This window comes from Gavia stellata, unplaced genomic scaffold (assembly GCF_030936135.1).
Source record: "Gavia stellata isolate bGavSte3 unplaced genomic scaffold, bGavSte3.hap2 HAP2_SCAFFOLD_44, whole genome shotgun sequence".
In the NCBI taxonomy this organism is placed as follows: domain Eukaryota; kingdom Metazoa; phylum Chordata; class Aves; order Gaviiformes; family Gaviidae; genus Gavia; species Gavia stellata.
In genome coordinates, this window is record NW_026777121.1 from 884,862 (window position 1) to 1,170,771 (window position 285,910).

At 45.8% G+C, this 285,910-nt stretch overlaps 6 protein-coding genes, 6 long non-coding RNA genes and 2 pseudogenes across 15 annotated transcripts; 7 read left to right on the plus strand and 7 right to left on the minus strand.

The window, feature by feature from the left end:
• The first annotated feature begins 1,798 nt into the window (after positions 1-1,798).
• On the plus strand, positions 1,799-20,849 carry LOC132321769 (uncharacterized). The gene is made up of 4 exons (XR_009484887.1): positions 1,799-1,895; positions 2,553-2,667; positions 18,206-18,446; positions 19,579-20,849. It is a non-coding gene; the product is annotated as an uncharacterized LOC132321769 (long non-coding RNA).
• Positions 20,850-44,747: 23,898 nt separating this feature from the next.
• On the minus strand, positions 44,748-106,096 carry LOC132321735 (acrosin-like). The gene is made up of 4 exons (XM_059835181.1): positions 105,920-106,096; positions 105,281-105,606; positions 104,877-105,016; positions 44,748-45,230 (listed from the first exon to the last, which is right to left on the minus strand). The coding sequence occupies exons 1-4, from the start codon at positions 106,084-106,086 to the stop codon at positions 44,781-44,783; spliced, it is 1,083 nt and encodes a 360-aa protein (XP_059691164.1). The 5' UTR covers positions 106,087-106,096; the 3' UTR covers positions 44,748-44,780.
• On the minus strand, positions 46,323-72,623 carry LOC132321737 (F-box only protein 15-like). Of its 3 annotated transcripts, XM_059835182.1 has the most exons (7): positions 72,586-72,623; positions 72,238-72,275; positions 70,394-70,560; positions 63,402-63,644; positions 62,918-63,127; positions 61,813-61,942; positions 46,323-46,604 (listed from the first exon to the last, which is right to left on the minus strand). In XM_059835182.1, exons 3-7 carry the CDS (start codon positions 70,558-70,560, stop codon positions 46,584-46,586), a joined length of 771 nt encoding a protein of 256 aa, XP_059691165.1. In that variant the 5' UTR covers positions 72,238-72,275; positions 72,586-72,623; the 3' UTR covers positions 46,323-46,583. The 3 variants fall into 3 exon arrangements, with proteins under 3 accessions (XP_059691165.1, XP_059691167.1, XP_059691166.1); XM_059835184.1 differs by lacking the exon at positions 61,813-61,942; XM_059835183.1 differs by lacking the exons at positions 46,323-46,604; positions 61,813-61,942 and adding an exon at positions 62,293-62,501.
• LOC132321752 (uncharacterized) lies at positions 72,793-77,975 on the plus strand. Of its 2 annotated transcripts, none has more exons than XR_009484877.1 (3): positions 72,793-72,870; positions 75,042-75,130; positions 77,678-77,975. It is a non-coding gene; the product is annotated as an uncharacterized LOC132321752 (long non-coding RNA). The 2 variants fall into 2 exon arrangements; XR_009484876.1 differs by lacking the exon at positions 72,793-72,870 and adding an exon at positions 74,498-74,674.
• LOC132321757 (transcription factor E2F3-like) lies at positions 80,063-97,733 on the minus strand (annotated as a pseudogene).
• A 3,618-nt stretch (positions 106,097-109,714) lies between the features above and the next one.
• On the minus strand, positions 109,715-121,848 carry LOC132321731 (acrosin-like). The gene is made up of 10 exons (XM_059835176.1): positions 121,810-121,848; positions 116,819-116,939; positions 115,799-115,883; positions 113,776-114,018; positions 113,292-113,501; positions 112,117-112,315; positions 111,593-111,793; positions 110,972-111,252; positions 110,562-110,701; positions 109,715-110,075 (listed from the first exon to the last, which is right to left on the minus strand). The coding sequence occupies exons 6-10, from the start codon at positions 112,185-112,187 to the stop codon at positions 109,728-109,730; spliced, it is 1,041 nt and encodes a 346-aa protein (XP_059691159.1). The 5' UTR covers positions 112,188-112,315; positions 113,292-113,501; positions 113,776-114,018; positions 115,799-115,883; positions 116,819-116,939; positions 121,810-121,848; the 3' UTR covers positions 109,715-109,727.
• Positions 121,849-125,756: 3,908 nt separating this feature from the next.
• Positions 125,757-129,386, plus strand: LOC132321742 (uncharacterized). Its single transcript, XR_009484868.1, has 3 exons — positions 125,757-126,077; positions 126,457-126,545; positions 129,089-129,386. It is a non-coding gene; the product is annotated as an uncharacterized LOC132321742 (long non-coding RNA).
• A 1,817-nt stretch (positions 129,387-131,203) lies between these two features.
• LOC132321709 (transcription factor E2F3-like) lies at positions 131,204-155,983 on the minus strand (annotated as a pseudogene).
• Positions 155,984-158,643: 2,660 nt separating this feature from the next.
• LOC132321710 (transcription factor E2F3-like) lies at positions 158,644-177,603 on the plus strand. The gene is made up of 8 exons (XM_059835154.1): positions 158,644-158,673; positions 159,035-159,055; positions 166,332-166,443; positions 168,735-168,936; positions 169,513-169,671; positions 173,654-173,768; positions 176,153-176,288; positions 177,005-177,603. Exons 1-8 carry the CDS (start codon positions 158,644-158,646, stop codon positions 177,361-177,363), a joined length of 1,134 nt encoding a protein of 377 aa, XP_059691137.1. The 3' UTR covers positions 177,364-177,603.
• Positions 177,604-179,470: 1,867 nt separating this feature from the next.
• Positions 179,471-182,982, minus strand: LOC132321743 (uncharacterized). The gene is made up of 3 exons (XR_009484870.1): positions 182,823-182,982; positions 182,355-182,443; positions 179,471-179,798 (listed from the first exon to the last, which is right to left on the minus strand). It is a non-coding gene; the product is annotated as an uncharacterized LOC132321743 (long non-coding RNA).
• A 21,263-nt stretch (positions 182,983-204,245) lies between these two features.
• Positions 204,246-222,254, plus strand: LOC132321733 (transcription factor E2F3-like; the record flags this gene model as incomplete). The annotated part of the gene is given in 7 exon segments (XM_059835180.1): positions 204,246-204,257; positions 210,089-210,200; positions 212,480-212,699; positions 213,276-213,434; positions 217,542-217,656; positions 220,762-220,897; positions 221,617-222,254. Coding segments are annotated over 7 exon segments (1,113 nt in total), but the record flags the coding sequence as incomplete, so codon positions are not given.
• Positions 222,255-224,111: 1,857 nt separating this feature from the next.
• On the minus strand, positions 224,112-228,488 carry LOC132321744 (uncharacterized). The gene is made up of 4 exons (XR_009484871.1): positions 228,410-228,488; positions 227,427-227,549; positions 226,959-227,047; positions 224,112-224,409 (listed from the first exon to the last, which is right to left on the minus strand). It is a non-coding gene; the product is annotated as an uncharacterized LOC132321744 (long non-coding RNA).
• Positions 228,489-228,656: 168 nt separating this feature from the next.
• On the plus strand, positions 228,657-230,792 carry LOC132321770 (uncharacterized). The gene is made up of 3 exons (XR_009484888.1): positions 228,657-228,694; positions 229,055-229,092; positions 230,782-230,792. It is a non-coding gene; the product is annotated as an uncharacterized LOC132321770 (long non-coding RNA).
• Positions 230,793-230,916: 124 nt separating this feature from the next.
• LOC132321768 (acrosin-like) lies at positions 230,917-273,610 on the plus strand. The gene is given in 3 exon segments (XM_059835210.1): positions 230,917-230,948; positions 271,842-272,083; positions 273,217-273,610. Coding segments are annotated over 3 exon segments (621 nt in total). The 5' UTR covers positions 230,917-230,929; the 3' UTR covers positions 273,577-273,610.
• Positions 273,611-285,910: the final 12,300 nt, after the last annotated feature.

Genomic DNA, 285,910 nt, shown 5'->3' on the forward strand with positions numbered 1-285,910 from the left:
GTGAGGGCCAGTTATCAAAGTGGGGTCCCTCTCCCTTTGTGGTAGTCAGGCAAGAAACAAATGCCTGACGTCAGAGACAGTCAGTCATACATCAGATGAGCTCAGAGTTGAGTGCCCAGCCTCCCTGCTGTCTTCATAAGGCACCTCCAGCAGTCAGGAGGAGGGGAGAGAGGCGGGTGGTGCAGTTCGTGTCTTCCTGCTGCGATGCTGATGCCCTAAACCCCTCCGCCATGGAGCCAGACGTGCGTCTCTCTCTCTCAGGAGGCTGCAAGTTTGAACCAGCCCCACCCAGCTCTTCCAGGTCCAATAGGTTCCATTTTAGCAAGATGCAGCCCAAGTTATGGTTGCGCCCTCAAAAGAAGAGAATACCCATGATTTCCACTTTGTTGTTCAGGCTTTCCCAGTTTGGCAGAAGCCCTTCTGGTCACCCTTCCCTGCCAACCCGTGCCTGGAGTAACTACTGGACAAACTGCCATGAAGTCACCCTGTTAAATTGGGCCCTGAGGAAAGGCCCTGCTCTTTGCGGCAACCCCTCGGACAGCCGGGGTTTGCTCCCGGTTTTTCCTCAGGGCTGTTCTATGCTCGGCACTGCCAAAGGGCACGTTTGCACTGGGAAAGATCAAAACCTGGGAAATACCAGAATGTGAGAGCTTTCCAGAGCTGTTTCTGGAAGAACTGAATTATGCACGTTATGCACGAAGCTGAAGCAAACCCATCAGTGGGAATTTCGAGGAGTATTTTCCCTGTGTCAGTGCTCAAGGACTCAGAGTAGTTGCTGAAACAGTGAAATGCTGAACTTTGCTGTTGTGCTTGTAATGGGCGGACCTCAAAGTGCTCGACAAAGACCATCATTTATATCCGTGGGGTGTTTTAGAGATGAGCAGATGGCTTCTGGAGATGTAGTGTTTCCTCTCACACTGTAACTGGTTAGTAATATGTCTCTTAAAGAAGGCCTCCATGAGACAGTGTCGTTGTGGATGCCGCGACACGTATTCTGCCTGTGCTGAACCAAAGCTGTGTCTGGACAAGAAGGGAAGAAGAGCTTTCCGCACACTCAACTACGGAGTTTTACCAAGTGTATTCCCAGTTTTTTCCTTGATGTTTTGTTCCAAGATGCAGGTTGTTGATACTGAGGTGGAAGAGCGTTAGGGGGCTTGGCGAAATCCCCGGTCAGCGGTGAGGAGGACTTTGTGGCTGTGGTGCCCTCTGCAAGGCCCAGGCCCTGTGCTTTGACTGGCTGTGTGCCCGTCTTGTTGTTGGGAAGAGGCTCCTGTCTGGGGGGGAAAGCTGAGGGGGAACCAAAGGCAGTGTCGGCTGGGCCTTGCCACTCCTGCACCGAGCTGCGCGCAGCCTCAGCCCTCCCTGTGGCCCTGAGCCCCCTGAGCCCTCTGGCTACCCCCGCGTCGGGGCTGTGTCAGGGTGGGCAGCACTGGGTGGCTCGGCCTGGCCTGGCCGGGCCTGGCCCAGGGCTGCCGAAGGGCCAGGCCGGGCAGGGACTGGCAGGAGGCCCCGGGCCCAGCTGGGGCTGCCGGCCCTGTTGCCTAGCAACGGGGGCCAGGGTGGGTGCCATTGGCCACGCCCAGAGGCGTTGAGGCTGCTGGCCAATGGGGTGGCGCTGTGCTGTAGGAGAGAGAGGCTGGGTGGCCAGTAGGGGTGCAGCCTCTGCCTGCCCCGCCTGAGGGTGGAGGCCAGGGCCTTCCTGCGGGCAGCTGCTTGTGTTGCTGTCGCTGAGCGCCCTCGGCAGGAGCTGCCCTTGCAGCAGCGAGGCAGGGCCCGGCCCGGCCCGGCCCGGCGCAGGGGAGCAGCCTGGCGGCTGTGCGCAGGGCCTGGCTGGAGCCGGGCTGCTTTAGGGCGGAGGTGCCTCAGCGAGCTCTCCGCAGGAGGGGCCGGAGCAGGTCTGTAGCACGGGGCTGGGGCTTGCCCCAGGCTTGGCTTCACGTGGGGTTTGGCCAGGGCCGGGGCTGGGGCTGGGGCTGGGGCTGAGGCGAGGGGCCGTTAGGGCTGGGCAGGGCTTGCCTGCCCTACCCTGAGCTACAGCTGGGGGGCTGGGGGGCTGGGGGGGGCAGAAACCAGCCAAGGGCATTGTGCTCAGGGAGCTCCCATCATCCTGTGCTGGACATGGGGAGGAGGGGTCTGGCTTGAGAAATACCCATGGCCATGTACATCACCGCCAAGCCAAGCAGGAGCTGCCGGAGCAGGCTTAATTCTAGCAGTGCCCAGCTTTGTGAAGCTTGACTGAAAAGGTGGTGTGGAGTCATCTCTTCAGAGCAGTGTCATGAGCGTGTCTTTGCTGGTGGTGTGGGTGCCAGTTGCCCTTCCATCCCTGCTGCTCACAACAGGGGGAGGAGGGGACTCGCTTTCAGAGAGGCCCCGCTGCCCTCACGCTTGAGAAAGTCTTGTAGGGTCTAGTTTCAAGTGCGCTGGCTTGCACATTGTTTTCCCTGCTAAGTGCAGAATTTGCTGCGTTCTGGTGTTTGGCAACCCAGAAGTGAGTCGCTCTGTGTTATTGTTCTTCTGTATCACAGTGTAGTAATGCCGCTCGTCTCTTGCAGGATCTTCTGACAAGCTTGAAACTAAGGTGAGGCGACTAGAGCAGACTGGTCACCAAGTCGGCTTCTCTGCGATACAGGGCAGGGATCCGCTCGTAGATGTCTTTGAAGCTTGAAGGTAAGAAACACAAGTTGCAAAGAAAGAGTATTCTGGAGGTGAGAAGTTGAATGGAAGCAAAACCTGGTAGAAAGGAATGCCTTGTTTAGCTGACACCTAGTCCAGATTTCACAAGCTAGTATAGCGGTAGCTCGTGTTCCCACTCGTGCTTAGTGATGGTGCGGGATGCTTTGACCCGACTGAAAGCCACATGTAGCCTGTTCTGCCTTCTCCTAGCTTTTCCTGTATGCGTATCCTCCAAGTACCGGTACCTGACAGCTCCTCTCTGTCTGTCTGACAGGTCCGCTTGCACCCAGCCACATGAGATGGGGACGTTTAGCAGCAGCACCTCAGATTATTCTAGAATAGCCTTTGCTTTGAAATGCATTACTTCTTGCTAGAAAGTGGGAAAAGGCCAAGGCCAAACCACCTTCCACTTGACATATTTCATAAAAATTCATCTCTGTTCTTAGATCAGCCTGTTCTGTCCAAGGCTTATTGCATTCCTGAAGGGCAATCTCCTTGGTTCCTTCCTCTCTGCCTTCCCAAGGGGAATTCACTTAGTAGGGTGGAGGGATTCCCCTTTCTGCTTGGTAGAGACGGTGTCATAGCTGGCACTTGTGGTAGCATCTTGCATTTGGGAAAAGCAAGCGAGGAACACTTGTTCCCTGTGGGGAGGCCAGTAGCAAGGTTTCTAGTTGTTGTGGACCCTTGCAGAGTAATATCGCTCCTGAGCCATCCTGAGATAGCTGTCGTGGGTCAATATGCTTTCCCTTTGCTCTATGTGGTTCTCTGTGCTTGAAGCGTAGTCCTGCCCGCAGTTATATTTAAATGGGGATGTTTTTATGGATGCTATTTCTGTAAAAGTCCTGATAGTTTATAAGTCTGTAAATACTGATACCTGTATGTAGATTTCTATTGTCTAGCTATAAAGACTTTTATATTGAGCCCGAAGGGGGATGTCTCTGTATCAGATACCGCCCAAGAGTCTGACCAGTTCATTGAGTTACTGGGTGCCCTCCCCAACAGGGTGAAAGCAAGTTTAGCTGAATGTGGTTTCTTCTTCCTCCCCAGGGAGAGAAAGGTGGGGGGAGGAACTTGAGCTGAACATGGCCAGCTTTCCCCAGGAGGAACTCTCCTGTGTCTTCTCATGTGCCTGCCAGCCCTGTGCTTTCTAGAACTGTTTTACTTGCCCCCGTGTGGCCTCAGATGGCTTCAGATGGGAAGACCTAGCCTTTAAACTCTGCCTTCGTTTCTGTTGCCTGGCTGCAATGGCTTTAGTGTGCCCTAGGCTTGCTGTGCTTTGGTTCTCTAGAAGCGATGGAAGGCAAGGGTTGCTGTCTTCAGCAAGTCCCCGGGTGTTCTAGGAGCAAGTATAGTGCTCTGCAAACGCTTTTGTAGAGCTCTTAACATGAGCAGTTGCTGGTGATGAATTTGGGGAATACTGGAGTGACATGAGAGATGGCTGGGGATTCGTAGACTGGGGTAGGTCGGGGGGGTCCTCCCGCTGCCATGTGGTCTGATTTCCTGCTCAGAGCAGGTCCAGTCGGATCATGTTGCTCCGTGCTGCGTGCAGTCCTGTTTGGGGTATCTCCAAGGAGGGAGATTGAGCATCGTCTCTGGCAACTTGTTCCAGTGCTTGGGCACCCTCGTGGTGAGCACCTTTCCTTGTCTTGAGTCAGAATCCCACCCAGAAACACCCCCACACCCCCCCTGCCCACACATCCCTGCCCCGGGTAGCATCTTTTCTAGCTTTTCCCCTGTCCTTTGCCAGTTAAGTTGCCTTCCTGTTGAGCAGTGGCTTGTGTTTCCCTTAGGCTTCCTTCTGCTTCCAGAAGCCCTTCCTGTTGTCCTTCTTCTCTTCCTAGTTTGTCTCCAGCTAAGCTGTGGCTTTCCACAGTCCATCCCTGCATGCTTGCGCAGTGTCTCTGTTCGTCCTGGGTATCCCATCTCTGCCTGCGCCTTGGGTGTTCTTCCTTTTTGGTGTTTGAGCTGGGTCAGGAGTTTCCTGTCTGTCAGTGCTGGCCTTCTGCTACTTGTGACCAACTCTGTGTCTTGGCATGGGCCCTTCTGGTGTCTGGGGAGGTGGGGGCTGTTGTCCTTGAAGTTCAACCCGTTGCCCTGCTCCCCTTTGCCCTCCAGGCCAGTCTCCTGTTGGCTCCTGCCTAGAAGCTCTTCAGGAAGCAGCAGTCTGCTCTGCTGAAGTCCAGCATTGTGATTCTGCTGGTTTGCTCACTTCTCTCTGGTTTTTAAATTCTACAACCGAATGGTGGCTGCAGCCCAGCGTGCCCTTGAACTTTGCATCCTTGATCAGTTTTTTCCATGTCTGTGGACAAGAAGTCCAGCGGAGGGTGGAGACGGGTGCCCCATCATTCTGCTTTCACACACGGGGTGTGAGATGATGTTGCTCCATGCTGCTGTCCCCTGGACACCTCCTCACTGCCCCCGGCACCCTGCCTGCAGAGTCTGAGAAGCCTATGCTGGTGTATGTGGTTGCAGTTCCTCCCTGGGTTAGCCAGCCTGTTACAAATCTGTAATATAAAAACTCATCTACACAGTGTATGTAGGTGAGCAGGCACTTCCTTATTGCAGCGCTGGACACACAGGGGATCACTCCACCTAGTGTGCATGCTTAGTTTCTCTGCTACAAAAGTTGTATACAATCAAAGTATACATAGTCATCATATTTCCAAGAAACAGTTAACATATTCATACAGTTTCCGAGAACTCATTAGTATATGTAAATGCTCATGACGCATGCGCCTTCAGGTACACAGGTGGTCGTCTAAGGTCCTCTGGTGGTCGTCCGTAGTCTTCCTCATGGTGTCCTCTAGTTGAACCCCATCTTTGCGCATGCTCAGCTTGGTTGCAAAATTCCATTCTTGGAATCTTCTTAAGTTATTCCCGGTTTACTGACCAGGCCTACAACTTATCATTCTCTTGACAGGCAAATTCTACCTATTCGCAATGCTACATTGTTCAACAGTTAGTTTATGATTGAATCACAGATAAATCATACCTGGTTACCTTCATACAGGATATATAATTTAATTTTTTAGTAATCGCTCTCTGGATTATACTATTCTATCAATATCCATACTTAAATTAATCCATGGTTATTTCTATTAATATTTATTGATTGGCATTCTTGATATCCGAATCAAGATGGGAAAGGTAAGGAATTTTCCAAGCAGCATCACTGGTGCATATCAGGTCACATTGTCACAGGACTCAAAGAAGACTTTTCTATTCGATTCTTCATCGTTCCATCTCGTTACTATTAGTTCCTTAGAACAGAATAGCAACTCCCTGGTGAGGTTCCTATGGTTATTGTTTCTAACTTAAGAATCCTAACTTATGCCTTTGTATTTTATTATTTTATTTATTAATCAAATTTAAACTTTCTATCAATATCAGGAGAACAACGATAGGGTGGCATAACTTATTTAGGATGCCTGTAGCAGTAGGTGACCACCCGAAAAGAGTGTCCCACCATTTATGTTCCGCATCCTTTTCCACCCTCCCTAAAACACGGTGTATTTCTTCTACACTGTGATGAACAGTTATTAAAGTTCTTTGTCCATTTTCCTTGACCTTTTTCAAAATTTTGATTAAATCCTGGTGTTGTAGCAATTGTTTCACTAAAGTGAGATTCAATCTAACGGGTGTAGGCAGCAGTTCCTGAATTAATGTATAATTAGATTGCAAGAGCTGGTGAGGTGTGACTGGAGTCAAATAAGAAAAAAAATCACGTCCCATGATTTCAGTGAAATTACAAACACAAAAATCTGAGTGATTCCTAGGATCTATAACTACATCATCTACGGATATAAAATCACAAGCTGTTCTCAAACATACACAGCCCTTACCAATATACATATAAGCACTGTTTCAGGGTTTTCGTCAGGGCGAGTCTCAAAATGACAAACATTTTGTTCAGTATCTAAACAGATATCCTGACCTCTGATTGCATTACCTTCACAGATGAAGCCTTGTTGTTCTCGTACAACAACCCTTGTTGTTCAAAATCTACAGTTTGTCATTTCTGTCCTATTTTTTGGGCCCATACTTGATGCTCAAATGGAGAGAGTATGGTTCCATTGTGATTCAATCCTAATGCCATAACAGGGTAAGTCGAATATATTGAAGCATTGTGTATAGTTCATACAAAAGTTGTGGCTGTACTTGTGACGGGATCGTAGGTAAAGTTTACCAAATTCCACCAGGACTGGAGTTTTTTCTCTAAATCCGTGGCACTATCCCAAATTATTTTCCGAACTTCAGTGGGGAGAGTGCCTTCTTCACCCTCTCTTATGATTGAAGCAGCTACTGATTGCGCCCACAGTTGAGCCTGGATAGAACTGGGAGCCAAAGATAGGTTATCTTGGACCACACCGAGTCCATCTACAATCATTTCCTGGTCGTCTCCATTCACCTTTTCCCATTTTGGTAATATGTTTGACAACAGCCACTGATTAGTTTCTAAAGCCAATAGGGAAGATTGCAAAGGCTGTTGCAATTTAGCCAGTTCACTAGTTGTAGTAGCCAGTTTGTCTCCCGATGTATTTTGCTAATTTGCCTTTTTAATGTCTGATTCATTCTTTTTGTTTTTCCACTTGATTGAGGCCTCCAGAGGGTACGTAAATTTCAGGTAATTCCCAGAATTTTACTAATATTTTGTATTATTTCTGTAATAAAATGTGGGCCTCTATCAGAAGATATTCCAATAGGTACTCCAAATCTTGGAAATATTTTCTGTAACAACCATTAAATGATTTTCTTTGCTTGATTGGTCTGACAAGGAAAAGTTTTAGGCCATCCTGTAAAAGTATGAATCCCCACCAGAATGTATCGATACCCTTTTTGTCTGGGTAATTCTGAAAAATCAATTTGCCAATAGTCTCCAGGTTGTACTCCCGATTTCAAGGTTCCCATTGGAACTCTTCTCTTTACCACCGGATTGTTTCGCAAACAAATCAAACACTTGGCAGAAATCATTTTAGCCTTTTCTAACATTCTTGTAGACGCCACATATCTCTTTAAAAAGGTGACTAATGCTTCTGGACCCCAATGGCACTCTTTACGTTTTGTTTGTAATATTTCTCTCATCGGAAGTGGGGGAATTACTACCTGTCCCTGAACTGTGACCCACCATCCTGCGAAATTCCTTTTTGCATCTAATAACTTCCCTAGTTTCTCATCTTCCGAGTATTGAGGTTTCTCTTTTGGCAATGTAATGTTCTTTGTAGGAATTAATGCCATTTGTAAGGCATTCCTTTTTGCTATTCCTTTAGCTGTTCTATCAGCTAATTGTTCCCTATAGCTTCTTTCATATTTTCTGATTGATGTGCTTTACAGTGCATGACTGCCACTTTGATCGGTCTCTGGACTGCTTGTAACAATTCCAGTATTTCTTCTTTGTATTTGATGTTTGCCCCTTTGAGAGGATAATAGTCCTCTTTCTTTCCATAATATCCCATGGACACGTACTACACCAAAAGCATCCTTTGAGTCAGTCCAAATATTTACTCTCTTTCGTTCACTCAGTTCTAACGCCTTCGTCAAGGCTATCAGCTCTGCCTTTTGCGCTGAGGTATTGCTGGGCAAAGCATATGCTAGCAGAGACTCTCTTGCCTGCTCAGTCAAGGAAGCCCTGTCCCTGGGCCAGCAGTCCTTATTCCTTGTGCTCCTCAAAGAAGGGTCCTGTGGTCATAGAGCCAAAGTCCTGACTGTGCCACCAGCCCCATGGTGCTAAGCAGCAGGATGTGTTTGCTCGTACTTGAGCCTTCCTGAGGACAGCCCTGCCAGGGTGACGGGCTCTTCCCCCTGGATGTTGTGGGGATGAGGGCCTGATGAGCTTCATCAGCCTCCCTGGAGCAGCATGGCCCTGAGCACCCAGTGAGCTGCAGCCACTTGAGACTTCAGGTCAGGGTGGCAGAAGGATGCCTCTCCCTAGCTGCAGGAGGAGGGCTCTGATAACTGACAGCCCCCTTGCAGCCTTGCCTTGCCTCACCCTTCTGCCTGTGCTCTACAAAGAGGGCATCACCTGTGTAGGGGCAGGAGCCCCCCACCTTCCCCTGCCTCTCTGGGTCTGTTGTGCAGATGAGCAGTGCATGTTCTAAGTACAGAGACGTCTCTACTCCATAAACAGCCTCTATTCCCCATACAGGCAGAGCGCCCCGTACTTACTACCGGTGTGCACCGAGTGTTTGCTCTGCAAAGAGAAAAGCCTCACCTCCCCTGTTTGTGTGCTTCTGTAGGCAGAGCGTGCCTGATGTACAGAGACGCTCCCCCTGCACCCCCAGCCTCCCCAGATTTCCTATGCGGGTGGGTGGGCAAGCCCTGCCTCACCTGGCCCGTCTCTGCTCCGTAACCGGCATACGGTCTGTGTCCTGACAGGGCAGTGGAGTGCGGTGCTCTCCATGTGTATTCTCCGTACAGCCATTTTTACAGTCTGTCTGGTGAGAGAAAGCTATTGCCCCACCTCACCCTTCTGTTGGTTTCTGTCCTCTATACAGCCAGCGCACACTGTATAAGCAGACCAAAAAGCCCTGCCTTGGCAGTATCTAGTCTATGACTAGACATGCTTTGCCTGCATACAGTCTATCTACAGACAAAATGCAGTCTGTATCTGGAGAGAAAAGCCTCCCTGTTTCTTTTCTGATAGGCAGAGTATAGCCTGATAGACACTACATACTGAGCAAGCAAGCCTGGCTTTGCCTGTCCATGCGTAGTGGTGAGGAAGACAGTATGTAGTCTGTATAGCAACAGAAGAGCTTCCCCTTGTTGCAGGTATGTTGCGTGTACGCAGATGGTTGGTATTCGATGTCGAGGTAGGTGAGGCACTGCTTTTCTATGTACGTGTATTACAGTTAGCCCATATGGTCTCTGTGCGGACAGAAAAGCCTCTCATCACCTTGTGTGCGTATATTCCATGTATGCGTAAAGTATGTGTATCCATGTGCATGTGTTCCAAGTCAGGACAGCATACGCTCCACACACAGAGAGAAATGCCCTTCCTCCGTTGGCCTTGAAAATGGCTGTGTTCCATGTAGAGACAGTATTGACTCCACATAAAGACATCAACATTCATACTGGACATAAAGCGTAGCTTCCCCTCACCTGTCTGTCTGCTTTGTGCAGTCCGTATGCAACTGACACACTGTACGTCTATTCCGCACGTTCTATGTGTGTGTTCTGTGCAGAGAGTGCATCTATGGAGAGAAAAACATGGTTGTGCTTCCTGTGTCTGTATACTTTTTTCTGTGTAGATACTCTGTCTTCTGAATAGAGAGAGGAAAAAAGCCTCAGTGAGATGAGGTCAGCTGAGGCTTCTCTACCTGCAGATAGTGTATCATGTCTGTGGATGTTCTGTATAGACCAGGCAGGGGTGGGGGGGTGGGTATCTATGTTGACGAAAGACATGTATTTGGATGTATCTCTCTGTGTCTCTCCATATATATTCTGTTTATACTTGCTGCATGTTTTCTGTGTGTATTCTATGCGTATGAAGGTACCTAGATGGTGTCCTAGCTGTGTGTATTTTACATGCAGGCAGAAGTTGCCTCGCTTGGGCAATGCAGGACTTGTTCCCTATGTAGAATATATGCAATGTACAGACAATGTAAACGAAATGAAGCAAGCTTCAGCTAAGCAAGGTGAGGCTCTTTTGTTTCCCTGTAAAACACATCCTGTCTTGTTTATGCCCCGTTCACAGATGCAAAACCCTCAGCCAGACTCTTCTGAGTGTAGGCAGGTAACATACTGTCAAGTTCTAGTCAAGCTATAGATGGAAAGCAGGGACATAGTCCAAACTCTTTTGTCCCTCCGCGGAGGCTCTGCTGTCTGCATGTCTTCTAGCTTCAGCCTGGGGAGCTCGGCTGAGCCTTCTGCATTGCCACAGACGTGGACTTTGTGCTGCTTGGGTAGCAGGTGAACAGCGAGGGCGAGGTGAGAGTGACCAGAGGAGCAGAGAGGTGGCTCCCAGGTGAACTGGGAGCTCTGCAGGTGGTCATTTGAAGGGGCTGAGGGGAATGTTTTGGGGGCCACCTTGTATCTCAGCGAGAAAGGGCCGCCTGTGGGTTGCGGGTTTCCTCAAAGGCAGAGAAGTGGGTTGTGCCCCTGTGGAGGTGCCACCTGTGAAGGGTGAAAGCTCTCTAGGAAGCATGAAGAGCAGTTGGCCACAGAATGGACTAATCCCTGTGCAATAAATAGCACGGGTCTGGGAAGAGGTGTGGCATTTGTGTCCCCATCAGGTGCAGTCTGGCTGTGCGCAGGCAGCCTTTCCGTTGTGGAAATGTGTAGCGTGGCTCTCTGGCACAGCAAAAGGAGGGAGAAATGAGGAATTTCCCAGGAACCCCTAGGAGATGAAGAACTGGGATGCATTCAAGGACTTTGAGAGGACTTGCTAGGAATGACTGTCTTTAGGAGATTGGCAGGAACATTGTAGAGTTGTTGGCTAGGAGTTTCCGAAAGGGAATAAAAATACCTATTCCACTGCTGTTTTCTAGGATTGCCCACACTAGTTTTGAATCGTGTGAGGAGCACATCACCATATGGCTCTGGAGGAGTGCTTTACTGCACCGTGGGGCTTTTCTCGCAGTCCTGCACTGTGTGGCTTTTTTGGAGCTTTCTGTCGGGGGCTTTTTGGGAGCGCTTCACCATGGGGCTTTTTGGGAGCGCTCCATCACTTGGGTGTTTTGGAGCTCTGCACCCCGTGGCTTTTTTGGAATGCTTCACCATTTTGTTTTTTTGGAAGCCCTTTATGGTTTCACTATTTTCTGGAATGCTACAGGACCCGGCATTTCTGGAGTGCATCACCACGCCACCCCAGAGGAGTGCTTCACCATTTGGTTTTTCTGGGAGTCTGTCACTGTTTGGCTTTTTGGGAGCCCTCTTTGCGGGGCTTTTTTGGTTTGCTTCACCAGTTGGATATTTTGGAGCGCTTAACCCCGGTGCTTTTTAAGAGTGCTCCATCGCGGGCTTTTTCAGGGTCCTCCCTCGTAGTGGTGTTTGGAGCTCTCCACCCTGGGGCTTTTTGGGAGCAGTCCAACCCGGTGTTTTTTTGGAGCTCTGCACCCTGTGGCTTGTTTAGAGGGCTTCACCATTTTGTATTTTGGGAACCCTTTACAGTTTTGCTATTATATGGAATAGGACGAGACCTGGCATTTTTTGGAGTGCTTCACCGCGCTGTCCTAGAGGACTGCATCACCATTTGTTTTTTTGGGTGTCCTTCACAGTTTGGGGCTTTTTGGATTCCTTCACAATTTGGGGTTTTTTTGGGGGGAGCCCTGCACACTGGGGCTTTTTTCAAGGGCTTCAGCATTTTATTTTTTTCTGGGGGGGAGCCCTTTACAGTTTTGCTATTTTTTGAAATTTTCCCAAACCCGGGATTTTTGGAGTGCTTCACCTCCCTGCGCTGCCCCGGAGGAGTGCATCCCCATTTGGTGTTTTGGGAGCTGTTCACCATTTGGTATTCTTTTGGGGAGTCCTGCACCCTCTGTGTGTCTGGGGGCTCTGCACCCTGGGGCTTGTTTGGAGTGCTTCACAGTTTTGTTTTTTGGCGGCCTTTTGCGGTTTTGGTATTTTTCGGAATATTGCAAAACCCAAGATTTCTGAAGGCCTTCACAACGCGGCCCTGAAGGAGTGCCTCACCGTTTGGTTTTTCAGAGCCATTCCCAGTTAGTATTTTCTGGAGGAGTCTTGCAGCGTTTGGTGTTCTTTTGGAGGGAGTAGTGTACCATTTTAAGGTTATTTTGGGGGAAATTCTGCACAGTTTGGTGGGTTTTTTGGGAGTCCTGCAACCTGGGGCTTTTTTGGAGCTCTCCAAGCCGGTCCTTTTTGGAGCTCTGCCCCCTGAGGCTTGTTTGGAGGACTTGACCATTTTGGGTTTTGGAGCCTTCTATGGTTTTGCTATGTTTTGGAATATTACAAAACCCAGGATGTTTGGAGTGCCTCACCGCGCCACCCGGCAGGAGTGCCTCACGATTTGTTTTTTGGGAATCATTCACTTATCTTTCTGGGGGAGTCCTGCAGCGTTTGGTGTTTTTCTGGGGGACTCCTGCACCCTTTGGGGGCAGTTTCTGAACTGTTTGGTGTATTTTGTGGAGTCCTGCACCCTGGGTCTGTTTTGAAGCTCTCCAACCCGGTACTTTTTTGGGACTCTGCACCATGGGGCTTGTTTGAAGGGTTCACTGTTTTGTTTTCTGGAGCCCTTTAGGGCTTTGCTGGTCTTTGGAACATTACAAAAGCCGGGATTTCTGGAGTGCCTCAGCCTGCTGCCCCGCAGGAGTGCCTCACCATTTTGGGTTTTGGGAGCTGGTCACCGTTACCTTTTTGGGGGATTCCTGCATCTTTTTTTTGGTGGGACTCCTGCAGTGTTTGGTATTGTTTTGGGAGCACTCCACCCGGGTGGGTTTTCGGAGCTCTTCACCCTTGGGCATTGTGGAATTATTGCTGGAGGTGACTTAGAAATTATATCTGTATTTGCATTTTTAGGAAAGGTACAGCACTGAAGAAACTTTTGGGGTGGAGTGTGGTGGTCATGCAAGAGTTCCATCCCGCAGAAGTTCCCGAGGCAACCTTAGGTGTTGGCAATGCCAGGGGAGCTTGGTGTGCTGACTCTAAGAGAAACTGTACAGAGGGTGGAGCAGAGTAGAGACAGCGCGGCCCGGCTCTGTGATAAGACAGGAACTGGAAGGTGCTATGGAACGACGAGATGGAGACTCCCCCTGATAACTAGGATAGGTACCTGGTCAAAGACAATGCTATTGTACAAAGATACAATAACCTATTTAGTGCGTGTAATGGTGTGTAGCGGAGTGCCTGGGAATGGGCCGACAGTCTCTCACCTTTTGACAAAATACTCATTATAATCTCATTGTAATACTAAAAAACACACCTCCATCCCAAAGCTACCCACCTCCAAGGTGCGACCACCCCTCACTGAGCCTGCGCTCTGAATTTTTCTTGGTCTCTACCTTTAAAAGCAAAGCGAGAAACTTTTACACCAATTACAACAAAGACAAATATGACTAGAGTCACTCAAGCTCCACCTGTAAAGTAAGAATAGTATAAAAGCTTAAGAGAGGAGGGATGTTAGGGAAGATACCATTGCAGACCTGCTCTAACATCTGGGATCAGTCGACGGGCTGAACCTCTCTTCCCCCCCAGAGGGATGCCTTTGAGTAAGATTTGGACACTTTTGGCTATACCAAGTGTGTCCCCCCCCCGGGAGATTTGGCAACCTCTGTAGAGTTGTTTTGTGATTTAATGCGCTTGTAGCCGGCTATAATTCTCATATTAACACTTGGCTATACCACGTGTTTCCCCGGGAGATTGATAGAGTTGTTTTGTGATCTAGCGCGCTTGTAGCCAGGCTGTATTACTCATATTCATACTATTTGTACCACCTTTGTGGGCAGTAGTTCTATCACCGGCAATCCAAAAGAACTTGTGTATCTGTCACTTTAATAAACTACACTATTTGTTAACCTAGCCGTAAGAGTTCTCACTGAACGCAGTTAAATTCCTTAAGGGTGGCCGTGCTAGTTCATGCAATGTGGCTAGACTGAAAGTGTATGGAGTTACAAGTGCATCCGTAATCGTTAAGATTATCTATCTATCTATCTGTATATGAGTGTGTGTGTATATATATATGTTTATATAGAACACGACCAGACTTGTAATACAGGAAATGGGTATCACTCAGAATCTAAGCCTAGCCGCCCCCAGCCCCTCTGATATCTGAGGACAAGCTGGAACGCACGGGGGTTTATTTTCTGCCAAATTGCTCAGTCCTTTTAACGTGACAGGCATGTTTTCAGTGGTTCACCATTTTGTTTTTTTGGAGCCCTTTATGGCTTTGCTATTTTGGGGAATATTACAAAACGGGGGATTCTTGGACTGCTTCACTGTTCCACCCAAGAGGAGGGCAAACCGTTTATTTTTTGTTTTCCTGGTAAGTCTTGCACCATGTAGGGTTTTTTTTGGGGGGGACTCCTGCACCATTTGCGTGTTTTTCTGGGGAGTCCTGCATCATTTGGGTTTTTTGGGAGTCTCCAACCCGGCACTTTTTTTGAGCTCTGCACCCTGGGGCTTGTTTGGAGGGCTTCACCATTTTGTGTTTTGGAGGCCTTCATGGTTTTGCTATTCTTTGGAATATTACAAAACACGGGATTTTTTTGAGGCCTTCACGTCACTGCTCTGGGGGAGTGCATCACCATTTGGATTTTTGGGAGCCGTTCACCACTAATTTTTTGGGGGGGAGTCCTGCACCTTTGGGTGTTTTTTTAGGGGGGAGTCCTGCACCGTTGGGTGTTTCTTTGGGGAATCATGCAGTGCTTGGTGTAGTTTTGGAAGGAGTACTGCACTGTTTGGAGTTTTTTTTGGGAGAGATTCTGCAGTGTTTGTTGCTTTTTTTAGGACTACTGCACCCTGGGGCTTTTTAGAAGCTCTGCAGCCTGGTACTTACTTGGAACTCAGCACCCTGGGGCTTGTTGGAGGGCTTCACCATTCTGTTGTTTGGAGCCCTTTATGGCTTTGCTATTTTCTGGAATATTACAAAACCCGGGATCCTTGGAGTGCTTCACTGTGCTGCCCCGGAGGAGTGCAAACCGTTTAGGTTTTTTTTTTTTTCTGGCGACTCTTGCACCATTTGGATTTTTTGGGAGGGACTCCTGCAACATTTGGGGTTCTTTTCAGGGAGTCCTGCATCATTTGGGGTGTTTGGGAGTCTCCAACCCGGCACTTGTTTTGAGCTCTGCACCCTGGGGCTTGTTTGGAGGGCTTCACCATTTTGTGTTTTGGAGGCCTTTATGGTTTTGCTATGTTTTGGAATATTACAAAACGCGGGATTTTTTGAGGCCTTCCTGTCACTGCTCCGGGGGAGTGCATCACCATTTGGATTTTTGGGAGCCGTTCACCGTTAATTTTTTGGGGGGAGTCCTGCACCGTTAGGTGGTTTTTTGCGGGAGTCCTGCACTGTTGGGTGTTTTTTGGGGGGAGTCCTGCACCGTTTGGTGGTGTTTTGGAAGGCGTCCCTGCACCATTTGGGTTTTTTGAGGGGGAGGTTCTGCAGTGTGTGTTTGGTATTTTTGGGAGTCCGGCATCCTGGGCCTTGTTTGGAGCTCTGCAGCCTGGTACTTTTTTGGAAATTAGCACCCTGGCGCTTGCTGGAGGGCTTCACGATCTTTAATATGACTAGTACCAGGTGCATTTGTTATGAAGTATCATTTTATTAGTAGTAATATTATTTATCATTTATACATCTCTTTCCAATAACACAAGCCCAGCAACGCCTTTTAGATGTCCTGTTTTCAGAGGTTAAAGCCATCACTAAATGACCTCGACTTGCCAATTTACACTCCTCCTGCCAGTCAGTTCACTGTCTCAAGGAAAAGAACAAATCCACATAAGGTACCTCATTCCATTGGCCTTCCCTCCTACAGGACAACATCAATTGCAAAATAGTATTATAATTTAAAGTCCCATTAGTTGGCCATTTCTCTTGATTTTCTAAAACATACAAAGGCCACCAATTATTACAATACTCAATCCTTTGACTTTTACGCAAATCATCATGCAACTCATTCCAATGTGTCAATAAACCTCCCAAGGGTGACGTCTTTGGTATCTTCCCATCAATGGCTAAACTCCCTGCACTCTTACTCTTAAACAATTTTGTTAATGCCATTATGTTTATTATTCTTATATCATTATATTATCAAAGACCAAATTACCAAATGCAAATGCCAATTGTCTCAAATACACAAATGTCCAACCCAGCAATAGCTTTCGCTTATGACTTGCGGGCAGATGCCTAGGCTTCCAATGCAAACGGGTACCCTCAAAGCCCCAACCCTGTGAAGCTTTCGCTGCGCCTTACAGGCAGGCTATCCAAAGAAATTCCAAAGAGGTAGTGCCTTACCCTTTTCCAGGGTGTTGTGAGGAGCTCGTATGGGTCAAGAGCGATGGTCCTTGCCGAGAATCCCTCGGTGCCGGCTGGAGTCTGATCGGCACTCGATCCCTTCCAGTCTCACTCACAAGGTCCCATCTGGGTCGCCAAAACTCTTCCCCTAAGTCGGCAAAACCAAGAACTTTCTAAGACTGAATTTGAAGTTTAGAAAGCAGGCACTTCTTTATTGCAGCGCTGGACGCACAGGGAATCACTCCGCTTAGTGTGCGTGCCGAGTTACTCTGCTACAAAAGTTATATACAATCAAAGTATATTTGATTCATTGTATTTCCAAGAAACAATTAGCACATCCATTCGATTTCTGAGAACTCATTAACATATGTAAATGTCCATAACGCATGTGCCTTCAGGTACACTGGTGGTCGCCCAAAGCCCTCTGGTGGTCATCCATAGACTCCCTCATTGTGTCCGCTAGTTGAACCCAATCTTTGCGCATGCTCAGCTTAGTTGCAAAATTCCATTCCCCTTTAATCTTGGAACCTCCAGAAGAATTTCTCGGTTTACTAACCAGGCCTACAGCTTACCCTTCTCTTGACAGGAATATCCTCCTTATCGACAAAGCTACATTGTTTAATCATTAGTTCATAATCAAATCATAGATAAAGTGTACCTAGTTACCATTACACAAATTATTTCTCACAAAATATAGCACGGTTTTTTAACTTTCGTGGATTAGTCTCTTGATTATACAATTCGATCAATATCCATACCCAAGATAATCAATGGTTATTTCTCTTAATATCTATTGATTGGCGTTCTTGATATTCCAATCAAGATGGGAAGGGTAAAGGGATTTCCAAGCAGCATCACTGGGTGCGTACCAGATCCCCATAGTTACGGGACTCAAACGAAACTTCTCTATTCGATTCTTCATTGTTCCATCTCGTTGTGATTAGTTTCTTAATACAAAGCAGTGACTCCCTGGTGAGGTTCCTATGGTTACGAGTCTCAAGACACACCAATATTCTAACATTCTATTTCTACTTACAACTAAATGCAGTGATTTTACAACAGCCCACCTGAAACTGAAGTCCAGTTCTGGACCCGTTCTGTGCAGGGTTATAGGATGAGTCATTTTCTTGTAGGTGAAGTGGATCCAGATGTGTATCTTGTGTCACCTAACTGTTCAGGGCACAGATTTCTTGTAAATCTCAGCTACTCAGGTCACCTTCTCTGTCAGTGCTGGAATAAGAATTTTAAGTGAGATGGATTGATATCTGCGTGCTGGTGGATTCTTCTTTGGGAGATCGCAAATGGCCTTCAGCTTTAGGGTCCAATTTAACCATGACTCCAAATGAGAAATAGAAATACCTTTTTTATTTCCCCCCCCTTGACCAGCTGCAAGGTTTTGAAGTGAATTGGCCCCTGTATTCCTTGTAATCAGAGTAATGCCTGGGGCTCTGCTGGTGGGGTATGTGGGTGTTGAGAGCTCAGCTGTGCCTGTGATTGCTGCTGCTGCTGTGGTTCCTGGATTCACACATGGATGAAATCTGAACACAGTCTCTGTTAACAGCTGTTCTCAATCTGTAGGGAAATCAAATGCTGAGACTGAACTACTTAACCTGAACCTGCTTTTTCTTGCAGGGAAGATGCTGCATGAGATGAAAAGCCTTGTCCTCGAGGAGCCAAAGTGTTGGCTGGATGTTATCTCTGTTTGGAGAAAGCTTCATGGGCGTGAGGGGCAAAAAGACAATGTCTCTCAAGAAAACCCATCGCTTCTCAAGAGCAAATCAGAAGAAGAGACAAATATTGCAAGCGACAGGCAGAAACCCAAACAAGTGAGAGAGACCGTGTCTGAGCAACGTCAGGCGGAAGCTGGAGAGAGGTGTGTGGTACTAGAGAGGCAGAGATCATGTTCCTGCCACCCTCTTCCTCGCGTGCAGACTCTCACCGGACTTTGCCTTTATTTTCTTCAGACTAGGCAGCCCCCAGCGCTTCAGGCCCAGGGGTGGCTGTGGGGCCACCGGCCCTGCAGCAGAGATGCTCGCCTGTGGGGGGGAGCTGCTGGCTCCCAGTGTTGTCCCAGCAGTTGGGTTCTTTACCCGGTGTGCAAGAGGCCGATACACACACAGAGTCGAGTTTATTTCATGTTTGCGCAGAGATGGGTGCTAGGTGGTAACTCCACAAGGCTAGCACCCCTCGGTAAACACACGGTTAAGCATTTCTACGTTCCCAGCAACAGTTACCAGTACTTTTTACAGTTGAGCTTAGTTGCCCTCGTTCCCATTGCCTCTTAGGTGCCTCGTCTTCACTTGAAGTCACAGGATCCTCTCTTTTTCCTGCGCATATCCTGTGAGGAAGGGGCTTTTTTCTTTCCTGAGTTGTGGTTATCATTAGGGGTGAGGATCGTGACATTACGGCCCGAACGATTATACTCTCGATACATCCCAAAACGATACAACCTACTACAATCAGTATTAGAAACACAATCAGAGTTTGAACTAAGCTCTGTAACCAACCTATTAAGGAGAACCCCATCCTGTGAAGTATTTTATTTAACCATCTCACTTTCCCTACTGTTCCTCATTAAAGCAATTGGTAAAGCATCCACCCATGGAAGTCGAGTTTCTCGGCGTAATTTTGAGATGTGCCTTTTAAGAGTCTGGTTCATTTTATTCTTTCCTTTCCCACTAGGCTGTGGCCTCCATGGGGTATGTAAATCCCATTAAAATTGGAGGAATTTTGACGCTCCCTGGACCACCTCTGAAACGAAATGAGGCCCATTGTCAGAAGATAGCGCTTCAGGAATCCCACATCGAGGGATTATTTCCTTTAATAGAATGCTTTAACAAGCTCTCTAGCCCGATTGGTGTGGCAAGGGAAAGCATTGGGCCATTCTGAAAATGTATCTACTAACACTAGTAGCTATTTCTATTGTCTATATTTTGGTAACTCAGAGAAATCTAGTGCTGACAGAGGCCACCCAAGAAGAATTTATCCTCTCTCCTCCACTGCAGGGTGACAGCGGTGGTCCTCTCACCTGCAAAGATAACAACGCTGACTACTTCTGGCTTGTTGGAGTGAGCAGCTGGAGGAAAGGCTGTGCGAGAGCAAGACGGCCCAGAGTCTACACCTCCGCTCAGCACTTTTACGACTGGATCCTGCTACAGATGGGACTGCGCCCAGCAGGAAGGGGCACTCCAACATCACGGCCAAGCCCAATACCAACGCAGTCGGGCAGGTTTAGCTCCTGCCCATTTCCACTCCAGAGGCTGGTGGAGTTCTTCACTTGGGTGCAGGAGCTCCTGCAGGTCCTGAGAGGAAGAAAGGCTTGAGCAGCATGCTGAGAAGGATCCAGTGCAGGCTGCAGCATAGCAGCACTGGATCCTTCTCCGGCAATGGCTGCTCATCCAAAGGCAGCGCGTGCTTTGCCTGGCGAGTCACCCTCCCACCGCTGGGTCCCCACCGCTGCTGGGGCTCACCTCCCCTTCCCCACCTGCAGCTCCTTGCCCAGTGCCCCCCTTGCCCCAGAGGCCTGCGACTCTGCCCACAAAGCCCATCCAGTGCTCATGGCAGCCCACAGGTCCACAGCCCAAGCCTGGAGCATGTGCGTTCCACACGTGCAGGGTCACTGTGCAGAGATGAGAGCGAGCCCTACCTTACAGGCCCACGACCCCCTCCCACACAAGCTCCTGTAGGCCCCGGCACCTGAGCGGGGCCTTTCTGTGCCGCAGAGTACAGCTCTGGCAGGTGCTGTGAGAGAGAAGGAGCCAGCCATAGTGCTGACAGAGGCCACCCAACAACACCTTTGTCCTCTCTCCTCTGCTGCAGGGGGACAGTGGTCCTCTCGTCTGCGAAGATAACAAGGCAGACTACCTCTGGCTGGTTGGAGTCACCAGCTGGGGGAAAGGCTGTTCCAGGGGAAGCCCCCGCACCTGGATCATCAGCATCCAGGATCCCTGGAAAACAGGCACAGGGCATATATGCGGGGGGTCCCTCCTCAGCCCACAGTGGGTCCTCGCGGCGGCCCACTGCTTCATTGAGGCCAGATGAGGACCAGGGAATGGGGATATCCCCACAGCACTAGCAGGTGCCCCGTTCAAGGCACCATGTGCTACTCCCATCCCGTTCCCTTGCAGCACGGCCCGTGCCTGGCACTCCAGGGCCGAGCTGACACACTGCTCAGGAGGAGGCTGGGCCTGTGCCACTGCTTCCTAGCAGCCTCCAAGTGCATGCAAGTGCTAAAAATGACAGTTCTTCCAATAAAATTGCCAATTTTCATAGCTAACCATGCTTCAGTCCGATTCAGTCTCCCGGGCAAGGCAAGGACGTCCACGCCCAGCGCCAGCAAAACGAGGCTGCAGGCAGTCAAGTAGGGCACAAAGGGAAAGAGCCACTCAAAAGGGCTGAAAGCGTGCCTGGTCAGAGAGGAGGGTTCTCAGAGCCAGCGTGAGATGGAGAAGACTGGCACACTGTGGCTAGAACGAGGAGAGGAAAAAAATGATGGGACATGCAGACGACTTTGGGGGTGTGCATTAAGGCACACAAGCTGCCGACTAGGGCCTGGCGTAAGCCTTAGCTCACTGAACGGCCTGTGCGAAACTCCTGAGCGTGACAAGAGAAATTGCTGACCGTAGCGAACAGACTGAGCAGCTGACAGGAGTTACAGTGCCATGAGGAAGAGCCAGATTTCACGGGTAGTTGAGGGGGATTGATGGGAGAGGTGGCCCCACTTCACAGATAACTGAAGGGAGAGTTGGGCTCATTTTGGGGAGAGGAATCTGGCAGGGCCAGCAGTACCCAGGAAACCCCATCAGTAATGCCGTGGAAGTCCAAGGTGACCTAGCTAAGAGCACCTGCAACACCAAATCCGTTCACAGATGTAGCAAACCTGGGAGCAAGGGGGGAAAAAGAAGCAAGGGGCTAGGTCCCTTGTTTGGGAGGAGACAAGGGCAGAGAAAGAGGCGTTGAGGAAGATGAGGGGGATGTATAAGCACGGAAAATGGAGGGAAGGGGGTGGGGGTGGGGAATCAAGGAGCTAGGCGCACATAAGCCAACTTGTTTGCTTCTTTGACTCAGCCCAGCGCCTAATCCCCACAGTCCGTCCCACCTTCTTTCTGAGAGCGCTCCCAAATCCTTTTCTGTGTGGCCTCACTCTGTACCCAGTGGGGGGGTGGGGGGTGGGTCCAGGGGCCTGGCTGCTAGCAATGGCAGAAGGGAACTCTGGTCACAGGGACCCAGCGGTTGGAGACACCAAGTGTCTAGGGCCAGCTACTGGTGGGAGCACTGGCTGCGCGGGCAAGTTGCTCTCGAGCTTGAAGCTGGGCTAGTTCATGAGCAAGAGGAGATACAGAGCTGGAAAGACCCAAGGTCTGTGCCAACCACTGGGTAAGTAGTTTGACATCCAGCCACGGATTTTAGTTGAACTTGCTTCCCTTGCTAATCTTTGAGGCACCCATGAACATGCTGTGCTTGCGAATCTAGGGAGGGGGGTGGATGGGGGGGGTGTGTGTGCGCGTGCGTGCATGCGCGTGCTGCCTTGGGCATAGCAATGATGAAATGAGAGAGTTTTAGATTCACTTTAGAGAAGGAAGGAGGGGGGTGAGCAGAACTGCTACCTTGGACTGCCAGCGGGCTGGCTTTCGCCTCTTTAGGAACCTGGTGGACAGAGTCCCTTGGGAGGCAGTCCTGAGAGGCAAAGGAGTCCAGGAAGGCTGGACGCTCTTCAAGCAGGAAGTCTTAAAGGTGCAGGAGCAGGCCGGCCCCATGTGCTGGAAGACGAGCCGGCAGGCAAGAAGACCAGCCTGAACTCAACAGAGAGCTTTGGATGGAACTCGGGGGAAAAAAAGAGAGTTTATGATCTTTGGAAAAAGGGGCAGGCAACTCAGGAGGACTACAAGGATGTCGTGAGGTTTTGCAGGGAGAAAATTAGAAGGGCCAAAGCCCAACTAGACCTTAACCTGGCGACTGCCGTAAAAGACAACCAACAATGTTTCTCTAAATACATTAGCAACAAAAGGAGGGCTAAGGAGACTCTTCACGCTTAACCGGACGCGGGGGGAAACATAGTGACAAAGGATGAGGAAAAGGCTGAGGTACTTCATGCCACCTTTGCCTCAGTCTTTAACAGTAAGAGCAGTTGTTCTCCGGCTACCCAGCCCCCTGAGCCGGAAGATAGGGGCGGGGAGCAGAATGAAGCCCCCACAATCCAGGGAGAAATGGTTGGCAACCTGCTACACCGCTATAGACACCCACAAGTTTATGCGACGGGATGGGATCCACCCACGGGCACTGAGGGAGCTGGCAGAAGCGCTCACCAAGCCACTTTCCGTCATCTACCAGCAGTCCTGGCTAACCGGGGAGGGGAGGTCCCAGTGGACTGCAGGTTAGCAAATGTGATGCCCGTCTTCAAGAAGGGCCGGCCAGACGATCCGGGGAACTGCATGCCTCTCAGCCTGACCTCGGTGTCAGGGAAGATTATGGAGCAGATCATCTTGAGTGCCATCGCACAGCATGTACAGGACAACCAGCCCATCAGGCCCAGTCAGCGTGGCTTTATGAAAGGCAGGTCCTGCCTGACTAACCTGATCTCCTTCTGTGACAAAGTGACCCGCTTGGTGGACGAGGGAAAGCCTGTGGATATAGTCTACCTAGACTTCAGTAAAGCCTTTGACACCGTTTCCCACAGCATTCTTCTGGAGAAACTGACTGCTCACGGCTCGGACGGGCTTCCTCTTTGCTGGGTGAAAAACTGGCTGGATGGCCAGGCCCAAAGGGTTGTGGTGAATTGGCGGCCGGTCACAAGTGGCGTTCCCCAGGTCTCGGTACTTGGGCTGGTCTTGTTTAATATCTTTATCAAGGACCTAGACGAGAGGATCGAGTACCCCCTCAGCAAGTTTGCAGACGACACCAAGTTGGGCGGCTGTGTTGATCTGCTTGAGGGTAGGAAGGCTCTTCAGAGGGATCTGGACAGGCTGGACAGGGTGGATGGGCTGAGGTCAGTTGTATGAGGTTCAACAAGGCCAAGTGCCGAGTCCTACACTTGGGTCACAACAACCCCATGCAATGCAAGGCTTGGGAATGAGTGGCTGGAAAGCAGCCCGTCGGAGAATGACCTGGAGGTGTTGATGGACGGCCAGCTGAATAGGAGCCAGCAGTGTGCCCAGGTGGCCAAGAAGGCCAATGGCACCTTGGCTTGTAGCAGAAACAGTGTGGCCAGCAGGACTAGGGAAGTGATTGTACCGTTGCACTCGGCACTGGTGAGGCCGCACTACGAATGCTGTGTTCAGTTTTGGGCCCCTCACTACAAGAAAGACATGGAGGTGCAGGAGTGTGCCCAGAGAAGGGCAAGGAAGCTGGTGAGGGGTCTGGAGCACAAGTCTTGTGAGGAGCGGTTGAGAGAGCTGGGGTTGTTCAACCTGGAGAAGAGGAGGCTCAGGGGAGACCTTATCGCTCTCTACAACTAACTGAAAGGAGGGTGTAGAGAGGTGGCTGCCAGTCTCTTCTCCCAACTGACAAGTGATAGGACAAGAGGAAATGGCTGCAAGTTGCACCAGGGGAGTTTTAGATCGGATATTGGAAAAACTCCTTCTCTGAAAGGGTTCTCAGACATTGGAACAGGCTGCCCAGGGAGGTGGTTGGATCACCATCCCTGGAGGTACTTGAAAGAAAGACACGTGGATGAGGCACTTAGGGACATGGTTTAGTGATGGACTTAGCAGGGTTAGGTTTACGGTTGGACTTGATGATCTTGAAGGTCTTTTCCGACCTAAACCATTCTATGATTCTATGAAAAGAAGGATGGCAAAGTATAGTCCGGTTAGGCGACATGTTCTTATTCCTCTCTTAGACCCACAGATGCTAGGCTAGCAGGGTATATGACAAACAGTTAAAGTAAAATCTGAAAAATACAGATTTTAAAAAGTGTTGAACTGAAAAGATGAACCCAACAGAAAACCAAACCGAAAAACCAAAGCCACACTCCCCAAACCACAGCAATGGCACAGGATGGAGGTGTTCCCCCTGCATACAGAGAAATCTAAGACTCGTCTCAGAACAATGTATGAAATATTCTTATAATCGGGCAATACAGGAAGTTCCTTCCAAGAATGGGGAAGACAGTCTAAGCTCTCCGTTGCTATGGTATTGGCAGAGTCAAATCACACCAAGCCAAGTGATATCAAAAAGAAACAAACAAAAAAATCAAAAAACTAAACCACCAGATGAAAAGCAAAAGACATCCCAAACACCCCAGTTTTCCATTTTCTCCTCAGTGCACTTATAGTAAACATCTCACGAATCAAAGAAAGTTAGCAAAATAATGCTCTTCATCTAGTACAGAACGTTTCTTTAATTTTTTTAACAGTATATGAAGATGTCCAGGATTTAAAAGCAATAGTTTTATAACTACACAGTGCCTAAAGAGCAGAGTAATTAGAAAACTCACTTTCTAGAGTAATTTCTACACTGCAATGCTGAGAACCAAATTTTTTAGCAGTGCCGTAAGAGAAAATTTAGAAAATGTATTTAAAGTATTTAAAGGAACCAGCAGACAAAAATACAAAGAGACTCTATCTTCCATTTTTTATCACCCTCCTAAAAATTAACAAGAAGTTACGCATTGTAAGGCAGTTAAACAAAGCAATCAGAACGAGTGCATAATACTGAGACCCTTCTGTAAAAATGACTCAACGAAACACTAATATGGGTTAAATACTTTCAATATTGCACATACTAAGAATTCCTTCCTACATTACAGAAATACACCTATAAACTAATCCTTATGTTGAATAGCTTTTACACAGATGAAATCACCAGTACACCAACAGGACAAAGCATGAGCTTTGAAAAAGGAAAAGACAAAACTAACACTGACATAAGATCTTGCAGTGTAGTATATTTCTTCTGAATCGTCCAAAAAATTGCTACTATCGGGCTGTTCATTAGATAGACATCAGGAAACTCAAGTTATTTACATTGTGACTGAAAACCAGGTAGAGATAAAGGGAAAGTTTCTTGCTAAAAAAAGAGTTGGTAGTTGAAACTCAAACCATGTTAAGCCAGTTCTGGGGATGGAGGTAAAACACAGCTGAGGGTACGGTCACATTACCAAACACTACCGAATCACACCAAAATAATGAATTACTGTTCATCACCTGAGCTCTGGTAATGAGTGACAAACTGCCTCAGTAAGAGGCAAGTATGTACCAGTTCCACATCTCAGTGCACCACCACCAATAACTCCTCATGCTGCAGTGGTCCAGTCCTTTGGCTTATAAACATATAATTCAAGCATGCTTTAGTGAGACAGAAGCAAAAAGGTCAGAAGAACTGCTTTAATGAAAAGGGATCCACACTGTTATTGCTGGACAAAGAGACAGGCATCTCTTACTCCCGCTTGCATTTGAAAGACTTCCTTTCCCAGAGGGTGTAGGTTGTTACAAACTTCTCCCTCAGCCTGCTTTGTGTTAAGGCTCTTTGCTAGAGCATCTGGTCTTTGAATAGATCTCTAGTTTGCATTTGACATGCCACTTCGAGTTGTCCATTGGTTCTATATCCAATGACAAAGAATAGTTTTGCTTTGGTCTCTAGACCCAACATTGTCATTTTCAAAATCATAGTTCTGTTTTATCGGGAAAGGACAGATCAGGACTGCATGCTCCATTCTGATAGGAGCAGTGGGCCAGTTCATTTCCCTCTTCAGAAAGACCCAAACAAGCAATCATGGATCTTCCTTACAGACAGGGAGATGAGGCAAGTTCTTTGGACAGGTTTCAAATGCGCAAACTCCAGCAGGACTAGACAATACTAAGAGATTTCCTTATCAGCAGAATTCATCTGGATCGTTCAAGCCCCTTCTGGGAGCAGCAAGGGCTTCTGACATTCCCGAGTGCAAAGGTCCTGATTGCTAACGCACAAGGTAGGAAAAAGGCTTTATTCCCTCCCTTCCAACACCACCTGCCAAACAAGTGCTCTCAAAAGCTGTGCTTTAGTCCCTGCAGAAAACCTCTCTCCCCAGTTTAGCAACTCAGGTTCCTAAGGCGCAATGAAATCACGTCTCTGCCCCATGAAGTTGTCCACTGACTGGTTTGGATAGTCAGTAACTGATACAGCAAGAAAGAAATGGAAAAAGGATTTTTAAAACTTCAGCTTCTCCATTATCACATTTTTGCAATACGATTCTGTGTGTGTATAAATAAATAAAATTCTGAAGGAGCAAAGCATTATCATTTGTACTATACGATTCTACCAATCGTATTTTCTTTAGAATCGAGACAATGCAACAGCGAAGCAAAGCCAGGACACCTTGGAATCAGTTCAAAAATAATTTTGAGTTAACTGGTAAGTTTATGGTAAAACACTGACTTCATTACCATATTTAATAAACACTTGTCTAAGCAGGGCTCCTAAATGGTGCTGTTAGGCAGTTATGTCAAGGTCTAAATAACATAACTGCAACAATTGCCCAAGTCCTACATGGGATTTGGTAAGCTCTCCTCCTCTGTCTCGAACAAGCACTAAGAACTGCAGGCTACCTGTGCAGCCAGTTGCTGAGGAAGAGCAAGACCACGTACAACCTCATACACCCAGAGCCAGCTGACCCACTACCAAAGGACAAGGCACCAGGAAGGAAATTTTAGTACAACTGTTACGGAAAATTGTAACGAAGAAAACTCTCCAAACCAAACAATAGTTTAGAAAGCCGCCATTGGTTTATTGCGGTGCCGGGTGCATGGGGGATTTCTCCTCCTAACATGCACACCGGGTTAAAATCATGACAGGTATTTAAAACAATTAACAGAGTTAGTTACGCCTACTGGTTCGACCCCTTAATTAACTATTGGTTAATACTTTTGGTACTTCATCTTAAAGTTATAGTTCTCTTTTAATTCACCACGCATGCTCAGAGAGTAGGGGGCTTAATTGGGTTGGGGGCTTTTCTAGCCAGGAGGTGTGTTCCTTAGCATTATAATGAGATTATAATGAGACAGGTTAACTCTAGGGCACTATTTTGGCAGTCCATTCTATTTTTCTAAGATTTGTCCTTGTGTTAATCCTTACTGATAGTTAGTAGAGAGTTAGTGAAGAGAGTCTTTATCTTTAATATGTCTAAGTGCCAAGTGCATTTGTTATGAACTATCTTCTTTACATTCTTCTTACTTGTTTTTAACACTTGTTTTTCAAGATGTTCTGTAACATTCCCCCCTTTGAGACTTATGGATATATACAATATATATATTTTATAATTTCCATAAGTCTCAATCTTTCTTGCGTGGATTTCACCAACTAAACAGAAGGTGATTAACCTTGTCACACATTCTCAAATCTATCCCGTCCTCTTACAACCTGGAAAAAGAAATAGAATATAAAATATTTCAATTCTAACCTGATTATGCACGCAATAATACTATTAATCCTGTAATACTATCAATAGTATTAATAATAATAATAATTTCTAAGAGCCTTATTGAAGCAATTCTATGGAAAAATCAGTCATCTTATGCATAGTCGATACCAAATCTTCTCAGTGGTTTAGATATTAGTTCAGTCTGAAGTTCTGGTCTTATCATTATATCAGTTCAGCGATGCAGTTAGGCTCAGTATTGCTCGTATATGATCACGGTTTAGGTTTGGCAACTTGGGTTTCTTTTCTTAATTCTTTGGTATCAAGCCCCCCTTTTGAAGTAGTTAGATTTTTACTACTTCCATAGGTTTCTTTCAATGGTTCTCTTAGTACAGCTTATGCAGATTCCTATAAGAATCACAATCACATAAATTACTTTCTCTAACAATGTAGCTAACCATCTTCTTAGAGACCACCTGTCTAATTCTTGGAGAATTTTGTTAAACCAATTATTTTCAGCTGCCTCTTTTATCGCTCTACTGTCTTCTGCTACTTTTCTCATTTTGTCTAATTGTTATTGCAGGTTTTCAGTGATATTTGGGATGTGGATACAGCAGTGTTCTTTGTCTAACGTAAGATAGCCACACACTCCTTGTTCTTTGACTAATAGCAAGTCTAAGGCCAGTCTATTTTGTAATGTCATTTTAGTGTTAGCTTGGATTTGTTTGTGGCTAATCTGGAATCCTTTCTGAGTGGCTCTCGATAAGGCTTCCACCTGCCAAGTTAGATTTTCTATTCCTATTCGATTTCTAAAGCCTTTAGCCCTGGTAATAGGAAACTTTGGAGTCCCCACTCAAATTGTACTGCTGTGGAAAGCTCTGTCCAAATATCGGGGTCCTTTTCTGTCTACATTTATTGTCTTTGTCTAAATAATAAGAGACATTGGCCTGCTTAAAGGCTCCTGTGATGTTGTCATATTCCTCTAGTAAAGATAAATTTACCGGTATAGTGCCCCATGGGATGGGCTGACTGGCCGAGTGAAGGATCGGGATACATGCTGTAACACTAGTAAGATTATGCATTTTGCCAAACCCTTGTATCAAAGTTAGAATGAGGTTTTTCATCCAAATCTGTATTGACCTCTTCATCTAGAGCGACCTCTGCATTTCCCGACATCGCTGCAAGAGATATAACCCACAACTTCATGATTCCCGAGTTAATTTTAAATGTAAAGGTCCCTCTTGTTTGACAGTCCATTGTGGTGACGTGCATGGTACATCCTGCTGTGATGTATCCATGGAATGACTCCTTCAAGCTTGACAGTAGTATAGGTGGTGAGTAAAATCTGGAGAGGACCTTTCCACTTCTCTTTCAACGGCTTGTCTGACCATGTCCTCAGATACACCCAGTCTCCGGGTTGGTATTGATGCACAGGCACGTCCAGGGATAGTGGTGCGCTCACAGTGACATACCTGTGGAGAGAGGACAGAACCCTTCCCAGAGAGATAACATATTCTCTCAGGTAATGTTTTCCTACGATTTCAGGATTGACTCCTGTTTCTGTCACCTGACAAGGTTTACTGTATATGATCTCAAAAGGACTAACCTTTTCTTTGGTTCTAGGCTGGATGTGTATCCATAGCAAAGCTAAGGGAAAAGCATCCAGCCACTTCATCTGAGCCTCCTGGCAAATTTTACTTATCTGTCTCTTTAGGCTTTGATTCATTCTTTCTGCTTTTCCACTTGATTGAGGTCTCCATGGGGTATGGAGATCCCATTTTATCCCTAACGCTTTAGCTAAACTTTGAACAGCTTCTGCTATCAAGTGTGGGCCCCTATCCGAAGATAGTCCTAGGGGTACCCCAAATCTTGGCATTATTTCCTTAAGTAACACTTTTGCTACTTCTTTTGCCTTGTTGGTGCGACAAGGGAAAGCTTCTGGCCAGCCTGAAAAAGTTTCTAACATTACTAAAAGATACCGGTATCCATTTTGCTGTGGTAATTCGGAAAAGTCTGTTTGCCAATAGTCTCCTGGACTGTTTCCTCTCTTGGTCACCCCTGGTAAAGGTCTTTGGGGTAAGTGAGGATTGTTCTTGAGGCATAATTCACATTTCTTCACCATGCTTTTGACTATTCCAGTCATTTGTACACTTAGCACTTGTCTTTTTAATGCTTCAACCGTTGTTTCAATTCCCCAATGAGTTTCTTGGTGTTTCTTTCAGGACAAGAGGACATGGCCTCAAGTTGCGCCAGGGGAGATACAGACTGGATATTAGGAAAAATTTCTTTACTGAGAGAGTGGTATCACAATGGAATAGACTGCCCAGGGAGGTAGTGGAGTCACCCTCCCTGGAGGTATTCAAGGAGCGTGTGGACATGGCATTGTGGGACGTGGCTTGATGGGCATGGTGTTGTGTGGTGTGGGTGGGGTTTTTTTGTGTGGTGTGGTTTTTGTGGTGGTGGGGTGTTTTTGTTTTTGTTTTGTTTTGTTTTGTAATGGTTGGACTTGATGATCTTACAGGTCTTTTCCAACCTTAGTGATTCTGTGATTCTGATTCTTATTAGCCAATTCACGCATGATTTCCTGTGTAACTATTACTTGGTGCGAATGAGTCACCCACCATCCTTCTTGATTTTTGTTTGCTTTCACTAGGTTAGCCAATTGATTGTCTTCTGGTGTATATTGCAGACTCTTGGGTCCCAGCCTCTGAACTTTTTCTGGCAAAACTAGCAATATTTGCCCTTCAGCTGCTTCTCTCGCAGCTCTATCTGCCATGCGATTCCCTATATGCATTGGGCTATTTCCAGTTTGATGTGCCTTGCAATGCATAATTGCCACTAATCAGGGTAGATAAATTGCCTGTAGTAATTGTTGGATTGTTGGCCCGTATTTGATAGGGGATCCTTGAGACGTTAAGAGTCCCCTTTCTTTCCAAATGGCTCCGTGAGCACGAACCACTCCAAAGGCAAATTTTGAATCTGTCCATATATTAACAATTTTACCTTTTGAAAGTTCTAGTGCTCTCAGCAGGACTATAAGCTCTGCTTTCTGGGCCAAAATGTTGGATGGCAGAGCTTTGGCCTCAATTACTTCCTTACCAGTTACCACTCTGTAACCTGTTTTTCGTGTTCTGTTTCGCATAAAGCTGCTACCATCTACGAAGAGGTCCCAGTCCGCATTTTCTATTGGCACGTCTTTCAGGTCTGCTCTGCTGGAGTACATCTGTTCTACAGTTTGCAAACAGTTAATTCTTCTCCACCAGGATCAGTAGTTAGAAAGGTCGCTGGATTCAGGATCGTAGTTACTTTCAGCTCCACATCGTCTTGCTCCAGAAGAACAGCTTGATATTGCAGCATCCGGCTTGGTGACAACCAGCGTCCTCCTTTTTGTTCCAGCACTGCTGTAACTGCATGAGGCACAAATACAGTTAGTTTTTGCCTGAGCCTCTTGGATCAGTACTACTGTAGCTGCCACTGCTCGGAGACACGCTGGCCATCCTTTGCTAACATTGTCTAGCCGTTTTGAAAAATACCCCACTGGTCTTCTCCATGATTCCAGTCTGTGGGCCAATAGCCCTAGGGCAATATGCATTCTTTCATGCACAAATAATTCAAATGGTTTTTCCAAATTCGGAAGGCCTAGGGCTGGAGCATTGATTAAAGCTTGTTTCAATTTCATAAATGCATCTCTGCCCTCCTGAGTCCAAACAAGGAGGTTTCCCTCCCCTTGTACAGCTTTATACAGGGGTTTGACAGTGAGTCTAAAATTCATTATCCACAGGCGACACCATCCAGCCATTCCGGGAAATGCTTTGAGATTTAGGGTCGGGAATCTGGCACATGGCCTCTTTTCTCTCAGTGCCAAGACTACGCTGGCCCTGGGAAATTGTGTACCCCAAATATGTTACTTCCCGCTGGGCGATCTGTGCCTTTTTCCAGGATACATTGTACCCTGCCAACCCCAAAAAGTTTAGGAGGTCTATTGCCATTTGTATGGAATCTTTCTTGTCACTTGTTGCTAGCAGTATGTCGTCGACGTACTGTGGCAAGGTGATATTTTTATGCATCTTTTGCCAGTCTTCTAATTCTTTGGCTAGTTGATTTCCAAAGATCATAGGGCTATTCTTAAATCCTTGTGCTAATACTGTCCAGCACAACTGAGTTTTTCTACCGGTCTTAGGGCTTTCCCACTCAAAAGCAAACAGTTCCTGACTCTCCGCTGCTAATGGGAGGCAAAAGAACGCATCTTTCAAGTCTGATACAGTAAACCATTTGCGCGTTTCCTTCAGGGTGGTCAAGAGAGTATACGGGTTTGCCACTACCGGGTGAACATCCTGTACAAGTTGATTTATAGCCCTTAAGTCCTGGACCAATCTATACTCTTCTGAATGCGGCCTTTTAATTGGTAAGATCGGGGTGTTGTATTCTGATTGACATACTTTCAATAATCCAAAATTTACAAATTGTTCTGTTAATGGTTCCAATCCTTTTCTTGCTTCTAATTTAATTGGATACTGTTTCTGTCTTACCGGTCTGGTGTCTGGTTTCAACTTGGTGATTACCAGTTCTGCAGCTCGGGATTGTCCTGGTGTTCCTGAAGCCCATACTAGAGGTGTTACAGCATTTTCAACGTCTTCTGGTATTTCCTGTGACTCGGCTTCCTTCTGTAACATAAAGACTTGAGCATCCAAAGCTTTATTTTCAGGAATATGGATTTGGATTTTTCCTTTTGAAAAAGTAATTTGTGCATTCAATTTACTTAATAAATCTCGTCCTAATAGCGGCACAGGGCAATCTGGGATATAAAGAAATTGATGGGGTAACACCCTTTTCCCAATTTCAAACTTCAAAGGCTGGAGAAACGGCTGATTTTCTTTCCATCCTGTGGCACCAATAATTGATGTGCTTTGGTTACTAAAATTAACTTTGCATGTATTCAATACTGAACAAGTGGCTCCCGTATCTACTAAAAATTTTACTTTTTCATTCCCCAACTTTACTATAACCAGGGATTCTGTTGAGGAGGGTTTCTGAATCTTCCCCCGGTCTCCCTCAGTCTGAATCTAATGTCATCATGTTAACAGCCTGCCTCGGCATTTTCTCCAGGCCTTTTCCTCTTAACTGTGCACACTCCCTTTTCCAGGGTCCTTTCTGCTTACAGAAAGCACACTGATCTTTCTTCAAGGATATTCTGGCCCTTTGTGCTTTACAGGGAAATCTTCTCCCCTTCTTAAATCTGTTATCACATATTTAAGAATTATCATTAAAATCCACAGTCATCACACAATCTTTACAAACTTCACTCACAGCAACAAAAACAATTCCCCACACCAAAATCAAAACCGCAATGGCAACAGAAATCCACATTCATTCTGCTCTCTAACATTGTCCAGTCCATGTTTTGCCCGTTACCTCTCCCAATTACTATCCTTATCTCAAATTCCTCCTCCTGTTGCTCTTCTTCCCATTTCTCTTTATATTTGTTGCATCACCTGCCGATGCGCCATGCTGAACAACAATGCTTAGGTGTTTTCTTATTTTCTGCTCCTAGAGCCAATGCGCCACCTTCACCTTCCATCAAGCCACACTCCTTACGGATGTTATAATTATCCCACAATGCAAAGAACAAATTCACGTATGGTATCTCATTCCATTTTCCTTCGTGTCTACAGAACAGCGTTAATTGCAACACAGTGTTGTAGCTTATACTTCCATTCTTAGGCCATTTCTCCTGATCATCCAGAGTATACAAGGGCCACCAATGATTCCAATATTCTACCAGCGTTTTCCGAGTAAGGGGATCACCCCCAAACATGCTCCAGTCACTTAGTATACACCCCAGAGGAGAGCACTTAAGAATTCCCCCTTCAGTAGATTGTCCAACTCCCATTCTGTAAAATTACCACGTATGTGTGCCCAAGCCAAACCAAAATCCAGACTCTGGGCGTCCCCGTAATAGCATACGGATTACACAAAATTATACAGTAGTGCACTCCCGATATCAATACCAGCAACTTAACAATGCATACTAAATTCAGATACGACTTATTTGCAAACAACCAATACCAATACCAATATTAGTATCAAATGCCAATGTCATTAGTCTCCCAGAGAGCTGTCGCAGAAACTCACCTGACCAAGGAATCGGAGGGCCTCCCCAAAAATACTCCGGTGCGCGCTGGAGTCCTCACGATTCCTCTGGTCCGTTGAGATTCCGGAGAGCAGGTCCCATCTGGGGTGCCAAATTCTGTTACCGAAAACTGTAACCAAGAAAACTCTCCAAACCAAATGATGGTTTAGAAAGCCGACATTGGTTTATGGCAGTGCCGGGTGCATGGGGGATTTCTCCACCTAACGTGCGCACCGGGTTAAAATCATGACAGGTATTTAAAAAAATTAACAAAGTTAGTTATGCCTACTGGTTCTACCCCTTAATTATTGGTTAATACTTTTCGTACTTCATCTTAAAGATACAGTTCTCTTTGAATTCACTACGCATGCCCAGAGAGTGGGGGGCTTATTTGGGTTGGGGGCGTTTTCTAGCTAGGAGGTGTGTTCTTTAACATTATAATGAGATTATAATGAGACAGGTTAACTCTAGGGCACTATTTTGGCATTCCATTCTATTCCATTCTATTTTTCTACGATTCGTCCTTGTGTTAATCATTATTGCTAGTTAGTAGAGAGTTAGTGGAGACAGTCTTTATCTTTCATATGACTAAGTACCAGGTGCATTTGTTATGAAGTATCATTTTATTAGTAGTAGTAGTATTTATCATTTTATACATCTCTTTCCAATAACACAAGCCCAGCAACGCCTTTTAGATGTCCTGTTTTCAGAGATTAAAGCCATCACTAAATGACCTCGACTTACCAATTTACACTCCTCCTGCCAGTCAGTTCACTGTCTCAAGGAGAAGAACAAATCCACATAAGGTACCTCATTCCGTTGGCCTTCCTTCCTACAGGACAACATCAATTGCAAAATAGTATTATAATTTAAAGTCCCATTAGTTGGCCATTGCTCTTGATCATCTAAAACATACAAAGGCCACCAATTATTACAATACTCAATCCTTTGACTTTTACGCAAATCATCATGCAACTCATTCCAATGTGTCAATAAACCTCCCAAGGGTGACGTCTTTGGTATCTTCCCATCAATGGCTAAACTCCCCGCACTCTTACTCTTAAACAATTTTGTTAATGCCATTATGTTTATTATTCTTATATCATTATATTATCAAAGACCAAATTACCAAATGCAAATGCCAGTTGTCTCAAATACACAAATGTCCAACCCAGCAATAGCTTTCGCTTATGACTTGCGGGCAGATGCCTAGGCTTCCAATGCAAACGGGTACCCTCAAAGCCCCAACCTTGCGAAGCTTTCGCTGCGCCTTATGGGCAGGCTATCCAAAGACATTCCAAAGAAGAAGTGCCTTACCCTTTTCCAGGGTGTTGTGAGGAGCTCGTATGGGTCAAGAGCGATGGTCCTTGCCGAGAATCCCTCGGTGCCGGCTGGAGTCTGATCGGCACTCGATCCCTTCCAGTCTCACTCGCAAGGTCCCATCTGGGTCGCCAAAACTCTTCCCCTAAGTCGGCAAAACCAAGAACTTTCTAAGACTGAATTTGAAGTTTAGAAAGCAGGCACTTCTTTATTGCAGCGCTGGACGCACAGGGAATCACTCCGCTTAGTGTGCGTGCCGAGTTACTCCGCTACAAAAGTTATATACAATCAAAGTATATTTGATTCATCGTATTTCCAAGAAACAATTAGCATATCCGTAGGATTTCCGAGAACTCATTAACATATGTAAATGTCCATAACGCATGTGCCTTCAGGTACACTGGTGGTCGCCCAAAGCCCTCTGGTGGTCATCCATAGGCTCCCTCATTGTGTCCGCTAGTTGAACCCAATCTTTGTGCATGCTCAGCTCAGTTGCAAAATTCCATTCCCCTTTAATCTTGGAACCTCCAGAAGAATTTCTCGGTTTACTAACCAGGCCTACAACTTACCCTTCTCTTGACAGGAATATCCTCCTTATCGACAAAGCTACATTGTTTAATCATTAGTTCATAATCAAATCATAGATAAAGCATACCTAGTTACCATTACACAAATTATTTCTCACAAAATATATCACGGTTTTTAACTTTCGTGGATTAGTCTCTTGATTATACAATTCGATCAATATCCATACCCAAGATAATCAATGGTTATTTCTCTTAATATCCATTGATTGGCATTCTTGATATTCCAATCAAGATGGGAAGGGTAAAGGGATTTCCAAGCAGCAGCACTGGGTGCGTACCAGGTCCCCATAGTTACGGGACTCAAACGAAACTTCTCTATTCGATTCTTCATTGTTCCATCTCGTTGTGATTAGTTTCTTAATACAAAACAGTGACTCCCTGGTGAGGTTCCTATGGTTACGAGTCTCAAGACACACCAATATTCTAACATTCTATTTCTACTTGCAACTAAATGCAGTGATTTTACAACAGCCCACCTGAAACTGAAGTCCAGTTCTGGACCCGTTCTGTGCAGGGTTATAGGATGAGTCATTTTCTTGTAGGTGAAGTGGATCCAGATGTGTATCTTGTGTCACCTAACTGTTCAGGGCACAGATTTCTTGTAAATCTCAGCTACTCAGGTCACCTTCTCTGTCAGTGCTGGAATAAGAATTTTAAGTGAGATGGATTGATATCTGCGTGCTGGTGGATTCTTCTTTGGGAGATCGCAAATGGCCTTCAGCTTTAGGGTCCAATTTAACCATGACTCCAAATGAGAAATAGAAATACCTTTTTTATTTCCCCCCCCTTGACCAGCTGCAAGGTTTTGAAGTGAATTGGCCCCTGTATTCCTTGTAATCAGAGTAATGCCTGGGGCTCTGCTGGTGGGGTATGTGGGTGTTGAGAGCTCAGCTGTGCCTGTGATTGCTGCTGCTGCTGTGGTTCCTGGATTCACACATGGATGAAATCTGAACACAGTCTCTGTTAACAGCTGTTCTCAATCTGTAGGGAAATCAAATGCTGAGACTGAACTACTTAACCTGAACCCGCTTTTTCTTGCAGGGAAGATGCTGCATGAGATGAAAAGCCTTGTCCTTGAGGAGCCAAAGTGTTGGCTGGATGTTATCTCTGTTTGGAGAAAGCTTCATGGGCGTGAGGGGCAAAAAGACAATGTCTCTCAAGAAAACCCATCGCTTCTCAAGAGCAAATCAGAAGAAGAGACAAATATTGCAAGCGACAGGCAGAAACCCAAACAAGTGAGAGAGACCGTGTCTGAGCAACATCAGGGCGGAAGCTGGAGAGAGGTGTGTGGTACTAGAGAGGCAGAGATCACGTTCCTGCCACCCTCTTCCTCGCGTGCAGACTCTCACCGGACTTTGCCTTTATTTTCTTCAGACTAGGCAGCCCCCAGCGCTTCAGGCCCGGGGGTGGCTGTGGGGCCACCGGCCCTGCAGCAGAGATGCTCGCCTGTGGGGAGGAGCTGCTGGCTCCCAGTGTTGTCCCAGCAGTTGGGTTCTTTACCCGGTGTGCAAGAGGCCGATACACACACAGAGTCGAGTTTATTTCATGTTTGCGCAGAGATGGGTGCTAGGTGGTAACTCCACAAGGCTAGCACCCCTCGGTAAACACATGGTTCAGCATTTCTACGTTCCCAGCAACAGTTACCAGTACTTTTTACAGTTGAGCTTAGTTGCCTTCGTTCCCATTGCCTCTTAGGTGCCTCGTCTTCACTTGAAGTCACAGGATCCTCTCTTTTTCCTGCGCATATCCTGTGAGGAAGGGGCTTTTTTCTTTCCTGAGTTGTGGTTATCATTAGGGGTGAGGATCGTGACATTACAGCCCCAACGATTATACTCTCGATACATCCCAAAACGATACAAACTACTACAATCAGTATTAGAAACACAATCAGAGTTTGAACTAAGCTCTGTAACCAACCTATTAAGGAGAACCCCATCCCGTGAGGTATTTTATTTAACCATCTCGCTTTCCGTACTGTTCCTCATTAAAGCAATTGGTAAAACATCCACCCATGGAAGTCGAGTTTCTCGGCGTAATTTTGAGATGTGCCTTTTAAGAGTCTGGTTCATTTTATTCTTTCCTTTCCCACTAGGCTGTGGCCTCCATGGGGTATGTAAATCCCATTAAACTTGGAGGGGATTATTTCCTTTAATAGAATGCTTTAACAAGCTGTCTAGCCCGATTGGTGTGGCAAGGGAAAGCATTGGACCATTCTAAAAATGTATCTACTAACACTAGTAGATATTTCTATTGTCTATATTTTGGTAACTCAGAGAAATCTAGTGCTGACAGAGGCCACCCAAGAAGAACTTAATCCTCTCTCCTCCACTGCAGGGTGACAGCGGTGGTCCTCTCACCTGCAAAGATAACAACGCTGACTACTTCTGGCTTGTTGGAGTGACCAGCTGGAGGAAAGGCTGTGCAAGAGCAAAACAGCCCAGAGTCTATTCCTCTGCTCAGCACTTTTACGACTGGATCCTGCTACAGATGGGACTGCCCCCAGCAGGAAGGGGCAGTCCAACATCACGGGCATGGAGTCATTTTCTCACCGCCTCAACTCCTTTTCAGAGGCCAAGCCCAATACCAACGCAGTCGGGCAGGTTTAGCTCCTGCCCATTTCCACTCCAGAGGCTGGTGGGTGCAGGAGCTCCTGCAGGTCCTGAGAGGAAAAAAGGCTTGAGCAGCAGGCTGAGAAGGATCCAGTGCAGGCTGCAGCATAGCAGCACTTCATCCTTCTCCGGCAATGGCTGCTCATCCAAAGGCAGCCTCAGTGTCAAAGGCCTGCTCTGTCCTGTCCATGCTCGTCCGAGGGCACACAAACGCTGAAGGTGACTTAGCGCTTGAAATAAAGTTGCCAATTTTCACAGCAAACCATGCTTCGGTCCCTTTCAGTCTCCCGTGCGAGGCAAGGACTTCCATGCCCGGCACCTGCAAAACGAGGCTGCAGGCGGTCAAGTAGGTCACAAAGGGAAAGAGCCACTCAAAAGGGCTGAAAGCGTGCCTGGTCAGAGAGGAGGGTTCTCAGAGCCACCATGGGGTGGAGAAGACTGGCACGTTGAAGTTAGAACAGGGAGAGGAAAAAATGATGGGACATGCAGCCAACTTTGGGGGTAGGCATTAAGGCACACAGGCTGATGCCTAGGGCCTGGCGTAAGCCTTAGCTCCCTGAACAGCCTGTGGGAAACGCCTGAGCATGGCAAGAGAAATTGCTGAGCAGAGCAAACAGACTGAGAAGCTGACAGCAGTTACAGGGCCATGAGGAAGAGCCAGATTTCACGGGTAGTTGAGGGGGCTTGATGGGAGAGATGCTACACTTCACAGGTAGTTGAACAAAGAGTTGGCGTCATCCTGGGGAGAGGGATCTGCCAGGGGCAGCAGTGCCCAGGAAACCGCATCAGTAATGCCATGGAAGTCCAGGGTGACCTAGCTAAGAGCACCTGCAACACCAAATCTGTTTACAGACGTAGCAAACCTGGGAGCAAGGGGGGAAAAATAACGGGGGGTAGGTCCCTTGCTTGGGAGCAGCCAAGGGCAGAGAAAGAGAGGAGTTGAGGAAGATGAGGGGATGTATAAGCATGGAAAATGGAGGGAAGACGGGGATGAAGGAGCTAGTCACACATAAGCCAACCGCTGGTTGATTTGCTTGTTTGCCTGAGCCCTGCACCTAATCCCTGCCGTCTGTCCTACCTTCTTTCTGAGAGCGCTCCCAAATCCTTTTCTGTGTGGCCCCACTCTGTACCGGGTGAGGAGGTGGGTCCCGAGGCCTGCCTGCTAGCAATGGCAGAAGGGAACACAGGTCCTAGGGACCCAGCAGCTGGAGACACCGAGTGTCGAGGGCCAGCTACTGGTGGGAGCGCTGTGTGCGACTGCAATTCACTTGGAAACTTGAAGCTGCACTAGTTCACGAGCAAGAGGAGATACAGCTCTGGAAAGACCCAAGGTCTGTGCCAATTACGGGGTAAGCAGTGTGACAGCCAGCCACGGATTTTAATTGAACTTAATTCCCGTGCTAATATTTAAGGGATCCATGAACATGCTGTGCTTGCGAATCTGGGCAGTGATGTGTGTGTATGTTTGTCACGTTAAAGCTTCCAGCTTGTCCTCAGATATCAGAGGGGCTGGGGGCGGCTAGGTTTAGATTCTGAGTGATGCCCAATTTCCTCTATTACAAGACCGATCGTGTTCAAAATATATATATATACACAGACACACACATATATATAATGGCAACAATTACAGATGCACTTGTAACTCCATACACTTTCAGTCTAGTCGCGTTCCATGAACTATCACGGCCACCCTTAAGGAATTAGGTTGTGTGTAATGAGAACTCTTATGGCTAGATTAATGAATAGTGTAGTGTATTAAAGGAACAGATGCAGAAGCTCTTTTGGATTGCTGGTGATAGAACTACTGCCCACAAAGGTGGTACAAATAGCAAGAATATGAGTAATAATAGCCTGGATACAAATGCGTTAGATCACAAAGGTTTCTAAATCTCCCGGGGAAACACTGGATCAAGGGGATCAAGGAGCTAGTCACACATAAGCCAACTGTTACCCAAAACTGTAACAAAGAAAACTCTCCAGACCAAATGATAGTTTAGAAAGCTGACATTGGTTCATAGCAGCGCTGGGTGCATGAGGGATTTCGCCTCCTAACATGCACACTGGCTTAAAATCGTAACAGGTATTTAAAACAGTTAACAACGTTAGTCACGCTTCCTGGTGCTACCCCTTAATTAACTATCGGTTAATACTTTTCTTACTTCATCTTAAAGCTACAGTTCTCTTTGAATTCTCTACGCATGCTCAGAGAGTAGCGGCCTTCTTTGGGTTGGGGGCTTTTTCTAGCTAGGAGGTGTGGTTTTCACATGAGCGTGAGATTATAATGAGGCAAGTTAACTTCAGGGCACTATTTTGGCACTCTGTTCTATTTTTCTAAAATTGGTCCTTGTGTTAATCGTTACTGCTAGTTAGTGGAAAGTTAGTGGAGACAGTTTTTACCTTTAATATGTCTAAATACCAGGTGTATTCGTTAGGAAGTATCTTCTTTCCACTCTTTCCATTCTTTTTCACTTGTTTTTGACCTTGTGTTTCAAGATGTTCTCTAACATTTCCCCCCTGGAGACTTCTGGATATATTTTATAATTCCCATATGTGGAATTTGGATAACGAGGTGGGCTTCCTGTGCACAAAGAGCTGTTAAGACTGCCCTTGCTATCTCTTGTGCGACCCGGGGGAGTGGAGACTCACCCAGCTAACACAGGATGCAGATAAGGAGGGGGTCCTGTGGAGGCAGGACAGCCCTGCTTATGGTCAGCAAAGACAGTAAAATAACAGGAATGTGAGAGGTCCTTTGTTCTTTGAAAAGGCTTCGTGTCCGATAACTGACCTTTGCCTCATTACCGATGAAATGCATATTACAACTCACACCCTGCATATGCTAATGAAGATTATAGAGGTCATGCTAAACATATATGACTATAGCACTCGTCTCTCCACCCAAATCATGCTACACGTCACATATGGGGGGGACACCTCGTAGTTATGGGGATAAAAGTCAGAGAAAATGATTGTTAAGGTGGGAGAGAAGAACCTCAATACCTGACGGACCAGTCGAGGGGCTGTGTTCTCTTCCTCCACCCCAGGCAGGGACGCCTCTCTGGGTAAGCGCTGCGCCTCTCACCTCTGGGTGACAGTTATCCCCGGGTTCTTGTATTACTGTCAAGTCTGCTAGCAATATTACCCTTAATTAGTAGCACTGTTGTAGTTAGTGAATTTATCAACGGCAATCTCGAATCTGTTTCTGTCGCTTTCAATAAAATAACTCATTTCAATTTTTGTGCATCTGCTCAGTGCAAGTCCTCTTGCTGGGGCTCTGATAAATGGGTCAGTGAAAGTCCTGGGACTCTGACAGACAAATTTCGAAACTGCATTCCTTTAACGTGACACCATAAGTCTCAATCTCCCTTTACTTAGGTTCCACCACTTAGACAGAAGGTGGTGGCATTTGTCACTTTTCTAATTAGGCCTTTTCACACATTCTCAAATCTATCCCATCTTCTTACAACCTGGAAAAGAAACAGAAATAGATAATATTTCAATTTTAACTTGATTATGCAATAATACAGCCTTTAAGAGTCCTGTTGAAATGGTTCTCTTCTTGGTGTTGTCAAACTCTGACAGAGGAGTTGGTTAACTCAGGCATAGTAGATCCAGGACCTTTACAGTAGTTGAGACATGAGTTCAGTCTGTGTTCTGGTGTTATCATTATATCAATTCAGCAATGTAGTTAGGGCATAGATGATCACAGTTTAAGGTTTGGTAACTTCCCTTTCTGATAAGGTTTATCCAAAAGGGTTTGTCTTACAGCTAAATTGTTTAAATCTTTGGTATCAATCCCCTCTTTTGAAGTAGTTAGATTTTCTTACCACTTCCATATATTATTCCTGTAAAACATCACTGCCACTTGTGGAATAATTGCTGGAGGTAACTTAGAACTTAAATTTATATTGAAGGTACAGCACTGAAGACATCTTCAGGGTGAGTGTGGCGAATGTGCAAGGAATCCATCCCACAGAAGCTCCCTAGGCAACCTTGGATGTTGGCAACACCAGGGGAGTTTGGTGTGCTGACTCTAAGAGAAACTGCACGGAGGGTGGAGTGGAGTGGAGACACCGCCGCCAGGCTCTGGGATAAGACGGGAACTGGAAGGTACTATGGAACTGACAAGCCGCATATTTCCTACCCTGAGCTGCATATTTACCACCCCGAGCCAACAGTCTGTCATTTTTTGTCAAAATACTATCTTTGGGTGAACTTTGCTCATTATAATCTCATTATAATACCAAAACACCACACCTCCATCCCAAAGCTACCCACCTCCAAGGTGCGACCACCCCTCGCTGAGCTTGCGCTCTGGATTTTTCTTAGTCTATATCTTCAAAAGCAGAACGAGAAACTTTTACACCAATTGCAAGAGAGGTATGTATGACTAGAGTCACTCAAGCTCCACCTGTAAGGACAGATAATATAAAAATGGCTTAAGAGAGGAGGGATGCCAGGGAAGATACCATCGCAGACCGCCTCTGACACCTGGGATCAGAGCTTCTCTTCCCCCCCACAGGGACGCCTTTGGGTAAGGTTCGAACACTTGGTTACACCGAGTGCTTCCCCGGGCAACTTAGAAGTCTCTATAGAGTTGCTTTATAACTTAACGCGTTTGTCACCAGGCTATAGTGCTCATATTCTTGGTATTTGCACATGCTTTGCAGGCAGTAATTTTATCACCGGCAGCCCAAAAGAACTTGTGTATCTGTTGCTTCAATAAACTGCACTATTCGTTAATCTAGCCGTGACAGTTCTCACTGAATGCCACCAAATCCCTTAAGTGTGGCCGTGCTAGTTCATGGAACGCGACTAGACTGAAAGTGTATGGCGTTACGAGTGTATCCGTAATCGTGAGAGTTCAACACATTGAACGCGACCGGACTTGTAACACAGAGAGTAGGGCATCACTCAGAATCTAAGCCTAGCTGCCCCCAGCCCCTCTGATATCTGAGGACAAGCTGGAAGCTTTAACGTGACAAACATACACACACATCACTGCCCAGATTCGCAAGCACAGCATGTTCATGGATCCCTTAAATATTAGCACGGGAATTAAGTTCAATTAAAATCCGTGGCTGGCTGTCACACTGCTTACCCCGTAATTGGCACAGACCTTGGGTCTTTCCAGAGCTGTATCTCCTCTTGCTCGTGAACTAGTGCAGCTTCAAGTTCCCAAGTGAATTGCACACGCACACAGCGCTCCCACCAGTAGCTGGCCCTAGACACTCGGTGTCTCCAACCGCTGGGTCCCTGTGACCAGAGTTCCCTTCTGCCATTGCTAGCAGGCAGGCCTCAGGACCCACCTCCTCACCCGGTACAGAGTGGGGCCACACAGAAAAGGATTTGGGAGCGCTCTCAGAAAGAAGGTAGGACAGACGGCAGGGATTAGGTGCAGGGCTCAGGCAAACAAGCAAATCAACCAGCGGTTGGCTTATGTGTGACTAGCTCCTTCATCCCCATCTTCTCTCCATTTTCCATGCTTATACATCCCCCTCATCTTCCTCAACTCCTCTTTTCTCTGCCCTTGGCTGCTCCCAAGCAAGGGACCTACCCCCCGTTATTTTTCCCCCCTTGCTCCCAGGTTTGCTACGTCTGTAAACAGATTTGGTGTTGCAGGTGCTCTTAGCTAGGTCACCCTGGACTTCCATGGCATTACTGATGCGGTTTCCTGGGCACTGCTGTCCCTGGCAGATCCCTCTCCCCAGGATGACGCCAACTCTTTGTTCAACTACCTGTGAAGTGTAGCATCTCTCACACCAATCCCCCTCAACTACCCGTGAAATCTGGCTCTTCCTCATGGCACTGTAACTCCTGTCAGCTGCTCAGTCTGTTCGCTACGGTCAGCAATTTCTCTTGTCACGCTCAGGAGTTTCGCACAGGCCGTTCAGGGAGCTAAGGCTTACGCCAGGCCCTAGTCGGCAGCTTGTGTGCCTTAATGCACACCCCCAAAGTCGTCTGCATGTCCCATCATTTTTTCTCTCCCTGTTCTAACTTCAACGTGCCAGTCTTCTCCACCCCATGGTGGCTCTGAGCACCCTCCTCTCTGACCAGGCACGCTTTCAGCCCTTTTGAGTGGCTCTTTCCCTTTGTGACCTACTTGACCGCCTGCAGCCTCGTTTTGCAGGTGCCGGGCATGGAAGTCCTTGCCTCGCACGGGAGACTGAAAGGGACTGAAGCATGGTTTGCTGTGAAAATTGGCAACTTTATTTCAAGCGCTAAGTCACCTTCAGCGTTTGTGTGCCCTCGGACGAGCATGGACAGGACAGAGCAGGCCTTTGACACTGAGGCTGCCTTTGGATGAGCAGCCATTGCCAGAGAAGGATCCAGTGCTGCTATGCTGCAGCCTGCACTGGATCCTTCTCAGCCTGCTGCTCAAGCCTTTTTTCCTCTCAGGACCTGCAGGAGCTCCTGCACCCACCAGCCTCTGGAGTGGAAATGGGCAGGAGCTAAACCTGCCCGACTGCGTTGGTATTGGGCTTGGCCGTGATGTTGGAATGCCCCTTCCTGCTGGGCGCAGTCCCATCTGTAGCAGGATCCAGTCGTAAAAGTGCTGAGCGGAGGTGTAGACTCCGGGCCGTCTTGCTCTCGCACAGCCTTTCCTCCAGCTGGTCACTCCAACAACCCAGAAGTAGTCAGCGTTGTTATCTTTGCAGGTGAGAGGACCACCGCTGTCACCCTGCAGTGGAGGAGAGAGGATTAAGTTCTTCTTGGGTGGCCTCTGTCAGCACTAGATTTCTCTGAGTTACCAAAATATAGACAATAGAAATAGCTACTAGTGTTAGTAGATACATTTTCAGAATGGCCCAATGCTTTCCCTTGCCACACCAATCGGGCTAGAGAGCTTGTTAAAGCATTCTATTAAAGGAAATAATCCCTAGATTTGGGATTCCTGAAGCGCTATCTTCTTACAATGGGCCTCATTTTGTTTCAGAGGTGGTCCAGGGAGTGTCAAAATTTCTCCAATTTTAATGGGATTTACATACCCCATGGAGGCCACAGCCTAGTGGGAAAGGAAAGAATAAAATGAGCCAGACTCTTAAAAGGCACATCTCAAAATTATGCCGAGAAACTCGACTTCCATGGGTGGATGCTTTACCAATTGCTTTAATGAGGAACAGTAGGGAAAGTGAGATGGTTAAATAAAATACTTCACGGGATGGGGTTCTCCTTAATAGGTTGGTTACAGAGCTTAGTTCAAACTCTGATTGTGTTTCTAATACTGATTGTAGTAGTTTGGATCGTTTTGGGATGTATCGAGAGTATAATCGTTCGGGCTGTAATGTCACGATCCTCACCCCTAATGATAACCACAACTCAGGAAAGAAAAAAGCCCCTTCCTCACAGGATATGCGCAGGAAAAAGAGAGGATCCTGTGACTTCAAGTGAAGACGAGGCACCTAAGAGGCAATGGGAACGAGGGCAACTAAGCTCAACTGTAAAAAATACTGGTAACTGTTGCTCGGAACGTAGAAATGCTGAACCGTGTGTTTACCGAGGGGTGCTAGCCTTGTGGAGTTACCACCTAGCACCCATCTCTGCGCAAACATGAAATAAACTCGACTCTGTGTGTGTATCGGCCTCTTGCACACCGGGTAAAGAACCCAACTGCTGGGACAACACTGGGAGCCAGCAGCTCCCCCCCACAGGCGAGCATCTCTGCTGCAGGGCCGGTGGCCCCACAGCCACCCCCGGGCCTGAAGCGCTGGGGGCTGCCTAGTCTGAAGAAAATAAAGGGAAAGTCCGGTGAGAGTCTGCACGCGAGGAAGAGGGTGGCAGGAACGTGATCTCTGCCTCTCTAGTACCACACACCTCTCTCCAGCTTCCGTCTGACGTTGCTCAGACACGGTCTCTCTCATTTGTTTGGGTTTCTGCCTGTCGCTTGCAATATTTGTCTCTTCTTCTGATTTGCTCTTGAGAAGCGATGGGTTTTCTTGAGAGACATTGTCTTTTTGCCCCTCACACCCATGAAGCTTTCTCCAAACAGAGATAACATCCAGCCAACACTTTGGCTCCTCGAGGACAAGGCTTTTCATCTCATGCAGCATCTTCCCTGCAAGAAAAAGCGGGTTCAGGTTAAGTAGTTCAGTCTCAGCATTTGATTTCCCTACAGATTGAGAACAGCTGTTAACAGAGATTGTGTTCAGATTTCATCCATGTGTGAATCCAGGAACCACAGCAGCAGCAGCAATCACAGGCACAGCTGAGCTCTCAACACCCACATACCCCACCAGCAGAGCCCCAGGCATTACTCTGATTACAAGGAATACAGGGGCCAATTCACTTCAAAACCTTGCAGCTGGTCAAGGGGGGGGAAATAAAAAAGGTATTTCTATTTCTCATTTGGAGTCATGGTTAAATTGGACCCTAAAGCTGAAGGCCATTTGCGATCTCCCAAAGAAGAATCCACCAGCACGCAGGTATCAATCCATCTTACTTAAAATTCTTATTCCAGCACTGACAGAGAAGGTGACCTGAGTAGCTGAGATTTACAAGAAATCTGTGCCCTGAACAGTTAGGTGACACAAGATACACATCTGGATCCACTTCACCTACAAGAAAATGACTCATCCTATAACTCTGCACAGAACGGGTCCAGAACTGGACTTCAGTTTCAGGTGGGCTGTTGTAAAATCACTGCATTTAGTTGCAAGTAGAAATAGAATGTTAGAATATTGGTGTGTCTTGAGACTCGTAACCATAGGAACCTCACCAGGGAGTCACTGTTTTGTATTAAGAAACTAATCACAACGAGATGGAACAATGAAGAATCGAATAGAGAAGTTTCGTTTGAGTCCCGTAACTATGGGGATCTGGTACGCACCCAGTGGTGCTGCTTGGAAATCCCTTTACCCTTCCCATCTTGATTGGAATATCAAGAATGCCAATCAATGGATATTAAGAGAAATAACCATTGATTATCTTGGGTATGGATATTGATCGAATTGTATAATCAAGAGACTAATCCACGAAAGTTAAAAACCGTGCTATATTTTGTGAGAAATAATTTGTGTAATGGTAACTAGGTATGCTTTATCTATGATTTGATTATGAACTAATGATTAAACAATGTAGCTTTGTCGATAAGGAGGATATTCCTGTCAAGAGAAGGGTAAGTTGTAGGCCTGGTTAGTAAACCGAGAAATTCTTCTGGAGGTTCCAAGATTAAAGGGGAATGGAATTTTGCAACTGAGCTGAGCATGCGCAAAGATTGGGTTCAACTAGCAGACACAATGAGGGAGTCTATGGATGACCACCAGAGGGCTTTGGGCGACCACCAGTGTACCTGAAGGCACATGCGTTACGGACATTTACATATGTTAATGATTTCTTGGAAATCCTATGGATATGCTAATTGTTTCTTGGAAATACGATGAATCAAATATACTTTGATTGTATATAACTTTTGTAGCGGAGTAACTCGGCACGCACACTAAGCGGAGTGATTCCCTGTGCGTCCAGCGCTGCAATAAAGAAGTGCCTGCTTTCTAAACTTCAAATTCAGTCTTAGAAAGTTCTTGGTTTTGCCGACTTAGGGGAAGAGTTTTGGCGACCCAGATGGGACCTTGCGAGTGAGACTGGAAGGGATCGAGTGCCGATCAGACTCCAGCCGGCACCGAGGGATTCTCGGCAAGGACCATCGCTCTTGACCCATACGAGCTCCTCACAACACCCTGGAAAAGGGTAAGGCACTACTTCTTTGGAATTTCTTTGGATAGCCTGCCTGTAAGGCGCAGCAAAAGCTTCGCAGGGTTGGGGCTTTGAGAGTACCCGTTTGCATTGGAAGCCTAGGCATCTGCCCGCAAGTCATAAGCGAAAGCTATTGCTGGGTTGGACATTTGTGTATTTGAGACAATTGGCATTTGCATTTGCTAATTTGGTCTTTGATAATATAATGATATAAGAATAATAAACATAATGGCATTAACAAAATTGTTTAAGAGTAAGAGTGCGGGGAGTTTAGCCATTGATGGGAAGATACCAAAGACGTCACCCTTGGGAGGTTTATTGACACATTGGAATGAGTTGCATGATGATTTGCGTAAAAGTCAAAGGATTGAGTATTGTAATAATTGGTGGCCTTTGTATGTTTTAGAAGATCAAGAGAAATGGCCAACTAATGGGACTTCAAATTATAATACTATTTTGCAATTGATGTTGTCCTGTAGGAGGGAAGGCCAACGGAATGAGGTACCTTATGTGGATTTGTTCTTTTCCTTGAGACAGTGAACTGACTGGCAGGAGGAGTGTAAATTGGTAAGTCGAGGTCATTTAGTGATGGCTTTAACCTCTGAAAACAGGAAATCTAAAAGGCGTTGCTGGGCTTGTGTTATTGGAAAGAGATGTATAAAATGATAAATACTACTACTACTAATAAAATGATACTTCATAACAAATGCACCTGGTACTTAGTCATATTAAAGATCGTGAAGCCCTCCAGCAAGCCCCAGGGTGCTAATTTCCAAAAAAGTACCAGGCTGCAGAGCTCCAAACAAGGCCCAGGATGCCGGACTCCCGAAAATACCAAACACACACTGCAGAACCTCCCCCTCAAAAAACCCAAATGGTGCAGGGACGCCTTCCAAAACACCACCAAACGATGCAGGACTCCCCCCAAAAAAACACCCAACAGTGCAGGACTCCCGCAAAAAAACACCCAACGGTGCAGGACTCCCTCCAAAAAATTAATGGTGAACGGCTCCCAAAAATCCAAATGGTGCTGTACTGCCCCCAAGCAGTGACAGGAAGGCCTCAAAAAATCCCGCGTTTTGTAATATTCCAAAACATAGCAAAACCATAAAGGCCTCCAAAACACAAAATGGTGAAGCCCTCCAAACAAGCCCCAGGGTGCAGAGCTCAAAAAAAGTGCCGGGTTGGAGACTCCCAAAAAACCCAAATGATGCAGGACTCCCCAGAAAAACACACAAATGGTGCAGGAGTCCCCCCCAAAAAAAACCCTACATGGTGCAAGACTTACCAGGAAAACAAAAAATAAACGGTTTGCCCTCCTCTGGGGTGGAACAGTGAAGCACTCCAAGGATCCCGGGTTTTGTAATATTCCCCAAAATAGCAAAGCCATAAAGGGCTCCAAAAAACAAAATGGTGAACCACTGAAAACATGCCTGTCACGTTAAAAGGACTGAGCAATTTGGCAGAAAATAAACCCCCGTGCGTTCCAGCTTGTCCTCAGATATCAGAGGGGCTGGGGGCGGCTAGGCTTAGATTCTGGGTGGTGCCCATTTCCTGTATTACAAGTCCAATCGTGTTCTATATAAACATATATATATACACACACACTCATATACAGATAGATAGATAGAATCTTAACGATTATGGATGCACTTGTAACTCCATACACTTTCAGTCTAGCCATGTTGCATGAACTAGCACGGCCACCCTTAAGGAATTTAACTGTGTTCAATGAGAACTCTTACGGCTAGGTTAACAAATAGTGTAGTTTATTAAAGTGACAGATACACAAGTTCTTTTGGATTGCCGGTGATAGAACTACTGCCCACAAAGGTGGTACAAAGAGTATGAATATGAGTAATACAGCCTGGCTACAAGCGCGCTAGATCACAAAACAACTCTATCAATCTCCCGGGGAAACACGTGAGATAGCCAAGTGTTAATATGAGAATTATAGCCGGCTACAAGTGCATTAAATCACAAAACAACTCTACAGAGGTTGCCAAATCTCCCGGGGGGGACGGACACTTGGTATAGCCAAGTGTCCAAATCTTACTCAAAGGCATCCCTCTGGGGGGGAAGAGAGGTTCAGCCCGTCGACTGATCCCAGATGTTAGAGCAGGTCTGCGATGGTATCTTCCCTAACATCCCTCCTCTCTTAAGCTTTTATACTATTCTTACTTTACAGGTGGAGCTTGAGTGACTCTAGTCATATTTGTCTTTGTTGTAATTGGTGTAAAAGTTTCTCGCTTTGCTTTTAAAGGTAGAGACCAAGAAAAATTCAGAGCGCAGGCTCAGTGAGGGGTGGTCGCACCTTGGAGGTGGGTAGCTTTGGGATGGAGGTGTGTTTTTTAGTATTACAATGAGATTATAATGAGTATTTTGTCAAAAGGTGAGAGACTGTCGGCCCATTCCCAGGCACTCCGCTACACACCATTACACGCACTAAATAGGTTATTGTATCTTTGTACAATAGCATTGTCTTTGACCAGGTACCTATCCTAGTTAGCAGGGGGAGTCTCCATCTCATTGTTCCATAGCACCTTCCAGTTCCTGTCTTATCACAGAGCCGGGCCGCGCTGTCTCTACTCTGCTCCACCCTCTGTACAGTTTCTCTTAGAGTCAGCACACCAAGCTCCCCTGGCATTGCCAACACCTAAGGTTGCCTCGGGAACTTCTGCGGGATGGAACTCTTGCATGACCACCACACTCCACCCCAAAAGTTTCTTCAGTGCTGTACCTTTCCTAAAAATGCAAATATAGATTTAATTTCTAAGTCACCTCCAGCAGTAATTCCACAATGCCCAAGGGTGAAGAGCTCCGAAAACCCACCCGGGTGGAGTGCTCCCAAAACAATACCAAACACTGCAGGAGTCCCACCAAAAAAAAGATGCAGGAATCCCCCAAAAAGGTAACGGTGACCAGCTCCCAAAACCCAAAATGGTGAGGCACTCCTGCGGGGCAGCAGGCTGAGGCACTCCAGAAATCCCGGCTTTTGTAATGTTCCAAAGACCAGCAAAGCCCTAAAGGGCTCCAGAAAACAAAACAGTGAACCCTTCAAACAAGCCCCATGGTGCAGAGTCCCAAAAAAGTACCGGGTTGGAGAGCTTCAAAACAGACCCAGGGTGCAGGACTCCACAAAATACACCAAACAGTTCAGAAACTGCCCCCAAAGGGTGCAGGAGTCCCCCAGAAAAACACCAAACGCTGCAGGACTCCCCCAGAAAGATAAGTGAATGATTCCCAAAAAACAAATCGTGAGGCACTCCTGCCGGGTGGTGCGGTGAGGCACTCCAAACATCCCGGGTTTTGTAATATTCCAAAACATAGCAAAACCATAGAAGGCTCCAAAACCCAAAATGGTCAAGTCCTCCAAACAAGCCTCAGGGGGCAGAGCTCCAAAAAGGACCGGCTTGGAGAGCTCCAAAAAAGCCCCAGGTTGCAGGACTCCCAAAAAACCCACCAAACTGTGCAGAATTTCCCCCAAAATAACCTTAAAATGGTACACTACTCCCTCCAAAAGAACACCAAACGCTGCAAGACTCCTCCAGAAAATACTAACTGGGAATGGCTCTGAAAAACCAAATGGTGAGGCACTCCTCCAGGGCAGCGTTGTGAAGGCCTTCAGAAATCCTGGGTTTTGCAATATTCCAAAAAATACCAAAACCGCAAAAGGCTGCCAAAAAACAAAACTGTGAAGCACTCCAAACAAGCCCCAGGGTGCAGAGCCCCCAGACACACAGAGGGTGCAGGACTCCCCAGAAGAATACCAAATGGTGAACAGCTCCCAAAACACCAAATGGGGATGCACTCCTCCGGGGCAGCGCAGGGAGGTGAAGCACTCCAAAAATCCCGGGTTTGGGAAAATTTCAAAAAATAGCAGAACTGTGAAGGGCTCCCCCCCAGAAAAAAATAAAATACTGAAGCCCTTGAAAAAAGCCCCAGTGTGCAGGGCTCCCCCCCAAAAAAACCCAAATTGTTTAGGAATCCAAAAAGTCCCAAACTGTGAAGGACACCCAAAAAAACAAATGGTGATGCAGTCCTCTAGGACAGCGCGGTGAAGCACTCCAAAAAATGCCAGGTCTCGTCCTATTCCATATAATAGCAAAACTGTAAAGGGTTCCCAAAATACAAAATGGTGAAGCCCTCTAAACAAGCCACAGGGTGCAGAGCTCCAAAAAAACACCGGGTTGGACTGCTCCCAAAAAGCCCCAGGGTGGAGAGCTCCAAACACCACTACGAGGGAGGACCCTGAAAAAGCCCGCGATGGAGCACTCTTAAAAAGCACCGGGGTTAAGCGCTCCAAAATATCCAACTGGTGAAGCAAACCAAAAAAGCCCCGCAAAGAGGGCTCCCAAAAAGCCAAACAGTGACAGACTCCCAGAAAAACCAAATGGTGAAGCACTCCTCTGGGGTGGCGCGGTGATGCACTCCAGAAATGCCGGGTCCTGTAGCATTCCAGAAAATAGTGAAACCATAAAGGGCTTCCAAAAAAACAAAATGGTGAAGCATTCCAAAAAAGCCCCGGGGTGCAGAGCTCCAAAACACCCAAGTGATGGAGCGCTCCCAAAAAGCCCCATGGTGAAGCGCTCCCAAAAAGCCCCCGACAGAAAGCTCCAAAAAAGCCACACAGTGCAGGACTGCGAGAAAAGCCCCACGGTGCAGTAAAGCACTCCTCCAGAGCCATATGGTGATGTGCTCCTCACACGATTCAAAACTAGTGTGGGCAATCCTAGAAAACAGCAGTGGAATAGGTATTTTTATTCCCTTTCGGAAATTCCTAGCCAACAACTCTACAATGTTCCTGCCAATCTCCTAAAGACAGTCATTCCTAGCAAGTCCTCTCAAAGTCCTTGAATGCATCCCAGTTCTTCATCTCCTAGGGGTTCCTGGGAAATTCCTCATTTCTCCCTCGTTTTGCTGTGCCAGAGAGCCACGCTACACATTTCCACAACGGAAAGGCTGCCTGCGCACAGCCAGACTGCACCTGATGGGGACACAAATGCCACACCTCTTCCCAGACCCCTGCTATTTACTGCACAGGGATTAGCCCATTCTGTGGCCAACTGCTCTTCATGCTTCCTAGAGAGCTTTCACCCTTCACAGGTGGCACCTCCACAGGGGCACAACCCACTTCTCTGCCTTTGAGGAAACCCGCAACCCACAGGCGGCCCTTTCTCGCTGAGATACAAGGTGGCCCCCAAAACATTCCCCTCAGCCCCTTCAAATGACCACCTGCAGAGCTCCCAGTTCACCTGGGAGACACCTCTCTGCTCCTCTGGTCACTCTCACCTCGCCCTCGCTGTTCACCTGCTACCCAAGCAGCACAAAGTCCACGTCTGTGGCAATGCAGAAGGCTCAGCCGAGCTCCCCAGGCTGAAGCTAGAAGACATGCAGACAGCAGAGCCTCCGCGGATGGACAAAAGGGTTTGGACTATGTCCCTGCTTTCCATCTATAGCTTGACTAGAACTTGACAGTATGTTACCTGCCTACACTCAGAAGAGTCTGGCTGAGGGTTTTGCATCTGTGAACGGGGCATAAACAAGACAGGATGTGTTTTACACGGAAACAAAATAGCCTCACCTTGCTTAGCTGAAGCTTGCTTCATTTCGTTTACATTGTCTGTACATTGCATATATTCTACGTACGGAACAAGTCCTGCATTGCCCAAGTGAGGCAACTTCTGCCTGCATGTAAAATACACACAGCTAGGACACCATCTAGGTACCTTCATACGCATAGAATATACACAGAAAACATGCAGCAAGTATAAACAGAATATATACGGAGAGGAGATGCATCCAAATACATGTCTTTCGTCAACATAGATACCCACACACCCCCCCACCCCCGCCCGGTCTATACAGAACATCCACAGACATGATACACTATCTGCAGGAAGAGAAGCCTCAGCTGACCTCATCTCACTGAGGCTTTTTTCCTCTCTCTATTCAGAAGACAGAGTATCTACACATAAAAAAAAGTATACAGACACAGGAAGCACAACCATGTTTTTCTCTCCGTAGATGCACTCTCTGCACAGAACACACACATAGAACGTGCGGAATAGACGTACAGTGTGTCAGTTGCATACGGACTGCACAAAGCAGACAGACAGGTGAGGGGAAGCTACGCTTTATGTCCAGTATGAATGTTGATGTCTTTATGTGGAGTCAATACTGTCTCTACATGGAACACAGCCATTTTCAAGGCCAACGGAGGAAGGGCATTTCTCTCTGTGCGTGGAGCGTATGCTGTCCTGACTTCCATGCATGTCCTGCATCCATGACATGCACATGGATACACATACTTTACGCATACATGGAATATATGCACACAAGGTGATGAGAGGCTTTTCTGTCCGCACAGAGACTATATGGGCTAAATGTAATACACGTACATAGAAAAGCAGTGCCTCACCTACCTCGACATCGAATACCAACCATCTGCGTACACGCAACATACCTGCAACAAGGGGAAGCTTTTCTGTTGCTATACAGACTACATACTGTCTTCCTCACCACTACGCATGGACAGGCAAAGCCAGGCTTGCTTGCTCAGTATGCAGTGTCTATCAGGCTATACTCTGCCTATCAGAAAAGAAACAGGGAGGCTTTTCTCTCCAGATACAGACTGTATTTTGTCTGTAGATAGACTGTATGCAGGCAAAGCATGTCTTGTCATAGACTAGATACTGCCAAGGCAGGGCTTTTTGGTCTGCTTATACAGTGTGCGCTGGCTGTATAGAGGACAGAAACCAACAGAAGGGTGAGGTGGGGCAATAGCTTTCTCTCACCAGACAGACTGTAAAAATGGCTGTACGGAGAATACACATGGAGAGCACCGCACTCCACTGCCCTGTCAGGACACAGACCGTATGCCGGTTACGGAGCAGAGACGGGCCAGGTGAGGCAGGGCTTGCCCACCCACCCGCATAGGAAATCTGGGGAGGCTGGGGGTGGAGGGGGAGCGTCTCTGTACATCAGGCACGCTCTGCCTACAGAAGCACACAAACAGGGGAGGTGAGGCTTTTCTCTTTGCAGAGCAAACACTCGGTGCACACCGGTAGTAAGTACGGGGCTCTCTGCCTGTATGGGGAATAGAGGCTGTTTATGGAGTAGAGACGTCTCTGTACTTAGAACATGCACTGCTCATCTGCACAACAGACCCAGAGAGGCAGGGGAAGGTGGGGGGCTCCTGCCCCTACACAGGTGATGCCCTCTTTGTAGAGCACAGGCAGAAGGGTGAGGCAAGGCAAGGCTGCAAGGGGGCTGTCAGTTATCAGAGCCCTCCTCCTGCAGCTAGGGAGAGGCATCCTTCTGCCACCCTGACCTGAAGTCTCAAGTGGCTGCAGCTCACTGGGCGCTCAGGGCCATGCTGCTCCAGGGAGGCTGATGAAGCTCATCAGGCCCTCATCCCCACAACATCCAGGGGGAAGAGCCCGTCACCCTGGCAGGGCTGTCCTCAGGAAGGCTCAAGTAGGAGCAAACACATCCTGCTGCTTAGTACCATCGGGCTGGTGGCACAGTCAGGACTTTGGCTCCTATGACCACAGGACCCTTCTTTGAGGAGCACAAGGAATAAGGACTGCTGGCCCAGGGACAGGGCTTCCTTGACTGAGCAGGCAAGAGAGTCTCTGCTAGCATATGCTTTGCCCAGCAATACCTCAGCGCAAAAGGCAGAGCTGATAGCCTTGACGAAGACGTTAGAACTGAGCGAAGGAAAGAGAGTAAATAGTTGGACTGACTCAAAGGATGCTTTTGGTGTAGTACGTGTCCATGGGATATTATGGAAAGAAAGAGGACTATTATCCTCTCAAAGGGGCAAACATCAAATACAAAGAGGAAATACTGGAATTGTTACAAGCAGTCCAGAGACCGATCAAAGTGGCAGTCATGCACTGTAAAGCACATCAATCAGGCAATATGAAAGAAGCTATAGGGAACAATTAGCTGATAGAACAGCTAAAGGAATAGCAAAAAGGAATGCCTTACAAATGGCATTAATTCCTGCAAAGAACATTACATTACCAAAAGAGAAACCTCAATATTCGGAAGATGAGAAACTAGGGAAGTTATTAGATGCAAAAAGGAATTTTGCAGGATGGTGGGTCACAGTTCAGGGACAGGTAGTAATTCCCCCACTTCCAATGAGAGGAATATTACAAACAAAACATAAAGAGTGCCATTGGGGTCCAGAAGCATTAGTCACCTTTTTAAAGAGATATGTGGCGTCTACAAGAATGTTAGAAAAGGCTAAAATGATTTCTGCCAAGTGTGAGATTTGTTTGCCAAACAATCCGGTGGTAAAGAGAAGAGTTCCAATGGGAACCTTGAAATTGGGAGTACAACTTGGAGATTATTGGCAAATTGATTTTTCAGAATTACCCAGACAAAAAGGGTATCGATACATTCTGGTGGGGATTGATACTTTTACAGGATGGCCTCAAGCTTTTCCTTGTCAGACCAATCAAGCAAAGAAAATCATTAAATGGTTGTTACAGAAAATAATTCCAAGATTTGGAGTACCTATTGGAATATCTTCTGATAGAGGCCCACATTTTATTACAGAAATAATACAAAATATTAGTAAAATTCTGGGAATTACCTGAAATTTACATACCCTCTGGAGGCCTCAATCAAGTGGAAAAGTAGAAAGAATGAATCAGACATTAAAAAGGCAAATTAGCAAAATACATCGGGAGACAAACTGGCTACTACAACTAGTGAACTGGCTAAATTGCAACAGCCTTTGCAATCTTCCCTATTGGCTTTAGAAACTAATCAGTGGCTGTTTTCAAACATATTACCAAAGTGGGAAAAGGTGAATGTAGACGACCAGGAAATGATTGAAGATGGACTCGGTGTGGTCCAAGATAACCTATCTTTGGCTCCCAGTTCTATCCAGGCTCAACTGTGGGCACAATCAGTAGCTGCTTCAATCATAAGAGAGGGTGAAGAAGGCACTCTCCCCACTGAAGTTCGGAAAATAATTTGGGATAGTGCCACGGATTTAGAGAAAAAACTCCAGTCCTGGTGGAATTTGGTAAACTTTACCTACGATCCCGTCACAAGTACAGCCACAACTTTTGTATGAACTATACACAATGCTTCAATATATTCGACTTACCCTGTTATGGCATTAGGATTGAATCACAATGGAACCATACTCTATCCATTTGAGCATCAAGTATGGGCCCAGAAAATAGGACAGAAATGACAAACTGTAGATTTTGAACAACAAGGGTTGTTGTACGAGAACAACAAGGCTTCATCTGTGAAGGTAATGCAATCAGAGGTCAGGATATCTGTTTAGATACTGAACAAAATGTTTGTCATTTTGAGACTCGCCCTGACGAAAACCCTGAAACAGTGCTTATATATATATTGGTAAGGGCTGTGTATGTTTGAGAACAGCTTGTGATTTTATATCCGTAGATGATGTAGTTATAGATCCTAGGAATCACTCAGATTTTTGTGTTTGTAATTTCACTGAAATCATGGGACGTGATTTTTTTTCTTATTTGACTCCAGTCACACCTCACCAGCTCTTGCAATCTAATTACACATTAATTCAGGAACTGCTGCCTACACCCATTAGATTGAATCTCACTTTAGTGAAACAATTGCTACAACACCAGGATTTAATCAAAATTTTGAAAAAGGTCAAGGAAAATGGACAAAGAACTTTAATAACTGTTCATCACAATGCGGAAGCAATACACCGTGTTTTAGGGAGGGTGGAAAAGGATGCGGAACATAAATGGTGGGACACTCTTTTCGGGTGGTCACCTACTGCTACAGGCATCCTAAATAAGTTATGCCACCCTATCGTTGTTCTCCTGATATTGATTTTTAATCAGTCTTGTTTTATCAAGAATATATTATAAACTGGAGGATGATGAACCGATTAACTCGTTTGGCATCTATACTTGATGCACATAATCTACTTAACCGATTAAAATGAAAGTATTGAAATAATTTTCAAAACTTTCAAAGGGGGCAATTGTTGTAAATACTCTGATTTTTTAAAAAATAATCACAATATGATCATATAGAAAGTTTAAATTTGATTAATAAATAAAATAATAAAATACAAAGGCATAAGTTAGGATTCTTAAGTTAGAAACAAGATACCATAGGAACCTCACCAGGGAGTCGCTATTCTGTTCTAAGGAACTAATAGTAACGAGATGGAACGATGAAGAATCGAATAGAAAAGTCTTGTTTGAGTCCTGTGACAATGTGACCTGATATGCACCAGTGATGCTGCTTGGAAAATTCCTTACCTTTCCCATCTTGATTCAAATATCAAGAATGCCAATCAATAAATATTAATAGAAATAACCATTGATAAATTTAAGTATGGATATTGATAGAATAGTATAATCCAGAAAGCCATTACTAAAAAATTAAGTTACATATTCTGTATGATAGTTTGGGTGTATTCAGGCAACCACAACAAAAAATGACAACAAAGAGGGGGCTGTGCAAAAAGAGCAACAAATCAGTTTCCTTCTCTGACAGCGGAACAGCTTGTCAAGGGCAGGTACCTGGATGTGGACTCCAGAAAGCCTCCACACCCTCGCACCTGGTGTTCCCATAAGCAGGCTAACGGAGGTTAGTCTCGATCAAATCACTGAGGCCTGATGGAATACTGCTCCCAGAGTCATGCCTGGGCTGGGGTCTCTGCTGACACAGTGTCCGTTTCTGAGGATCACCGTTCCAAAGAGATACATGCCTATCAGAGGCACCTGGAGAATACGACTAAGAAGGATGAGGCTTTTGGAAAACATGGTCTCTGAAGAAGGATTAATCACAGGGTGAATGGACTTAATGGACTTGTTGTTTAAGGTCAGGAAGAGAAGGCAGAAGAGAGCTGTGTAAGGGCCTCTAAATGTCTCAAAGGATGCTGCAAAGAAACACGGAATTGACTTCTCCCCATGCACCGTGTTGAGGACAAGGAGGAATGGGCTTAAAATGAAGCAAAGGAAATGCAGTTGAGGTGTTATGGAAGGACAATTCAGAGGCAGGTGGAAAAAGATCTATGGCATCATGAGGGAAGAGAAGGAGAGAAGAAGGAATTACGGTTTGCGCCTCATCATGCAAGAAACAGAGAACTTGAAATGAAATTCACCCTTGGCAGATTGAAAGGAAACAAAGGGATGTGGTTCTTCACACCTCAGGCAGTGGAGCTGTAGAACGGACTGCAGATGTTGTAGGTGCCAAGAGCAGGTAAATTTGCTTTTGCGATTACATATCTGACTGGGAGCCCGCAGTGATAAAAAGGTCTTGCTACTTTCAAAGAAAAGGCTAGTAGCTCCTGAGACCTGCTTCAAGAGCCATTCACAGGATACCCCCACAGCATACCGAGTGTTTGTGCTTGGGGAAGGTTACGGTCACAGAAATCATCAAACCCTGTAAAAAACACCAACTGGATTCTTTCTGTATGAAACAGCTTTGGCAAACAGTAAGCCACCGGCCAGCAGAAGCTGATATTCTCTGAATGCAGAACAGCTGCCCATCGTGAAGGTTTCGATTTTCAATATGTACAATTTTTGAGAGAAACTTCTGACACACAATTGGCAAAAGATTATCCTGCAGCCAAAAGCAGCCCAATGCCAGCTTGCAGCAATGTCCACTTTATTTGAAGCGGAGAACATTTGGCACCCAACTGAAAAGCTTGACTGCCCAAAGAAGTGCCAAATTCACATGGCTCCAGTCATCTGCCCATCTTATACTAAAACGTTTTAACTCAACACAGGCCAGATTTCTTTCTAGAAAGCTCAGGGAAGTGGTGAACACGCTGAAGCCAAGATCTTCCAACAAAGTCTTTAGAAACCACAGAGCCACAGTTACAGGTTTTTCCCACAGTCTGTTTGTTACACGTGTGCAAAAATACAGTCATCAGCTGTATTTGAGCTCTTTTTCAGCTTTGTGGTGAACTGAACACATTTCCAGGGATGTACATGCATGGAAAGAGGTACTACTGCAATTACAGCCAATATACCGTAACTGTTGTTGCAACGTTACCAGTGGTTCGCTACGGTGAGACTGTTCTCAAGTGATTTAGACAACCCGTATTTAACTACTGTACATCAAGAGAATCAAAGAAATGACACCTAAAAGGAAAGCTGGTAGCAGACTAATGAAGTCTGAGACTGCTCTAACTCAGAAGGACATTCAAAAATTTTTAACATTATTACACCCGTCTACAGTTAACTGTCTAATGTTACTCTGCCCACAGAGAGAATAAGAACAGCTGTTCAGAAAAGTAAGCAGGAAAAATATACTGGAGTGAGGCACTCAGTGCTTAACAACTTTGTGGAACTTCATGATGGCGGAACCATTTCCAGATGCTGAAAGAGTTCTCTTTCCAAGCACGGGAAGGGGTAACGCGCTAGCATGACCATAGGGACACCAACGCAGGGACACCATTCTACTAAACTTTTGAAGATACGAAAGAAACGGCTCTTCACTGATCAGAGCTTTTCAGAGATTGAGGCAACCCATAATAGCCTCACGCAGGTCAGCCAGGCTCCAGTTTTCTAGGAAATGGACACCTTTAAGGAAGAGTGAAACAAATATCCCTTCTGTGGTTTTAAACAACTCCTCTGCTGATTGTGCACATTTGAGGTAGCAAGAGTTTCCCGATGGAAACGAGACACAGCTCACAGCAACTGTTCACAGGTTCCCTGAGGGTAGTTCCTTGCCAGGGCCAAATAATACAAGTCTATGTCAGTAACATGGCTGGGGGAGGAAGAAAGAGCTGCCACCTCCGAATTCAGTCCAAGAGCAGAGCACCTGAGGCAGGCTTCCATAGCATCCAACCGTATGCGACTTCAGGCAGACACCTAGGTCTCTGGGTATCCAGTGCAATGACGCAGATTCCTTTAGAGTAGAAGTCTACTTCAGATGTTCTGCATTGCTCTCTGAAGACATTCATCTCTACACACAGCCTGCAGAGACTAACCCCTTAACTTAGACACTGAATACCAAGAATTGAGTATCCCCAAAAGGGCTCAATTTACAGCATTCCTACTGCGGGAGCAGGCTACGACTACCCGGTGATGTAGATTAAAGGAAACCACTAGCAAAGTTGCCTTGTGGGAATTCATCACTTTGAGTGATGGGGACAGGGCAAGGCATGAGTCAGGGGAAGAGACACGTCTCTCCTCAAACCATTCTATTTAAAATATCTTTAGGATGTCAAACTCTGGCATGTGAAGACTGCAAAATAAATACAGTTGAACACAGAAGTAAGACGAGTACAGTATCTAATACACTATGACACATAACGGTTCTTTGAATTAGAGGTGGATTTTTCTTTTTTAAAAGTACAGATACTCCTGCGACAGCTCTTTAGAATACAATAAATCATCAACTAGCTGTCCCTACCTGTATTTCCTTGTTGTTAGTTTAGACAAGATCTTTCAAAACTCAGAGAAAAAAAGGAAGATGAAAAAAACCAAACCCCAAACCCTAAAAAACTCTCAAAATCCCAAACTACAAGGCAAAAGAATCTGTTTCTTCAAGTCATAATAAAGTATTGAAACAAAATGTTATCTTACCTCCCAAAGTCCTACTAAGAGCGCTGGATTCAGACTGAAGAGCTGGCCAAGCTCATCAGCACCAACGGCTACACTACTTTCAGTCAGGTTAGCAAGATGGTATTCAGCAATTAAGGAACGTCGACGAGGTCTTTGAAAAGAAGAGACAGAATGTAGCAACAAGACTATGTCTCCTTATTTATATAAAAGTTCAGCCCAATTCATTTTTCACTCTGAAGTCTGACCAACAGCACATGATGGAAACAGTTTGGAAAGCATTCAGCATGCACAGCCATAAAATCACTTTTAAACAACTACAGCATACGAGCAGGATCTCAACACCTAACAACTGAAATTCACAAAGGTGAACAACATTTCACAAAGGTGAACAACAATTCTCTCTTTTCAGAGCTCTACTGCTACGGGGTTTGTGTAAGCAGCATGTAGCCGATACTGTATGTATTAAAATGACACGTAAGACAGAGACATGTGGAAAACTCCTTGACAGCAACCAAATACGTACATACCTCAAATACACACTTTTAATTTAAACATCTTTGCTCAGAATATAATGCCAGAAGAATATAGTACACACTTAAGTTACAAAACAACAGCTATCCCACATTGTGCTGTGGGCTATTGTTTTTATATGCATATACTTATATTGTACACGCAGCCAAACACCAAGTTCCCTCCATTCACATACACACCTATCCAACAGAAAAAAATAAACCTTAGTTACAGAGATCACCCCATTGTAGCCATCAGCAGTTCCACTCTAAATGTCTCACATTAAATTCTCCTAGATTTACATGTTTGTTTCATGCTCATTTCGAGCTATGCCTTAGATTCAGCTTGCCAAGGCAGGACCTATCAGTCTGTATCTTGCATGCCAGTAGCTACATTAACCTATGAATTCATGTCAGAGCTTGCTGGATTATACCCATCTCTTGCTAAAAAGCCCGAGCAATGAAGAGAAGGACACAGGCTTTGGAAGAAATATTACAGAGAGGCTTTCTAAGAAAGAGTTAACTTGTTAAGTCAAACCAAGGCCAGATAGCTCCTACAGACACATTATCACCCAGTTACACCAAACCCCCCTCAAAAATCCTCTATTAACACTCACCCATTCTTGCTGGGAGCTCTGCTTTGCTCAGGAAGCAATGGCATAACTCCAAACAGTCTCAGGCTTGACAGGATGTCTAAGCATGGCCAATTTGTACTATACCAAAGTACAGTAACAGATGTGTCCTTAATCGACAGGTTTGCCTTCTCCATTACGTGTTCCTTTCCATTTTTGTCCTTTAGAACAATTCTCCACCTCAAGCCAGAGGCTCTGTTATTTAGGAATCGAGAAGGGAGAGGGGTGTTTAAAGAAAAAGATTCTCAAAGTGACAAAACTTAAACTATGCTTCCAACAGAAATTTAAAATTTCTACTAACTGCTACTTGTGTTTCTCAGGCTAGGTCATTTATAGGCTATCATCGTATCTTCCCATTATGATACATAGTTTATAGCTCTACTTCCCTATCCCCCCAGCATTTTCCAAGTCATTAATAGTCTGTACATTGTTCTCAACTCAACATCTTCTGTGACAAGGCATTGCTTACTTCATAGCTTCTTTGTTTTTACATGGAAGACCTGTAGAAGGATCTACAGGTTTAACAAGTCGCCTTACTCTCATTTTGACAGCAGCTATTTGTTTGAAGAGGTATTCTTTCTTCCAGTACCCAGGCTTTCTATCACGCAGAGCAGCACAGCCCAAGGAAACAGTTTCTGGTGGTTCAGACTTCATTTTCCAAATTGTCCTTTTTGGCTGAAAACAACCGGAATAGATTTTCAGCCAGATTCCACTGAAAATAAAAAGAGAATGAAGAGGAAAACCACATTCATGTCAAGAAGAGTTACTTAATTATTCTTACATGCATGTCTCAGCTACCACTGAGCATAATGTTAGCAGAAAAATAATTAAAAAAAAAGTTATTCAGTTAATTCTTACAATATGCCAGGAAGGTTGATAAACATCTCAACCACACACACAGAAAATGTTTGACTAGTGCTCTAGAAAGTAGGATCAGCGGATATTGGGAACTTCCCGCTCTTTTATGCCTCTCAATAGCACACTACAGTACGTGGTTTTTAAAAAGCCTTCCTTCCCCTTGTACTGCTACTTCCTTCATGGACATTCACTGAAGCAGTGAGGAAGACTATGGACGACCACCAGAGCACCTTAGACAACCACCTGTGTACCTGAAGGCGCATGCGTCAGGAGCATTTACACATACTAATGAGTTCTCAGAAACTGTATGAATATTTAATTGTTTCTTGGAAATATGATGGATATATATACTTTGATTGTATACAACTTCTGTAGCAGAGAAACTAAACACGCACACTAGGTGGAATGATCCCCTGTGCATCCAGCGCTGCAATAAAGAAGTGCCTGCTCACCTACATACATTGTGTAGGTGAGTTTTTATATTACAGATTTGTAACAGTTATCACAAAAAACCAAGCATACTTAACTGCTTCATCCATCAAAATACATTCAAGAAGCTTGGGCCAAAACCCATCCACTCCACAGAACCAGAAACCTATAGATGCCAACAAATGCTGATATGACTACCCGCTTCACAAGTCAATTCCTTCTATGTCTGACTATACACGTTCGGTTCCGTTTTTTGGAGAGAAAGTACTGTTAAGTGGCACACATACTGAATTCCCTTCCCAAACAAACATTTGGCTCACGGTATTTGAGAGGTCCCAGCTCGCCTGCTTCCTCTTTTTCACAGGAGGCATTACTTGTCTGTACCATGGGAGTTTCTTCCTCCAGGGTGTATCTGAAGGGGAGCACTCTAGCAGGTCTGCAGGCATATCTAAACTATACATGGAGTCATGCTGCCAAGAAACCAAAACCAGTTTTAGAACCAATAAAGCCACCATCAGCTATATAGTTTTCAGAACATGAACAAGTACCATGGTACAGCCCTACACTGATTGCATCTGGTCCACACATTTCTGCATGGCTCAGACTAACAAAGAAGCTTTGTGTTCCCACAGGACGGTATGCAAGGTTTGTTGAGAACACTGCCTACCTTCACACTGTAAAAGCAGATACAAAAATAGGTTCAGCTCTTCTGCTGGTTTCCCTTCGCCTGTTTTTAAGCTGATGCACTTCCTGATTTTTAATCAGCATCGCTGTTACCGCACGTTCTGTATATTGCAGATTCACGCTGCGCTCTCCCCCCAGACAGAGGTAGGCTTTGCTGTGAAAAACTGTAGCACAGCCCTCAGTTTTCACCTTTGGATATAGCCACTCTTGAAAGCAACAAAGGGTTCTTGTACAGAAAGAACATTTTTGAAACAGGTGAAAGAAAGGCAAGGAAAAAAAGAAAAGAAAAAGGACTTCCACGTCTCTTGAACAGAGTTCAAATCAAGAACAGGGTAGAAAATCCGCCCAATAAACAGGGATAAGGAATAATATTAGAATAAGATTTTTGCAACAAGTCATAAAAACTTATTTCTATCATTAGAAGACATCATTATACCTATGCCCAGTTTCAGCTAAGCCAACTTACAAGGCAGGTTGCATTGTTACAACTCCTAGTTAGCAATAAAAGTCTATCCGATGCGTCTTTTCTACCCTCTTTTTTTCTTCAATCTTGCAATTAGATAGAAGACACTAGAAACAGTGCTTGACCATTTCCCTTATAATGAAGCAGTAACTGCAAGTAAAGGTCACATTTAATTTACAAGAACCAGAACTTCATTCCAGCATCTCTTCAATAAGTGTTGTTGACTCTAAAGCTTAGGAACATACAGGAAACAGGCTAATCAAAACACTTATTTAGGTAATAGCTGTCCAAGATGCTGTGACAACAGACAATCTTTCACCTTAGTGAATATTTCTATCTTTTCCTCAAGTTTAGAACAGTTTGACATTAAACTAACGAATTCTAGCAACAGACAGAGGCATCGATTTAGAAAATAGCTCTTGCAAAACTTTTTTTTTTTTGTTATTTTTTGCATAGCGCAAACAATGTTAATTTCAAGAAATGTTTGAAATTTGGATTATGTCAGCAATACCTACTGAGTAACTACTTCACTGTATAGTACAAAAAAGATTAAATCCCTTCTTGACATTCTAGCTGAACTTCCCAGATGACTCACTGTAAAAAAAATAACAAGCTTTCTTAAAAAGGGACTGACGAAAGATACTCGAGAAATGTTGGAAAACTTTCTATATTGGCATTTCCTCTATAGAAAGGTGGACAGCATGAGCAATAAGTTACGCACTGGATGCGAAAAATCTTAACTGCCACTTTGTCAAGAGCAAGACTCTGCTGTCCTTTGTTTCACTGCACACCTTTGACAGGCGATTGACTCCATTTTCTCTGTACCTTCCTACTGGCTATTCCTATCTGCAACTAGGATCTTCCATGAGCTTTCTCTTCCTAAGGCTGAAGAAACCCAGTCTTCCCAGTCTCTCCTCATACATCGTGTGCTCCCAAACCATCTTGGTGGCCCTCCGTTGGACTCGCCCCACTACATCAACCTCTCTCGTTTTGGGGAGCCCAAAACCCGGCGCAAGCTGGCTCACTGGACACAGCACTCCAAACGCTGTCTCACAGGTACCGCTAGACCTGAAGGATCACTCTCCCAGACCTGCTGGCTACACTCTTGCTGGCACAGCCCAGGATGCAGTTTGCCTTTTTTTGCTACAAGAATACATTGCTGACTCGTGTTCAATTCTTGTCTACCTGAATCCCAAAATCTTTTTCTGTAAGTTACACAAAAGCATTCAGACAATAATTCTCCACTGAAACACAACATCAATCTGTGTTTTCAGCTTTCTACAAGCTTTTCTTTCAACACATTTTTCATTAAGGAGATGAAACGTGGCCAGCACAACCACAAGCTTGGGGGTTTTTTTAGGGTTGGGGAGGTGGAACAAGATGACAGGCAGTGTTTTAAAGTATTTGGAAGGAAAGGAAAAACAGCATCTTCAGCCCTTTCAAATGTACAAGATACAATCCTAGATCATCCCGCCTCCATCATACTGATCATCCCTCCCAAAACAAAGGATCATTCACATGGAGTAGTTCACCTCTGCTCCAGCAGCAAACACACTCATCACTAAGTGACAACACTTCTCCTTCCTCTCTCTCTCTCGCACTTGGGTTCCACCAGCTACAATCAGACAACCAGCTAGATTCTGCCCAAGAAGTAAGATCTTTCCCTTCCACTCCTACGAAAACTTTTCAATTCAGTTTAGCAAGCAAAATGCCCACAAAAGGCACTGCATGACATCTATCAGATGGCTGCCCTGTCAGGAAAACCTAACCATTCTGAAAGCACTCATCTTGTAATCATTCTCCTTAATGCCAGGAAAACACTTTACCTCCTCACCTTCAAATCAGAAAGAGATCAAAGGGGCATTTTAAAAAAGTGTAATTAAGACTGAAAACATTCAACAACAGCTTGACAGCTCTGAACGTTCACCCCAAAAAACTGAATTATGCAACTTGTCCCATATTGTTCCCTGTCATTTCGTATCCATATGCAGCCAGCTGTCCAGCCATATATGCACCATCTGAATTACTGTGAGAACATCCCCATGTACGAATCCAGACTTTCTGAGCACCAGGAATAACGCTGATAAGTAAAAATTAACGAAGAAGTTAAAAGAGGAACACGCTTCCCCGTCAGGGCCACTGAACAGACTCAATTAATTGTAATTCTTCAACTATAAAATAAGCAACACAAACAGTAACGACTCCAAAACAGGCAGGGAAAAACATTATAATTATGTGAGTTTAGTGGAGCGGGTAATAGATCTGGCTGGGATAGAGTTAACTTTCTCCACAGCTACCTGTATGATGCTGTGTTTTGTATTTATGACTAAAACAGTGTTGATAACGCACCTGTGGTTTAGCTATTGTGGAACAGTGCTTGCACAGCATCAAAACCTCCTGTTGCCCACCGTGCTCCACCCTGCCACAAGCAGGCTGGAGATGGACAAGAGGCTGGGAGGGAACATGGACAGAATAGCTGACCCAAACTGACCAAAAGGATAATCCATACCAGATGACATCATGCTCAGCAATAAAAACTGGCGGTTTGGTCCTCCCAAACTAACCATTGTTCTGAGACTGATTGGGCATCAGTCTGCTTGTGGGAGGTGGTGAGCAATTGCTTTTGCATCCCTTGAAGTTTATCCTTACTCTTGCCTTCACTTAAACTGTCTTTACCCCAACCCACAAGTTTTCTCGCTTTTGCTCTTCCAGTTAGCTCCCTCAGCCTACTGAGAGGAGGGCTGAGCAAGTGGCTGGGTGGCTGCTCAGTTGTTGGCCAGGGTCAAGCCACCACAAGTGGCAAGAAAAGAGTTTTAGAATGGAGAATGTACAAGAGCTGTAGGATAAGAAGAGATTCAGTACGCGGCAGTTGTATTGAAAAAAAACAAACCAAACAACTCACTTTCTGAAAATGATCATTTAACAAGGGATCTTCAAGTGACTGCACTGAAATGAGGCCACCAGCAAACAGGTAGAGCTAAACTGCAGCCTTTTGATATTATGGCACTCATTGACCGGAGTTCCCTCCATACAAGGCACCTTTATAAATTCTTAACTTAAGCCTGCCACCAGCCACACTAACATCTGAAAGCTCATATCCCAACCTTTCTGGGCTTCAGAAGCAGCATGGCAGATGTGCACCATGGAGCTGGCACACACAATGGTTTAAGAACCAACAAAAAATTCTGCAAGAAGCTCTCACTGAAACTCCTGGGATAACTGTGCCAATGAGCTAAAGATGCCAGTACAAGAACAACAGACATCCTGCAACACCATCCTTTGCCCTGCCCACATCTTTTCTCTTTTCTCCTCCCCCACGCTTCTTTTTTTAAAGCTACTTCCCCTAGCTAGAAACAAAAAATTGTTGATGGCACATTAATGATCATTAGACATGTGCAACACGTGTTGCACATGTACAATGTATTTAGCATTCCTACTGTCTAAACAACGTACATTCAATGTGCATTCTTGAGTCAAAAACACTAAAATACAGCCTGTTAAATAACATACAGTATTCTCCTGAATACTTCGGAGAATGGAGTGCTAGTGTCAAGTATCTATAAGCCACCGGTTCGGCTATACACACACTCCTGGCAGAATGGGGCTTCACATAAAGGTGGACTGTTATGCTTATAAAAATCTCTTCTGAACACTAATGAGAAACCAAAATCGAATTTCCTGCACATTCCAGACATACTTTATTTCCACCTTTGTAATGCAGGGAAATTTCATCCACCAGCTCAAAATTAAGGGCGGGGGGGAGGGGGAGCAGGGGGTGGCACCAACCAAAATCCAGATCTCGGAAATGCAGTAGAAACTAGAATCGATAACTGAGTTCATTTATACTTTGATCAATTCCACTGCAGCAGAAAGTTGATTCTGCTCTTAGGGGAATCACAAGAAGGAAAAACACAAAAGATACGTTCCATAGTTACTGCATACGATTTCCACTGAAATAAAACAGTAAGTTCAAAAGAAGTCTCACTATGTCACTTGCAGGAGGATGTACAAACAACAAGTACAGCCTTTGGAAATCCCAGGTTCCAGAAGCCAGGTGGAAAGACTGAAGCAAGGAAGATGTACCCTTGGTGGAAGAGGGTCAGGTCAGGGAATACTTCAGCGAACTGGACATACCTAAGTCCCTGGGCCCTGATGGGATGCACCCACAAGAGAGACAGTCCAACAAAGGGCCATGAAGATGGTTAAGGGACTGGAGCATCTCTCCTAAGAGGAGAGGCTGAGAGAGCTGGCACTGTTCAGCCTGCAAGAGAAAGGCTCGGGGGAAGCTCATCAATGGATATTAAATACCTGAAGGGAGGGTCCAAAGAGGACAGACACAGGCTCTTTTCAGCGGTGCCCAGTGACAGGCCAGGAGGCAACGGGCACAAACTGAAACACAGGGTCCCTCTGAACATCACGAAACACTTTTTGACTGTGAGGCTGACTGAGCGCTGGCACAGGTTGCCCAAGCAGGTGGTGGAATCTCCCTCTTTAGAGATATTCAAAAACTAGCTAGGCACGGTCCTGGCCACCTGGCTGTAGGTGGCCCTGCTTCAGCAGGGGCTTTGCAGAAGATGACCTCCAGAGGTCCCTTCCAGCCTCAAGCCTTTCGTGAGTCTCAGGATTTTATTCTTATTTCTCATTCCAGATGGCACAAGGCTACTCCAGGACTGCATTTTGAAGAGCTCAGCTTCTATTTAGGTAATTAAGGTGAAGCAGACAATTTTTCAGGAATGTTTTACACATACAAGCTGAAGTAACAGGAACCATTTTTCCAGTCTGATTACTCCATTAATCAATATCTCAGTCATAACTGATTTCTAGAGAAAGTTTGTCTAGGACAAGAAATCTGCTCAGGATTTATTGTTCATTATCACTACATTTTATAAACACTATTTTACTCATTTTTATCTTGTATTCAAATTTTACACTATGAGATAATGAGAACTTCCACCTTATTTTTAGAAGCTGACAGTGCACACAAGATATGAGCAAAGCAACAAGATAGGGTTGATGGAAGAATTTACCTGTCACTTGGGGGATCATCGTCTGCCTGAGTATTTTTTTGTGAATTGCGTTGTCGCACTTTTGGAAAAACGTTCTTTCTTACAAACTGCCGATCACGTGGCTTCAAATCTTCTGCTGACACAGTATCTTCAATAGCTTCAAGCACTGGTTCACAGGCAGCAGGCATCTTCAAGAAGCATTAGAGAAGACTGATATTAGCAAGCATTTGAATACAAAGCCAAGGCCTAGTATCTACTGCATATGTTCTCATAAAGAAAAGTCCGATGTATTTCTACACATACCTGCGATAGATCATATAGATGAGGGAAGGTGAGCACATAAAAAACAATCAACTATCCAGAGATATTTCCTCAGGCCCTCTTCCCCCGAGATCTCAAACACAGGCAGGGAGAAAGCCACAAACCATAGAGAGGGTTGTTTGGGTTTTTTTTAATAATCTGTACCTTGCCACCTTCTAATTCAAAAACCCTGCAGCTCCTCTGACGTGACATATCCAAGATACAAGTATTCTTAACCATGTCAGGCAGCACAGTGGAATAATGAGTTCATGTTATGCGATAGATACGCTTCCACTCACATCACAGAAGAATGAAAGACACAGCATTCAAGCGCCTCCTTCAGAGGTTCTTCTGGCTCTTTTATTTGTGTGCTGAAAACAGGTGCACAGTATTTCAATGTCTTCATAGTCCTTTTGAAAAGAAACCAAACTATTCCTAGAATTCCTGATCCCACAGGACTTTCATCTGAATTACTTCATTCATTAGGACAGCAAAAGAAAAATTCCTGTCCTCAGGTACAAGGTGTTAAACAACTACACCTAGCTAACATCAAATAGCTAATTATCATCTGGCTCATATAATACATGAGAAAATCATTAAAATCCATTTATATTTTCCACAAGAAAGTAAATATACATGCATCTATAGCTCCCAGCAGATCTCAAGATCCAGATCAGTTTTCAGGAAAGGAAAAAAAAGTTATTTACTAAAGGAGCCTGTAAAAAAAAAAAGCTATGCATTAATTACACGCCTCACACTGGGCTGTGTGTAGTTCTTCATCAGAATAATGTCTGATTTAGCATTGGACACTTGGTTTTGTACATGTCTCAACAGTTTACTAAGGAAATCACACAGGGGCATTTCACAGAGTTTACAGGGAAAACACAACACTTTCCTAACTGGCAGTGAAGAACAAAAGAAACAAGGCTTTAATTTCTTTAAAACCAGATTTCAGGAACAGAAATCTCAGGCTACTGGCAACACCTCAAAGTATTTTGTACAAACTGAATTACTCAAGGACATAAGAAGTTAAACACCTGTGCATTTTCCCCAGTGTGAGTCCTTCAGTCAATCTTGCAAAGTACACTTCAAAATCAAACTTCATATAACTTTTATAACATTTAACTTAAAAAGGAATATGATGATGTCACAAAGAGGATGCATCTGACAAAGACATAGAAGCGTTTAGCATTCTTCTAGATCAAAAATCCCAGGATCTCTAAAAAGGCCACAAAGGATGAACCAAAATAAAAAGCTGTGGAAAGTCTAGCAATAAAGAATATTGGGGGGGGTGGGGGGGAGGCGACATCTCTTACACTACTTTATACTGTTGTAAATATTCTGATTTTTTACATCAAAATATGATTATATACTTTATACCACTAACAGTGTGTACAAACAGGTAAAGTTATCAACTCAATACAGGGAAGGAAAAAGTTTTGATTTGTTGTTTTTTCTCTCTTCCAGAAAAATACCTGCTATAATGGAGCAGCTGCAAAACAAAGAAGCTTAGTTTATTTCCGTGGCCCCCAAAAGAACGAATACAGCCAAAAGAAAAGTCATACCTTTTGAAGCAAGGTCTAAATCCTCTTGGAGAATAATCCTGGGGAAAAAAAGAACAAAAAGACATAGCAGGAACGAGCAGAACTGGTGGACAGAGACCCACGAGGTGGAGGGGGGAGGGGAAGGTGGAGGAAGAGGGGGGAGGGGGAGCGAGAGGGGAGAGGGGGGAGGGAGAGGGGGGAGGGGAAGGTGGAGGGAGAGGGGGGAGGGGAAGGGGGAGGAGAAGGGGGGAGGAGAGGGGGGAGGGAGGGGGGAGACGAGGGGGAGGGAGAAGGGGGGAGAGAGAAAGGGGGAGAGAGAAAGGTGGAGGAAGCGGGGAGGAGGCCTCAACGGGGAGCCCCGGCTCTCACCCCGCCGGGCCCCGCACGCCCTCAGCAGGGCTCCGCCATCGCGGCCGCCGCGCCCCGCCTCAAGCCCCCGCGCGCGCGCAGCAGCGCCGCGACGGCGGTCGGCAGCGGCCAAACCGGTGCACGCGCTCTGGGACGCAGCCTCGCGAGAGAGAGCGCGGCTGCGCCGCCCGGCGGGGTGGGCAGCGGCAGCGGCGCGGCAGCGCGGGCCTGCCCGTCCCGCTGCGCGACCGCCGAGGGGTTTGTCCGCCGGGCCGGCGCTCCCGCTCCTTTCGCCGGTGGAGTGCCGTACGTGGGGGAAGAGCAGAGCTGAGGCCTGGCCGGAGCGGGGCGGGGGAGGGCGCGGCGGGCGCTAGGGCCGTAGGAGCCCTCACGGCTGCTCCCGTGGCCGCGGCGCCGGGCCGCCGTGCTGGGAGCGTCAGCTGTGGCGAGGGGGAAGGGGAAGTCGTGGAGCTGGAGAGGGGGTGTCCTCCGGCGCTGCCATGGGGTGTCCTCCGGCGCTGCGCCGTGGCTGGGTTTGCAGCGCAGATCACCGGCGCCGGGGCATCTGCCGAGCGCCAAGGCCACGCGTCCTCCGCGCTTCGTTTCTCCGCATCCTTGGAGACTCACCTCCGTTTTGAGTGAAAACTAGGTCCGGCAGTAAAAGCCAGTTAAAGCACTTGGATTCGGAAGTTTCCGCGTAATGACGAGCTATTGATGCCTGCCATGCCCACAGCCCTTTTCTTTTTAATCGCTCATTTCCTCAAAATACAATGCTGGTAGCAGCTTTTCTGTTCAGTCAGTCTGGAAGATGTTGGTCCAAGGATTTAATATTAGATGGCTAAAGTTTCTGGCATTGTTTCCCGCCAATATAGGGCTAGTAGCAACTTTTCTGATTAATGTTTTGGAAGCCATGAGTCTGGCTGTGGATGGGTAAAGCCAGGGCTCTGAGCAGAGAGATTGTTAAAGGTACTGCTGCCTTCTTGATCAGCGTGTTCTAGAGGGCAAGCATAATGCTATTGCTTTTTTTTATATACACCGTTAACCTAAAAAGATTATTGATACTGCATCTTTAATGTGATAAATGACTCAACCCCAAATAGGATTGCAATTAAAGTTTAGAATTTATTAAACGAATAGAGGCAAGCAAACAGCGCTGGGTGCGCCGGGAGTCTCTGCTCCACCAAGACGCACACCGTACAGTTCTTGTTTTCGGTTTGTATTTCTTCTGCTGCTACATATTCATAGGAAAGGTTGGTCTTTGTATATGAATTAGGTTCCTCCCCCCCCCCCCCCCCATATGTGACGTGTAGCATGATTTGGGTGGAGAGACGAGTGCTATAGTCATATATGTTTAGCATGACCTCTATAATCTTCATTAGCATATGCAGGGTGTGAGTTGTAATATGCATTTCACCAGTAATGAGGCAAAGGTCAGTTATCGGACACGAAACCTTTTCAAAGAAACAAAGGACCTCTCACATTCCTGTTATCTTACTGTCTTTGCTGACCATAAGCAGGGCTGTCCTGCCTCCACAGGACCCCCTCCTTATCTGCATCCTGTGTTAGCTGGGTGAGTCTCCACTCCCCCGGGTCGCACAAGAGATAGCAAGGGCAGTCTTAACAGCTATTTGAGCACAGGAATCCCACCTCATTATCCAAATTCCACACGCCCTATAGACTTCTTTTGCTTAATACTATGCGGTTAGCAACAAAACCAGTTTTGGAATATTTGTCAGGCAACCCTTGCAAGATACAAGAACTATATACATTAACCACTCTGTGTTTCTTAGGCTTATGGTTAACAAGGGTACGTAGGACAGAAAGTCACATTTCATCATGCGGCCCTAGCATTGTTCCATATTGACACGAATCAGATGAACACATTTCACATTTAACATCGTTATTTTATTTTGGGGTAGCCTGCTTTGGGGTGTAAAAGTCACCATTTCTTGTAATTGTGTTTCAAACATGAAGTTTCTCTCTTTAGAAGGAGCCTTTGGAATCATGATTCTATTCTCCAGATAGCAGAGGATGGTCTCCCTCGAACTGGAGGAAGAGTGAATGAACGCCCTGAGCGTATTCCATGCTAGGCCTATCGGTGTGCCAGCAGGTAAAACTTGGCAACTTCTACCTGTGATATCGCTTCCCCTCCCTCTCCTTTTTCTTCAAAACTGGGTCTCACTTTATGTCACACTGACCTGACAATGTTCACAGGCAAAAAAGGGATAACAATCAGAACAAAGTAACAGAGATTTGAAGAGGAAAAACTGGGACAGAAAGTAACAAGCACTTAATTTAAATCAATCTTTAAGAACAAATCATTCTAGGCAGGACTGAGCACCCTGGCCTCATGATAGAGTCGTCCTTACAGCTTAAGATACATTTGCCTTTGTGATTGGTCTTTGTTTAAGCACACAAGTACTTTCCAGAGGTACTCTCAGTGAGACCGAGTGATGTGTAATTCATTATTTTTGCAGCATTTTTAGCCCAGAAGAAAATGGAGGAAAACATCTTAAAATCAGTAGCCGCATTGATCTGCTCTAGACAGCCTCCTTCATAGTACGGGGTAAGTAGTCCTTGGTATGTCAGTAATGACAATCAGTATTATAACTGCTTCCTGATAAGGTTAGCGAGTCCCTTCCTTCTCCTTTTCAGTTTTCTAGGTATTTCATATGCAGTCCTTGACTTAAACTTCTCTGTTCTGGGAGCACGGCACTGCACTACCCCCCAGTTATCTCGACTAGCCAAGTGTTACCGCTCTGGTTAAACAAAACTGGGCTGACATCAGTGCTGTTTTATGGTTGACTCAAAAAAGCAAAGCACAGATAGCCTGCTAGACATATCCAAAAATCTCCCGATGGCCCAGACTGACAAAACACCACTTGTGAAGGGGAGGCAGTGAGCTCCAAGAGCAGCTCCCAGGCAGGAATAACCTGTGAGTCCCATGCCTAGTGACATAAACAGGCCGTGCTGATCAGTTTCAGCATGATCCGGCGGAGTCCTTACTTTGTCCCGCTGCCAAGAATTCATAATGTCAAGCAGCCCTTGTGCCAGCACAGTCCTATTCAGTCCTAGGATGTGGCCACAACATGGAAGACACCCTTTAAGTGCTTTTGAAGCTCACAAATCTGAATTGCTTTGTAGCATATTCGTAATACATCAAGCTGCACACAGACTGCTGGTAGTGCAGCAGGTAGCAAGGGAAGCAGATGATTCCCTACCATCTCTCGACCGCAGGAAGAAAGCTTCTCTGTACCCACCTGGGAAAACTGCTCTTGAAGAGGCAGCGGCTGGCAATACAAGTTCCAGTACTGGCCTTCTATAGACGGGCAATATACATGCTCCAGTTCCTTGAATGTCCAAAGAAGAGCTTTAGAATACATGCTTTCCAAGTTGCCGGCATACCGTACTTCCTGCTGAAGAGGGGTGGTAGGCTCGGAGACACCGTTTGAAGTCATTCCAGGTTTTTGCAGGAGTTGGAAAATACAAAAACTACTAGGAAAATAAAATACAAACCTCAGTTTTAGCTCATGGTTAGTAGAAGAGAACATCCTTAGTTGTTTTAGAGCACCTCAACCACTGTCCTTAGGGAAGGGAAACAGCCAGGGAAGTGAGGGCCCAATTTTTCCATGACAACCTTCTTCTCAGATAACTAACATGCAGTTCTGGGTGGAAAAGTAAGTGGGAAGGCATGCAGGAAAAAAATGGGGAATCCTAAGATTCCTCTTAGGAGAGTCCTGATTCCAAGATAGAAGAAACTGGATTCCTTCTTCTATTCCTGCAATTTAGGAGAATTTGGCTGGTCGTTTGTCAGCAACATTCAGCGCCCTTCAGAATTGAGAGCAACCCGTTTTTTTCTGTTAGCTGTGCCACTTTCTCCCTGTCAAGTTTTAGAAAGAAAAAAGTGGGTAAAGAAGCTCCTGAACGTAACAAAGGCAAAGCATTCTGTTGATCTTTGCTCAGCTGTAGAGTAATATCCAGGCAGCTTTTGCCTCAGCAAGGAAAGGAAAATGGGGAGATGAATTCTATTTGTTTATGCTTTAGTTACTACCACTCCATGACTTTGCTATAGCTGCTCTTGGTTCACTTCACCTTGAGAATTGTTGGCTCCAGGAACACCAATGGCATGGTGCATTAACTGTGTTACACACAGGAAAAAATCAGCGTATACTGCTAAATTTGGTGCTTCTAAACATGTAGCGATGTCTCATGCCAGAAAAAGTACCTTACATATCTTTCGTACTTTCTTTCTACAACAAAAATGTCCATGTCTGCATCAAGACAGTGGTGTAACTGACTCTTTCAGGTATAAGTCAAAAAAGAATAGAAAGTGATGGTGTCTGTCATTTGTAGGTGGACAAGTTCTTGCTGTAGGTTCAAGGGCAGGAACACCGCCCCCCCCCCTCTTTTTTTTTTTTAAACTCCTCTCCTGTGTGTAAAGGAGCATGTAGCTGCCTATCATTCAGGCCAGTTTTGCCCGATTTCTCAGAATTCCTTTCCATCTGCTGGCAGCCAAGGAATGCAGCGCATACGGGCCCCAATAAAGCCTCCCTGAAAGTAATGTTTGTACGCTGAATAATGTTGAGGTACACTGCGCTAGCTCAGGGGAGCAGAACTAAGTAGTTGAACGGGCTGGTTTTTTCCTCCTGCAACTCAGCACATCCCAAGTTTACAAAGCAGCTACAGAAAGCAGAGAGAAAACGACAGGAGAAGTGGCAATCAGTAGCAGATTCTAAGGGCGAATAAAAAAGTGCTTATGGCAGCTGTGGAACAGAGAAACTGCAAACAGGCCAGGGAGCTATGACAGCCAGGACAGAAAGAGGACATTTATTGCTGTCTCTGCTTCAAAGGGAGAGCACAGTCCTCTAGCCCTCCGTTACTCTTTATTGGAAATGTAGAAGAACAGAGGATCTTCTCTAACCTTCCTTTCGGTACTGCTGGGTGCAGAAGTCAGAGTAGGGACAAGTGCATAAAGGGCTGCAATAGTAGCCTTCTCCTTGTGTGCGTAGAAGATGCAAGACAGATACAACTTGCTCAGAAGCGTAACATTTAAGCAAACAACCATATTACTGTGATTTTATTATCCTGATAGTTTTTTTTTTTCTTTTACTAGTTGATGGCCATGCATCTAGAATGGTGGCAGCACCAAGACCAGAAAGGGAGTACAAGTTTGTAAATGCATGTCTGGTGCAAGAGACTGCTGGAGATGACTCAAGTAACCAGAACTCGTTCTTTTCAAGGCTCCTATTAGGAGACTTCTGGAGAATTATCAGTAGGAAGGTTAACGAGTTCCTCAACGATCGCTTTCATGTCATTTAATCCTAGAATAACCCAATTTCTATGAAGTTTGCAAGAAGTCTGTTCATAATTCATGTGGGGGGATAAATAAAAATAAACCCGTGTTATCCCAACCTCTGGATCTCCTACTGTGTCTCTTTACATGTGTCTTTTATTCTTGTTTCACTCTGGCTTAAAAAAAATGCTGAACTTCTTGTTAGCATAATTAAAAAAAAGGGATTGAAACATACCTGGTGTCAAAGGAGTGTGAGCACTAATAATGAAAATAGTACCAGCTGGGTTCCAAGAAGCAGCATGATAGGCACCAAGAGTAAGAATAGAGAGCTGTATACAAATCTAAACTCTTTAAAAAATCCTTTTTATTGATTCATTACCATACAAAATTTATTCAAATTACATCCATTTGAAGTGGTGAGATCACAGCTAGGGAACAGGTCATCCTTTCATAAATCGACTTACAAAACCCACCATAAAAGCTTTTTTTGGTTGGGTTTTTTTTTTACAGTATTTTACAGAGGGTTTCTTTTTAAACTAGCATACAATGCAAAGCTAAATTAGATTAGTATTTTGGCCCCACACATTGGGGCAACTGTTTAATTTGTACAAAAAGAGATGGTCTGCGTTAAGTCTTTGTTTTCTCTTCCCCCGCAGAAGTGCCCCTTTGTCTCGCAAATTTTCACGCTCACACAACTTTTAACTTTCCTCTTCCACAAGACAAAAACTTTAAATACTGCAATTTTATTTACACATCCACATCTAAAAAAACTCTTAAAAAATTACAAACCAGCTAGAAAATATTCTGGCAGTGTTTACAAATTAATTCTATTGGACAAAACTGCTAGGTAACTAAAGTGTGAGTTGAGAACATACGTCAACTTAAATACCACTGCTGAATGATCTATGCCCACATTTGTACATACAAACACACACTTAACACTGTTTTACAGTTCTTTATGTGTTGCCCTTCATACATTTGTTACATTCCAAAACTCACACAGTCATACAGTTTTCTTATTAGTACTGGGACTGCTTGCCTTTTCATGTGTGAGCTTTCATAGCAGCAACTCAATGGTACCAGAAAACCTGCATACACAATATTCTACTACAGTACAAATAGTACTAATTTTCTGAGTGTGTCAGACAAGCAGAACAGTAATGGAAACAAAAGCATTATATGGGCATCATCTAATCAACATTACATTAATTTAGCCCGGAACACGGCAATGTATTTTACACGCAAAAAAAAAAATTATTTAAGACTTCTTAGAATTCCTCTCACGTTCAAAAAATAAATATTGGTACTATACTATACTCTCAAAGATCTTCAAAAAATAAATGCAATTCAGTTGATGTGGTACTTACAGTTAGATACTTTGGAAAAAAATTAGTTCCATTTTGCTGGCGAAGAGAATTAGAAAAAGCTGTAAGCAGAGGAAGCTAATCCACTGAGATAAATATGATCTATTGAACAAACAAAGCTTGGCATAAGTGTTTTCCATAGAGGGAAAAACCCACAGTGCATCTCTAGTAGGCACTTAACACAAAGCCCCACTTAGTACCACAGAAATTTATGTACCAGTTCTAATGCACACTGGGGGCAGTAAAATTGAACTGTGCATCTTCGTTCCAGTTTAAAAAAACAACCAACAAAATCTACTTTCACGCACACACACAAGCATTTTTAAAAATCTGTGATTACTACGAGCAGTGGCAGAACTTTATACTTTTCAATATCTGCAATATACACTACATTTACAGTGTATTTTTTCATTAAAAGCTTTTAAGGACATAAGTATTTGACCTCAGAATGAGACATATACAGAGCTCAAAATGAGCATTATGACAGCAATTTAAACATTCCCACAAGGAGCTGAAGAATCCCATTTCACGCTTTTGCATTACTTCATCTTTACGTTCACTGCAGGGACAATCCATGTTGTGACACTCAAAAGACATGCATTCTCTGCAGAAGGCACGGCCTGAAATACTATTATAAAATTGTTATTTAGGACTAAACCAGTTCATTGAGCCCTCCTCCGTAAGCCCCCTTGTCGGGGGAAGCAGAGACTGGGGGAGTGTGAAGACAAAACATTTACGGTCGCCTGCTTGCGCTTGCTGACTCACAAGGCACTGGAGCTCAGGGGCAAGGAGAAGGCCTTGCTGTAAAAGCCTTCCCTTGTTCTTTATAGTATTTCAGGGAGTACTTAATTAAAAGATCAGCACTGTTCGAGAGCCTAGTTTATTTAATAATGCTATTTGACAGTAAGTAGGGGACAACTCGGAATGATGGCAGGTTTGTTCATTCCGTTAAAACCACGATTTAGATACGGACAGCGTTTAAGACAATCAGCTGTTAGAAATTCATCCACCAATGAAGGAAGCTTCTCTAAATCGTAAGCATCAAAGAGGTCACTGATGCCTTCTTCATCCCCAAGGCTCAGCAAATAATCTTCCTGAAGCAGAGGAGGCAGCAAATTCACAAAGTGTCCTTCAAAGTTTGGGGGAATTTGGTCCTCGGTCTGCTGGAGAAGGTTGGCTGGAGAAGCCAACGGAGAGATTGTTGCCATATTTACTGAGCAGTCACCTTGTCCTGAGTTAGCAGAAGCTGCTTCTGGAAGAGGAGGGAGAGAAAAAAATAAAGATGACCTGTTTAATCTCATTAGAAATACTAGACACTGATCAAACAAAGTAACCACTGTGTAAAGGGCCTTTCATAAAGGATCATTTCAACAAAAAATGGCCTCCATATAATTTCTAGCTTGTTTTTGACATGTTACAAAGGGCTGCTCAAAAATAGGCGTGTTGCTATCCCCTCTGACTTTTCTACTAAAAAATTATTTTACAAGGTTTAAACAACTACCGGGGGAAAAAACCAAATCAAGCGTAGTGAGAGATGCCCATTTTTCCGTGCAACTCATAGTCAAAGTGAAAACTGTCTGGGCAACAGACGTCATCAGTGACACTGCGTAGCTGCATGTACCCTTACACAGAGATTTCTGCCTCTGGCGTTGAGGCGAATCGTTGCTGCTCCCGTCTTGAAAACGCAAAAGGAACAAAACTGTTTGTTTCTTCAATATTGCACAAACTTAGTTCCCATAGTTCCATCGGATATGCAAATATGAAACTTATTTTTCTTCTGCATCAGTTGTTTAAACATATTTCCCCCTCTCTCAACCAGACAGGCAGAGTGGAAAACGGATACCTTAGCTTTTCGCTTCCTAGAAAAATAAAGCCAAAAAATCAGAGCTGGATATCTGAAGTTTAAAATGAAATCTTGAATGAGAGCACGAAGGAAGGCCGTTAGTATCACAAAGAAATATTTTTACCTTTGGAAATGGTTTTGGAAATATTTCCCTTGTGGTCCTGACTATAGGCTTTCATTGGACTGAGGGCATCGTTTTCCTCTGGGCACAGGTAAACTTCAATAGGTCCTTGAGTACTAGAGAAACGTATCAATGCATGCTGCCAACAAAAGAAACCTCAGTAAGGTGTTACACCAATGAACACAACAGAACATTGACGACACTGAGTAAATTCTTGTTGGGGTGCGAGTGGTGGAATACATCGTTTACAAATCAAAAGAACCTGAAATCCCCCATGGATTTTTTTGAAGATGTGAAAGGCTTGGCTGATGTCTCTTGTAGACTGGAGAGAACATAAAAGCTTTTCCCCCTGTCTGTAGGACAGACACTGCAGAAGCCCACCGTTTTATGTGTTGTATCATAACCAGAGAGGTATGAAGGATTGAACTCCTAACATTTTCCTACAACCATAATAACCTGGAGTGCTCTGATGTCATGGGACTATGGGATGCAAGTCACAGGTTTTGTTACTATTCATAACAACATTATTGGATGTATTTGTGTAAACGTTTCTGCTTTTAAACAATGCCAAAACATCCTTCTCGCTCATCCAAAAACCTTCAGCACTAATTCCCACTGATCTCAAGTAGGTGTATGTAAGTCCCCCTGTTTATCAGGGAAGTTTTTCCAAATAACAAAAGAAGAAAAAAGATGCCATTTTCTTCACCCAAACTTGTTGATGTAAGTCTTTCTGCCCCCTCAAGGCAGCAGCTCTAATTTTGATGGTGTTTCTGAATAACAGGAACTCCTAATTAATCTCAAGAAATATTTTTTTCTTAACTTTCACACACTGATGCAGTACAAGAAGATGACATATATAGACAGAAAATCTGCAAAGTTGCTCGTGGTCTTATGAAACAAAATCATAAATGACTCCAGTTAAAAATAAACCTGCTCCAGCTGTATTACATTAATAGTTTTAAAAAGCAGGAGTACGGACATGATATACCTCTTTGCAGACTTCTTTCAAACACATTTTATTGTGCCCTTCGACAAAAAATTCCTCGTGTTATTTGCGTTCTGACAGTTACTCAGCATAGGAGACAGCATTTACAAATACAGAGAGCAACAACCGAACAGGGATACCCCAGGGCACAGAAAACAGTGAAGAGTACTCAGGGCAACGCTATAGATAGTTAGAAAAAAGGAGATGGGAAGAGCAGGAGTTGGGGAAGGTACTGTTGAGTGACTGAGGTGTGCAAAAAAAGACACTGAGATGTAACTGCAAATGAGAGAAAGAAATAGGACTTGTACTGCCTGAAGCTGAAAATTAAATGAGGAAGTTGGGTATAGGGGATAAGGGAGGTCTAGGCGCTAGTTTTAATGATTGTGTGCATCTCCGTCTACCCGCCTGTTTTCACTGAATTAAAAAATCAAAGCGTAATGCCTAGAGGAAAGAAACAGGAAAGCAAGCAACGATAACAGTATAGATTTATGGATACTGATAAAAGACATCCCTTCCTCACTGCAGCAAAATGATTTATTCTTCCGAAACCTGCACCTAGGTTCAAAGGGGAAATGAAGGACACAGGCAGGGGAAAAAAAGGATGGAAACCATAATGGGCCTAAGCAAGTAGAGAATAATCTTAGGGAAAGAAGCGACAAGGAATCCGGAGTCTGGTCCTGCCTGCCCGGCAGCAGCCGGCCCTGGGTGCGGTGGAACCAGCCCAGCGGTAGGGATGCAGGAGTAACACAGAGGTATGAAGGCAGCACGGGGCTTTCTGGGGTTTAGCCCTATGTCTCATTGCTCCCTGAGAGAAGAAATCAGGTACATTTTTGAATCTCTAAAGCAGTGGCTCGTGCAAATTATTCGCCTTTGCACAACATACTCGGCTCTGTCATAACAACCGGGAATTGTAAAGCAGCGCACTTTTGCCCCCAAGAGAGAAAATCCCAGGAGCAGCTGAACCATGTGGTTCATAAACCATGAGAGGAATGAAGAAAAGTAAAGCTACTCCCTGAGGATATCTTCAAAGAAAAGCCACCTGAAGCATTTTTTTCTGTGACTGTGACATCAGCTAAGGGAAGGGAGAAGCAGCTGAGCTACCCTAGACATCTGCCTGAGGTAAGGAAAAGAAACAGAGTGAGGATGAAAGAATGAGAGCCAGACATCTCATATACAAAAGCTGGCACTCAGAGAGAGAGAGGCTGTGGCTTGAGTAGCAAGGGGCAACAGAAAAGGGACACAGATCACAGAATCACTAAGGTTGGAAAAGACCTGTAAGATCATCAAGTCCAACCATCACCCCAACACCACCATGCCCACTAAACCATGTCCCGCAATGCCACGTCCACACGTTCCTTGAACCCCTCCAGTGATGGTGACTCCACCACCTCCCTGGGCAGCCTGTTCCAGTGCTTCACCACTCTCTCAGGAAAGAAAGTTTTCCTAATATCCAATCTAAACCTCCCCTGGTGCAACTTGTGGCCATTTCCTCTTGTCCTATCGCTTGCCACTTGGGATGAACACAGACAGCTTCAGAAACAGAAGTACTTTTCATAAAATGGGAAAGGAAATCCCCATCCCCTACAGACTTCACAATAGCAAACAAAAAGTGCACTAGCAGAATGTACAATGTTTTACACAGATGTGTAAAATCAGTGTCAATGAAGCAAAGATGATGATGGAAGAAGGAAGGGCAAGAATGGATTCTAGGAGTAAAACACACATTTCTACAATAACTAACACTTCAGAAAAGAAAATCCTACATGAAAACATATGTCTCAATAAATTAGGATATCAATAATATGAGTCATCAAGACGCTTAAGGCATTGAGTTGGCCATGAATTTTATAACTAAAACTACACAAAGCAAAAAAAAAAAAAAAAAAAGAAGAGCTGAGTTTCTTAAGAGAGAGATTTGACATGGTTGCAAACAGGAAATTTCAACTGTCAAGGAAGAGCTGCTCTTCTCATAAAGTATGGCAAAAGAGAATAACCTGTAAATAGTGTGGATTCCTCTGAAGGAACGCTGGAATTGAGGGAAAAGGAACGAATAATGATCGCTTGTATAAAACGGTTTTTAAGATTCCCCTTCCTTTTTAAAAAAAAAACACTTCCAAAGTTCATAAGACAGATGAATATAGGACTGTATGCCAATTATAATCCAACCTGGGCATCAGTTACCACAGTAAGACTCAACACACTTGCTCCATCTATAGAAAAATGATCTATAACCTGGCAGGAAAAGCCAGGTTCTCCTTACCTCCACTGGGTCAGGCACTTCAAGTCTTGTTTCTGGAGGAGCTTTCACAACTATAACAGTTTGGTCTTTAAGGCCACTAATTTTTCAAATATCTTGATACGTCACATAAGCTAATGTAATCACGGTTAAGGAATTTTCCAACCCAGTTGATAATATATTCAGACTATTAGAAGAGGCATAATTCTTTCAATTATTCGTCCATTTTCTCATGGCTACGTTGCTTTCAGCCCAAAGTTTTCTGTTCTCTACACTGGAATCACAATTGCAGTGAAACGGTGTGAGAATTTCCCTTTGATCTAACAGCTGGGGCCACTACAGAGTGACAAAAGGGATTCTCCATGCCGAGTCCTCTCTCTTCTCCTGTACACACGTAAAGCTACTTAAGCTAAAGCTCAACAACCCGCAATTACTCGCAGACTGTGCGAAGCAAAATTTTTTTACACGCTTGCTGTGAAATGGCAGAGAACTGGAAATCACAGAAAAAATGTAAAGGAATTTACAGATGCGCATACACAATATATTTTTGAAGTCATCGATAAAATGATAATGTCCATTTTCATTTGAGGCTTTTTTGGTAAACATTTATATATTCAGATATTTATTTATTCATTTGTATTATATGAAATTATTTCAAAAAACTACTTAAACAACTACTTTGAACAACTTGACAGTGCAGAAAGTTGGTTTCTGCATAAGCACGGAATGAATCTGAACATTCTGCTGTTCAACATGAATTTGTCCAAATCAACGTGAGCGTTTTGGTGGGTTTTGGCACGGTGGTGCCTCACTTACTGACCTGCGTAACCGAGGTGTCACAGAGCTTTTGGTCGCAAACTGTGAAACGGCCGCGATCACAGGCAAGCGCTTCCAGGTCTTTGGTTTCGTCATCCGTGAGGTATCTAGCACAGTATTTATGCCATAGAAATAAAGAGCCTAATTTATTATTCTACCTTCGGGGGGTGTAAATGTGAACAATTTTGGTAAATGTCTGCTGTTACCATACAGTGAGACAAACTGCCCAAGCTCAAAACGCCAATACATCTCACAGAATCACAAAATCACAGAATCACTAAGGTTGGAAAAGACCTGTAAGATCATCAAGTCCAACCATCACCCCAACACCACCATGCCTACTAAACCATGTCCCGCAATGCCACGTCCACACGTTCCTTGAACCCCTCCAGTGATGGTGACTCCACCACCTCCCTGGGCAGCCTGTTCCAGTGCTTCCCCACTCTCTAAGTAAAGAAATTTTTCCTAATACCCAGCCTAAACCTTCCCTGGTGCAACTTGAGGCCATTTCCTCTTGTCCTGTCACTAGTCACTTGGGCGAAGAGACCAACACCCACCTCACTGCAACCCCCTTTCAGGTAGTTTTTAAAGAGCGATAAGGTCTCCCCTGAGCCTCCTCTTCTCCAGACTGAACAACCCCAGCTCCCTCAGCTGCTCCTCACAAGACTTGTGCTCCCGAACCCTCACCAGCATCGTCACCCTTCTCTGGACACGCTCCAGCACCTCAATGTCCTTCTTGTAGTGAGGGGCCCAAAACTGAACACAGCATTCGAGCGCCGAGTCCAGGGGCACGATCACCTCCCTACTCCTGCTGGCCACACTGTTTCTGATACCTGTAGCATTGCATGGGGTTGTTGTGCCCCAAGTGCAGGACCTGTCACTTGGCCTTGTTGAACCTCATACAATTGGCCTCGGCCCATCGATCCAGCCTGTCCAGATCCCTCTGCAAAGCCTTCCTACCCTCAGGCAGATCAACACTCCCGCCCAACTTGGTGTCGTCTGCAAACTTGCTGAGGGAGCACTCAATCCCCTCGTCCAGATCATCGATAAAGATATTAGACAAGACCGGCCCCAAAACTGAGCCCTGGGGCACTCCGCTTGTGACCAGCCACCAACTGGATTTCACTCCATTCACCACGACATTCTGGGCTTGGCCATCCAGCCAGTTTTTTACCCAGCGAAGAGTGCACCTGTCTGAGCCATGACTTGCCTGCTTCTCCAGGAGAATACTGTGGGAGACAGTGTCGAAGGCTTTACTGAAGTCCAGGTAGACAACATCGACAGCCTTTCCCTCATCCACGAGGCGGGTCACCTGGTCATAGAAGGAGAGCAGGTTGGCCAAGCAGGACCTGCCTCTCATGAACCCATGCTGGCTGGGCCTGATCCCTTGCTTGTCCTGCACGTGCCCTGTGAGCGCCCTCAGGATGAACCTCTCCATAATCTTCCCCGGCAGCGAGGTCACTCTGACAGGCCTGTAGCTCCCCGGATCCTCCTTCCGGCCCTTCTTGTAGATGGGTGTCACATTGGCAAGCCTCTCACACCTGACTTGGACCAAACGCAAAGCAACAGGTCAGGGGGCTAAACGACAGGTCAGCTCTCAGGCAAATGGCTTTTATTGAGGCTTCTACCACTCCTTTAGTAAGGTTTACTAAGGTTGGCAAAGGCAGAGTACAAATTACAGCAACAGTGGCTGCCACTGTATGAACAACGGAAAGGGTTGCATGGTTTTCAAATAGAACGACAATCTTCATTGCTGTAGCTCAAAGCTGGGCATATCCCAAAACATTCAAGGTAGCGATCAGTTACTGTCTGATTCTATTTAGGAGGAGGAGGAGGAAGCACACAGTCAGGGCAGAAATGCTGTTTTGGCACTATCTAATCACAAGGGAAAAGAAAACCATTTTCAAAAGCAGAAACTTCGCCTTCAGAGATGGAGCAAAGGAAGAGGCTTCCCAGCTCCCTGAGTCTTCAGCAGGTCACCTCACATCAGACCTCAGTGAGGCGAGTGAACGACCATACTGGGATGCGCTCAGATTCGTCCCCAGGTGTCACACATCCACATTCCTTCCTCAATAACCACTAGTATTATCAGTAACCTTAGAGCCACAGAAGGATTTGGGGAATACGCTCTCCTACATCCAAAAGCACGAGGCCAAGACGCTGCTAATGCTGATCCCTCCTCGCCCATCCCCAAGGGAGCCATCAACTGCAGGGCAGGGATCTCTACCACCGCAAACAGCGCTAGAAAAACAGAGAAGTATAATGCTCGGTTTTGCTTTGCTCTAAATCTCTTGTGGATGAAGGCAGTGCGGACCCTACTCCCTATGCCACTCGGTGGTCTTGCTTTCATACGCATTTTGAGATGCAAGCACAACCAAAAGACAGTATTTACATCGTTCACATTACTTTTTACTGACGCTCCTGTAGTTATTTCCTATCCTTCAAAACAGAGAATAAGTCCACCTTATTAGATGCTCTTTAAAAACTACTGACCATTAAAAGTAATAAAAGTTTTCAGCATTTTCAGCATTTAATAAAATGCTCTCTTCTGTTGCCAGCAGGTGGGAAATCTAGTGAAAATGAGAACTGGTTACTTACAAGGGGTATTAGCAGCCAAAAGACCAGAAACCTTATGAACCTTATGCAGTTGAGCATTGCTATTCCATTAAATAATTAAGTCTGAAATAGACATTTTGAGAGCTCATAAAACCTTTATCTATGATATTCCACTATAGCTTCTCTAACCAGAGGAATCTAAAAATTTGTTGCAAGTTTCAGACTAAACTGACTCCCAACTTTATTTTCCTCTCTGTGTCTGGAATTTATATACGCAGCAGTTTAATGTAAAAATAAAAAAAATTATTAAGTAAGGAGTACACACACACACAAGTCTTCGTTACCTTAGCAAAGACTTTGTCTGCATGCCTTTATAATTTCTGCACACATAAAAATGGGGTTTGCTCTGGGCTCAAAAGAATCGAAAGAGCACAGGTTTTGGATGTTGTCACTCATTAATCAGCTAAATTCTTGGTTCTGCTCTATGTGACCATGGATGTTAATGGGCTCCTTCATACACCACCTTTTTCTCCATTTTTTTTTTTTTTTTTGACATTCCAGAAGCATTACAGGTGCAAGTGGCTTAAGTAACTTTTATATAGAACTACATTAAAACCCATTATCCAACTTCTGGAAATTTCTGATGTTTCATATCATATTACTTAGTGGAATTCTCTTTGTGTTACAGAGCACAGCAAGACTGACCACCGCTGAGGTTTCGAAAAAAAGGATATCTCTGATTCCCCGAGTCCTCTGTTAGCAGCTTGAGGTCCAGGGTGCAGCTTTGGATCAGCTCATCCAGTTTCTTCTCTTCCTGAGTCAGTTCGGTCACCTCCTTCGTGAGGCCTTGACACTGGGCCAGCATGCCACCATCCTCCGACAGACGGCAGCCCCTACGGATACAGAGGGGGAAGACGCCCTTTCAGCATTTGTAAAACTTGACCCTGTGCTATGGCAAAGGGAAGAGGCAGCCTTTTACAGTGCAGATCAAGTCCTCATCTCCTTCTCCCTAAACCTGCCCATAGTGAGTCAACATCAACTACGCTTCCCAGAAAAAGCATCTTTTTATCATGCCAACACATTTTGGAACTACCACCAAGAGGGAAAAGCCAAATATTTCTAAGCTCTTCCAAAATCTTGCTTCTAACTCACCTCTCCTCTAACCACACCCTGAAAAAGACTGAGGATGGCAGTAGGTAGAGATGTGTACCTAGAACTTACGCCGCCTGCAAAAGCAAATTACTTAATGCAGTATTCAGACAAAATGCTGGTTTCTAGTTTCCCTGACAAATGCTGTTTATACACTGAAAACCTGTCTAACAGAAAAAGAAAGCTTTATCCTGATAGAAGGCGTTTTGGATGATTGCTTGGGGCAAAGTGTTAGAATGGAAGGTGGGAGAAGAAAAATACTGCTGCTCTGTGACAGTGAAATCAGCCAGCAGGAAAGGAAAAGGATAATGAATACTCACATCCATTGTATGTTGGTTTTGGATTTTTTCTTAATGAGATGGATGCCTTCCAGTCCATTGGTGATGTCGTAAATCCTCCTTTTTTGCACCTTGAGGACCTCTGCCGCTCTGTTCAAATCTAAGACCCCATCAGGAGATTGGCTCAGCAACTGAATGAACTTCTTTGTTAGAAGGGCAAGTGATGTATCATACCAAGTCTTTTCTGAAGGAGATTTTGGAGCTTGGCAAGAAAAGAGAAAAAAAAAACCAAAACAGATAAATCAGTTTTCTCATTTTGGTTCCGAAAGCAGCATCCAGAAATGAAAGGATACATATTACAGATATTTCTTTCATTTTTACCACAGAAATCTCTCAAACCTCTGCATTAAGACACAACTTACCACTGGGTATTTATTTGCATTTCAAGCTGCACTTTTCCAAAAGTCACAGGTACATGAGCAAATACATACATTTTTTTAAATGCAAATCTTTCCATTAGTCTGATGGATACATATATGCAATATTCTACTTAGGTTTTCACTATGTGAATTCTTAAGAGTATTTTTAGTATCTATTTATTTTGGCAGCAATACCAAAAATTCCCCTATGACTCTCCTCCATCAGGCTGATAGCCAGCTTTCATCAGGGTTTGATTTTCCCCTCTTGTAAGACAAGTGTTTCACATGCAATTAAGCAGGACTTGGCTGTACTTCAGTGGGTGAACACAACGACAGATTCCATCAGCGCCAGACTCCACGGCACGGCGTACAGAAAACTCAAGTGAATTAGAGGAGATTGACGCAAGACACAATTTATAATCATCATTTCCCCATAACCAAACAATGCTCAAACTGGGCAAGGGTATCCACTTCTTTTAAATTAGAAGTCAGCAAACGGCTTGGATCTTACTAGACAACGCGCTCTTTTCACGCACAAATGTAGCAATAGATGAGCTTTTAAGAGTTTAAATATGGAGATGAGAATAATTTCTAATTCTAAATGTTTGAGGACTTTGTGTCAAGGGAAATGAGCCAGCCATTATTAGAAGTCTGCTGGGCTGGTACATCTCAAACCTTTCATTTGCTTCAAGTATTACGCAGGATGGATCTTAGGCTGATCTGGTGGTCATTTTCATGTTTTCAAGGTTCAGGTCCCCCACTTGATTGCAGAAGTCAGTCAAAACTGAAATCCTACCCAAAAGTGAACCTTTAGGCTACCCTGAAACATTTTGAAGGATATGATGGCTTTTCAGTGAAAACCAATTCATTGCCTCTTTGCAAAGAGAACCTGCTGTATCTCATTCTTTGGTAGCTTCAGGGCTTGTCTGCATGGGGAACTGGAGGAAAATTCGTATCAATTAGGCGACATTCTGGATTTAGACCAGCATGATTTTTGTTTGTTTGTTTTAATTTGGGGTTTGGAAAAGAATGAGAGGGTCAGAGTGAGAAGGGCAAGAGGCTACTTGACCCCCAGCTAAACGGGGATGTGCTCCTGGTCATGCAGCAAGGGGGTTCTCTCTACGGCCTTAGCAACACTGCAGCAGCATCCTATGCACCGAATGGTACTGAACTTCTGCGAGAACGCACTTCGATTTAAAACGGACTTCATTTAGCTTAACGAAGTTTAGTTTAATGAAGACAACTGTGCTTGTTTAACTTGTCCGCATTAAGTTCGTCTCTTCAGCTAATTTCACTTTTCCCATCTGCCTCAGCAGAAACAAGACTTAGACTGGTGAGGAGGGACAAGTACCCCTCCACACCTCTTGCTCTCCCATCACTACCACTGCTGCCCCAGTCCTCCTCTTTCCCCATTCCCCTCCCTCTGCAAGCCTAACTCTCCTGCTGAAATCCCCCAAACAAGATGGCAAGGCTACACCCCCAGCGCCTGTTGCAAGAAACCTACTGCCCGAGGCAACGCAGGCGTGCAAAAATGAAGACTTGCAGCAACTAAGCAGCGGCAGTAATAATCTAGTCGTACCGCAGGCAGAGAAGGCAGCTCACAAAAAGCAGGCAGCGTGCAATGCTGCTGGGGCACAGCTACCGCTCTTTGCAAATCCCTGCCGGGGGGAATAAGCCCTGCCCATCAGCTGCTGTAACTCCAGCGATGAAGGAGGCGGCTGGCCCGATTAGCCCTGCCTAATAACTGTGCGTTTGAGCCCGTCGCAGTATCTTGATTCCTCAGCATCTACCTCTCCTAAGCATCCCCCGCTTCGTGTCCTTGGGTGAAGAGGAGGCCCTGGATGGCGAGGCTGCAGGCTGCCCGGCGGGCGGAGGGACAGAGCTGGCAGCCAGGAGCCTCTGCGGCCTCTCAGCGGCTCTGCACCAACCGATCGACGCACGCCGCAAACCCGTTGCGTGCTGCTGGCTGCAGGGGCGAGGATGTTGCACACACATCCGGGTGAGGACAGTAATAAACACGCGTCTTTAGCTAGGTAACGCAGCCTGTCGTGCTGGTTCACACTGATCTCAAGCTAGTAAAATCAAAAACTCTGTGCCATACAGCGTGTTACCAGTTCCCTTACTTGTTGGACTATCTGGACTTCTTGTCGCAGCTCTTCCTTTCCCCTTTGGAGTCTTTAGTCCTTCAGCCAGATACTGGTGGCCACTTTCTCCTAGCTCCAGCCTTCGTTTCGCCTGTTAAAAAAAAACCCAAACAAATAGTAATTTTTTTTTAATTGATGGGTTGTTAAGAAGTGTATTTCGCTTCACCAAACACAATATTGGGGTTACAGGAAAGGCGGACAGCAGTGAACTTTTCGCAGCAAAGTTCTGTATCAGTACAGGTTCATACCCCATATTCATCACAAGGGAATCTGAATATTTATGGGAACCCAAAGGCAGGCTTCAATGTTTCACTCTCAGAGGCTAGGTTGATGGTTTTGTTTGGAAAATTTAGCAATTTTTTTTAATTTGAAAAGCTGAGTGACAGTTGTATGACCCGCTTCAGTCCAGTCTGGACCTTTTCAAATACATATGAAAAATGTCTACCTCCCCTTGAGTTGAGAACGTTTCGGTTAAGAAAACCAAAGACAAACGCTCAAGCACACAGGTATGCACCCGGAAACCTACATTTCTTCTGAAAAACTCCTTACGTCCATTGAAGTTTGGGCACAGGTAGTATAAGTGCAAGGGGAAGGAAAAATGTAACTTGAAAGGATGGCTTTGAGAGGACGAGTAACTTCCATTACTGTAAGCTTTCCATCAACGACATACGAGACGTTACATCAAGAGCAGCATTGGACAACTGTTCTCCTCTGCTCGTCAAGAATTCTTGTCCTCATTGAAAGCACAACCACTCCATTTATTTCATATTAACTAGCACGTTTGCATTAAAGCTGCCTACATAAAAGCAAGGCGGAGCAAAAGTAGTATCAGAAAGATGATGCCTGAAAATCAGCTAAATGTTGCATTTAGCTCAATGGAAAGCTGTGTACACCTTGAATAATAAAAATCATGGATGACACTGTTAAACTGTGCAACACACAAACTGCAACCAAAACCACCACCAATATGAATTTTGTTCCTAGACAGAAACACAATCTACTATCTTTGGAAACAATTCTATACCCTGCCGTGCTACTCGGGTTACTGAAACTAAACCTATCCTAACAATAGGAAGGACATTACCTGGGAAGACACAGGAAAAAGAAGAAAAAGAAGTTTTATGTCTAATGAAGTTTAGCCAAATAACTGTTTCCCAAGAATGTTGTTTATTCAATTAGGTAGAATAATTCAGAGTATTTTATTTGCTTGCTCTTTAGACTTGCCCCAAAGGGTTGGATCATATTCAGCTCCTCAGTGAGCCAAGATAAAATAATACATTCCGCCATGGAGTTGTAGACAGATATTTCCATATTGTGGATTTAGCTTGTGTGTTTTACTTAGGGTCTGTGACCAAGAGAAGGCTCTAAATAAATTAATTTATATGCGTTATTTATGGATAGCTCGCTAACATCTTTGTACTGGACTCCGTTTGCAAACCTCAAACTTATTAAAAGGCAAGTTAAAGCACATGAAACGTGTACAAGCCCTCGGTGTAATAGCATGTACAGAGTGCTCAAGCCACTCTTCTCTTTATTTTGTGCGAAGGGGCAAGGCACTAATTCCTCGGTGACAGAGCAAAACTGAACTAACTGCATCCTTCTAACCAGCGCAGGCACCGGGCTCCGGGCAGCCCATGGGTGGCAGCTTCTCACGGCGCACAACACCTCTGCTCCACTCCCCGAGGCAGCGGCTCCGCCATCCAAGGACACAGATTTTAAAAAGGTCGGCTGTTAACAAAAACGTCCAGCTAATATGTTTAGCCAACGTAATTGGATTAAATTACGATTACAGCTATTCCAGACGGAGAAATACATTTCACACTTTTTTTAAAGTAAGTGTTTTTTCACCCTGAGCACTGTAAGAGCAAAGGCAGGAGGGGTGAAAAGGGAACAATCCAGGGCATGGGAAGACTAGGCCAAAGGGATACAATTAAAGATAAAAGAGAATCTCAAAACCAGGTGTGAGAAGGAGGGGAAATGCTAAAGACTTAAAATCCAGAGATTTGCAGCGGCTCTCTCCATCAGAAGAGAAACTCCGGTTTGGACTACACATCAACACTTGTTGTCTCAACTTGTTTGCAAGACACAACCCAACGGTATTTCACCCCTGCTTTTGTCGTTAAACACTTACAACTTTCTCCCGTGAACTTCAAATAATCAGGTTTGGTAGTGAGAGAAGACAAGCAGCACCCTTCAGCTGCGCGCAGCTGCCCAAGCCTGTCCGAGTGTGTCGGGCTGTTACAAACAACCCGCTCTCGCCGGTCTCACCGGCACGCCGTAGCTACGGGCAGCGCCCGACTAGCGAGCGCCTTCTGCAAAAATACCGAACGGCAGAGACAGCACTACAGGATAGTTATTTTGTAGGGCACAAAGCATATGGAAAACCTGAGAGAGAGATACAGGGCAAAATATTTTAGAAGAGTTTGAAAGAGCTTGGTGAAGTTACCGAGAGGCGATTTTAGCAAACCCCCGGGGATGTTTAATTTCTGGCCAGATGCTACAGGTCACTCAGCAAGTGCCTTCTTCCCCTTCCTGTTTTACAAACTTCATAACAAGATGCAGGATTGAAGTGGCATATTCTCTCAATTTCTTCTTCCCCGACTTACAGACCAAAGATTTTCTAGTGCCTTTTTCTTTGCACTGGAGATCCTGGCTGACTCACAGTTTCTCCCTCCCAACTCCAACATTGTTCATAGTGCTTTCTGATATCAGGCTTCCATTGAGAAGTCTCAAGATCTGTGTTCAGCAATCAGCAGAATCGGTAACCCTTTTAAAAAAAAAAAAATCTTGATTTGCCTAACTTATTTCTGCTGCAGGACTATATTAATTATTTGCAGTATATGTACAAATTTTGTATTGTCTTGACTTACATTGTTTGATCAAGCATAGCATGCAGAATCTCTGACACGGTACGTGGGACCTGCTAAGAACTAGCAAGCCAAAGGACACCAGCACTAAGCGTCCCAACGATAGGGAAAGATAGAAAGCGTAGGGACTAAGAACTCAGCAACATGAAACTTGAGTGCAATAACTGGAAGTCAGGTTCCTCAGGGGGATTGTGAAAGGATCATAAAGCACATGGGGCACTGAGACAGTGAAGCCACAAATCTCTACCTCCAGCAAGAGCCGTAAAAGTAACAGGAAAGCATCCTATTGATCCGGACCAGACACCTTACTAACCCCTTGGTTGAGACCTAAAATGTTTGGCATCAACTGTTTTGACTTCATATTCTCTTTCAATACTACAAACAACTGCTGGTCTAAATACAACTATGGATCCACTGTGCAGTGCAGACCACTAAAACCAGGGGGCCCCTCGACTCCTATGTAGTTATGCTCTTTTAGGTTCAAGCCCCTTCTAAAAAAAAAAAAAAAAAAAAAAAAAACGAAACCCAGGTAGCTACCACAATTAACATCAGAGGCAAATCCACAAGAATGTCTTCATAAGAACACTTGTGTCTACAGGAAAATAGAACCTACTAGGATAAGGATAATATGTCTAAATACCAGGTGTATTCGTTAGGAAGTATCTTCTTTCCATTCTTTCCATTCTTTTTCACTTGTTTTTGACCTTGTGTTTCAAGATGTTCTCTAACATTTCCCCCCTTTGAGACTTCTGGATATACTTTTTAATTCCCATAAACCTCAATCTCCCTTTACTTAGGTTCCACCACTTAGACAGCAGGTGGTGGCATTTGTCACTTTTCTAATTAGGCCTTTTCACACATTCTCAAATCTATCCCATCTTCTTACAACCTGGAAAAGAAACAGAAATAGATAATATTTCAATTTTAACCCGATTACACAATAACACAGCCTTAAGAGTCCTGTTGAAATGGTTCTCTTCTTGTTGTTGTCAAACTCTGACAGAGGAGTTGGTTAACTCATGCATAGTAGATCCAGGACCTTTACAGTAGTTGAGACATGAGTTCAGTCTGTGTTCTGGTGTTATCATTATATCAATCCAGCAATGTAGTTAGGGCATAGATGATCACAGTTTAAGCTTTGGTAACTTCCCTTTCTGATAAGGTTTATCCAAAAGGGTTTGTCTTACAGCTAAATTGTTTAAATCTTTGGTATCAATCCCCTCTTTTGAAGTCGTTAGATTTTCTTACCACTTCCATATATTATTCCTGTAAAACATCACTACCACTTGTGGAATAATTGCTGGAGGTAACTTAGAAATTAAATTTATATTGAAGGTACAGCACTGAAGGGTGCTGTGTGGCAAATATGCAAGGAATCCATCCCACAGAAGCTCCCTAGGCAACCTTGGATGTTGGCAACACCAGGGGAGTTTGGTGTGCTGACTCTAAGAGAAACTGCACGGAGGGTGGAGTGGAGTGGAGACACCGCCGCCAGGCTCTGGGATAAGACGGGAACTGGAAGGTACTATGGAACTGACAAGCCGCATATTTCCTACCCTAAGCCGCCTATTGAGCCAACAATCTATCACTTTTTGTCAAAATACTATCTTTGGGTGAACTTTGCTCATTATAATCTCATTATAATACCAAAACACCACACCTCCATCCCAAAGCTACCCACCTCCCAGATGCAACCACCCCTCGCTGAGCTTGTGCTCTGGATTTTTCTCAGTCTATATCTTCAAAAGCAGAACGAGAAACTTTTACACCAATTGCAATTGCTAGTGCCTATCAAGCCGGCACGATTAACCCCTCTTCTTCACGGTCTCCCTGATTGTCTCAAGATGTGTGTAGCAAATTCTCAAGATGGCTTACAAGCTGCTCGCACAGATGCTGATCACGGTCATAGTCAAGGTTGGCACACCCCCATACCCACCTGGAGCAAATGTGTACAAGAAATAGATAGGTACAGACGCCGAATGGACTGGCTCAGTTTGTCCAGCGGAAAGCCCCCGCATGATGCTCGGCGAGTTCGCCAAGTACACACCCAAACCCCTAAATCCAATGGGAGGTTCAAACCTGATAAGGAATCAGGCACAATAAAATCGAGCCTGTCAGAAATATCTATACCCTTACCCCCCTCTAAAATCACCAATGTTCGGCAATATTCGTTGCCAGCAACAGCCCTTACAGGGATTGACGGGGTGGTGACGGAATTGGAGAAAAGAGGCATCATTGAAAGGACTCATTCCTCTTACAATTCACCGGTGTGGCCAGTAAAGAAACCAAGCGGGCAGTGGCGTTTTACAGCAGATTATCAGCAGTTAAATGCTGATACTGCACCTTTAACTGTTCCAGACATTCCCCCCGCTACTGCTCACAACGCTTTGGCTAAGGTCCTAGCAGAGATTCCTGTTCCACCTGACAGCACGGCATATAACAAATCAGGAAAGGTACACCAGATTAACACCTGGTGGATCTCGCCCTCTTTTAACCCTGCCGGTCGAATACGACCGAGCACGCTTTTGTTTTCCTGTGTTCACAGGGATCCTGAATGAACTGCGCGTGAACAGATGAATTAAAGGACCACTGAAGATAATCTTAAAACACAATTAATGACTTAAATTAAAACTAAAACTAAATTAATTAATTAATGAATTAAAATTAAAAACATTTATGCTGACTCTTCCAGACCGGAAAACTCTTAATACTGAGTGTTACAAAATAACCGAGCCAAATTCAGGTTGCTGGTATAATTTCACCTTCACCAAACCTATAATTGTATGCTGTATTTGGGGCTACAGAGGCACAGAATTATTATTTGAATTTATGATTGATGCAGCAACATCTGTGCCACTTGCAAAGGATAAGAAACCGCTGTCCCCAGAAACCTCTGAAAATGTACCAACTTGGCCTCCTATTAGTCTAACTCCTTACATCTTCAACACCGGTCCTTACATAATTAAAAATACCGGTCAACAACAAGCGTTGCTTAATCTGTCATATTCCCTCAAACGTGTGGAATTAGCAACGCAGACTAATGTCCCTGCAATTAAACCTACCATTCCCGAGTACATCTCATGCAGGATGGTCAGCATGGTTATGTGGATGGACTCTCATCTCTCCAAAACGACCAAAGAGAGATGTGACTGGTGTCTTGGGAACAGGACTGGGAGTCCTAAACAGCATAGATGCTGAGGTACTTGCCAGTAAACCAGCCACAGTAACCAGTGATCTAAATAAATGGAAACACCCTTTACGATCTTCTCTTTCAGCTCTGGGAACTAACCAATGGCTCTTATTGGATATATTGCCTCAGTGGGGAGAGGTAAATGAGAAGGACCACCAGTGAATTACAGATGCACTTGATGTGGCCCAAAATAATGTTTCTCTGGCCCCTAGTTGTATCCAAGCACAGCTGTGGATGCCATCAATGGCAGCTGCAATTATACGGGAAGGTGAGGACGGCACCTTACCTACTGAAATTCAGAAGATAATTTGGGATGATGCAATTGAATTCGAAAAGAAATTCCAAACCTGGCGGTACTTGGTTAATTTCACTTATGACCCCACTGACAGTAAAGCCACGGCTTTTGTTTGATCCATGTACAATGCTTCGGTATATACCATAGACCCAATCGTTGCACTGGGAGTGCATCAACATGGACCTATACTCTATCCTATAGAGCACAGAGTATGGGCCCAGCAGAATGGAAGTAAATGGCAAACTGTTGATGATGATGCATGTACTGTGCGAGCACAACAAGGGTTCGTTTGTGAAAGTAATACCATCAAAGCCCAAGACATTTGTCTCGACACAGAACCAAACATTTGTCATTTTGAGATACATCCTGGTGAAACCCTGGAAACTATCCGTATCTATGTTGGAAATGGATGTGTTTGTATGAGAACCCTTTGCAATTCTATACTTGCAGATGACACGACTATAGAGACAAGCGATCGCTCTAACCTTTGTGTTTGTGACTTTCCTAACATCAGAGGATGTGACTTCAATTATTCAGCTCCTGTCACAACTCATCAATTGCTCCAATCCAGCTATGCCTTCTTTCAAGATCTACTGTCTGCTCCTATCAGAATGAATCTTACATTAGTGAAGAAACTCCAACAACGTGAGGATCTGAAGCAGCTGTTGAAGCAGGTTCAAGAAAATGGACAAAAGACTCTAATTACTGTCCATCACGATGCAGAGGAGATGCACCGAGTGTTGGAAAGAGTTAAAAGAGACGGAGAACATGAATGGTGGGACACTCTCTTTGGATGGTCGCCAACTGCCACAGGAATCCTCCACAAAATACTTCACCCTGTTGTTGTTTTATTAATACTCACTATATTGTGCTTTATTGTGATGCTCATTCTCTATGTTAAACTCTGGATTCTGATGAAACGCTTAGCTCACCTAGTATCCCCACAAGATGCATACATACTTGATAATCCTCACCACAAGAACACATGTGACATTCCCACTTCCTTCTAAATATTGTGAAGCTTGAGTGACTATAGTCACGGGGTGGATTATGTGGAATAATTGCTGGAGGTAACTTAGAACTTAAATTTATATTGAAGGTACAGCACTGAAGACATCTTCAGGGTGAGTGTGGCGAATGTGCAAGGAATCCATCCCACAGAAGCTCCCTAGGCAACCTTGGATGTTGGCAACACCAGGGGAGTTTGGTGTGCTGACTCTAAGAGAAACTGCACGGAGGGTGGAGTGGAGTGGAGACACCGCCGCCAGGCTCTGGGATAAGACGGGAACTGGAAGGTACTATGGAACTGACAAGCCGCATATTTCCTACCCTGAGCTGCATATTTACCACCCCGAGCCAACAGTCTGTCATTTTTTGTCAAAATACTATCTTTGGGTGAACTTTGCTCATTATAATCTCATTATAATACCAAAACACCACACCTCCATCCCAAAGCTACCCACCTCCAAGGTGCGACCACCCCTCGCTGAGCTTGCGCTCTGGATTTTTCTCAGTCTATACCTTTAAAAGCAGAACGAGAAACTTTTACACCAATTGCAAGAGAGGCATGTATGACTAGAGTCACTCAAGCTCCACCTGTAAGGACAGATAATATAAAAATGGCTTAAGAGAGGAGGGATGCCAGGGAAGATACCATCGCAGACCGTCTCTGACACCTGGGATCAGAGCCTCTCTTCCCCCCCACAGGGACGCCTTTGGGTAAGGTTCGAACACTTGGTTACACCGAGTGCTTCCCCGGGCAACTTAGAAGTCTCTATAGAGTTGCTTTATAACTTAACGCGTTTGTCGCCAGGCTATAGTGCTCATATTCTTGGTATTTGCACATGCTTTGCAGGCAGTAATTTTATCACCGGCAGCCCAAAAGAACTTGTGTATCTGTTGCTTCAATAAACTGCACTATTCGTTAATCTAGCCGTGACAGTTCTCACTGAATGCCACCAAATCCCTTAAGTGTGGCCGTGCTAGTTCATGGAACGCGACTAGATTGAAAGTGTATGGTGTTACGAGTGTATCCGTAACCGTGAGAGTTCAACACATTGAACGTGACCGGATTTGTAACACAGAGAGTAGGGCATCACCCAGAATCTAAGCCTAGCTGCCCCCAGCCCCTCTGATACCTGAGGACAAGCTGGAACGCACGGGGGTTTATTTTCTTCCAAATTGCCTTGCCCTTTAATGCGACACCAGGTTGTAAGAAGATGGGATAAATTGGAGAATGTGTGACAAGGCCCAGTTAGAAAAGTGAAAAATGCCACCACCTTCTGTCTAAGTGGTGGAACCTAAGTAAAGGGAGATTGAGACTTATGGTGTCGCGTTAAAGGAATGCAGTTTCGAAATTTGTCTGTCAGAGTCCCAGGACTTTCACTGACCCATTTATCAGAGCCCCAGCAAGAGGACTTGCACTGAGCAGATGCACAAAAATTGAAATGAGTTATTTTATTGAAAGCGACAGAAACAGATTCGAGATTGCCGTTGATAAATTCACTAACTACAACAGTGCTACTAATTAAGGGTAATATTGCTAGCAGACTTGACAGTAATACAAGAACCCGGGGATAACTGTCACCCAGAGGTGAGAGGCGCAGCGCTTACCCAGAGAGGCGTCCCTGCCTGGGGTGGAGGAAGAGAACACAGCCCGTCGACTGGTCCGTCAGGTATTGAGGTTCTTCTCTCCCACCTTAACAATCATTTTCTCTGTCTTTTATCCACAAAACAACGAGGTTCCCCCCCCCCCCCATATGTGACGTGTAGCATGATTTGGGTGGAGAGACGAGTGCTATAGTCATATATGTTTAGCATGACCTCTATAATCTTCATTAGCATATGCAGGAGTGTGAGTTGTAATATGCATTTCATCGGTAATGAGGCAAAGGTCAGTTATCGGACACGAAGCCTTTTCAAAGAAACAAAGGACCTCTCACATTCTTGTTATCTTACTGACTTTGCTGACCATAAGCAGGGCTGTCCTGCCTCCACAGGACCCCCTCCTTATCTGCATCCTGTGTTAGCTGGGTGAGTCTCCACTCCCCCGGGTCGCACAAGAGATAGCAAGGGCAGTCTTAACAGCTCTTTGTGCCCAGGAAGCCCACCTCATTATCCAAATTCCACAGGAGGCTGCTAGGAAGCGGTGGCACAAGCCCAGCCTTCTCCCAGTGCCTTAAATATTAGCAAGGGAAGTAAGTTCAACTAAAATCCGTGGCTGGATGTCAAACTACTTACCCAGTGGTTGGCACAGACCTTGGGTCTTTCCAGCTCTGTATCTCCTCTTGCTCATGAACTAGTCCAGCTTCAAGCTCAAGAGCAACTTGCCCGCGCAGCCAGTGCTCCCACCAGTAGCTGGCCCTAGACACTTGGTGTCTCCAACCGCTGGGTCCCTGTGACCAGAGTTCCCTTCTGCCATTGCTAGCAGCCAGGCCCCTGGACCCACCCCCCACCCCCCCACTAGGTACAGAGTGAGGCCACACAGAAAAGGATTTAGGAGCGCTCTCAGAAAGAAGGTAGGGTGGACTGTGGGGATTAGGCGCTGGGCTGAGTCAAAGAAGCAAACAAGTTGGCTTATGTGCGCCTAGCTCCTTGATTCCCCACCCCCACCCCCTTCCCTCCATTTTCCGTGCTTATACATTCCCCTCATCTTCCTCAGCTCCTCCTTCTCCGCCCTTGTCTCCTCCCAAACAAGGGACCTAGCCCCTTGCTTCTTTTTCCCCCCTTGCTCCCAGGTTTGCTACATCTGTGAACGGATTTGGTGTTGCAGGTGCTCTTAGCTAGGTCACCTTGGACTTCCACGGCATTACTGATGGGGTTTCCTGGGTACTGCTGGCCCTGCCAGATTGCTCTCCCCAAAATGAGCCCAACTCTCCCTTCAATTATCTGTGAAGTGGGGCCACCTCTCACACCAATCCCCCTCAACTACCCGTGAAATCTGGCTCTTCCTCATGGCACTGTAACTCCTGTCAGCTGCTCAGTCTGTTCGCTATGGTCAGCAATTTCTCTTGTCACGCTCAGGAGTTTCGCACAGGCCGTTCAGTGAGCTAAGGCTTACGCCAGGCCCTAGTCGGCAGCTTGTCTGCCTTAATGCACACCCCCAAAGTCGTCTGCATGTCCCATCATTTTTTTCCCTATCCTCGTTCTAGCCACAGTGTGCCAGTCTTCTCCATCTCACGCTGGCTCTGAGCACCCTCCTCTCTGACCAGGCACGGTTTCAGCCCTTTTGAGTGGCTCTTTCCCTTTGTGCCCTACTTGACTGCCTGCAGCCTCATTTTGCAGGCGCCGGGCGTGGAAGTCCTTGCCTCGCACGGGAGACTGAATCAGACTGAAGCATGGTTAGCTGTGAAAATTGGCAGTTTTATTGGAAGAACTGTCAGTTTTAGCACTTGCGTGCACTTGGAGGCTGCTAGGAAGCAGTGGCACAGGCCCAGCCTTCTCCTGAGCAATGTGTCAGCTGGGCCCTAGAGTGCCCAGGCACAGGCCGTGCTGCAAGGGAACGGGACGGGAATAGCACATGGTGCCTTGCACAGGGCACCTACTAGTGCTGCGGGGATATCCGCGTTGCCTGGTCCTCATCTGGCCTCAATGAAGCAGTGGGCTGCCGTGAGGACCCACTGTGGGCTGATGAGGGACCCTCCGCATGTATGCCCCGTGCCCGTTTTTCAGGGATCCTGGATGCCGATGATCCAGGGCCAGGCCCCTGGCTGGGCATCTGTGCCACCCATGACGCGCGACACGCCGTGCTGAGAAGCCATGGGCCGGAGCACACAGGTCCCTCTGGAAACAGAAACTCCTCATTACTGTCCTGCTCGAGGGCTTGCTGCTCTTCAGGCTACGAGTCAGCTGTCTTCCCTCTCCACAAGGCGTTGTGTGGACAGCAAGGCCAGGGAACCTCGTGGGGCGTGCGTGCCTCCGCCCCCCCATTTCTGTTTTATCCCCGCAGGCCAGTTGTGCCAGCAGCATGGGTGTTGGAAGGAACTGAGGTTCCCAGATGGGGTTCAGGAAGCTGTGGCGTGGCCACGGGGGACAAGCGGGCACCCTCCAGTGAACCCCATAAGGGTTGCCCAAGTTCCCAGTCAGAGCCTCAGGCCACTTACCCACAGGTGTCCCACGTGCCGTGCGCAGGCCCGCACAGGGCCAGCAGGACAAGGAGGGGGAGCAAATTCATCACTGCCAGCAACACGTGGCAGCTGCAAGCACAGAGAGCTCGTTGCCACCAGTGCGGCAAACGACGTAGTGCCCGCTGTACTCACGTTGCCCATGTTGCCCTTGGTTCCGGGGCTGATGTCACAGAGTCACTGGTTCCGGGTGCTGGGCGTGGTGGCCTCCAAGCAAGAGGGGAGGCAGAAGCTGGGATCGGACGCCCCCGACAGACCCTCCCCACGCCACATGCTGTGCTTGGGGGATGAAGGCATGCAGGCCCCGTGGCAGGCAGCAGCGCCTGCCTCCGAGCACTGCCTGCTAACAGCTGGCAGGAAAAAACCAAGTGGGGCATCATAGCCTCTTTGGGAAGTTCACTGCCACCCTGCTCCCTGCAGCCGTTTGCCAGCAGCTCCTTCCCAAAAAGCATACGCCAGAGAACAGAACTGCTCCAGGCAGTAGGCACATGTCTGGGCATTGAAGAGCCAATCTGGTTATAGCCGCGGCAGGCAAGCAGTGATGTGCAAGCCAACTGAGGCAGGCGTACCCAAGCAGTGTCAGCCTTCCGGCACAAAGCCCAGTGAAACGCAGACGCAGCACAGGCCATCCTGGCTACGTCAGCCACAGCAACAGCCTCTGGCAGGCTTCCTGTCCTTGCTGTCTATGAGTTACGTTGCTGTTCTGGGCCAACACCGACAAGGGCAGTTGTGGCCCCTGGTACGTGTGGCCAAGGACACACAATTTTTGGCTCTAGCCAGAGAAGGATGCTCCTGCTCTCAGCCCCACATGCCATTCTCCATGGCTTTGGTAAATCCTGTGTCAGCCTCATCTCATCAGTCGACCTTCTAGAGCTGTATGGTGGAGCCTTGCTCCCATGCTGGACTGCAGGGCAGTCATGGGAGGAAAGCAGGAGCCAGTCCCGTGCATTGCATTTGCTGAGCAGGGCTAGGTCCATGCAGGCTAGAGAGCATTGGCTTGAAGAATGACAGTTTCAAAGCTCATGATAGGTGCGGGGGCTTCCCTCTGCCATTCTCTGGAACAGCCTTTCTCCCAGCTGGTGATTCTAACGAGCCAGAGGTAGTCTGTCTTGTTATCTTTGCAGACGAGAGGACCACCGCTGTCGCCCTGCAGCAAAGGAGAGAGGACAAAGGTGTTGTTGGGTGGCCTCCGTCAGCACTACGGCTGGCTCCTTCTCTCTCACAGCACCTGCCAGAGCTGTGCTCTGCGGCACAGAAAGGCCCCGCTCAGGTGCCGGGGCCTACAGGAGCTTGTGTGGGAGGGGGTGGTGGGCCTGTAAGGTAGGGCTCTCTCTCCTCTCTGCACAGCGATCCTTCTTCACGTGTGGAACGCACATGCTCCAGGCTTGGGATGTGGAGCTGCGTGCTGCCAAGAGCACTGGATGGGCTTTGTGGGCAGAGTCGCAGGCCTCTGGGGCAAGGGGGGCACTGGGCAAGGAGCTGCAGGTGGGGAAGGGGAGGTGAGCCCCAGCAGCGGTGGGGACCCAGCGGTGGGAGGGTGACTTGCCAGGCAAAGCACGCGCTGGGGTCTGCGTGGGACGGTTGTGAGAGGGCTGCCTGTGCTGCTGGGGCTTGACTCGTAGCACGCTCCTACCTGGCAGGTGTCGATGCCACCCTGCGCGTAGCCAGCACACAGGTTGTGGGTGTGGATGGCCCCTCTGTACCACCCGCTGCTGTTACAGAGGTTGACATCAATGAGGCGGACCATGGCCTCCTGCAGGACATCAGTTGATCCTCCAGCTGCGAGCACAGAGAGGAATTAACACCAGGCAGCTCGTTGCCATTTCTCCTCCCCTGTCTGGGTGAAGCCCTTCCCTAGGGCTTGGCTTTGCACCTTGAAGGCACTGTACCGGTGGTCCCCTTGTGCCTCCCTTTGGGGAATGGCTCAGGCCCATCTCTCTAGAGGCATGCGTCCCCGCAGCCTGACTCTGGCTTTCGCCTCTGCTCTCAGGAAGCCCAACCCGTCTCCCCTGCGTGCCAAGCTTGCGCTCAGGGCACGAGTACTTTTTGGGAACTCACATCTTGCAGTCGTGGAACCCCAGCCGCTGGCGTAGCAGGTTGTCAGCTCTGACACTCTCAGCGAGGCGTCGGGCACACAGGCAAGCTGGATGGAGTAGCTGCACTGCACAGGCTGGTCCAGTTCCAGCAGGGCGATGTCGTTCCTCTGCGTGATGTTACTGTAGTGCTCGTGAACCAGTAGCCGCTTGATATGGCGCACTTGGGCCTCAGGGCCCAGCTGAGTCAACCGGGTGGCCCCGACCACCACGCGCCACATGGTGATGTGCCGGGAAGGCAGAGGGAGAGAGGGGTCAGAGGGAGCGGAGCCATGTGCTGCAGCAGCCCTGCAGTTCCCTGCCTTCTGCTCCGCAAGGGAGAGAGGCAAGCAGCGCTAGGGAGGGGGCGAGTGCCCTGGCACGCCTTAGGCACAAGGAGTGTTGAGCTGGAGGCTGCTAGGAAGCAGTGGCACAAGCCCAGCCTTCTCCTGAGCAGTCTCTCAGCTGGGCTCTGCAGTACCCAGGCACTGGGCGGACTGCAAGGAGACGGGATGGCAGTAGCACGCGGTGCTGCGGACAGGGCACCTGCTAGTGTTGTGGGGATATCCGCGTTCCCTGGTCCTCCCCTTACCTGGCCTCAATGAAGCAGTGGGCTGCTGTGAGGACCCACTGTGGGCTGATGAGGGACCCTCCGCATGTATGCCCCGTGCCTGTTTTCCAGGGATCCTGGATGCTGACGATCCAGGGCCAGGCCCCTGGCTGGGCATCTGTGCCACCCACGACGCGCGACACGCCGTGCTGAGAAGCCATGGGCCGGAGCCCGCAGGTCCCTCTGGAAACAGAAACTCCTCATTACTGTCCTGCTCGAGGGCTTGCTGCTCTTCAGGCTACGAGTCAGCTGTCTTCCCTCTCCACAAGGCGTTGCGTGGACAGCAAGGCCAGGGAACCCCGTGGGGCATGCATGCATCCATCCCCGTTTCTGTTTTATCCCCGCAGGCCAGTTGTGCCAGCAGCGTGGGTGCTGGCAAGGAACTGAAGTTCCCAGGTGGGGTTCAGGAAGCTGTGGCGTGGCCACGGGGGACAAGCGGGCACCCTCCAGTGAAGCCCATAAGGGTTGCCCAAGCTCCCTGCCGGAGCCTTGGGCCACTTACTTACCCACAGGTGTCCCACGTGCCGTGCGCAGGCCCGCACAGGGCCAGCAGGACGAGGAGGCGGAGCAAATTCATCGCTGCCAGCAACACGTGGCAGCTGCAAGCACGGAGAGCTCGTCGCCACCAGCGCGGCAAACGACGTAGTGCCCGCAGTACTCGCGTTGCCCGCGGTGCCCTTGGTCCCGGGGCTGATGTCACAGAGTCGCTGGTTCTGGGTGCTGGGCGTGGTGGCCTCTCGGGGCAGGGGGGGCAACATGGGGGGGTTCCAAGCAGGAGGGGAGGCAGAAGCTGGCATCGGACGCCCCCGACAGTCGCTCCCCCCCCACCCAGCACTGAATGCTGTGCTTGTGGGATGAAGGCGTGCAGGCCCCGTGGCAGGCAGCAGCGCCTGCCTCCGAGCACTGCCTGCTAACAGCTGGCAGGAAAAAACCAAGTGGGGCATCATAGCCTCTTTGGGAAGTTCACTGCCACCCTGCTCCCTGCAGCCGTTTGCCACCAGCTCCTTCCCAAAAAGCATACGCCAGAGAACAGAACTGCTCCAGGCAGTAGGCACATGTCTGGGCATTGAAGAGCCAATCTGGTTATAGCCGTGGCAGGCAAGCAGTGATGTGCAAGCCAACTAAGGCAGGCATACCCAAGCAGTGTCAGCCTTCCGGCACAAAGCCCCGTGAAACGCAGACGCAGCACAGGCCATCCTGGCTACGTCAGCCACAGCAACAGCCTCTGGCAGGCTTCCTGTCCTTGCTGTCTATGAGTTACATTGCTGTTCTGGGCCAACACCGACAAGGGCAGTTGTGGCCCCTGGTACGCGTGGCCAAGGACACGCAATTTTAGGCTCTAGCCAGAGAAGGATGCTCCCGCTCTCAGCACCACACGCCATTCTCCATTGTGCTGGTTTTGGCTGGGGTAGCGTTAGTTTTCTTCTTAGTAGCTAGTATGGGGCTGTGTTTTGGATTTGTGCTGGAAACAGTGTTGATAAAGCAGGGATGTTTTAGGTACTGCTAAGCAGTGCTTACACAGAGTCAAGGGCTTTTCTGCTTCTCACACCGCCCCACCAGCGAGTAGGCTAGGGGTGCACAAAAAGTTGGGAGGCGACACAGCTGGGACAGCTGACCCCAACTGACCAAAGGGATATTCCATACCATAGGACGTCATGCTCAGCATAGAAAGCTGGGGGAAGAAGAAGGAAGGGGGGGACGTGCGGGGTGATGGCATTTGTCTTCCCAAGTAGCCGTTACGCGTGATGGAGCCCTGCTTTCCTGGAGATGGCTGAACACCTGCCTGCCGGTGGGAAGTAGTGAACGCATTCCTTGTTTTGCTTTGCTTGCCTGCGCAGCTTTTGCTTCACCTATTGAACTGTCTTTATCTCAAGCCGCGAGTTTTCTCACTTTTACCCTTCCAATTCTCTCCCCCATCCCACCCGGGGGGAGTGAGCGAGTGGCTGGGTGGTGCTTAGTTGCCAGCTGGGGTTAAACCACGACATCCATGGCTTTGGTAAATCCTGTATCAGCCTCATCTCCTCAGTCTACCTTCTAGAGCTGTATGGTGGAGCCTTGCTCCCATGCTGGAGTGCAGGGCAGTCACGGGAGGAAAGCAGGAGCCAGTCCCGTGCGTTGCATTTGCTGAGCGGGGCTAGGTCCCTGGAGGCTAGAGGGCATTGCCCGGTCCGGTTCCAGCAGGGCGATGTCGTTCCTCTGCGTGATGTTACTGTAGTGCTCGTGAACCAGTAGCCGCTTGATATTGCGCACTTGGGCCTCAGGGCCCAGCTGAGGCAACCGGGTGGCCCCGATCACCACGTGCCACATGGTGATGTGCCGGGAAGGCAGAGGGAGAGAGGGGTCAGAGGGAGCGGAGCCATGTGCTGCAGCAGCCCAGCAGTTCCCTGCCTCCTGCTTCATAATGGAAAGGGGAAAGCAGCCCTAGGGAGGGTGCGAGTGCCCTGGCACGCCTTAGGCACAAGGAATGTCGAGCTGGAGGCTGCTAGAAAGCAGTGGCACATCCCAGCCTTCTCCCAGTGCCTTAAATATTAGCAAGGGAAGTAAGTTCCACTAAAATCCGTGGCTGGATGTCAAACTACTTACCCAGTGGTTGGCACAGACCTTGGGTCTTTCCAGCTCTGTATCTCCTCTTGCTCATGAACTAGTCCAGCTTCAAGCTCAAGAGCAACTTGCCCGCGCAGCCAGTGCTCCCACCAGTAGCTGGCCCTAGACACTTGGTGTCTCCAACCGCTGGGTCCCTGTGACCAGAGTTCCCTTCTGCCATTGCTAGCAGCCAGGCCCCTGGACCCACCCCCCACCCCCCCACTGGGTACAGAGTGAGGCCACACAGAAAAGGATTTGGGAGCGCTCTCAGAAAGAAGGTAGGGTGGACTGTGGGGATTAGGCGCTGGGCTGAGTCAAAGAAGCAAACAAGTTGGCTTATGTGCGCCTAGCTCCTTGATTCCCCACCCCCACCCCCTTCCCGCCATTTTCCGTGCTTATACATCCCCCTCATCTTCCTCAACGCCTCTTTCTCTGCCCTTGTCTCCTCCCAAACAAGGGACCTAGCCCCTTGCTTCTTTTTCCCCCCTTGCTCCCAGGTTTGCTACATCTGTGAACGGATTTGGTGTTGCAGGTGCTCTTAGCTAGGTCACCTTGGACTTCCACGGCATTACTGATGGGGTTTCCTGGGTACTGCTGGCCCTGCCAGATTCCTCTCCCCAAAATGAGCCCAACTCTCCCTTCAGTTATCTGTGAAGTGGGGCCACCTCTCCCATCAATCCCCCTCAACTACCCGTGAAATCTGGCTCTTCCTCATGGCACTGTAACTCCTGTCAGCTGCTCAGTCTGTTCGCTACGGTCAGCAATTTCTCTTGTCACGCTCAGGAGTTTCGCACAGGCCGTTCAGTGAGCTAAGGCTTACGCCAGGCCCTAGTCGGCAGCTTGTGTGCCTTAATGCACACCCCCAAAGTTGTCTGCATGTCCCATCATTTTTTCCCTATCCTCGTTCTAGCCACAGTGTGCCAGTCTTCTCCATCTCACGCTGGCTCTGAGCACCCTCCTCTCTGACCAGGCCCGGTTTCAGCCCTTTTGAGTGGCTCTTTCCCTTTGTGCCCTACTTGACTGCCTGCGGCCTCGTTTTGCAGGCGCCGGGCGTGGAAGTCCTTGCCTTGCCCGGGAGACTGAATCGGACTGAAGCACGGTTAGCTGTGAAAATTGGCAATTTTATTGGAAGAACTGAGTCAGCTTCAGCCCTTCAGCACTGCCAAGGAAATGGCGGTGGTACGCTGCTGGCTGCACTGGATCCTGTCCATCCTGCTGCTCAGGCCTTTGTCCCCCTTAGGAACTGCAGGAGCTCCTGCACCCGAGTAAAGAATTGCACCAGCCTCTGGAGTGGAAATGGGCAGGGTGTAAACGTGCCCAACTGAGTTGGTATGGGTCTCGGCCTCTGAAAGGGGCTTGAGGTGAAGCCTGGCTGTGGCGTTGGAGTAGCCGATACTGCTGGGCGCAGTCCCATCTGTGCCAGGATCCAGTCGTAAAAGTGCTGCGTGGAGGTGTAGACTCCGGGCCGTCTTGCTCTCGCGCAGCCTTTCCCCCAGCTGGTGACTCCAACGAGCCAGAAGTAGTCTGCATTGTTATCTTTGCAGACGAGAGGACCACCGCTGTCGCCCTGCAGCGGAGGAGAGAGGACAAAGGTGTTGTTGGGTGGCCTCCGTCAGCACTACGGCTGGCTCCTTCTCTCTCACAGCACCTGCCAGAGCTGTGCTCTGCGGCACAGAAAGGCCCCGCTCAGGTGCCGGGGCCTACAGGAGCTTGTGTGGGAGGGGGTGGTGGGCCTGTAAGGTAGGGCTCTCTCTCCTCTCTGCACAGCGATCCTTCTTCACGTGTGGAACGCACATGCTCCAGGCTTGGGATGTGGAGCTGCGTGCTGCCAAGAGCACTGGATGGGCTTTGTGGGCAGAGTCGCAGGCCTCTGGGGCAAGGGGGGCACTGGGCAAGGAGCTGCAGGTGGGGAAGGGGAGGTGAGCCCCAGCAGCGGTGGGGACCCAGCGGTGGGAGGGTGACTTGCCAGGCAAAGCACGCGCTGGGGTCTGCGTGGGACGGTTGTGAGAGGGCTGCCTGTGCTGCTGGGGCTTGACTCGTAGCACGCTCCTACCTGGCAGGTGTCGATGCCACCCTGCGCGTAGCCAGCACACAGGTTGTGGGTGTGGATGGCCCCTCTGTACCACCCGCTGCTGTTACAGAGGTTGACATCAATGAGGCGGACCTTGGCCTCCTGCAGGACATCAGTTGATCCTCCAGCTGCGAGCACAGAGAGGAATTAACACCAGGCAGCTCGTTGCCATTTCTCCTCCCCTGTGTGGGTGAAGCCCTTCCCTAGGGCTTGGCTTTGCACCTTGAAGGCACTGTACCGGTGGTCCCCTTGTGCCTCCCTTTGGGGAATGGCTCAGGCCCATCTCTCTAGAGGCATGCGTCCCCGCAGCCTGACTCTGGCTTTCGCCTCTGCTCTCAGGAAGCCCAACCCGTCTCCCCTGCGTGCCAAGCTTGCGCTCAGGACACGAGTACTTTTTGGGAACTCACATCTTGCAGTCGTGGAACCCCAGCCGCTGGCGTAGCAGGTTGTCAGCTCTGACACTCTCAGCGAGGCGTCGGGCACACAGGCAAGCTGGATGGAGTAGCTGCACTGCACAGGCTGGTCCAGTTCCAGCAGGGCGATGTCGTTCCTCTGCGTGATGTTACTGTAGTGCTCGTGAACCAGTAGCCGCTTGATATGGCGCACTTGGGCCTCAGGGCCCAGCTGAGTCAACCGGGTGGCCCCGACCACCACGCGCCACATGGTGATGTGCCTGGAAGGCAGAGGGATAGAGGGGTCAGAGGGAGCGGAGCCATGTGCTGCAGCAGCCCTGCAGTTCCCTGCCTTCTGCTCCGCAAGGGAGAGAGGCAAGCAGCGCTAGGGAGGGGGCGAGTGCCCTGGCACGCCTTAGGCACAAGGAGTGTTGAGCTGGAGGCTGCTAGGAAGCAGTGGCACAAGCCCAGCCTTCTCCTGAGCAGTCTCTCAGCTGGGCTCTGCAGTACCCAGGCACTGGGCGGACTGCAAGGAGACGGGATGGCAGTAGCACGCGGTGCTGCGGACAGGGCACCTGCTAGTGTTGTGGGGATATCCGCGTTCCCTGGTCCTCCCCTTACCTGGCCTCAATGAAGCAGTGGGCTGCTGTGAGGACCCACTGTGGGCTGATGAGGGACCCTCCGCATGTATGCCCCGTGCCTGTTTTCCAGGGATCCTGGATGCTGACGATCCAGGGCCAGGCCCCTGGCTGGGCATCTGTGCCACCCACGACGCGCGACACGCCGTGCTGAGAAGCCATGGGCCGGAGCCCGCAGGTCCCTCTGGAAACAGAAACTCCTCATTACTGTCCTGCTCGAGGGCTTGCTGCTCTTCAGGCTACGAGTCAGCTGTCTTCCCTCTCCACAAGGCGTTGCGTGGACAGCAAGGCCAGGGAAGCCCGTGGGGTGTGCGTGCATCCGCCCCCGTTTCTGTTTTATCCCCGCAGGCCAGTTGTGCCAGCAGCGTGGGTGCTGGCAAGGAACTGAAGTTCCCAGGTGGGGTTCAGGAAGCTGTGGCGTGGCCACGGGGGACAAGCGGGCACCCTCCAGTGAAGCCCATAAGGGTTGCCCAAGCTCCCTGCCGGAGCCTTGGGCCACTTACTTACCCACAGGTGTCCCACGTGCCGTGCGCAGGCCCGCACAGGGCCAGCAGGACGAGGAGGCGGAGCAAATTCATTGCTGCCAGCAACACGTGGCAGCTGCAAGCACGGAGAGCTCGTCGCCACCAGCGCGGCAAACGACGTAGTGCCCGCAGTACTCGCGTTGCCCGCGGTGCCCTTGGTCCCGGGGCTGATGTTCACTGTTCTTCGAAAAGAAGAGACAGAATGTAGCAACAAGACTATGTCTCCTTATTTATGTAAAAGTTCAGCCCAATTTCATTTTTCACTCTGAAGTCTGACCAACAGCACATGATGGAAACAGTTTGGAAAGCATTCAGCATGCACAGCCATAAAATCACTTTTAAACAACTACAGCATACGAGCAGGATCTCAACACCTAACAACTGAAATTCACAAAGGTGAACAACATTTCACAAAGGTGAACAACAATTCTCTCTTTTCAGAGCTCTACTGCTAGGGGGTTTGTGTAAGCAGTATGTAGCCGATACTGTATGTATTAAAATGACACGTAAGACAGAGACATGTGGAAAAGTCCTTGACAGCAACCAAATACGTACATACCTCAAATACACACTTTTAATTTAAACATCTTTGCTCAGAATATAATGCCAGAAGAATATAGTACACACTTAAGTTACAAAACAACAGCTATCCCACATTGTGCTGTGGGCTATTGTTTTTATATGCATATACTTATATTGTACTCGCAGCCAAACACCAAGTTCCCTCCATTCACATACACACCTACCCAACAGAAAAAAATAAACCTTAGTAACAGAGATCACCCCATTGTAGCCATCAACAGTTCCACTCTCAATGTCTCACATTAAATTCTCCTAGATTTACATGTTTGTTTCACGCTCATTTCGAGCTATGCCTTAGATTCAGCTTGCCAAGGCAGGACCTATCAGTCTGTATCTTGCATGTCAGTAGCTACATTAACCTATGAATTCATGTCAGAGCTTGCTGGATTATACCTATCTCTTGCTAAAAAGCCCGAGCAATGAAGAAAAGGACACACGCTTTGGAAGAAATATTACAGAGAGGCTTTCTAAGAAAGAGTTAACTTGTTAAGTCAAACCAAGGCCAGATAGCTCCTACAGACACATTATCAACCAGTTACACAAAAACCCCCTCAAAAATCCTCTATTAACACTCACCCATTCTTGCTGGGAGCTCTGCTTTGGTCAGGAAGCAATGGCATAACTCCAAACAGTTTCAGGCTTGACAGGATGTCTAAGCATGGCCAATTTGTACTATACCAAAGTATAGTAACAGATGTGTCCTTAATCGACAGGTTTGCCTTCTCCATTACGTGTTCCTTTCCATTTTTGTCCTTTAGAACAATTCTCCACCTCAAGCCAGAGGCTCTGTTATTTAGGAATCGAGAAGGGAGAGGGGTGTTTAAAAAAAAAGATTCTCAAAGTGACAAAACTTAAACTATGCTTCCAACAGAAATTTAAAATTTCTACTAACTGCTACTTGTGTTTCTCAGGCTAGGTCATTTATAGGCTATCATCGTATCTTCCCATTATGATACATATTTTATAGCTCTACTTCCCTATCCCCCCAGCATTTTCCAAGTCATTAATAGTCTGTACATTGTTCTCAAGTCAACATCTTCTGTGACAAGGCATTGCTTACTTCATAGCTTCTTTGTTTTTACATGGAAGACCTGTAGAAGGATCTACAGGTTTAACAAGTCGCCTTACTCTCATTTTGACAGCAGCTATTTGTTTGAAGAGGTATTCTTTCTTCCAGTACCCAGGCTTTCTATCACGTAGAGCAGCACAGCCCAAGGAAACAGTTTCTGGTGGTTCAGACTTCATTTTCCAAATTGTCCTTTTTGGCTGAAAACAACCGGAATAGATTTTCAGCCAGATTCCACTGAAAAGAAAAAGAGAATGAAGAGGAAAACCACATTCATGTCAAGAAGAGTTACTTAATTATTCTTACATGCATGTCTCAGCTACCACTGAGCATAATGTTAGCAGAAAAATAATTAAAAAAAAAGTTATTCAGTTAATTCTTACAATATGCCAGGAAGGTTGATAAACATCTCAACCACATACACAGAAAATGTTTGATTAGTGCTCTAGAAAGTAGGATCAGCGGATATTGGGAACTTCCCGCTCTTTTATGCCTCTCAATAGCACACTACAGTACGTGGTTTTTAAAAAGCCTTCCTTCCCCTTGTACTGCTACTTCCTTCATGGACATTCACTGAAGCAGTGAGGAAGACTATGGACGACCACCAGAGCACCTTAGACAACCACCTGTGTACCTGAAGGCGCATGCGTCACGAGCATTTACACATACTAATGAGTTCTCGGAAATTGTATGAATATGTTAACTGTTTCTTGGAAATATGATGACTATGTATACTTTGATTGTATACAACTTCTGTAGCAGAGAAACTAAACACGCACACTAGGTGGAGTGATCCCCTGTGCGTCCAGTGCTGCAATAAAGAAGTGCCTGCTCACCTACATACACTGTGTAGATGAGTTTTTATATTACAGATTTGTAACAGTTATCACAAAAAACCAAGCATATTTAACTGCTTCATCCATCAAAATACATTCAAGAAGCTTGGGCCAAAACCCATCCACTCCACAGAACCAGAAACCTATAGATGCCAACAAATGCTGATATGACTACCCGCTTCACAAGTCAATTCCTTCTATGTCTGACTATACACGTTCGGTTCCATTTTTTGGAGAGAAAGCACTGTTAAGTGGCACACATACTGAATTCCCTTCCCAAACAAACATCTGTATATTGCAGATTCACGCTGCGCTCTCCCCCCAGACAGAGGTAGGCTTTGCTGTGAAAAACTGTAGCACAGCCCTCAGTTTTCACCTTTGGATAGAGCCACTCTTGAAAGCAACAAAGGGTTCTTGTACAGAAAGAACATTTTTGAAACAGGTGAAAGAAAGGCAAGGAAAAAAAGAAAAGAAAAAAGACTTCCGCATCTCTTGAACAGAGTTCAAATCAAGAACAGGGTAGAAAATCCGCCCAATAAACAGGGATAAGGAATAATATTAGAATAAGATTTTTGCAACAAGTCATAAAAACTTACTTCTATCATTAGAACACATCATTATACCTATGCCCAGTTTCAGCTAAGCCAACTTACAAGGCAGGCTGCATTGTTACAACTCCTAGTTAGCAATAAAAGTCTATCCGATGCGTCTTTTCTACCCTCTTTTTTTCTTCAATCTTGCAATTAGATAGAAGACACTAGAAACAGTGCTTCACCATTTCCCTTATAATGAAGTAAGTAATGAAGTAAGTAATGAAGTAACTGCAAGTAAAGGTCACATTTAATTTACTAGACCCAGAACTTCATTCCAGCATCTCTTCAATAAGTGTTGTTGACTCTAAAGCTTAGGAACGTACAGGAAACAGGCTAATCAAAACACTTATTTAGGTAATAGCTGTCCAAGATGCTGTGACAACAGACAATCTTTCACCTTAGTGAATATTTCTATCTTTTCCTCAAGTTTAGAACAGTTTGACATTAAACTAACAAATTCTAGCAACAGAGAGAGGCATTGATTTAGAAAACAGCTCTTGCAAAACTTTTTTTGTTATTTTTTGCATATTACAAACAATGTTAATTTCAAGACATGTTTGAAATTTGGATTATGTAAGCAATACTTACTATTACTGAGTAACTACTTCACTGTATAGTACAAAAAAGATTAAATCCCTTCTTGACATTCTAGCTGAACTTCCCAGATGACTCACTGTAAAAAAAATAACAAGCTTTCTTAAAAAGGGACTGACGAGAGATACTCGAGAAATGTTGGAAAACTTTCTATATTGGCATCTCCTCTATAGAAAGGTGGACAGCATGAGCAATAAGTTACGCACTGGATGCTAAAAATCTTAACTGCCACTTTGTCAGCAGCAAGACTCTGCTGTCTTTTGTTTCACTGCACACCTTTGACAGGCGATTGACTCCATTTTCTCTGTACCTTCCTACTGGCTATTCCTATCTGCAACTAGGATCTTCCATGAGCTTTCTCTTCCTAAGGCTGAAGAAACCCAGTCTTCCCAGTCTCTCCTCATACATCGTGTGCTCCCAAACCATCTTGGTGGCCCTCCGTTGGACTCGCTCCACTACATCAACCTCTCTCGTTTTGGGGAGCCCAAAACCCGGCGCAAGCTGGCTCACTGGACACAGCACTCCAAACGCTGTCTCACAGGTACCACTAGACCTGAAGGATCACTCTCCCAGACCTGCTGGCTACACTCTTGCTAGCACAGCCCAGGATGCAGTTTGCCTTTTTTTGCTACAAGAATACATTGCTGACTCATGTTCAATTCTTGTCCACCTGAATCCCAAAATCTTTTTCTGCAAAGCTGCTCTCTAGTCAGGCTGCCCACCCCCACCTTTACCACTAGCTGGGGTTATGCCAACCCTAGGATTTTGCATTTGCCGTTGCTAAGTATCATATGGTTTCCGCTAGCCCTTTTTCTAGTCTTTTAAGGTCCCTCTGAACCACAGCACTGGTTTCTAGACTATCAACCACTTCCCCCAGGTCGGCATAGTCCACAAACTTGCTGAAGGCTGGAAGACATCCTGTCTTCCAAGTCCATTACATAGATCAGTCCCCGTGTGAAACCCTGAGAGACATTATCAGCAATCCAAGCAGGAATAGAGCACTTTCATACGCACTTGTGGCCAGAAGCATCACTATCTTGAGCAGAAAGGCGGTTGCCCTCTTCACCACCTCCTAGTCTCACATACAGCTATCATACTTGCAATACTTGCACTCAGCTCCAGCTTCATTATCAGCCTATAAAGGAGAACATTCAAGAGATGGATTTGTAAAAAGTTACTTGAGCCAGAATTTGTAGCCAGTATTTTTGTTCTGTTGAACAAAAATGACATTTCCAGAGGTCCTTAAATGTATCAGCTTAAAAAGAAGTTACCTAATTTCACAAAAAAGAAACCACACTGGATAATTTCTGCCTACCACCCCAGCACTGGGGTTTTTTGGTTTGTTTGATTTAATATAGGCATATACACACACACAAACTAAATCAAGACATCGATTTAATAATGACCAGAAACTAGCAGGCAATTTCCTATACAGTTCCCAAAATTCCTCTGTAGGCAATTCCTGTCCCAGCTATGGCAATTTTTAGTCAGTTTTTAGTTCTCAGTTTCAGATTCTAGATGTAGACTGATTTCTAGTCTCAAGTTATGAACACTTGATTTTCCAAAAAGAGAAGGTATCAAAAATTTTAGGTAGTTCCTTCCTTCGCTGCACTCCATCTTTCCTCCATGTCTCCCAATAAAATTCCAAAAGCACACGACAGCTGTCCAAATCTTGACAAGCCCAAAGTAGCTTCTGCAACACTATGCATTAGAGAGATTAAGATAAAAAGAAGTTAAATTTAAGAAAGCCGTAACGAGGCAAAACCGAGAACTCATTTGTAGTCTTACAAAAACAGCTGCCACAAAGAAGGCTTTTTGGACCAGCACTCCACTTGTCTGTGAAAAGAGCATACCCACTCCAGAGTTGCGCTACTCCTTAAAGAATAACCTGGGTTCCCTCCAATAGTTCAGCACTTGAATAATTCAGTATCTAGTTTCTACTTAGACAAATACAGAAAGATCAACTGCGAAACAGGAAAATGAGATGTAACTGTTTCATGATATCATGAGACATTCAAGAAGAGAAACAAGCATTTTGTGAAATCAGGAAGAAAATACTTCTAGTAAAGTGTCAGGAAAGACAACTTTGCAGTCTTTCAGTACAAGCAGGATGCAAGTTTAAATGCGAGACAAACTAAAACTTGAATTAATTAATAAAATTTAAATTTTTATTTTGACTAATTGTAAGTTACACAAAAGCATTCAGTCAATAATTCTCCACTGAAACACAACATCAATCTGTGTTTTCAGCTTTCTACAAGCTTTTCTTTCAACACATTTCTCATTAAGGAGATGAAACGTGGCCAGCACAACCACAAGTTTGGGGGTTTTTTTAGGGTTGGGGAGGTGGAACAAGATGACAGGGAGTGTTTTAAAGTATTTGGAAGGAAAGGAAAAACAGCATCTTCAGCCCTTTCAAATGTACAAGATACAATCCTAGATCATCCCGCCTCCATCATACTGATCATCCCTCCCAAAACAAAGGATCATTCACATGGAGTAGTTCACCTCTGCTCCAGCAGCAAACACACTCATCACTAAGTGACAACACTTCTCCTTCCTCTCTCTCTCTCTCGCACTTGGGTTCCACCAGCTACAATCAGACAACCAGCTAGATTCTGCCCAAGAAGTAAGATCTTTCCCTTCCACTCCTACGAAAACTTTTCAATTCAGTTTAGCAAGCAAAATGCCCACAAAAGGCACTGCATGACATCTATCAGATGGCTGCCCTGTCAGGAAAACCTAACCATTCTGAAAGCACTCATCTTGTAATCATTCTCCTTAATGCCAGGAAAACACTTTACCTCCTCACCTTCAAATCAGAAAGAGATCAAAGGGGCATTTTAAAAAAGTGTAATTAAGACTGAAAACATTCAACAACAGCTTGACAGCTCTGAACGTTCACCCCAAAAAACTGAATTATGCGACTTGTCCCATATTGTTCCCTGTCATTTCGTATCCATATGCAGCCAGCTGTCCAGCCATATATGCACCATCTGAATTATTGTGAGAACATCCCCATGTACGAATCCAGATTTTCTGAGCACCAGGAATAACGCTGATAAGTAAAAATTAACGAAGAAGTTAAAAGAGGAACACGCTTCCCCGTCAGGGCCACTGAACAGACTCAATTAATTGTAATTCTTCAACTATAAAATAAGCAACACAAACAATAACGACTCCAAAACAGGCAGGGAAAAACATTATAATTATGTGAGTTTAGTGGAGCGGGTAATAGATCTGGCTGGGATAGAGTTAACTTTCTCCACAGCTACCTGTATGATGCTGTGTTTTGTATTTATGACTAAAACAGTGTTGATAACACACCTGTGGTTTAGCTATTGTGGAACAGTGCTTGCACAGCATCAAAACCTCCTGTTGCCCACCGTGCTCCACCCCGCCTCAAGCAGGCTGGAGATGGACAAGAGGCTGGGAGGGAACATGGACAGAATAGCTGACCCAAACTGACCAAAAGGATAATCCATACCAGATGACATCATGCTCAGCAATAAAAACTGGCGGTTTGGTCCTCCCAAACTAACCATTGTTCTGAGACTGATTGGGCATCAGTCTGCTTGTGGGAGGTGGTGAGCAATTGCTTTTGCATCCCTTGAAGTTTATCCTTACTCTTGCCTTCACTTAAACTGTCTTTACCCCAACCCACAAGTTTTCTCGCTTTTGCTCTTCCAGTTAGCTCCCTCAGCCTACTGAGAGGAGGGCTGAGCAAGTGGCTGGGTGGCTGCTCAGTTGTTGGCCAGGGTCAAGCCACCACAAGTGGCAAGAAAAGAGTTTTAGAATGGAGAATGTACAAGAGCTGTAGGATAAGAAGAGATTCAGTACGCGGCAGTTGTATTGAAAAAAAACAAACCAAACAACTCACTTTCTGAAAATTATCATTTAACAAGGGATCTTCAAGTGACTGCACTGAAATGAGGCCACCAGCAAACAGGTAGAGCTAAACTGCAGCCTTTTGATATTATGGCACTCATTGACCGGAGTTCCCTCCATACAAGGCACCTTTATAAATTCTTAACTTAAGCCTGCCACCAGCCACACTAACGTCTGAAAGCTCATATCCCAACCTTTCTGGGCTACAGAAGCAGCATGGCAGATGTGCACCATGGAGCTGGCACACACAATGGTTTAAGAACCAACAAAAAATTCTGCAAGAAGCTCTCACTGAAACTCCCGGGATAACTGTGCCAATGAGCTAAAGATGCCAGTACAAGAACAACAGACATCCTGCAACACCATCCTTTGCCCTGCCCACATCTTTTCTCTTTTCTCCTCCCCCACGCTTCTTTTTTTAAAGCTACTTCCCCTAGCTAGAAACAAAAAATTGTTGATGGCACATTAATGATCATTAGACATGTGCAACACGTGTTGCACATGTACAATGTATTTAGTGTTCCTACTGTCTAAACAACGTACATTCAATGTGCATTCTTGGGTCAAAAACACTAAAATACAGCCTGTTAAATAACATACAGTATTCTCCTGAATACTTCGGAGAACGGAGTGCTAGTGTCAAGTATCTATAGGCCACCGGTTCGGCTGTACACACACTCCTGGCAGAATGGGGCTTCACATAAAGGTGGACTGTTATGCTTATAAAAATCTCTTTTGAACACTAATGAGAAACCAAAATCAAATTTCCTGCACATTCCAGACATACTTTATTTCCACCTTTATAATGCAGGGAAATTTCATCCACCAGCTCAAAATTAAGGGCGGGGGGGAGGGGGAGCAGGGGGTGGCACCAACCAAAATCCAGATCTCGGAAATGCAGTAGAAACTAGAATCGATAACTGAGTTCATTTATACTTTGATCAATTCCACTGCAGCAGAAAGTTGATTCTGCTCTTAGGGGAATCACAAGAAGGAAAAACACAAAAGATACGTTCCATAGTTACTGCATACGATTTCCACTGAAATAAAACAGTAAGTTCAAAAGAAGTCTCACTATGTCACTTGCAGGAGGATGTACAAACAACAAGTACAGCCTTTGGAAATCCCAGGTTCCAGAAGCCAGGTGGAAAGACTGAAGCAAGGAAGATGTACCCTTGGTGGAAGAGGGTCAGGTCAGGGAATACTTCAGCAAACTGGACATACCTAAGTCCCTGGGCCCTGATGGGATGCACCCACAAGAAAGACAGTCCAACAAAGGGCCATGAAGATGGTTAAGGGACTGGAGCATCTCTCCTAAGAGGAGAGGCTGAGAGAGCTGGCGCTGTTCAGCCTGCAAGAGAAAGGCTCAGGGGAAGCTCATCAATGGATATTAAATACCTGAAGGGAGGGTCCAAAGAGGACAGACACAGGCTCTTTTCAGCGGTGCCCAGTGACAGGCCAGGAGGCAATGGGCACAAACTGAAACACGGGGTCCCTCTGAACATCACGAAACACTTTTTGACTGTGAGGCTGACTGAGCGCTGGCACAGGTTGCCCAAGGAGGTGGTGGAATCTCCCTCTTTAGAGATATTCAAAAACTAGCTAGGCACGGTCCTGGCCACCTGGCTGTAGGTGGCCCTGCTTCAGCAGGGGCTTTGCAGAAGATGACCTCCAGAGGTCCCTTCCAGCCTCAAGCCTTTCGTGAGTCTCAGGATTTTATTCTTATTTCTCATTCCAGATGGCACAAGGCTACTCCAGGACTGCATTTTGAAGAGCTCAGCTTCTATTTAGGTAATTAAGGTGAAGCAGACAATTTTTCAGAAATGTTTTACACATACGAGCTGAAGTAACAGGAACCATTTTTCCAGTCTGATTACTCCATTAATCAATATCTCAGTCATAACTGATTTCTAGAGAAAGTTTGTCTAGGACAAGAAATCTGCCCAGGATTTATTGTTCATTATCACTACATTTTATAAACACTATTTTACTCATTTTTATCTTGTATTCAAATTTTACACTATGAGACAATGAGAACTTCCACCTTATTTTTAGAAGCTGACAGTGCACACAAGATATGAGCAAAGCAACAAGATAGGGTTGATGGAAGAATTTACCTGTCACTTGGGGGATCATCGTCTGCCCGAGTATTTTTTTGTGAATTGCGTTTTCGCACTTTTGGAAAAATGTTCTTTCTTACAAACTGCCGATCACGTGGCTTCAAATCTTCTGCTGACACGGTATCTTCAATATCTTCAAGCACTGGTTCACAGGCAGCAGGCATCTTCAAGAAGCATTAGAGAAGACTGATATTAGCAAGCATTTGAATACAAAGCCAAGGCTTAGTATCGACTGCATATGTTCTCATAAAGAAAAGTCAGATGTATTTCTACATATACCTGCGATAGATCATATAGATGAGGGAAGGTGAGCACATAAAAACAATCAACTATCCAGAGATATTTCCTGAGGCCCTCTTCCCCAGAGATCTCAAACACAGGCAGGGAGAAAGCCACAAACCATAGAGAGGGTTGTTTGGTTTTTTTTTTTAAATAATCTGTACCTTGCCACCTTCTAACTCAAAAACCCTGCAGCTCCTCTGACGTGACATATCCACGATACAAGTATTCTTAACCATGTCAGGCAGCACAGTGGAATAATGAGTTCATGTTATGCGATAGATACGCTTCCACTCACATCACAGAAGAATGAAAGACAGAGCATTCACACGCCTCCTTCAGAGGTTGTTCTGGCTCTTTTATTTGTGTGCTGAAAACAGGTGCACAGTATTTCAATGTCTTCACAGTCATAGAAATCATAGAAAAGAAAAGAAATCAAACTATTCCTAGAATTCCTGATCCCACAGGACTTTCATCTGAATTACTTCATTCATTAGGACAGCAAAAGAAAAATTCCTGTACCACCTCAGGTACAAGGTGTTAAACAACTACACCTAGCTAACATCAAATAGCTAATTATCCTCTGGCTCATATAATACACGAGAAAATCATTAAAATCTATTTATATTTTCCACAAGAAAGTAAATATACATGCATCTATAGCTCCCAGCAGATCTCAAGATCCAGATCAGTTTTCAGGAAAGGAAAAAAAAGTTATTTACTAAAGGAGCCTGTAAAAAAAAAAGCTATGCATTAATCACACGCCTCACACTGGGCTGTGTGTAGTTCTTCATCAGAATAATGTCTGATTTAGCATTGGACACTTGGTTTTGTACATGTCTCAACAGTTTACTAAGGAAATCACACAGGGGCATTTCACAGAGTTTACAGGGAAAACACAACACTTTCCTAACTGGCAGTGAAGAACAAAAGAAACAAGGCTTTAATTTCTTTAAAACCAGATTTCAGGAACAGAAATCTCAGGCTACTGGCAACACCTCAAAGTATTTTGTACAAACTGAATTACTCAAGGACATAAGAAGTTAAACACCTGTGCACTTTCCCCAGTGTGAGTCCTTCAGTCAATCTTGCAAAGTACACTTCAAAATAAAACTTCATATAACTTTTATAACATTTAACTTAAGAAGGAATATGATGATGTCACAAAGAGGATGCATCTGACAAAGACATAGAAGCGTTTAGCATTCTTCTAGATCAAAAATCCCAGGATCTCTAAAAAGGCCACAAAGGATGAACCAAAATAAAAAGCTGTGGAAAGTCTAGCAATAAAGAATATTGGGGGGGGTGGGGGGTGGGGCAACATCTCTTACACTACTTTATACTGTTGTAAATATTCAGACTTTTTAAATCAAAATATGATTATATACTTTATACCACGAACAGTGTGTACAAATAGGTAAAGTTATCAACTCAATACAGGGAAGGAAAAAGTTTTGATTTGTTGTTTTTTCTCTCTTCCAGAAAAATACCTGCTATAATGGAGCAGCTGCAAAACAAAGAAGCTTAGTTTATTTCCGTGGCCCCCAAAAGAACGAATACAGCCAAAAGAAAAGTCATACCTTTTGAAGCAAGGTCTAAATCCTCTTGGAGAATAATCCTGGGGAAAAAAAAGAACAAAAAGACATGGCAGGAACGAGCAGAACTGGTGGACAGAGACCCACGAGGTGGAGGGGGGAGGGGAAGGGGGAGGAAGAGGGGGGAGGGGGAGCGAGAGGGGAGAGGGGGGAGGGAGAAGGGGGAGGGGGAGCGAGAGGGGGGAGGGGGAGGGAGAGGGGGGAGGGTGGAGAGGGGGATGGGGAGGGAGAGGGGGAGAAGGGGAGAAGGGGAGGGGGGGAGAAGGGGGGAGGGGGCCTCCACGGCGAGCCCCGGCTCTCACCCCGCCGGGCCCCGCACGCCCTCAGCAGGGCTCCGCCATCGCGGCCGCCGCGCCCCGCCTCAAGCCCCCGCGCGCGCGCAGCAGCGCCGCGACGGCGGTCGGCAGCGGCCAAACCGGTGCACGCGCTCTGGGACGCAGCCTCGCGAGAGAGAGCGCGGCTGCGCCGCCCGGCGGGGTGGGCAGCGGCAGCGGCGCGGCAGCGCGGGCCTGCCCGTCCCGCTGCGCGACCGCCGAGGGGTTTGTCCGCCGGGCCGGCGCTCCCGCTCCTTTCGCCGGTGGAGTGCCGTACGTGGGGGAAGAGCAGAGCTGAGGCCTGGCCGGAGCGGGGCGGGGGAGGGCGCGGCGGGCGCTAGGGCCGTAGGAGCCCTCACGGCTGCTCCCGTGGCCGCGGCGCCGGGCCGCCGTGCTGGGAGCGTCAGCTGTGGCGAGGGGGAAGGGGAAGTCGTGGAGCTGGAGAGGGGGTGTCCTCCGGCGCTGCCATGGGGTGTCCTCCGGCGCTGCGCCGTGGCTGGGTTTGCAGCGCAGATCACCGGCGCCGGGGCATCTGCCGAGCGCCAAGGCCACGCGTCCTCCGCGCTTCGTTTCTCCGCATCCTTGGAGACTCACCTCCGTTTTGAGTGAAAACTAGGTCCGGCAGTAAAAGCCAGTTAAAGCACTTGGATTCGGAAGTTTCCGCGTAATGACGAGCTATTGATGCCTGCCATGCCCACAGCCCTTTTCTTTTTAATCGCTCATTTCCTCAAAATACAATGCTGGTAGCAGCTTTTCTGTTCAGTCAGTCTGGAAGATGTTGGTCCAAGGATTTAATATTAGATGGCTAAAGTTTCTGGCATTGTTTCCCGCCAATACAGGGCTAGTAGCAACTTTTCTGATTAATGTTTTGGAAGCCATGAGTCTGGCTGTGGATGGGTAAAGCCAGGGCTCTGAGCAGACAGATTGTTAAAGGTACTGCTGCCTTCTTGATCAGCGTGTTCTAGAGGGCAAGCATAATGCTATTGCTTTTTTTTATATACACCGTTAACCTAAAAAGATTATTGATACTGCATCTTTAATGTGATAAATGACTCAACCCCAAATAGGATTGCAATTAAAGTTTAGAATTTATTAAACGAATAGAGGCAAGCAAACAGCGCTGGGTGCGCCGGGAGTCTCTGCTCCACCAAGACGCACACCGTACAGTTCTTGTTTTCGGTTTGTATTTCTTCTGCTGCTACATATTCATAGGAAAGGTTGGTCTTTGTAAATGAATTAGGTTCCTCCCCCCCCCCCCCCCCATATGTGACGTGTAGCATGATTTGGGTGGAGAGACGAGTGCTATAGTCATATATGTTTAGCATGACCTCTATAATCTTCATTAGCATATGCAGGGTGTGAGTTGTAATATGCATTTCACCGGTAATGAGGCAAAGGTCAGTTATCGGACACGAAACCTTTTCAAAGAAACAAAGGACCTCTCACATTCCTGTTATCTTACTGTCTTTGCTGACCATAAGCAGGGCTGTCCTGCCTCCACAGGACCCCCTCCTTATCTGCATCCTGTGTTAGCTGGGTGAGTCTCCACTCCCCCGGGTCGCACAAGAGATAGCAAGGGCAGTCTTAACAGCTATTTGAGCACAGGAATCCCACCTCATTATCCAAATTCCACACGCCCTATAGACTTCTTTTGCTTAATACTATGCGGTTAGCAACAAAACCAGTTTTGGAATATTTGTCAGGCAACCCTTGCAAGATACAAGAACTATATACATTAACCACTCTGTGTTTCTTAGGCTTATGGTTAACAAGGGTACGTAGGACAGAAAGTCACATTTCATCATGCGGCCCTAGCATTGTTCCATATTGACACGAATCAGATGAACACATTTCACATTTAACATCGTTATTTTATTTTGGGGTAGCCTGCTTTGGGGTGTAAAAGTCACCATTTCTTGTAATTGTGTTTCAAACATGAAGTTTCTCTCTTTAGAAGGAGCCTTTGGAATCATGATTCTATTCTCCAGATAGCAGAGGATGGTCTCCCTCGAACTGGAGGAAGAGTGAATGAACGCCCTGAGCGTATTCCATGCTAGGCCTATCGGTGTGCCAGCAGGTAAAACTTGGCAACTTCTACCTGTGATATCGCTTCCCCTCCCTCTCCTTTTTCTTCAAAACTGGGTCTCACTTTATGTCACACTGACTTGACAATGTTCACAGGCAAAAAAGGGATAACAATCAGAACAAAGTAACAGAGATTTGAAGAGGAAAAACTGGGACAGAAAGTAACAAGTACTTAATTTAAATCAATCTTTAAGAACAAATCATTCTAGGCAGGACTGAGCACTATTAATATCACCCTGGCCTCATGATAGAGTCGTCCTTACAGCTTAAGATACATTTGCCTTTGTGATTGGTCTTTGTTTAAGCACACAAGTACTTTCCAGAGGTACTCTCAGTGAGACCAAGTGATGTGTAATTCATTATTTTTGCAGCATTTTTAGCCCAGAAGAAAATGGAGGAAAACATCTTAACATCAGTAGCCGCATTGATCTGCTCTAGACAGCCTCCTTCATAGTACGGGGTAAGTAGTCCTTGGTATGTCAGTAACGACAATCAGTATTATAACTGCTTCCTGATAAGGTTAGCGAGTCCCTTCCTTCTCCTTTTCAGTTTTCTAGGTATTTCATATGCAGTCCTTGACTTAAACTTCTCTGTTCTGGGAGCACGGCACTGCACTACCCCCCAGTTATCTCGACTAGCCAAGTGTTACCGCTCTGGTTAAACAAAACTGGGCTGACATCAGTGCTGTTTTATGGTTGACTGAAAAAAGCAAAGCACAGATAGCCTGCTAGACATATCCAAAAATCTCCCGATGGCCCAGACTGACAAAACACCACTCGTGAAGGGGAGGCAGTGAGCTCCAAGAGCAGCTCCCAGGCAGGAATAACCTGTGAGTCCCATACCTAGTGACATAAACAGGCCGTGCTGATCAGTTTCAGCATGATCCGGCGGAGTCCTTACTTTGTCCCGCTGCCAAGAATTCATAATGTCAAGCAGCCCTTGTGCCAGCACAGTCCTATTCAGTCCTAGGATGTGGCCACAACATGGAAGACACCCTTTAAGTGCTTTTGAAGCTCACAAATCTGAATTGCTTTGTAGCATATTCGTAATACATCAAGCTGCACACAGACTGCTGGTAGTGCAGCAGGTAGCAAGGGAAGCAGATGATTCCCTACCATCTCTCGACCGCAGGAAGAAAGCTTCTCTATACCCACCTGGGAAAACTGCTCTTGAAGAGACAGCAGCTGGCAATACCAGTTCCAGTACTGGCCTTCTATAGACGGGCAATATACATGCTCCAGTTCCTTGAATGTCCAAAGAAGAGCTTTAGAATACATGCTTTCCAAGTTGCCGGCATACCGTACTTCCTGCTGAAGAGGGGTGGTAGGCTCGGAGACACCGTTTGAAGTCATTCCAGGTTTTTGCAGGAGTTGGAAAATACAAAAACTACTAGGAAAATAAAATGCAAACCTCAGTTTTAGCTCATGGTTAGTAGAAGAGAACATCCTTAGTTGTTTTAGAGCATCTCAACCACTGTCCTTAGGGAAGGGAAACAGCCAGGGAAGTGAGGGCCCAATTTTTCCATGACAACCTTCTTCTCAGATAACTAACATGCAGTTCTGGGTGGAAAAGTAAGTGGGAAGGCATGCAGGAAAAAAATGGGGAATCCTAAGATTCCTCTTAGGAGAGTCCTGATTCCAAGATAGAAGAAACTGGATTCCTTCTTCTATTCCTGCAATTTAGGAGAATTTGGCTGGTCGTTTGTCAGCAACATTCAGCGCCCTTCAGAATTGAGAGTAACCCGTTTTTTTCTGTTAGCTGTGCCACTTTCTCCCTGTCAAGTTTTAGAAAGAAAAAAGTGGGTAAAGAAGCTCCTGAACGTAACAAAGGCAAAGCATTCTGTTGATCTTTGCTCAGCTGTAGAGTAATATCCAGGCAGCTTTTGCCTCAGCAAGGAAAGGAAAATGGGGAGATGAACTCTATTTGTTTATGCTTTAGTTACTACCACTCCATGACTTTGCTATAGCTGCTCTTGGTTCACTTAACCTTGAGAATTGTTGGCTCCAGGAACACCAATGGCATGGTGCATTAACTGTGTTACACACAGGAAAAAATCAGCGTATACTGCTAAATTTGGTGCTTCTAAACATGTAGCAATGTTTCATGCCAGAAAAAGTACCTTACATATCTTTCGTACTTTCTTTCTACAACAAAAATGTCCATGTCTGCATCAAGACAGTGGTGTAACTGACTCTTTCAGGTATAAGTCAAAAAAGAATAGAAAGTGATGGTGTCTCATTTGTAGGTGGACAAGTTCTCACTGTAGGTTCAAGGGCAGGAACACCGCCCCCCCCCCCCTTTTTTTTTTTTAAACTCCTCTCCTGTGTGTAAAGGAGCATGTAGCTGCCTATCATTCAGGCCAGTTTTGCCCGATTTCTCAGAATTCCTTTCCATCTGCTGGCAGCCAAGGAATGCAGCGCATACGGGCCCCAATAAAGCCTCCCTGAAAGTAATATTTGTACGCTGAATAATGTTGAGGTACACTGCGCTAGCTCAGGGGAGCAGAACTAAGTAGTTGAACGGGCTGGTTTTTTCCTCCTGCAACTCAGCACATCCCAAGTTTACAAAGCAGCTACAGAAAGCAGAGAGAAAACGACAGGAGAAGTGGCAATCAGTAGCAGATTCTAAGGGCGAATAAAAAAGTGCTTATGGCAGCTGTGGAACAGAGAAACTGCAAACAGGCCAGGGAGCTATGACAGCCAGGACAGAAAGAGGACATTTATTGCTGTCTCTGCTTCAAAGGGAGAGCACAGTCCTCTAGCCCTCCGTTACTCTTTATTGGAAATGTAGAAGAACAGAGGATCTTCTCTAACTTTCCTTTCGGTACTGCTGGGTGCAGAAGTCAGAGTAGGGACAAGTGCATAAAGGGCTGAAATAGTAGCCTTCTCCTTGTGTGCGTAGAAGATGCAAGACAGATACAACTTGCTCAGAAGCGTAACATTTAAGCAAACAACCATATTACTGTGATTTTATTACCCTGATAGTTTTTTTTTCTTTTACTAGTTGATGGCCATGCATCTGGAATGGTGGCAGCACCAAGACCAGAAAGGGAGTACAAGTTTGTAAATGCATGTCTGGTGCAAGAGACTGCTGGAGATGACTCAAGTAACCAGAACTCGTTCTTTTCAAGGCTCCTATTAGGAGACTTCTGGAGAATTATCAGTAGGAAGGTTAACGAGTTCCTCAACGATCGCTTTCATGTCATTTAATCCTAGAATAACCCAATTTCTATGAAGTTTGCAAGAAGTCTGTTCATAATTCATGTGGGGGGATAAATAAAAATAAACCCGTGTTATCCCAACCTCTGGATCTCCTACTATGTCTCTTTACATGTGTCTTTTATTCTTGTTTCACTCTGGCTTAAAAAAAATGCTGAACTACTTGTTAGCATAATAAAAAAAAGGGATTGAAACATTCCTGGTGTCAAAGGAGTGTGAGCACTAATAATGAAAATAGTACCAGCTGGGTTCCAAGAAGCAGCATGATAGGCACCAAGAGTAAGAAGAAAGAGCTGTATACAAATCTAAACTCTTTAAAAAATCCTTTTTATTGATTCATTACCATACAAAATTTATTCAAATTACATCCATTTGAAGTGGTGAGATCACAGCTAGAGAACAGGTCATCCTTTAATAAATTTATTTACAAAACCCGCCATAAAAGCTTTTTTTGGTTGGGGTTTTTTTTACAGTATTTTACAGAGGGTTTTTTTTAAACTAGCATACAATGCAAAGCTAAATTAGATTAGTATTTTGGCCCCGCACATTGGGGCAACTGTTTAATTTCTACAAAAAGAGATGGTCTGCGTTAAGTCTTTGTTTTCTCTTCCCCCGCAGAAGTGCCCCTTTGTCTCGCAAATTTTCATGCTCACGCAGCTTTTAACTTTCCTCTTCCACAAGACAAAAACTTTAAATACTGCAATTTTATTTACACATCCACATCTAAAAAAACTCTTAAAAAATTACAAACCAGCTAGAAAATATTCTGGCAGTGTTTACAAATTAATTCTATTGGACAAAACTGCTAGGTAACTAAAGTGTGAGTTGAGAACATACGTCAACTTAAATACCACCGCTGAATGATCTATGCCCACATTTGTACATACAAACACACACTTAACACTGTTTTACAGTTCTTTATGTGTTGCCCTTCATACATTTGTTACATTCCAAAACTCACACAGTCATACAGTTTTCTTATTAGTACTGGGACTGCTTGCCTTTTCATGTGTGAGCTTTCATAGCAGCAACTCAACGGTACCAGAAAACCTGCATACACAATATTCTACTACAGTACAAATAGTACTAATTTTCTGAGTGTGTCAGATAAGCAGAACAGTAATGGAAACAAAAGGATTATATGGGCATCATCTAATCAACATTAGATTAATTTAGCCCAGAACACGGCAACGTATTTTACATGCAAAAAAAAAAATTACTTAAGACTTCTTAGAATTCCTCTCACGTTCAAAAAATAAATATTGGTACTATACTATACTCCCAAAGATCTTCAAAAAATAAATGCAATTCAGTTGATGTGGTACTTACAGTTAGATACTTTGGAAAAAAATTAGTTCCATTTTGCTGGCGAAGAGAATTAGAAAAAGCTGTAAGCAGAGGAAGCTAACCCACTGAGATAAATATGGTCTATTGAACAAACAAAGCTTGGCATAAGTGTTTTCCATAGAGGGAAAAACCCACAGTGCATCTCTAGTAGGCACTTAACACAAAGCCCCACTTAGTACCACAAAAATTTATGTACCAGTTCTAATGCACACTGGGGGCAGTAAAATTGAACTGTGCATCTTCGTTCCAGTTTAAAGAAACAACCAACAAAATCTACTTTCACGCACACACACAAGCATTTTTAAAAATCTGTGATTACTACGAGCAGTGGCAGAACTTTATACTTTTCAATAGCTGCAATATACACTACATTTACAGTGTATTTTTTCATTAAAAGCTTTTAAGGACATAAGTATTTGACCTCAGAATGAGACATATACAGAGCTCAAAATGAGCATTATGACAGCAATTTAAACATTCCCACAAGGAGCTGAAGAATCCCATTTCACGCTTTTGCATTACTTCATCTTTACGTTCACTGCAGGGACAATCCATGTTGTGACACTCAAAAGACATGCATTCTCTGCAGAAGGCACGACCTGAAATACTATTATAAAATTGTTATTTAGGACTAAACCAGTTCATTGAGCCCTCCTCCGTAAGCCCCCTTGTCAGGGGAAGCAGAGACTGGGGGAGTGTGAAGACAAAACATTTACGGTCGCCTGCTTGCGCTTGCTGACTCACAAGGCACTGGAGCTCAGGGGCAAGGAGAAGGCCTTGCTGTAAAAGCCTTCCCTTGTTCTTTATAGTATTTCAGGGAGTACTTAATTAAAAGATCAGCACTGTTCGAGAGCCTAGTTTATTTAATAATGCTATTTGACAGTAAGTAGGGGACAACTCGGAATGATGGCAGGTTTGTTCATTCCGTTAAAACCACGATTTAGATACGGACAGCGTTTAAGACAATCAGCTGTTAGAAATTCATCCACCAATGAAGGAAGCTTCTCTAAATCGTAAGCATCAAAGAGGTCACTGATGCCTTCTTCATCCCCAAGGCTCAGCAAATAATCTTCCTGAAGCAGAGGAGGCAGCAAATTCACAAAGGGTCCTTCAAAGTTTGGGGGAATTTGGTCCTCGGTCTGCTGGAGAAGGTTGGCTGGAGAAGCCAACGGAGAGATTGTTGCCCTATTTACTGAGCAGTCACCTTGTCCTGAGTTAGCAGAAGCCGCTTCTGGAAGAGGAGGGAGAGAAAAAAATAAAGAAGACCTGTTTAATCTCATTAGAAATACTAGACACTGATCAAACAAAGTAACCACTGTGTAAAGGGCCTTTCATAAAGGATCATTTCAACAAAAAATGGCCTCCATATAATTTCTAGCTTGTTTTTGATATGTTACAAAGGGCTGCTCAAAAATAGGCATGTTGCTATCCCCTCTGACTTTTCTACTAAAAAATTATTTTACAAGGTTCAAACAACTACTGGGGGAAAAAAACCAAATCAAGCGTAGTGAGAGGAGATGCCCATTTTTCGGTGCAACTCATAGTCAAAGTGCAAACTGTCTGGGCAACAGACGTCATCAGTGACACTGCGTAGCTGCATGTACCCTTACACAGAGATTTCTGCCTCTGGCGTTGAGGCGAATCGTTGCTGCTCCCGTCTTGAAAACGCAAAAGGAACAAAACTGTTTGTTTCTTCAGTATTGCACAAACTTAGTTCCCATAGTTCCATCGGATATGCAAATATGAAACTTATTTTTCTTCTGCATCAGTTGTTTAAACATATTTCCCCCTCTCTCAACCAGACAGGCAGAGTGGAAAACGGGTACCTTAGCTTTTCGCTTTCTAGAAAAATAAAGCCAAAAAATCAGAGCTGGATATCTGAAGTTTAAAATGAAATCTTGAATGAGAGCACAAAGGAATGCCGTTAGTATCACAAAGAAATATTTTTACCTTTGGAAATGGTTTTGGAAATATTTCCGTTGTGGTCCGGACTATAGGCTTTCATTGGACTGAGGGCATCGTTTTCCTCTGGGCACAGGTAAACTTCAATAGGTCCTTGAGTACTAGAGAAACGTATCAATGCACGCTGCTAACAAAAGAAACCTCAGTAAGGTGTTACACCAATGAACACGACAGAACATTGATGACGCCGAGTAAATTCTTGTTGGGGTGCGAGTGGTGGAATACATCGTTTACAAATCAAAAGAACCTGAAATCCCCCATGGATTTTTTTGAAGATGTGAAAGGCTTGGCTGATGTCTCTTGTAGACTGGAGAGAACATAAAAGCTTTTCCCCCTGTCTGTAGGAGAGACACCGCAGAAGCCCACCGTTTTATGTGTTGTATCATAACCAGAGAGGTATGAAGGATTGAACTCCTAACATTTTCTTACAACCATAATAACCTGGAGTGCTCTGATGTCATGGGACTATGGGATGCAAGTCACAGGTTTTGTTACTATTCATAACAACATTATTGGATGTATTTGTGTAAATGTTTCTGCTTTTAAACAATGCCAAAACATCCTTCTCGCTCATCCAAAGACCTTCAGCACTAATTCCCACTGATCTCAAGTAGGTGTATGTAAGTCCCCCTGTTTATCAGGAAAGTTTTTCCAAATAACAAAAGAAGAAAAAAGATGCCATTTTCTTCACCCAAACTTGTTGATGTAAGTCTTTCTGCCCCCTCAAGGCAGCAGCTCTAATTTTGATGGTGTTTCTGAATAACACCATCTCCGAATTAATCTCAAGAAATATTTTTTTCTTAACTTTCACACACTGATGCAGTACAAGAAGATGACATATATAGACAGAAAACCTGCAAAGTTGCTCGTGGTCTTATGAAAGAAAATGATAAACGACTCCAGTTAAAAATAAACCTGCTCCAGCTGTATTACATTAATAGTTTTAAAAAGCAGGAGTACGGGCATGATATACCTCTTTGCAGACTTCTTTCAAACACATTTTATTGTGCCCTTTGACAAAAAATTCCTCGTGTTATTTGCGTTCTGACAGTTACACAGCGTAGGAGACAGCATTTACAAATACAGAGAGCAACAACCGAACAGGGATACCCCAGGGCACAGAAAACAGTGAAGAGTACTCAGGGCAACGCTATAGATAGTTAGAAAAAAGGAGATGGGAAGAGCAGGAGTTGGGGAAGGTACTGTTGAGTGACTGAGGTGTGCAAAAAAAGACACTGAGATGTAACTGCAAATGAGAGAAAGAAATAGGACTTGTACTGCCTGAAGCTGAAAATTAAATGAGGAAGTTGGGTATAGGGGATAAGGGAGGTCTAGGCGCTAGTTTTAATGATTGTGTGCATCTCCCTCTACCCGCCTGTTTTCCCTGAATTAAAGAATCAAAGCGTAATGCCTAGAGGAAAGAAACAGGAAAGCAAGCAACGATAACAGTATAGATTTATGGATACTGATAAAAGACATCCCTTCCTCACTGCAGCAAAATGATTTATTCTTCCGAAACCTGCACCTAGGTTCAAAGGGGAAATGAAGGACACAGGCAGGGGAAAAAAAGGATGGAAACCATAATGGGCCTAAGCAAGTAGAGAATAATCTTAGGGAAAGAAGCGACAAGGAATCCGGAGTCTGGTCCTGCCTGCCCGGCAGCAGCCGGTCCTGGGTGCGGTGGAACCAGCCCAGCGGTAGGGATGCAGGAGTAACACAGAGGTATGAAGGCAGCACGGGGCTTTCTGGGGTTTAGCCCTATGTCTCATTGCTCCCTGAGAGAAGAAATCAGGTACATTTTTGAATCTCTAAAGCAGTGGCTCGTGCAAATTATTCGCCTTTGCACAACATACTCGGCTCTGTCATAACAACCGGGAATTGTAAAGCAGCGCACTTTTGCCCCCAAGAGAGAAAATCCCAGGAGCAGCTGAACCATGTGGTTCATAAACCATGAGAGGAATGAAGAAAAGTAAAGCTACTTCCTGAGGATATCTTCAAAGAAAAGCCACCTGAAGCATTTTTTTCTGTGACTGTGACATCAGCTAAGGGAAGGGAGAAGCAGCTGAGCTACCCTAGACATCTGCCTGAGGTAAGGAAAAGAAACAGAGTGAGGATGAAAGAATGAGAGCCAGACATCTCATATACAAAAGCTGGCACTCAGAGAGAGAGAGGCTGTGGCTTGAGTAGCAAGGGGCAACAGAAAAGGGACACAGATCACAGAATCACTAAGGTTGGAAAAGACCTGTAAGATCATCAAGTCCAACCATCACCCCAACACCACCATGCCCACTAAACCATGTCCCGCAATGCCACGTCCACACGTTCCTTGAACCCCTCCAGTGATGGTGACTCCACCACCTCCCTGGGCAGCCTGTTCCAGTGCTTCACCACTCTCTCAGGAAAGAAAGTTTTCCTAATATCCAATCTAAACCTCCCCTGGCACAAGTTGTGGCCATTTCCTCTTGTCCTATCGCTTGCCACTTGGGATGAACACAGACAGCTTCAGAAACAGAAGTACTTTTCATTAAATGGGAAAGGAAATCCCCATCCCCTACAGACTTCACGATAGCAAACAAAAAGTGCACTAGCAGAATGTACAATGTTTTACACAGATGTGTAAAATCAGTGTCAATGAAGCAAAGATGATGATGGAAGAAGGAAGGGCAAGAATGGATTCTAGGAGTAAAACACACATTTCTACAATAACTAACACTTCAGAAAAGAAAATCCTACATGAAAACATATGTCTCAATAAATTAGGATATCAATAATATGAGTCATCAAGACGCTTAAGGCATTGAGTTGGCCATGAATTTTATAACTAAAACTACACAAAGCAAAAAAAAAAAAAAAAAAAGAAGAGCTGAGTTTCTTAAGAGAGAGATTTGACATGGTTGCAAACAGGAAATTTCAACTGTCAAGGAAGAGCTGCTCTTCTCATAAAGTATGGCAAAAGAGAATAACCTGTAAATAGTGTGGATTCCTCTGAAGGAACGCTGGAATTGAGGGAAAAGGAACGAATAATGATCGCTTTGTATAAAACGGTTTTTAAGATTCCCCTTCCTTTTTAAAAAAAAACACTTCCAAAGTTCATAAGACAGATGAATATAGGACTGTATGCCAATTATAATCCAACCTGGGCATCAGTTACCACAGTAAGACTCAACACACTTGCTCCATCTATAGAAAAATGATCTATAACCTGGCAGGAAAAGCCAGGTTCTCCTTACCTCCACTGGGTCAGGCACTTCAAGTCTTGTTTCTGGAGGAGCTTTCACAACTATAACAGTTTGGTCTTTAAGGCCACTAATTTTTCAAATATCTTGATACGTCACATAAGCTAATGTAATCACGGTTAAGGAATTTTCCAACCCAGTTGATAATATATTCAGACTATTAGAAGAGGCATAATTCCTTCAATTATTCGTCCATTTTCTCATGGCTACGTTGCTTTCAGCCCAAAGTTTTCTGTTCTCTACACTGGAATCACAATTGCAGTGAAACGGTGTGAGAATTTCCCTTTGATCTAACAGCTGGGGCCACTACAGAGTGACAAAAGGGATTCTCCATGCCGAGTCCTCTCTCTTCTCCTTTCCACGCGTAAAGCTACTTAAGCTAAAGCTCAACAACCCGCAATTACTCGCAGACTGTGCGAAGCAAAATTTTTTTACACGCTTGCTGTGAAATGGCAGAGAACTGGAAATCACAGAAAAAATGTAAAGGAATTTACAGATGCGCATACACAATATATTTTTGAAGTCATCGATAAAATGATAATGTCCATTTTCATTTGAGGCTTTTTTGGTAAACATTTATATATTCAGATATTTATTTATTCATTTGTATTATATGAAATTATTTCAAAAAACTACTTAAACAACTACTTTGAACAACTTGACAGTGCAGAAAGTTGGTTTCTGCATAAGCACGGAATGAATCTGAACATTCTGCTGTTCAACATGAATTTGTCCAAATCAACGTGAGCGTTTTGGTGGGTTTTGGCACGGTGGTGCCTCACTTACTGACCTGCGTAACCGAGGTGTCACAGAGCTTTTGGTCGCAAACTGTGAAACGGCCGCGATCACAGGCAAGCGCTTCCAGGTCTTTGGTTTCGTCATCCGTGAGGTATCTAGCACAGTATTTATGCCATAGAAATAAAGAGCCTAATTTATTATTCTACCTTCGGGGGGTGTAAATGTGAACAATTTTGGTAAATGTCTGCTGTTACCATACAGTGAGACAAACTGCCCAAGCTCAAAACGCCAATACATCTCACAGAATCACAAAATCACAGAATCACTAAGGTTGGAAAAGACCTGTAAGATCATCAAGTCCAACCATCACCCCAACACCACCATGCCTACTAAACCATGTCCCGCAATGCCACGTCCACACGTTCCTTGAACCCCTCCAGTGATGGTGACTCCACCACCTCCCTGGGCAGCCTGTTCCAGTGCTTCCCCACTCTCTAAGTAAAGAAATTTTTCCTAATACCCAGCCTAAACCTTCCCTGGTGCAACTTGAGGCCATTTCCTCTTGTCCTGTCACTAGTCACTTGGGCGAAGAGACCAACACCCACCTCACTGCAACCCCCTTTCAGGTAGTTTTTAAAGAGCGATAAGGTCTCCCCTGAGCCTCCTCTTCTCCAGACTGAACAACCCCAGCTCCCTCAGCCGCTCCTCACAAGACTTGTGCTCCCGAACCCTCACCAGCATCGTCACCCTTCTCTGGACACGCTCCAGCACCTCAATGTCCTTCTTGTAGTGAGGGGCCCAAAACTGAACACAGCATTCGAGCGCCGAGTCCAGGGGCACGATCACCTCCCTACTCCTGCTGGCCACACTGTTTCTGATACCTGTAGCATTGCATGGGGTTGTTGTGACCCAAGTGCAGGACCCAGCACTTGGCCTTGTTGAACCTCATACAATTGGCCTCGGCCTATCCATCCAGCCTGTCCAGATCCCTCTGCAGAGCCTTCCTACCCTCAAGCAGATCAACACTCCCACCCAACTTGGTGTCGTCTGCAAACTTGCTGAGGGTGTACTCGATCCTCTCGTCCAGATCATTGATAAAGATATTAGACAAGACCGGTCCCAAAACTGAGCCCTGGGGCACTCCGCTTGTGACCAGCCACCAACTGGATTTCGCTCCATTCACCACGACATTCTGGGCTTGGCCATCCAGCCAGTTTTTTACCCAGCGAAGAGTGCACCTGTCTGAGCCATGACTTGCCTGCTTCTCCAGGAGAATACTGTGGGAGACAGTGTCGAAGGCTTTACTGAAGTCCAGGTAGACAACATCGACAGCCTTTCCCTCATCCACGAGGCGGGTCACCTGGTCATAGAAGGAGATCAGGTTGGCCAAGCAGGACCTGCCTCTCATGAACCCGTGCTGGCTGGGCCTGATCCCTTGCTTGTCCTGCGCGTGCCCTGTGAGCGCCCTCAGGATGAACGTCTCCATAATCTTCCCCGGCACCGAGGTCACGCTGACAGGCCTGTAGCTCCCCAGATCCTCCTTCCGGCCCTTCTTGTAGATGGGTGTCACATTGGCAAGCCTCTCACACCTGACTTGGACCAAACGCAAAGCAACAGGTCAGGGGGCTAAACGACAGGTCAGCTCTCAGGCAAATGGCTTTTATTGAGGCTTCTACCACTCCTTTAGTAAGGTTTACTAAGGTTGGCAAAGGCAGAGTACAAATTACAGCAACAGTGGCTGCCACTGTATGAACAACGGAAAGGGTTGCATGGTTTTCAAATAGAACGACAATCTTCACTGCTGTAGCTCAAAGCTGGGCATATCCCAAAACATTCAAGGTAGCGATCAGTTACTGTCTGATTCTATTTAGGAGGAGGAGGAGGAAGCACACAGTCAGGGCAGAAACGCTGTTTTGGCACTATCTAATCACAAGGGAAAAGAAAACCATTTTCAAAAGCAGAAACTTCGCCTTCAGAGATGGAGCAAAGGAAGAGGCTTCCCAGCTCCCTGAGTCTTCAGCAGGTCACCTCACATCAGACCTCAGTGAGGCGAGTGAACGACCATACTGGGATGCGCTCGGATTCGTCCCCAGGTGTCACACATCCACATTCCTTCCTCAATAACCACTAGTATTATCAGTAACCTTAGAGCCACAGAAGGATTTGGGGAATACGCTCTCCTACATCCAAAAGCACGAGGCCAAGACGCTGCTAATGCTGATCCCTCCTCGCCCATCCCCAAGGGAGCCATCAACTGCAGGGCAGGGATCTCTACCACCGCAAACAGCGCTAGAAAAACAGAGAAGTATAATGCTCGGTTTTGCTTTGCTCTAAATCTCTTGTGGATGAAGGCAGTGCTGACCCTACTCCCTATGCCACTCAGTGGTCTTGCTTTCATACGCATTTTGAGATGCAAGCACAACCAAAAGACAGTATTTACATTGTTCACATTACTTTTTACTGATGCTCCTGTAGTTATTTCCTATCCTTCAAAACAGAGAATAAGTCCACCTTATTAGATGCTCTTTAAAAACTACTGACCATTAAAAGTAATAAAAGTTTTCAGCATTTTCAGCATTTAATAAAATGCTCTCTTCTGTTGCCAGCAGGTGGGAAATCTAGTGAAAATGAGAACTGGTTACTTACAAGGGGTATTAGCAGCCAAAAGACCAGAAACCTTATGAACCTTATGCAGTTGAGCATTGCTATTCCATTAAATAATTAAGTCTGAAATAGACATTTTGAGAGCTCATAAAACCTTTATCTATGATATTCCACTATAGCTTCTCTAACCAGAGGAATCTAAAAATTTGTTGCAAGTTTCAGACTAAACTGACTCCCAACTTTATTTTCCTCTCTGTGTCTGGAATTTATATACGCAGCAGTTTAATGTAAAAATAAAAAAAAATATTAAGTAAGGAGTACACACACACACAAGTCTTCGTTACCTTAGCAAAGACTTTGTCTGCATGCCTTTATAATTTCTGCACACATAAAAATGGGGTTTGCTCTGGGCTCAAAAGAATCGAAAGAGCACAGGTTTTGGATGTTGTCACTCATTAATCAGCTAAATTCTTGGTTCTGCTCTATGTGACCATGGATGTTAATGGGCTCCTTCATACACCACCTTTTTCTCCATTTTTTTTTTTTTTTTTGACATTCCAGAAGCATTACAGGTGCAAGTGGCTTAAGTAACTTTTATATAGAACTACATTAAAACCCATTATCCAACTTCTGGAAATTTCTGATGTTTCATATCATATTACTTAGTGGAATTCTCTTTGTGTTACAGAGCACAGCAAGACTGACCACCGCTGAGGTTTCGAAAAAAAGGATATCTCTGATTCCCCGAGTCCTCTGTTAGCAGCTTGAGGTCCAGGGTGCAGCTTTGGATCAGCTCATCCAGTTTCTTCTCTTCCTGAGTCAGTTCGGTCACCTCCTTCGTGAGGCCTTGACACTGGGCCAGCATGCCACCGTCCTCCGACAGACGGCAGCCCCTACGGATACAGAGGGGGAAGACGCCCTTTCAGCATTTGTAAAACTTGACCCTGTGCTATGGCAAAGGGAAGAGGCAGCCTTTTACAGTGCAGATCAAGTCCTCATCTCCTTCTCCCTAAACCTGCCCATAGTGAGTCAACATCAACTACGCTTCCCAGAAAAAGCATCTTTTTATCATGCCAACACATTTTGGAACTACCACCAAGAGGGAAAAGCCAAATATTTCTAAGCTCTTCCAAAATCTTGCTTCTAACTCACCTCTCCTCTAACCACACCCTGAAAAAGACTGAGGATGGCAGTAGGTAGAGATGTGTACCTAGAACTTACGCCGCTTGCAAAAGCAAATGACTTAATGCAGTATTCAGACAAAATGCTGCTTTCTAGTTTCCCTGACAAATGCTGTTTATACACTGAAAACCTGTCTAACAGAAAAAGAAAGCTTTATCCTGATAGAAGGCGTTTTGGATCATTGCTTGGGGCAAAGTGTTAGAATGGAAGGTGGGAGAAGAAAAATACTGCTGCTCTGTGACAGTGAAATCAGCCAGCAGGAAAGGAAAAGGATAATGAATACTCACATCCATTGTATGTTGGTTTTGGATTTTTTCTTAATGAGATGGATGCCTTCCAGTCCATTGGTGATGTCGTAAATCCTCCTTTTTTGCACCTTGAGGACCTCTGCCGCTCTGTTCAAATCTAAGACCCCATCAGGAGATTGGCTCAGCAACTGAATGAACTTCTTTGTTAGAAGGGCAAGTGATGTATCATACCAAGTCTTTTCTGAAGGAGATTTTGGAGCTTGGCAAGAAAAGAGAAAAAAAAAACCAAAACAGATAAATCAGTTTTCTCATTTTGGTTCCGAAAGCAGCATCCAGAAATGAAAGGATACATATTACAGATATTTCTTTCATTTTTACTACAGAAATCTCTCAAACCTCTGCATTAAGACACAACTTACCACTGGGTATTTATTTGCATTTCAAGCTGCACTTTTCCAAAAGTCACAGGTACATGAGCAAATACATACATTTTTTTAAATGCAAATCTTTCCATTAGTCTGATGGATACATATATGCAATATTCTACTTAGGTTTTCACTATGTGAATTCTTAAGAGTATTTTTAGTATCTATTTATTCTGGCAGCAATACCAAAAATTCCCCTATGACTCTCCTCCATCAGGCTGATAGCCAGCTTTCATCAGGGTTTGATTTTCCCCTCTTGTAAGACAAGTGTTTCACATGCAATTAAGCAGGACTTGGGTGTACTTCAGTGGGTGAACACAACGACAGATTCCATCAGCGCCAGACTCCACGGCACGGCGTACAGAAAACTCAAGTGAATTAGAGGAGATTGACGCAAGACACAATTTATAATCATCATTTCCCCATAACCAAACAATGCTCAAACTGGGCAAGGGGATCCACTTCTTTTAAATTAGAAGTCAGCAAACGGCTTGGATCTTACTAGACAACGCGCTCTTTTCACGCACAAATGTAGCAATAGATGAGCTTTTAAGAGTTTAAATATGGAGATGAGAATAATTTCTAATTCTAAATGTTTGAGGACTTTGTGTCAAGGGAAATGAGCCAGCCATTATTAGAAGTCTGCTGGGCTGGTACATCTCAAACCTTTCATTTGCTTCAAGTATTACGCAGGATGGATCTTAGGCTGATCTGGTGGTCATTTTCATGTTTTCAAGGTTCAGGTCCCCCACTTGATTGCAGAAGTCAGTCAAAACTGAAATCCTACCCGAAAGTGAACCTTTAGGCTACCCTGAAACATTTTGAAGGATATGATGGCTTTTCAGTGAAAACCAATTCATTGCCTCTTTGCAAAGAGAACCTGCTGTATCTCATTCTTTGGTAGCTTCAGGGCTTGTCTGCATGGGGAACTGGAGGAAAATTCCTATCAATTAGGCGACATTCTGGATTTAGACCAGCATGATTTTTGTTTGTTTGTTTTAATTTGGGGTTTGGAAAAGAATGAGAGGGTCAGAGTGAGAAGGGCAAGAGGCTACTTGACCCCCAGCTAAACGGGGATGTGCTCCTGGTCATGCAGCAAGGGGGTTCTCTCTACGGCCTTAGCAACACTGCAGCAGCATCCTATGCACCGAATGGGACTGAACTTCTGCGAGAACGCACTTCGATTTAAAACGGACTTCATTTAGCTTAACGAAGTTTAGTTTAATGAAGACAACTGTGCTTGTTTAACTTGTCCGCATTAAGTTCGTCTCTTCAGCTAATTTCACTTTTCCCATCTGCCTCAGCAGAAACAAGACTTAGACTGGTGAGGAGGGACAAGTACCCCTCCACACCTCTTGCTCTCCCATCACTACCACTGCTGCCCCAGTCCTCCTCTTTCCCCATTCCCCTCCCTCTGCAAGCCTAACTCTCCTGCTGAAATCCCCCAAACAAGATGGCAAGGCTACACCCCCAGCGCCTGTTGCAAGAAACCTACTGCCCGAGGCAACGCAGGCGTGCAAAAATGAAGACTTGCAGCAACTAAGCAGCGGCAGTAATAATCTAGTCGTACCGCAGGGAGAGAAGGCAGCTCACAAAAAGCAGGCAGCGTGCAATGCTGCTGGGGCACAGCTACCGCTCTTTGCAAATCCCTGCCGGGGGGAATAAGCCCTGCCCATCAGCTGCTGTAACTCCAGCGACGAAGGAGGCGGCTGGCCCGATTAGCCCTGCCTAATAACTGTGCGTTTGAGCCCGTCGCAGTATCTTGATTCCTCAGCATCTACCTCTCCTAAGCATCCCCCGCTTCGTGTCCTTGGGTGAAGAGGAGGCCCTGGATGGCGAGGCTGCAGGCTGCCCGGCGGGCGGAGGGACAGACCTGGCAGCCAGGAGCCTCTGCGGCCTCTCAGCGGCTCTGCACCAACCGATCGACGCACGCCGCAAACCCGTTGCGTGCTGCTGGCTGCGGGGGCGAGGATGTTGCACACACATCCGGGCGAGGACAGTAATAAACACGCGTCTTTAGCTAGGTAACGCAGCCTGTCGTGCTGGTTCACACTGATCTCAAGCTAGTAAAATCAAAAACTCTGTGCCATACAGCGTGTTACCAGTTCCCTTACTTGTTGGACTACCTGGACTTCTTGTCGCAGCTCTTCCTTTCCCCTTTGGAGTCTTTAGTCCTTCAGCCAGATACTGGTGGCCACTTTCTCCTAGCTCCAGCCTTCGTTTCGCCTGTTAAAAAAAAACCCAAACAAATAGTAATTTTTTTTTAATTGATGGGTTGTTAAGAAGTGTATTTCGCTTCACCAAACACAATATTGGGGTTACAGGAAAGGCAGACAGCAGTGAACTTTTCGCAGCAAAGTTCTGTATCAGTACAGGTTCATACCCCATATTCATCACAAGGGAATCTGAGTATTTATGGGAACCCAAAGGCAGGCTTCAATGTTTCACTCTCAGAGGCTAGGTTGATGGTTTTGTTTGGAAAATTTAGCAATTTTTTTTAATTTGAAAAGCTGAGTGACAGTTGTATGACCCGCTTCAGTCCAGTCTGGACCTTTTCAAATACATATGAAAAATGTCTACCTCCACTTGAGTTGAGAATGTTTCGGTTAAGAAAACCAAAGACAAACGCTCAAGCACACAGGTATGCACCCGGAAACCTACATTTCTTCTGAAAAACTCCTTACGTCCATTGAAGTTTGGGCACAGGTAGTATAAGTGCAAGGGGAAGGAAAAATGTAACTTGAAAGGATGGCTTTGAGAGGACGAGTAACTTCCATTACTGTAAGCTTTCCATCAACAACATATGAGACGTAACATCAAGAGCAGCATTGGACAACTGTTCTCCTCTGCTCGTCAAGAATTCTTGTCCTCATTGAAAGCACAACCACTACATTTATTTCATATTAACTAGCACGTTTGCATTAAAGCTGCCTACATAAAAGCAAGGCAGAGCAAAAGTAGTATCAGAAAGATGATGCCTGAAAATCAGCTAAATGTTGCATTCAGCTCAATGGAAAGCTGTGTACACCTTGAATAATAAAAATCATGGATGACACTGTTAAACTGTGCAACACACAAACTGCAACCAAAACCACCACCAATATGAATTTTGTTCCTAGACAGAACCACAATCTACTATCTTTGGAAACAATTCTATACCCTGCCGTGCTACTCGGGTTACTGAAACTAAACCTATCCTAACAATAGCAAGGACATTACCTGGGAAGACACAGGAAAAAGAAGAAAAAGAAGTTTTATGTCTAATGAAGTTTAGCCAAATAACTGTTTCCCAAGAATGTTGTTTATTCAATTAGGTAGAATAATTCAGAGTATTTTATTTGCTTGCTCTTTAGACTTGCCCCAAAGGGTTGGATCATATTCAGCTCCTCAGTGAGCCAAGATAAAATAATACATTCCGCCATGGAGTTGTAGACAGATATTTCCATATTGTGGATTTAGCTTGTGTGTTTTACTTAGGGTCTGTGACCAAGAGAAGGCTCTAAATAAATTAATTTATATGCGTTATTTATGGATAGCTCGCTAACATCTTTGTACTGGACTCCGTTTGCAAACCTCAAACTTATTAAAAGGCAAGTTAAAGCACATGAAACGTGTACAAGCCCTCGGTGTAATAGCATGTACAGAGTGCTCAAGCCACTCTTCTCTTTATTTTGTGCGAAGGGGCAAGGCACTAATTCCTCTGTGACAGAGCAAAACTGAACTAACTGCATCCTTCTAACCAGCGCAGGCACCGGGCTCCGGGCAGCCCATGGGTGGCAGCTTCTCACGGCGCACAACACCTCTGCTCCGCTCCCCGAGGCATCGGCTCCACCATCCAAGGACACAGATTTTAAAAAGGTCGGCTGTTAACAAAAACGTCCAGCTAATATGTTTAGCCAACGTAATTGGATTAAATTACGATTACAGCTATTCCAGACGGAGAAATACATTTCACACTTTTTTTAAAGTAAGTGTTTTTCCACCCTGAACACTGTAAGAGCAAAGGCAGGAGGGGTGAAAAGGGAACAATCCAGGGCATGGGAAGACTAGGCCAAAGGGATACAAGTAAAGATAAAAGAGAATCTCAAAACCAGGTGTGAGAAGGAGGGGAAATGCTAAAGACTTAAAATCCAGAGATTTGCAGCAGCTCTCTCCATCAGAAGAGAAACTCCGGTTTGGACTACACATCAACACTTTTTGTCTCAACTTGTTTGCAAGACACAACCCAACGGTATTTCACCCCTGCTTTTGTCGTTAAACACTTACAACTTTCTCCCGTGAACTTCAAATAATCAGGTTTGGTAGTGAGAGAAGACAAGCAGCACCCTTCAGCTGCGCGCAGCTGCCCAAGCCTGTCCGAGTGTGTCGGGCTGTTACAAACAACCCGCTCTCGCCGGTCTCGCCGGCACGCCGTAGCTACGGGCAGCGCCCGACTAGCGAGCGCCTTCTGCAAAAATACCGAACGGCAGAGACAGCACTACAGGATAGTTATTTTGTAGGGCACAAAGCATATGGAAAACCTGAGAGAGAGATACAGGGCAAAATATTTTAGAAGAGTTTGAAAGAGCTTGGTGAAGTTACCGAGAGGCGATTTTAGCAAACCCCCGGGGATGTTTAATTTCTGGCCAGATGCTACAGGTCACTCAGCAAGTGCCTTCTTCCCCTTCCTGTTTTACAAACTTCATAACAAGATGCAGGATTGAAGTGGCATATTCTCTAATTTCTTCTTCCCCGACTTACAGACCAAAGATTTTCTAGTGCCTTTTTCTTTGCACTGGAGATCCTGGCTGACTCACAGTTTCTCCCTCCCAACTCCAACATTGTTCATAGTGCTTTCTGATATCAGGCTTCCATTGAGAAGTCTCAAGATCTGTGTTCAGCAATCAGCAGAATCGGTAACCCTTTTAAAAAAAAAATATCTTGATTTGCCTAACTTATTTCTGCTGCAGGACTATATTAATTATTTGCAGTATATGTACAAATTTTGTATTGTCTTGACTTACATTGTTTGATCAAGCATAGCATGCAGAATCTCTGACACGGTACGTGGGACCTGCTAAGAACTAGCAAGCCAAAGGACACCAGCACTAAGCGTCCCAACGATAGGGAAAGATAGAAAGCGTAGGGACTAAGAACTCAGCAACATGAAACTTGAGTGCAATAACTGGAAGTCAGGTTCCTCAGGGGGATTGTGAAAGGATCATAAAGCACATGGGGCACTGAGACAGTGGAGCCACAAATCTCTACCTCCAGCAAGAGCCGTAAAAGTAACAGGAAAGCATCCTATTGATCCGGACCAGACACCTTACTAACCCCTTGGTTGAGACCTAAAATGTTTGGCATCAACTGTTTTGACTTCATATTCTCTTTCAATACTACAAACAACTGCTGGTCTAAATACAACTATGGATCCACTGTGCAGTGCAGACCACTAAAACCAGGGGGCCCCTCGACTCCTATGTAGTTATGCTCTTTTAGATTCAAGCCCCTTCTAAAAAAAAAAAAAAAAAAAAAACAAACCACGAAACCCAGGTAGCTACCACAATTAACATCAGAGGCAAATCCACAAGAATGTCTTCATAAGAACACTTGTGTCTATAGGAAAATAGAACCTACTAGGATAAGGATAATATGTCTAAATACCAGGTGTATTCGTTAGGAAGTATCTTCTTTCCATTCTTTCCATTCTTTTTCACTTGTTTTTGACCTTGTGTTTCAAGATGTTCTCTAACATTTCCCCCCTTTGAGACTTCTGGATATACTTTTTAATTCCCATAAGCCTCAATCTCCCTTTACTTAGGTTCCACAACTTAGACAGCAGGTGGTGGCATTTGTCACTTTTCTAATTAGGCCTTTTCACACATTCTCAAATCTATCCCATCTTCTTACAACCTGGAAAAGAAACAGAAATAGATAATATTTCAATTTTAACCCGATTACACAATAACACAGCCTTAAGAGTCCTGTTGAAATGGTTCTCTTCTTGTTGTTGTCAAACTCTGACAGAGGAGTTGGTTAACTCAGGCATAGTAGATCCAGGACCTTTACAGTAGTTGAGACATGAGTTCAGTCTGTGTTCTGGTGTTATCATTATATCAATTCAGCAATGTAGTTAGGGCATAGATGATCACAGTTTAAGGTTTGGTAACTTCCCTTTCTGATAAGGTTTATCCAAAAGGGTTTGTCTTACAGCTAAATTGTTTAAATCTTTGGTATCAATCCCCTCTTTTGAAGTAGTTAGATTTTCTTACCACTTCCATATATTATTCCTGTAAAACATCACTGCCACTTGTGGAATAATTGCTGGAGGTAACTTAGAAATTAAATTTATATTGAAGGTACAGCACTGAAGAAATCTTCAGGGTGAGTGTGGCGAATGTGCAAGGAATCCATCCCACAGAAGCTCCCTAGGCAACCTTGGATGTTGGCAACACCAGGGGAGTTTGGTGTGCTGACTCTAAGAGAAACTGCACGGAGGGTGGAGTGGAGTGGAGGCACCGCCGCCAGGCTCTGGGATAAGACGGGAACTGGAAGGTACTATGGAACTGACAAGCCGCATATTTCCTACTCTAAGCCGCCTATTGAGCTAACAATCTATCACTTTTTGACAAAATACTATCTTTGGGTGAACTTTGCTCATTATAATCTCATTATAATACCAAAACACCACACCTCCATCCCAAAGCTACCCACCTCCCAGATGCGACCACCCCTCGCTGAGCTTGTGCTCTGGATTTTTCTCAGTCTATATCTTCAAAAGCAGAACGAGAAACTTTTACACCAATTGCAATTGCTAGTGCCTATCAAGCCGGCACGATTAACCCCTCTTCTTCACGGTCTCCCTGATTGTCTCAAGATGTGTGTAGCAAATTCTCAAGATGGCTTACAAGCTGCTCGCACAGATGCTGATCACAGTCATAGTCAAGGTTGGCACACCCCCATACCCACCCTGAGCAAATGTGTACAAGAAATAGATAGGTACAGACGCCGAATGGACTGGCTCAGTTTGTCCAGCGGAAAGCCCCCAGATGATGCTCGGCAAGTTCGCCAAGTACACACCCAAACCCCTAAATCCAATGGGAGGTTCAAACCTGATAAGGAATCAGGCACAATAAAATCGAGCCTGTCAGAAATATCTATACCCTTACCCCCCTCTAAAATCACCAATGTTCGGCAATATTCGTTGCCAGCAACAGCCCTTACAGGGATTGACGGGGTGGTGACGGAATTGGAGAAAAGAGGCATCATTGAAAGGACTCATTCCTCTTACAATTCACTGGTGTGGCCAGTAAAGAAACCAAGCGGGCAGTGGCGTTTTACAGCAGATTATCAGCAGTTAAATGCTGATACTGCACCTTTAACTGTTCCAGACATTCCCCCCGCTACTGCTCACAACGCTTTGGCTAAGGTCCTAGCAGAGATTCCTGTTCCACCTGACAGCACGGCATATAACAAATCAGGAAAGGTACACCAGATTAACACCTGGTGGATCTCGCCCTCTTTTAACCCTGCCGGTCGAATATGACCGAGCACGCTTTTGTTTTCCTGTGTTCACAGGGATCCTGAATGAACTGCGCATGAACAGATGAATTAAAGGACCACTGAAGATAATCTTAAAACACAATTAATGACTTAAATTAAAACTAAAACTAAATTAATTAATTAATGAATTAAAATTAAAAACATTTATGCTGACTCTTCCAGACCGGAAAACTCTTAATACTGAGTGTTACAAAATAACCGAACCAAATTCAGGTTGCTGGTATAATTTCACCTTCACCAAACCTATAATTGTATACTGTATTTGGGGCTACAGAGGCACAGAATTATTATTTGAATTTATGATTGATGCAGCAACATCTGTGCCACTTGCAAAGGATAAGAAACTGCTGTCCCCAGAAACCTCTGAAAATGTACCAACTTGGCCTCCTGTTAGTCTAACTCCTTACATCTTCAACACCGGTCCTTACATAATTAAAAATACCGGTCAACAACAAGCGTTGCTTAATCTGTCATATTCCCTCAAACGTGTGGAATTAGCAATGCAGACTAATATCCCTGCAATTAAACCTACCTGTTCACCATTCCCGAGTACATCTCATGCAGGATGGTCAGCATGGTTATGTGGATGGACTCTCATCTCTCCAAAACGACCAAAGAGAGATGTGACTGGTGTCTTGGGAACAGGACTGGGAGTCCTAAACAGCATAGATGCTGAGGTACTTGCCAGTAAACCGGCCACAGTAACCAGTGATCTAAATAAATGGAAACACCCTTTACGATCTTCTCTTTCAGCTCTGGGAACTAACCAATGGCTCTTATCGGATATATTGCCTCAGTGGGGAGAGGTAAATGAGAAGGACCACCAGTGAATTACAGATGCACTTGATGTGGCCCAAAATAATGTTTCTCTGGCCCCTAGTTGTATCCAAGCACAGCTGTGGATGCCATCAATGGCAGCTGCAATTATACAGGAAGGTGAGGACGGCACCTTACCTACTGAAATTCAGAAGATAATTTGGGATGATGCAATTGAATTCGAAAAGAAATTCCAAACCTGGCGGTACTTGGTTAATTTCACTTATGACCCCACTGACAGTAAAGCCACGGCTTTTGTTTGATCCATGTACAATGCTTCGGTATATACCATAGACCCAGTCGTTGCACTGGGACTGCATCAACATGGACCTATACTCTATCCTATAGAGCACAGAGTATGGGCCCAGCAGAATGGAAGTAAATGGCAAACTGTTGATGATGATGCATGTACTGTGCGAGCACAACAAGGGTTCGTTTGTGAAAGTAATACCATCAAAGCCCAAGACATTTGTCTCGACACAGAACCAAACATTTGTCATTTTGAGATACATCCTGGTGAAACCCTGGAAACTATCCGTATCTATGTTGGAAATGGATGTGTTTGTATGAGAACCCTTTGCAATTCTATACTTGCAGATGACACGACTATAGAGACAAGCGATCGCTCTAACCTTTGTGTTTGTGACTTTCCTAACATCAGAGGATGTGACTTCAATTATTCAGCTCCTGTCACAACTCATCAATTGCTCCAATCCAGCTATGCCTTATTTCAAGATCTACTGTCTGCTCCTATCAGAATGAATCTTACATTAGTGAAGAAACTCCAACAACGTGAGGATCTGAAGCAGCTGTTGAAGCAGGTTCAAGAAAATGGACTAAAGACTCTAATTACTGTCCATCACGATGCAGAGGAGATGCACCGAGTGTTGGAAAGAGTTAAAAGAGACGGAGAACATGAATGGTGGGAAACTCTCTTTGGATGGTCGCCAACTGCCACAGGAATCCTCCACAAAATACTTCACCCTGTTGTTGTTTTATTAATACTCACTATATTGTGCTTTATTGTGATGCTCATTCTCTATGTTAAACTCTGGATTCTGATGAAACGCTTAGCTCACCTAGTATCCCCACAAGATGCATACATACTTGATAATCCTCACCACAAGAACACATGTGACATTCCCACTTCCTTCTAAATATTGTGAAGCTTGAGTGACTATAGTCACGGGGTGGATTATGTGGAATAATTGCTGGAGGTAACTTAGAAATTAAATTTATATTGAAGGTACAGCACTGAAGAAATCTTCAGGGTGAGTGTGGCGAATGTGCAAGGAATCCATCCCACAGAAGCTCCCTAGGCAACCTTGGATGTTGGCAACACCAGGGGAGTTTGGTGTGCTGACTCTAAGAGAAACTGCACGGAGGGTGGAGTGGAGTGGAGACACCGCCGCCAGGCTCTGGGATAAGACGGGAACTGGAAGGTACTATGGAACTGACAAGCTGCATATTTCCTACCCTGAGCTGCATATTTACCACCCCGAGCCAACAGTCTGTCATTTTTTGTCAAAATACTATCTTTGGGTGAACTTTGCTCATTATAATCTCATTATAATACCAAAACACCACACCTCCATCCCAAAGCTACCCACCTCCCAGGTGCGACCACCCCTCGCTGAGCTTGCGCTCTGGATTTTTCTCAGTCTATACCTTTAAAAGCAGAACGAGAAACTTTTACACCAATTGCAAGAGAAGTATGTATGACTAGAGTCACTCAAGCTCCACCTGTGAGGACAGATAATATAAAAATGGCTTAAGAGAGGAGGGATGCCAGGGAAGATACCATCGCAGACCGCCTCTGACACCTGGGATCAGAGCCTCTCTTCCCCCCCACAGGGACGCCTTTGGGTAAGGTTCGAACACTTGGTTACACCGAGTGCTTCCCCGGGCAACTTAGAAGTCTCTATAGAGTTGCTTTATAACTTAACGCGTTTGTCGCCAGGCTATAGTGCTCATATTCTTGGTATTTGCACATGCTTTGCAGGCAGTAATTTTATCACCGGCAGCCCAAAAGAACTTGTGTATCTATTGCTTCAATAAACTGCACTATTCGTTAATCTAGCCGTGACAGTTCTCACTGAATGCCACCAAATCCCTTAAGTGTGGCCGTGCTAGTTCATGGAACGCGACTAGACTGAAAGTGTATGGTGTTATGAGTGTATGCGTAATCGTGAGAGTTCAACACATTGAACGCGACCGGATTTGTAACACAGAGAGTAGGGCATCACTCAGAATCTAAGCCTAGCTGCCCCCAGCCCCTCTGATACCTGAGGACAAGCTGGAACGCACGGGGGTTTATTTTCTTCCAAATCGCCTTGCCCTTTAATGCGACACCAGGTTGTAAGAAGATGGGATAAATTGGAGAATGTGTGACAAGGCCCAGTTAGAAAAGTGACAAATGCCACCACCTTCTGTCTAAGTGGTGGAACCTAAGTAAAGGGAGATTGAGACTTATGGTGTCGCGTTAAAGGAATGCAGTTTCGAAATTTGTCTGTCAGAGTCCCAGGACTTTCACTGACCCATTTATCAGAGCCCCAGCAAGAGGACTTGCACTGAGCAGATGCACAAAAATTGAAATTAGTTATTTTATTGAAAGCGACAGAAACAGATTCGAGATTGCCGTTGATAAATTCACCAACTACAACAGTGCTACTAATTAAGGGTAATATTGCTAGCAGACTTGATAGTAATACAAGAACCCGGGGATAACTGTCACCCAGAGGTGAGAGGCGCAGCGCTTACCCAGAGAGGCGTCCCTGCCTGGGGTGGAGGAAGAGAACACAGCCCCTCGACTGGTCCGTCAGGTATTGAGGTTCTTCTCTCCCACCTTAACAATCATTTTCTCTGCCTTTTATCCCCATAACTACGAGGTTCCCCCCCCCCCATATGTGACGTGTAGCATGATTTGGGTGGAGAGACGAGTGCTATAGTCATATATGTTTAGCATGACCTCTATAATCTTCATTAGCATATGCAGGCTGTGAGTTGTAATATGCATTTAATCGGTAATGAGGCAAAGGTCAGTTATCGGACACGAAACCTTTTCAAAGAAACAAAGGACCTCTCACATTCCTGTTGTTTTACTGTCTTTGCTGACCATAAGCAGGGCTGTCCTGCCTCCACAGGACCCCCTCCTTATCTGCATCCTGTGTTAGCTGGGTGAGTCTCCACTCCCCCGGGTCGCACAAGAGATAGCAAGGGCAGTCTTAACAGCTCTTTTTGCACAGGAATCCCACCTCATTATCCAAATTCCACAGGAGGCTGCTAGGAAGCGGTGGCACAAGCCCAGCCTTCTCCCAGTGCCTTAAATATTAGCAAGGGAAGTAAGTTCCACTAAAATCCGTGGCTGGATGTCAAACTACTTACCCAGTGGTTGGCACAGACCTTGGGTCTTTCCAGCTCTGTATCTCCTCTTGCTCGTGAACTAGTCCAGCTTCAAGCTCAAGAGCAACTTGCCCGCGCAGCCAGTGCTCCCACCAGTAGCTGGCCCTAGACACTTGGTGTCTCCAACCGCTGGGTCCCTGTGACCAGAGTTCCCTTCTGCCATTGCTAGCAGCCAGGCCCCTGGACCCACCCCCCACCCCCCCACTGGGTACAGAGTGAGGCCACACAGAAAAGGATTTGGGAGCGCTCTCAGAAAGAAGGTAGGGCGGACTGTGGGGATTAGGCGCTGGGCTGAGTCAAAGAAGCAAACAAGTTGGCTTATGTGCGCCTAGCTCCTTGATTCCCCACCCCCACCCCCTTCCCTCCATTTTCCGTGCTTATACATCCCCCTCATCTTCCTCAACGCCTCTTTCTCTGCCCTTGTCTCCTCCCAAACAAGGGACCTAGCCCCTTGCTTCTTTTTCCCCCCTTGCTCCCAGGTTTGCTACATCTGTGAACGGATTTAGTGTTGCAGGTGCTCTTAGCTAGGTCACCTTGGACTTCCACGGCATTACTGATGGGGTTTCCTGGGTACTGCTGGCTCTGCCAGATTCCTCTCCCCAAAATGAGCCCAACTCTCCCTTCAGTTATCTGTGAAGTGGGGCCACCTCTCCCATCAATCCCCCTCAACTACCCGTGAAATCTGGCTCTTCCTCATGGCACTGTAACTCCTGTCAGCTGCTCAGTCTGTTCGCTACGGTCAGCAATTTCTCTTGTCACGCTCAGGTGTTTCGCACAGGCCGTTCAGTGAGCTAAGGCTTACGCCAGGCCCTAGTCGGCAGCTTGTGTGCCTTAATGCACACCCCCAAAGTCGTCTGCATGTCCCATCATTTTTTCCCTATCCTCGTTCTAGCCACAGTGTGCCAGTCTTCTCATCTCACGCTGGCTCTGAGAACCCTCCTCTCTGACCAGGCACGGTTTCAGCCCTTTTGAGTGGCTCTTTCCCTTTGTGCCCTACTTGACTGCCTGCGGCCTCGTTTTGCAGGCGCCGGGCGTGGAAGTCCTTGCCTTGCCCAGGAGACTGAATCGGACTGAAGCACGGTTAGCTGTGAAAATTGGCAATTTTATTGGAAGAACTGAGTCAGCTTCAGCCCTTCAGCACTGCCAAGGAAATGGCGGTGGTACGCTGCCGGCTGCGCTGGATCCTGTCCATCCTGCTGCTCAGGCCTTTGTCCCCCTTAGGAACTGCAGGAGCTCCTGCACCCGAGTAAAGAATTGCACCAGCCTCTGGACTGGAAATGGGCAGGGTGTAAACGTGCCCGATTGCGTTGGTCTCGGTCTTGGCCTCTGAAAGGGGCTTGAGGTGAAGCCTGGCTGTGGCGTTGGAGTAGCCGATACTGCTGGGCGCAGTCCCATCTGTGCCAGGATCCAGTCGTAAAAGTGCTGCGTGGAGGTGTAGACTCCGGGCCGTCTTGCTCTCGCGCAGCCTTTCCCCCAGCTGGTGACTCCAACGAGCCAGAAGTAGTCTGCATTGTTATCTTTGCAGACGAGAGGACCACCGCTGTCGCCCTGCAGTGGAGGAGAGAGGACAAAGGTCTTGTTGGGTGGCCTCCGTCAGCACTACGGCTGGCTCCTTCTCTCTCACAGCACCTGCCAGAGCTGTGCTCTGCGGCACAGAAAGGCCCCGCTCAGGTGCCGGGGCCTACAGGAGCTTGTGTGGGAGGGGGTGGTGGGCCTGTAAGGTAGGGCTCTCTCTCCTCTCTGCACAGCGATCCTTCTTCACGTGTGGAACGCACATGCTCCAGGCTTGGGATGTGGAGGTGCGTGCTGCCAAGAGCACTGGATGGGCTTTGTGGGCAGAGTCGCAGGCCTCTGGGGCAAGGGGGGCACTGGGCAAGGAGCTGCAGGTGGGGAAGGGGAGGTGAGCCCCAGCAGCGGTGGGGACCCAGCGGTGGGAGGGTGACTTGCCAGGCAAAGCACGCGCTGGGGTCTGCGTGGGACGGTTGTGAGAGGGCTGCCTGTGCTGCTGGGGCTTGACTCGTAGCACGCTCCTACCTGGCAGGTGTCGATGCCACCCTGCGCGTAGCCAGCACACAGGTTGTGGGTGTGGATGGCCCCTCTGTACCACCCGCTGCTGTTACAGAGGTTGACATCAATGAGGCGGACCTTGGCCTCCTGCAGGACATCAGTTGATCCTCCAGCTGCGAGCACAGAGAGGAATTAACACCAGGCAGCTCGTTGCCATTTCTCCTCCCCTGTGTGGGTGAAGCCCTTCCCTAGGGCTTGGCTTTGCACCTTGAAGGCACTGTACCGGTGGTCCCCGTGTGCCTCCCTTTGGGGAATGGCTCAGGCCCATCTCTCTAGAGGCATGCGTCCCCGCAGCCTGACTCTGGCTTTCGCCTCTGCTCTCAGGAAGCCCAACCCGTCTCCCCTGCGTGCCAAGCTTGCGCTCAGGACACGAGTACTTTTTGGGAACTCACATCTTGCAGTCGTGGAACCCCAGCCGCTGGCGTAGCAGGTTGTCAGCTCTGACACTCTCAGCGAGGCGTCGGGCACACAGGCAAGCTGGATGGAGTAGCTGCACTGCACAGGCTGGTCCAGTTCCAGCAGGGCGATGTCGTTCCTCTGCGTGATGTTACTGTAGTGCTCGTGAACCAGTAGCCGCTTGATATGGCGCACTTGGGCCTCAGGGCCCAGCTGAGTCAACTGGGTGGCCCCGACCACCACGCGCCACATGGTGATGTGCCTGGAAGGCAGAGGGAGAGAGGGGTCAGAGGGAGCGGAGCCATGTGCTGCAGCAGCCCAGCAGTTCCCTGCCTTCTGCTCCGCAAGGGAGAGAGGCAAGCAGCGCTAGGGAGGGGGCGAGTGCCCTGGCACGCCTTAGGCACAAGGAATGTTGAGCTGGAGGCTGCTAGGAAGCAGTGGCACAAGCCCAGCCTTCTCCTGAGCAGTCTCTCAGCTGGGCTCTGCAGTACCCAGGCACTGGGCGGACTGCAAGGAGACGGGATGGCAGTAGCACGCGGTGCTGCGGACAGGGCACCTGCTAGTGTTGTGGGGATATCCGCGTTCCCTGGTCCTCCCCTTACCTGGCCTCAATGAAGCAGTGGGCTGCTGTGAGGACCCACTGTGGGCTGATGAGGGACCCTCCGCATGTATGCCCCGTGCCTGTTTTCCAGGGATCCTGGATGCTGACGATCCAGGGCCAGGCCCCTGGCTGGGCATCTGTGCCACCCACGACGCGCGACACGCCGTGCTGAGAAGCCATGGGCCGGAGCCCACAGGTCCCTCTGGAAACAGAAACTCCTCGTTACTGTCCTGCTCGAGGGCTTGCTGCTCTTCAGGCTACGAGTCAGCTGTCTTCCCTCTCCACAAGGCGTTGCGTGGACAGCAAGGCCAGGGAACCCCGTGGGGCGTGCGTGCATCCGCCCCCGTTTCTGTTTTATCCCCGCAGGCCAGTTGTGCCAGCAGCGTGGGTGCTGGCAAGGAACTGAAGTTCCCAGGTGGGGTTCAGGAAGCTGTGGTGTGGCCACGGGGGACAAGCGGGCACCCTCCAGTGAAGCCCATAAGGGTTGCCCAAGCTCCCTGCCGGAGCCTTGGGCCACTTACTTACCCACAGGTGTCCCACGTGCCGTGCGCAGGCCCGCACAGGGCCAGCAGGACGAGGAGGCGGAGCAAATTCATCGCTGCCAGCAACACGTGGCAGCTGCAAGCACGGAGAGCTCGTCGCCACCAGCGCGGCAAACGACGTAGTGCCCGCAGTACTCGCGTTGCCCGCGGTGCCCTTGGTCCCGGGGCTGATGTCACAGAGTCGCTGGTTCCGGGTGCTGGGCGTGGTGGCCTCTCGGGGCAGGGGGGGCAACATGGGGGGGTTCCAAGCAGGAGGGGAGGCAGAAGCTGGCATCGGACGCCCCCGACAGTCGCTCCCCCCCCACCCAGCACTGAATGCTGTGCTTGTGGGATGAAGGCGTGCAGGCCCCGTGGCAGGCAGCAGCGCCTGCCTCCGAGCACTGCCTGCTAACAGCTGGCAGGAAAAAACCAAGTGGGGCATCATAGCCTCTTTGGGAAGTTCACTGCCACCCTGCTCCCTGCAGCCGTTTGCCACCAGCTCCTTCCCAAAAAGCATACACCAGAGAACAGAACTGCTCCAGGCAGTAGGCACATGTCTGGGCATTGAAGAGCCAATCTGGTTATAGCCGCGGCAGGCAAGCAGTGATGTGCAAGCCAACTAAGGCAGGCGTACCCAAGCAGTGTCAGCCTTCCGGCACAAAGCCCCGTGAAACGCAGACGCAGCACAGGCCATCCTGGCTACGTTCAGCCACAGCAACAGCCTCTGGCAGGCTTCCTGTCCTTGCTGTCTATGAGTTACGTTGCTGTTCTGGGCCAACACCGACAAGGGCAGTTGTGGCCCCTGGTACGCGTGGCCAAGGACACGCAATTTTAGGCTCTAGCCAGAGAAGGATGCTCCCGCTCTCAGCACCACACGCCATTCTCCATTGTGCTGGTTTTGGCTGGGGTAGCGTTAGTTTTCTTCTTAGTAGCTAGTATGGGGCTGTGTTTTGGATTTGTGCTGGAAACAGTGTTGATAAAGCAGGGATGTTTTAGTTACTGCTAAGCAGTGCTTACACAGAGTCAGGGGCTTTTCTGCTTCTCACACCGCCCCACCAGCAAGTAGGCTGGGGGTGCACAAAAAGTTGGGAGGCGACACAGCTGGGACAGCTGACCCCAACTGACCAAAGGGATATTCCATACCATAGGACGTCATGCTCAGCATATAAAGCTGGGGGAAGAAGAAGGAAGGGGGGGACGTGCGGGGTGATGGCATTTGTCTTCCCAAGTAGCCGTTACGCGTGATGGAGCCCTGCTTTCCTGGAGACGGCTGAACACCTGCCTGCCGGTGGGAAGTAGTGAACGCATTCCTTGTTTTGCTTTGCTTGCCTGCGCAGCTTTTGCTTCACCTATTGAACTGTCTTTATCTCAAGCCGCGAGTTTTCTCACTTTTACCCTTCCAATTCTCTCCCCCATCCCACCTGGGGGGAGTGAGCGAGTGGCTGGGTGGTGCTTAGTTGCCAGCTGGGGTTAAACCACGACATCCATGGCTTTGGTAAATCCTGTATCAGCCTCATCTCCTCAGTCTACCTTCTAGAGCTGTATGGTGGAGCCTTGCTCCCATGCTGGAGTGCAGGGCAGTCACGGGAGGAAAGCAGGAGCCAGTCCCGTGCGTTGCATTTGCTGAGCGGGGCTAGGTCCCTGGAGGCTAGAGGGCATTGGCCGGTCCAGTTCCAGCAGGGCGATGTCGTTCCTCTGCGTGATGTTACTGTAGTGCTCGTGAACCAGTAGCTGCTTGATATTGCACACTTGGGCCTCAGGGCCCAGCTGAGGCAACCAGGTGTGACACGCGGAAACGAACTTCACAACTCACACAGTTATAAAGCAGGCACGTTTATTGCGGCGCCGGGTGCAAGGGGATTTCTCCACAAAGCTTGCACACAGGGTTAAAATCATGACAGGTATTTGAAACAGTTAGCAAAGTTAGTTACGCCTACTGGTGCTACCCGTAATTAACTATTGGTTAATACTTTTCTTACTTCATCTTAAAGTTACAGTTCTCTTTTAATTCACCACGCATGCTCAGAGAGTAGGGGGATAAATTGGGTCGGGGCTTCTCTAGCTAGGAGGTGTGTTTTTTAGTATTAAAATGAGATTATAATGAGACAAGTTAACTCTAGGGCACTATTTTGGCAGTCCATTCTATTTTTCTACGATTCGTCCTTGCGCTAATCATTATTGCTAGTTAGCAGAGAGTCAGTGAAGACAATCTTTATCAGCAGAGAGTCAGTGGAGACAGTCTTTATCTCTAATATGTCTACGTACTGGTGCAGTTGTTACAAAGTGTCTTCTCTACATTTTTCTTTCTTACTTTTAAACCTTGTTTCAACATAAGCGCTGCGCCTCTCACCCTCTGGGTGACAGTTATCCCCGGGTTCTTGTATTACTATCAAGTCTGCTAGCAATATTACCCTTAATTAGTAGCACTGTTGTAGTTAGTGAATTTATCAACGGCAATCTCGAATCTGTTTCTGTCGCTTTCAATAAAATAACTAATTTCAATTTTTGTGCATCTGCTCAGTGCAAGTCCTCTTGCTGGGGCTCTGATAAATGGGTCAGTGAAAGTCCTGGGACTCTGACAGACAAATTTCGAAACTGCATTCCTTTAACGCGACACCATAAGTCTCAATCTCCCTTTACTTAGGTTCCACCACTTAGACAGCAGGTGGTGGCATTTGTCACTTTTCTAATTAGGCCTTTTCACACATTCTCAAATCTATCCCATCTTCTTACAACCTGGAAAAGAAACAGAAATAGATAATATTTCAATTTTAACTTGATTATGCAATAATACAGCCTTTAAGAGTCCTGTTGAAATGGTTCTCTTCTTCTTGTTGTCAAACTCTGACAGAGGAGTTGGTTAACTCATGCATAGTAGATCCAGGACCTTTACAGTAGTTGAGACATGAGTTCAGTCTGTGTTCTGGTGTTATCATTATATCAATCCAGCAATGTAGTTAGGGCATAGATGATCACAGTTTAAGGTTTGGTAACTTCCCTTTCTGATAAGGTTTATCCAAAAGGGTTTGTCTTACAGCTAAATTGTTTAAATCTTTGGTATCAATCCCCTCTTTTGAAGTAGTTAGATTTTCTTACCACTTCCATATATTATTCCTGTAAAACATCACTACCTCTTGAAGTAACTTAGAAATTAAATTTATATTGAAGGTACAGCACTGAAGAAATCTTCAGGGTGAGTGTGGCGAATGTGCAAGGAATCCATCCCACAGAAGCTCCCTAGGCAACCTTGGATGTTGGCAACACCAGGGGAGTTTGGTGTGCTGACTCTAAGAGAAACTGCACGGAGGGTGGAGTGGAGTGGAGACACCGCCGCCAGGCTCTGGGATAAGACGGGAACTGGAAGGTCCTATGGAACTGACAAGCCGCATATTTCCTACCCTGAGCTGCATATTTACCACCCCGAGCCAACAGTCTGTCATTTTTTGTCAAAATACTATCTTTGGGTGAACTTTGCTCATTATAATCTCATTATAATACCAAAACACCACACCTCCATCCCAAAGCTACCCACCTCCCAGGTGCGACCACCCCTCGCTGAGCTTGCGCTCTGGATTTTTCTCAGTCTATACCTTTAAAAGCAGAACGAGAAACTTTTACACCAATTGCAAGAGAGGTATGTATGACTAGAGTCACTCAAGCTCCACCTGTAAGGACAGATAATATAAAAATGGCTTAAGAGAGGAGGGATGCCAGGGAAGATACCAGGCAGACCGCCTCTGACACCTGGGATCAGAGCCTCTCTTCCCCCCCACAGGGACGCCTTTGGGTAAGGTTCGAACACTTGGTTACACCGAGTGCTTCCCCGGGCAACTTAGAAGTCTCTATAGAGTTGCTTTATAACTTAACGCGTTTGTCGCCAGGCTATAGTGCTCATATTCTTGGTATTTGCACATGCTTTGCAGGCAGTAATTTTATCACCGGCAGCCCAAAAGAACTTGTGTATCTGTTGCTTCAATAAACTGCACTATTCGTTAATCTAGCCGTGACAGTTCTCACTGAATGCCACCAAATCCCTTAAGTGTGGCCGTGCTAGTTCATGGAACGCGACTAGACTGAAAGTGTATGGTGTTACGAGTGTATGCGTAATCGTGAGAGTTCAACACATTGAACGCGACCGGACTTGTAACACAAAGAGTAGGGCATCACTCAGAATCTAAGCCTAGCTGCCCCCAGCCCCTCTGATACCTGAGGACAAGCTGGAACGCACGGGGGGTTATTTTCTGCCAAATCGCCTTGCCCTTTAATGCAACGCCTCTTTGTCTACACTTGTTGTCTTTGTCCAAATAGTAGGAAACATTAGGCCCTTTAAAGGCTCCTGTGATGTTATCATATTCCTCTAGTAAAGATGAGTTTATTGGTATAATACCCCATGGGATGGGATGACTAGGTGAATGAGAGACTGAGATACATGCTGTGACACCGGTAAGATGAGGCATTCTGCCAAACCCTTGTATCAAAGTTAGAATTGGGACCTCTTCGTCTTTATAGACCTCTGCGCTTCCTGACATCGCTGCAAGAGATATAACCCACAACTTCATGATTCCCGAGTTAATTTTAAACGTTAAGGTCCCTCTTGTTTGACAGTCCATTTTGGTGATGTGGCTGCCTTGATCCTGCTGTAATGTATCAACGGAGTAAGTCCTTCAAGCTTGACAGCAGTATAGGTGGTGAGTAAAATCTGGAGAGGTCCTTTCCACTTCTCTTTCAACGGCTCTTCTCTTTTCTCGTCTGATCATGTCCTCAGATACACCCAGGCTCCAGGTTGGTATTGACACACAGGCACGTCCAGAGGCAGTGGTGCGCTCACAGTGACACACCTGTGGAGAAAGAACAGAAACTTTCCCAGAGAGATAACATATTCTTTCAGGTAATGTTTCCCTACGATTTCAGGATTAACTCCTGTTTCTGTCCCCTGACGAGGTTTACTGTATATGATCTCAAAAGGACTAACCTTTGCTTTAGTTCTAAGCTGGATATGCATACGTGTTGTAAATACTCTGATTTTTTTAAAGTAATCAAAATATGATCATATAGAAAATTTAAATTTGATTAATAAATAAAATAATAAAATACAAATGCATAAGTTAGGATTCTTAAGTTAGAAACAATAACCATAGGAACCTCACCAGGGAGTCGCTGTTCCATACTAAGGAACTAACAGTAATGAGATGGAACGATGAAGAATCGAATAGAAAAGTCTTGTTTGAGTCCCGTGACAATGTGACCTGATATGCACCAGTGATGCTGCTTGGAAAATTCCTTAGCTTTCCCATCTTGATTCAAATATCAAGAATGCCAATCAATAGCTATTAATAGAAATAACCATTGATTAATTTAAGTATGGATATTGATAGAATAGTATAATCCAGAGACCGATTACTAAAAATTACATTATATATTCTGTATGAAGGTAACCAGGTATGATTTATCTGTGATTCAATCAGAAACTAACTGTTGAACAATGTAGCATTGTGAATAGGTAGAATTTGCTTGTCAAGAGAATGATAAGTTGTAGGCCTGGTCAGTAAACCGAGGAAAACTTAAGAAGATTCCAAGAATAGAATTTTGCAACCAAGCTAAGCATGCACAAAGATTGGGTTCAACTAGAGGACACCATGAGGAAGGCTATGGACGACCACCAGAGGACCTTAGACGACCACCTGTGTACCTGAAGGCGCATGCGTCACGAGCATTTACACATACTAATGAGTTCTCGGAAATTGTATGAATATGTTAATTGTTTCTTGGAAATATGATGAATATGTATACTTTGATTGTATACAACTTTTGTAGCAGAGAAACTAAGCACGCACACTAGGTGGAGCGATCCCCTGGGCGTCCAGTGCTGCAATAAAGAAGTGCCTGCTCACCTACATACACTGTGTAGATGAGTTTTTATATTACAGATTTGTAACATCCGTAGCAAAGCTAAGGGTAAAGAATCTGTCCACTTGGCAAATTTTACTTATCTGTCTTTTTAGGCTTTGATTCATTCCTTCTACTTTCCCACTTGACTGAGGTCTGAAAAAGTTTCTAACATTACTAAAAGATACCGGTATCCATTTTGCTGCGGTAGTTCGGAAAAGTCTATTTGCCAGTAGTCTGTTCAACACATTGAACACGACCGGACTTGTAACACAAAGAGTAGGGCATCACTCGGAATCTAAGCCTAGCTGCCCCCAGCCCCTCTGATACCTGAGGACAAGCTGGAACGCACGGGGGTTTATTTTCTTCCAAATCGCCTTGCCCTTTAATGCGACACCAGGTTGTAAGAAGATGGGATAAATTGGAGAATGTGTGACAAGGCCCAGTTAGAAAAGTGACAAATGCCACCACCTGCTGTCTAAGTGGTGAACCTAAGTAAAGGGAGATTGAGGCTTATGGGAATTATAAAGTATATCCAGAAGTCTCAAAGGGGGGAAATGTTAGAGAACATCTTGAAACACAAGGTCAAAAACAAGTGAATGGAAAGAATGGAAAGAAGATACTTCCTAACGAATACACCTGGTATTTAGACATATTATCCTTATCCTAGTAGGTTCTATTTTCCTATAGACACAAGTGTTCTTATGAAGATATTCTTGTGGATTTGCCTCTGATGTTAATTGTGGTAGCTACCTGGGTTTCGGGGTTTTTTTTTGTTTTTTTTTTTTAGAAGGGGCTTGAACCTAAAAGAGCATAACTACATAGGAGTCGAGGGGCCCCTGGTTTTAGTGGTCTGCACTGCACAGTGGATCCATAGTTGTATTTAGACCAGCAGTTGTTTGTAGTATTGAAAGAGAAAATGAACTCAAAACAGTTGATGCCAAACATTTTAGGTCTCGGCCAAGGGGTTAGTAAGGTGTCTGGTCCGGATCAATAGGATGCTTTCCTGTTACTTTTACGGCTCTTGCTGGAGGTAGAGATTTGTGGCTTCACTGTCTCAGTGCCCCATGTGCTTTCTGATCCTTTCACAATCCCCCTGAGGAACCTGACTTCCAGTTATTGCACTCAAGTTTCATGTTGCTGAGTTCTTAGTCCCTACGCTTTCTATCTTTCCCTATCGTTGGGACGCTTTGTGCTGGTGTCCTTTGGCTTGCTAGTTCTTAGCAGGTCCCACGTACCGTGTCAGAGATTCTGCATGCTATGCTTGATCAAACAATGTAAGTCAAGACAATACAAAATTTGTACATATACTGCAAATAATTAATATAGTCCTGCAGCAGAAATAAGTTAGGCAAATCAAGATTTTTTTTTTTTAAAAGGGTTACCGATTCTGCTGATTGCTGAACACAGATCTTGAGACTTCTCAATGGAAGCCTGATATCAGAAAGCACTATGAACAATGTTGGAGTTGGGAGGGAGAAACTGTGAGTCAGCCAGGATCTCCAGTGCAAAGAAAAAGGCACTAGAAAATCTTTGGTCTGTAAGTCGGGGAAGAAGAAATTGAGAGAATATGCCACTTCAATCCTGCATCTTGTTATGAAGTTTGTAAAACAGGAAGGGGAAGAAGGCACTTGCTGAGTGACCTGTAGCATCTGGCCAGAAATTAAACATCCCCGGGGGTTTGCTAAAATCGCCTCTCGGTAACTTCACCAAGCTCTTTCAAACTCTTCTAAAATATTTTGCCCTGTATCTCTCTCTCAGGTTTTCCATATGCTTTGTGCCCTACAAAATAACTATCCTGTAGTGCTGTCTCTGCCGTTCGGTATTTTTGCAGAAGGCGCTCGCTAGTCGGGCGCTGCCCGTAGCTACGGCGTGCCGGTGAGACCGGCGAGAGCGGGTTGTTTGTAACAGCCCGACACACTCGGACAGGCTTGGGCAGCTGCGCGCAGCTGAAGGGCGCTGCTTGTCTTCTCTCACTACCAAACCTGATTATTTGAAGTTCACGGGAGAAAGTTGTAAGTGTTTAACGACAAAAGCAGGGGTGAAATACCGTTGGGTTGTGTCTTGCAAACAAGTTGAGACAAAAAGTGTTGATGCGTAGTCCAAACCGGAGTTTCTCTTCTGATGGAGAGAGCCGCTGCAAATCTCTGGATTTTAAGTCTTTAGCATTTCCCCTCCTTCTCACACCTGGTTTTGAGATTCTCTTTTATCTTTAATTGTATCCCTTTGGCCTAGTCTTCCCATGCCCTGGATTGTTCCCTTTTCACCCCTCCTGCCTTTGCTCTTACAGTGCTCAGGGTGGAAAAACACTTACTTTAAAAAAAGTGTGAAATGTATTTCTCCGTCTGGAATAGCTGTAATCGTAATTTAATCCAATTACATTGGCTAAACATATTAGCTGGACGTTTTTGTTAACAGCCGACCTTTTTAAAATCTGTGTCCTTGGATGGCGGAGCCGATGCCGCGGGGAGCGGAGCAGAGGTGTTGTGCGCCGTGAGAAGCTGCCACCCATGTGCTGCCCGGAGCCCGGTGCCTGCGCTGGTTAGAAGGATGCAGTTAGTTCAGTTTTGCTCTGTCACCGAGGAATTAGTGCCTTGCCCCTTCGCACAAAATATAGAGAAGAGTGGCTTGAGCACTCTGTACATGCTATTACACCGAGGGCTTGTACACGTTTCATGTGCTTTAACTTGCCTTTTAATAAGTTTGAGGTTTGCAAACGGAGTCCAGTACAAAGATGTTAGCGAGCTATCCATAAATAACGCATATAAATTAATTTATTTAGAGCCTTCTCTTGGTCACAGACCCTAAGTAAAACACACAAGCTAAATCCACAATATGGAAATATCTGTCTACAACTCCATGGCGGAATGTATTATTTTATCTTGGCTCACTGAGGAGCTGAATATGATCCAACCCTTTGGGGCAAGTCTAAAGAGCAAGCAAATAAAATACTCTGAATTATTCTACCTAATTGAATAAACAACATTCTTGGGAAACAGTTATTTGGCTAAACTTCATTAGACATAAAACTTCTTTTTCTTCTTTTTCCTGTGTCTTCCCAGGTAATGTCCTTCCTATTGTTAGGATAGGTTTAGTTTCAGTAACCCGAGTAGCACGGCAGGGTATAGAATTGTTTCCAAAGATAGTAGATTGTGTTTCTGTCTAGGAACAAAATTCATATTGGTGGTGGTTTTGGTTGCAGTTTGTGTGTTGCACAGTTTAACAGTGTCATCCATGATTTTTATTATTCAAGGTGTACACAGCTTTCCATTTAGCTGAATGCAACATTTAGCTGATTTTCAGGCATCATCTTTCTGATACTACTTTTGCTCCGCCTTGCTTTTATGTAGGCAGCTTTAATGCAAACGTGCTAGTTAATATGAAATAAATGGAGTGGTTGTGCTTTCAATGAGGACAAGAATTCTTGACGAGCAGAGGAGAACAGTTGTCCAATGCTGCTCTTGATGTTACGTCTCATATGTTGTTGATGGAAAGCTTACAGTAATGGAAGTTACTCGTCCTCTCAAAGCCATCCTTTCAAGTTACATTTTTCCTTCCCCTTGCACTTATACTACCTGTGCCCAAACTTCAATGGACGTAAGGAGTTTTTCAGAAGAAATGTAGGTTTCCGGGTGCATACCTGTGTGCTTGAGCGTTTGTCTTTGGTTTTCTTAACCGAAACGTTCTCAACTCAAGTGGAGGTAGACATTTTTCATATGTATTTGAAAAGGTCCAGACTGGACTGAAGCAGGTCATACAACTGTCACTCAGCTTTTCAAATTAAAAAAAATTGCTAAATTTTCCAAACAAAACCATCAACCTAGCCTCTGAGAGTGAAACATTGAAGCCTGCCTTTGGGTTCCCATAAATATTCAGATTCCCTTGTGATGAATATGGGGTATGAACCTGTACTGATACAGAACTTTGCTGCGAAAAGTTCACTGCTGTCCGCCTTTCCTGTAACCCCAATATTGTCTTTGGTGAAGCGAAATACACTTCTTAACAACCCATCAATTTAAAAAAAATTACTATTTGTTTGGGTTTTTTTTTAACAGGCGAAACGAAGGCTGGAGCTAGGAGAAAGTGGCCACCAGTATCTGGCTGAAGGACTAAAGACTCCAAAGGGGAAAGGAAGAGCTGCGACAAGAAGTCCAGATAGTCCAACAAGTAAGGGAACTGGTAACACGCTGTATGGCACAGAGTTTTTGATTTTACTAGCTTGAGATCAGTGTGAACCAGCACGACAGGCTGCGTTACCTAGCTAAAGACGCGTGTTTATTACTGTCCTCGCCCGGATGTGTGTGCAACATCCTCGCCCCCGCAGCCAGCAGCACGCAACGGGTTTGCGGCGTGCGTCGATCGGTTGGTGCAGAGCCGCTGAGAGGCCGCAGAGGCTCCTGGCTGCCAGCTCTGTCCCTCCGCCCGCCGGGCAGCCTGCAGCCTCGCCATCCAGGGCCTCCTCTTCACCCAAGGACACGAAGCGGGGGATGCTTAGGAGAGGTAGATGCTGAGGAATCAAGATACTGCGACGGGCTCAAACGCACAGTTATTAGGCAGGGCTAATCGGGCCAGCCGCCTCCTTCGTCGCTGGAGTTACAGCAGCTGATGGGCAGGGCTTATTCCCCCAGGCAGGGATTTGCAAAGAGCGGTAGCTGTGCCCCAGCAGCATTGCACGCTGCCTGCTTTTTGTGAGCTGCCTTCTCTCCCTGCGGTACGACTAGATTATTACTGCCGCTGCTTAGTTGCTGCAAGTCTTCATTTTTGCACGCCTGCGTTGCCTCGGGCAGTAGGTTTCTTGCAACAGGCGCTGGGGGTGTAGCCTTGCCATCTTGTTTGGGGGATTTCAGCAGGAGAGTTAGGCTTGCAGAGGGAGGGGAATGGGGAAAGAGGAGGACTGGGGCAGCAGTGGTAGTGATGGGAGAGCAAGAGGTGTGGAGGGGTACTTGTCCCTCCTCACCAGTCTAAGTCTTGTTTCTGCTGAGGCAGATGGGAAAAGTGAAATTAGCTGGAGACGAACTTAATGCGGACAAGTTAAACAAGCACAGTTGTCTTCATTAAACTAAACTTCGTTAAGCTAAATGAAGTCCGTTTTAAATCGAAGTGCGTTCTCGCAGAAGTTCAGTACCATTCGGTGCATAGGATGCTGCTGCAGTGTTGCTAAGGCCGTACAGAGAACCCCCTTGCTGCATGACCAGGAGCACATCCCTGTTTAGCTGGGGGTCAAGTAGCCTCTTGCCCTTCTCACTCTGACCCTCTCATTCTTTTCCAAACCCCAAATTAAAACAAACAAACAAAAATCATGCTGGTCTAAATCCAGAATGTCGCCTAACTGATACGAATTTTCCTCCAGTTCCCCATGCAGACAAGCCCTGAAGCTACCAAAGAATGAGATACAGCAGGTTCTCTTTGCAAAGAGGCAATGAATTGGTTTTCACTGAAAAGCCATCATATCCTTCAAAATGTTTCAGGGTAGCCTAAAGGTTCACTTTTGGGTAGGATTTCAGTTTTGACTGACTTCTGCAATCAAGTGGGGGACCTGAACCTTGAAAACATGAAAATGACCACCAGATCAGCCTAAGATCCATCCTGCGTAATACTTGAAGCAAATGAAAGGTTTGAGATGTACCAGCCCAGCAGACTTCTAATGGCTGGCTCATTTCCCTTGACACAAAGTCCTCAAACATTTAGAATTAGAAATTATTCTCATCTCCATATTTAAACTCTTAAAAGCTCATCTATTGCTACATTTGTGCGTGAAAAGAGCGCGTTGTCTAGTAAGATCCAAGCCGTTTGCTGACTTCTAATTTAAAAGAAGTGGATCCCCTTGCCCAGTTTGAGCATTGTTTGGTTATGGGGAAATGATGATTATAAATTGTGTCTTGCGTCAATCTCCTCTAATTCACTTGAGTTTTCTGTACGCCGTGCCGTGGAGTCTGGCGCTGATGGAATCTGTCGTTGTGTTCACCCACTGAAGTACACCCAAGTCCTGCTTAATTGCATGTGAAACACTTGTTTTACAAGAGGGGAAAATCAAACCCTGATGAAAGCTGGCTATCAGCCTGATGGAGGAGAGTCATAGGGGAATTTTTGGTATTGCTGCCAGAACAAATAGATACTAAAAATACTCTTAAGAATTCACATAGTGAAAACCTAAGTAGAATATTGCATATATGTATCCATCAGACTAATGGAAAGATTTGCATTTAAAAAAATGTATGTATTTGCTCATGTACCTGTGACTTTTGGAAAAGTGCAGCTTGAAATACAAATAAATACCCAGTGGTAAGTTGTGTCTTAATGCAGAGGTTTGAGAGATTTCTGTAGTAAAAATGAAAGAAATATCTGTAATATGTATCCTTTCATTTCTGGATGCTGCTTTCGGAACCAAAATGAGAGAACTGATTTATCTGTTTTGGTTTTTTTTCTCTTTTCTTGCCAAGCTCCAAAATCTCCTTCAGAAAAGACTTGGTATGATACATCACTTGCCCTTCTAACAAAGAAGTTCATTCAGTTGCTGAGCCAATCTCCTGATGGGGTCTTAGATTTGAACAGAGCGGCAGAGGTCCTCAAGGTGCAAAAAAGGAGGATTTACGATATCACCAATGGACTGGAAGGCATCCATCTCATTAAGAAAAAATCCAAAACCAACATACAATGGATGTGAGTATTCATTATCCTTTTCCTTTCCTGCTGGCTGATTTCACTGTCACAGAGCAGCAGTATTTTTCTTCTCCCACCTTCCATTCTAACACTTTGCTCCAAGCAATCATCCAAAATGCCTTCTATCAGGATAAAGCTTTCTTTTTCTGTTAGACAGGTTTTCAGTGTATAAACAGCATTTGTCAGGGAAACTAGAAAGCAGCATTTTGTCTGAATACTGCATTAAGTCATTTGCTTTTGCAGGCGGCGTATGTTCTAGGTACACATCTCTACCTACTGCCATCCTCAGCCTTTTTCAGGGTGTGGTTAGAGGAGAGGTGAGTTAGAAGCAAGATTTTGGAAGAGCTTAGAAATATTTGGCTTTTCCCTCTTGGTGGTAATTCCAAAATGTGTTGGCATGATAAAAAGATGCTTTTTCTGGGAAGCGTAGTTGATGTTGACTCACTATGGGCAGGTTTAGGGAGAAGGAGATGAGGACTTGATCTGCACTGTAAAAGGCTGCCTCTTCCCTTTGCCATAGCACAGGGTCAAGTTTTACAAATGCTGAAAGGGCGTCTTCCCCCTCTGTATCCGTAGGGGCTGCCGTCTGTCGGAGGATGGTGGCATGCTGGCCCAGTGTCAAGGCCTCACGAAGGAGGTGACCGAACTGACTCAGGAAGAGAAGAAACTGGATGAGCTGATCCAAAGCTGCACCCTGGACCTCAAGCTGCTAACAGAGGACTCGGGGAATCAGAGATATCCTTTTTTTCGAAACCTCAGCGGTGGTCAGTCTTGCTGTGCTCTGTAACACAAAGAGAATTCCACTAAGTAATATGATATGAAGCATCAGAAATTTCCAGAAGTTGGATAATGGGTTTTAATGTAGTTCTATATAAAAGTTACTTAAGCCACTTGCACCTGTAATGCTTCTGGAATGTCAAAAAAAAAAAAAAAAAATTGAGAAAAAGGTGGTGTATGAAGGAGCCCATTAACATCCATGGTCACATAGAGCAGAACCAAGAATTTAGCTGATTAATGAGTGACAACATCCAAAACCTGTGCTCTTTCGATTCTTTTGAGCCCAGAGCAAACCCCATTTTTATGTGTGCAGAAATTATAAAGGCCTGCAGACAAAGTCTTTGCTAAGGTAACGAAGACTTGTGTGTGTGTGTACTCCTTACTTAATATTTTTTTTATTTTTACATTAAACTGCTGCGTATATAAATTCCAGACACAGAGAGGAAAATAAAGTTGGGAGTCAGTTTAGTCTGAAACTTGCAACAAATTTTTAGATTCCTCTGGTTAGAGAATCTATAGTGGAATATCACAGATAAAGGTTTTATGAGCTCTCAAAATGTCTATTTCAGACTTAATTATTTAATGGAATAGCAATGCTCAATTGCATAAGGTTCATAAGGTTTCTGGTCTTTTGGCTGCTAATACCCCTTGTAAGTAACCAGTTCTCATTTTCACTAGATTTCCCACCTGCTGGCAACAGAAGAGAGCATTTTATTAAATGCTGAAAATGCTGAAAACTTTTATTACTTTTAATAGTCAGTAGTTTTTAAAGAGCATCTAATAAGGTGGACGTATTCTCTGTTTTGAAGGATAGGAAATAACTACAGGAGCGTCAGTAAAAAGTAATGTGAACGATGTAAATACTGTCTTTTGGTTGTGCTTGCATCTCAAAATGCGTATGAAAGCAAGACCACCGAGTGGCATAGGGAGTAGGGTCAGCACTGCCTTCATCCACAAGAGATTTAGAGCAAAGCAAAACCGAGCATTATACTTCTCTGTTTTTCTAGCGCTGTTTGCGGTGGTAGAGATCCCTGCCCTGCAGTTGATGGCTCCCTTGGGGATGGGCGAGGAGGGATCAGCATTAGCAGCGTCTTGGCCTCGTGCTTTTGGATGTAGGAGAGCGTATTCCCCAAATCCTTCTGTGGCTCTAAGGTTACTGATAATACTAGTGGTTATTGAGGAAGGAATGTGGATGTGTGACACCTGGGGACGAATCTGAGCGCATCCCAGTATGGTCGTTCGCTCGCCTCACTGAGGTCTGACGTGAGGTGACCTGCTGAAGACTCAGGGAGCTGGGAAGCCTCTTCCTTTGCTCCATCTCTGAAGGCGAAGTTTCTGCTTTTGAAAATGTTTTTCTTTTCCCTTGTGATTAGATAGTGCCAAAACAGCGTTTCTGCCCTGACTGTGTGCTTCCTCCTCCTCCTCCTAAATAGAATCAGACAGTAACTGATCGCTACCTTGAATGTTTTGGGATATGCCCAGCTTTGAGCTACAGCAATGAAGATTGTCGTTCTATTTGAAAACCATGCAACCCTTTCCGTTGTTCATACAGTGGCAGCCACTGTTGCTGTAATTTGTACTCTGCCTTTGCAAACCTTAGTAAACCTTACTAAAGGAGTGGTAGAAGCCTCAGTAAAAGCCATTTGCCTGAGAGCTGACCTGTCGTTTAGCCCCCTGACCTGTTGCTTTGCGTTTGGTCCAAGTCAGGTGTGAGAGGCTTGCCAATGTGACACCCATCTACAAGAAGGGCCGGAAGGAGGATCCGGGGAGCTACAGGCCTGTCAGCATGACCTCGGTGCCGGGGAAGATTATGGAGACGTTCATCCTGAGGGCGCTCACAGGGCACGTGCAGGACAAGCAAGGGATCAGGCCCAGCCAGCACGGGTTCATGAGAGGCAGGTCCTGCTTGGCCAACCTGATCTCCTTCTATGACCAGGTGACCCGCCTCGTGGATGAGGGAAAGGCTGTCGATGTTGTCTACCTGGACTTCAGTAAAGCCTTCGACACTGTCTCCCACAGTATTCTCCTGGAGAAGCAGGCAAGTCATGGCTCAGACAGGTGCACTCTTCGCTGGGTAAAAAACTGGCTGGATGGCCAAGCCCAGAATGTCGTGGTGAATGGAGCGAAATCCAGTTGGCAGCTGGTCACAAGCGGAGTGCCCCAGGGCTCAGTTTTGGGACCGGTCTTGTCTAATATCTTTATCGATGATCTGGACGAGGGGACTGAGTGCTCCCTCAGCAAGTTTGCAGACGACACCAAGTTGGGAGGGAGTGTTGATCTGCTGGAGGGTAGGAAGGCTCTGCAGAGGGATCTGGACAGGCTGGATCGATGGGCCGAGGCCAATTGTATGAGGTTCAACAAGGCCAAGTGACAGGTCCTGCACTTGGGTCACAACAACCCCATGCAATGCTACAGGTATCAGAAATGGTGTGGCCAGCAGGAGTAGGGAGGTGATCGTGCCCCTGGACTCGGCGCTGGTGAGGCCGCACCTCGAATGCTGTGTTCAGTTTTGGGCCCCTCACTACAAGAAGGACATTGAGGTGCTGGAGCATGTCCAGAGAAGGGTGACGATGCTGGTGAGGGTTCGGGAGCACAAGTCTTGTGAGGAGCGGCTGAGGGAGCTGGGGTTGTTCAGTCTGGAGAAGACGAGGCTCAGGGGAGACCTTATCGCTCTTTAAAAACTACCTGAAAGGGGGTTGCAGTGAGGTGGGTGTTGGTCTCTTCGCCCAAGTGACTAGCGACAGGACAAGAGGAAATGGCCTCAAGTTGCACCAGGGAAGGTTTAGGCTGGATATTACGAAAAATTTCTTTACTTAGAGAGTGCAGTAGCACTGGAACAGGCTGCCCAGGGAGGTGGTGGAGTCACCATCACTGGAGGGGTTCAAGGAACGTGTGGACGTGGCATTGCGGGACATGGTTTAGTGGGCATGGTGGTGTTGGGGTGATGGTTGGACTTGATGATCTTACAGGTCTTTTCCAACCTTAATGATTCTGTGATTTTGTGATTCTGTGAGATGTATTGGCGTTTTGAGCTTGGGCAGTTTGTCTTACTGTATGGTAACAGCAGACATTTACCAAAATTGTTCACATTTACACCCCCCGAAGGTAGAATAATAAATTAGGCTCTTTATTTCTATGGCATAAATACTGTGCTAGATACCTCATGGATGACGAAACCAAAGACCTGGAAGCGCTTGCCTGTGATCGCGGCCGTTTCACAGTTTGCGACCAAAAGCTCTGTGACACCTCGGTTACGCAGGTCAGTAAGTGAGGCACCACCGTGCCAAAACCCACCAAAACGCTCACGTTGATTTGGACAAATTCATGTTGAACAGCAGAATGTTCAGATTCATTCCGTGCTTATGCAGAAACCAACTTTCTGCACTGTCAAGTTGTTCAAAGTAGTTGTTTAAGTAGTTTTTTGAAATAATTTCATATAATACAAATGAATAAATAAATATCTGAATATATAAATGTTTACCAAAAAAGCCTCAAATGAAAATGGACATTATCATTTTATCGATGACTTCAAAAATATATTGTGTATGCGCATCTGTAAATTCCTTTACATTTTTCCTGTGATATCCAGTTCTCTGCCATTTCACAGCAAGCGTGTAAAAAAATTTTGCTTCGCACAGTCTGCGAGTAATTGCGGGTTGTTGAGCTTTAGCTTAAGTAGCTTTACGCGTGGAAAGGAGAAGAGAGAGGACTCGGCATGGAGAATCCCTTTTGTCACTCAGTAGTGGCCCCAGCTGTTAGATCAAAGGGAAATTCTCACACCGTTTCACTGCAATTGTGATTCCAGTGTAGAGAACAGAAAACTTTGGGCTGAAAGCAACGTAGCCATGAGAAAATGGAAGAATAATTGAAAGAATTATGCCTCTTCTAATAGTCTGAATATATTATCAACTGGGTTGGAAAATTCCTTAACCGTGATTACATTAGCTTATGTGACGTATCAAGATACTCGAAAAATTAGTGGCCTTAAAGACCAAACTGTTATAGTTGTGAAAGCTCCTCCAGAAACAAGACTTGAAGTGCCTGACCCAGTGGAGGTAAGGAGAACCTGGCTTTTCCTGCCAGGTTATAGATCATTTTTCTATAGATGGAGCAAGTGTGTTGAGTCTTACTGTGGTAACTGATGCCCAGGTTGGATTATAATTGGCATACAGTCCTATATTCATCTGTCTTATGAACTTTGGAAGTGTTTTTTTTTTAAAAAGGAAGGGGAATCTTAAAAACCGTTTTATACAAAGTGATCATTATTCGATCCTTTTCTCTCAATTCCAGCATTCCTTCAGAGGAATCCACACTATTTACAGGTTATTCTCTTTTGCCATACAAAAGTGATCTGTGTCCCTTTTCTGTTGCCCCTTGCTACTCAAGCCACAGTCTCTCTCTCTCTGAGTGCCAGCTTTTGTATATGAGATGTCTGGCTCTCATTCTTTCATCCTCACTCTCTTTCTTTTCCTTACCTCAGGCAGATGTCTAGGGTAGCTCAGCTGCTTCTCCCTTCCCTTAGCTGATGTCACAGTCGCAGAAAAAAATGCTTCAGGTGGCTTTTCTTTGAAGATATCCTCAGGGAGTAGCTTTACTTTTCTTCATTCCTCTCATGGTTTATGAACCACATGGTTCAGCTGCTCCTGGGATTTTCTCTCTTGGGGGCAAAAGTGCGCTGCTTTACAATTCCCGGTTGTTATGACAGACCCGAGTCTGTTGTGCAAAGGCGAATAATTTGCACGAGCCACTGCTTTAGAGATTCAAAAATGTACCTGATTTCTTCTCTCAGGGAGCAATGAGACATAGGGCTAAACCCCAGAAAGCCCCGTGCTGCCTTCATACCTCTGTGTTACTCCTGCATCCCTACCGCTGGGCTGGTTCCACCGCACCCAGGGCCGGCTGCTGCCGGGCAGGCAGGACCAGACTCTGGATTCCCTGTCGCTTCTTTCCCTAAGATTATTCTCTACTTGCTTAGGCCCATTATGGTTTCCATCCTTTTTTTCCCCTGCCTTTGTCCTTCATTTCCCCTTTGAACCTAGGTGCAGGTTTCGGAAGAATAAATCATTTTGCTGCAGTGAGGAAGGGATGTCTTTTATCAGTATCCATAAATCTATACTGTTATCGTTGCTTGCTTTCCTGTTTCTTTCCTCTAGGCATTACGCTTTGATTCTTTAATTCAGGGAAAACAGGCGGGTAGAGGGAGATGCACACAATCATTAAAACTAGCGCCTAGACCTCCCTTATCCCCTATACCCAACTTCCTCATTTAATTTTCAGCTTCAGGCAGTACAAGTCCTATTTCTTTCTCTCATTTGCAGTTACATCTCAGTGTCTTTTTTTGCACACCTCAGTCACTCAACAGTACCTTCCCCAACTCCTGCTCTTCCCATCTCCTTTTTTCTAATTATCTATAGCGTTGCCCTGAGTACTCTTCACTGTTTTCTGTGCCCTGGGGTATCCCTGTTCGGTTGTTGCTCTCTGTATTTGTAAATGCTGTCTCCTATGCTGAGTAACTGTCAGAACGCAAATAACACGAGGAATTTTTTGTCGAAGGGCACAATAAAATGTATTTGAAAGAAGTCTGCAAAGAGGTATATCATGCCCGTACTCCTGCTTTTTAAAACTATTAATGTAATACAGCTGGAGCAGGTTTATTTTTAACTGGAGTCATTTATGATTTTGTTTCATAAGACCACGAGCAACTTTGCAGATTTTCTGTCTATATATGTCATCTTCTTGTACTGCATCAGTGTGTGAAAGTTAAGAAGAGATTATTTCTTGAGATTAATTAGGAGTTCCTGTTATTCAGAAACACCATCAAAATTAGAGCTGCTGCCTTGAGGGGGCAGAAAGACTTACATCAACAAGTTTGGGTGAAGAAAATGGCATCTTTTTTCTTCTTTTGTTATTTGAAAAACTTCCCTGATAAACAGGGGGACTTACATACACCTACTTGAGATCAGTGGGAATTAGTGCTGAAGGTTTTTGGATGAGCGAGAAGGATGTTTTGGCATTGTTTAAAAGCAGAAACATTTACACAAATACATCCAATAATGTTGTTATGAATAGTAACAAAACCTGTGATTTGCATCCCATAGTCCCATGACATCAGAGCACTCCAGGTTATTATGGTTGTAGGAAAATGTTAGGAGTTCAATCCTTCATACCTCTCTGGTTATGATACAACACATAAAACGGTGGGCTTCTGCGGTGTCTCTCCTACAGACAGGGGGAAAAGCTTTTATGTTCTCTCCAGTCTACAAGAGACATCAGCCAAGCCTTTCACATCTTCAAAAAAATCCATGGGGGATTTCAGGTTCTTTTGATTTGTAAACAATGTATTCCACCACTCGCACCCCAACAAGAATTCACTCGGTGTCATCAATGTTCTGTCGTGTTCATTGGTGTAATACCTTACTGAGGTTTCTTTTGTTAGCAGCGTGCATTGATACGTTTCTCTAGTACTCAAGGACCTATTGAAGTTTACCTGTGCCCAGAGGAAAACGATGCCCTCAGTCCAATGAAAGCCTATAGTCAGGACCACAAGGGAAATATTTCCAAAACCATTTCCAAAGGTAAAAATATTTCTTTGTGATACTAATGGCCTTCCTTCGTGCTCTCATTCAAGATTTCATTTTAAACTTCAGATATCCAGCTCTGATTTTTTGGCTTTATTTTTCTAGGAAGCGAAAAGCTAAGGTACCCGTTTTCCACTCTGCCTGTCTGGTTGAGAGAGGGGGAAATATGTTTAAACAACTGATGCAGAAGAAAAATAAGTTTCATATTTGCATATCCGATGGAACTATGGGAACTAAGTTTGTGCAATACTGAAGAAACAAACAGTTTTGTTCCTTTTGCGTTTTCAAGACGGGAGCAGCAACGATTCGCCTCAACGCCAGAGGCAGAAATCTCTGTGTAAGGGTACATGCAGCTACGCAGTGTCACTGATGACGTCTGTTGCCTAGACAGTTTTCACTTTGACTATGAGTTGTACCGAAAAATGGGCATCTCTCACTACGCTTGATTTGGTTTTTTTCCCCCAGTAGTTGTTTGAACCTTGTAAAATAATTTTTTAGTAGAAAAGTCAGAGGGGATAGCAACACGCCTATTTTTGAGCAGCCCTTTGTAACATATCAAAAACAAGCTAGAAATTATATGGAGGCCATTTTTTGTTGAAATGATCCTTTATGAAAGGCCCTTTACACAGTGGTTACTTTGTTTGATCAGTGTCTAGTATTTCTAATGAGATTAAACAGGTCTTCTTTATTTTTTTCTCTCCCTCCTCTTCCAGAAGCGGCTTCTGCTAACTCAGGACAAGGTGACTGCTCAGTAAATAGGGCAACAATCTCTCCGTTGGCTTCTCCAGCCAACCTTCTCCAGCAGACCGAGGACCAAATTCCCCCAAACTTTGAAGGACCCTTTGTGAATTTGCTGCCTCCTCTGCTTCAGGAAGATTATTTGCTGAGCCTTGGGGATGAAGAAGGCATCAGTGACCTCTTTGATGCTTACGATTTAGAGAAGCTTCCTTCATTGGTGGATGAATTTCTAACAGCTGATTGTCTTAAACGCTGTCCGTATCTAAATCGTGGTTTTAACGGAATGAACAAACCTGCCATCATTCCGAGTTGTCCCCTACTTACTGTCAAATAGCATTATTAAATAAACTAGGCTCTCGAACAGTGCTGATCTTTTAATTAAGTACTCCCTGAAATACTATAAAGAACAAGGGAAGGCTTTTACAGCAAGGCCTTCTCCTTGCCCCTGAGCTCCAGTGCCTTGTGAGTCAGCAAGCGCAAGCAGGCGACCGTAAATGTTTTGTCTTCACACTCCCCCAGTCTCTGCTTCCCCTGACAAGGGGGCTTACGGAGGAGGGCTCAATGAACTGGTTTAGTCCTAAATAACAATTTTATAATAGTATTTCAGGTCGTGCCTTCTGCAGAGAATGCATGTCTTTTGAGTGTCACAACATGGATTGTCCCTGCAGTGAACGTAAAGATGAAGTAATGCAAAAGCGTGAAATGGGATTCTTCAGCTCCTTGTGGGAATGTTTAAATTGCTGTCATAATGCTCATTTTGAGCTCTGTATGTCTCATTCTGAGGTCAAATACTTATGTCCTTAAAAGCTTTTAATGAAAAAATACACTGTAAATGTAGTGTATATTGCAGCTATTGAAAAGTATAAAGTTCTGCCACTGCTCGTAGTAATCACAGATTTTTAAAAATGCTTGTGTGTGTGCGTGAAAGTAGATTTTGTTGGTTGTTTTTTTAAACTGGAACGAAGATGCACAGTTCAATTTTACTGCCCCCAGTGTGCATTAGAACCGGTACATAAATTTTTGTGGTACTAAGTGGGGCTTTGTGTTAAGTGCCTACTAGAGATGCACTGTGGGTTTTTCCCTCTATGGAAAACACTTATGCCAAGCTTTGTTTGTTCAATAGATCTTATTTATCTCAGTGGGTTAGCTTCCTCTGCTTACAGCTTTTTCTAATTCTCTTCGCCAGCAAAATGGAACTAATTTTTTTCCAAAGTATCTAACTGTAAGTACCACATCAACTGAATTGCATTTATTTTTTGAAGATCTTTGGGAGTATAGTATAGTACCAATATTTATTTTTTGAACGTGAGAGGAATTCTAAGAAGTCTTAAGTAATTTTTTTTTTTTGCGTGTAAAATACGTTGCCGTGTTCTGGGCTAAATTAATGTAATGTTGATTAGATGATGCCCATATAATCCTTTTGTTTCCATTACTGTTCTGCTTATCTGACACACTCAGAAAATTAGTACTATTTGTACTGTAGTAGAATATTGTGTATGCAGGTTTTCTGGTACCGTTGAGTTGCTGCTATGAAAGCTCACACATGAAAAGGCAAGCAGTCCCAGTACTAATAAGAAAACTGTATGACTGTGTGAGTTTTGGAATGTAACAAATGTATGAAGGGCAACACATAAAGAACTGTAAAACAGTGTTAAGTGTGTGTTTGTATGTACAAATGTGGGCATAGATCATTCAGCGGTGGTATTTAAGTTGACGTATGTTCTCAACTCACACTTTAGTTACCTAGCAGTTTTGTCCAATAGAATTAATTTGTAAACACTGCCAGAATATTTTCTAGCTGGTTTGTAATTTTTTAAGAGTTTTTTTAGATGTGGATGTGTAAATAAAATTGCAGTATTTAAAGTTTTTGTCTTGTGGAAGAGGAAAGTTAAAAGCTGCGTGAGCGTGAAAATTTGCGAGACAAAGGGGCACTTCTGCGGGGGAAGAGAAAACAAAGACTTAACGCAGACCATCTCTTTTTGTAGAAATTAAACAGTTGCCCCAATGTGCGGGGCCAAAATACTAATCTAATTTAGCTTTGCATTGTATGCTAGTTTAAAAAAAACCCTCTGTAAAATACTGTAAAAAAAAAAACAACAACCAAAAAAAGCTTTTATGGTGAGTTTTGTAAGTAGATTTATTAAAGTATGACCTGTTCCCTAGCTGTGATCTCACCACTTCAAATGGATGTAATTTGAATAAATTTTGTATGGTAATGAATCAATAAAAAGGATTTTTTAAAGAGTTTAGATTTGTATACAGCTCTTTATTCTTACTCTTGGTGCCTATCATGCTGCTTCTTGGAACCCAGCTGGTACTATTTTCATTATCAGTGCTCACACTCCTTTGACACCAGGAATGTTTCAATCCCTTTTTTTTATTATGCTAACAAGAAGTTCAGCATTTTTTTTAAGCCAGAGTGAAACAAGAATAAAAGACACGTGGAAAGAGACATAGTAGGAGATCCAGAGGTTGGGATAACACAGGTTTATTTTTATTTATCCCCCCACATGAATTATGAACAGACTTCTTGCAAACTTCATAGAAATTGGGTTATTCTAGGATTAAATGACATGAAAGCGATTGTTGAGGAACTCTTAACCTTCCTACTGATAATTCTCCAGAAGTCTCCTAATAGGAGCCTTGAAAAGAACGAGTTCTGGTTACCTGAGTCATCTCCAGCAGTCTCTTGCACCAGACATGCATTTACAAACTTGTACTCCCTTTCTGGTCTTGGTGCTGCCACCATTCTAGATGCATGGCCATCAACTAGTAAAAGAAAAAAAAAACTATCAGGATAATAAAATCACAGTAATATGGTTGTTTGCTTAAATGTTACGCTTCTGAGCAAGTTGTATCTGTCTTGCATCTTCTACGCACACAAGGAGAAGGCTACTATTTCAGCCCTTTATGCACTTGTCCCTACTCTGACTTCTGCACCCAGCAGTACCGAAAGGAAGGTTAGAGAAGATCCTCTGTTCTTCTACATTTCCAATAAAGAGTAACGGAGGGCTAGAGGACTGTGCTCTCCCTTTGAAGCAGAGACAGCAATAAATGTCCTCTTTCTGTCCTGGCTGTCATAGCTCCCTGGCCTGTTTGCAGTTTCTCTGTTCCACAGCTGCCATAAGCACTTCTTTATTCGCCCTTAGAATCTGCTACTGATTGCCACTTCTCCTGTCGTTTTCTCTCTGCTTTCTGTAGCTGCTTTGTAAACTTGGGATGTGCTGAGTTGCAGGAGGAAAAAACCAGCCCGTTCAACTACTTAGTTCTGCTCCCCTGAGCTAGCGCAGTGTACCTCAACATTATTCAGCGTACAAATATTACTTTCAGGGAGGCTTTATTGGGGCCCGTATGCGCTGCATTCCTTGGCTGCCAGCAGATGGAAAGGAATTCTGAGAAATCGGGCAAAACTGGCCTGAATGATAGGCAGCTACATGCTCCTTTACACACAGGAGAGGAGTTTAAAAAAAAAAAAGGGGGGGGGGGGGGGGGGGGGGCGGTGTTCCTGCCCTTGAACCTACAGTGAGAACTTGTCCACCTACAAATGACAGACACCATCACTTTCTATTCTTTTTTGACTTATACCTGAAAGAGTCAGTTACACCACTGTCTTGATGCAGACATGGACATTTTTGTTGTAGAAAGAAAGTACGAAAGATATGTAGGGTACTTTTTCTGGCATGAGACATTGCTACATGTTTAGAAGCACCAAATTTAGCAGTATACGCTGATTTTTTCCTGTGTGTAACACAGCTAATGCACCATGCCATTGGTGTTCCTGGAGCCAACAATTCTCAAGGTTAAGTGAACCAAGAGCAGCTATAGCAAAGTCATGGAGTGGTAGTAACTAAAGCATAAACAAATAGAATTCATCTCCCCATTTTCCTTTCCTTGCTGAGGCAAAAGCTGCCTGGATATTACTCTACAGCTGAGCAAAGATCAACAGAATGCTTTGCCTTTGTTACGTTCAGGAGCTTCTTTACCCACTTCTTTCTTTCTAAAACTTGACAGGGAGAAAGTGGCACAGCTAACAGAAAAAAACGGGTTGCTCTCAATTCTGAAGGGCGCTGAATGGTGCTGACAAACGACCAGCCAAATTCTCCTAAATTGCAGGAATAGAAGAAGGAATCCAGTTTCTTCTATCTTGGAATCAGGACTCTCCTAAGAGGAATCTTAGGATTCCCCATTTTTTTCCTGCATGCCTTCCCACTTACTTTTCCACCCAGAACTGCATGTTAGTTATCTGAGAAGAAGGTTGTCATGGAAAAATTGGGCCCTCACTTCCCTGGCTGTTTCCCTTCCCTAAGGATAGTGGCTGAGATGCTCTAAAACAACTAAGGATGTTCTCTTCTACTAACCATGAGCTAAAACTGAGGTTTGTATTTTATTTTCCTAGTAGTTTTTGTATTTTCCAACTCCTGCAAAAACCTGGAATGACTTCAAACGGTGTCTCCGAGCCTACCACCCCTCTTCAGCAGGAAGTACGGTATGCCGGCAACTTGGAAAGCATGTATTCTAAAGCTCTTCTTTGGACATTCAAGGAACTGGAGCATGTATATTGCCCGTCTATAGAAGGCCAGTACTGGAACTGGTATTGCCAGCTGCTGTCTCTTCAAGAGCAGTTTTCCCAGGTGGGTACAGAGAAGCTTTCTTCCTGCGGTCGAGAGATGGTAGGGAATCATCTGCTTCCCTTGCTACCTGCTGCACTACCAGCAGTCTGTGTGCAGCTTGATGTATTACGAATATGCTACAAAGCAATTCAGATTTGTGAGCTTCAAAAGCACTTAAAGGGTGTCTTCCATGTTGTGGCCACATCCTAGGACTGAATAGGACTGTGCTGGCACAAGGGCTGCTTGATATTATGAATTCTTGGCAGCGGGACAAAGTAAGGACTCCGCCGGATCATGCTGAAACTGATCAGCACGGCCTGTTTATGTCACTAAGCATGGGACTCACAGGTTATTCCTGCCTGGGAGCTGCTCTTGGAGCTCACTGCCTCCCCTTCACGAGTGGTGTTTTGTCAGTCTCGGCCATCGGGAGATTTTTGGATATGTCTAGCAGGCTATCTGTGCTTTGCTTTTTTCAGTCAACCATAAAACAGCACTGATGTCAGCCCAGTTTTGTTTAACCAGAGCGGTAACACTTGGCTAGTCGAGATAACTGGGGGGTAGTGCAGTGCCGTGCTCCCAGAACAGAGAAGTTTAAGTCAAGGACTGCATATGAAATACCTAGAAAACTGAAAAGGAGAAGGAAGGGACTCGCTAACCTTATCAGGAAGCAGTTATAATACTGATTGTCGTTACTGACATACCAAGGACTACTTACCCCGTACTATGAAGGAGGCTGTCTAGAGCAGATCAATGCGGCTACTGATTTTAAGATGTCTTCCTCCATTTTCTTCTGGGCTAAAAATGCTGCAAAAATAATGAATTACACATCACTCGGTCTCACTGAGAGTACCTCTGGAAAGTACTTGTGTGCTTAAACAAAGACCAATCACAAAGGCAAAGGTATCTTAAGCTGTAAGGACGACTCTATCATGAGGCCAGGGTGATATTAATAGTGCTCAGTCCTGCCTAGAATGATTTGTTCTTAAAGATTGATTTAAATTAAGTACTTGTTACTTTCTGTCCCAGTTTTTCCTCTTCAAATCTCTGTTACTTTGTTCTCATTGTTATCCCTTTTTTGCCTGTGAACATTGTCAGGTCAGTGTGACATAAAGTGAGACCCAGTTTTGAAGAAAAAGGAGAGGGAGGGGAAGCGATATCACAGGTAGAAGTTGCCAAGTTTTACCTGCTGGCACACCGATAGGCCTAGCATGGAATACGCTCAGGGCGTTCATTCACTCTTCCTCCAGTTCGAGGGAGACCATCCTCTGCTATCTGGAGAATAGAATCATGATTCCAAAGGCTCCTTCTAAAGAGAGAAACTTCATGTTTGAAACACAATTACAAGAAATGGTGATTTTTACACCCCAAAGCAGGCTACCCCAAAATAAAATAAATATGTTAAAGAGGCAGTATCAATAATCTTTTTAGGTTAACTGTGCATATAAAAAAAAAGCAATAGCATTATGCTTGCCCTCTAGAACACGCTGATCAAGAAGGAAGCAGTACATTTAACAATCTGTCTGCTGGCTTTACCCATCCACAGCCAGACTCATGGCTTCCAAAACATTAATCAGAAAAGTTGCTACTAGCCCTATATTGGCGGGAAACAATGCCAGAAACTTTAGCCATCTAATATTAAATACTTGGACCAACAACTTCCAAACTTGTTACAGAAAATCGTAACCAAGAAAACTCTCCAAACCAAATGATAGTTTAGAAAGCCGACATTGGTTTATTGCAGCGCTGGGTGCATGGGGGATCGTTCCTCCTAGAATGCACACCCAGTTGAAATCATGACAGGTATTTAAACAGTTAACAAAGTTAGTTACGCCTCCTGGTCCCACCCTTTAGCTAACTAGTGGTTAGGATCTTTCTTACTGCATCTTAAGGATACAGTTCTCTTTGAATGCACTACCCATGCCCAGAGAGTAGGGGGCTTATTTGGGTTGGGGGCTTTTCTAGCTCAGAGGGGTGGTTTTTAGCATTTAATGAGGTAGGTCAGCCTTAGGGCGCCCATTTGGGGCATTTCACTGACTTTGCTGTTTGGCCAAGTCTCAAGTTTGTGTATCAGCCATTATCAGGAGACCCAGAGGCTGTATCAGGTGCTCGATCTCCGTATACTTTTGTCTCCAGGTAGACACCGTTAACATAACCCGATAGAGCTAATGGCCACAGCCAGCCTGTTTCCAGGAAAACGAATGCATATTTCAGTTTGTGTGAGGCAGCATCGTCTTAACTCATCTGTACAAAGTTTGCACAAAGGGGTCTGTTTTTGTATGCTCACTAATTTGTTTAAGTCTTTGGTATCAAACTGACTGAACAGAAAAGCTGCTACCAGCATTGTATTTTGAGGAAATGAGCGATTAAAAAGAAAAGGGCTGTGGGCATGGCAGGCATCAATAGCTCGTCATTACGCGGAAACTTCCGAATCCAAGTGCTTTAACTGGCTTTTACTGCCGGACCTAGTTTTCACTCAAAACGGAGGTGAGTCTCCAAGGATGCGGAGAAACGAAGCGCGGAGGACGCGTGGCCTTGGCGCTCGGCAGATGCCCCGGCGCCGGTGATCTGCGCTGCAAACCCAGCCACGGCGCAGCGCCGGAGGACACCCCATGGCAGCGCCGGAGGACACCCCCTCTCCAGCTCCACGACTTCCCCTTCCCCCTCGCCACAGCTGACGCTCCCAGCACGGCGGCCCGGCGCCGCGGCCACGGGAGCAGCCGTGAGGGCTCCTACGGCCCTAGCGCCCGCCGCGCCCTCCCCCGCCCCGCTCCGGCCAGGCCTCAGCTCTGCTCTTCCCCCACGTACGGCACTCCACCGGCGAAAGGAGCGGGAGCGCCGGCCCGGCGGACAAACCCCTCGGCGGTCGCGCAGCGGGACGGGCAGGCCCGCGCTGCCGCGCCGCTGCCGCTGCCCACCCCGCCGGGCGGCGCAGCCGCGCTCCTCTCTCGCGAGGCTGCGTCCCAGAGCGCGTGCACCGGTTTGGCCGCTGCCGACCGCCGTCGCGGCGCTGCTGCGCGCGCGCGGGGGCTTGAGGCGGGGCGCGGCGGGCCGCGATGGCGGAGCCCTGCTGAGGGCGTGCGGGGCCCGGCGGGGTGAGAGCCGGGGCTCGCCGTGGAGGCCCCTTCCCCTTCCCCACTCCCTCCCCCCACTCTCTCCCCCCTCTCCCTCCCCCCACTCCCTCCCCCCACTCTCTCCCCCCTCTCCCTCCCCCCACTCTCTCCCCCCTCTCCCTCCCCCCTCTCCCTCCCCCCTCTCCCTTCCCCCACTCTCTCCCCCCTCTCCCTCCCCCCTCTCCCTCCCCCCTCTCCCCCCCCCCACTCTCTCCCCCCTCTCCCTCCCCCCACTCCCTCCCCCGCTCCTTCTCCCCACCCCCCCCCGCGCGATGCTCCCGTCCTCTGCGGGGCCTCCTCTGGGCTGCGCGTTAAAGCCGGGGGGGGGTGGCCCCTTTGGCGGGAGCCTCCAGAGGTTCTGGCGGCCGGGTTGCTGCCCGGGGGTCGGGTGCCGTCAGCGAGTCAGCGTGTGTACCCGGTCTGAAGGAGGTCAGAGTGAGCAAGAAACGCGTTTCTGCAAAGGGGGCATGAATGCTTGTTGGACAAGAACACGAACTCATGGTTCTCTGTCCGCTAGTTCTGCTCGTTCCTGCCATGGCTTTGTGTTCTTTTTTTTCCCCAGGATTATTCTCCAAGAGGATTTAGACCTTGCTTCAGAAGGTATGACTTTTCTTTTGGCTGTATTCGTTCTTTTGGGGGCCACGGAAATAAACTAAGCTGCTTTGTTTTGCAGCTGCTCCATTATAGCAGGTATTTTTCTGGAAGAGAGAAAAAACAACAAATCAAAACCTTTTTTCCTTCCCTGTATTGAGTAGATAACTTTACCTATTTGTACATACTGTTAGTGGTATAAAGTATATAATCATATTTTGATGTAAAAAATCAGAATATTTACAACAGTATAAAGTGGTGTAAGAGATGTCACCTCACCCCCCCACCCCCCCCCCCCAGTATTCTTTATTGCTAGACTTTCCACAGCTTTTTATTTTTGTTCATCCTTTGTGGCATTTTTAGCGATCCTGGGATTTTGATCTAGAAGAATGCTAAACGCTTCTATATCTTTGTCAGATGCATCCTCTTTGTGACATCATCATATTCCTTTTTAAGTTAAATGTTATAAAAGTTATATGAAGTTCAATTTTGAAGTGTACTTTGCAAGATTGACTGAAGGACTCACACCGGGGGAAAATGCACAGGTGTTTAACTTCTTATGTCCTTGAGTAATTCAGTTGTGTACAAAATACTTTGAGGTGTTGCCAGTAGCCTGAGATTTCTGTTCCTGAAATCTGGTTTTAAAGAAATTAAAGCCTTGTTTCTTTTGTTCTTCACTGCCAGTTAGGAAAGTGTTGTGTTTTCCCTGTAAACTGTGTGAAATGCCCCTGTGTGATTTCCTTAGTAAACTGTTGAGACATGTACAAAACCAAGTTTCCAATGCTAAATCAGACATTATTCTGATGAAGAATTACACACAGCACAGTGTGAGGCGTGTAATTAATGCATAGCTTTGTTTTGTTTTTCACAGGCTCCTTTAGTAAATAACTTTTTTTTCCTTTCCTGAAAACCGATCTGGATCTTGAGATCTGCTGGGAGCTATAGATGCGTGTATATTTACTTTCTTGTGGAAAATATAAATAGATTGTAATGATTTTCTCGTGTATTATATGAGCCAGATGGTAATTGGCTATTTGATGTTAGCTAGGTGTAGTTGTTTAACACCTTGTACCTGAGGACAGGAATTTTTCTTTTGCTGTCCTAATGGATGAAGTAATTCAAATGAAAGTCCTGTGGGATCAGGAATTCTAGGAATAGTTTGGTTTCTTTTCAAAAGGACTATGAAGACATTGAAATACTGTGCACCTGTTTTCAGCACACAAATAAAAGAGCCAGAACAACCTCTGAAGGAGGCGCTTGAATGCTGTGTCTTTCATTCTTCTGTGATGTGAGTGGAAGCATATCTATCGCATAACATGAACTCAGTATTCCACTGTGCTGCCTGACATGGTTAAGAATACTTGTATCTTGGATATGTCACGTCAGAGGAGCTGCAGGGTTTTTGAGTTAGAGGATGGCAAGGTACAGATTATTAAAAAAAAATTAAAAAACTCTCTCTGGTTTGTGGCTTTCTCCCTGGCTGTGTTTGAGATCTCGGGGGAAGAGGGCCTCAGGAAATATCTCTGGGTAGTTGATTGTTTTTATGTGCTCACCTTCCCTCATCTGTATGATCTATCGCAGGTATATGTAGAAATACATCTGACTTTTCTTTATGAGAACATATGCAGTAGATACTAGGCCTTGGCTTTGTATTCAAATGCTTGCTAATACCAGTCTTCTCTAATGCTTCTTGAAGATGCCTGCTGCCTGTGAACCAGTGCTTGAAGCTATTGAAGACACTGTGTCAGCAGAAGATTTGAAGCCACGTGATCGGCAGTTTGTAAGAAAGAATGTTTTTCCAAAAGTGCGACAACGCAATTCACAAAAAAATACTCGGGCAGACGATGATCCCCCAAGTGACAGGTAAATTCTTCCATCAACCCTATCTTGTTGCTTTGCTCGTATCTTGTGTGCACTGTCAGCTTCTAAAAATAAGGTGGAAGTTCTCATTGTCTCATAGTGTAAAATTTGAATACAAGATAAAAATGAGTAAAATAGTGTTGATAAAATGTAGTGATAATGAACAATAAATCCTGGGCAGATTTCTTGCCCTAGACAAACTTTCTCTAGAAATCAGTTATGACTGAGATATTGATTAATGGAGTAATCAGACTGGAAAAATGGTTCCTGTTACTTCAGCTTGTATGTGTAAAACATTTCTGAAAAATTGTCTGCTTCGCCTTAATTACCTAAATAGAAGCTGAGCTCTTCAAAATGCAGTCCTGGAGTAGCCTTGTGCCATCTGGAATGAGAAATAAGAATAAAATTCTGAGAATCACGAAAGGATTGAGGCTGGAGGGGACCTCTGGAGGTCATCTTCTCCAAACCCCCTGCTTCAGCAGGGCCACCTACAGCCAGGTGGCCAGGACCGTGCCTAGCTAGTTTTTGAATAGCTCTAAAGAGGGAGATTCCACCACCTCCTTGGGCAACCTGTGCCAGCGCTCAGTCAGCCTCACAGTCAAAAAGTGTTTCGTGATGTTCAGAGGGACCCTGTGTTTCAGTTTGTGCCCGTTGCCTCCTGGCCTGTCACTGGGCACCGCTGAAAAGAGCCTGTGTCTGTCCTCTTTGGACCCTCCCTTCAGGTATTTAATATCCATTGATGAGCTTCCCCCGAGCCTTTCTCTTGCAGGCTGAACAGTGCCAGCTCTCTCAGCCTCTCCTCTTAGGAGAGATGCTCCAGTCCCTTAACCATCTTCATGGCCCTTTGTTGGACTGTCTCCAGTATGTCCATCTCTCTCTTGTGGGTGCATCCCATCAGGGCCCAGGGACTTAGGTATGTCCAGTTTGCTGAAGTATTCCCTGACCTGCCCCTCTTCCACCAAGGGTACATCTTCCTTGCTTCAGTCTTTCCAGCTGGTTTCTGGAACCTGGGATTTCCAAAGGCTGTACTTGTTGTTTGTACATCCTCCTGCAAGTGATACAGTGAGACTTCTTTTGAACTTACTGTTTTATTTCAGTGGAAATCGTATGCAATAACTATGGAACGTATCTTTTGTGTTTTTCCTTCTTGTGATTCCCCTAGGAGCCGAATCAACTTTCTGCTGCAGTGGAATTGATCAAAGTATAAATGAACTCAGTTATCGATTCTAGTTTCTACTGCATTTCAGAGATCTGGATTTTGGTTGGTGCCACCCCCTGCTCCTCCTCCCCCTGCCCCCCCTTAATTTTGAGCTGGTGGATGAAATTTCCCTGCATTATAAAGATGGAAATAAAGTATGTCTAGAATGTGCAGGAAATTCGATTTTGGTTTCTCATTAGTGTTCAAAAGAGATTTTTATAAGCATAACAGTCCACCTTTATGTGAAAGCCCATTCTGCCAGGAGTGTGTGTACAGCTGAACCGGTGGCCTATACGTACTTGACGCTAGCACTCCATTCTCCTAAGTATTCGGGAGAATACTGTATGTTATTTAACAGGCTGTATTTTAGTGTTTTTGACCCAAGAATGCACATTGAATGTACGTTGTTTAGACAGTAGGAATGCTAAATACATTGTATATGTGCAACATGTGTTGCACACGTCTAATGATCATTAATGTGCCATCAACAATTTTTGGTTTCTAGCTAGGGGAAGTAGCTTTAAAAAAAGAAGCGTGGGGGAGGAAATAAAAAAAATGTGGGCAGGGCAAAGGATGGTGTTGCAGGATGTCTGTTGTTCTTGTACTGGCATCTTTAGCTCATTGGCACATTTATCCCAGGAGTTTCAGTGAGAGCTTCTTGCAGAATTTTTTGTTGGTTCTTAAACCATTGTGTGTGCCAGCTCCATGGTGCACATCTGCCATGCTGCTTCTGTAGCCCAGAAAGGTTGGGATATGAGCTTTCAGACGTTAGTGTGGCTGGTGGCAGGCTTAAGTTAAGAATTTATAAAGATGCCTTGTATGGAGGGAACTACAGTCAATGGGTGCCATAATATCAAAAGGCCGCAGTTTAGCTCTAACAGTTTGTTTGCTGGTGGCCTCATTTCAGTGCAGTCACTTGAAGGTCCCTTGTTAAATGATAATTTTCAGAAAGTGAGTTGTTTGGTTTGTTTTTTCAAATACAACTGCAGCGTACTGAATCTCTTCTTATCCTACAGCTCTTGTACATTCTCCGTTCTAAAACTCTTTTCTTGCCACTTGTGGTGGCTTGACCCTGGCCAACAACTGAGCAGCCACCCAGCCACTTGCTCAGCCCTCCTCTCAGTAGGCTGAGGGAGCTAACTGGAAGAGCAAAAGCGAGAAAACTTGTGGGTTGAGGTAAAGGCAGTTTAAGTGAAGGCAAGAGTAAGGATAAACTTCAAGGGATGCAAAAGCAATTGCTCACCACCTCCCACAAGCAGACTGATGCCCAATCAGTCTCAGAACAATGGTTAGTTTGGGAAGACCAAACCACCAGTTTTTTTTGCTGAGCATGATGTCATCTGGTGTGGATTATCCTTTTGGTCAGTTTGGGTCAGCTATTCTGTCCATGTTCCCTCCCAGCCTCTTGTCCATCTCCAGCCTGCTTGTGGCGGGGTGGAGCACGGTGGGCAACAGGAGGTTGTGATGCTGTGCAAGCACTGTTCCACAATAGCTAAACCACAGGTGTGTTATCACCACTGTTTGAGTCATAAATACAAAACACAGCATCATACGGGTTGCTGTGGAGAAAGTTAACTCTATCCCAGCCAGATCTATTACCCGCTCCACTAAACTCGCATAATTATAATGTTTTTCCCTGCCTGTTTTGGAGTTGTTACTGTTTGTGTTGCTTATTTTATAGTTGAAGAACTACAATTAATTGAGTCTGTTCAGTGGGCCTGATGGGGAAGCTTGTTCATCTTTTAACTTCTTCGTTAATTTTTCCTTAACAGCGTTATTCCTGGTGCTCAGAAAATGTGGATTCGTACATGGGGATGTTCTCACAGTCATTCAGATGGTGCATATATGGCTGGACAGCTGGCTGCATATGGATACGAAATTACAGGTAACAATATGGGACAAGTCGCATAATTCAGTTTTTTGGGGTGAATGTTCAGAGCTGTCAAGCTGTTGTTGAATGTTTTTAGTCTTAATTACACTTTTTTAAAATGCCCCTTTGATCCCTTTCTGATTTGAAGGTGAGGAGGTAAAGTGTTTTCCTGGCATTAAGGAGAATGATTACAAGATGAGGGCTTTCAGAATGGTTAGGTTTTCCTGACAGGGCAGCCATCTGATAGATGTCATGCAGTGCCTTTTGTGGGCATTTTGCTTGCTAAACTGAATTGAAAAGTTTCCGTAGGAGTGGAAGGGAAAGATCTTAATTCTTGGGCAGAATCTAGCTGGTTGTCTGATTGTAACTGGTGGAACCCAAGTGCGAGAGAGAGAGAGAGGGAGGAAGGAGAAGTGTTGTCACTTAGTGATGAGTGTGTTTGCTGCTGGAGCAGAGGTGAACTACTCCATGTGAACGATCCTTTGTTTTGGGAGGGATGATCAGTATGATGGAGGCGGGATGATCTAGGATTGTATCTTGTACATTTGAAAGGGCTGAAGATGCTATTTTTCCTTTCCTTCCAAATACTTTAAAACACTCCCTGTCGTCTTGTTCCACCTCCCCAACCCTAAAAAAACCCCCCAAACTTGTGGTTGTGCTGGCCACGTTTCATCTCCTTAATGAAAAATGTGTTGAAAGAAAAGCTTGCCGAAAGCTGAAAACACAGATTGATGTTGTGTTTCAGTGGAGAATTATTGTCTGAATGCTTTTGTGTAACTTACAGAAAAAGATTTTGGGATTCAGGTAGCCAAGAATTGAACATGAGTCAGCAATGTATTCTTGAGGCAAAAAAAGGCAAACTGCATCCTGGGCTGTGCTAGCAAGAGTGTAGCCAGCAGGTCTGGGAAAGTGATCCTTCAGCTCTAGTGGTACTTGTGAGACAGCGTTTGGAGTGCTGTGTCCAGTGAGCCAGCTTGCGCCCAGTTTTGGGCTCCCCAAAACGAGAGAGGTTGATGTAGTGGAGCGAGTCCGACGGAGGGCCACCAAGATGGTTTGGGAGCACACGATGTATGAGGAGAGACCGGGTTTCTTCAGCCTTAAGAAGAGAGAGCTCATGGAAGATCCTAGTTGCAGATAGGAATAGCCAGTAGGAAGGTACAGAGAAAATGGAGTCAATCACTTGTCAAAGGTGTGCAGTGAAACAAAGGACAGCAGAGTCTTGCCCTTGACAAAGTGGCAGTTAAGATTTTTAGCATCCAGTGCGTAACTTATTGCTCATGCTGTCCAGCCTTTGATAGAGGAAATGCCAATATAGAAAGTTTTCCAACATTTCTCGAGTATCTCTCATCAGTCCCTTTTTAAGGAAGCATGTTATTTTTTTTACAGTGAGTCATCTGGGAAGTTCAGCTAGAATGTCAAGAAGGGATTTAATCTTTTTTGTACTATACAGTGAAGTAGTTACTCAGTAGGTATTGCTTACGTAATCCAAATTTCAACCATTTCTTGAAATTAACGTTGTTTGCACTATGCACAAAATAACCAAAAAAAAAGTTTTGCAAGAGCTATTTCCTAAATCGATGCCTCTCTCTGTTGCTAGAATTTGTTAGTTTAATGTAAAACTGTTATAAACTTGAGGAAAAGATAGAAATACTCACTAAGGTGAAAGACTGTCTGTTGTCACAGCATCTTGGACAGCTATTACCTAAGTAAGTGTTTTGATTAGCCTGTTTCCTGTATGTTCCTAAGCTTTAGAGTCAACAACACTTGTTGAAGAGATGCTGGAGTGAAGTTCTGGTTCTAGTAAATAAAATGTGACCTTTACTTGCAGTTACTGCTTCACTATAAGGGAAATGGTCAAGCACTGTTTCTAGTGTCTTCTATCTAACTGCAAGATTGAAGAAAAAAAGAGGGTAGAAAAGACACATCGGATAGTCTTTTATTGCGAACTAGAAGTTGTAACAATGCAACCTGCCTTGTAAGTTGGCTTAGCTGAAACTGGGCATAGGTATAATGATGTCTTCTAATGATAGAAATAAGTTTTTGTGACTTGTTGCAAAAATCTTATTCTAATATTATTCCTTATCGCTGTTTATTGGGCGGATTTTCTACCCTGTTCTTGATTTGAACTCTGTTCAAGAGACGCGGAAGTCTTTTTTCTTTTCTTTTTTTCCTTGCCTTTCTTTCACCTGTTTCAAAAATGTTCTTTCTGTACAAGAACCCTTTGTTGCTTTCAAGAGTGGCTCTATCCAAAGGTGAAAACTGAGGGCTGTGCTACAGTTTTTCACAGCAAAGACTACCTCTGTCTGGGGGGAGAGCGCAGCGTGAATCTGCAATATACAGAGCGTGCGGTAACAGCGGTGCTGATTAAAAATCAGGAACTGCATCAGCTTAAAAAGAGGCAAAGGGAAACCAGCAGAAGAGCTGAACCTATTTTTGTATCTGCTTTTACAGTGTGAAGGTAGGCAGTGTTCTCAACAAATCTTGCATACCATCCTGTGGGAACACAAAGCTCCTTTGTTAGTGTGAGCCATGCAGAAATGTGTGGACCAGATGCAATCAGCCTAGGGCTGTACCATGGCACTTGTTCATGTTCTGAAAACTATATAGCTGATGGTGGCTTTATTGGTTCTAAAACTGGTTTTGGTTTCTTGGCAGCGTGACTCCCTGTATAGTTTAGATATGCCTGCAGACCTGCTAGAGTGCTCCCTTTCAGATACACCCTGGAGGAAGCAACTCCCATGGTACAGACAAGTAATGCCTCCTGTGAAAAAGAGGAATCAGGCGAGCTGGGAGCTCTCAAATACCGCGAGCCAAATGTTTGTTTGGGAAGGGAATTCAGTATGTGTGCCACCTAACAGTACTTTCTCTCCAAAAAATGGAACCGAACGTGTATAGTCAGACATAGAAGGAATTGACTTGTGAAGCGGGTAGTCATATCAGCATTTGTTGGCATCTATAGGTTTCTGGTTCTGTGGAGTGGATGGGATTTGGCCCAAGCTTCTTGAATGTATTTTGATGGATGAAGCAGTTAAGTATGCTTGGTTTTTTGTGATAACTGTTACAAATCTGTAATATAAAAACTCATCTACACAATGTATGTAGGTGAGCAGGCACTTCTTTAGTGCAGCGCTGGACGCACAGGGGATCGCACCACCTAGTGTGCGTGTTTAGTTTCTCTGCTACAGAAGTTGTGTACAATCAAAGGATACATATTCATCATATTTCCAAGAAACAGTTAACATATTCATAGAGTTTCTGAGAACTCGTCAGTCTATGTAAATGCTCGTGACGCATGCGCCTTCAGGTACGCAGGTGGTCGTCTAAGGTCCTCTGGTGGTCGTCCATAGTCTTCCTCATGGTGTCCTCTAGTTGAACCCCGTCTTTGCGCATGCTCAGCTTGGTTGCAAAATTCCATTCTTGGAATCTTCTTAAGTTTTCCTTGGTTTACTGACCAGGCCTACAGCTTATCATTCTCTTGACAGGCAAATTCTACCTATTCACAATGCTACATTGTTCAACGGTTAGTTTATGATCAAATCACAGCTAAATCATACCTAGTTACCTTCATACAGACTATATAATTTAATTTTTTAGTAATCGCTCTCTGGATTATACTATTCTATCACTATCCGTACTTAAATTAATCAATGGTTATTTCTATTAATATTTATTGATTGGCATTCTTGATCTTTGAATCAAGATGGGAAAGGTAGGGAATTTTCCAAGCCGCATCACTGGTGCATATCAGGTCACATTGTCACAGGACTCAAACAAGACTTTTCTATTTGATTCTTCATCGTTCCATCTCGTCACTGTTGGTTCCTTAGTACAGAACAGCGACTCCCTGGTGAGGTTCCTATGGTTATTGTTTCTAACTTAAGAATCCTAACTTACGCATTTGTATTTTATTATTTTATTTTATTTATTAATCAAATTTAAACTTTCTACATGATCATATTGTGATTATTTTTTTAAAAATCAGAGTATTTACAGTAATTCCCCCCTTTGAAAGTTTTGAAAATGATTTCAATACTTTCATTTTAATCAGTTAAGTAGATTATGTGCATCAAGTATAGATGCCAAACGAGTTAATCGATTCATCATCCTCCAGTTTATAATATATTCTTGATAAAACAAGACTGATTAAAAATCAATATCAGGAGAACAACGATAGGGTGGCATAACTTATTTAGGATGCCTGTAGCAGTAGGTGACCACCCGAAAAGAGTGTCCCGCCATTTATGTTCCGCATCCTTTTCCACCCTCCCTAAAACACGGTGTATTTCTTCTACGTTGTGATGAACAGTTATTAAAGTTCTTTGTCCATTTTCCTTGACCTTTTTCAAAATTTTGATTAAATCCTGGTGTTGTAGCAATTGTTTCACTAAAGTGAGATTCAATCCAATGGGTGTAGGCAACAGTTCCTGAATTGATGTATAATTAGATTGCAAGAGCTGGTGAGGTGTGACTGGAGTCAAATAAGAAAAAAAAATCACGTCCCATGATTTCAGTGAAATTACAAACGCAAAAATCTGAGTGATTCCTAGTATCTATAACTACATCATCTACGGATATAAAATCACAAGCTGTTCTCAAACATACACAGCCCTTACCAATATATATATATAAGCAGTGTTTCAGGGTTTTCGTCAGGGCGAGTCTCAAAATGGCAAACATTTTGTTCAGTATCTAAACAGATATCCCGACCTGTGATTGCATTACCTTCAGAGATGAACCCTTGTTGTTCTCGTACAACAACCCTTGTTGTTCAAAATCTAGAGTTTGTCATTTCTGTCCCACTTTTTGGGCTCATATTCTGTGCTCAAATGGATAGAGTATGGTTCCATTGTGATTCAATCCTAATGCAATAACAGGGTAAGTCGAATATATTGAAGCATTGTGCATAGTTCATACAAAAGTTGTGGCTGTACTTGTGACGGGATCGTAGGTAAAGTTTACCAAATTCCACCAGGACTGGAGTTTTTTCTCTAAATTAGTGGCACTCTCGCAGATTATTTTTCGAACCTTGGTGGGGAGAGTGCCTTCTTCACCCTCTCTTATGATTGAAGCAGCTACTGATTGCGCCCACAGTTGAGCCTGGATACAACTGGGAGCCAAAGATAGGTTATCTTGGACCACACCGAGTCCATCTACAATCATTTCATGGTCGTCTCCATTCACCTTTTCCCATTTTGGTACTATGTTTGACAACAGCCACTGATTAGTTTCTAAAGCCAATAGGGAAGATTGCAAAGGCTGTTGCAATTTAGCCAGTTCACTAGTTGTAGTAGCCAATTTGTCTCCCGATGTATTTTGCTAATTTGCCTTTTTAATGTCTGATTCATTCTTTCTGCTTTTCCACTCGATTGAGGCCTCCAGGGGGTACGTAAATTTCAGGTAATTCCCAGAACTTTGCTAAGATTTTGTACTACATCTGCAACAAAATGTGGGCCTCTATCAGAAGATATTCCAATAGGTGCTCCAAATCTTGGAATTATTTTTTGTAACAACCATTTAATGATTTTCTTTGCTTGATTGGTCTGACAAGGAAAAGCTTGAGGCCATTCTGTAAAAGTATCAACCCCCACCAGAATGTATCGATACCCTTTTTGTCTGGGTAATTTTGAAAAATCAATTTGCCAATAATCTCCAGGTTGTACTCCCGATTTCAAGGTTCCCATTGGAAGTCTTCTCTTTACCACCGGATTGTTTCGCAAACAAATCTCACACTTGGCAGAAATCATTTGAGCCACTTCTAACATTCTTAGAGACACCACATATCTCTTTAAAAAGGTGACTAATGCTTCTGGACCCCAATGGCACTCTTTATGTTTTGTTTGTAATATTTCTCTCATCGGAAGTGGGGGAATTACTACCTGTCCCTGAACTGTGACCCACCATCCTGCTAAATTCCTTTTTGCGTCTAATAACTTCCCTAGTTTCTCATCTTCCTCCGAATATTGAGGTTTCTCTTTTGGTAATGTAATGTTCTTTGTAGGAATTAATGCCATTTGTAAGGCATTCCTTTGTGCTATTCCTTTAGCTGTTCTATCAGCTAATTGTTCCCTATAGCTTCTTTCCTGTTTCCTGATTGATGTGCTTTACAGCGCACGATTGCCGCTTTGATCGGTCTCTGGACTGCTTGGAACAATTCCAGTATTTCCTCTTTGTATTTGATGTTTGCCCCTTTGAGAGGATAATAGTCCTCTTTCTTTCCATAATATCCCATGGACACGTACTACACCAAAAGCATCCTTTGAGTCAGTCCAAATGTTTACTCTCTTTCCTTCGCTCAGTTCTAACGCCTTCGTCAAGGCTGTCAGCTCTGCCTTTTGCGCTGAGGTATTGCTGGGCAAAGCATATGCTAGCAGAGACTCTCTTGCCTGCTCAGTCAAGGAAGCCCTGTCCCTGGGCCAGCAGTCCTTATTCCTTGTGCTCCTCAAAGAAGGGTCCTGTGGTCATAGGAGCCGAAGTCCTGACTGTGCCACCAGCCCGATGGTGCTAAGCAGCAGGATGTGTTTGCTCCTACTTGAGCCTTCCTGAGGACAGCCCTACCAGGGTGAGGGGCTCTTCCCCCTGGATGTTGTGGGGATGAGGGCCTGATGAGCTTCATCAGCCTCCCTGGAGCAGCATGGCCCTGAGCACCCAGTGAGCTGCAGCCACTTGAGACTTCAGGTCAGGGTGGCAGAAGGATGCTTCTCCGTAGCTGCAAGAGGAGGGCTCTGATAACTGACAGCCCTCTTGCAGCCTTGCCTTGCCTCACCCTTCTGCCTGTGCTCTACAAAGAGGGCATCACCTGTGTAGGGGCAGGAGCCCCCCACCTTCCCCTGCCTCTCTGGGTCTGTTGTGCAGATGAGCAGTGCATGTTCTAAGTACAGAGGCGTCTCTACTCCATAAACAGCCTCTATTCCCCATACAGGCAGAGAGCCCCGTACTTACTACCGGTGTGCACCGAGTGTTTGCTCTGCAAAGAGAAAAGCCTCACCTCCCCTGTTTGTGTGCTTCTGTAGGCAGAGCGTGCCTGATGTACAGAGACGCTCCCCCTCCACCCCCAGCCTCCCCAGATTTCCTGTGCGGGTGGGTGGGCAAGCCCTGCCTCACCTGGCCCGTCTCTGCTCCGTAACCGGCATACGGTCTGTGTCCTGACAGGGCAGTGGAGTGCGGTGCTCTCCATGTGTATTCTCCGTACAGCCATTTTTACAGTCTGTACGGTGAGAGAAAGCTATCGCCCCACCTCACCCTTCTGTTGGTTTCTGTCCTCTATACGGCCAGCGTACACTGTATAAGCAGACCAAAAAACCCTGCCTTGGCAGTATCTAGTCTATGACTAGACATGCTTTGCCTGCATACAGTCTATCTACAGACAAAATACAGTCTGTATCTGGAGAGAAAAGCCTCCCTGTCTCTTTTCTGATAGGCAGAGTATAGCCTGATACATGCTGAGCAAGCAAGCCTGGCTTTGCCTGTCCATGCGCAGTGGTGAGGAAGACAGTATGTAGTCTGTATAGCAACAGAAAAGCTTCCCCTTGTTGCAGGTATGTTGCGTGTACGCAGATGCTTGGTGTTCGATGTCGAGGTAGGCGAGGCACTGCTTTTCTATGTACGTGTATTACATTTAGCCCATATAGTCTCTGTGCAGACAGAAAAGCCTCTCATCACCTTGTGTGCGTATATTCCGTGTATGCGTAAAGTATGTGTATCCATGTGCATGTGTTCCAAGTCAGGACAGCATACGCTCCACACACAGAGAGAAATGCCCTTCCTCCGTTGGCCTTGAAAATGGCTGCGTTCCATGTAGAGACAGTATTGACTCCACATAAAGACATCAACATTCATGCTGGACATAAAGCGTAACTTCCCCTCACCTGTCTGTCTGCTTTGTGCAGTCCGTATGCAGCTGACACACTGTACGTCTATTCTGCACGTTCTATGTGTGTGTTCTGTGCAGAGAGTGCATCTACATGGTTGTGCTTCCTGTGTCTGTATACTATTTTTATGTGTAGATACTCTGTCTTCTGAATAGAGAGAGGAAAAAAGCCTCAGTGAGATGAGGTCAGCTGAGGCTTCTCTTCCTGCAGATAGTGTATCATGTCTGTGGATGTTCTGTATAGACCGTGCGGGGGGGGTGGGGGTGTTTCTCTGTGTTGACGAAAGACATGTATTTGGATGCATCTCTCTGTGTCTCTCCGTCTATATTCTGTTTATACTTGCTGCATGTTTTCTGTGTATATTCTATGCGTATGAAGGTACCTAGATGGTGTCCTAGCTGTGTGTATTTTACATGCAGGCAGAAGTTGCCTCGCTTGGGCAATGCAGGACTTGTTCCGTATGTAGAATATATGCAATGTACAGACAATGTAAAGGAAATGAAGCAAGCTTCAGCTAAGCAAGGTGAGGCTCTTTTGTTTCCCTGTAAAAACACATCCTGTCTTGTTTATGCCCCGTTCACAGATGCAAACCCCTCAGCCAGACTGTTCTGAGTGTAGGCAGGTAACATACTGTCAAGTTCTAGTCAAGCTATAGATGGCAAGCAGGGACATAGTCCAAACGCTTTTGTCCATCCGCCGAGGCTCTGCTGTCTGCATGTCTTCTAGCTTCAGCCTGGGGAGCTCGGCTGAGCCTTCTGCATTGCCACGGACGTGGACTTTGTGCTGCTTGGGTAGCAGGTGAACAGCGAGGGCGAGGTGAGAGTGACCAGAGGAGCAGAGAGGTGTCTCCCAGGTGAACTGGGAGCTCTGCAGGTGGTCATTTGAAGGGGCTGAGGGGAATGTTTTGGGGGCCACCTTGTATCTCAGCGAGAAAGGGCCGCCTGTGGGTTGCGGGTTTCCTCAAAGGCAGAGAAGTGGGTTGTGCCCCTGTGGAGGTGCCACCTGTGAAGGGTGAAAGCTCTCTAGGAAGCATGAAGAGCAGTTGGCCACAGAATGGACTAATCCCTGTGCAGTAAATAGCAGGGGCCTGGGAAGAGGTGTGGCATTTGTGTCCCCCTCAGGTGCAGTCTGGCTCTGCGCAGGCAGCCTTTCCGTTGTGGAAATGTGTAGTGTGGCTCTCTGGCACAGCAAAAGGAGGGAGAAATGAGGAATTTCCCAGGAACCCCTAGGAGATGAAGAATTGGGATGCATTCAAGGACTTTGACAGGACTTGCTAGGAATGACTGTCTTTAGGAGATTGGCAGGAGCATTGTAGAGTTGTTGGCTGGGAATTTCCGAAAGGGAATAAAAATACCTATTCCACTGCTGTTTTCTAGGATTGCCCCCAATCTAGGATTGCCCACGCTAGTTTTGAAGCATGTGAGGAGCACATCAGCATATGGCTCTGGAGGAGTGCTTTACTGCACCGTGGGGCTTTTCTCGCAGTCCTGCACTGTGTGGCGCTTTTGGAGCTTTCTGTCGGGGGCTTTTTGGGAGCGCTTCACCATGGGGCTTTTTGGGAGCGCTCCATCACTTGGGTGTTTTGGAGCTCTGCACCCCGGGGCTTTTTTGGAATGCTTCACCATTTCGTTTTTTTGGAAGCCCTTCATGGTTTCACTATTTTCTGGAATGCTACAGGACCCGGCATTTCTGGAGTGCATCACTGCGCCACCCCAGAGGAGTGCTTCACCATTTGGTTTTTCTGGGAGTCTGTCACTGTTTGGCTTTTTGGGAGCCCTCTTTGTGGGGCTTTTTTGGTTTGCTTCACCAGTTGGATATTTTGGAGCGCTTAACCCCGGTGCTTTTTAAGAGTGCTCCATCCTGGGCTTTTTCAGAGTCCTCCCTCGTAGTGGTGTTTGGAGCTCTCCACCCTGGGGCTTTTTGGGAGCAGTCCAACCCGGTGGTTTTTTGGAGCTCTGCACCCTGTGGCTTGTTTGGAGGGCTTCACCATTTTGTATTTTGGGAACCCTTTACAGTTTTGCTATTCTGTGGAATAGTAGGAGACCTGGCATTTTTTGGAGTGCTTCACCGCGCCGTCCTGGAGGACTGCATCACCATTTGTTTTTTTGGGCGTCCTTCACAGTTTGGGGCTTTTGGGAGTCCTTCACAATTTGGGTTTTTTTTAGGGGGGAGCCCTGCACACTGGGGCTTTTTTCAAGGGCTTCACCATTTTATTTGTTTTGGGGGGGAGCCCTTCACAGTTTTGCTATTTTTTGAAATTTTACCAAACCCGGGATTTTTTGGAGTGCTTCACCTCCCTGCGCTGCCCCGGAGGAGTGCATCCCCATTTGGTGTTTTGGGAGCTGTTCACCATTTGGTATTCTTTTGGGGAGTCCTGCACCCTCTGTGTGTCTGGGGGCTCTGCACCCTGGGGCTTGTTTGGAGTGCTTCACAGTTTTGTTTTTCGGCGGCCTTTTGCGGTTTTGTTATTTTTTGGAATATTGCAGGACCCAAGATTTCTGAAGGCCTTCACAACGCCGCCCTGGAGGAGTGCCTCACCATTTGGTTTTTCAGAGCCATTCCCAGTTAGTATTTTCTGGAGGAGTCTTGCAGCGTTTGGTGTTTTTTTGGAGGGAGTACTGTACCATTTTAAGGTTATTTTGGGGGAAATTCTGCACAGTTTGGTGGGTTTTTTGGGAGTCCTGCAGCCTGGGGCTTTTTTGGAGCTCTCCAAGCCGGTCCTTTTTGGAGCTCTGCCCCCTGAGGCTTGTTTGGAGGACTTTACCATTTTGGGTTTTGGAGCCTTCTATGGTTTTGCTATGTTTTGGAATATTACGAAACCCGGGATGTTTGGAGTGCCTCACCGCGCCACCCGGCAGGAGTGCCTGACGATTTGTTTTTTGGGAATCATTCACTTATCTTTCTGGGGGAGTCCTGCAGCGTTTGGTGTTTTTCTGGGGGACTCCTGCACCCTTTGGGGGCAGTTTCTGAACTGTTTGGTGTATTTTGTGGAGTCCTGCACCCTGGGTCTGTTTTGAAGCTCTCCAGCCCGGTACTTTTTTGGGACTCTGCACCATGGGGCTTGTTTGAAGGGTTCACTGTTTTGTTTTCTGGAGCCCTTTAGGGCTTTGCTGGTTTTTGGAACATTACAAAAGCCGGGGTTTCTGGAGTGCCTCAGCCTGCTGCCCCGCAGGAGTGCCTCACCATTTTGGGTTTTGGGAGCTGGTCACCGTTACCTTTTTGGGGGATTCCTGCATCTTTTTTTTGGTGGGACTCCTGCAGTGTTTGGTATTGTTTTAGGAGCACTCCACCCTGGTGCTTAAGCTTAAGAGAGGAGGGATGTTAGGGAAGATACCATCACAGACCTGCTCTAACATCTGGGATCAGTCGACGGGCTGAACCTCTCTTCCCCCCCAGAGGGATGCCTCTGAGTAAGATTTGGACACTTGGCTATACCAAGTGTGTCCCCCCCCGGGAGATTTGGCAACCTCTGTAGAGTTGTTTTGTGATTTAATGCGCTTGTAGGTGGCTATCTTTCGCATACTAACACTTGGCTATACCACGTGTTTTGTGATCTAGCGCGCTTGTAGCCAGGCTGTATTACTCATATTCAAACTATTTGTACCACCTTTGTGGGCAGTAAGAGTTCTCATTGAACGCAGTTAAATTCCTTAAGGGTGGCCGTGCTAGTTCATGCAACGTGGCTAGACTGAAAGTGTATGGAGTTACAAGTGCATCCGTAATCGTTAAGATTATATCTATCTATCTATATATGAGTGTGTGTGTGTGTATATATGTTTATACAGAACACGATTGGACTTGTAATACAGGAAATGGGCACCACCCAGAATCTAAGCCTAGCCGCCCCCAGCCCCTCTGATATCTGAGGACAAGCTGGAACGCACGGGGGTTTATTTTCTGCCAAATTGCTCAGTCCTTGTAACGTGACAGGCATGTTTTCAGTGGTTCACCATTTTGTTTTTTGGAGCCCTTTATGGCTTTGCTATTTTGGGGAATATTACAAAACGGGGAATTCTTGGAGTGCTTCACTGTTCCACCCCAGAGGAGGGCAAACCGTTTCTTTTTTGTTTTCCTGGTAAGTCTTGCACCATTTAGGTTTTTTTTGGGGGGGACTCCTGCACCATTTGCGTGTTTTTCAGGGAGTTCTGCATCATTTGGGGTGTTTGGGAGTCTCCAACCCGGCACTTTTTTTGAGCTCTGCACCCTGGGGCTTGTTTGGAGGGCTTCACCATTGTGTGTTTTGGAGGCCTTCATGGTTTTGCTATGTTTTGGAATATTACAAAACGCGGGATTTTTTGAGGCCTTCATGTCACTGCTCCGGGGGAGTGCAGCACCATTTGGATTTTTGGGAGCTGTTCACCGTTAATTTTTGGGGGGGAGTCCTGCACCTTTGGGTGTGTTTTTTGCGGGAGTCCTTCACTGTTGGGTGTTTTTTGGGGGGAGTCCTGCACCGTTTGGTGGTGTTTTGGAAGGCGTCCCTGCACCATTTGGGGTTTTTCTGGGGGGAGATTCTGCAGTGTGCGTTTGGTATTTTCGGGAGTCGGGCATCCTGGGCCTTGTTTGGAGCTCTGCAGCCTGGTACTTTTTTGGAACTTAGCACCCTGGGGCTTGCTGGAGGGCTTCACGATCTTGCTTTTTGGGAGCTCTTTATGGTTTTGCTGTTTTTTGGAACATTACAATACCTAGGATTTCTGGAGTGCAGCCCCGCAGGAGTGCCTCACCATTGTGGCTTTTGGGAGCTTGTCACCATTACCTTTTTGGGGGAATCCTGTACCATTCTTTTTTTTGTGTGTGTGGGATGCCTGCAGTGTTTGGTATTATTTTGGGAGCGCTCCACGCTGGTGGGCTTTCGGAGCGCTTCACCCTTGGGCTTGTTTGCAGTGGTTCACCATTTTTTTTATAGGAGCCCTTTATGGCAGTCACGCCCTCCGTAGCGCTGCTTTCCCCTTTCCATTATGAAGCAGAAGACAGGCAACTGCAGGGCTGCTGCAGCACATGGCTCCGCTCCCTCTGACCCCTCTCTCCCTCTGCCTTCCAGGCACATCACCATGTGGCGCGTGGTGATCGGGGCCACCCGGTTGCCTCAGCTGGGCCCTGAGGCCCAAGTGTGCAATATCAAGCGGCTACTGGTTCACGAGCACTACAGTAACATCACGCAGAGGAACGACATCGCCCTGCTGGAACCGGACCGGCCAATGCCCTCTAGCCTCCAGGGACCTAGCCCCGCTCAGCAAACGCAACGCACGGGGCTGGTTCCTTCTTTCCTCCCGTGACTGCCCCGCACTCCAGCATGGGAGCAAGGCTCCACCATACAGCTCTAGAAGGTAGACTGAGGAGATGAGGCTGATACAGGATTTACCAAAGCCATGGATGTCGTGCTTTAGCCCCAGCTGGCAACTAAGCACCACCCAGCCACTCGCTCACTCCCCCCAGGTGGGATGGGGGAGAGAATCGGAAGGGTAAAGTGAGAAAACTCGCGGCTTGAGATAAAGACAGTTCAATAGGTGAAGCAAAAGCTGCGCAGGCAAGCAAAGCAAAACAAGGAATTCGCTCACTACTTCCCACCGGCAGGCAGGTGTTCAGCCATCTCCAGGAAAGCAGGGCTCCATCACCCGTAACGGTTACTTGGGAAGACAAACGCCATCACCCCGCATGTCCCCCCCTTCCTTCTTCTTCCCCCAGCTTTATATGCTGAGCATGACGTCATATGGTATGGCATATCCCTTTGGTCAGTTGGGGTCAGCTGTCCCAGCTATGTCCCCTCCCAACTTTTTGTGCACCCCCAGCCTACTCGCTGGTGGGGCGGTGTGAGAAGCAGAAAAGGCCTTGACTCTGTGTAAGCACTGCTCAGCAGTAATGAAAACATCCCTGCTTTATCAACACTGTTTCCAGCACAAATCCAAAACACAGCCCCATACTAGCTACTATGAAGAAAACTAACGCTACCCCAGCCAAAACCAGCACAGTCGGGGAAGAAGAAATTGAGAGAATATGCCACTTCAATCCTGCATCTTGTTATGAAGTTTGTAAAACAGGAAGGGGAAGAAGGCACTTGCTGAGTGACGTGTAACATCTGGCCAGAAATTAAACATCCCCTGGGGTTTGCTAAAATCGCCTCTCGGTAACTTCACCAAGCTCTTTTAAACTCTTCTAAAATATTTTGCTCTGTATCTCTCTCTCAGGTTTTCCATATGCTTTGTGCCCTACACAATAACTATCCTGTAGTGCTGTCTCTGCCGTTGGGTATTTTTGCAGAAGCCGCTCAGTAGTCCGGTACTCACAGAATCACAGAATCACTACGGTTGGAAAAGACCTGTAAGATCATCAAGTCCAACCTGAAAAAAAAAAAAAACAAACCAAAAACAAAACAAAAAAAAACCCACACAAACAACCCACGCAAGCCAACCACCACACAACAACAACAAGGCACAACAGACCAAAAACCAACCCACCCAACACCACACAGCACCATGTCCATCAAGCTACATCCCACAATGCCACATCCACACGCTCCTTGAATACCTCCAGGGAGGGTGACTCTACCACCTCCCTGGGCAGCCTATTCCAATGTTTCACCACTCTCTCAGGAAAGACATTTTTCCTAATATCCAGCCTGAACCTCCCCTGGTGCAACTTGAGGCCATTTCCTCTAGTCCTGTCACTAGTCACTTGGGAGAAGAGACCAACACCCACCTCTCTGCAACCCCCCTTCAGGTAGTTGTAGAGAGCGATAAGGTCTCCCCTCAGCCTCCTCTTCTCCAGGCTAAACAACCCCAGCTCCCTCAGCCGCTCCTCATAAGACTTGTGTTCCAGACCCCTCACCAGCTTCGTCGCCCTTCTCTGGACACGCTCCAGCACCTCCATGTCTTTCTTGTAGTGAGGGGCCCAAAACTGAACACAGTATTCGAGGTTCGGCTTCACCAGCGCCGAGTACAGAGGCATGATCACCTCCCTGCTCCTGCTGGCCACACCATTTCTGATACAAGCCAGGATGCCGTTGGCCTTCTTGGCCACCTGGGCACACTGCTGGGTCATTTCATATTCAGCCGGGTGTCGATCAACACGCCCAGGTCCTTTTCTGCGGGGGAGCTTTCCAGCCACTCATCCCCAAGCCTGTAGCGTTGCCTGGGGTTGTTGTGGCCAAAGTGTAGAACCCGGCACTTGGCCTTATTGAACTTCATCCGGTTGGTCTCAGCCCATCGATCCAGCCTGTCCAGATCCCTCTGCAGAGCCTTCCTACCCTCAAGCAGATCAACACTCCCTCCCAACTTGGTGTCATCTGCAAACTTGCTGAGGGAGCACTCTATCCCCTCATCCAGATCATCAATGAAGACATTAAACAAGACCGGTCCCAAAACTGAGCCCTGGGGGACTCCGCTTGTGACCGGCCGCCAGCTGGATTTCACCCCATTCACTACAACTCTCTGGGCTCGGCCATCCAGCCAGTTTTTTACCCAGCGAAGAGTGTACCTGTCTAAACCACGGGCCGCCAGCTTCTCTAGGAGAATACTGTGGGGAACAGTGTCAAAGGCTTTGCTGAAGTCCAGGTAGACAACATCAACAGCCTTCCCCTCGTCCACTAGGCGGGTCACCTGGTCATAGAAGGAGATCAGGTTGGTCAAGCAGGACCTGCCTTTCATGAACCCGTGCTGGCTTGGCCTGATCCCTTGGGTATTCTGCACGTGTCCCGTGAGCGCTCTCAAGATGAGCCTCTCCATAACCTTCCCCGGCACCGAGGTCAGGCTGACAGGCCTGTAGTTCCCCGGATCCTCCTTCCGACCCTTCTTGTAGATGGGCGTCACGTTGGCAAGCCTCCAGTCATCCGGGACCTCCCCCGTTGACCAGGACTGTTGATAAATGATGGAGAGCGGCTTGGCAAGCTCCTCCGCCAGCTCCCTCAGCACCCTTGGGTGGATGCCATCAGGCCCCATAGACTTATGAGTCTCCAGGTGGCATAGCAGGTCGTTAACTCCTTCCTCCTGGATCATGGGGAGCCTATTTTGCTCTCCATCCCTGTCATCCAGCTCAGGGAGACGGATACCCTGAGGATACCTGGTGTGGCTGTTAAAGACTGAGGCGAAGAAGGCATTAAGTACCTCAGCCTTTTCCTCATCCTTCGTGACAATGTTCCCCGCCGCATCCAGTAGAGGATGGAGATCCTCCTTGGCCCCCTTTTTGTTGTTAATGTATTTATAGAAGCTTTTTTTGTTGTCCCTCACGACCGTGGCCAGGTTGAGCTCTAGCTGGGCTTTCGCCTTCCTAATTCCCTCCCTGCATGACCTAACGAGGTCCTTGTATTCTTCTTCACTTGCCTTCCCCTTTTTCCAGAGGTGGTAAGTTCTCTTTTTTTCCCCGAGCCTCAGCATAAGCTCCTTGTTCAGCCAGGCCGGCCGTCTTCCCCGCCGGCTCTTCTTACGGCACAGGGGCACTGCCTGCTCCTGCGCCTTCAAGATTTCCTTCTTGAAGAAGGTCCAGCCTTCCTGGGCCCCTTTGCCCTTCAGGACCGTCTCCCAAGGGACCCTCCCGACCAGTGTCCTGAACAGGGCAAAGTCTGCCCTCCGGAAGTCCATGGTAGCGGTATTGCTCACCCGCCTCCTTACTTGGCTAAAAATTGCAAACTCTATCATTTCATGGTCGCTAAGCCCAAGACGGCCTCCGACCTTCACTTCTCCCACCAGACCCTCTCTGTTCGTAAACAGCAGGTCAAGCAGGGCACCTTCCCTTGTAGGCTCCCTTACCAGCTGCGTCAGGAAGTTATCTTCCACACACTCGAGGAACCTCCGGGACTGTTTCCTCTTAGCTGTGTTGTACTTCCAGCAGACATCCGGTAAGTTGAAGTCCCCCACAAGAGCAAGGGCTTGCGACTGTGAGACTTCTGCCAGTCGCTTGTAGAACGCTTCATCAGCTTCTGCGCCCTGGTCGGGTGGTCTATAACAGACCCCCAGCAGGATATCCGGCTTGTTGGCCTTCCCCCTCATCCTTGCCCATAAGCATTCAACCCCATCGTGACAATCATCCAGCTCTATACAATCAAAGCACTCCTTGACGTACAGAGCCACCCCACCGCCTCTCCTTCCTTGCCTGTCCCTCCTGAAGAGCTTATAGCCCTCCATCGCAGCACTCCAGCCATGCGAGTCGTCCCACCATGTTTCTGTGATGGCGACCACGTCATAGCTGCCCCGCCGCACGATGGCTTCCAGCTCCTCCTGTTTGCCGCCCATGCTGCGTGCATTGGAGTAGATGCACTTGAGCTGGGCTATCGGTCTTGCCCCCGACAATGGCATGTCACCCCTAGGCTCACCTCTGGGTAGCCTGGCTTCATCCCCTTCCCCCTTCGAGTCTAGTTTAAAGCCCTCCTGATGAGGTTTGCCAACTTACGGGCAAGGATTCTTTTCCCCCTTGGGGACAGCTGAACACCGTCTGCACTCAGCAGGCCCGGTGCCACGGAGACCACCCCATGGTCAAAGAATCCAAAATTCCTCTGGTGGCACCAGTCTCTGAGCCACGCGTTGACCATGTTTGCTTTCTTATTCCTTTCAGTGTTCCTCCCCGCCACTGAAGGGATTGCAGAAAACACCACCTGCGCACCCGATCCGTCAATCAGTCTCCCCAGCGCCTTAAAGTCCTTCTTCATCCCTTTCACGCTTCTTTGCTCAATCTCCTCGCTGCCAACCTGCAAAACTACCAGCGGGTAGTAATCGGTGGGCCGTACCAGACTGGGGAGTTTCCTTGTGACCTCAAGGTAGCTGCCCGTAGCTACGGCGCGCTGGTGAGACCGGCGAGAGCAGGTTGTTTGTAACAGCCCGACACACTCGGACAGGCTTGGGCTGCTGCGCACAGCTGAAAGGTGCTGTTTGTCTTCTCTCACTACCAAACGTGATTCTTTGAAGTTCACAGGAGAAAGTTGTAAGTGTTTAACGACAAAAGCAGGGGCGAAGTACCATTGGGTCTTGTCTTGCAAACAAGTTGAGACAAAAAGTGTTGATGTGTAGTCCAAACCGGAGTTCCTCTTCTGATGGAGAGAGCTGCTGCAAATCTCTGGATTTTAAGTCTTTAGGATTTCCCCTCCTTCTCACACCTGGTTTTGAGATTCTCTTTTATCTTTAATTGTATCCCTTTGGCCTAGTCTTCCCACGCCCTGGATTGTTCCCTTTTCACCCCTCCTGCCTTTGCTCTTACAGTGTTCAGGGTGGAAAAACACTTCCTTTAAAAAAAGTGTGAAATGTATTTCTCCGTCTGGAATAGCTGTAATCGTAATTTAATCCAATTACATTGGCTAAACACATTAGCTGGACGCTTTTGTTAACAGCCGGCTTTTTAAAATCTGTGTCCTTGGATGGCGGAGCCAATGCCTCGGGGAGCGGAGCAGAGGTGTTGTGCGCCGTGAGAAGCTGCCACCCATGGGCTGCCCGGCGCCCAGTGCCTGTGCTGGTTAGAAGGATGCAGTTAGTTCAGTTTTGCTCTGTCACCGAGGAATTAGTGCCCTGCCCCTTCGCACAAAATATACAGAAGAGTGGCTTGAGCACTCTGTACATGCTTTTACACCGAGGGCTTGTACACATTTCATGTGCTTTAACTCACCTTTTAATAAGTTTGAGGTTTGCGAACGGAGTCCAGTACAAAGATGTTAGTGAGCTATCCATAAATAACGCATATAAATTAATTTATTTAGAGTCTTCTCTTGGTCACAGACCCTAAGTAAAACACATAAGCTAAATCCACAATATGGAAATATCTGTCTCCAACTCCATGGCGGAATGTATTATTTTATCTTGGCTCACTGAGGAGCAGAATATGATCCAGCCCTTTGGGGCAAGTCTAAAGAGCAAGCAAATAAGATACTCTGAATTACTCTACCTAATTGAATAAACAACGTTCTTTGGAAACAGTTATTTGGCTAAACTTCATTAGACATAAAACTTCTTTGTCTTTTTTTTCCTGTGTCTTCCCAGGTAATGTCCTTCCTATTGTTAGGATAACAAGTATCCCCAGGTTTAGTTTCAGTAACCCGAGTAGCACGGCAGGGTATAGAATTGTTACCAAAGATAGTAGATTGTGTTTCTGTCTAGGAACAAAATTCATATTGGTGGTGGTTTTGGTTGCAGTTTGTGTGTTGCACAGTTTAACAGTGTCATTCGTGATTTTTATTATTCAAGGTGTACAGAGCTTTCCATTGAGCTGAATGCAACATTTAGCTGATTTTCAGGCATCGTCTTTCTGATACTACTTTTGCTCCACCTTGCTTTTATGTAGGCAGCTTTAATGCAAACGTGCTAGTTAATATGAAATAAATGTAGTGGTTGTGCTTTCAATGAGGACAAAAATTCTTGACGAGCAGAGGAGAACAGTTGTCCAATGCTGCTCTTGATGTAACGTCTCGTATGTCGTTGATGGAAAGCTTACAGTAGTGGAAGTTACTCGTCCTCTCAAAGCCATCCTTTCAAGTTACATTTTTCCTTCCCCTTGCACTTACACTACCTGTGCCCAAACTTCAATGGACGTAAGGAGTTTTTCAGAAGAAATGTAGGTTTCTGGGTGCATACCTGTGTGCTTGAGCGTTTGTCTTTGGTTTTCTTAACCGAAACGTTCTCAACTCAAGTGGAGGTAGACATTTTTCATATGTATTTGAAAAGGTCCAGACTGGACTGAAGCGGGTCATACAACTGTCACTCAGCTTTTCAAATTAAAAAAAATTGCTAAATTTTCCAAACAAAACCATCAACCTAGCCTCTGAGAGTGAAACATTGAAGCCTGCCTTTGGGTTCCCATAAATATTCAGATTCCCTTGTGATGAATATGAGGTATGAACCTGTACTGATACAGAACTTTGCTGCGAAAAGTTCACTGCTGTCCACCTTTCCTGTAAGCCCAATATTGTGTTTGATAAAGCAAAATACACTTCTTAACAACCCATCAATTAAAAAAAATTACTCGTTTTTTCTTTTTAAACAGGCAAAACGAAGGCTGGAGCTAGGAGGAAGTGGCCACCAGTATCTGGCTGAAGGACTAAAGACTCCAAAGGGGAAAGGAAGAGCTGCGACAAGAAGTCCAGATAGTCCAACAAGTAAGGGAACTGGTAACACGCTGCATGGCACAGAGTTTTTGATTTTACTAGCTTGAGATCAGTGTGAACCAGCACGACAGGCTGCGTTACCTAGCTAAAGACGCGTGTTTATTACTGTCCTCGCCCGGATGTGTGTGCAACATCCTCGCCCCCGCAGCCAGCAGCACGCAACGGGTTTGCGGCGTGCGTCGATCGGTTGGTGCAGAGCCGCTGAGAGGCCGCAGAGGCTCCTGGCTGCCAGCTCTGTCCCTCCGCCCGCCGGGCAGCCTGCAGCCTCGCCATCCAGGGCCTCCTCTTCACCCAAGGACACGAAGCGGGGGATGCTTAGGAGAGGTAGATGCTGAGGAATCAAGATACTGCGACGGGCTCAAACGCACAGTTATTAGGCAGGGCTAATCGGGCCAGCCGCCTCCTTCCTCACTGGAGTTACAGCAGCTGATGGGCAGGGCTTATTCCCCCAGGCAGGGATTTGCAAAGAGCGGTAGCTGTGCCCCAGCAGCGTTGCACGCTGCCTGCTTTTTGTGAGCTGCCTTCTCTCCCTGCGGTACGACTAGATTACTACTGCCGCTGCTTAGTTGCTGCAAGTCTTCATTTTTGCACGCCTGCGTTGCCTCGGGCAGTAGGTTTCTTGCAACAGGCGCTGGGGGTGTAGCCTTGCCATCTTGTTTGGGGGATTTCAGCAGGAGAGTTAGGCTTGCAGAGGGAGGGGAATGGGGAAAGAGGAGGACTGGGGCAGCAGTGGTAGTGATGGGAGAGCAAGAGGTGTGGAGGGTGCTTGTCCCTCCTCACCAGTCTAAGTCTTGTTTCTGCTGAGGCAGATGGGAAAAGTGAAATTAGCTGAAGAGACGAACTTAATGCGGACAAGTTACACAAGCACAGTTGTCTTCATTAAACTGAACTTCGTTAAGCTAAATGAAGTCCGTTTTAAACCGAAGTGCGTTCTCGCAGAAGTTCAGTACCATTCGGTGCATAGGATGCTGCTGCAGTGTTGCTAAGGCCGTACAGAGAACCCCCTTGCTGCATGACCAGGAGCACATCCCCGTTTAGCTGGGGGTCAAGTAGCCTCTTGCCCTTCTCACTCTGACCCTCTCATTCTTTTCCAAACCCCAAATTAAAACAAACAAACAAAAATCATGCTGGTCTAAATCCAGAATGTCGCCTAATTGATACGAATTTTCCTCCAGTTCCCCATGCAGACAAGCCCTGAAGCTACCAAAGAATGAGATACAGCAGGTTCTCTTTGCAAAGAGGCAATGAATTGGTTTTCACTGAAAAGCCATCATATCCTTCAAAATGTTTCAGGGTAGCCTAAAGGTTCACTTTTGGGTAGGATTTCAGTTTTGACTGACTTCTGCAATCAAGTGGGGGACCTGAACCTTGAAAACATGAAAATGACCACCAGATCAGCCTAAGATCCATCCTGCGTAATACTTGAAGCAAATGAAAGGTTTGAGATGTACCAGCCCAGCAGACTTCTAATAATGGCTGGCTCATTTCCCTTGACACAAAGTCCTCAAACATTTAGAATTAGAAATTATTCTCATCTCCATATTTAAACTCTTAAAAGCTCATCTATTGCTACATTTGTGCGTGAAAAGAGCGCGTTGTCTAGTAAAGATCCAAGCCGTTTGCTGACTTCTAATTTAAAAGAAGTGGATACCCTTGCCCAGTTTGAGCATTGTTTGGTTATGGGGAAATGATGATTATAAATTGTGTCTTGCGTCAATCTCCTCTAATTCACTTGAGTTTTCTGTACGCCGTGCCGTGGAGTCTGGCGCTGATGGAATCTGTCGTTGTGTTCACCCACTGAAGTACACCCAAGTCCTGCTTAATTGCATGTGAAACACTTGTCTTACAAGAGGGGAAAATCAAACCCTGATGAAAGCTGGCTATCAGCCTGATGGAGGAGAGTCATAGGGGAATTTTTGGTATTGCTGCCAGAATAAATAGATACTAAAAATACTCTTAAGAATTCACATAGTGAAAACCTAAGTAGAATATTGCATATATGTATCCATCAGACTAATGGAAAGATTATCATTTTAAAAAATGTATGGCTTTGCTCATGTACCTGTGACTTTTGGAAAAGTGCAGCTTGAAATGCAAATAAATACCCAGTGGTAAGTTGTGTCTTAATGCAGAGGTTTGAGAGATTTCTGTGGTAAAAATGAAAGAAATATCTGTAATATGTATCCTTTCATTTCTGGATGCTGCTTTCGGAACCAAAATGAGAGAACTGATTTATCTGTTTTGGTTTTTTTTTCTCTTTTCTTGCCAAGCTCCAAAATCTCCTTCAGAAAAGACTTGGTATGATACATCACTTGCCCTTCTAACAAAGAAGTTCATTCAGTTGCTGAGCCAATCTCCTGATGGGGTCTTAGATTTGAACAGAGCGGCAGAGGTCCTCGAGGTGCAAAAAAGGAGGATTTACGATATCACCAATGGACTGGAAGGCATCCATCTCATTAAGAAAAAATCCAAAACCAACATACAATGGATGTGAGTATTCCTTATCCTTTTCCTTTCCTGCTGGCTGATTTCACTGTCACAGAGCAGCAGTATTTTTCTTCTCCCACCTTCCATTCTAACACTTTGCTCCAAGCAATCATCCAAAACGCCTTCTATCAGGATAAAGCTTTCTTTTTCTGTTAGACAGGTTTTCAGTGTATAAACAGCATTTGTCAGGGAAACTAGAAACCAGCATTTTGTCTGAATACTGCATTAAGTCATTTGCTTTTGCAAGCGGCGTAAGTTCTAGGTACGCATCTCTACCTACTGCCATCCTCAGTCTTTTTCAGGGTGTGGTTAGAGGAGAGGTGAGTTAGAAGCAAGATTTTGGAAGAGCTTAGAAATATTTGGCTTTTCCCTCTTGGTGGTAGTTCCAAAATGTGTTGGCATGATAAAAAGATGCTTTTTCTGGGAAGCGTAGTTGATGTTGACTCACTATGGGCAGGTTTAGGGAGAAGGAGATGAGGACTTGATCTGCACTGTAAAAGGCTGCCTCTTCCCTTTGCCATAGCACAGGGTCAAGTTTTACAAATGCTGAAAGGGCGTCTTCCCCCTCTGTATCCGTAGGGGCTGCCGTCTGTCGGAGGATGGTGGCATGCTGGCCCAGTGTCAAGGCCTCACGAAGGAGGTGACCGAACTGACTCAGGAAGAGAAGAAACTGGATGAGCTGATCCAAAGCTGCACCCTGGACCTCAAGCTGCTAACAGAGGACTCGGGGAATCAGAGATATCCTTTTTTTCGAAACCTCAGCGGTGGTCAGTCTTGCTGTGCTCTGTAACACAAAGAGAATTCCACTAAGTAATAAGATATGAAACATCAGAAATTTCCAGAAGTTGGATAATGGGTTTTAATGTAGTTCTATATAAAAGTTACTTAAGCCACTTGCACCTGTAATGCTTCTGGAATGTCAAAAAAAAAAAAAAAAATGGAGAAAAAGGTGGTGTATGAAGGAGCCCATTAACATCCATGGTCACATAGAGCAGAACCAAGAATTTAGCTGATTAATGAGTGACAACATCCAAAACCTGTGCTCTTTCGATTCTTTTGAGCCCAGAGCAAACCCCATTTTTATGTGTGCAGAAATTATAAAGGCCTGCAGACAAAGTCTTTGCTAAGGTAACGAAGACTTGTGTGTGTGTGTACTCCTTACTTAATATTTTTTTTTATTTTTACATTAAACTGCTGCGTATATAAATTCCAGACACAGAGAGGAAAATAAAGTTGGGAGTCAGTTTAGTCTGAAACTTGCAACAAATTTTTAGATTCCTCTGGTTAGAGAAGCTATAGTGGAATATCATAGATAAAGGTTTTATGAGCTCTCAAAATGTCTCTTTCAGACTTAATTATTTAATGGAATAGCAATGCTCAATTGCATAAGGTTCATAAGGTTTCTGGTATTTTGGCTGCTAATACCCCTTGTAAGTAACCAGTTCTCATTTTCACTAGATTTCCCACCTGCTGGCAACAGAAGAGAGCATTTTATTAAATGCTGAAAATGCTGAAAACTTTTATTACTTTTAATGGTCAGTAGTTTTTAAAGAGCATCTAATAAGGTGGACTTATTCTCTGTTTTGAAGGATAGGAAATAACTACAGGAGCGTCAGTAAAAAGTAATGTGAACGATGTAAATACTGTCTTTTGGTTGTGCTTGCATCTCAAAATGCGTATGAAAGCAAGACCACCGAGTGGCATAGGGAGTAGGGTCAGCACTGCCTTCATCCACAAGAGATTTAGAGCAAAGCAAAACCGAGCATTATACTTCTCTGTTTTTCTAGCGCTGTTTGCGGTGGTAGAGATCCCTGCCCTGCAGTTGATGGCTCCCTTGGGGATGGGCGAGGAGGGATCAGCATTAGCAGCGTCTTGGCCTCGTGCTTTTGGATGTAGGAGAGCGTATTCCCCAAATCCTTCTGTGGCTCTAAGGTTACTGATAATACTAGTGGTTATTGAGGAAGGAATGTGGATGTGTGACACCTGGGGACGAATCTGAGCGCATCCCAGTATGGTCGTTCGCTCGCCTCACTGAGGTCTGACGTGAGGTGACCTGCTGAAGACTCAGGGAGCTGGGAAGCCTCTTCCTTTGCTCCATCTCTGAAGGCGAAGTTTCTGCTTTTGAAAATGTTTTTCTTTTCCCTTGTGATTAGATAGTGCCAAAACAGCGTTTCTGCCCTGGCTGTGTGCTTCCTCCTCCTCCTTCTAAATAGAATCAGACAGTAACTGATCGCTACCTTGAATGTTTTGGGATATGCCCAGCTTTGAGCTACAGCAATGAAGATTGTCGTTCTATTTGAAAACCATGCAACCCTTTCCGTTGTTCATACAGTGGCAGCCACTGTTGCTGTAATTTGTACTCTGCCTTTGCCAACCTTAGTAAACCTTACTAAAGGAGTGGTAGAAGCCTCAGTAAAAGCCATTTGCCTGAGAGCTGACCTGTTGTTTAGCCCCCTGACCTGTTGCTTTGCGTTTGGTCCAAGTCAGGTGTGAGAGGCTTGCCAATGTGACACCCATCTACAAGAAGGGCCGGAAGGAGGATCCGGGGAGCTACAGGCCTGTCAGCGTGACCTCGGTGCCGGGGAAGATTATGGAGACGTTCATCCTGAGGGCGCTCACAGGGCACGTGCAGGACAAGCAAGGGATCAGGCCCAGCCAGCACGGGTTCATGAGAGGCAGGTCCTGCTTGGCCAACCTGATCTCCTTCTATGACCAGGTGACCCGCCTCGTGGATGAGGGAAAGGCTGTCGATGTTGTCTACCTGGACTTCAGTAAAGCCTTTGACACTGTCTCCCACAGTATTCTCCTGGAGAAGCAGGCAAGTCATGGCTCAGACAGGTGCACTCTTCGCTGGGTAAAAAACTGGCTGGATGGCCAAGCCCAGAATGTCGTGGTGAATGGAGCGAAATCCAGTTGGCAGCTGGTCACAAGCGGAGTGCCCCAGGGCTCAGTTTTGGGACCGGTCTTGTTTAATATCTTTATCGATGATCTGGACGAGGGGATTGAGTGCTCCCTCAGCAAGTTTGCAGACGACACCAAGTTGGGCGGGAGTGTTGATCTGCTGGAGGGTAGGAAGGCTTTGCAGAGGGATCTGGACAGGCTGGATTGATGGGCCGAGGCCAATTGTATGAGGTTCAACAAGGCCAAGTGACAGGTCCTGCACTTGGGTCACAACAACCCCATGCAATGCTCCAGGTTTGGGGACGAGTGGCTGGAAAGCTGCCCTGCAGAAAAGGACCTGGGGGTGTCGATCGACAGCCGGCTGAAGATGAGCCAGCAGTGTGCCCAGATGGCCACGAAGGCCAACACCATCCTGGCCTGTATCAGAAACAGTGGGGCCAGCAGGAGTAGGGAGGTGATCATGCCCCTGGACTCGGCGCTGGTGAGGCCGCACCTCGAATGCTGTGTTCAGTTTTGGGCCCCTCATTACAAGAAGGATATTGAGGTGCTGGAGCATGTCCAGAGAATGGCGACGAAGCTGGTGAGGGGTCTGGAGCACAAGTCTTGTGAGGAGCGGCTGAGGGAGTTGAGGTTGTTCAGCCTGGAGAAGAGGAGGCTCAGGGGAGACCTTATCGCTCTTTAAAAACTACCTGAAAGGGAGTTGCAGTGAGGTGGGTGTTGGTCTCTTCGCCCAAGTGACTAGCGACAGGACAAGAGGAAATGGCCACAAGTTGCACCAGGGGAGGTTTAGATTGGATATTAGGAAAACTTTCTTTCCTGAGAGAGTGGGGAAGCACTGGAACAGGCTGCCCAGGGAGGTGGTGGAGTCACCATCACTGGAGGGGTTCAAGGAACGTGTGGACGTGGCATTGCGGGACATGGTTTAGTGGGCATGGTGGTGTTGGGGTGATGGTTGGACTTGATGATCTTACAGGTCTTTTCCAACCTTAGTGATTCTGTGATTTTGTGATTCTGTGAGATGTATTGGCGTTTTGAGCTTGGGCAGTTTGTCTCACTGTATGGTAACAGCAGACATTTACCAAAATTGTTCACATTTACACCCCCCGAAGGTAGAATAATAAATTAGGCTCTTTATTTCTATGGCATAAATACTGTGCTAGATACCTCACGGATGACGAAACCAAAGACCTGGAAGCGCTTGCCTGTGATCGCGGCCGTTTCACAGTTTGCGACCAAAAGCTCTGTGACACCTCGGTTACGCAGGTCAGTAAGTGAGGCACCACCGTGCCAAAACCCACCAAAACGCTCACGTTGATTTGGACAAATTCATGTTGAACAGCAGAATGTTCAGATTCATTCCGTGCTTATGCAGAAACCAACTTTCTGCACTGTCAAGTTGTTCAAAGTAGTTGTTTAAGTAGTTTTTTGAAATAATTTCATATAATACAAATGAATAAATAAATATCTGAATATATAAATGTTTACCAAAAAAGCCTCAAATGAAAATGGACATTATCATTTTATCGATGACTTCAAAAATATATTGTGTATGCGCATCTGTAAATTCCTTTACATTTTTTCTGTGATTTCCAGTTCTCTGCCATTTCACAGCAAGCGTGTAAAAAAATTTTGCTTCGCACAGTCTGCGAGTAATTGCGGGTTGTTGAGCTTTAGCTTAAGTAGCTTTACGCGTGGAAAGGAGAAGAGAGAGGACTCGGCATGGAGAATCCCTTTTGTCACTCTGTAGTGGCCCCAGCTGTTAGATCAAAGGGAAATTCTCACACCGTTTCACTGCAATTGTGATTCCAGTGTAGAGAACAGAAAACTTTGGGCTGAAAGCAACGTAGCCATGAGAAAATGGACGAATAATTGAAGGAATTATGCCTCTTCTAATAGTCTGAATATATTATCAACTGGGTTGGAAAATTCCTTAACCGTGATTACATTAGCTTATGTGACGTATCAAGATATTTGAAAAATTAGTGGCCTTAAAGACCAAACTGTTATAGTTGTGAAAGCTCCTCCAGAAACAAGACTTGAAGTGCCTGACCCAGTAGAGGTAAGGAGAACCTGGCTTTTCCTGCCAGGTTATAGATCATTTTTCTATAGATGGAGCAAGTGTGTTGAGTCTTACTGTGGTAACTGATGCCCAGGTTGGATTATAATTGGCATACAGTCCTATATTCATCTGTCTTATGAACTTTGGAAGTGTTTTTTTTTAAAAGGAAGGGGAATCTTAAAAACCGTTTTATACAAAGCGATCATTATTCGTTCCTTTTCCCTCAATTCCAGCGTTCCTTCAGAGGAATCCACACTATTTACAGGTTATTCTCTTTTGCCATACTTTATGAGAAGAGCAGCTCTTCCTTGACAGTTGAAATTTCCTGTTTGCAACCATGTCAAATCTCTCTCTTAAGAAACTCAGCTCTTCTTTTTTTTTTTTTTTTTTTGCTTTGTGTAGTTTTAGTTATAAAATTCATGGCCAACTCAATGCCTTAAGCGTCTTGATGACTCATATTATTGATATCCTAATTTATTGAGACATATGTTTTCATGTAGGATTTTCTTTTCTGAAGTGTTAGTTATTGTAGAAATGTGTGTTTTACTCCTAGAATCCATTCTTGCCCTTCCTTCTTCCATCATCATCTTTGCTTCATTGACACTGATTTTACACATCTGTGTAAAACATTGTACATTCTGCTAGTGCACTTTTTGTTTGCTATCGTGAAGTCTGTAGGGGATGGGGATTTCCTTTCCCATTTAATGAAAAGTACTTCTGTTTCTGAAGCTGTCTGTGTTCATCCCAAGTGGCAAGCGATAGGACAAGAGGAAATGGCCACAACTTGTGCCAGGGGAGGTTTAGATTGGATATTAGGAAAACTTTCTTTCCTGAGAGAGTGGTGAAGCACTGGAACAGGCTGCCCAGGGAGGTGGTGGAGTCACCATCACTGGAGGGGTTCAAGGAACGTGTGGACGTGGCATTGCGGGACATGGTTTAGTGGGCATGGTGGTGTTGGGGTGATGGTTGGACTTGATGATCTTACAGGTCTTTTCCAACCTTAGTGATTCTGTGATCTGTGTCCCTTTTCTGTTGCCCCTTGCTACTCAAGCCACAGCCTCTCTCTCTCTGAGTGCCAGCTTTTGTATATGAGATGTCTGGCTCTCATTCTTTCATCCTCACTCTGTTTCTTTTCCTTACCTCAGGCAGATGTCTAGGGTAGCTCAGCTGCTTCTCCCTTCCCTTAGCTGATGTCACAGTCACAGAAAAAAATGCTTCAGGTGGCTTTTCTTTGAAGATATCCTCAGGAAGTAGCTTTACTTTTCTTCATTCCTCTCATGGTTTATGAACCACATGGTTCAGCTGCTCCTGGGATTTTCTCTCTTGGGGGCAAAAGTGCGCTGCTTTACAATTCCCGGTTGTTATGACAGAGCCGAGTATGTTGTGCAAAGGCGAATAATTTGCACGAGCCACTGCTTTAGAGATTCAAAAATGTACCTGATTTCTTCTCTCAGGGAGCAATGAGACATAGGGCTAAACCCCAGAAAGCCCCGTGCTGCCTTCATACCTCTGTGTTACTCCTGCATCCCTACCGCTGGGCTGGTTCCACCGCACCCAGGACCGGCTGCTGCCGGGCAGGCAGGACCAGACTCCGGATTCCTTGTCGCTTCTTTCCCTAAGATTATTCTCTACTTGCTTAGGCCCATTATGGTTTCCATCCTTTTTTTCCCCTGCCTGTGTCCTTCATTTCCCCTTTGAACCTAGGTGCAGGTTTCGGAAGAATAAATCATTTTGCTGCAGTGAGGAAGGGATGTCTTTTATCAGTATCCATAAATCTATACTGTTATCGTTGCTTGCTTTCCTGTTTCTTTCCTCTAGGCATTACGCTTTGATTCTTTAATTCAGGGAAAACAGGCGGGTAGAGGGAGATGCACACAATCATTAAAACTAGCGCCTAGACCTCCCTTATCCCCTATACCCAACTTCCTCATTTAATTTTCAGCTTCAGGCAGTACAAGTCCTATTTCTTTCTCTCATTTGCAGTTACATCTCAGTGTCTTTTTTTGCACACCTCAGTCACTCAACAGTACCTTCCCCAACTCCTGCTCTTCCCATCTCCTTTTTTCTAACTATCTATAGCGTTGCCCTGAGTACTCTTCACTGTTTTCTGTGCCCTGGGGTATCCCTGTTCGGTTGTTGCTCTCTGTATTTGTAAATGCTGTCTCCTACGCTGTGTAACTGTCAGAACGCAAATAACACGAGGAATTTTTTGTCAAAGGGCACAATAAAATGTGTTTGAAAGAAGTCTGCAAAGAGGTATATCATGCCCGTACTCCTGCTTTTTAAAACTATTAATGTAATACAGCTGGAGCAGGTTTATTTTTAACTGGAGTCGTTTATCATTTTCTTTCATAAGACCACGAGCAACTTTGCAGGTTTTCTGTCTATATATGTCATCTTCTTGTACTGCATCAGTGTGTGAAAGTTAAGAAAAAAATATTTCTTGAGATTAATTCGGAGATGGTGTTATTCAGAAACACCATCAAAATTAGAGCTGCTGCCTTGAGGGGGCAGAAAGACTTACATCAACAAGTTTGGGTGAAGAAAATGGCATCTTTTTTCTTCTTTTGTTATTTGGAAAAACTTTCCTGATAAACAGGGGGACTTACATACACCTACTTGAGATCAGTGGGAATTAGTGCTGAAGGTCTTTGGATGAGCGAGAAGGATGTTTTGGCATTGTTTAAAAGCAGAAACATTTACACAAATACATCCAATAATGTTGTTATGAATAGTAACAAAACCTGTGACTTGCATCCCATAGTCCCATGACATCAGAGCACTCCAGGTTATTATGGTTGTAAGAAAATGTTAGGAGTTCAATCCTTCATACCTCTCTGGTTATGATACAACACATAAAACGGTGGGCTTCTGCGGTGTCTCTCCTACAGACAGGGGGAAAAGCTTTTATGTTCTCTCCAGTCTACAAGAGACATCAGCCAAGCCTTTCACATCTTCAAAAAAATCCATGGGGGATTTCAGGTTCTTTTGATTTGTAAACGATGTATTCCACCACTCGCACCCCAACAAGAATTTACTCGGCGTCATCAATGTTCTGTCGTGTTCATTGGTGTAACACCTTACTGAGGTTTCTTTTGTTAGCAGCGTGCATTGATACGTTTCTCTAGTACTCAAGGACCTATTGAAGTTTACCTGTGCCCAGAGGAAAACGATGCCCTCAGTCCAATGAAAGCCTATAGTCCGGACCACAACGGAAATATTTCCAAAACCATTTCCAAAGGTAAAAATATTTCTTTGTGATACTAACGGCATTCCTTTGTGCTCTCATTCAAGATTTCATTTTAAACTTCAGATATCCAGCTCTGATTTTTTGGCTTTATTTTTCTAGAAAGCGAAAAGCTAAGGTACCCGTTTTCCACTCTGCCTGTCTGGTTGAGAGAGGGGGAAATATGTTTAAACAACTGATGCAGAAGAAAAATAAGTTTCATATTTGCATATCCGATGGAACTATGGGAACTAAGTTTGTGCAATACTGAAGAAACAAACAGTTTTGTTCCTTTTGCGTTTTCAAGACGGGAGCAGCAACGATTCGCCTCAACGCCAGAGGCAGAAATCTCTGTGTAAGGGTACATGCAGCTACGCAGTGTCACTGATGACGTCTGTTGCCCAGACAGTTTGCACTTTGACTATGAGTTGCACCGAAAAATGGGCATCTCCTCTCACTACGCTTGATTTGGTTTTTTTCCCCCAGTAGTTGTTTGAACCTTGTAAAATAATTTTTTAGTAGAAAAGTCAGAGGGGATAGCAACATGCCTATTTTTGAGCAGCCCTTTGTAACATATCAAAAACAAGCTAGAAATTATATGGAGGCCATTTTTTGTTGAAATGATCCTTTATGAAAGGCCCTTTACACAGTGGTTACTTTGTTTGATCAGTGTCTAGTATTTCTAATGAGATTAAACAGGTCTTCTTTATTTTTTTCTCTCCCTCCTCTTCCAGAAGCGGCTTCTGCTAACTCAGGACAAGGTGACTGCTCAGTAAATAGGGCAACAATCTCTCCGTTGGCTTCTCCAGCCAACCTTCTCCAGCAGACCGAGGACCAAATTCCCCCAAACTTTGAAGGACCCTTTGTGAATTTGCTGCCTCCTCTGCTTCAGGAAGATTATTTGCTGAGCCTTGGGGATGAAGAAGGCATCAGTGACCTCTTTGATGCTTACGATTTAGAGAAGCTTCCTTCATTGGTGGATGAATTTCTAACAGCTGATTGTCTTAAACGCTGTCCGTATCTAAATCGTGGTTTTAACGGAATGAACAAACCTGCCATCATTCCGAGTTGTCCCCTACTTACTGTCAAATAGCATTATTAAATAAACTAGGCTCTCGAACAGTGCTGATCTTTTAATTAAGTACTCCCTGAAATACTATAAAGAACAAGGGAAGGCTTTTACAGCAAGGCCTTCTCCTTGCCCCTGAGCTCCAGTGCCTTGTGAGTCAGCAAGCGCAAGCAGGCGACCGTAAATGTTTTGTCTTCACACTCCCCCAGTCTCTGCTTCCCCTGACAAGGGGGCTTACGGAGGAGGGCTCAATGAACTGGTTTAGTCCTAAATAACAATTTTATAATAGTATTTCAGGTCGTGCCTTCTGCAGAGAATGCATGTCTTTTGAGTGTCACAACATGGATTGTCCCTGCAGTGAACGTAAAGATGAAGTAATGCAAAAGCGTGAAATGGGATTCTTCAGCTCCTTGTGGGAATGTTTAAATTGCTGTCATAATGCTCATTTTGAGCTCTGTATATGTCTCATTCTGAGGTCAAATACTTATGTCCTTAAAAGCTTTTAATGAAAAAATACACTGTAAATGTAGTGTATATTGCAGCTATTGAAAAGTATAAAGTTCTGCCACTGCTCGTAGTAATCACAGATTTTTAAAAATGCTTGTGTGTGTGCGTGAAAGTAGATTTTGTTGGTTGTTTCTTTAAACTGGAACGAAGATGCACAGTTCAATTTTACTGCCCCCAGTGTGCATTAGAACTGGTACATAAATTTTTGTGGTACTAAGTGGGGCTTTGTGTTAAGTGCCTACTAGAGATGCACTGTGGGTTTTTCCCTCTATGGAAAACACTTATGCCAAGCTTTGTTTGTTCAATAGACCATATTTATCTCAGTGGGTTAGCTTCCTCTGCTTACAGCTTTTTCTAATTCTCTTCGCCAGCAAAATGGAACTAATTTTTTTCCAAAGTATCTAACTGTAAGTACCACATCAACTGAATTGCATTTATTTTTTGAAGATCTTTGGGAGTATAGTATAGTACCAATATTTATTTTTTGAACGTGAGAGGAATTCTAAGAAGTCTTAAGTAATTTTTTTTTTTGCATGTAAAATACGTTGCCGTGTTCTGGGCTAAATTAATCTAATGTTGATTAGATGATGCCCATATAATCCTTTTGTTTCCATTACTGTTCTGCTTATCTGACACACTCAGAAAATTAGTACTATTTGTACTGTAGTAGAATATTGTGTATGCAGGTTTTCTGGTACCGTTGAGTTGCTGCTATGAAAGCTCACACATGAAAAGGCAAGCAGTCCCAGTACTAATAAGAAAACTGTATGACTGTGTGAGTTTTGGAATGTAACAAATGTATGAAGGGCAACACATAAAGAACTGTAAAACAGTGTTAAGTGTGTGTTTGTATGTACAAATGTGGGCATAGATCATTCAGCGGTGGTATTTAAGTTGACGTATGTTCTCAACTCACACTTTAGTTACCTAGCAGTTTTGTCCAATAGAATTAATTTGTAAACACTGCCAGAATATTTTCTAGCTGGTTTGTAATTTTTTAAGAGTTTTTTTAGATGTGGATGTGTAAATAAAATTGCAGTATTTAAAGTTTTTGTCTTGTGGAAGAGGAAAGTTAAAAGCTGCGTGAGCATGAAAATTTGCGAGACAAAGGGGCACTTCTGCGGGGGAAGAGAAAACAAAGACTTAACGCAGACCATCTCTTTTTGTAGAAATTAAACAGTTGCCCCAATGTGCGGGGCCAAAATACTAATCTAATTTAGCTTTGCATTGTATGCTAGTTTAAAAAAAACCCTCTGTAAAATACTGTAAAAAAAACCCCAACCAAAAAAAGCTTTTATGGCGGGTTTTGTAAATAAATTTATTAAAGGATGACCTGTTCTCTAGCTGTGATCTCACCACTTCAAATGGATGTAATTTGAATAAATTTTGTATGGTAATGAATCAATAAAAAGGATTTTTTAAAGAGTTTAGATTTGTATACAGCTCTTTATTCTTACTCTTGGTGCCTATCATGCTGCTTCTTGGAACCCAGCTGGTACTATTTTCATTATTAGTGCTCACACTCCTTTGACACCAGGAATGTTTCAATCCCTTTTTTTTATTATGCTAACAAGTAGTTCAGCATTTTTTTTAAGCCAGAGTGAAACAAGAATAAAAGACACATGTAAAGAGACATAGTAGGAGATCCAGAGGTTGGGATAACACGGGTTTATTTTTATTTATCCCCCCACATGAATTATGAACAGACTTCTTGCAAACTTCATAGAAATTGGGTTATTCTAGGATTAAATGACATGAAAGCGATCGTTGAGGAACTCGTTAACCTTCCTACTGATAATTCTCCAGAAGTCTCCTAATAGGAGCCTTGAAAAGAACGAGTTCTGGTTACTTGAGTCATCTCCAGCAGTCTCTTGCACCAGACATGCATTTACAAACTTGTACTCCCTTTCTGGTCTTGGTGCTGCCACCATTCCAGATGCATGGCCATCAACTAGTAAAAGAAAAAAAAACTATCAGGGTAATAAAATCACAGTAATATGGTTGTTTGCTTGAATGTTACGCCTCTGAGCAAGTTGTATCTGTCTTGCATCTTCTACGCACACAAGGAGAAGGCTACTATTTCAGCCCTTTATGCACTTGTCCCTACTCTGACTTCTGCACCCAGCAGTACCGAAAGGAAGGTTAGAGAAGATCCTCTGTTCTTCTACATTTCCAATAAAGAGTAACGGAGGGCTAGAGGACTGTGCTCTCCCTTTGAAGCAGAGACAGCAATAAATGTCCTCTTTCTGTCCTGGCTGTCATAGCTCCCTGGCCTGTTTGCAGTTTCTCTGTTCCACAGCTGCCATAAGCACTTTTTTATTCGCCCTTAGAATCTGCTACTGATTGCCACTTCTCCTGTCGTTTTCTCTCTGCTTTCTGTATCTGCTTTGTAAACTTGGGATGTGCTGAGTTGCAGGAGGAAAAAACCAGCCCATTCAACTACTTAGTTCTGCTCCCCTGAGCTAGCGCAGTGTACCTCAACATTATTCAGCGTACAAATATTACTTTCAGGGAGGCTTTATTGGGGCCCGTATGCGCTGCATTCCTTGGCTGCCAGCAGATGGAAAGGAATTCTGAGAAATCGGGCAAAACTGGCCTGAATGATAGGCAGCTACATGCTCCTTTACACACAGGAGAGGAGTTTAAAAAAAAAAAGGGGGGGGGGGGGGGGGCGGTGTTCCTGCCCTTGAACCTACAGTGAGAACTTGTCCACCTACAAATGACAGACACCATCACTTTCTATTCTTTTTTGACTTATACCTGAAAGAGTCAGTTACACCACTGTCTTGATGCAGACATGGACATTTTTGTTGTAGAAAGAAAGTACGAAAGATATGTAAGGTACTTTTTCTGGCACGAGACATTGCTACATGTTTAGAAGCACCAAATTTAGCAGTATACGCTGATTTTTTTCTGTGTGTAACACAATTAATGCACCATGCCATTGGTGTTCCTGGAGCCAACAATTCTCAAGGTTAAGTGAACCAAGAGCAGCTATAGCAAAGTCATGGAGTGGTAGTAACTAAAGCATAAACAAATAGAATTCATCTCCCCATTTTCCTTTCCTTGCTGAGGCAAAAGCTGCCTGGATATTACTCTACAGCTGAGCAAAGATCAACAGAATGCTTTGCCTTTGTTACGTTCAGGAGCTTCTTTACCCACTTTTTTCTTTCTAAAACTTGACAGGGAGAAAGTGGCACAGCTAACAGAAAAAAACGGGTTGCTCTCAATTCTGAAGGGCGCTGAATGTTGCTGACAAACGACCAGCCAAATTCTCCTAAATTGCAGGAATAGAAGAAGGAATCCAGTTTCTTCTATCTTGGAATTAGGACTCTCCTAAGAGGAATCTTAGGATTCCCCATTTTTTTCCTGCATGCCTTCCCACTTACTTTTCCACCCAGAACTGCATGTTAGTTATCTGAGAAGAAGGTTGTCATGGAAAAATTGGGCCCTCACTTCCCTGGCTGTTTCCCTTCCCTAAGGACAGTGGTTGAGATGCTCTAAAACAACTAAGGATGTTCTCTTCTACTAACCATGAGCTAAAACTGAGGTTTGTATTTTATTTTCCTAGTAGTTTTTGTATTTTCCAACTCCTGCAAAAACCTGGAATGACTTAAAACGGTGTCTCCGAGCCTACCACCCCTCTTCAGCAGGAAGTACGGTATGCCGGCAACTTGGAAAGCATGTATTCTAAAGCTCTTCTTTGGACATTCAAGGAACTGGAGCATGTATATTGCCCGTCTATAGAAGGCCAGTACTGGAACTGGTATTGCCAGCTGCTGTCTCTTCAAGAGCAGTTTTCCCAGGTGGGTATAGAGAAGCTTTCTTCCTGCGGTCGAGAGATGGTAGGGAATCACCTGCTTCCCTTGCTACCTGCTGCACTACCAGCAGTCTGTGTGCAGCTTGATGTATTACGAATATGCTACAAAGCAATTCAGATTTGTGAGCTTCAAAAGCACTTAAAGGGTGTCTTCCATGTTGTGGCCACGTCCTAGGACTGAATAGGACTGTGCTGGCACAAGGGCTGCTTGACATTATGAATTCTTGGCAGCGGGACAAAGTAAGGACTTCACTGGATCATCCTGAAACTGATCAGCACGGCCTGTTTATGTCACTAGGCATGGGACTCACAGGTTATTCCTGCCTGGGAGCTGCTCTTGGAGCTCACTGCCTCCCCTTCACGAGTGGTGTTTTGTCAGTCTGGGCCATCGGGAGATTTTTGGATATGTCTAGCAGGCTATCTGTGCTTTGCTTTTTTCAGTCAACCATAAAACAGCACTGATGTCAGCCCAGTTTTATTTAACCAGAGCGGTAACACTTGGCTAGTCGAGATAACTGTGGGGTAGTGCAGTGCCGTGCTCCCAGAACAGAGAAGTTTAAGTCAAGGACTGCATATGAAATACCTAGAAAACTGAAAAGGAGAAGGAAGGGACTCGCTAACCTTATCAGGAAGCAGTTATAATACTGATTGTCGTTACTGACATACCAAGGACTACTTACCCCGTACTATGAAGGAGGCTGTCTAGAGCAGATCAGTGCAGCTACTGATGTTAAGATGGTCTCCTCCACTTTCTTCTGGGCTAAAAATGCTGCAAAAATAATGAATTACACATCACTCAGTCCCACTGAGAGTACCTCTGGAAAGTACTTGTGTGCTTAAACAAAGACCAATCACAAAGGCAAATGTATCTTAAGCTGTAAGGACGACTCTATCATGAGGCCAGGGTGATATTAATAGTGCTCAGTCCTGCCTAGAATGATTTGTTCTTAAAGATTGATTTAAATTAAGTGCTTGTTACTTTCTGTCCCAGTTTTTCCTCTTCAAATCTCTGTTACTTTGTTCTGATTGTTATCTCTTTTTTGCCTGTGAACATTGTCAGGTCAGTGTGACATAAAGTGAGACCCAGTTTTGAAGAAAAAGGAGAGGGAGGGGAAGCGATATCACAGGTAGAAGTTGCCAAGTTTTACCTGCTGGCACACCGATAGGCCTAGCATGGAATACGCTCAGGGCGTTCATTCACTCTTCCTCCAGTTCGAGGGAGACCATCATCTGCTATCTGGAGAATAGAATCATGATTCCAAAGGCTCCTTCTAAAGAGAGAAACTTCATGTTTGAAACACAATTACAAGAAATGGTGATTTTTACACCCCAAAGCAGGCTACCCCAAAATAAAATAAATATGTTAAAGATGCAGGATCAATAATCTTTTTAGGTTAACTGTGTATATAAAAAAAAAGCAATAGCATTATGCTTGCCCTCTAGAACACGCTGATCAAGAAGGAAGCAGTACCTTTAACAATCTGTCTGCTCAGAGCCCTGGCTTTACCCATCCACAGCCAGACTCATGGCTTCCAAAACATTAATCAGAAAAGTTGCTACTAGCCCTGTATTGGCGGGAAACAATGCCAGAAACTTTAGCCATCTAATATTAAATCCTTGGACCAACATCTTCCAGACTGACTGAACAGAAAAGCTGCTACCAGCATTGTATTTTGAGGAAATGAGCGATTAAAAAGAAAAGGGCTGTGGGCATGGCAGGCATCAATAGCTCGTCATTACGCGGAAACTTCCGAATCCAAGTGCTTTAACTGGCTTTTACTGCCGGACCTAGTTTTCACTCAAAACGGAGGTGAGTCTCCAAGGATGCGGAGAAACGAAGCGCGGAGGACGCGTGGCCTTGGCGCTCGGCAGATGCCCCGGCGCCGGTGATCTGCGCTGCAAACCCAGCCACGGCGCAGCGCCGGAGGACACCCCATGGCAGCGCCGGAGGACACCCCCTCTCCAGCTCCACGACTTCCCCTTCCCCCTCGCCACAGCTGACGCTCCCAGCACGGCGGCCCGGCGCCGCGGCCACGGGAGCAGCCGTGAGGGCTCCTACGGCCCTAGCGCCCGCCGCGCCCTCCCCCGCCCCGCTCCGGCCAGGCCTCAGCTCTGCTCTTCCCCCACGTACGGCACTCCACCGGCGAAAGGAGCGGGAGCGCCGGCCCGGCGGACAAACCCCTCGGCGGTCGCGCAGCGGGACGGGCAGGCCCGCGCTGCCGCGCCGCTGCCGCTGCCCACCCCGCCGGGCGGCGCAGCCGCGCTCTCTCTCGCGAGGCTGCGTCCCAGAGCGCGTGCACCGGTTTGGCCGCTGCCGACCGCCGTCGCGGCGCTGCTGCGCGCGCGCGGGGGCTTGAGGCGGGGCGCGGCGGCCGCGATGGCGGAGCCCTGCTGAGGGCGTGCGGGGCCCGGCGGGGTGAGAGCCGGGGCTCGCCGTGGAGGCCTTCTACCCCCTTTTCTCCCCCCCCACTCTCTCCCCCCACTCTCTCCCCCCTCCTCTCTCCTCTCTCCCCCCTCCCCCCTCCTCTCTCCTCTCTCCCCCCTCCCCCCTCCTCTCTCCTCTCTCCCCCCTCCCCCCCTCCTCCTCTCCTCCCCCTCCTCCCCCCTTCTCCCTCCCCCCCCTCCCCCCCTTCTCCCTCCCCCCCCTCCCCCCTTCTCCCTCCCCCCCCTCCTCCCCCCTTCTCCCTCCCCCTTCCCCTCCCCCCTCCACCTCGTGGGTCTCTGTCCACCAGTTCTGCTCGTTCCTGCCATGTCTTTTTGTTCTTTTTTTCCCCAGGATTATTCTCCAAGAGGATTTAGACCTTGCTTCAAAAGGTATGACTTTTCTTTTGGCTGTATTCGTTCTTTTGGGGGCCACGGAAATAAACTAAGCTTCTTTGTTTTGCAGCTGCTCCATTATAGCAGGTATTTTTCTGGAAGAGAGAAAAAACAACAAATCAAAACTTTTTCCTTCCCTGTATTGAGTTGATAACTTTACCTGTTTGTACACACTGTTAGTGGTATAAAGTATATAATCATATTTTGATGTAAAAAATCAGAATATTTACAACAGTATAAAGTAGTGTAAGAGATGTTGCCCCCCCCCCACCCCCCCCAATATTCTTTATTGCTAGACTTTCCACAGCTTTTTATTTTGGTTCATCCTTTGTGGCCTTTTTAGAGATCCTGGGATTTTTCATCTAGAAGAATGCTAAACGCTTCTATATCTTTGTCAGATGCATCCTCTTTGTGACATCATCATATTCCTTCTTAAGTTAAATGTTATAAAAGTTATATGAAGTTTTATTTTGAAGTGTACTTTGCAAGATTGACTGAAGGACTCACACTGGGGAAAATGCACAGGTGTTTAACTTCTTATGTCCTTGAGTAATTCAGTTTGTACAAAATACTTTGAGGTGTTGCCAGTAGCCTGAGCTTTCTGTTCCTGAAATCTGGTTTTAAAGAAATTAAAGCCTTGTTTCTTTTGTTCTTCACTGCCAGTTAGGAAAGTGTTGTGTTTTCCCTGTAAACTGTGTGAAATGCCCCTGTGTGATTTCCTTAGTAAACTGTTGAGACATGTACAAAACCAAGTTTCCAATGCTAAATCAGACATTATTCTGATGAAGAATTACACACAGCCCAGTGTGAGGCGTGTAATTAATGCATAGCTTTTTTTTTTTACAGGCTCCTTTAGTAAATAACTTTTTTTTCCTTTCCTGACAACTGATCTGGATCTTGAGATCTGCTGGGAGCTATAGATGCGTGTATATTTACTTTCTTGTGGAAAATATAAATAGATTTTAATGATTTTTCTCGTGTATTATATGAGCCAGAGGATAATTAGCTATTTGATGTTAGCTAGGTGTAGTTGTTTAACACCTTGTTCCTGAGGACAGGAATTTTTATTTTGCTGTCCTAATGAATGAAGTAATTCAGATGAAAGTCCTGTGGGATCAGGAATTCTAGGAATAGTTTGGTTTCTTTTCTTTTCTATGATTTCTCTGACTATGAAGACATTGAAATACTGTGCACCTGTTTTCAGCACACAAATAAAAGAGCCAGAACAACCTCTGAAGGAGGCGCTTGAATGCTGTGTCTTTCATTCTTCTGTGATGTGAGTGGAAGCGTATCTGTCGCATAACATGAACTCATTATTCCACTGTGCTGCCTGACATGGTTAAGAATACTTGTATCTTGGATATGTCACGTCAGAGGAGCTGCAGGGTTTTTGAGTTAGAAGATGGCAAGGTACAGATTATTAAAAAAAACCCAAACAACCCTCTCTATGGTTTGTGGCTTTCTCCCTGCCTGTGTTTGAGATCTCTGGGGAAGAGGGCCTCAGGAAATATCTCTGGATAGTTGATTGTTTTTATGTGCTCACCTTCCCTCATCTATATGATCTATCGCAGGTATATGTAGAAATACATCTGACTTTTCTTTATGAGAACATATGCAGTAGATACTAGGCCTTGGCTTTGTATTCAAATGCTTGCTAATATCAGTCTTCTCTAATGCTTCTTGAAGATGCCTGCTGCCTGTGAACCAGTGCTTGAAGCTATTGAAGATACCGTGTCAGCAGAAGATTTGAAGCCACGTGATCGGCAGTTTGTAAGAAAGAACGTTTTTCCAAAAGTGCGACAACGCAATTCACAAAAAAATACTCGGGCAGACGATGATCCCCCAAGTGACAGGTAAATTCTTCCATCAACCCTATCTTGTTGCTTTGCTCATATCTTGTGTGCACTGTCAGCTTCTAAAAATAAGGTGGAAGTTCTCATTATCTCATAGTGTAAAATTTGAATACAAGATAAAAATGAGTAAAATAGTGTTTATAAAATGTAGTGATAATGAACAATAAATCCTGAGCAGATTTCTTGTCCTAGACAAACTTTCTCTAGAAATCAGTTATGACGGAGATATTGATTAATGGAGTAATCAGACTGGAAAAATGGTTCCTGTTACTTCAGCTTGTATGTGTAAAACATTTCTGAAAAATTGTCTGCTTCACCTTAATTACCTAAATAGAAGCTGAGCTCTTCAAAATGCAGTCCTGGAGTAGCCTTGTGCCATCTGGAATGAGAAATAAGAATAAAATTCTGAGAATCACGAAAGGATTGAGGCTGGAGGGGACCTCTGGAGGTCATCTTCTCCAAACCCCCTGCTTCAGCAGGGCCACCTACAGCCAGGTGGCCAGGACCGTGCCTAGCTAGTTTTTGAATAGCTCTAAAGAGGGAGATTCCACCACCTCCTTGGGCAACCTGTGCCAGCGCTCAGTCACCCTCACAGTCAAAAAGTGTTTCGTGATGTTCAGAGGGACCCCGTGTTTCAGTTTGTGCCCATTGCCTCCTGGCCTCTCACTGGGCACTGCTGAAAAGAGCCTGTGTCTGTCCTCTTTGGACCCTCCCTTCAGGTATTTAATATCCATTGATGAGCTTCCCCCGAGCCTTTCTCTTGCAGGCTGAACAGCGCCAGCTCTCTCAGCCTCTCCTCTTAGGAGAGATGCTCCAGTCCCTTAACCATCTTCATGGCCCTTTGTTGGACTGTCTTTCTTGTGGGTGCATCCCATCAGGGCCCAGGGACTTAGGTATGTCCAGTTTGCTGAAGTATTCCCTGACCTGCCCCTCTTCCACCAAGGGTACATCTTCCTTGCTTCAGTCTTTCCACCTGGCTTCTGGAACCTGGGATTTCCAAAGGCTGTGCTTGTTGTTTGTACATCCTCCTGCAAGTGACATAGTGAGACTTCTTTTGAACTTACTGTTTTATTTCAGTGGAAATCGTATGCTGTAACTATGGAACGTATCTTTTGTGTTTTTCCTTCTTGTGATTCCCCTAAGAGCAGAATCAACTTTCTGCTGCAGTGGAATTGATGAAAGTATAAATGAACTCAGTTATCGATTCTAGTTTCTACTGCATTTCCGAGATCTGGATTTTGGTTGGTGCCACCCCCTGCTCCCCCTCCCCCCCGCCCTTAATTTTGAGCTGGTGGATGAAATTTCCCTGCATTATAAAGGTGGAAATAAAGTATGTCTGGAATGTGCAGGAAATTTGATTTTGGTTTCTCATTAGTGTTCAAAAGAGATTTTTATAAGCATAACAGTCCACCTTTATGTGAAGCCCCATTCTGCCAGGAGTGTGTGTACAGCCGAACCGGTGGCTTATAGATACTTGACACTAGCACTCCGTTCTCCGAAGTATTCAGGAGAATACTGTATGTTATTTAACAGGCTGTATTTTAGTGTTTTTGACCCAAGAATGCACATTGAATGTACGTTGTTTAGACAGTAGGAACGCTAAATACATTGTACATGTGCAACACGTGTTGCACATGTCTAATGATCATTAATGTGCCATCAACAATTTTTTGTTTCTAGCTAGGGGAAGTAGCTTTAAAAAAAGAAGCGTGGGGGAGGAGAAAAGAGAAAAGATGTGGGCAGGGCAAAGGATGGTGTTGCAGGATGTCTGTTGTTCTTGTACTGGCATCTTTAGCTCATTGGCACAGTTATCCCAGGAGTTTCAGTGAGAGCTTCTTGCAGAATTTTTTGTTGGTTCTTAAACCATTGTGTGTGCCAGCTCCATGGTGCACATCTGCCATGCTGCTTCTGTAGCCCAGAAAGGTTGGGGTATGAGCTTTCAGACGTTAGTGTGGCTGGTGGCAGGCTTAAGTTAAGAATTTATAAAGGTGCCTTGTATGGAGGGAACTCCGGTCAATGAGTGCCATAATATCAAAAGGCTGCAGTTTAGCTCTAACTGTTTGCTGGTGGCCTCATTTCAGTGCAGTCACTTGAAGATCCCTTGTTAAATGATAATTTTCAGAAAGTGAGTTGTTTGGTTTGGTTTTTTTCAATACAACTGCAGCGTACTGAATCTCTTCTTATCCTACAGCTCTTGTACATTCTCCGTTCTAAAACTCTTTTCTTGCCACTTGTGGTGGCTTGACCCTGGCCAACAACTGAGCAGCCACCCAGCCACTTGCTCAGCCCTCCTCTCAGTAGGCTGAGGGAGCTAACTGGAAGAGCAAAAGCGAGAAAACTTGTGGGTTGAGGTAAAGGCAGTTTAAGTGAAGGCAAGAGTAAGGATAAACTTCAAGGGATGCAAAAGCAATTGCTCACCACCTCCCACAAGCAGACTGATGCCCAATCAGTCTCAGAACAATGGTTAGTTTGGGAGGACCAAACCGCCAGTTTTTATTGCTGAGCATGATGTCATCTGGTATGGATTATCCTTTTGGTCAGTTTGGGTCAGCTATTCTGTCCATGTTCCCTCCCAGCCTCTTGTCCATCTCCAGCCTGCTTGTGGCGGGGTGGAGCACGGTGGGCAACAGCAGGTTTTGATGCTGTGCAAGCACTGTTCCACAATAGCTAAAACACGGGTGTGTTGTCAACACTGTTTTAGTCATAAATACAAAACACAGCATCATACAGGTAGCTGTGGAGAAAGTTAACTCTATCCCAGCCAGATCTATTACCCGCTCCACTAAACTCGCATAATTATAATGTTTTTCCCTGCCTGTTTTGGAGTCATTATTGTTTGTGTTGCTTATTTTATAGTTGAAGAATTACAATTAATTGAGTCTGTTCAGTGGCCCTGACGGGGAAGCGTGTTCCTCTTTTAACTTCTTCGTTAATTTTTACTTATCAGCGTTATTCCTGGTGCTCAGAGAATCTGGATTCGTACATGGGGATGTTCTCACAGTCATTCAGATGGTGCATATGTGGCTGGACAGCTGGCTGCATATGGATACGAAATGACAGGGAACAATATGGGACAAGTCGCATAATTCAGTTTTTTGGGGTGAACGTTCAGAGCTGTCAAGCTGTTGTTGAATGTTTTTAGTCTTAATTACACTTTTTTAAAATGCCCCTTTGATCTCTTTCTGATTTGAAGGTGAGGAGGTAAAGTGTTTTCCTGGCATTAAGGAGAATGATTACAAGATGAGTGCTTTCAGAATGGTTAGGTTTTCCTGACAGGGCAGCCATCTGATAGATGTCATGCAGTGCCTTTTGTGGGCATTTTGCTTGCTAAACTGAATTGAAAAGTTTTCGTAGGAGTGGAAGGGAAAGATATTACTTCTTGGGCAGAATCTAGCTGGTTGTCTGATTGTAGCTGGTGGAACCCAAGTGCGAGAGAGAGAGAGAGGAAGGAGAAGTGTTGTCACTTAGTGATGAGTGTGTTTGCTGCTGGAGCAGAGGTGAACTACTCCATGTGAATGATCCTTTGTTTTGGGAGGGATGATCAGTATGATGGAGGCGGGATGATCTAGGATTGTATCTTGTACATTTGAAAGGGCTGAAGATGCTGTTTTTCCTTTCCTTCCAAATACTTTAAAACACTCCCTGTCATCTTGTTCCACCTCCCCAACCCTAAAAAAACCCCCAAACTTGTGGTTGTGCTGGCCACGTTTCATCTCCTTAATGAAAAATGTGTTGAAAGAAAAGCTTGTAGAAAGCTGAAAACACAGATTGATGTTGTGTTTCAGTGGAGGATTATTGACTGAATGCTTTTGTGTAACTTAGGATTAGTCAAAATAAACATTTAAATTTTATTAATTAATTCAAGTTTTAGTGTGTCTCGCGTTTAAACTTGCATCCTGCTTGTACTGAAAGACTGCAAAGTTGTCTTTCCTGACACTTTACTAGAAGTATTTTCTTCCTGATTTCACAAAATGCTTGTTTCTCTTCTTGAATGTCTCATGATATCATGAAACAGTTACATCTCATTTTCCTGTTTCGCAGTTGATCTTTCTATATTTGTCTAAGTAGAAACTAGATACTGAATTATTCAAGTGCTGAACTATTGGAGGGAACCCAGGTTATTCTTTAAGGAGTAGCGCAACTCTGGAGTGGGTACGCTCTTTTCACAGACAAGTGGAGTGCTGGTCCAAAAAGCCTTCTTTGTGGCAGCTGTTTTTGTAAGACTACAAATGAGTTCTCGGTTTTGCCTTGTTACGGCTTTCTTAAATTTAACTTCTTTTTATCTTAATCTCTCTAATGCATAGTGTTGCAGAAGCTACTTTGGGCTTGTCAAGATTTGGACAGCTGTCGTGTGCTTTTGGAATTTTATTGGGAGACATGGAGGAAAGATGGAGTGCAGCGAAGGAAGGAACTACCTAAAATTTTTGATACTTCTCTTTTTAGAAAATTAAGTGTTCATAACTTGAGACTAGAAATCAGTCTACATCTAGAATCTGAAACTGAGAACTAAAAACTGACTAAAAATTGCCATAGCTGGGACAGGAATTGCCTACAGAGGAATTTTGGGAACTGTATAGGAAATTGCCTGCTAGTTTCTGGTCATTATTAAATCGATGTCTTGATTTAGTTTGTGTGTGTGTATATGCCTATATTAAATCAAACAAACCAAAAAACCCCAATGCTGGGGTGGTAGGCAGAAATTATCCAGTGTGGTTTCTTTTTTGTGAAATTAGGTAACTTCTTTTTAAGCTGATACATTTAAGGACCTCTGGAAATGTCATTTTTGTTCAACAGAACAAAAATACTGGCTACAAATTCTGGCTCAAGTAACTTTTTACAAATCCATCTCTTGAATGTTCTCCTTTATAGGCTGATAATGAAGCTGGAGCTGAGTGCAAGTATTGCAAGTATGATAGCTGTATGTGAGACTAGGAGGTGGTGAAGAGGGCAACCGCCTTTCTGCTCAATATAGTGATGCTTCTGGCCACAAGTGCGTATGAAAGTGCTCTATTCCTGCTTGGATTGCTGATAATGTCTCTCAGGGTTTCACACGGGGACTGATCCATGTAATGGACTTGGAAGACAGGATGTCTTCCAGCCTTCAGCAAGTTTGTGGACTATGCCGACCTGGGGGAAGTGGTTGATAGTCTAGAAACCAGTGCTGTGGTTCAGAGGGACCTTAAAAGACTAGAAAAAGGGCTAGCGGAAACCATATGATACTTAGCAAAGGCAAATGCAAAATCCTAGGGTTGGCATAACCCCAGCTAGTGGTAAAGGTGGGGGTGGGCAGCCTGACTAGAGAGCAGCTTTGCAGAAAAAGATTTTGGGATTCAGGTAGACAAGAATTGAACAGGAGTCAGCAATGTATTCTTGTAGCAAAAAAAGGCAAACTGCATCCTGGGCTGTGCTAGCAAGAGTGTAGCCAGCAGGTCTGGGAGAGTGATCCTTCAGGTCTAGTGGTACTTGTGAGACAGCATTTGGAGTGCTGTGTCCAGTGAGCCAGCTTGCGCCCGGTTTTGGGCTCCCCAAAACGAGAGAGGTTGATGTAGTGGAGCGAGTCCAACGGAGGGCCACCAAGATGGTTTGGGAGCACACGATGTATGAGGAGAGACTGGGAAGACTGGGTTTCTTCAGCCTTAGGAAGAGAAAGCTCATGGAAGATCCTAGTTGCAGATAGGAATAGCCAGTAGGAAGGTACAGAGAAAATGGAGTCAATCGCCTGTCAAAGGTGTGCAGTGAAACAAAAGACAGCAGAGTCTTGCTGTTGACAAAGTGGCAGTTAAGATTTTTCGCATCCAGTGCGTAACTTATTGCTCATGCTGTCCACCTTTCTATAGAGGAAATGCCAATATAGAAAGTTTTCCAACATTTCTCGAGTATCTCTCGTCAGTCCCTTTTTAAGAAAGCATGTTATTTTTTTTACAGTGAGTCATCTGGGAAGTTCAGCTAGAATGTCAAGAAGGGATTTAATCTTTTTTGTACTATACAGTGAAGTAGTTACTCAGTAATAGTAAGTATTGCTTACATAATCCAAATTTCAAACATTTCTTGAAATTAACATTGTTTGCACTATGCAAAAAATAACAAAAAAAAAAGTTTTGCAAGAGCTATTTTCTAAATCGATGCCTCTGTCTGTTGCTAGAATTTGTTAGTTTAATGTCAAACTGTTCTAAACTTGAGGAAAAGATAGAAATATTCACTAAGGTGAAAGATGGTCTGTTGTCACAGCATCTTGGACAGCTATTACCTAAATAAGTGTTTTGATTAGCCTGTTTCCTGTACGTTCCTAAGCTTTAGAGTCAACAACACTTATTGAAGAGATGCTGGAATGAAGTTCTGGGTCTAGTAAATTAAATGTGACCTTTACTTGCAGTTACTGCTTCATTATAAGGGAAATGGTCAAGCACTGTTTCTAGTGTCTTCTATCTAATTGCAAGATTGAAGAAAAAAAGAGGGTAGAAAAGACGCATCGGATAGACTTTTATTGCTAACTAGGAGTTGTAACAATGCAACCTGCCTTGTAAGTTGGCTTAGCTGAAACTGGGCATAGGTATAATGATGTCTTCTAATGATAGAAATAAGTTTTTATGACTTGTTGCAAAAATCTTATTCTAATATTATTCCTTATCCCTGTTTATTGGGCGGATTTTCTACCCTGTTCTTGATTTGAACTCTGTTCAAGAGATGCGGAAGTCTTTTTTCTTTTTTTCCTTGCCTTTCTTTCACCTGTTTCAAAAATGTTCTTTCTGTACAAGAACCCTTTGTTGCTTTCAAGAGTGGCTCTATCCAAAGGTGAAAACTGAGGGCTGTGCTACAGTTTTTCACAGCAAAGACTACCTCTGTCTGGGGGGAGAGCGCAGCGTGAATCTGCAATATACAGATGTTTGTTTGGGAAGGGAATTCAGTATGTGTGCCACTTAACAGTGCTTTCTCTCCAAAAAATGGAACCGAACGTGTATAGTCAGACATAGAAGGCATTGACTTGTGAAGCGGGTAGTCATATCAGCATTTGTTGGCATCTATAGGTTTCTGGTTCTGTGGAGTGGATGGGTTATGGCCCAAGCTTCTTGAATGTATTTTGATGGATGAAGCAGTTAAGTATGCTTGGTTTTTTGTGATAACTGATACAAATCTGTCATATAAAAACTCATCTACACAATGTATGTAGGTGAGCAGGCACTTCTTCATTGCAGCACTGGACGCACAGGGGATCACTCCACCTAGTGTGCGTGTTTAGTTTCTCTGCTACAGAAGTTGTATAGAATCAAAGTATACATAGTCATCATATTTCCAAGAAACAATTAACATATTCATACAATTTCCGAGAACTCATTAGTATGTGTAAATGCTCGTGACGCATGCGCCTTCAGGTACACCGGTGGTTGTCTAAGGTCCTCTGGTGGTCGTCCGTAGCCTTCCTCATGGTGTCCTCTAGTTGAACCCCATCTTTGCGCATGCTCAGGTTGGTTGCAAAATTCCGTTCTTGGAATCTTCTTAAGTTTTCCCCGGTTTAGTGACCAGGCCTGTAACTTACCATTCTCTTGACAGGCAAATTCTACCTATTCGCAATGCTACATTGTTCAACAGTTAGTTTATGATTGAATCACAGATAAATCATACCTGGTTACCTTCATACAGAATATATAGAATTTAATTTTTAGTAATCGCCCTCTGGATTACACTATTTTAGCAATATCCATACTTAAATTAATCCATGGTTATTTCTATTAATATTTATTGATAGGCATTCTTGATATTCGAATCAAGATGGGAAAGGTAAGGAATTTTCCAAGCAGCATCACTGCTGCATATCAGGTCACATTGTCACAGGACTCAGACAAGACTTTTCTAGTCAGTCCTTCATCGTTCCATCTCGTTACTGTTGGTTCCTTAGTATGGAACAGTGACTCCCTGGTGAGGTTCCTATGGTTATTGTTTCTAACTTAACAATCCTAACTTATGCATTTGTATTTTATTATTTTATTTATTAATCAAATGTAGCCTTTCTATATGATCATATTTTGATTATTTTAGAAAAATTGGAGTATTTACAACATAACTGCTAATTTGGCTTGAGGCTGTTCAGGTCATTCCTTCCTCAGTCATTGTAAAACATGCTGGGGAGGTGAAGACATGACTAATGACTGTTCGTTCTTGTGGCATTTCTAACTTTTCCTTTTAAGAAGAGGAAGCAAAACCTGTTATTAAACATTCAGCAAAGCTAAACCAGCAGCAGCTTATCTGCACTATGCTTTTTTTTTCTTTAGAAATAAATGTTAGCATGGAACTTTCTCTTCCTGTAGCATGAGATTCCAGAAGCAAAAAGGGGTGGAGTTGTTTTGTTGCTAATTCAGTGGGCTTAGCTTTGATTTAGCACACAGAAACTAGGTTCTATTATAGACCCTTAGCTTTACTTGTGCAATTTTAGACTAGTCTTTGTTCAAGCATCCTTTTTAGTGTCTTGCGCAATTTTCCTGCAAGTTTGTTGGATGGAAAGATGCTGTATTTTTCATGGGTTCCTTCCTGCGCCTCTTAAAGAGCTCACTCTTTTACTGTGATTATCGTATTTGTTGGCAGGACTTCTATCTGTGAGATTTGCCAATTCCTGTTGAAGCTTAATGTTTATAGTCCATGTTATATGTCTTACAACTCTGAAATTCACTGTGCAGAGAATCTATGTATTTCTCTAAAGCAAACCTCAAATAATATTCTGAAATACTGTTAAAGAAGTTCTCTGTTCTTTAATGCCTCTTCTACTTGTTGATTTTCTAAACACTTATCAGTTTTGTATACCGGTGGATATAGCTGAGATATCCTTAAGACTTTCCATCTGCTCAAACAGCAAATTTGAGTAGAAGAAAGGAGGAAAAAGACAAGGAAGAGCAAATGCTCTGATCTGCTTAAGACCTCATGTTGAAAGGAAGACGATGTAAAAGGAAACATACTTAGTCTGCTGTTGAAAAAGCTGGTGAGGTGCTATAAACTAATGTAGACTTTGATGTTCAAAGGCATTGCCTAGTGTTCATTGGTGCATAAACCGTGCTTTCTTAGACTTTGGCCATCCCCATACACATACAGCAAAGCATGCTGCAGCATCCATTTTATTCATCCAAGTGGAAAACAGAGAAGATGATCACCAACTCATGGTTTGTGAATCACAGTTCAGAATCTGGTGCTTTAAGTGTTGTTTAAAAGAACTTTTCTAATGCACAATAAAATTTCAATGATTCTAGACTTCTATTTATTGTGTTGTCCTAAAGTAGAGGTCTCTTAAACAGCTTACTGTATTCTCTACATTTGTTAACTTAAATAAGCTCTCTGCAGCCTGTGTAGTGGTTGATGAAGTGTTTTGACTAAGGTTTCTGCTGGTTTCTGGTGTATGCTTTTAGTTGCCCAGAATCAGTAGTTGATCTTTCCATTTTTTTCCTCTTTCCACCCTGCTGATAATGCTTCTCTGCTGCTTCCTAAGTATCATGCAAAACAAACGGTAGTGATTACCGTGTAATTTTGGGGTGCTATTACCCATCCGCAGTGAGGTATTTGTAGTATTCTTTTTTAAGCTAAAAGATAAATCTCTAGCCTTCTCAATCAGAGAGTTCAAGTTTAGTCTTTGCTTTTGGTTGTGATTGCAGTGCCAATTTAGAAAAAAAGATACTTTACAACCTTTTTTTTTGGGGGGGAGGGTGGGGAGGTTTAAATACACAAAATAACCCAAACTGCTTTTCTGGTGATGAGAGGTGTTTGTTTTCTCTGACAACACTGCAGTCATGAAACTGGCGTTCTCTGTGAACCAGCTGAGCAATGAAGAGAAGTGAACTGAGGTGTAAATGCTGTGCTGTTTTGTACCATTGCTGAAGAATTCCCCCATTGCCTGTCACTTGTAGAATCACAGTCCTGTCTGATTTTTGCATTGCTTGATAACCTTATACACCTGCCTAACTACTACTGCAACAGATTTAATTTTCAAATTCAAACTGATTGATAATGTGGACATAAAGCTTTTGGTTGTTTATACTGAGAGAGGCAGTAAAGTAACTTATTTTTGTACCTGTTGTTAAAGTGAGGTAATTGTCTTAACAGTTCCAGTGATATGGTCTCTTGCTTTCAGAAGGTCTCAGTTGCTGCTTGTCACAAGTTTGCTTTGTGTTTTGGTTCTTGGTGCTCTGCCCTGAAAACCCTGCTCTGTCATGTGCAGTGAGTATGTGAAAGCTTGGGATGTGGGTGTGGTGGGTTTTGTTATGTTTAGTGTCGTTCTTTCACTGCTGCTGAAATCATTGTTACAGTTGGACATATCAAGACCCATCTTCCAAGGAGCTCTAAGAGCTCTTGTCATTTGTTTAGAATCTGAAACTTTTGTGGTGAGATGGTTAAGAGGATGAGGAGAGGGGGTGAAATGGTACATAAAAGAAAAATGAGAGGTGGTATTCATGGGATGGAACAGATGGTATTGCATGAAGGTAGATGATCAAGATTTAGACTCAGAGAATCATTTAGGTTGGAAAAGACCTTTAAGATCATCAAATCCAACTGTGAATCTAACACTGCCAAGTCCACCACTAAGCCATGTCCCTAAGCGCCTCATCCACACATCTTTTAAATACCTCCAGGGATGGTGACTCAACCACCTCCCTGGACAGCCTGTTCCAGTGTCTGACAACCCTTTTGGTGAAGAAATTTTTCCTAATACGGAGTCTAAACCTCCCCTGGTGCAACTTGAGGCCATTTCCTCTTGTCCTATCGCTTGTCACCTGGGAAAAGAGGCTGACACCCACCTCTCTACAGCCTCCTTTCAGGTAGTTGTAGAGAGTGATAAGGTCTCCCCTCAGCCTCCTCCAGACTAAACAACCCCAGTTCTCTCAGCTGCTCCTCATAAGACTTGTGCTCCAGACCCCTCACCAGCTTTGTTGCTTTTTTTGGACACGCTCCAGCACCTCAATGTCCTTCTTGTAGTGAGGGGCCCAAAACTGCACACAGTATTCAAGGTGCGGCCTCACCAGTGCCGAGTCCAGGGGCACAATCACTGCCCTACTCCTGCTGGCCCCCCTGTTTCTGATACAGGCCAGGATGCTGTTGGCCTTCTTGGCCACCTGGGCACGCTGCTGGCTCATCTTCAGCCGGCAGTTGACCAGCACCCCCAGGTCCTTTTCCACTGGGCAGCTTTCCGGCCACTCAAGCAGATCAACACTCTTCTCCAAGCCTGTAGCGTTGCATGGGGTTGTTGTGATCCAAGTGGATCTTACTGAGGGCGCGCTCGATCCCTTCATCCAGATCATCAATAAAGATATTAAACAGAGCTGGCCCCAATACTGAGCCCTGAGGAATACCGCTTGTGACTGGCTGCCAACTGGGTTTAACTCCATTCACCACAACCCTTTGGGCCCGGCCATCCAGCCAGTTTTTTACCCAGCAAAGCGTATTCCTGTTCAAGCCCTGAGCAGCCAGTTTCTCCAGGAGAATGCTGTGGGAAACAGTGTCAAAGGCTTTACTAAAGTCTAGGTAGACTATATCCACAGCCTTTCCCTCATCCACTAAGCGGGTCACCTTGTTGTAGAAGAAGGTCAGGTTAGTCAGGCAGGACCTGCCTTTCCTAAGCCCACGCTGACTGGGCCTGATCGTCTGGTTGTTCTGTACATACCGCGTGATGGCACTCGAGACTATCTGCTCCGTAACCTTCCCTGGCACCAAGGTCAGCCTGACAGGCCTGTAGTTCCCCAGATCCTCCTTCCGGCCCTTCTTGAAGATGGGTGTCACATTTGCTAATGTCCGGTCTGCTGGGACCTCCCAGCTTAGCCAGGACTGCTGGTAGATGATGGAAAGGGGCTTGGTGAGCACTTCTGCCAGCTCCCTCAGTGCCCTTGGGTGCATCCCGTCCGGCCCCATAGACTTGTGTGTGTCTAAGCGGTGTAGCAGGTTGCTAACCATTTCCCCTTGGATTGTGGGGGCTTTATGCTGTTCCCCATCCCTGTCTTCCAGCTCAGGGAGTTGGGTCCTCAGAGAACAACTGGTCTTACTGTTAAAGACTGAGGCAAGGAAGGCATGAAGTACCTCAGCCTTTTCCTCGTCCTTTGTCACTATGTTTCCCACTGCATCCAGTAAAGGATGAAGAGTCTCCTTAGCCCTCTGTATTGGGTTTGCATGGCAGCGTTTTGGTAGTGGGAGGGGGGGCTACAGGGGTGGCTTCTGTGAGAAGCTGCTAGAAACTTCCCCTATGTCTGACAGAGCCAATGCCAGCCGGCTCCAAGACGGACCTGCCACTGGCTAAGGCCAAACTAATCAGCAACAGTGGTAGCGCCTCTGTGATAACCTATTGAAGAAGAGGGGGCAAAACTGGGAAATGGCAGCCGGGGAAGAGAGGAGTGAGAGTATGTGAGAGAGACAACTCTGCAGACACCAAGGTCAGTGCAGAAGGAGGGGGAGGAGAGGCTCCAGGCGCCGGAGCAGAGATTCCCCTGCAGCCCATGGTGAAGACCATGGTGAAGCAGGCTGTCCCCCTGCAGCCCATGGAGGTCCACGGTGGAGCAGATATCCATCTGCAGCCCATGGAGGTCCACGGTGGAGCAGGTGGATGCCTGAAGGAGGCTGTGATCCTGTGGGAAGCCCACGCTGGAGCAGGCTCCTGGCAGGACCTGTGGAGCCGTGGAGAGAGGAGCCCATGCTGGAGCAGGTTTGCCGGCAGGACTTGTGACCCCACGGGGGACCCACGCTGGAGCAGTCTGTTCCTGAAGAACTGCACCCCGTGGAAAGGACCCATGCTGGAGCAGTTCGTGAAGAACTGCAGCCCGTGGGAAGGACCCACATTGGAGAAGTTCGTGGAGAACTGTCTCCCGTGGGAGGGACCCCACGCTGGAGCAGGGGAAGAGTGTGAGGAGGAAGGAGTGGCAGAAACAACATGTGATGAACTGACCGCAACTCCCATTCCCCGTCCCCCTGTGCCGCTCGGGGGGAAGAGGTAGAGAAAATCGGGAGTGAAGTTGAGCCCGGGAAGAAGGGAGGGGTGGGGGGAAGGTGTTTTTTTTTTTAAGACTTGGTTTTATTTCTCATTCTCCTACTCTGATTTTGATTGGTAATAAATTAAACGAATTTCCCCAAGTCAAGTCTATTTTGCCCATGATGATAATTGGTGAGTGATCTCCCTATGTCCTTGTCTCGTCCTACGAGCCTTTCGTTATATTTTCTCTCTCCTGTCCAGCTGAGGAAGGGGAGTGAGTGAGCGGCTGTGTGGTGATTAGTCCGGCTGGGACTAAACCACGACAGTGGTAGTCATCCACTTGTCACTTACTTGCCAAAACTTGTCCAGTGAATGGGTTAACAATGGCATTGACACCTTTAGAACTGACGAATTTAAAGGGAAGACCATAATCCAGCTGTATTTTTTGAGGCTGTCAGCAGGTGCACGTAGATAAAAATTGCGTAGTTGAGACAAGTGATGTATCTTAATATGCGTTTCCCACTTCAGGATAGTGAGGTAGGATAAAGTCATTGTGGCTGTTGAAGGGAAGCCGATTCATCTGTCTCCATCTCAACAATGTCTGTTTCCATCTTCTGCTCTTGACAGAGATTAGTGTATGTGCACAAATCGGATTCAAGGAAGAGATACTTTCCCTTCTCTAGGAGACTGACTGGTTCAGTGGGACCAGGTCACTTCTTCCTGCTGGATTTCCATGGACCTTCTTGTGTCCCTGAATGTTGTGGTGAATGAAGAGAAGTTTTAATTGAAGTCCCTGCATATCACTGTGGCAAATCTGACCTCATTTTTAGGCAGAGTATCTTTTTGAGGGTATTTCTGCTGTCCTGGAGGTACAGGATGCTGTCCTTGATGCAACAGGACCATCAGCCTTTCATTGTGACATACCTGTGTTGCCTAATGCAGTGCTTTGTCTTTGGGCTCTTCCAATAATGACTGTGCTTTAACAGTTCCTTGGCACTGGTGTCTTCAATGTAACTGCTGAAGGCAAGGAAATGTTTCTGACAGCCCTTTCTGCATCCCCCTTGCCCCAGCATGTGGTCTTGGGATTGGCCCTGTTTAACATCTTTGTCGGTGACATGGACAGTGGGATTGAGTGAACCCTCAGCGAGTTTGCCGACAACACCAAGCCGTGTGGCGCGGTTGACACGCTGGAGGGAAGGGATGCCATCCAGAGGGATCTTGACAGGCTTGAGAGGTGGGCCCATGCGAACCTCATGAAGTTCAGCAAGGCCAAGTGCAAGGTCCTGCCCATGGGTCGTGGCAATCCCAAGCACAAATAGAGGCTGGGAGGAGAATGGATTGAGAGCAGCCCTGAGGAGAAGGACTTGGGGGTGTTGGTTGACCGGAAGCTCAACGTGAGCCGGCAGTGCGCGCTTGCAGCCCAGAAGGCCAACGGTATCCTGGGCTGCATGAAAAGAAGCGTGACCAGCAGGTCAGGGGAGGTGATTCTCCCCCTCTACTCCACTCTCGTGAGACCCCACCTGGAGTACTGTGTTCAGCTCTGGGGCCCGTGACATGAGAAGGACATGGACTCGTTGAGGCGGATTCGGAGGAGGGCCACGAAGATGATCGTAGGGCTGGAGCAGCTGTCCTCTAAGGACAGGCTGCGAGAGTTGGGGTTGTTCAGCCTGGAGAAGAGAAGGCTCTGGGGAGACCTTCTAGCAGCCTTCCAGTACCTGAAGGGGGCCTACAAGAAAGCTGGTGAGGGCCTGTAGTGCTAGGACAAGGGGTAATGGCTTTAAGCGAAAGAGGGTAGATTTAGATTAGATCTAAGGAAGAAATTCTTCACCATGAGGGTGGTGAGGCACTGGAACGGGTTGCCCAGAGAAGTTGTGGATGCCCCATCCCTGGAAGTGTTCAAGGCCGGGTTGGATGGGGCTTTGAGCAGCTTGGTCTAGTGGAAGGTGTCCCTGCTCATGGCAGGGGGATTGGAACTAGAAGATCTTTAAGGTCCCGTCCAACCCAGACCATTCTGGGATTCTATGATTCTTCCAGCCTTCCTGTCATGCAGTGTGGGAAGTTCACATAGATGGTCTTTCTGAAAGCCCGAGGCTTTTGATGACCAGCAGAAAGTGCTTGTATAAGATGAAGTGAGAAGCCGGAGCACAGGGGAAGATTGTTTTGCCTTGCCCAGATGTTTTTGCCCTTGTGGTCAAGCGATGACTGACAATGGTGCCTGTCTGCTTCTGGCATTTGAGTTAGCAGTAAGAGGTTGGGTTGGCTTATTGTAACAACGTCCAATAAGAGACCTTGAGATGAATATTATACTTACCTCTTTGAGGCAAAAGTGGCACGTGTTCTGCTGTGAAAGAGGCAAATTGGTGCTTCCCTGTTGGATGCCTTTTGGATTTGTCTGCCCTGAATTCTTCAGCAGCTGAGGACAAAGGGGCAGTGATAGCTCCCTAAACACTTGTGATTCCAAGTCCCCCTTTTTTCTCCTCTGCCTCCCTACCCTGACTGAATTGTTGAGCTTCTTGAACTGATTTCTCACCTGCTTGCACAACGCTGTTTTGGGGAAGGAAGAAGCAATGTGTAACTGAGAGTGAGGAGAAGGGTGGTAGGTATTGGTGGCAAGTCTGTCTGCTTTCAGCTTACGTTGCCTGAGACTGTACTTTCAAAATGTGGGAAATGCCTACTACTAATCCCTGTCCTTTCAGCATCCTGCAGCCAGATGCTGAGTATCTCTCTCCATGTAAGAAAGGATGTCTGTCTGGGGAGGGTTATAGGAGGACATCGTAGGGGACTTTTTAGGCTGAATAAGACCGGTTGGATGATACGCAGCTCAATTTCCGCTGATGATGGTGTGTCAAGGACATCTCTCATCCATTGTCATCATTCCGCAATTCTTAGCTGTTTTGGAGTTAAATAAGAATTTCCTTCCTCCATCAGAAATGTTTTATACTATCTGATAAGTGGGTTGTCTTGTCTTTTCTGGTCTCAAAATTGAAGTATCTTCAATCTTTGTTTTACTCGTGGGACCGTTCTTCATGTTCTCTTATGGCTATGCTGTCTCAGAGCTTCATCCTGGATGCTGTATTTTCAGGAAGACAGCCAAGACTTACCTCTTCTTTGTTTCCTCGTGAGAGCTTTCTCTCGGCTATGTCCTGGTTTGTTTTGTTGGGGTTTGTTGTTGTTGTTGTTGTTGTTGTTTTTTTTAAATCTGCTTCAGTGAATGTCCATGAAGGGAGTAGCAGTACAAGGGGAAGGAAGGCTTTTTAAAAACCACGTACTGTAGTGTGCTATTGAGAGGCATAAAAGAGCGGGAAGTTCCCAATATCCGATGATCCTACTTTCTAGAGCACTAATCAAACATTTTCTGTGTATGTGCCTTCCTGGCATATTGTAAGAATTAACTGAATAACTTTTTTTTAAATTATTTTTCTGCTAACATTATGCTCAGTGGTAGCTGAGACATGCATGTAAGAATAATTAAGTAACTCTTCTTGACATGAATGTGGTTTTCCTCTTCATTCTCTTTTTATTTTCAGTGGAATCTGGCTGAAAATCTATTCCAGTTGTTTTCAGCCAAAAAGGACAATTTGGAAAATGAAGTCTGAACCAACAGAAACTGTTTCCTTGGGCTGCGCTGCTCTACGTGATAGAAAGCCTGGGTACTGGAAGAAAGAATACCTCTTCAAACAAATAGCTGCTGTCAAAATGAGAGTAAGGCGACTTGTTAAACCTGTAGATCCTTCTACAGGTCTTCCATGTAAAAACAAAGAAGCTATGAAGTAAGCAATGCCTTGTCACAGAAGATGTTGACTTGAGAACAATGTACAGACTATTAATGACTTGGAAAATGCTGGGGGGATAGGGAAGTAGAGCTATAAACTATGTATCATAATGGGAAGATACAATGATAGCCTATAAATGACCTAGCCTGAGAAACACAAGTAGCAGTTAGTAGAAATTTTAAATTTCTGTTGGAAGCATAGTTTAAGTTTTGTCACTTTGAGAATCTTTTTTTTAAACACCCCTCTCCCTTCTCGATTCCTAAATAACAGAGCCTCTGGCTTGAGGTGGAGAATTGTTCTAAAGGACAAAAATGGAAAGGAACACGTAATGGAGAAGGCAAACCTGTCGATTAAGGACACATCTGTTACTATACTTTGGTATAGTACAAATTGGCCATGCTTAGACATCCTGTCAAGCCTGAAACTGTTTGGAGTTATGCCATTGCTTCCTGAGCAAAGCAGAGCTCCCAGCAAGAATGGGTGAGTGTTAATAGAGGATTTTTGAGGGGGTTTTGGTGTAACTGGGTGATAATGTGTCTGTAGGAGCTATCTGGCCTTGGTTTGACTTAACAAGTTAACTCTTTCTTAGAAAGCCTCTCTGTAATATTTCTTCCAAAGCCTGTGTCCTTCTCTTCATTGCTCGGGCTTTTTAGCAAGAGATAGGTATAATCCAGCAAGCTCTGACATGAATTTATAGGTTAACGTAGCTACTGGCATGCAAGATACAGACTGATAGGTCCTGCCTTGGCAAGCTGAATCTAAGGCATAGCTCGAAATGAGCATGAAACAAACATGTAAATCTAGGAGAATTTAATGTGAGACATTGAGAGTGGAACTGTTGATGGCTACAATGGGGTGATCTCTGTTACTAAGGTTTATTTTTTTCTGTTGGATAGGTGTGTATGTGAATGGAGGGAACTTGGTGTTTGGCTGCGTGTACAATGTAAGTATATGCATATAAAAAAAATAGCCCACAGCACAATGTGGGATAGCTGCTGTTTTGTAACTTAAGTGTGTACTATATTCTTCTGGCATTATATTCTGAGCAAAGATGTTTAAATTTAAAGTGTGTATTTGAGGTATGTACGTATTTGGTTGCTGTCAAGGAGTTTTCCACATGTCTCTGTCTTACGTGTCATTTTAATATATACAGTATCGGCTACATGCTGCTTACACAAACCCCCTAGCAGTAGAGCTCTGAAAAGAGAGAATTGTTGTTCACCTTTGTGAAATGTTGTTCACCTTTGTGAAATGTTGTTCACCTTTGTGAATTTCAGTTGTTAGGTGTTGAGATCCTGCTCGTATGCTGTAGTTGTTTAAAAGTGATTTTATGGCTGTGCATGCTGAATGCTTTCCAAACTGTTTCCATCATGTGCTGTTGGTCAGACTTCAGAGTGAAAAATGAAATTGGGCTGAACTTTTACATAAATAAGGAGACATAGTCTTGTTGCTACATTCTGTCTCTTCTTTTCAAAGACCTCGTCGACGTTCCTTAATTGGTGAATACCATCTTGCTAACCTGACTGAAAGTAGTGTAGCCGTTGGTGCTGATGAGCTTGGCCAGCTCTTCAGTCTGAATCCAGGACTCGTTGTAGGACTTTGGGAGGTAAGATAACATTTTGTTTCAATACTTTATTATGACTTGAAGAAACAGATTCTTTTGGCTTGTAGTTTGGGATTTTGAGAGTTTTTTAGGGTTTGGGGTTTGGTTTTTTTCATCTTCCTTTTTTTCTCTGAGTTTTGAAAGATCTTGTCTAAACTTACAACAAGGAAATACAGGTAGGGACAGCTAGTTGATGATTTATTGTATTCTAAAGAGCTGTCGCAGGAGTATCTGTACTTTTAAAACAGAAAAATCCACCTCTAATTCAAAGAACCATTATGTGTCATAGTGTATTAGATACTGTACTCGTCTTACTTCTGTGTTCAACTGTATTTATTTTGCAGTCTTCACATGCCAGAGTTTGACATCCTAAAGATATTTTAAATTGAATGGTTTGAGGAGAGACGTGTTTCTTCCCCTGACTCATGCCTTGCCCTGTCCCCATCACTCAAAGTGATGAATTCCCACAAGGCAACTTTGCTAGTGGTTTCCTTTAATCTACATCACCGGGTAGTCGTATCCTGCTCCCACAGTAGGAATGCTGTAAATTGAGCCCTTTTGGGGATACTCAATTCTTGGTATTCAGTGTCTAAGTTAAGGGGTTAGTCTCTGCAGGCTGTGTGTAGAGATGAATGTCTTCAGAGAGCAATGCAGAACATCTGAAGTAGACTTCTACTCTAAAGGAATCTGCGTCATTGCACTGGATACCCAGAGCCCTAGGTGTCTGCCTGAAGTCGCATACAGTTGGATGCTATGGAAGCCTGCCTCGGGTGCTCTGCTCTTGGACTGAATTTGGAGGTGGCAGCTCTTTCTTCCTCCCCCAGCCACGTTACTGACATAGACTTGTATTATTTGGCCCTGGCAAGGAACTACCCTCAGGGAACCTGTGAACAGTTGCTGTGAGCTGTGTCTCGTTTCCATCGGGAAACTCTTGCTACCTCAAATGTGCACAATCAGCAGAGGAGTTGTTTAAAACCACAGAAGGGATATTTGTTTCACTCTTCCTTAAAGGTGTCCATTTCCTAGAAAACTGGAGCCTGGCTGACCTGCGTGAGCCTATTATGGGTTGCCTCAATCTCTGAAAAGCTCTGATCAGTGAAGAGCCGTTTCTTTCGTATCTTCAAAAGTTTAGTAGAACGGTATCCCTGCGTTGGTGTCCCTATGGTCATGCTAGCGCGTTACCCCTTCCCGTGCTTGGAAAGAGAACTCTTTCAGCATCTGGAAATGGTTCCGCCATCATGAAGTTCCACAAAGTTGTTAAGCACTGAGTGCCTCACTCCAGTATATTTTTCCTGCTTACTTTTCTGAACAGCTGTTCTTATTCTCTCTGTGGGCAGAGTAACATTAGACAGTTAACTGTAGACGGGTGTAATAATGTTAAAAATTTTTGAATGTCCTTCTGAGTTAGAGCAGTCTCAGACTTCATTAGTCTGCTACCAGCTTTCCTTTTAGGTGTCATTTCTTTGATTCTCTTGATGTACAGTAGTTAAATACAGGTTGTCTCAATCACTTGAGAACAGTCTCACCGTAGCGAACCACTGGTAACGTTGCAACAACAGTTACGGTATATTGCCTGTAATTGCAGTAGTACCTCTTTCCATGCATGTACATCCCTGGAAATGTGTTCAGTTCACCACAAAGCTGAAAAAGAGCTCAAATACAGCTGATGACTGTATTTTTGCACACGTGTAACAAACAGACTGTGGGAAAAACCTGTAACTGTGGCTCTGTGGTTTCTAAAGACTTTGTTGGAAGATCTTGGCTTCAGCGTGTTCACCACTTTCCTGAGCTTTCTAGAAAGAAATCTGGCCTGTGTTGAGTTAGAACGTTTTAGTATAAGATGGGCAGATGACTGGAGCCATGTGAATTTGGCACTTCTTTGGGCAGTCAAGCTTTTCAGTTGGGTGCCAAATGTTCTCCGCTTCAAATAAAGTGGACATTGCTGCAAGCTGGCATTGGGCTGCTTTTGGCTGCAGGATAATCTTTTGCCAATTGTGTGTCAGAAGTTTCTCTCAAAAATTGTACATACTGAAAATCGAAACCTTCACGATGGGCAGCTGTTCTGCATTCAGAGAATATCAGCTTCTGCTGGCCGGTGGCTTACTGTTTGCCAAAGCTGTTTCATACAGAAAGAATCCAGTTGGTGTTTTTTACAGGGTCTGATGATTTCTGTGACCGTAACCTTCCCCAAGCACAAACACTCGGTATGCTGTGGGGGTATCCTGTGAATGGCTCTTGAAGCAGGTCTCAGGAGCTACTAGCCTTTTCTTTGAAAGTAGCAAGACCTTTTTATCACTGCGGGCTCCCAGTCAGATATGTAATCGCAAAAGCAAATTTACCTACTCTTGGCACCTACAACATCTGCAGTCCGTTCTACAGCTCCACTGCCTGAGGTGTGAAGAACCACATCCCTTTGTTTCCTTTCAATCTGCCAAGTGTGAATTTCATTTCAAGTTCTCTGTTTCTTGCATGATGAGGCGCAAACCGTAATTCCTTCTTCTCTCCTTCTCTTCCCTCATGAGACCATAGATCTTTTTCCACCTGCCTCTGAATTGTCCTTCCATAACACCTCAACTGCATTTCCTTTGCTTCATTTTAAGCCCATTCCTCCTTGTCCTCAACACGGTGCATGGGGAGAAGTCAATTCTTTGTTTCTTTGCAGCATCCTTTGAGACATTTAGAGGCCCTTACACAGCTCTCTTCTGCCTTCTCTTCCTGACCTTAAACAACAAGTCCATTCACCCTGTGATTAATCCTTCTTCAGAGACCATGTTTTCCAAAAGCCTCATCCTTCTTAGTCGTATTCTCCAGGTGCCTCTGATAGGCATGTATCTCTTTGGAACGGTGATCCTCAGAAACGGACACTGTGTCAGCAGAGACCCCAGCCCAGGCATGACTCTGGGAGCAGTATTCCATCAGCCCTCAGTGATTTGATCGAGACTAACCTCCGTTAGCCTGCTTATGGGAAGACCAGGTGCGAGGGTGTGGAGGCTTTCTGGAGTCCACATCCAGGTACCTGCCCTTGACAAGCTGATCCGCTGTCAGAGAAGGAAACTGATTTGTTGCTCTTTTTGCACAGCCCCCTCTTTGTTGTCATTTTTTGTTGTGGTTGCCTGAATACACCCAAACTATTGGATCATTTCTTTTTTCAAGTATTTTTTTGGGTGGGAATGGAAATTTAACTCACGAGTTGAAATAACATGATTTCATTTGCCAATGAAATTAATGAATTTTCAGTTTGTTTTAATTTTTCTTTGCTCCTCCTCCCGCTTCTTATCAATTCTTCACCATCCTGCCGTGACAAACCGTGTTGCTCTGGGGACACGGTTGAACCATGCGGGGCCAGTGGGGCTGGTGCACGTTCTTGGACCACAGACGCACTTTCCTTTTCAGAAACCGGCCTGAGTGCGTTCAGCACGAGCGTTTGTTTTCATGATTCCTGCAGCTTTTATTGTGCCTGTTCTCGTCTGTGTTTAGTGAGGGCCAGTTATCAAAGTGGGGTCCCTCTCCCTTTGTGGTGGTCAGGCAAGAAACAAATGCCTGACGTCAGAGACAGTCATTCATACGTCAGATGAGCTCAGAGTTGAGTGCCCAGCCTCACTGCTGTCTTCATAAGGCACCTCCAGCAGTCAGGAGGAGGGGAGAGAGGCGGGTGGTGCATTTCGTGTCTTCCTGCTGCGATGCTGATGCCCTAAACCCCTCCGCCACGGAGCCAGACCTGCATCTCTCTCTCTCTCAGGAGGCTGCAAGTTTGAACCAGCCCCACCCAGCTCTTCCAGGTCCAATAGCTTCCATTTTAGCAAGATGCAGCCCAAGTTATGGTTGCGCCCTCAAAAGAAGAGAATACCCATGATTTCCACTTTGTTGTTCAGGCTTTCCCAGTTTGGCAGAAGCCCTTCTGGTCACCCTTCCCTGCCAACCCGTGCCTGGAGTAACTACTGGACAAACTGCCATGAAGTCACCCTGTTAAATTGGGCCCTGAGGAAAGGCCTTGCTCTTTGCGGCAACCCCTCGGACAGCCGGGGTTTGCTCCCGGGTTTTCCTCAGGCCTGCTCTATGCTCGGCACTGCCAAAGGGCACGTCTGCACTGGGAAAGATCAAAACCTGGGAAATACCAGAATGTGAGAGCTTTCCAGAGCTGTTTCTGGAAGAACTGAATTATGCGCGTTATGCACGAAGCTGAAGCAAACCCATCAGTGGGAATTTCGAGGAGTATTTTCCCTGTGTCAGTGCTCAAGGACTCAGAGTAGTTGCTGAAACAGTGAAATGCTGAACTTTGCTGTTGTGCTTGTAATGGGCGGACCTCAAAGTGCTCGACAAAGACCATCATTTATATCCGTGGGGTGTTTTAGAGATGAGCAGATGGCTTCTGGAGATGTAGTGTTTCCTCTCACACTGTAACTGGTTAGTAATATGTCTCTTAAAGAAGGCCTCCACGAGACACTGTCGTTGTGGATGCCACGACACATATTTTGCCTGTGCTGAACAAAAGTTGTGTCTGGACAAGAAGGAAAGAAGAGCTTTCCGCACACTCAACTACGGAGTTTTACCAAGTGTATTCCCAGTTTATTCCTTGATGTTTTGTTCCAAGATGCAGGTTGTTGATACTGAGGTGGAAGAGCGTTAGGGGGCTTGGCGAAATCCCCGGTCAGCGGCGAGGAGGACTTTGTGGCTGTGGTGCCCTCTGCAAGGCCCAGGCCCTGTGCTTTGACTGGCTGTGTGCCCGTCTTGTTGTTGGGAAGAGGCTCCTCTCTGGGGGGGAAAAGCTGAGGGGGAACCAAAGCCAGTGTCGGCTGGGCCTTGCCACTCCTGCACCGAGCTGCGCGCAGCCTCAGCCCTCCCTGTGGCCCTGAGCCCCCTGAGCCCTCTGGCTACCCCCGCGTCGGGGCTGTGTCAGGGTGGGCAGCACTGGGTGGCTCGGCCTGGCCTGGCCGGGCCTGGCCCAGGGCTGCCGAAGGGCCAGGCCGGGCAGGGACTGGCAGGAGGCCCCGGGCCCAGCTGGGGCTGCCGGCCCTGTTGCCTAGCAACGGGGGCCAGGGTGGGTGCCATTGGCCACGCCCAGAGGTGTTGAGGCTGCTGGCCAATGGGGTGGCGCTGTGCTGTAGGAGAGAGAGGCTGGGTGGCCAGTAGGGGTGCAGCCTCTGCCTGCCCCGCCTGAGGGTGGAGGCCAGGGCCTTCCTGCGGGCAGCTGCTTGTGTTGCTGTCGCTGAGCGCCCTCGGCAGGAGCTGCCCTTGCAGCAGCGAGGCAGGGCCCGGCCCGGCCCGGCCCGGCGCAGGGGAGCAGCCTGGCGGCTGTGCGCAGGGCCTGGCTGGAGCCGGGCTGCTTTAGGGCGGAGGTGCCTCAGCGAGCTCTCCGCAGGAGGGGCCGGAGCAGGTCTGTAGCACGGGGCTGGGGCTTGCCCCAGGCTTGGCTTCACGTGGGGTTTGGCCAGGGCCGGGGCTGGGGCTGGGGCTGAGGCGAGGGGCCGTTAGGGCTGGGCAGGGCTTGCCTGCCCTACCCTGTCAGGCTTTGCCCCCGGGGCCAGTCCCTGGGGCAGGCTCTGCCTTGGGTGCCGCTTTCTGCCCCCTCTCCCTGCTGCCGCCATTGCTGCCGGCGGGCGCTGCCTGGCTGAGGGCGCTGGCGGGCTGCTCTCTCCTGTGGCCGGGGCTGTCGGCGCCCCCCTTCTTCCCGCGGAGCTCCCTCCCCTCCCCTCCCCTCCCCTCCCTTCCCCTCCCCTCTCCTCTCCCCAGCAGCGGGAGCACGCGCGGCTTCGGGCAGCTTCGGGCCGTCAGGGCCGGCGCAGGCGAGGGGGGGCGTTAAAGGCAATGGCCGCCGCCGCGGGGCGCTTGTGTGGAGCTGCCGGTGGGCCGGGGCGGCGGGAGCGGCACTGCCCTGAGGAGGAGGAAGGAGGCGTTTTCGGGGAGGACGGCCTGGGGAGCGGAGACCTTGTCCCGGGGTGTTGGCGAGGGGAGAAAGGCGCTTTCCTCCAGGGAGCAGGCGGTGGGCAGCCCGCCGAGAGGGGCGGAGCCTGTGCCCGGTCCTGCCGTGAGGGCCGGCGCTCCAACAGGCACCAAGTGTGCTCCAGGCTCTGGAACATGGGTGTGGGCAGCCTGAGGTCCCAGCAGTTCAGAGGCTGAGTGCTGGAGTCGGAGGCTGGGGAGGGAGCGGGTGCTGCCTGTTTCCACCTCACCAGAGATGATTCCAGAGCCCCGTCCCCCCTTGGTATTTGGAAACGAACCGAGTTGGTTATGGCTTTAGTACTGACCCAAGGGGCAGGTTAAGACACAAGCACCTTCAGAACCTTTCCTTCACCCAGAATTATTTGTGTGGAATAAATGAAGCCTTGGCCCATTGCGCTGAGCTACAGCTGGGGGGGTTGGGGGGGGCAGAAACCAGCCAAGGGCATTGTGCTCAGGGAGCTCCCGTCATCCTGTGCTGGATATGGGGAGGAGGGGTCTGGCTTGAGAAATACCCATGGCCATGTACATCACCGCCAAGCCAAGCAGGAGCTGCTGGAGCAGGCTTAATTCTAGCAGTGCTCAGCTTTGTGAAGCTTGACTGAAAAGGTGGTGTGGAGTCATCTCTTCAGAGCAGTGTCATGAGCGTGTCTTTGCTGGTGGTGTGGGTGCCAGTTGCCCTTCCATCCCTGCTGCTCACAACATGGGGAGGAGGGGACTCGCTTTCAGAGAGGCCCCGCTGCCCTCACGCTTGAGAAAGTCTTGTAGGGTCTAGTTTCAAGTGCGCTGGCTTGCACATTGTTTTCCCTGCTAAGTGCAGAATTTGCTGCATTCTGGTGTTTGGCAACCCAGAAGTGAGTCGCTCTGTGTTACTGTTCTTCTGTATCACAGTGTAGTAATGCCGCTCGTCTCTTGCAGGATCTTCTGACAAGCTTGAAACTAAGGTGAGGAGACTAGAGCAGACTGGTCACCAAGTCGGCTTCTCTGCGATACAGGGCAGGGATGCGCTCTTAGATGTCTTTGAAGCTTGATGGTAAGAAACACAAGTTGCAAAGAAAGAGTATTCTGGAGGTGAGAAGTTGAATGGAAGCAAAACCTGGTAGAAAGGAATGCCTTGTTTAGCTGACACCTAGTCCAGATTTCACGAGCTAGTGTAGCGGTAGCTCGTGTTCCCACTCGTGCTTAGTGATGGTGCGGGATGCTTTGACCCGACGGAAAGCCACGTGTAGCCTGTTCTGCCTTCTCCTAGCTTTTCCTGTATGCGTATCCTCCAAGTACCGGTACCTGACAGCTCTTCTCGGTCTGTCTGACAGGTCCGCTTGCACCCAGCCACACGAAATGGGGACGTTTAGCAGCAGCACCTCAGGTTATTCTAGAATAGCCTTTGCTTTGAAATGCATTACTTCTTGCTAGAAAGTGGGCAAAGGCCAAGGCCAAACCACCTTCCACTTGACGTATTTCATAAAAATTCATCTCTGTTCTTAGATCAGCCTGTTCTGTCCAAGGCTTATTGCATTCCTGAAGGGCAATCTCCTTGGTTCCTTCCTCTCTGCCTTCCCAAGGGGAATTCACTTAGTAGGGTGGAGGGATTCCCCTTTCTGCTTGGTAGAGACGGTGTCATAGCTGGCACTTGTGGTAGCATCTTGCATTTGGGAAGAGCAAGCGAGGAACACTTGTTCCCTGTGGGGAGGCCAGTAGCAAGGTTTCTAGTTGTTGTGGACCCTTGCAGAGTAATATCGCTCCTGAGCCATCCTGAGATAGCTGTCGTGGGTCAACATGCTTTCCCTTTGCTCTATGCGGTTCTCTGTGCTTGAAGCGTAGTCCTGCCCGCAGTTATATTTAAATGGGGATGTTTTTATGGATGCTATTTCTGTAAAAGTCCTGATAGTTTATAAGTCTGTAAATACTGATACCTGTATGGAGATTTCTATTATCTAGCTATAAAGACTTTTCTATTTAGCCCGAAGGGGGATGTCTCTGTATCAGATACCGCCCAAGAGTCTGACCAGTTCATTGAGTTACTGGGTGCCCTCCACAACAGGGTGAAAGCAAGTTTAGCTGAATGTGGTTTCTTCTTCCTCCCCAGGGAGAGAAAGGTGGGGGGAGGAACTTGAGCTGAACGTGGCCAGCTTTCCCCAGGAGGAACTCTGCTGTGTCTTCTCATGTGCCTGCCAGCCCTGTGCTTTCTAGAACTGTTTTACTTGCCCCCATGTGGCCTCAGATGGCTTCAGATGGGAAGACCTAGCCTTTAAACTCTGCCTTTGTTTCTGTTGCCTGGCTGCAGTGGCTTTAGTGCGCCCTAGGCTTGCTGTGCTTTGGTTCTCTAGAAGCGATGGAAGGCAAGGGTTGCTGTCTTCAGCAGCTCCCCGGGTGTCCTAGGAGCAAGTATAGTGCTCTGCAAACGCTTTTGTAGAGCTCTTAACATGAGCAGTTGCTGGTGATGAATTTGGGGAATACTGGAGTGACATGAGAGATGGCTGGGGATTCGTAGACTGGGGTAGGTCGGGGGGGTCCTCCCGCTGCCATGTGGTCTGATTTCCTGCTCAGAGCAGGTCCAGTCGGATCATGTTGCTCCGTGCTGCGTGCAGTCCTGTTTGGGGTATCTCCAAGGAGGGAGATTGAGCATCGTCTCTGGCAACTTGTTCCAGTGCTTGGGCACCCTCGTGGTGAGCACCTTTCCTTGTCTTGAGTCAGAATCCCACCCAGAAACACCCCCACACCCCCCCTGCCCACACATCCCTGCCCCGGGTAGCATCTTTTCTAGCTTTTCCCCTGTCCTTTGCCAGTTAAGTTGCCTTCCTGTTGAGCAGTGGCTTGTGTTTCCCTTAGGCTTCCTTCTGCTTCCAGAAGCCCTTCCTGTTGTCTTTCCTCTCTTCCTGGTTTGTCTCCAGCTAAGCTGTGGCTTTCCACAGTCCATCCCTGCATGCTTGCGCAGTGTCTCTCTGTTCGTCCTGGGTATCCCATCTCTGCCTGCGCCTTGGGTGTTCTTCCTTTTTGGTGTTTGAGCTGGGTCAGGAGTTTCCTGTCTGTCAGTGCTGGCCTTCTGCTACTTGTGACCAACTCTGTGTCTTGGAATGGACTCTTCTGGTGTCTGGGGAGGTGGGGACTGTTGTCCTTGAAGTTCAACCCGTTGCCCTGCTCCCCTTTGCCCTCCAGGCCAGTCTCCTGTTGGCTCCTGCCTAGAAGCTCTTCAGGAAGCAGCAGTCTGCTCTGCTGAAGTCCAGCATTGTGATTCTGCTGGTTTGCTCGCTTCTCTCTGGTTTTTAAATTCTACAACCGAATGGTGGCTGCAGCCCAGCGTGCCCTTGAACTTTGCATCCTTGATCAGTTTTTTCCATGTCTGTGGACAAGGAGTCCAGCGGAGGGTGGAGACGGGTGCCCCGTCGTTCTGCTTTCACACACGGGGTGTGGGATGATGTTGCTCCATGCTGCTGTCCCCTGGACACCTCCTCACTGCCCCCGGCACCCTGCCTGCAGAGTCTGAGAAGCCTATGCTGGTGTATGTGGTTGCAGTTCCTCCCTGGGTTAGCCAGCCTGTTACAAATCTGTAATATAAAAACTCATCTACACAGTGTATGTAGGTGAGCAGGCACTTCTTTATTGCAGCACTGGACGCACAGGGGATCACTCCACCTAGTGTGCGTGTTTAGTTTCTCTGCTACAGAAGTTGTATACAATCAAAGTAGACATAGTCATCATATTTCCAAGAAACAGTTAACATATTCATATAGTTTCCGAGAACTCATTAGTATATGCAAATGCTTGTGATGCATGCGCCTTCAGGTACACAGGTGGTCGTCTAAGGTCCTCTGGTGGTCGTCCATAGTCTTCCTCATGGTGTCCTCTAGTTGAACCCCATCTTTGCGCATGCTCAGCTTGGTTGCAAAATTCCATTCTTGGAATCTTCTTAAGTTTTCCTCGGTTTACTGACCAGGCCTGCAACTTATAATTCTCTTGACAGGCAAATTCTACCTATTCGCAATGCTACATTATTCAACGGTTAGTTTATGATTGAATCACAGCTAAATCATACCTGGTTGCCTTCATACAGAATATGTAACTTAATTTTTTAGTAATCGCTCTCTGGATTATACTATTCTATCAATATCCATACTTAAATTAATCAATGGTTATTTCTATTAATATTTATTGATTGGCATTCTTGATATTTGAATCAAGATGGGAAAGGTAAGGAATTTTCCAAGCAGCATCACTGGTGCATATCAGGTCACATTGTCACAGGACTCAAAGAAGACTTTTCTATTCGATTCTTCATCGTTCCATCTCGTTACTATTAGTTCCTTAGAACAGAATAGCAACTCCCTGGTGAGGTTCCTATGGTATCTTGTTTCTAACTTAAGAATCCTAACTTATGCATTTGTATTTAATTATTTTATTTATTAATCAAATTTAAACTTTCTATATGATCATATTGTGATTATTTTTTAAAAAATCAGAGTATTTACAACAATTCCCCCCTTTGAAAGCTTTGAAAATTATTTCAGTACTTTCATTTTAATCGGTTAAGTAGATTATGTGCATCAAGTATAGATGCCAAACGAGTTAATCGATTCATCATCCTCCAATTTATAATATATTCTTGATAAAACAAGACTGATTAAAAATCAATATCAGGAGAACAACGATAGGGTGGCATAACTTATTTAGGATGCCTGTAGCAGTAGGTGACCACCCGAAAAGAGTGTCCCACCATTTATGTTCTGCATCCTTTTCCACCCTCCCTAAAACACGGTGTATTTCTTCCACACTGTGATGAACAGTTATTAAAGTTCCTTGTCCGTTTTCCTTGACCTTTTTCAAAATTTTGATTAAATCCTGGTGTTGTAGCAATTGTTTCACTAAAGTGAGATTCAATCCAATGGGTGTAGGCAGCAGTTCCTGAATTAATGTATAATTAGATTGCAAGAGCTGGTGAGGTGTGACTGGAGTCAAATAAGAGAAAAAATCACGTCCCATGATTTCAGTGAAATTACAAACACAAAAATCTGAGTGATTCCTAGGATCTATAACTACATCATCTATGGATATAAAATCACAAGCTGTTCTCAAACATACACAGCCCTTACCAATATATATATAAGCACTGTTTCAGGGTTTTCGTCAGGGCGAGTCTCAAAATGACAAACATCTTGTTCAGTATCTAAACAGATATCCTGACCTCTGATTGCATTACCTTCACAGATGAAGCCTTGTTGTTCTCGTACAACAACCCTTGTTCAAAATCTACAGTTTGTCATTTCTGTCCTATTTTCTGGGCCCATACTTTATGCTCAAATGGATAGAGTATGGTTCCATTGTGATTCAATCCTAATGCCATAACAGGGTAAGTCGAATATATTGAAGCATTGTGTATAGTTCATACAAAAGTTGTGGCTGTACTTGTGACGGGATTGTAGGTAAAGTTTACCAAATTCCACCAGGACTGGAGTTTTTTCTCTAAATCCGTGGCACTATCCCAAATTATTTTCCGAACTTCAGTGGGGAGAGTGCCTTCTTCACCCTCTCTTATGATTGAAGCAGCTACTGATTGCGCCCACAGTTGAGCCTGGATAGAACTGGGAGCCAAAGATAGGTTATCTTGGACCACACCGAGTCCATCTACAATCATTTCCTGGTCGTCTCCATTCACCTTTTCCCATTTTGGTAATATGTTTGACAACAGCCACTGATTAGTTTCTAAAGCCAATAGGGAAGATTGCAAAGGCTGTTGCAATTTAGCCAGTTCACTAGTTGTAGTAGCCAGTTTGTCTCCCGATGTATTTTGCTAATTTGCCTTTTCAATGTCTGATTCTTTCTTTTTGTTTTTCCACTTGATTAAGGCCTCCAGAGGGTACGTAAATTTCAGGTAATTCCCAGAATTTTACTAGTATTTTGTATTATTTCTGTAATAAAATGTGGGCCTCTATCAGAAGATATCCCAATAGGTACTCCAAATCTTGGAATTATTTTCTGTAACAACCATTTAATGATTTTCTTTGCTTGATTGGTCTGACAAGGAAAAGTTTTAGGCCATCCTGTAAAAGTATGAATCCCCACCAGAATGTATCGATACCCTTTTTGTCTGGGTAATTCTGAAAAATCAATTTGCCAATAATCTCCCAAGTTGTACTCCCGATTTCAAGGTTCCCACTGGAACTCTTCTCTTTACCACCGGATTGTTTGGCAAACAAATCTCACACTTGGCAGACATTATTTTAGCCATTTCTAACATTTTTGTAGACGCCACATATCTCTTTAAAAAGGTGACTAATGCTTCTGGACCCCAATGGCACTCTTTATGTTTTGTTTGTAATATTTCTCTCATCGGAAGTGGGGGAATTACTACCTGTCCCTGAACTGTGACCCACCATCCTGCGAAATTCCTTTTTGCATCTAATAACTTCCCTAGTTTCTCATCTTCCGAATATTGAGGTTTCTCTTTTGGCAATGTAATGTTCTTTGCAGGAATTAATGCCATTTGTAAGGCATTCCTTTTTGCTATTCCTTTAGCTGTTCTATCAGCTAATTGTTCCCTATAGCTTCTTTCATATTTCCTGATTGATGTGCTTTACAGTGCATGATTGCCACTTTGATCGGTCTCTGGACAGCTTGTAACAATTCCAGTATTTCCTCTTTGTATTTGATGTTTGCCCCTTTGAGAGGATAATAGTCCTCTTTCTTTCCATAATATCCCATGGACACGTACTACACCAAAAGCATCCTTTGAGTCAGTCCAACTATTTACTCTCTTTCCTTCACTCAGTTCTAACGCCTTCGTCAAGGCTATCAGCTCTGCCTTTTGCGCTGAGGTATTGCTGGGCAAAGCATATGCTAGCAGAGACTCTCTTGCCTGCTCAGTCAAGGAAGCCCTGTCCCTGGGCCAGCAGTCCTTATTCCTTGTGCTCCTCAAAGAAGGGTCCTGTGGTCATAGGAGCCAAAGTCCTGACTGTGCCACCAGCCCCATGGTGCTAAGCAGCAGGATGTGTTTGCTCCTCCTTGAGCCTTCCTGAGGACAGCCCTGCCAGGGTGACGGGCTCTTCCCCCTGGATGTTGTGGGGGTGAGGGCCTGATGAGCTTCATCAGCCTCCCTGGAGCAGCATGGCCCTGAGCACCCAGTGAGCTGCAGCCACTTGAGACTTCAGGTCAGGGTGGCAGAAGGATGCCTCTCCCTAGCTGCAGGAGGAGGGCTCTGATGACTGACAGCCCCCTTGCAGCCTTGCCTTGCCTCACCCTTCTGCCTGTGCTCTACAAAGAGGGCATCACCTGTGTAGGGGCAGGAGCCCCCCCCCTTCCCCTGCCTCTCTGGGTCTGTTGTGCAGATGAGCAGTGCATGTTCTAAGTACAGAGACGTCTCTACTCCATAAACAGCCTCTATTCCCCATACAGGCAGAGCGCCCCGTACTTACTACCGGTGTGCACCAAGTGTTTGCTCTGCAAAGAGAAAAGCCTCACCTCCCCTGTTTGTGTGCTTCTGTAGGCAGAGCGTGCCTGATGTACAGAGACGCTCCCCCTCCACCCCCAGCCTCCCCAGATTTCCTATGCGGGTGGGTGGGCAAGCCCTGCCTCACCTGGCCCGTCTCTGCTCCGTAACCGGCATACGGTCTGTGTCCTGACAGGGCAGTGGAGTGCGGTGCTCTCCATGTGTATTCTCCGTACAGCCATTTTTACAGTCTGTCTGGTGAGAGAAAGCTATTGCCCCACCTCACCCTTCTGTTGGTTTCTGTCCTCTATACAGCCAGCGCACACTGTATAAGCAGACCAAAAAGCCCTGCCTTGGCAGTATCTAGTCTATGACTAGACATGCTTTGCCTGCATACAGTCTATCTACAGACAAAATGCAGTCTGTATCTGGAGAGAAAAGCCTCCCTGTCTCTTTTCTGATAGGCAGAGTATAGCCTGATAGACACTGCATACTGAGCAAGCAAGCCTGGCTTTGCCTGTCCATGCGTAGTGGTGAGGAAGACAGTACGTAGTCTGTATAGCAACAGAAAAGCTTCCCCTTGTTGCAGGTATGTTGCGTGTACGCAGATGGTTGGTATTCGATGTCGAGGTAGGTGAGGCACTGCTTTTCTATGTACGTGTATTACATTTAGCCCATATACTCTCTGTGCGGACAGAAAAGCCTCTCATCACCTTGTGTGCGTATATTCCATGTATGCGTAAAGTATGTGTATCCATGTGCATGTGTTCCAAGTCAGGACAGCATACGCTCCACACACAGAGAGAAATGCCCTTCCTCCGTTGGCCTTGAAAATGGCTGTGTTCCATGTAGAGACAGTATTGACTCCACATAAAGACATCAACATTCATACTGGACATAAAGCGTAGCTTCCCCTCACCTGTCTGTCTGCTTTGTGCAGTCCGTATGCAACTGACACACTGTACGTCTATTCTGCACGTTCTATGTGTGTGTTCTGTGCAGAGAGTGCATCTATGGAGAGAAAAACATGGTTGTGCTTCCTGTGTCTGTATACTTTTTTTATGTGTAGATACTCTGTCTTCTGAATAGAGAGAGGAAAAAAGTATAGTGAGATGAGGTCAGCTGAGGCTTCTCTTCCTGCAGATAGTGTATCATGTCTGTGGATGTTCTGTATAGACCGGGCGGGGGTGGGGGTGGGGTTGTTATCTATGTTGACGAAAGACATGTATTTGGATGTATCTCTCTGTGTCTCTCCGTCTATATTCTGTTTATACTTGCTGCATGTGTTCTGTGTATATTCTATGCGTATGGAGGTACCTAGATGGTGTCCTAGCTGTGTGTATTTTACATGCAGGCAGAAGTTGCCTCGCTTGGGCAATGCAGGACTTGTTCCCTATGTAGAATATATGCAATGTACAGACAATGTAAAGGAAATGAAGCAAGCTTCAGCTAAGCAAGGTGAGGCTCTTTTGTTTCCCTGTAAAACACATCCTGTCTTGTTTATGCCCCGTTCACAGATGCAAAACCCTCAGCCAGACTCTTCTGAGTGTAGGCAGGTAACATACCGTCAAGTTCTAGTCAAGCTATAGATGGAAAGCAGGGACATAGTCCAAACCCTTTTGTCCATCCGCGGAGGCTCTGCTGTCTGCATGTCTTCTAGCTTCAGCCTGGGGAGCTCGGCTGAGCCTTCTGCATTGCCACAGACGTGGACTTTGTGCTGCTTGGGTAGCAGGTGAACAGCGAGGGCGAGGTGAGAGTGACCAGAGGAGCAGAGAGGTGTCTCCCAGGTGAACTGGGAGCTCTGCAGGTGGTCATTTGAAGGGGCTGAGGGGAATGTTTTGGGGGCCACCTTGTATCTCAGCGAGAAAGGGCCGCCTGTGGGTTGCGGGTTTCCTCAAAGGCAGAGAAGTGGGTTGTGCCCCTGTGGAGGTGCCACCTGTGAAGGGTGAAAGCTCTCTAGGAAGCATGAAGAGCAGTTGGCCACAGAATGGACTAATCCCTGTGCAATAAATAGCAGGGGTCTGGGAAGAGGTGTGGCATTTGTGTCCCCATCAGGTGCAGTCTGGCTCTGCGCAGGCAGCCTTTCCGTTGTGGAAATGTGTAGCGTGGCTCTCTGGCACAGCAAAAGGAGGGAGAAATGAGGAATTTCCCAGGAACCCCTAGGAGGTGAAGAACTGGGATGCATTCAAGGACTTTGAGAGGACTTGCTAGGAATGACTGTCTTTAGGAGATTGGCAGGAACATTGTAGAGTTGTTGGCTAGGAGTTTCTGAAAGGGAATAAAAATACCTATTCCACTACTGTTTTCTAGGATTGCCCCCAATCTAGGATTGCCCACACTAGTTTTGAAGCATGTGAGGAGCACATCACCATATGGCTCTGGAGGAGTGCTTTACTGCACCGTGGGGCTTTTCTCGCAGTCCTGCACTGTGTGGCTTTTTTGGAGCTTTCTGTCGGGGGCTTTTTGGGAGCGCTTCACCATGGGGCTTTTTGGGAGCGCTCCATCACTTGGGTGTTTTGGAGCTCTGCACCCCGGGGCTTTTTTGGAATGCTTCACCATTTTGGTTTTTTGGAAGGCCTTTATGGTTTCACTATTTTCTGGAATGCTACAGGACCCGGCATTTCTGGAGTGCATCACCGCGCCACCCCAGAGGAGTGCTTCACCATTTGGTTTTTCTGGGAGTCTGTCACTGTTTGGCTTTTTGGGAGCCCTCTTTGCGGGGCTTTTTTGGTTTGCTTCACCAGTTGGATATTTTGGAGCGCTTAACCCCGGTGCTTTTTAAGAGTGCTCCATCGCGGGCTTTTTCAGGGTCCTCCCTCGTAGTGGTGTTTGGAGCTCTCCACCCTGGGGCTTTTTGGGAGCAGTCCAACCCGGTGTTTTTTTGGAGCTCTGCACCCTGTGGCTTGTTTAGAGGGCTTCACCATTTTGTATTTTGGGAACCCTTTACAGTTTTGCTATTATATGGAATAGGACGAGACCTGGCATTTTTTGGAGTGCTTCACCGCGCTGTCCTAGAGGACTGCATCACCATTTGTTTTTTTGGGTGTCCTTCACAGTTTGGGGCTTTTTGGATTCCTAAACAATTTGGGTTTTTTTGGGGGGGAGCCCTGCACACTGGGGCTTTTTTCAAGGGCTTCAGCATTTTATTTTTTTCTGGGGGGGAGCCCTTTACAGTTTTGCTATTTTTTGAAATTTTACCAAACCCAGGATTTTTGGAGTGCTTCACCTCCCTGCGCTGCCCCGGAGGAGTGCATCCCCATTTGGTGTTTTGGGAGCTGTTCATCATTTGGTATTCTTTTGGGGAGTCCTGCACCCTCTGTGTGTCTGGGGGCTCTGCACCCTGGGGCTTGTTTGGAGTGCTTCACAGTTTTGTTTTTTGGCGGCCTTTTGCGGTTTTGGTATTTTTTGGAATATTGCAAAACCCAAGATTTCTGAAGGCCTTCACAACGCGGCCCTGGAGGAGTGCCTCACCATTTGGTTTTTCAGAGCCATTCCCAGTTAGTATTTTCTGGAGGAGTCTTGCAGCGTTTGGTGTTCTTTTGGAGGGAGTAGTGTACCATTTTAAGGTTATTTTGGGGGAAATTCTGCACAGTTTGGTGGGTTTTTTGGGAGTCCTGCAACCTGGGGCTTTTTTGGAGTTCTCCAAGCCAGTCCTTTTTGGAGCTCTGCCCCCTGAGGCTTGTTTGGAGGACTTGACCATTTTGGGTTTTGGAGCCTTCTATGGTTTTGCTATGTTTTGGAATATTACAAAACCCGGGATGTTTGGAGTGCCTCACCGCACCACCCGGCAGGAGTGCCTGACGATTTGTTTTTTGGGAATCATTCACTTATCTTTTTGGGGGAGTCCTGCAGCGTTTGGTGTTTTTCTGGGGGACTCCTGCACCCTTTGGGGGCAGTTTCTGAACTGTTTGGTGTATTTTGTGGAGTCCTGCACCCTGGGTCTGTTTTGAAGCTCTCCAACCCGGTACTTTTTTGGGACTCTGCACCATGGGGCTTGTTTGAAGGGTTCACGGTTTTGTTTTCTGGAGCCCTTTAGGGCTTTGCTGGTTTTTGGAACATTACAAAAGCCGGGATTTCTGGAGTGCCTCAGCCTGCTGCCCCGCAGGAGTGCCTCACCATTTTGGGTTTTGGGAGCTGGTCACCGTTACCTTTTTGGGGGATTCCTGCATCTTTTTTTTGGTGGGACTCCTGCAGTGTTTGGTATTGTTTTGGGAGCACTCCACCCGGGTGGGTTTTCGGAGCTCTTCACCCTTGGGCATTGTGGAATTATTGCTGGAGGTGACTTAGAAATTAAATCTATATTTGCATTTTTAGGAAAGGTACAGCACTGAAGAAACTTTTGGGGTGGAGTGTGGTGGTCATGCAAGAGTTCCATCCCGCAGAAGTTCCCTAGGCAACCTTAGGTGTTGGCAATGCCAGGGGAGCTTGGTGTGCTGGCTCTAAGAGAAACTGTACAGAGGGTGGAGCAGAGTAGAGACAGCGCGGCCCGGCTCTGTGATAAGACAGGAACTGGAAGGTGCTATGGAACAATGCGATGGAGACTCCCCCTGATAACTAGGATAGGTACCTGGTCAAAGACAATGCTATTGTACAAAGATACAATAACCTATTTAGTGCGTGTAATGGTGTGTAGCGGAGTGCCTGGGAATGGGCCGACAGTCTCTCACCTTTTGACAAAATACTCATTATAATCTCATTGTAATACTAAAAAACACACCTCCATCCCAAAGCTACCCACCTCCAAGGTGCAACCACCCCTCACTGAGCCTGCGCTCTGAATTTTTCTTAGTCTCTACTTTTAAAAGCAAAGCGAGAAACTTTTACACCAATTACAACAAAGACAAATATGACTAGAGTCACTCAAGCTCCACCTGTAAAGTAAGAATAGTATAAAAGCTTAAGAGAGGAGGGATGTTAGGGAAGATACCATCGCAGACCTGCTCTAACATCTGGGATCAGTCGACGGGCTGAACCTCTCTTCCCCCCCAGAGGGATGCCTTTGAGTAAGATTTGGACACTTGGCTATACCAAGTGTGTCCCCCCCCCCCGGGAGATTTGGCAACCTCTGTAGAGTTGTTTTGTGATTTAATGCGCTTGTAGCCAGCTATAATTCTCATATTAACACTTGGCTATCCAAAAGAACTTGTGTATCTGTCACTTTAATAAACTACACTATTTGTTAACCTAGCCGTAAGAGTTCTCATTGAACACAGTTAAATTCCTTAAGGGTGGCCGTGCTAGTTCATGCAACGTGGCTAGACTGAAAGTGTATGGAGTTACAAGTGCATCCGTAATCGTTAAGATTATCTATCTATCTATCTATCTATGAGTGTGTGTGTATATATATATGTTTATATAGAACACGACCGGACTTGTAATACAGGAAATGGGCATCACTCAGAATCTAAGCCTAGCCGCCCCCAGCCCCTCTGATATCTGAGGACAAGCTGGAACGCACAGGGGTTTATTTTCTGCCAAATTGCTCAGTCCTTTTAACGTGACAGGCATGTTTTCAGTGGTTCACCATTTTGTTTTTTGGAGCCCTTTATGGCTTTGCTATTTTTGGGAATATTACAAAACGGGGGATTCTTGGAGTGCTTCACTGTTCCACCCCAGAGGAGGGCAAACCATTTATTTTTTGTTTTCCTGGTAAGTCTTGCACCATGTAGGGTTTTTTTGGGGGGGGACTCCTGCACCATTTGCGTGTTTTTCTGGGGAGTCCTGCATCATTTGGGTTTTTTGGGAGTCTCCAACCCGGCACTTTTTTTGAGCTCTGCACCCTGGGGCTTGTTTGGAGGGCTTCACCATTTTGTGTTTTGGAGGCCTTCATGGTTTTGCTATTCTTTGGAATATTACAAAACACGGGATTTTTTTGAGGCCTTCACGCCACTGCTCCGGGGGAGTGCATCACCATTTGGATTTTTGGGAGCCGTTCACCACTAATTTTTTGGGGGGGTAGTCCTGCACCTTTGGGTGTTTTTTTAGGGGGGAGTCCTGCACCGTTGGGTGTTTCTTTGGGGAATCATGCAGTGTTTGGTGTAGTTTTGGAAGGAGTACTGCACTGTTTGGAGGTTTTTTTGGGAGAGATTCTGCAGTGTTTGTTGGTTTTTTTAGGACTACTGCACCCTGGGGCTTTTTAGAAGCTCTGCAGCCTGGTACTTACGTGGAACTCAGCACCCTGGGGCTTGTTGGAGGGCTTCACCATTCTGTTGTTTGGAGCCCTTTATGGCTTTGCTATTTTCTGGAATATTACAAAACCCGGGATCCTTGGAGTGCTTCACTGTGCTGCCGCAGAGGAGTGCAAACCGTTTAGGGTTTTTTTTTTTCTGGTGAGTCTTGCACCATTTGGATTTTTTGGGAGGGACTCCTGCAACATTTGGGGTTCTTTTCAGGGAGTCCTGCATCATTTGGGGTGTTTGGGAGTCTCCAACCTGGCACTTTTTTTGAGCTCTGCACTGTGGGGCTTGTTTGGAGGGCTTCACCATTTTGTGTTTTGGAGGCCTTCATGGTTTTGCTATGTTTTGGAATATTACAAAACGCGGGATTTTTTGAGGCCTTCCTGTCACTGCTCCGGGGGAGTGCATCACCATTTGGATTTTTGGGAGCCGTTCACCGTTAATTTTTTGGGGGGAGTCCTGCACCGTTAGGTGGTTTTTTGCGGGAGTCCTGCACTGTTGGGTGTTTTTTGGGGGGAGTCCTGCACCGTTTGGTGGCGTTTTGGAAGGCGTCCCTGCACCATTTGGGTTTTTTGGGGGGGGAGGTTCTGCAGTGTGTGTTTGGTATTTTCGGGAGTCCGGCATCCTGGGCCTTGTTTGGAGCTCTGCAGCCTGGTACTTTTTTGGAAATTAGCACCCTGGGGCTTGCTGGAGGGCTTCACGATCTTTAATATGACTAAGTACCAGGTGCATTTGTTATGAAGTATCATTTTATTAGTAGTAGTATTATTTATCATTTATACATCTCTTTCCAATAACACAAGCCCAGCAACGCCTTTTAGATTTCCTGTTTTCAGAGGTTAAAGCCATCACTAAATGACCTCGACTTACCAATTTACACTCCTCCTGCCAGTCAGTTCACTGTCTCAAGGAAAAGAACAAATCCACATAAGGTACCTCATTCCATTGGCCTTCCCTCCTACAGGACAACATCAATTGCAAAATAGTATTATAATTTGAAGTCCCATTAGTTGGCCATTTCTCTTGATCATCTAAAACATACAAAGGCCACCAATTATTACAATACTCAATCCTTTGACTTTTACGCAAATCATCATGCAACTCATTCCAATGTGTCAATAAACCTCCCAAGGGTGACGTCTTTGGTATCTTCCCATCAATGGCTAAATTCCCCGCACTCTTACTCTTAAACAATTTTGTTAATGCCATTATGTTTATTATTCTTATATCATTATATTATCAAAGACCAAATTAGCAAATGCAAATGCCAATTGTCTCAAATACACAAATGTCCAACCCAGCAATAGCTTTCGCTTATGACTTGCGGGCAGATGCCTACCCTCAAAGCCCCAACCCTGCGAAGCTTTCGCTGCGCCTTACGGGCAGGCTATCCAAAGACATTCCAAAGAAGAAGTGCCTTACCCTTTTCCAGGGTGTTGCGAGGAGCTCGTATGGGTCAAGAGCGATGGTCCTTGCCGAGAATCCCTCGGTGCCGGCTGGAGTCTGATCGGCACTCGATCCCTTCCAGTCTCACCCGCAAGGTCCCATCTGGGTCGCCAAAACTCTTCCCCTAAGTCAGCAAAACCAAGAACTTTCTAAGACTTAATTTGAAGTTTAGAAAGCAGGCACTTCTTTATTGCAGCGCTGGACGCACAGGGAATCACTCCGCTTAGTGTGCGTGCCGAGTTACTCCGCTACAAACGTTATATACAATCAAAGTATATTTGATTCATCGTATTTCCAAGAAACAATTAGCATATCCATAGGATTTCCGAGAACTCATTAACATATGTAAATGTCCATAACGCATGTGCCTTCAGGTACACTGGTGGTCGCCCAAAGCCCTCTGGTGATCATCCATAGACTCCCTCATTGTGTCCGCTAGTTGAACCCAATCTTTGCGCATGCTCAGCTCAGTTGCAAAATTCCATTCCCCTTTAATCTTGGAACCTCCAGAAGAATTTCTCGGTTTACTAACCAGGCCTACAACTTACCCTTCTCTTGACAGGAATATCCTCCTTATCGACAAAGCTACATTGTTTAATCATTAGTTCATAATCAAATCATAGATAAAGCATACCTGGTTACCATTACACAAATTATTTCTCACAAAATATATCATGGTTTTTAACTTTTGTGGATTAGTCTCTCGATTATACAATTCGATCAATATCCATACCCAAGATAATCAATGGTTCTTTCTCTTAATATCTATTGATTGGCGTTCTTGATATTCCAATCAAGATGGGAAGGGTAAAGGGATTTCCAAGCAGCAGCACTGGGTGCGTACCAGGTCCCCATAGTTACGGGACTCAAACGAAACTTCTCTATTCGATTCTTCATTGTTCCATCTCGTTGTGATTAGTTTCTTAATACAAAGCAGTGACTCCCTGGTGAGGTTCCTATGGTTACGAGTCTCAAGACACACCAATATTCTAACATTCTATTTCTGCTTACAACTAAATGCAGTGATTTTACAACAGCCCACCTGAAACTGAAGTCCAGTTCTGGACCCGTTCTGTGCAGGGTTATAGGATGAGTCATTTTCTTGTAGGTGAAGTGGATCCAGATGTGTATCTTGTGTCACCTAACTGTTCAGGGCACAGATTTCTTGTAAATCTCAGCTACTCAGGTCACCTTCTCTGTCAGTGCTGGAATAAGAATTTTAAGTGAGATGGATTGATATCTGCGTGCTGGTGGATTCTTCTTTGGGAGATCGCAAATGGCCTTCAGCTTTAGGGTCCAATTTAACCATGACTCCAAATGAGAAATAGAAATACCTTTTTTATTTCCCCCCCCTTGACCAGCTGCAAGGTTTTGAAGTGAATTGGCTCCTGTATTCCTTGTAATCAGAGTAATGCCTGGGGCTCTGCTGCTGGGGTATGTGGGTGTTGAGAGCTCAGCTGTGCCTGTGATTGCTGCTGCTGCTGCTGTGGTTCCTGGATTCACACATGGATGAAATCTGAACACAGTCTCTGTTAACAGCTGTTCTCAATCTGTAGGGAAATCAAATGCTGAGACTGAACTACTTAACCTGAACCCGCTTTTTCTTGCAGGGAAGATGCTGCATGAGATGAAAAGCCTTGTCCTCGAGGAGCCAAAGTGTTGGCTGGATGTTATCTCTGTTTGGAGAAAGCTTCATGGGCGTGAGGGGCAAAAAGACAATGTCTCTCAAGAAAACCCATCGCTTCTCAAGAGCAAATCAGAAGAAGAGACAAATATTGCAAGCGACAGGCAGAAACCCAAACAAGTGAGAGAGACCGTGTCTGAGCAACATCAGGGCGGAAGCTGGAGAGAGGTGTGTGGTACTAGAGAGGCAGAGATCATGTTCCTGCCACCCTCTTCCTCGCGTGCAGACTCTCACCGGACTTTCCCTTTATTTTCTTCAGACTAGGCAGCCCCCAGCGCTTCAGGCCCAGGGGTGGCTGTGGGGCCACCGGCCCTGCAGCAGAGATGCTCGCCTGTGGGGGGGAGCTGCTGGCTCCCAGTGTTGTCCCAGCAGTTGGGTTCTTTACCCGGTGTGCAAGAGGCCGATACACACACAGAGTCGAGTTTATTTCATGTTTGCGCAGAGATGGGTGCTAGGTGGTAACTCCACAAGGCTAGCACCCCTCGGTAAACACACGGTTCAGCATTTCTACGTTCCCAGCAACAGTTACCAGTACTTTTTACAGTTGAGCTTAGTTGCCTTCGTTCCCATTGCCTCTTAGGTGCCTTGTCTTCACTTGAAGTCACAGGATCCTCTCTTTTTCCTGCGCATATCCTGTGAGGAAGGGGCTTTTTTCTTTCCTGAGTTGTGGTTATCATTAGGGGTGAGGATCGTGACATTACAGCCCGAACGATTATACTCTCGATACATCCCAAAACGATCCAAACTACCACAGTCAGTATTAGAAACACAATCAGAGTTTGAACTAAGCTCTGTAACCAACCTATTAAGGAGAACCCCATCCCGTGAGGTATTTTATTTAACCATCTCGCTTTCCGTACTGTTCCTCATTAAAGCAATTGGTAAAACATCCACCCATGGAAGTCGAGTTTCTCGGCGTAATTTTGAGATGTGCCTTTTAAGAGTCTGGTTCATTTTATTCTTTCCTTTCCCACTAGGCTGTGGCCTCCATGGGGTATGTAAATCCCATTAAAATTGGAGGAGTTTTGACGCTCCCTGGACCACCTCTGAAACGAAATGAGGCCCATTGTCAGAAGACAGCGCTTCAGGAATCCCACATCGAGGGATTATTTCCTAAAATAGAATGCTTTAACAAGCTCTCTAGCCCGATTGGTGTGGCAAGGGAAAGCATTGGGCCATTCTGCAAATGTATCTACTAACACTAGTAGGTATTTCTATTGTCTATATTTTGGTAACTCAGAGAAATCTAGTGCTGACAGAGGCCACCCAAGAAGAACTTAATCCTCTCTCCTCCACTGCAGGGTGACAGCGGTGGTCCTCTCACCTGCAAAGATAACAGCGCTGACTACTTCTGGCTTGTTGGAGTGACCAGCTGGAGGAAAGGCTGTGCGAGAGCAAAATAGCCCGGAGTCTACACCTCCGCTCAGCACTTTTACGACTGGATCCTGCTACAGATGGGACTGCCCCCAGCAGGAAGGGGCAGTCCAACATCACGGGCATGGAGTCATTTTCTCACCGCCTCAACTCCCTTTCAGAGGCCAAGCCCAATACCAACGCAGTCGGGCAGGTTTAGCTCCTGCCCATTTCCACTCCAGAGGCTGGTGGAGTTCTTCACTTGGGTGCAGGAGCTCCTGCAGGTCCTGAGAGGAAGAAAGGCTTGAGCAGCATGCTGAGAAGGATCCAGTGCAGGCTGCAGCATAGCTGCACTGGATCCTTTTCCGGCAATGGCTGCTCATCCAAAGGCAGCCTCAGTGTCAAAGGCCTGCTCTGTCCTGTCCATGCTCGTCCGAGGGCACACAAACGCTGAAGGTGACTTAGCGCTTGAAATAAAGTTGCCAATTTTCACAGCAAACCATGCTTCAGTCCCTTTCAGTCTCCCGTGCGAGGCAAGGACTTCCATGCCCGGCACCTGCAAAACGAGGCTGCAGGCGGTCAAGTAGGTCACAAAGGGAAAGAGCCACTCAAAAGGGCTGAAAGCGTGCCTGGTCAGAGAGGAGGGTGCTCAGAGCCACCATGGGGTGGAGAAGACTGGCACGTTGAAGTTAGAACAGGGAGAGGAAAAAATGATGGGACATGCAGCCAACTTTGGGGGTAGGCATTAAGGCACACAGGCTGATGCCTAGGGCCTGGCGTAAGCCTTAGCTCACTGAACAGACTGTGGGAAACGCCTGAGCATGGCAAGAGAAATTGCTGAGCAGAGCAAACAGACTAAGAAGCTGACAGCAGTTACTGGGCCATGAGGAAGAGCCAGATTTCACGGGTAGTTGAGGGGGCTTGATGGGAGAGGTGCTACACTTCACAGGTAGTTGAACAAAGAGTTGGCGTCATCCTGGGGAGAGGGATCTGCCAGGGACAGCAGTGCCCAGGAAACCGCATCAGTAGTGCCATGGAAGTCCAAGGTGACCTAGCTAAGAGCACCTGCAACACCAAATCTGTTTACAGACGTAGCAAACCTGGGAGCAAGGGGGGAAAAATAACGGGGGGTAGGTCCCTTGCTTGGGAGCAGCCAAGGGCAGAGAAAGAGAGGAGTTGAGGAAGATGAGGGGATGTATAAGCATGGAAAATGGAGAGAAGACGGGGATGAAGGAGCTAGTCACACATAAGCCAACCGCTGGTTGATTTGCTTGTTTGCCTGAGCCCTGCACCTAATCCCCGCCGTCTGTCCTACCTTCTTTCTGAGAGCGCTCCCAAATCCTTTTCTGTGTGGCCCCACTCTGTACCGGGTGAGGAGGTGGGTCCCGAGGCCTGCCTGCTAGCAATGGCAGAAGGGAACACAGGTCCTAGGGACCCAGCAGCTGGAGACACCGAGTGTCTAGGGCCAGCTACTGGTGGGAGCGCTGTGTGCGTGTGCAATTCACTTGGGAACTTGAAGCTGCACTAGTTCACGAGCAAGAGGAGATACAGCTCTGGAAAGACCCAAGGTCTGTGCCAATTACGGGGTAAGCAGTGTGACAGCCAGCCACGGATTTTAATTGAACTTAATTCCCATGCTAATATTTCAGGGATCCATGAACATGCTGTGCTTGCGAATCTGGGCAGTGATGTGTGTGTATGTTTGTCACGTTAAAGCTTCCAGCTTGTCCTCAGGTATCAGAGGGGCTGGGGGCAGCTAGGCTTAGATTCTGGGTGATGCCCTACTCTCTGTTTTACAAGTCCGGTCGTGTTCAATGTGTTGAACTCTCACGATTACGCATACACTCGTAACACCATACACTTTCAGTCTAGTCGCGTTCCATGAACTAACACGGCCACACTTAAGGGATTTGGTGGCATTGAGTGAGAACTGTCACGGCTAGATTAACGAATAGTGCAGTTTATTGAAGCAACAGATACACAAGTTCTTTTGGGCTGCCGGTGATAAAATTACTGCCTGCAAAGCATGTGCAAATACCAAGAATATGAGCACTATAGCCTGGCGACAAACGCGTTAAGTTATAAAGCAACTCTATAGAGACTTCTAAGTTGCCCGGGGAAGCACTCGGTGTAACCAAGTGTTCGAACCTTACCCAAAGGCGTCCCTGTGGGGGGGAAGAGAGGCTCTGATCCCAGGTGTCAGAGGCGGTCTGCGATGGTATCTTCCCTGGCATCCCTCCTCTCTTAAGCCATTTTTATATTATCTGTCCTTACAGGTGGAGCTTGAGTGACTCTAGTCATACATACCTCTCTTGCAATTGGTGTAAAAGTTTCTCGTTCTGCTTTTGAAGATATAGACTAAGAAAAATCCAGAGCGCAAGCTCAGCGAGGGGTGGTCGCACCTGGGAGGTGGGTAGCTTTGGGATGGAGGTGTGGTGTTTTGGTATTATAATGAGATTATAATGAGCAAAGTTCACCCAAAGATAGTATTTTGACAAAAAATGACAGACTGTTGGCTCGGGGTGGTAAATAGGCGGCTTAGGGTAGGAAATATGCGGCTTGTCAGTTCCATAGTACCTTCCAGTTCCCGTCTTATCCCAGAGCCTGGCGGCGGTGTCTCCACTCCACTCCACCCTCCGTGCAGTTTCTCTTAGAGTCAGCACACCAAACTCCCCTGGTGTTGCCAACATCCAAGGTTGCCTAGGGAGCTTCTGTGGGATGGATTCCTTGCACATTCGCCACACTCACCCTGAAGATTTCTTCAGTGCTGTACCTTCAATATAAATTTAATTTCTAAGTTACCTCCAGCAATTATTCCACAAGTGGTAGTGATGTTTTACAGGAATAATACATGGAAGTGGTAAGAAAATCTAACTACTTCAAAAGAGGGGATTGATACCAAAGATTTAAACAATTTAGCTGTAAGACAAACCCTTTTGGATAAACCTTATCAGAAAGGGAAGTTACCAAAGCTTAAACCGTGATCATCTATGCCCTAACTACATTGCTGGATTGATATAATGATAACACCAGAACACAGACTGAACTCATGTCTCAACTACTGTAAAGGTCCTGGATCTACTATGCCTGAGTTAACCAACTCCTTTGTCAGAGTTTGACAACAACAAGAAGATTTGAGAATGTGTGAAAAGGCCTAATTAGAAAAGTGACAAATGCCACCACCTTCTGTCTAAGTGGTGGAACCTAAGTAAAGGGAGATTGAGACTTATGGTGTCGCGTTAAAGGAATGCAGTTTCGAAATTTGTCTGTCAGAGTCCCAGGACTTTCACTGACCCATTTATCAGAGCCCCAGCAAGAGGACTTGCACTGAGCAGATGCACAAAAATTGAAATTAGTTATTTTATTGAAAGCGACAGAAACAGATTCGAGATTGCCGTTGATAAATTCACTAACTACAACAGTGCTACTAATTAAGGGTAATATTGCTAGCAGACTTGATAGTAATACAAGAACCCGGGGATAACTGTCACCCAGAGGTGAGAGGCGCAGCGCTTACCCAGAGAGGCGTCCCTGCCTGGGGTGGAGGAAGAGAACACAGCCCCTCGACTGGTCCGTCAGGTATTGAGGTTCTTCTCTCCCACCTTAACAATCATTTTCTCTGACTTTTATCCCCATAACTACGAGGTGTCCCCCCCATGTGTGACGTGTAGCATGATTTCGGTGGAGAGACGAGTGCTATAGTCATATATGTTTAGCAAGCCATCCTGATAGTGAAAATCCCAATCCATGTAACAGCTTATTCAACCAGGTTGTTTCCATCCCTTCTCTCAATTCACGGCTGGCCTTTGCCACATGTTTTATGTGATCTAGTTGTTCATCAAGATCTTTAGTTACATTTGGTATATGAACACAACAAGTATCATTTGCTAAATCCAAATATCCGCATACTCCATTTTCATGCAGCAATAGCAGATCCAAAGCTAGCCTATTTTGCAATGTTATTCTCGACGTTGCCTGCAGCTGTTCATTTAATTTCTCCAGTCCAACCCGAGTCGCATTAGCCAATGCTTCAATTTGTCCTGTAAGGTTATACAGCATCATACCATTCTGGAAAGCCATTATCTGGGGTGTAAAGATAGACTCCAAAGTCCATCCAACTACCGTTCCTGTGGTCAGATGCTGCCAAGGGTCTTCTGGTTCCCGTTTGATCCGCCCTCATAGGGGTGGCACAAGAGGTTGTTTTTCGCCAGAGAGGATAAAGTGTCCACAATCCCAATGTGTGCTGATGTCGTGGACCTTCCACTGGCAAATCGGTAGTCCGTGTTCCATCACTACTAACCCAAACAGTGCGTCCCATAGAAGGCAATGTCAGCTTCTTACAATTCATATGGGTATCGTTAACTGTCAAATGTGACCAGGTGTCATTGATAGAGGTGGCATAGTTACGGCAAATACTACCCAACCGAAGGGCTCGAACTATTGGGCCCAATTTCTGAATTTCACTCCTTTTGCTATTGCAATTATAAACTTTAGTACAGTTCCAATTACAGTGTTTTGGTTTAACCAAATGGGAAATCTTAAAATTGGTGTATACATCAATGAGGGTATTTGATGGTCCAATAGTCCCATCCCAATCAATGTACCAGTCAGTGGTCTGCATGGAATGCCAGTCACCCGTTTGGGGTGCGTCCCATATTTTGGGTAAGTGCATTCCCCAGGGAAATTTGTCACATGTGGTTTTGGTTGTTGCAGGAGAATATTTACCCTCCCAGCAGGACTCCTTTTGACAAACGTACGACCAGCCAAGAGAACATATTGTAATGTTTCCAAACTTCACCTTGCCCACACTAGTTTTTGTCATGGCTGTGAAGGTTCGATTTAGGTCAAGGGTTAAAATTCCCCAGTCCAAAGCTGAAGCAGCAGACTTGGGTAGAGGCAAACATGCAGTTATTTGACTGACATTATGTATGTGCCCAAAAGCATGGATCAATTGCAATATCAGGTTTGAGGAAAAACCCCATCCACAGCTAGTCAACAAGAGAATACTCCAACTATATTTTACCAGCATCATGGTTAAAACTTTCAGTTGCCAAACTATCATCAATACTATGAAAGCAAGTCAGATTGTTAGAGCTATTAGCAAGCCTTGAGAACGCTCCAACTCCATGTAGGATAGACCGTGGTTCCAGGTGTAATTTGTTGTTGTCAATGTTTCTGCAAGGAAAAACAAAAGAGAATGCTCGGTCGTATTCTGACCGGCAGAGTTAAGTTAAAAGGTAGGTACCACCCATCTGGTACTAATTTGGTGTATTTTCCCAGAACTGTTCTTTGCTTCCCAAGCATAGAAATTCTTTGGGGTTGTTAATACCATTGCCACTGTTAAAAACATATCCTTTATATCTAGGGTTGCCATCCATGTGCGAGATGCTCCCTGGATTTGGGTCTCTACCTCTGCAATAGTTGGTACAGCGGCAGTTAAAGGTGCTCTATTGGCATTCAATTGGCTATAGTCAATCGTAAGCCACCACTGTCCGTTTGGCTTTTTTGCCGGCCAGACAGGAGAATTATACGGGGAGTGAGTGCGAGTGATAATATCTCTTTTTTCCAAGTCTGTTACCACCCTGTCAATGCCCGACTGCACGGTCGCTGGCAGTGGGTATTGTCTCACATTAGTAATTTTTGATGGGGGCAAGGGTATGGACTGGACATCTCTAATAAATTTATGCTTTTTGTCTCATCCCCTTTTGTGTTAACTTGCCCAGCAAAGCTCCAAACTGAGCCATCAGGGAGTGCCCATGTTCTACCAAATAATAAATTAAATCCCAATATGTTAGTATTGGCTGCACCTACCAATACCTCAGTTCGAGTCAGTTTATCTTCTCCCGGGAGCCATAAGGTGGTCTTTGCTGTGGGGCATTCTTTTACGACCCCATCAATCCCTGTGAACTTTAGTTTGCGGTGACCAGGTTTGACATTTAGGTGTTCTGCCGTCTCCTTAGTAATCACTGATATTTGGGCGCCAGTATCAGTAAGAAAATCTACAAAAACTCTCCGGGGTCCCAGTGGTATAGCAATAATTGGTCCATGATGTTTAGTAGAGAGCCACTGCATAGCTAACACCCTCCGGGCAGGATGGCTCACTGTCCTCCCCAGGGACATGCGTTTTTTGGCAGGTTATCTTTCACGCCAATCAAATCCCCCTGTGGTGCTGAGGGTGGGGGTTTGTCAGGGGCCAAAGGTCTCCCTGGTGACAGACCTCCCTTTAACGAGTCACTTCTCCTGCTCAGCACTTTTACCAGAGCTCGGAGATCAGCAGTACATGAGCCATGTAACAACCATCGAGGCACTCCTATCGCCACAGCCTGTCGCCAGAGGTCATTACGCTCCTTATCAAATTTAGTTTGGACCTCAGGTTTTGGCTTAGGAGTATAGACTTGACGGACTCGGCGAGGGGCGTGGTTGTGGGGCTTCTCGACACTCAAATCGATCCAGCCCATCCTGCGTCCATAATCTACCAATTCCTGTACAAACTCCCCCCAAGTAGTTACACGAGCCTGTTCTGCCTGTCTTCTCTGTCGTGCACCACCCTGTTGCCCAGCATTGCGGGTGGCCCGTAAGCAATCTTGCACATTTGCCACATACGTCTTTAGACTGTCTGGGAGTCCACGGATAAGGGGGGTTAATCTAGCTGGATCAATAGGGGCTAACATCGGGGAGCTCCGTAACAAGCTCCGCTCATACATGGCCTGTATACAGGCTGCCTTTTGCACAGATGCATTCAAGTCAGAGAACCCCAAAGTCTTTATCACACGGGGTCTCCCCTATCTTGCGGGTCAATACCACCAGCCCAATAAGCAGCCCTTGTTGTCAATGAATAATTATGATCACCCGGCGTGGTGGTTAAAAACACTCCAGGACCCCAGTAACCTCTGGCTTCCTCTTCACTTAACAAAGTGTTATCTCCTCCTGTGAGGGAGACATGCCACACATACTCAGTCTCAGACTCCCCTGGGTGCCGCGAGTATTTTTCCCCATTACCCTTACCAACTTTAACCTTCTGTTCACTCCTGCACTGTTCAATTCGCTCTATTATTTCATTTTCATTTCTCCAGAATTTCTGGGCCCACTCTAGTCCCGCTTGGGACGGCGCACATTTATATTTTTGTAGCAGTTTATCCATGGCAATCCTGTCCATGACGCCAATTTTTACTGTCGCGTTAAAAGGAATGCAGTTTCGAAATTTGTCTGTCAGAGTCCCAGGACTTTCACTGACCCATTTATCAGAGCCCCAGCAAGAGGACTTGCACTGAGCAGATGCACAAAAATTGAAATTAGTTATTTTATTGAAAGCGACAGAAACAGATTCGAGATTGCCATTGATAAATTCACTAACTACAACAGTGCTACTAATTAAGGGTAATATTGCTAGCAGACTTGATAGTAATACAAGAACCCGGGGATAACTGTCACCCAGAGGTGAGAGGCGCAGCGCTTACCCAGAGAGGCGTCCCTGCCTGGGGTGGAGGAAGAGAACACAGCCCCTCGACTGGTCCGTCAGGTATTGAGGTTCTTCTCTCCCACCTTAACAATCATTTTCTCTGACTTTTATCCCCATAACTACGAGGTCCCCCCCCCATATGTGACGTGTAGCATGATTTGGGTGGATAGACGAGTGCTATAGTCATATATGTTTAGCATGACCTCTATAATCTTCATTAGCATATGCAGGCTGTGAGTTGTAATATGCATTTCATCGGTAATGAGGCAAAGGTCAGTTATCGGACACGAAGCCTTTTCAAAGAACAAAGGACCTCTCACATTCCTGTTATTTTACTGTCTTTGCTGACCATAAGCAGGGCTGTCCTGCCTCCATAGGACCCCCTCCTTATCTGCATCCTGTGTTAGCTGGGTGAGTCTCCACTCCCCCGGGTCGCACAAGAGATAGCAAGGGCAGTCTTAACAGCTCTTTGTGCACAGGAAGCCCACCTCGTTATCCAAATTCCACATATGGGAATTATAAAATATATCCAGAAGTCTCCAGGGGGGAAATGTTAGAGAACATCTTGAAACACAAGGTCAAAAACAAGTGAAAAAGAATGGAAAGAGTGGAAAGAAGATACTTCCTAACGAATACACCTGGTATTTAGACATATTAAAGGTAAAAACTGTCTCCACTAACTTTCCACTAACTAGCAGTAACGATTAACACAAGGACCAATTTTAGAAAAATAGAACAGAGTGCCAAAATAGTGCCCTGAAGTTAACTTGCCTCATTATAATCTCACGCTCATGTGAAAACCACACCTCCTAGCTAGAAAAAGCCCCCAACCCAAAGAAGGCCGCTACTCTCTGAGCATGCGTAGAGAATTCAGAGAGAACTGTAGCTTTAAGATGAAGTAAGAAAAGTATTAACCGATAGTTAATTAAGGGGTAGCACCAGGAAGCGTGACTAACGTTGTTAACTGTTTTAAATACCTGTTACGATTTTAAGCCAGTGTGCATGTTAGGAGGAGAAATCCCTCATGCACCCAGCGCTGCAATGAACCAATGTCAGCTTTCTAAACTATCATTTGGTCTGGAGAGTTTTCTTTGTTACAGTTTTGGGTAACAGTTGGCTTATGTGTGACTAGCTCCTTGATCCCCTTGATCCAGTGTTTCCCCGGGAGATTTAGAAACCTTTGTGATCTAACGCATTTGTATCCAGGCTATTATTATTCATATTCTTGCTATTTGTACCACCTTTGTGGGCAGTAGTTCTATCACCAGCAATCCAAAAGAGCTTCTGCATCTGTTCCTTTAATACACTACACTATTCATTAATCTAGCCATAAGAGTTCTCATTACACACAACCAAATTCCTTAAGGGTAGCCGTGATAGTTCATGCAACATGGTTAGACTGAAAGTGTATGGAGTTACAAGTGCATCTGTAATTGTTGGCATTATATATGTATGTGTGTGTCTGTGTATATATGTGTGTGTATATATATATATTTTGAACACGATCGGTCTTGTAATAGAGGAAATTGGGCATCACTCAGAATCCAAGCCTAGCTGCCCCCAGCCCCTCTGATATCTGAGGACAAGCTGGAAGCTTTAACGTGACAAACATACACACACATCACTGCCCAGATTCGCAAGCACAGAATGTTCATGGATCCCTTAAATATTAGCACGGGAATGAAGTTCAATTAAAATCCGTGGCTGGCTGTCACACTGCTTACCCCGTAATTGGCACAGACCTTGGGTCTTTCCAGAGCTGTATCTCCTCTTGCTCGTGAACTAGTGCAGCTTCAAGTTCCCAAGTGAATTGCACACGCACACAGCGCTCCCACCAGTAGCTGGCCCTAGACACTCGGTGTCTCCAGCTGCTGGGTCCCTAGGACCTGTGTTCCCTTCTGCCATTGCTAGCAGGCAGGCCTCGGGACCCACCTCCTCACCCGGTACAGAGTGGGGCCACACAGAAAAGGATTTGGGAGCGCTCTCAGAAAGAAGGTAGGATAGACGGCGGGGATTAGGTGCAGGGCTCAGGCAAACAAGCAAATCAACCAGCGGTTGGCTTATGTGTGACTAGCTCCTTCATCCCCGTCTTCTCTCCATTTTCCATGCTTATACATCCCCCTCATCTTCCTCAACTCCTCTCTTTATCTGCCCTTGGCTGCTCCCAAGCAAGGGACCTACCCCCCGTTATCTTTCCCCCCTTGCTCCCAGGTTTGCTACGTCTGTAAACAGATTTGGTGTTGCAGGTGCTCTTAGCTAGGTCACCCTGGACTTCCATGGCATTACTGATGCGGTTTCCTGGGCACTGCTGTCCCTGGCAGATCCCTCTCCCCAGGATGACGCCAACTCTTTGTTCAACTACCTGTGAAGTGTAGCATCTCTCCCATCAAGCCCCCTCAACTACCCGTGAAATCTGGCTCTTCCTCATGGCCCTGTAACTGCTGTCAGCTTCTCAGTCTGTTTGCTCTGCTCAGCAATTTCTCTTGCCATGCTCAGGCGTTTCCCACAGTCTGTTCAGTGAGCTAAGGCTTACGCCAGGCCCTAGGCATCAGCCTGTGTGCCTTAATGCCTACCCCCAAAGTTGGCTGCATGTCCCATCATTTTTTCCTCTCCCTGTTCTAACTTCAACGTGCCAGTCTTCTCCACCCCATGGTGGCTCTGAGCACCCTCCTCTCTGACCAGGCACGCTTTCAGCCCTTTTGAGTGGCTCTTTCCCTTTGTGACCTACTTGACCGCCTGCAGCCTCGTTTTGCAGGTGCCGGGCGTGGAAGTCCTTGCCTCGCACGGGAGACTGAAAGGGACTGAAGCATGGTTTGCTGTGAAAATTGGCAACTTTATTTCAAGCGCTAAGTCACCTTCAGCGTTTGTGTGCCCTCGGACGAGTATGGACAGGACAGAGCAGGCCTTTGACACTGAGGCTGCCTTTGGATGAGCAGCCATTGCCGGAGAAGGATCCAGTGCTGCTATGCTGCAGCCTGCACTGGATCCTTCTCAGCATGCTGCTCAAGCCTTTCTTCCTCTCAGGACCTGCAGGAGCTCCTGCACCCAAGTGAAGAACTCCACCAGCCTCTGGAGTGGAAATGGGCAGGAGCTAAACCTGCCCGACTGCGTTGGTATTGGGCTTGGCCTCTGAAAGGGAGTTGAGGCGGTGAGAAAATGACTCCATGCCCGTGATGTTGGACTGCCCCTTCCTGCTGGGGGCAGTCCCATCTGTAGCAGGATCCAGTCGTAAAAGTGCTGAGCGGAGGTGTAGACTCCGGGCTATTTTGCTCTCGCACAGCCTTTCCTCCAGCTGGTCACTCCAACAAGCCACAAGTAGTCAGCGCTGTTATCTTTGCAGGTGAGAGGACCACCGCTGTCACCCTGCAGTGGAGGAGAGAGGATTAAGTTCTTGGGTGGCCTCTGTCAGCACTAGATTTCTCTGAGTTACCAAAATATAGACAATAGAAATACCTACTAGTGTTAGTAGATACATTTGCAGAATGGCCCAATGCTTTCCCTTGCCACACCAATCGGGCTAGAGAGCTTGTTAAAGCATTCTATTTTAGGAAATAATCCCTAGATTTGGGATTCCTGAAGCGCTGTCTTCTGACAATGGGCCTCATTTCGTTTCAGAGGTGGTCCAGGGAGCGTCAAAATTTCTCCAATTTTAATGGGATTTACATACCCCATGGAGGCCACAGCCTAGTGGGAAAGGAAAGAATAAAATGAACCAGACTCTTAAAAGGCACATCTCAAAATTACGCCGAGAAACTCGACTTCCATGGGTGGATGTTTTACCAATTGCTTTAATGAGGAACAGTACGGAAAGCGAGATGGTTAAATAAAATACCTCACGGGATGGGGTTCTCCTTAATAGGTTGGTTACAGAGCTTAGTTCAAACTCTGATTGTGTTTCTAATACTGACTGTGGTAGTTTGGATCGTTTTGGGATGTATCGAGAGTATAATCGTTGGGGCTGTAATGTCACGATCCTCACCCCTAATGATAACCACAACTCAGGAAAGAAAAAAGCCCCTTCCTCACAGGATATGCGCAGGAAAAAGAGAGGATCCTGTGACTTCAAGTGAAGACGAGGCACCTAAGAGGCAATGGGAACGAAGGCAACTAAGCTCAACTGTAAAAAGTACTGGTAACTGTTGCTCGGAACGTAGAAATGCTGAACCGTGTGTTTACCGAGGGGTGCTAGCCTTGTGGAGTTACCACCTAGCACCCATCTCTGCGCAAACATGAAATAAACTCGACTCTGTGTGTGTATCGGCCTCTTGCACACCGGGTAAAGAACCCAACTGCTGGGACAACACTGGGAGCCAGCAGCTCCCCCCCACAGGCGAGCATCTCTGCTGCAGGGCCGGTGGCCCCACAGCCACCCCCGGGCCTGAAGCGCTGGGGGCTGCCTAGTCTGAAGAAAATAAAGGGAAAGTCCGGTGAGAGTCTGCACGCGAGGAAGAGGGTGGCAGGAACATGATCTCTGCCTCTCTAGTACCACACACCTCTCTCCAGCTTCCGCCCTGACGTTGCTCAGACACGGTCTCTCTCACTTGTTTGGGTTTCTGCCTGTTGCTTGCAATATTTGTCTCTTCTTCTGATTTGCTCTTGAGAAGCGATGGGTTTTCTTGAGAGACATTGTCTTTTTGCCCCTCACGCCCATGAAGCTTTCTCCAAACAGAGATAACATCCAGCCAACACTTTGGCTCCTCGAGGACAAGGCTTTTCATCTCATGCAGCATCTTCCCTGCAAGAAAAAGCAGGTTCAGGTTAAGTAGTTCAGTCTCAGCATTTGATTTCCCTACAGATTGAGAACAGCTGTTAACAGAGACTGTGTTCAGATTTCATCCATGTGTGAATCCAGGAACCACAGCAGCAGCAGCAGCAATCACAGGCACAGCTGAGCTCTCAACACCCACATACCCCAGCAGCAGAGCCCCAGGCATTACTCTGATTACAAGGAATACAGGAGCCAATTCACTTCAAAACCTTGCAGCTGGTCAAGGGGGGGGAAATAAAAAAGGTATTTCTATTTCTCATTTGGAGTCATGGTTAAATTGGACCCTAAAGCTGAAGGCCATTTGCGATCTCCCAAAGAAGAATCCACCAGCACGCAGATATCAATCCATCTCACTTAAAATTCTTATTCCAGCACTGACAGAGAAGGTGACCTGAGTAGCTGAGATTTACAAGAA

What these genes read in the sequence shown, in the direction of transcription:
- LOC132321737 (XM_059835182.1), bottom strand. Translation starts at nt 70,560, where the DNA reads ATGCCTGCTGCCTGTGAACCAGTGCTTGAAGCTATTGAAGATACTGTG. An exon ending in AAAAACAAAGAAGCTATGAA is followed by an intron (nt 63,128 to 63,401) that starts GTAAGCAATGCC and finishes CCTAAATAACAG; the next exon opens with AGCCTCTGGCTTGAGGTGGA. An exon ending in AGAGCTCCCAGCAAGAATGG is followed by an intron (nt 61,943 to 62,917) that starts GTGAGTGTTAAT and finishes TTCTTTTCAAAG; the next exon opens with ACCTCGTCGACGTTCCTTAA.
- LOC132321735 (XM_059835181.1), bottom strand. Translation starts at nt 106,086, where the DNA reads ATGGCTTCTCAGCACGGCGTGTCGCGCGTCGTGGGTGGCACAGATGCC. An exon ending in TGAGTTCCCAAAAAGTACTC is followed by an intron (nt 105,017 to 105,280) that starts GTGCCCTGAGCG and finishes TCGCAGCTGGAG; the next exon opens with GATCAACTGATGTCCTGCAG. An exon ending in GTGGCATCGACACCTGCCAG is followed by an intron (nt 45,231 to 104,876) that starts GTAGGAGCGTGC and finishes CCTCCACTGCAG; the next exon opens with GGTGACAGCGGTGGTCCTCT.
- LOC132321731 (XM_059835176.1), bottom strand. Translation starts at nt 112,187, where the DNA reads ATGAATTTGCTCCGCCTCCTCGTCCTGCTGGCCCTGTGCGGGCCTGCG. An exon ending in GGCACGTGGGACACCTGTGG is followed by an intron (nt 111,794 to 112,116) that starts GTAAGTAAGTGG and finishes TTCTGTTTCCAG; the next exon opens with AGGGACCTGCGGGCTCCGGC. An exon ending in CACTGCTTCATTGAGGCCAG is followed by an intron (nt 111,253 to 111,592) that starts GTAAGGGGAGGA and finishes TCTGCCTTCCAG; the next exon opens with GCACATCACCATGTGGCGCG.
- LOC132321710 (XM_059835154.1), top strand. Translation starts at nt 158,644, where the DNA reads ATGTCTACGTACTGGTGCAGTTGTTACAAA. An exon ending in ACTGGTGCAGTTGTTACAAA is followed by an intron (nt 158,674 to 159,034) that starts GTGTCTTCTCTA and finishes CCCTTTACTTAG; the next exon opens with GTTCCACCACTTAGACAGCA. An exon ending in AAAACCAACATACAATGGAT is followed by an intron (nt 168,937 to 169,512) that starts GTGAGTATTCAT and finishes CTGTATCCGTAG; the next exon opens with GGGCTGCCGTCTGTCGGAGG.